The sequence below is a fragment of the Ascaphus truei genome, chromosome 1, assembly GCF_040206685.1.
Source record: "Ascaphus truei isolate aAscTru1 chromosome 1, aAscTru1.hap1, whole genome shotgun sequence".
NCBI classification, from domain to species: domain Eukaryota; kingdom Metazoa; phylum Chordata; class Amphibia; order Anura; family Ascaphidae; genus Ascaphus; species Ascaphus truei.
In genome coordinates this window covers 369887807-370176164 of record NC_134483.1, presented here as the reverse complement: position 1 = coordinate 370176164, position 288358 = coordinate 369887807, and the positions used below count along the sequence as shown (strand labels likewise).

General features: G+C 44.2%; 2 protein-coding genes across 4 annotated transcripts; both read left to right on the top strand.

Moving 5' to 3' along the window:
- The first annotated feature begins 46128 nt into the window (after nt 1-46128).
- Nucleotides 46129-89413, top strand: TLR3 (toll like receptor 3). The gene is made up of 6 exons (XM_075610125.1): nt 46129-46267; nt 61896-61947; nt 64315-64774; nt 65255-65446; nt 80192-82029; nt 86229-89413. Exons 3-6 carry the CDS (start codon nt 64322-64324, stop codon nt 86455-86457), a joined length of 2712 nt encoding a protein of 903 aa, XP_075466240.1. The 5' UTR covers nt 46129-46267; nt 61896-61947; nt 64315-64321; the 3' UTR covers nt 86458-89413.
- A 65936-nt stretch (nt 89414-155349) lies between these two features.
- FAM149A (family with sequence similarity 149 member A) lies at nt 155350-282310 on the top strand. 3 transcript variants are annotated; one of them, XM_075610122.1, is made up of 14 exons: nt 155350-156422; nt 247778-247888; nt 251112-251244; nt 251559-251701; nt 258159-258284; nt 259295-259468; nt 261277-261464; nt 267207-267361; nt 267910-268004; nt 270548-270775; nt 272521-272641; nt 274192-274320; nt 274502-274580; nt 278466-282310. In XM_075610122.1, the coding sequence occupies exons 1-14, from the start codon at nt 155800-155802 to the stop codon at nt 278537-278539; spliced, it is 2379 nt and encodes a 792-aa protein (XP_075466237.1). In that variant the 5' UTR covers nt 155350-155799; the 3' UTR covers nt 278540-282310. The 3 variants fall into 3 exon arrangements, with proteins under 3 accessions (XP_075466237.1, XP_075466239.1, XP_075466238.1); XM_075610124.1 differs by lacking the exon at nt 155350-156422 and adding an exon at nt 188588-189048; XM_075610123.1 differs by lacking the exon at nt 155350-156422 and adding an exon at nt 239420-240101.
- The last annotated feature ends 6048 nt before the right edge of the window (nt 282311-288358 follow it).

The window sequence follows — 288358 nt, the reverse complement described above, 5'->3', positions numbered from 1 at the left end:
CTAATTTATCCCAATAATTTAAGTCTTTGAAGAGCTTTAAACAAGGGGTGTTCATTTTCCGAGAAAAGGTCAGCTGGATCTTTTGTAATGCGGATACCTAAATATTTAATGGAATGTTTTTTTAAGCATAAAAGGCTGAAAATCTAGGGTCCAACCTCCAACCTTTTATGTATCTAGGATTTGTTAAGATTGATTTTATAATCTACGATCATACTAAAGTTTTTTTTAAATTTGGCAGAGAAATAAATGGGTTCATTAAAGTTATAAGAATATCATCCGCATATACTCAATTTGTATTCAGACTGACTTAATGTGATTCCTGAGATGTCTGGACTATTTCTTATACTAAGAGCTAAGGGTTCAATAGCCAATGTGAAATAAGCAGGAAGAGGCGCGTGCCACCCCACGGGTGTAACTTTAGATAAGGGGGAGGGGGAATCAGTGGTAATATCAGCTGTATTTACCCTTGGAGGTTAGGTCTCAATTTGAATTACCTCTGTTATCCATTTTTGCTCTAACTATATTTTTTGTGAGAATAAAGAACACAGAGGGAGTTCCCAGCACTCAATAAAGAATATAAATGCAAACACCGGGTGATATGCCAAAACTATTTTTTTTTACTACTGTACTGAAAATCGTACAATATACAGAAAAGGTTATACAAATGTAGCAAACAATTGTAACTGACAATGATGCCTAAGGTATGATAAAGTAACCCATGAAATATAGCCACATACTGTATGGAGTCAAATCAACACACTAAGAATAATAATCTCCCAACAGGGTATAATGATACAAAAGGCAGCAAAGGCGTCCTGTAGAACTTCAACCTCTGCTGCTTTAATTTTTGTAATCGGATTACTCTATTTATACAACTTTACTCTGTGAGAACATTAGTCATAGGACTCGGTTGTGCTACTTAGGACTGCCCATTTCTGATAGTGTTGTTACTAATGTTTGTTAGGTGCCTTATATTTCCTTCCCTATCCTTCCTTCCCCCCCCCCCCATCCCATCCTTTTCATCCTCCCTCATCTCTTTCTTGTCTGCATTATTTTGCTTCAAAAGTGAGAATTTTGTATATCTGATTTACAGTACATGAATTAATATTTTATTTAATATTTTAAATATTTTATATATTATGGTTATTTATGAATTCGTTCGGAACTATTTTCCTTAACCACATATATTTGTCATGAGTAGATTTATTATAAAATGATACCTTGTTGTAAACATTTCACGAGACACTATAATTGCATATTTGGTATTATCTTTCTACCCATTATATTACCATTATGTTTCTGCCCACTATGATAAGTACTTTGATACACTATAACTGTGAATCGGCTTTTTTGCACTTTTCTGTACAACCCATTATATTCAGCTTTTTATATACTAACTATGGATTATGCTGAATATCTGTGACATTGCTATATACCACATTAACATTATCTGTTTCCTCTGATGAATAGGTTATATGTATTGTTCGTATCTCTATTTTTATTCATTGTGACATTTTAATGATACTGTTAGTAATTGTTGTTTTTATGTTGCACTATAATCCCTTGTATATGTTTTACACAGTTGCCAGTTTAGTTCCATTATTGCTCCGCAACCATCCAATTGCTGCCTATAATTTATTCACCTTCTCAGCATAACATTGGCTGAGGGTAGGAACCAATAATAGCGCTGCAAGAAACCTTCGCGCCAAAAAAATACACTGAATGACGTCACGGTTGGGGGCGGAGCTATGGATACATAACGGGCACTGTGAACGAACATGAACCAACTCTTTGACAAAGGGATTCGTCCCGAAACGCGTCAGAGTTGGTTCTGACCCCCCCACCTCCTCACAATAAAAGGTTTTTAATCTTCATAGTAGATTGCAGCTCCTTTTTGTTTCACCGTTGCTGTGCTCCGCTTCCGGATTCCACGGACTACCTTCATCTTGCTATTTCCAGCGTGATGCACGCTCTACATGGGGACTAAGCTGCTGCATTTGTGAGTACTCTGTTGGTTGCTGTTATTGCTTTATTGCCAAGGTTGATATTTGTCCTGTGAGTTTAGCTGACAGTCAGGTCATGGTATATATGTATGGACAGTCAGCTGCTCACGGAGACTTATAAATGATTCCATACATGATACCATGTTACATATAGGCACCATACATTGAGTCTCACACAGCCTTCATAACCTTGACTACCCTAACTTCAATCAAGCCTATTGATACATCCAGTTCTGCTTGTTCTGAGCCCTGAACATTGGGACTAGTGCCCTCACGAACTTTGTATCTTTATACCCTGTTGGGAGATTATTATTCTTAGTGCGTTTTGCTACTTCCACCATTACTTCAGCCTGGTTATTGCTTTTAATTCAGGGAGTTCCTGTTCTTACTGAGGTAAGGGAAGTACCTGGATCATAGTAGTCTTTGGGAACGGGCCAGAAGAAGGGGCTAGGAGCCCCGAAACATTGCCCCCCTTATTCCCCTATTTTTCCCCATCCCCCCCCTCCTCTTTTTCCCTTACCTTATCTCCCTCCTCTATGCATCCTTTTTTCTCCCATTACACTTAGTGTGTTGATTTGACTCCATATGTGGATATATTTCATGGGTTGCTTTATCATACCTTAGCCATCATTGTCAGTTACAATTGTTTGCTACATTTGTATCATCTTTTTTGAATAGTGTACGATTTTCAGTACAGTAGTAAAAAAAATCACCCAGTGATGGCATATCACCCAGTGTCGTTTGCATTCATATTCTTTATTGGGTGCTGTGAACAAATGTGGTGTTTTGCTACAAGAAGAAGAAGAAGGGAGAGAAAGAGAAATGCGTACAAATGAGATGTCAAAGTGTGTGATTTTTATGCATAGATAACTGTTAATAAATACAACAAAAACATCAGATTTTTTTATTGCGTCAAATTGCACGCTGTTTTTAGGGGATTTTACATTGAAAATATTTTTTTTTTTTTTTATAACTTGTATTTTATTATACATAAATGCATGATATACATAAAAAAAAGACATCAGGTGCATATTTAGCATATCATATACAATAACAAAAGCATAATAAACTCACGTAGTTTTTCGAGCCCTACTTAACCACGTGAGTGGGAATCGTCATGTGTAAGGTACTGGGGTAAATAATAATATATAAACAAAAAAACAAAAAAAAAAACCAAAAAACAAAAAAACAAAAAAAAAAACAAAAAAAAAAACCAAGGGGTGGGGGGAAATATGTCCCAGAATGTTAATTACATTTTTACATACAGTAGTAACAATGTGCTTTCTGAAATGGAACATGTTGATAAGAAAACATTCAAAGATAAAGTACGGGTATATTAAGCTGCATTTAGGAAAGATGCCACGTAAATAAATCCCTATACTTTGTTGCCAACAGATAATAAAATAGTTCCACGTTAACATTTTAGCTCAATGGGCACTCACAATAAAGTGCTTTTTGACAACTCTTCAATTTGCAAGCATTCTCAGGGGACCTGGGCAGTAAATCCCCATTACGTTTACACAATGACAGGGAAAAAAAATATGCAAATCAGATAGAAGCTCCTGACACTACAGCTTGCAAATTAGTCTTTGCTGCAGAAATCCTACAACAATAGCCTTATTATTCAACTGTACTTTCATAAACATCATTCCCAAGGGAAGGAATGTCAAGCATGTTGTTGGTAGGGATACTTACAGTCCCTCCATCTTGACCGTGGCACTGTACTCTCTATAACAGACAGGATAACATACTATTAAACAGTTGAAAGTGTCTTTGGAAAAGAATGTTAATTAGTTGTGTAGTGGGGTCTGTTTACAACACAAGTCTGGGGTATGTTTTTGTCTGCAAATTCTTAAGAGTCTGCGTCTATGTCTGGAAATAAATCTTTTTTTTTGCTGTGCTCTGAGTGGTACCAAGGTGAATTAAAATCCTACATGCATTAAAGGGCTAAGTCCACAAAACTTTTAAATCTAGGCTTATAATGTGGCATTATTACTAAAACAGGAATGGACATTTTGTTCACTGAGGTTAACATGTGTCAAAGCTAGGGACAGATCCAAATAGATTGACAGCGCGGTAGTTCTGCTCTTGCAGGACACCCACGACTGTCTCCCTCCTTTGTTAGTGGGGTTGGGCTTGCATATATACTCACATACCTTCACGAACACACACAGTGTGGATACAGCGCTGTCCTATCTGTTTATGGACTCATGATCTCCGCTGCTGCTGCATATGTGTGTAAAGATTGAACTGGACTATCATCACTGTATTATTTGTTTGTGTGGTCTTTTGAGCACCGGATTCTGGATTTGCATTAATCCCACCCACCGTATGTGTCAAAGCTGATCATATGCAAAATTGCCGTGCTGCATCTCATTAGCATAATGTTAACATCATGTTATTGTAGCATGACTTTACATTATCTGCCAATAATGTGACGTTAAGTATATCGTGGCTTTACTCCGGTCCAGACCCTGAAACAGGTGTTTAACTCAAGTTAAGAAAGGAGAGGTAAATAACACTATGAACGTTAACTCGTACCTAACTGTGGCGTTACCATCCAAACCCTGGAAAGGCTCTTTCTCAGAGTCCAGATTTGTCAAGTTTAGGTATGGCCTAACTAGCATAACTTTAAGGGGCTGAAGCGGCCCATTGAAATCAATAGGGAAGTTTCAGCTGAAAGCGTCCCATCTTCCTATTGGAGTATTCACTTGAAATGTGGGAATTACTTCAAACTTGCTTCATAAAATTCTTAGGGGCCTATTCTAGTAGCTTTGATAAGAAACTCATCGAGCTTTTTGAGCAGTTCTCGAACGATTTGGAAAGTTTGCTATTCAGAAAGCTCCGATGACGTGCCAAACTCGTTCGGGAAGTGCATTTTCCCGAGCGGTCTCGCTCCTGCTGTAACACACCGAGCGGGAGCTGGAAAAAGGAAAATAGCACAATTTTGATAAAATCACGCTATTCTAGTAGCCCAGATAATCTCATTGGGTCTTATCACAGATCTCATCTCACCACCCCAAGGGTGGCAAGAAGGGATTTGAGAATGGAACTTAGAAAATAAAACGTATTTTTCCTGCATCAGATTGATGCCGGGAGTCTCCGGAACTGATACACATCCTATGCAATAAAAATACATTTACAGGCAGCTCCATTACCTTAGCGGCTAACTGCCAAGGCAATGAAGGGCTTAAATGCTAGTGTCCGGTTTGTTGTGGGTAGCAGGGGTGGGTGAAGGTGGTATTTGGCCTAGGGTGGGTGTTTAGGCTTTGAGTGAGGGTTGCTGGAGGAGTTAACCCCTTCATTACCTTAGTAGCTACTACCGCTAAGGTAATGAAGGGGGTTAACCCCACCCGCTACACTCCCGGTATACATCCACCATGGGCCAAATACCACCTTCACCCACCCCCAATATGGGGTGCCGGTATCCCCCTGCAATGTTGAAATATCCCACGTCATGTGAACGGGACATTTAAACGCATAGGAGATACCAGCACCCCACCCACCCAGACCTGAAATTAATGCGGTTCAGCTCCGGAGACCCCCTGCTCCCGTACACTAGTATTAAAATTTAAATAAAAGCACTGCGATCGCCTGTAAGATCTGTGCAGGGGAAGGCGGCTCTGTCCATGCAATTCTTAGAGACTGCGGCCACATCGTACGGGAGAACTTTGAAAGAGGCTGAGATCCCATCGCTGCTGTCCGAGCGGTATTGGCATTTTCCTACCTCACGGTTTGAGGCTTGTGGAAATGGTTTCAGATTCCTTCTGAATACCTTGATAACACAAATTAAAAACCGTTTGGTGGGAACATGCCACACCGTTCGAGATTGCAGCAAAGTTATCAAACCTACTAGAACAGGCCCCAATGGGTCTTCCCAGAGGAGGATGAATATTCTTGTCTACCTTTGGTATATTGTACAGTATGATAAAATGCTGGTGTCAATGGGTTCTATACTACCAAATAAATCCTTAATAGTTGATGTTATAACTCAATTTTCAATTAACAGATTCTAAAATTAATTTCTGAAATTCCTCTGTAAGATCCTTAGTTAATTGCCTATAATGATCCATATTACATACTGTAATTGTGCGATGCCTCCACAAATTTAAAAATCCTTGTTCATAATTTCAAGGGCTCCTCCCATACTAGCTGGTTTAATTACTATTGATGTATCCTGTTCCAAATCCCTTATAAATGTCCCTTTCCTGTTTCATTAAATTACTTGTAGTTCCACTTGGATTCCAATGTAAATGTCTTATTTCTTTAGTGACCAATTTTCTAAAAGTCTACTACAAAGTTATTTTGTGGGGACTGAACTTACATTCACTTTTACACCTAGAGAGGTCAATTTGTAAGGATGTATCTCGACCACTGTCTCCTGTATCCACTGCATTTGGATCATCATTTATTGGTTGCGCTTGTTCCAGTAGAAAAAAAAAATCATTTTTAATCTAATCTACTGAAAAAAAAACATATAAATCAACATCAATTTTTTTCTTGCTCTACTGTAAGTCCTTGGCACATTTCCCAAACCCTTAAGTACCTGTAGTTCCTCGTTCGTAAATGTCCAAGACAAAATATTTATAAGTATGGATTCTGGTATCTTTGTTTCCTGGTTTGTACCCTGTATATTAGTTATTATTTCTGTTGTACCTCCTGTACCCTCCTATCTTTCGTCTTCCATGTCTGTCTCTTACTAAAAACTGGGTTGTAGATCTAGAATTTCTCTCCTGAGGATACTTCTCCACCAGTTCCTGAACTTTTCTCAGCTGAGGGGCCAGATGTCCTCATTCTAGGTCACAATTATGCCCTATTCTTATCCCTCCATGAATATACTTGATTATAAAAATAATCAAATGTATCTATTTTCCACTCATAATTTTCTCTGTTGTACTTCTTCCCTATGGGTTTGTATAAGGATATCGAACTCCCCTGATAGTTTTAAAAATCTTCCCTAAAACATTGCTTCTGCGTATTTATTTCTATAGGTGGTTACCTCCTCACTTATTTTTAACAAGCTCCCATTGTAGTCCTTCTATAGTTAAGGTAATTAAGTAAAGACTGCATTTATTAAGTATCCTCTCTGGAATCTTTGATACAATGGAGTCTTTTGGATTATATGCATTAAGTCAAGTTATAATTTCACTGTGTATTATTGATTGATAGTTTTTGTAAGCGGATTTAAGTACAATTCTGATATTTTTGCAAATCTGATGTCCTTCTCATTCTTATACAATTATTTAGATGACTGAGATTTTTTATATTAGGTACACCATAAAACATGAACTGAAACATATTACTGCATATAAAGACTTACTATGTACTGTAAAGCTCTGTTCTACTACTCAAGCAAACATGATATATACAATAAAGAAAATTACAAACTTTCTGGACTTATTTACAAAGATGTGCTAGTGGTAGTGTGTGAATTAAGCAAGATCACTAAATAAAGATGCAGCAACGAGTATCCGAACACGTGCCTTTGAAAATCTGGGGCAATCTCCCAGTAATGCTGCAACATTTCAGTTTGAATGGGACTGCTAGGGACCCCCGCTGTGTTAATCTGATGGGCCATTAGTCTGTCTGCAGAAATGTCACAGAAATGTTGCAGCATTACTGGGGTATTGCCCCAGATTTTCCCAGGCAAGTGTTCGGAGACTCACGGCTGCATCAGTATATGCTAGTGCAGCTTTGTGAACAAGCCCATATGTATTCTATGTGGAAGGGGAGGTCTAATCTGTAAAAAATAACTCTTTTAGAATGCAGTTCAATTAATTTCTTTTGTATGACGTGCCTTTCTTGTCATGTACTTTATTATGTCTGGGATAAATATTATTGTAAAATAAATATATATATTTTTAGGAATCGCAATATAAACCAGGTCTTATCACTGCAACATTGGATCCAGTGCTGCAATCTACAGTATTACCAGCTATATATGAGCCACCAACTAATCTCTAGCAGCTGCTGAATGTATTATTTATTTGTGATATTATTGTTGCTTTTTCACAAGATTGGTTTTCAGTCCAAAATATGCACAGATCTAAAATAAATTTGTGCTACTGTATGACACAACCAATAAAAATATCTACCGTAAGTACTTTTTAACTCATAGTAGTGTCATATCAATATATTCTGATCCATGGTGAACCACATTGGACTATATCCTAATCACCTAAGAGACTATGAGACCACCATATTCAGCTCCAGGGGGCCTGCTGACATGAACCAGAAAATGTCCTCTTTCTTTCTGAGGAAAGAGCAAGCTGGCTAGGCCGCATTGATGGGGTCTTCCACGGCTTACTTGTGTTGCGGGAACTGGTGGACTAGGTGGAGGAAGAATAGAAGTTACAAAGAAACACCAGATGTTGTCAATAAATCTGTTGCTGCAGCTGGTGTTGACAGCATTGTGGTATATTGCATACCCTCCCCGGCTTGCTGCACAGCCAATGTCAGGTGATTTACAGCACCCATCAATAAGGGCAGACTATTGGTCATATTAGTGTTGTGTTGTCTCATAATATGACTGATAACTTGATAACGGCTATTATAAATATTTTTTGCCAGCTGATAATGTGGAATTTTGAATTCTACGATATATGGAACGCTGTATTCGTAGCAATTCCTGTGGATAACTCAGAATAGTCTAATAATAAAGTTCTGTAGACCTTGGCTCAACTGGTGGTAGAGGAGGCTGTACTCGGAAGCAGCTGGTGGTGGCGGAGGCTGTACTGGTGCAGTAGCTGGTGGTGGAGAAGGCTGTACTGTGGCTGCAGCGGGGGTGGAGGAGGCTGTATTTTTGCAGCTGCGGGTAGTGGGAGGCTGTATTGATGCAACAGTTGGGGGTGGTGGAGACTGTACAGGGGCAGAAACTGGTGGTGGAGGCGACTTATCTGGGGCAGCAGCTGGTTGTGGAGAAGGCTGTACTGGGGCAGCAGCTGGTGGTGGAGGAGGCTGTAATAGGGCAGCAGCTGGTGGTGGAGGTGGCACTACTGGCATAGGAGTGGGGGTACAGGTGACAGTGCTGGGGCAGCAGATGGTGGTTAGACTGCATGCAGTACTCCTCTGGAGACACGTCGGAAATGAGTAATGTGAAAGTGTCATCTTCTTGCAGCACATTCTCATCATGGAGCTTTCAAGTGCTGTAGATGAGTTGGTGAGATGATCTTATTGAAAAGTAATAAATGCTATCATAGAGTACAATGATTAAATGCATACAGTATCTAATACATTTAAAATGCATTGTGTCAGTATAAAAGCTTTTATGTTTAAAATGCATGCACCATAAATAATGTTTTGGATGAGTATTACTATACAGGAGCAAGAGCTGAAAATTGACTTGAAATTTATTTAAAGACTATGTAAACTTAGTTTGCTGGTATGTGTAACTCTTGTGTAATTAATAGTGTGTAATCCCCTTTCCCTATGCCTAATGGAAACCGCGAGCGATCACACATGCTGCTGTACCTGTGAGGCTTACAGGAAGCCAAAGCCACTGCTCCTGGGGAGCCTGAGATGCTATCTCTCGCTGTGCAGCACCTCCACCTAAGAGGAGGCCAGCGTAGGCAGGATTGACTTCTCATACGAAACAATACTCCCTAATAATAATACAACCAATGTATATAAACACACTTTGCTCATACATAATATAATGACACCAACACAGCAATACACTGCAATACACTACAATAATAATGGTGGTTCCCCCAAAGTACTGAGGGTGCCCTGGGCACCTGTAACCCAATGTCCACAAAGCAGATCCCACCCAAAGTGTGTGTGAGGGCAATGCTATCCCCCCCCCCTCCTTGTGAACTGTTGGGGCACGTTTGATACCTGCCTGGGTACTCCAGTACACCAGAGGCAGCTTTCAGAATTACGCTGAAGCAGGTCCCACGCAGCGGGGCCTCCGACAACAATCCCCTCTCACCTTAGGATCCAGGCCTCCATGCTGAGCGAGCTCCAGCCGGAGTGTCTCACACAAAGTCCCTGAACACTGCAGTCTCTCAAGCAAAGGATGATCCTTATCGTATGGCAGGCCCTGCAATACTCCACTATGCGCGCCACCTCCAAAATTGCCGCCACCAGTACCCGATCTCTCCAAGGAGCCGCGGAACAGTTCTCCGCACCATAGGTAAGATAGGGGACTCCACTACAAGTATTATACTATTAATTTCACACATTATTTTGTTATGCTGCAAATAATATGTAAACATTATATTGATTTACACTGTATTATACAAGTTATATGTTTCTCTTGATGAAGATCCATGTCCATCAGAGTTGGAAGGCCAACTACCAGTGATGTTGATTGTCAGTGATTTCCCTGACGTCCTGTTTACTGCAGCTCTCACTCTGTTTACAGTTCCCTTGCATGTCCACCAGGTGTGCTCCAGCTCCTGTATTGACTGATTTCCCTCTGCTGTTTCCTCTTGGTGCTATTTACCATAGTATCTTCTCTACACCTGTCTTTTGTGTGATTCTCGGTCTTTATAAGTTTCCTATTTCTATCTAGCCTTTGCCTTTGTTTAGTTTGATACCAACTCTTTCTTGCCTGTGCCCTGTTTTCTAACCTGACTTCTTCTTGCCTGTGCCATGTTTGAGTTGTAGTTAAATTAAAGGTCCTTACCTGTACTTTTGGCTTGTACCAGTTCTGTTCCTGCGTCCCAGGCCTGTTCCTGCGTCCCAGGCCAGTTCCCACTTAGTATTCTATACCCAGTGACAGGCTAGACCCCTTCTACAAGTTGTTTGTGGCTAGGTTTCTGACTAGTCACTCTACACCAGGCCTGCACAACTCCAGTCCTCGAGGGCCGCAAACAGGCCAGGTTTTCAGGATATCCCTACTTCTGGACAGCTGGCTCAATTAATGGCTCAGTCATACTGAGCCACTAATTAAGCCAGCTGTGCTGAAGTAGGGATATCCTGAAAACCTGGCCTGTTTGCGGCCCTCGAGGACTGGAGTTGAGCAGGCCTGCTCTACACCATATGATGGGAGCGGGGCATTACACTGTAGCTACATATAGCTATCCCACTAGAGCCCTTAACCCCTTAGTAGTATTCCCAAAGGCGGGTTTACACTTAAAATCAGGTTAAATAACAGCTGTCATTATTTTAGATACCCTAAAGTTCGCTGCTCTGATTTAAGTGAGCTTAGTGCATCTGGGCTTCTGTTGCAGAACAGATACAATAAAACCAAAGAAAATTAACAGTTTGTTATTTCAGTCATACATTTATTTGATTTTGTTTGACACTTGTAAAATTAAGCAAATATCTGTGTTGCCAGAATTTTGTTAGTCCATTTAAAATACTCTATTATTATCATAGCTAATAACTATACCAAATGTTGTTTCAGGCAGGTACTTTTTTCTCTTGTCAGTTGGTGCCACCAAGTGTCTATATCTGGAACTGCGACTCTGCAGTCAAATTGTGGATTGACTTTGATCTCTTTGCTAATGTCTGACAATGAATATAAGGTGCATTTAATCCAAATCAATCTTTTTTCTATCTTGTGGCAGCATCTATTTACAGTATAAATATAATATATGTAACGTACGGTGTTACAAGTCTATGTGATTCCATTTAAATGCATCCCCAGTACATATTGCTAAGTGGCACAGGAGTTTTGAAGCCTACACCCACTTAGGTCGAGAGTCACTGAATTCCAATAAGGGTATCAGAGCTTGATCCCGCATTAAGTGCAATTAACCTAAACTTGTCAGAGTTTAGTGAATCTCCCCTTAAGAGGCATTCACAGATGTAGCAGGTGTTATAACTCCCATTAACATGATGCTTTTCTGCTACCGCATAATCACTGCAACATTTAGTGCCAGAGCGATTGAAAAAAAAATGGTAACGCGCACTTTACCTCCTTAACACATGCAATATGTATTGTGCTATTCCGTGTTAACAGAGGTAATAAATACATCTGTATTGGAATTATAAAAAGTAAAAGCTCAAAGCCAGTTTAAAACATGTCTACATTTTATTCTCTAAAACATAACTGTGGATAGCAATGGGCATGTTCCTACAGATACTGTACATGACAAATACCTTTGAGCTGGAGATAATCGATGCATAACCCCTTTAGTGACCGTCAGGTTTCCCATAGCCAAAGACTCAAGTCTTGGAGCGGGAACCAAAAGGTGTTAAGCCTGTGTGGAGGTAAAGCAAGTTCAAAGGTCTTGAGCATGCGTGTTGGGATGTTTCTAGAGCTGGAGGGCCTCACCTGACCTGATCCATTCAGTTATGAGGAAGGGGGAGCCTATTGGCAGGAAGTTGTTGGCCATGCACCTTCCTCCACCATCCCTGTCGGTTGCCATGATGACATTGGATGTAATCTAAAGTCTTATTAAATAATTAGATTTGAATCTAGCCTATTGCAGACCCCCCAACATTTTGTGGGTTTAAAATAGGTACCACTGTTCTTCTCCTTGTGCTGGACGGAGGTACTTCCAAGCAATCTCTATGGAAGTCCAATAACCTAAGCAGCTTACCTACACAAAAACCTTTCTGTGTAATTGTCACGTGCGGCACACCTGGGAGCACATGACCTGCACACGGAACAAGGGTTAATACACAACTCGCAAGCTGGCCCACTTTTCACCTTCGCAACGGTCCCTCAAATTAACATCTCTCCTTAATCCGTTCCCATATACCATCTGTAACCAACAGCACACAAGTGAGCACGTGACGTAGATATGCAACCAGAGTTAATACACATGGCTACTCTAGTCAACTCACCTTTCTCCTTCGCAAGGTACTTTCAATTAGTTAATATTTTTTTTTTAACATTTTTATTAGGAAACAGGCAAATTTACAGGCATATATCACATCTCAATTTCCTAATACACTCTGATTTTCAAATTTTCCATGTTGGAGGGGGGGGGGGGTGTACCGCCAAGAGTGGCGCGACCTCTGGGTCACCGGGTGACCGGGGGAGCGAGAGGTCTGAAAAAGAGAGGGGGGGGATAGAGGGGAAGGGGGGGGTGGGTATAGAGATGGGGGGGGTGAGGGGTGAGCCTCCCCCACCCCGCCGACCCTAGCGTCCTTCAGGCTGAGGTTTGAATGGTCATCATTTCTTCTATCAGATTCTCTTGGGTGTCAGTGAATCTCCCAGGGTTCCCAAATTTTGTAGTGACTTGCAGTCTTGCATTTGAGAAACGCCGTCAGACGTTCCATGAGCATTACATCATCTATTCTTCTCTTAACTGCCTGAATGGAGGGGGGAGAGATCTTTTTCCAGGAGAATGCCACAGCACACCTAGCCGCGGTAAGGATGGAGGAGATTAATTTTCCTACCGGGCGGTCAATTTCCTCTATTGGCCTGCCCAGGAGGAAGGTCAGTGGATCTGGGTCTAATGTGAGGCTAGTTACCTCTCGGATTAAAATTTGAATAGAAAGCCAAAATGTTTGGATTTTTGGGCATGACCACCAAATGTGGGCCATGTCTCCTCTCTGTCCACAGCCTCTCCAACATAGATCTGAGGCCAGGGGGTAGATTTGCTTTAATCTAACTGGGGTAAGATACCAGTGGAACATGATTTTGTAGATATTCTCTTTTGTCGTGGTACAGATGGAAGTTCCTGAAGCAGCGTCCCATATATCCTCCCAGTCTTCTCTATCTATATCTATACTCAGTTCCGCCTCCCACTTGGACATGTAGTCATGAGTGGAGGGGCCTGCTGATCTCTCCATACCAGCGTATATGTTAGAGATCAATGCTTTTTGATGTGTACAAGTTCGGCAGAGCCTCTCAAAGTTGGTGAGGGGAGGATACTCAAATTTTGGGGACAATTTTTGGAGATAATGTCTAATTTGGAGATACTTAAATGGACTCAATTCTGGGGCCTCGTGTTTTGTTCGTAATTCTTGGAAGTTCAGCAGCCTTCCATCGCTCAATAGGTCGGCGACCACCCTAACCCCCTTCAGATGGAAGTAGTCGAATTGTTTTGGTTCACATCCTGGGGGGAAATGAGGATTGTTGTGGATCGGAATAAGCAGCGAGCCCGGAGCAGTTAGTTTAAACTTTGATCTGCATTTCCGCCAAACTTCCCAGGTGTGTCTGGTGGCACCAAGGTCGAACCTACGGGGTGGTCTATCCCCCTTGTCTATGCACCAAAGGTGGGCCTGCAGAGAAGGCGTTTTTACGTAGTGGGATTCAATATCTCGCCAGCAATAGAGACCCGGGTCTGCGTTCCACACTACGGCTTGCCTCAATTGGGCCGCTAAATAATACTTTGTGATATCTGGGACACCCAGGCCCCCTCTTTCTCTTGGCGTCAGGAGGACCGATCTGGCAACCCTGGGCCTTTTGCCCTTCCAGATAAAATTAAACATTCTATTCTGGATGTTTTTAAGTTCAGGGCTGGGAACATGGATCGGGAGTGTCTGGAAATAGTATAGCAATCTGGGGAGTATATTCATTTTTACTGAGATCATCCTTCCGATCCATGAGATCTGGTAGTCTTCCCATTTGTCCAGGTCTTTTTTGATTTTCCCGAATAAAGCCGGGTAATTATATTTGTACAATGACTGGTAGTTACCTGATACATTCACTCCCAGATATTTAATGTATGAGGAACTCCATCTATAATTAAAGTTCAGTTTTAGTAAGTTGATTTCCGATTCTGATACATTTAAGTTTAGGGCTTCTGATTTGTCATTATTAATTTTGTAGTCCGAAATTTTGCCGAACTCCACCAATTCTTTATGAAGATTGGGGAGCGATGTTTGGGGGTGAGTTAGGGACAGTATTATGTCGTCGGCAAAGAGCGAGATTTTGTAATTTGTATCGCCAATTGGTACGCCCTGGATATTTGTGCTCTCGCGTATTTTGGCCGCCAGGGGTTCGATTGTCAGGGCAAAGAGAAGAGGGGATAAGGGACAGCCCTGCCTTGTACCATTTGTTATTGTAAATCTTTGCGCTGTACCTCCCGGGAGTTTGATTGCTGCTGATGGATTTTGGTACAGTGCTCGGACCCCCTCTAGGAATGAATCCCTGAAACCAAATTTTTGTAAGGTCTTGTCTAGGAATAGCCAATTGATTCTGTCAAACGCCTTCTCTGCGTCCAAGCTCAGGAGAACTGCCTTGGTGTTCGTAAGGTTAATGTGATCTATTATATTTATAATTTTGCGGGTGTTGTCCGAGGCCTGGCGGCCTGAGACAAATCCCACTTGGTCGTTATGGATTAGTCTGGGTAGAATGGGGTTTAATCTGTTCGCTAGTATTTTGCTGTATAGCTTAAGGTCGTTGTTCAACAGCGATATGGGGCGGTAACTCCCACATTGCATTGGGTCTCTCCCCTCTTTATGGATTATTGCTAGGTTAGCCAATGACATTGATGCTGGTATGGGGTCACCTTCCATAAAGGAGTTGAACAAGTCCAGCAGGTAAGGAGATAGGGACGGGAGAAACCTCTTGTAGTAGGCGTTTGTGAATCCATCAGGGCCGGGGGCTTTGGATAGTTTTAGAGCTTTTACCGCGTCTGCCAATTCCTCTTTTGTAATTTTCCCATTCAGTGTCTCGTTCTCCTTCTCTGTTAAGGATGGGAGGTTGCAGCTATCTAAATAGTTTGAAACTGCCGTAAGCCTTGATGCTCTATTATTTTCCTCTTGAGTTCTGAGGTTGTATAATTTGGTATAAAATTTGGTGAATTCCTCCGCAATGTGTCTGTCATTATATAATATGTGACCTGACCTGTTCTTGATCGCAGTTATTTGGGACCTCTTTTGTACCCCTCTTAATTTACTGGCCAATAGTCTGTCAGCTTTGTTGCCCTTATCATAGTATCTCTGGTTAGTCCATCGAAGGGCTTTTTCGACATCCTCGAGTTGGATCTTTTTCAACTCGTTTCTGGCGGTAGTTAAGGTTTTGTATATTTTCCCCGAGGGGTTGGATTTGTGTTGCTGTTCTAGTTTGATTATTTTCTCTGTCAAGTCTTTGAGTAGTTTTGCCTTAGTTTTTTTCCTATGGGATGCTATGGAGATAAAAGTACCTCTGATGGTTGCCTTATGGGCTTCCCATAGTACCGCTGAGGATGGGACTGAACCTGAGTTGTTCCTGAAGTACTCTGATAGGGCTGACTTGATTTCTCTCTCTATTTCCGGGTGATTCAATAATGAATCGTTTAGTTTCCAGTTAAATGCGCTCGACTTTGTGAATGGAACTGAGAGAGTTAAAGAGATAGGGGCATGATCCGACCATGTGATCGGGCCTATATCCGTTTTTTGGGAGGCCTCCAAGACATTCTTGGTTGTAAAGAGGTAGTCAATGCGAGAATAGGTCTGGTGGGGTGCGGAGTAAAAGGTATAGTCCCTTTGGCCCTGATGTTGGGATCTCCAAACGTCCACTAGGGAAAAATCTTTGATAATTGCTCTAAATGCTGTTCCCATCTTTAGGGATAGTACCGTGTGTGGGCGGTCAAAAGGGAGTGTCTTATCCTCCTGTGGGTTTAAGGCCATGTTTAGGTCTCCCCCCACTATCAATGAGGATAGGTAGGTAGGGTCAATTGTGTTTAGGACTGTTTTCAAGAACTCTGCTTGGTTCTCGTTTGGTGCATAGAGGTTGACCAGGGCGATCGCCGTGCCTGCTAGTGAGCCATATACCACAAGAAATCTACCCCCTGGGTCTGAAACTTTTTTGACAAAATTGAATGGGGTTCCCTGGCGGATTAAAATGGCTACCCCTCGTTTCTTGCTACTGAACGAGGAATAATAGCCCAGCGGGAATGTATTATTAAATATTTTAGGCAGCTCGTGGTCTGTGAAGTGTGTCTCCTGGAGAAAGATGATATCTCCTTGGGATCTTTTCATCTCCTGGAGGGCTAGTTTTCTCTTCCTATGGCTCTGTAGTCCTTTAACGTTAAGGGAGATAACTTTGATTGGGGCCTGGTTAGCCATTTTTGTTATCTCTGGAGGGGCCTTTGCGGATCACCCCTTTCCCAACCGGGGGACCGTGACCGATTACTGTGCCTGCGGGATAGGAAAGAACATCTCTGGCGGAAGAGGGTGACCTGTTGTCTGGACCTGGGTCAGCGGTGTCGGGGGGGTGGTGGGGGATAGGGTGGACGGGAAGGGTAAAGGACTGCTGGGACAGCACCAGCAGGCAGAGAGAAAAAGGATGGGGGCCTGTGGGCGCCCCCAATGGGGTGTAGCCGGAATTGCATACCGGCATTCGGACTTAGGGTCCTTGGGGGGTAGACACGGGAGTACAGACTGGCTCGTCCAGGAGGGTGTGGACCCCTTAATGGTTTTTTCAAAGAGGGGGGTAGGGGGGAGGGAGGGGGTAGGGGGGGGGAGAGGGGGTAGGGGGGGGGGAAAGGAAGGGTGGGGGGGTAGGGGGAGGGGGGGGAGAGGCAGGAGGAGGGGGAGGGGGGTAGGGGGAGGGGGTGGGGGGGGGGAGAGGGGGTAGGGGGGGAGAGGGGGAGGGGGGGGAAAGGAAGGAGGGGGGGAGGGGGTAGGGGGGGGAGAGAGGGGGTAGGGGGGGGGAAAGGAAGGAGGGGGGGTGAGGGGGGAGGGGGGAAAGGAGGGGAGGAGGGGGGAGGGAGGGGAGAGGAGAGGGGGAGGGGGGGGAGGAGGAGGGGAGGAAGGGGGAGGGAGGGGAGGGGGGGGGAGGAGGAGGGGAGGAAGGGGGAGGGAGGGGAGGAAGGGGGAGGGAGGGGAGGAGGGGAGGGAGGGGAGGAGGGGAGGGGGGGAGGGAGGGGAGGGGGGGGAGGGGAGAGGGAGGGAGTGGAGGGGGGGAAGGGAGGGTGAGGGGAGGAGGGGGGGGAGGGGGGGGGAAAGGGGGGGGAAAGGGGAGGCGGGACCCAACCATAGGCAGGGGGGGCCAGATACACCTGTAACATATGAGTAGTCGACAGTCCTTCTGCGTAGACCATGGAGACAGGCCCCGTCCGGATCCCATCCCCCCGCCCCCCCCCACAGACCGTTTCCAGGAACGGGGACGGCTCTCTGCAGCCAGCGCCACGGCTTCCTCTCGTCAGTTCTCCATAAGCGAGGGGGCCCCCTCGGCCTCAAGCAAGCCCCCCCCCCGGGATCCCCGCCCCCCTCCCCACCCAAAAGCCGCAACTGGCGTCCCCCCTTCGGCTCCGCTCCTTGGACCGCTCGTGTAGGTCTTTTATGGTGGTGCAGGTGGGTCTCCAATGAGATCTGGGTACTGGGTGCGTCGTCGAGGTGCACTCAGCGGAGTGGTCCTCATGCGTGAGTTCGGCTCTCAGGGGCGTGCTGTCTTTCAAGTGATCTCACTCCATGATGTAGGTGGGCCGACTGTGCTGCCGGGGATTTTATTTCGACGTTCAGGTGAACTCCACGGGGTAGACGGCCGCTAGCAGGCGTATCTGCGTCTCCTCTTCAGTGATCACTGCAGGCGGTTGCATCCGCTCAGTGCTGGGATAGATCTACGGCAACGGCCAACTGGGAATAAGGAGGTTAGTTTGGGTATTCCTTTACTTTCTTTTTGCCTGCGCTTGGGTTGGAGCAGCGGTTCTGCGGGAGGGGCGGCTAGGCCCGCCCTCCTCTTCAGCATCTCGGCTTGGACTCTCCTCTGATCCCCAAGAGGGCGGGGGAGTGAGGCCTAGTGCTCTTGCGAACGCCGCCATCTCCTCCGGGCGCCTCAGGGTTAAGAATTTCCCATTTTTGCTGGCCGTTAATCTAAATGGAAATCCCCACCTGTAGCGGACACCACTTTCTCGCAGGAGCAGCGTTAAAGGTTTGAGTTCCTTTCGTCTGTTAACGGTGATTTTGGACAGGTCGCTGTAGACTTGTATTCTTTCCTCTTGGAAGGTAATGTCTCCTTTTTCTCGGCAAGCTGTCAGGATTCGTTCCTTGGTGGTGTAGCTGTGGAATTTTACAATCAGGTCTCTTCTTCTATTCGGATCCTCCGACCTGGGACCAAGGGCTCGGTGGGCCCGATCTATCTCCATGTCTCTGGGTTCCACATCTCCACACAGGGAGGAGAAGAGTTCCAGTAGGTACGGCCGGATGAGATCGGGGAGAACAGTCTCAGGGACGTTGCGGATCCGCAGGTTCTGTCTCCTGTCCCTGTTCTCCTGGTCTTCTATCGCGTCTTTTAGGCCCGCCACTTCTTCCCCCAGCCGAAATACTTCGTCTTCGGCCTCCATTAACCTCTGTAGAGTCTCTCCCTGTTTTGTCTCGAGCTCGGTGGTTCTCTCGGTCAGGCCTGATATCTCCCCCTTGAGCTCCGTGACGGCAGTCTTGAGATCCTGTTGCAGTGAGGAATGGAGTTTGTTGTGGAGGGATGTCATAAAATCCTCAAGGTATTCTTTTGTTATTACCTCTCCACGGCCGTGTCGGTCGCTTGCAGAGGTGGGGGAGCCGCGTGCGTTAGCGCTGTCTTGGTTGTCAGGCGTTGCGCCTGGGCTTCTCTGCGTCGGCGGAAAGTATTTAGTTACCGCCGGAGTTGAGGCTTTTTTCTGACGCGACTGCATTGTCGCGGTGTTCCCCCTTCTAGGAATGTTTGCTTGGAGCCGTAAGCGTTAGAGGAAAGGTGGTGGTCCAGGGGGGGCGAGACGTAAGGACGGTGCAGGCACCTGGGGGTCCTTATGGGGGCAAAGTTATTTATTTATTTATTCTGTGGTGTTGTGTCAGGGCAGCTGCATTAGTGTGAGACTTAGTGCTTCTGGTAGCAGTGGGAATTCTTCCCTAGGCAGGGACTTTGTTATTACTGCACTTTGTGGGGTGTTGGTACCTCCGTGTGGGGTCCCTCTAAGATGGCCGCCTCTCCCTCTCAGTCACTACACCTGCGCTCACCTCCTCCCAGCGCTCACCTCCTCCCAGCGCTCCCCCCCCTCCCAGCTCCCCCGATCTTGGATTTATTTATTTATTTATTCCTCCTTTACCGCTCGCGCCGCGGGAGGCTGCTGCGAGCGTACCTTTCACTGCAGGAGCAGGGGGAGCTCCGTCCCCTTCTGCCTCCGATTCCCCGGCTTCAGACCTCACGGGGCTCACAGTGCCACGCCGCCCCTTCTCGCCGTCGGGCCCGCGCCTCACAGGGGGGTCTCCCCGAGCTGCCCGTCGGATCGCCCGAATCAGGCTGTCAGGGGCTCTGCAGTGCGCCGGAGCTGGGTCCGGAAAGGTCAGGGGAAAAGTGCCTATTCCTGTAGTTATGCTCCGGGGTCCACGGGAGTCTCCTAGAACGCGGCCATGTCTCGTGACGTCACCGGAAGCCCCCTCAATTAGTTAATATTAACCCTGTACTCAATTGCAATCATGTCTATCCTCTGCCACCACCCAAGAAATATGCAAAATCATAAATCAGCTGCTGGGTTCATGGTTTTACGTGTAGCACTTCCCCCCTCCCCTCTGGGAGATTTACACAACCTATGCTACCTAGTATGTGGTGCAATACCTGTTTGCAGCAGGAGAGCTGAGCTGATCTGCGGTAATGGGGAGATCAGGACAGGCTTAGATTCTTTCTCTGGTCCTCTCTCTTTGGTGCTCAGCGCCTCCAGCCATAGTGGGTTCCATGGTATCCAGAAATCAGCCCCCACTACTGCACTCTTTCTCCCTCAGCCCAATGACTGATACTCAGACTGAGGTATATTAGCACAGGATCTTTATTGGATGGCACTCACTGCAGTTCTTCCTCACAGCGGTGCATGTTCTCCGAGGTACCCTTCCTCTAGATCCGAGGTGGGCAACCCTGTCGTCAATCGCCACAAGTGGCGAATTGGCCATGGAAGTGTAGCAAATATGAGTTTGCCAGCTCCCACAGTAAAATAAACTTTTTCCTGACGGCGTCTGCTGGTTTCCGCTTTCTGAATGAGTCAAAAAAGTGAACCAGCAGCAGGTGATAGTGCTGAGGTGAATGAAGCAGACGCACAGTGTGTGTTGTTTTAAATGTTCGATTGAGCAACCTAATTTCTCCATTTTTACATGGTGTGGCGATTTTGACTTCTCATTCGCCACACCTGTGGCTACATTGAAAATTGGCCCTGATCTTTCAGGCCTCTGTGGCTGAACCTGATGTTCCCCCAGCTCAGAGGCTGGGGGTGAGCACGCTCATCCTGCCATAGGAGAGACTTATAGATCTTTTCTTCCTCTCTTCACTGGAGCAGGAAGAAAACTGAATACTAAATTTGGCATTCCCCTAATTAAGACAGGAGGGGAGGGCTCATGGTCTATACCTATTCTGATAGGCTTACACAGGCCATGAGTCACCACCTTACTCTTGTCCATCATAGAGGAACAAGGTTGGGCACAAACCCATATGATTAACCTGCTACTGCCTGCAGATAACAGGACTTACATAACAGGGTGGGGAAAGAAAGGCAGAATAGACATACCCTGTTACATACGACAGAGAAAAAAAACTCCTAAAAAATGTTTAAATCTCTTGCCCTAATATATAAACGCACTCATAACTTTCTTTCTCTAATATTTAGACACACGTGAGTAATATGAATAGATTCCGGCATTTATGATGGACGTAATGAGAGTAATTATGACCGACTCGCTCCTAAATTTGAGTGACAAATGGATATCTGTCCTTAGCACCTCTTACCCATGTAGTGTGTGGTCTTAGTGCATGCGTCTCCTTGCAACGATTACAGATATCTGGACGTTATACTTTAAGATAGAGATTATAACTGGATATCAGCAGTTTTATTCAATTAATTATTTTGTGGAATAATTTCAAGGCCACGTCCCCTGAATCCTGCAGAACCTCCAGAGAATGCTTTTGAAAGTAACCTTAAAAGGTTGCTGTTTATAAAGATGTCAAGAGAGACATATTTTAATCCCATCTCTGGTAAAACAGCTACTTTTATCTCGAGATTCTTTCAGCCCCATACAACACATCTTTTACATTTAGTGGGCCATACGTGATAACCCACCAATTAAGAACTCTTTGAAGCTCTGGAGAGATCCAATAAATGTCTTGACCTATTATAAATCCAATATATTGTATGTTTTTGTTAAACAAACAGTAACCACATTAACTTCTGAAACACCAAATTGATTAAAATACATAATATTCCCCAGCATTTTCCTTACAGTATTACTGTATGTAAATCTGTTCTTACAGGAGCCAAAAACATGTAGTGTACCTGCTAATTAGGTACAGTTGAAGGGTATGCTATTGGTAAGTCACTATCATGTGTTGACTAATCTTAATATGTGTAGATCACATTGTGAGACTAAAAGTCGCTTTTTATGAAAATAATTATTAATACAGTTTTGTTTGTAATTACCATACAATTGTCATCAAACTTCAATTATTAACAGATATATTCAAAAATGAAAGTGGCTGGTCTCTTGTGGGTGGGTAATGTAGATTTCGTTGTAACTCGTCTCGGTCTGTCTAAACATTTGGTCTGTTATTGAGGTTTCCCTTGGCTACGTCCTACAGCATTAGATTGTTAATTAACAGGGGGAGGAGCTATCACACTCCTTTAAATGTAAACCATGGATCCCATACTCTTTGAAATTTGTTGCGTATCGTGTAGCATGGAGGTTAATTTTTTCATAAGCATTATGTCCCAGATATAATTTTTAACCTGGGTCATAGGAGGTGTTTTTTTCTTTTTCCATGAGTTTGCTATTACACATTTTGAAGCTGATAGTATATGAGTTATCAATAGTATATGAGTTATCATCTTGTCTGTGCAGCTATCTATGGTCTCATTAGATTTTAGCAGTAAAAAGGACCATGGTTCTAGAGGAACGCTGCAATCGGTGACCAGACTAGTCAAGTCCTTTACTTATTCACAACAGAGTGCTGATCTTGGGTCATGTCCACGAGATGTGGAGGATAGTGTCTCTGCCCCCGCACTCTCTCCAACAATCAGGAGAGTGATCCTAGAAGATTGCATGCTGTCTATGTGGAGTGGCGTGCCTTCTATGCAGGACTTTGATGTTTGTCTCTTTTATAGCCGAGCATATGAAAGACATGGAAGTCCTCTAAAAAATGTCCCCCCCAATCATCCCAGTCCAGTTCCACACCTACATCTCTCTTCTATTGTTGCCTAAACGTTGTTTTCTTTTTCATGATACCTATCAAGAGCAAGCTGTAGAACAAGGATACTGTCCCTTTGTTGTTTTCACAATTATAATCAAGTTAATGGTCTATTTATGTTTTGACTGTTTCTTAGTGACGTGGTGAAGTGCTTAAGTTGCAAATATTGATAAGAGTTTGTTAATGAGTTAATCATTTTTCTGTAAGTTCTGAAAGGACCTAAAGTGTTAGTCCTTGTAAAGGTCCCTACTTCTCATTATTCCTGCTTCCTTAAGGGGAATGAGCATAGATGTTCACCACTTGGGAACTCAGAATTTCCCCATAATGCGTTCAGAGGGGAGGGGATTGATGAGAAACCATCTGGTTTATGGGTTTTACAACATACTCATATGGAGTGGGAAATTACAGGGTGGAAATCATGGTTAGAACATCTTTTAGGGGCTGGAACCCAGAGGATGGGGACATATCATTTACGTGCTCTTCACGTTTTTTTATATCCACCCAGGGCTTCTGACCTTCCTTTAATGACCAATATATTAAATGGCTAAGTCTGGATACTCTGTAGTTTCTCCATATGTCAGGTAGAGCTAAGCCACCCTCCAGTGACGTATGCTGCATTGTGCTTGTTTGATTCTAGATTTTGTATTGACCCACACAAACCCAGACACACTCCTCTGAACATTACTAATTATTTGGTGTGGTACTGATACAGATATCGCCCGAAAAAGGTTTAGAGGCCTCTGGAGAATATTAATTTTCACCAGCATGATTTCCCCCAGCCACAATATTGGGTAAGATTGCCATGTTTCGAAGTCCTCTTTAATTTTTTTTAATTATTAGGGGAATATTCTGATCATATAGATTTTTTATATTGCTTTGTTATGAAGACCCAAATATTTCAAACTCGTCTCCTTCCAGTTGATCTTAAAGTCTTGCTTCTGATACAGCCGAGATGTTTAGGCTAAAGGCCTCAGATTTAGTGCTATTTATCTTTAAGTGTGTCAATTTAGCAAAGTCCTCTATTTCTTTTGTAGCCCCCTTCTCCGTGACTAAGGGAATTACGTGTGCTGGATACCTGTTTGGCGTACAGGAGGCCTGATCCGCCACCACTGGGAGCCTGGGGTGATCGCATTCTAGTCCATCTGTACTGAAATCTGTTTGGAATAACCAGGACATTGGTCTTCAACTAACATCCAACAGTTGTATATTATAAATGTATAGTCTTGGCTATACTGTACTGGGCCTTTAATATCAGGTGTCGAATATATTTTCTTTGTTTTGCAGTCACCATCTGACATAGGTAGTCAGTTATTTATATATTTTAAGCAGCCGCCCATTACTAATTTATTTGTGAATATTTGGGTTTACACATTTAATTTAGATTTTGTATTTTATTCACCTGTTAGCGCTACAGTATTTCTCTTTTCTGCACTACTGTATCAATTGGTCATTCATTCTCCATGGGGATTCCAGGATTCTGCATTTTAAGTCGAATAGCTTTAAATAAACTGGTGCGTGATCGGACCATGACTTGTTCTCAATCTCAGCTCCCTCGATTGATGCAATTAAGTCTGTGCTTACTACTGTACTATCATATCTATCCTTGAATGCACGTTGTGGGGGGCAGAGAAGTGTGTATAACATCGATTGTAAGCTCTTCGGAGCAGGGACTCCTCTTTCTAATTGTTACATTTATATCTTAAGCACTTATTCCCATGTTATTTGTATTATTTGTTATTTATATGATTGTCGTGTGCATTTCTAATGTGAAGCGCTATGTACATTAATGGCGCTATGTAAATAAAGAACAGAAGGGAAGCTGAGCACATCAAAAGAAATGCAATAATTTATAAAAAGTTCATATAATTGACTGATTACAGTCACAAACCATCCGACGTTTCGGTGTACAAACACCTTCTTCAGGGATGCAGATAAAGTGACAAACAAACCCATATAAAGCTACCAAGTGACCCCAAACCCACACAACCTGCCTCCAGCTAGTCTAATCCGATAGGGACCTGATGGCACTAGGTCAGGGGTGCGCAAACTGGGTGGCGCTAGATTTTCGGGGGGGCTCGGCAGTTATAGAGGTCCTGTGCTCTCCCCCAGGCATTTAAATTAAATGCCGGGGGCCGCTCGAGGCCTCTATAAACACACTTACCTCCCTTCCAGCGATGCGTCAGCATGGTTACCCAGCGTCAAATGATGCAACAGGTCACGTGACCTCACATTACCATGGCAACGTGACATCACATGACCGAGCGCATTTTTGACACCGGGGCAGAGCGGGGAAATGGGGGGCGCAGAGAGCCGAGAGCAGGCAGGGGTGCGCACGGGGAAAAGTTTGCGCACCCCTGCACTACTGTTGCGGCCGAGTTTATTCGAGCATTTTCCTGGTCTCGGCCGCGACAGTAACCTGGCGCGCGCCGGGTCCTGTAACATCTTGTTTAGTATTCTGGAGTGTCTCTCTAACAGTGACTTTTTATTGGTTTGGGAACGTGATCTACCATATCTATTGCTGAACTTATAACCACATTGAAGTTCCCACCTACAGTACAATAAGGTTTTCTTGCATGATCTTCGGGAATGTGTTTTGAAAGAATTGTGCCTGGTTTTCATTAGGGGCCTACAATGATACTAAGGTTACATCTATTTCCCCTATTCTGCCCACCAGGATCAGCTATCTGCCATCTTTATCTAGTATCTGGTCAACTAACATGAAGGACACACTTGAGTTTGTCAGTATAGCTACACACCTTTTCTTATCTCTTGCTGGAGAGTAACATACATGTGAGAAATTCTTGTTTCGAGGTCTATGCCCATCTTTTTTTTTTTTTATCAAGTGAGGTTCTTGAAGCATGATTAGTCTCCCTTCATAGATCTGATCTCAGCGAGGGCCAGCCTTCTTTTAAGATCAGAATTGAAACCGTTAACATTAATAGACATACTGTATTAAGTTATCAAAAGTCGACATGTACAGTATGTTGTCGAATGTTACCATTCTAGCATGAAGTGTGACAGCGACAAAAGAGCTAATGTATTGCAGGTGTGTAACAGTACTGACCCTGAAAAGACATAATTAAACTAATATATGGAGTCAGTATAGGGAACTGGTACTTAGACCAGGGGAAATAGGGGTTATATCCAGGATAGTGCTCGACATTACTTTCTATCTTTGCTCGAAATGGTAGAAATGTGAGTAGTTTAACTATTTGTGTGGGGTGTGGTGGGTCTAGGAAAGCTTACACCTTTCCATTATGCTGTCAAGGCTAGTCTGTGTCAGAGATATGTAACAGCGTGTCATTTGGATTAACCAAAGTGTTGTTGATCAGTTGAACTGAGATAATTTCCTTCCATATTTGTGACTCCAAATGGATCTTTTAGGATACAATAACATTAAATATATGTGACTAACATTATTAATATTACTAGCTGGGGGTGTCAAACTTGGTAGGGGGATACACCTGCGATCGCCTTGCCTTGAGCACGGGGTTACGAGGGATCTGCGGTTCTGGATGAAGCGCAGTGTCTTTATCTAGTCCCTCAGCTTAGTCCTTCTAGTAGTTGCTCGTGGTTTTTGAGTCTCAGTCTCCAGCAGCAGGGTTCTGTGTGGGCCAAAATTCAAAACCTGAAAATCTTGTGAAGTTGGGAAGGTTATGTATTACACTTTTTTTGTTGTTGCTGGGGTTGCTTTGCCTGTCCTTCTCCTCCATGTCAAGTGCTGCGGCTTTGGCCCTTTAATGAATCTGAGTGGGGGTCAGGTGGAGGGAATCCCAATTGTTTTAGGAAATGTGAACCCTCTTCCGATATTCTCATAGTCGCCTGTCTGTTGTTGTGCAAGGCAATAAGCCAGAATGAGAATCTATATTTAAGGGCATGTTCTCTCGGGATTGTTGTGTGCAGCTAAGCGAGCACTGGTAAGGAAATGACTACAGTAAGTATCCACTGAGACAGACTTAGAAAGTAGTTATCTGTGGTTAAACAGTAACCCCATTTTACCAATTGATCTAGATACTATTATCTTTCAGAGCTCAGCCTGATCCCACCCACTGAGTGTTTGCAATATAACAAGAGGCTAACTCTGTAATAGTCTACTGTATATACACTACTGTACCTCACACTAATAGAGACTATTGCCCACCACTATTTTATTATTTGCTCCTAACACTAGGTTTATATTAGTAGTTGCTAGTAAGAGCAGGTTTTTATTATTTTATCCTCTTATGTTGTGTTTTCATGAATTTCACATATATTTTAATAGTTATTATTAAAGTTTTTTTTAAATCAAAACATAATTTCATATTCACAATAGGGTATTGAGTGCAATGACCGTGCTCTTCTGTACTTACCAATATATACCACCTGCTAGGCACCTTCCTTTTTAAAATTAGATTCAATTTAGGCTGTAGCAAGGGAGGTCTATTACTTTTCAATGTAAATGTAAATAGCCCCCATTGGCAGTCAGTCATTCTACACAGTAGGTGTATGCACAGTACACATGTAACTCCCCTATCCCGCTGATCAGGATATTTATAGTTAGATGCTATTGGTGCTCACCTGTTGGTAAATCTGGAGCCCGAACCTCTGTGATGTGGGGGCTTGGAGTATGGTGCGCAGCGCCTCCACCTGCATGGGTCCAGCCAGAGGGGATGGTTTAACTCTAGCACTGTCTGCTATTACCAGGACTTGCAATGCTAGGCTAGAGGAATATACAGTACTGTAGCAGGGTGCTACATACACATTGGTCGTAATAATTAAAATACACTATGGACTCTTTATTTATTACAGTGCAGGGTTGTAAACAGATTTAGGTATGTTTGTAAAAGCCAAAACATAAAAGTTAATTTTTGACAATTGAGGTTCAAAGTGCAGCCATTGTTAAATTCACTGGTACAATTTTAATGCTGACCCTTCAACATGTTGGGGTTTATTGATTAAACTCTATTTCTAATACAGAATGTCCTGAAGATGGCATGTAATCTGACGCAATAAAAATCTAGCATTTTCACTGTATGCATCAAGAATTATCTATGCATGCAAATAATTAGTATATCAGACGAAATTGCATTAAAAAAAAGGAGTTTTCAATAGGTTTGGACATGCAATAACTGCTTAATGAACTCGTGAGATGCAAATACGTAGCAAAAAAATGGCCAAGCTCGCACAGAAGTAGGCCCTAGGATAATAATTTTAAGTAATGTATCGTGATAAATACATTCTTACATAGCCCACTTCCAACTGAACCGAATTGGCCGGTATAGTACAAGGCTGAAATTTACTTCTATTGCGCCCAGCTATTTTTTCCTTGCTCCAGCTTCCTATTCATGAAAATAAAAGTTATTTTCCAAGGGTTAAATGACATTGGCCCACTTATTTCAGTGTTTTGTAGCAAAGTGAGATACTTAAAAAAAAAACACACACACAAACAAAACCCCATTTCTATTCATGGGCAAGGTAAAATCCAGGTGGGTTTATATAAGAAACAACAAAACAAACAAAGAGCACAACACTCATCGTGAAAAATGTAATAAACAGTGTTTATATATAAGGTGTTTCAAGGTTATGCGTACATCAAGATTGATTTAATCAGGCATAGAGAGCCACAGTGTGGCAGTTACCGACAGCTGCAACCAGGAACCGCCGAGATTTCTCTCCCCCTTCCACGCACTCAGCTAAGGTGCAAATCAGATGGAGTACCGGATTACTGATATCTCTGCCACAGTCTCAATGTCCAGTATATGGCGTCAGTACGTCTGATGGATCCTTGAGGAGGAGATATCTTTCTCTCACAGGTATCCTACAGGTTCCTTGCTGCAGACCTCACTGTACATCCGCACGGGTCGAACAGCATGACGGCGTGATCCCGTGGTCCCGTCTGTGAGGTCAGAGCGCTCGATGCGGCCCGTAAGGTGTTCAAATCTGCTCTGTGTAGGAGTATTTGCCAGTCCTGCTTCAGACCTCACTGCGCAACCTCAGAGGCAAGCGACAGCACATGCGCAGAGGATTTGAAATCCACTCGGTGCTCAAGTAAACCGAGTGACTTCACAAAGTAAAATACACCTTGGAATATAGATATTAAAAAATATGTAGGTTGAATGGTATCTCTCCAACGCGTTTTGTAGCTCAAAAGGCCACTTCTTCAGGGAATAAAAACTAATAATCATTTGATCAGAGTATATACCATTCAAAGCCATATGATTGGTTAATAGCTCAATAGTAACAGCAAATCACTATTCACTATACTAATGCAGCACAGCTGAAACATCAGAGCTGCATAAAAACATTTTATTTCAAATAGTTTAAAACTACATCAAACAAAATACTAAATTTATGACATAAAATCAAATAAATGACAAATGGCAAAGATTGAATTAATATTAACTCTGAAAGAAAGAAACAAAAATGAGTTTCGAAGCAGACACAAACATTTAAAGACACTTATTGACAGAATCAATACAGGGACCATATATCCACATCCTCATTTAACCCTTTGGGGGTATGGGATTCTAGTTTATAGATCCAGAATGTTTCTAGAATGGAAAGGTTTTTAATTCTATGTCCACCTCTCCTCCCTATGGGAACAGTATGTATACCCTTAAATCTAAGGGAAGATGGATCTTTTTTATGGTATGCAGAGAAATGCCGAGACAGACTATGTTTATCATAGCCATTTTTAATGTTCCTAATATGCTCTTGGATTCGCACTTTTAGACACCTTTTAGTGCGACCAACATATTGAATATTACATGAACATTCAATCAAATAAACCACATAAGTGGTATTACAGTTTATAAATTCTTCAATTTTAATCTCCTCATGGTTAACTGATGATTTAAAAGTTTTCCTCTCTTTATGGAGGTAATTGCAAGTGGAGCACTTACCACATGCATAATTACCTACAGATTTATTTAACCATAACTTGTCCCTACTATGAATAGGAGGGAAAATGTCACTGGGAGCCATGGTATTTTTAAAATTCTTTGCTCTCCTGTAGATGAATTTTGGTGTTGGTGGGATGTGGTCCCCTAAAAACACATCCCTATTTAATATTGCCCAATGTTTTTTGAAAATTTCTTCAATTTTAACATTAGCAGAATTGAAGGTAGTCACAAATGGAATCTCAAGAGACCCAGTTAAGTCAATAGATATTTTCTTTGACTTAGGTTGTATCATGAGGTCTCTATCCATTCCCCTCACCTTATCCAGATCCTTTAACAGATCTTTTTCAGGATAACCCCTTTCCAGAAATTTAAGGATAAGTGAGTTAGCCTGTTCTTCAAAGTCAACAGTAGAACTACAATTTCTCTTGATTCGAACAAATTGGCCCCTAGGGATATTAGTGATCCATGATTTTTTATGATTACGAGGCCATAAGTAGATTATTACTGTCCACTTCTTTGAAGAATACCTTTGTGGTTACTTCCCCAGTATTTGTGGCAGTTAGATTAAGGTCAAGAAAATTTATAGATCTCTCGTTGGAAATGTGACTGAAAATCAAGTTCATATCGTTATCATTAAGGTAACCCATGAAGTTTATCAGTTCTTGATCACTACCATCCCACACGCACAAGATGTCGTCGATAAAGCGCCTCCATATCACAACATTCCTACTGTAAGGATTGTTGGTCTAAATTCTCTTCCTCTCCCAGTCTCCCATATACAGGTTCGCAAAACTGGGGGCAAATCTAGTCCCCATTGCAGTTCAGCAAACCTGCAAGAAAAACTGGGACAGAAAGAGAAAATAATTGCTTTTAATATGAATTCTACATTAAGGGGATGCAATAACCTATCCTCCTCCAGGACCGACCTTATTGCCGACAGACCCTTGTCGTGTGGGATGTGGGTATATAACGCCTGTACATCACAGGTTAACCACTTATATGACTTTTTCCATTCAAAACCAGAAAAAATCTGGAGCACTGATGACGTATCTTTCAAATAAGCAGGCAATTTGACTGCATACATTTGTAAAAAGAAATCAACATATTGTGAAAGATTTGACGTGAGTGACTGGATGCCCGAAATGATAGGGCGACCAGGGGGATTAATTAAAGATTTATGGATTTTGGGCAAATTATAAAAAATGGGTACTCGGGGGCATTCTGAATATAAAAAATCAAACTCTAACTTTGAGAGCACCAACTCATCAAGAGCTGTAGTGAGGAGCTGTTTTAATAAAGTACCTACCTGTATTTATTCATATTGTTAACAATAGGCAACAGTGCAAAGTTTGGCATCTGTTTTGATGCCCAAATTCGTTTTGGGCAAGGCACAATGCAATGTGTGATACATAGGGGATCCCCTTCTGGGTATAGCCACTGTGAAAAAGGTCACTCAGTCATTTATTCATCAAAATGCTACAGCTGCTTATTCAAATGTGTAAATATTGGCACCCATGCCCAGTTTGACGCTCAAATCCTCTTTGAGCCAGGCAAAGTACAACTGGGTGTTACAATGGAGATCCCCACCTGTGGGTAACAACTGTGAAAGAGGTGGCCCAATGTAATGTAACCCTTGAAATACTGCAGCTTATCCAAATTGATAAATATTGGCACTTGTGCCTAATATGTCACCTGATTTGATGCCCTTGCAGTTTTTGGGCCAAGCTAAATACAAATGCGATTTATGAAAGTGACCCCCTTCTGTGGATAACCACTGTGAAAGAGCTGGCCCAAACTCATTTCACTTTCAAAACAACGCCGCTACTTATTAAAATTATTACACATTGGCACAAGTGTCTTGTGTGGTATCCGTTTTAATGGCCAAATTCTTTGTGGGACCACTGGATTTGTTGTACAGGACTCCACTCTGTGGTAAAACTGTGAAATACGTGGGCCAATGTCTTTTAACCCTTGGAAAATAACTGCATTGTAAATAAGAAGCCAGAGCATGGGGGAGGGGACAGGGCAAGAGAAAGTGGAGGGGCGAGAGAGAATGGGGGGGGGGGGGAGGGCGATAGAGAAGGTTGGAGAGGAGGGGTGAGGGAGAATGGGGAGGGGGAGTGAGAGAATGGGGGAGGGGGGCGAGAGAGAATGGGGGAGGGGGGCGAGAGAGGATGGGGTGAGAGAGAGTGGGGGAGGGGATGGGCGAGAGAGAATATGGGAGGGGAGGGGCGAGAGAGAATAGGGGAGGGAGTGCGAGTGTAACGCTCGGCCTGCCCACAAGCCAGATGAGACCCCGGGACTGAGGTGGAAAGGAGTAATACCACACACCTAACAGTAAACAGGGGCACGGTCAGAGTGTGGAAGTAGCGTAGATGGTCCGGGTAACTAAAATAGAAAGAGTACCGTACTTGCCAACTCCAGTGGTGGTAGGTATAGTCCGTAAGCCAATGGTCGTGGAATGGAGAGAGCAGCGTAGTTGAGAGTCCGTAAGCCTGGGTCGTGGAGTGGAGAGAGCAGCGAAGTAGATTGTCCGTAAGCCGTGTCCAAGGGATATAGAAGTCTGCCAGGTAAAGAGTCAAACGCCAAGTCCAAGGGTACCAGAGAGCAGCATAAACGAAGTCCAAAGCCAAAGGTCAATATCCAGGGAGGTCAGCAGAATATCCAGGGACAGGAACAGGGACTGAAAGAAAAAAGGGGCCAGGCAACAGCAGACAGCACCAAGGTACAGAAGCTATGCAGAGCAAGGAGGTAATGGTGAGGTTAGACTAAATAGGGGGTTGGGACCTATCAGAGGAAGGGAGGAACGGAGGAGTGGCCCGGGGGAGGACCTGATAGGAGGGAAGTGTTTGGGAAGCTGGGGCCTATTGGAGCAAGGGGAGGAATGGAGGAGAGGCCCGGGGGAGGACCTGATAGGGGAAAGGTGTCTGACGGGGAAGAGACAGGGACGCGCGTGGAGTGTGCGCCGCGTCATCGGGGCGAAGTCAGGCGCCCGGCACCAGAAAATGGCAGCCTGTGTCCGAGCGCGCCCGTAGGGGTGACGCGCGTGACCCGGAAGTGTGGGGGCAGCGGGAGAGGGAGCCGCAAGGAGCAAGGTATGCCGCCGGGGAGCCTGGGTGGCATGTAAGAGAGGTAAGGAGGCTCTGGCAGCGGGTATGGCCGCAGCGCGGATCCTTACACGAGCCCAACCTCCAGGCTATATACTGGCACTCTCCCAGAAGTTAGTGTGTCTCTTTCCACCCCCTATGGAGTGACAACATCTACCCTGTGTTCCATAAGGGGATACAGGAGGAGCACCAGACAGGAACCTAGATGGGCCTCAAGCCTTAAGGTAACCTTCCAGGGAATGGGACTGCTGTAAGTTTTGGACAATGAATAAACCTCCATTGAACCATCTAATTGTGTGATTCACTGCCTTGGGATAAGAGAGGTGTCAGCATGGAACATCCTGCAGATACAGGATCCTCGCTGAATGGAGGCGCTGCCAACAGAGAATGAAGCACCCTGAAAGCTTGTCCTGACTCTCCCCACAACATCGCGGAGCAACTCAGAGCCGTCCTGTTGCCTCACAGGTATGCACAGCACTAGGAAACATACAGTACAGGTAGCGACCCAATCTCACATAGGGTGGGGGTAAAGGTGCTACATAAATATTTATAATTTGTCCCATAATTTGAACATCTGTTCACACTATATATGGGTATGTGGAAATCTACAGTATATGAGGAATGCATATAGGGGTTATTTCAAATGTGTTGGCAGATTTCTCATTAGGCTAGGGCGGCATAAAAATACACAGAGGCCGCGCTCTTTGGCCTATCGGGTCTCGTGGGTAATTCCTTGCCTGCCGCCTCCACCGTCTTTCTGCAGCGCAAAGTGCTGCTCCACCGTCACACAGCGCCCCGTTGCCATGGCAATGCAACGTTGTGGCGTTAAATTGTGTCATGCCATCATGTTGCCATGGCAACGAGACGCTGTCTAGCGTCGCGTTGGTGACGTCCGCAGCGTAATTTGACGCTGCCCTTCTCATTCTATATTTTCTGAAGCCAGGGTCACGTTTGATGTGTGAATGGCTCCCGATAGCATTAACTCAGTTCCCTTTAAAATCACTCCAAGCCCTGTAATATTTCCTCCACTTTATTGGGAAAAGCAGCAAAACACAGATACTTGTGGATGGTATGTAGTGGTGATTATTAGTTAGAAACCGGTAAAAAGAGATGGCCTCACCGTTTGAGATTAACACAGAAGGGTGCTGTACTCACTGTCTCCAGGGTGGAAAAGGAAGTGAGGGGCAGTGTGGGTAAAGGGAATAGCCTTGGGACAGACTATCTTTCAACAAACAGGAGGTGGGACAGACTAGCCCATTCTGGTGAGGATCTCAGAGGCTGCAGTAGCAGCTCACTGATGTCATGCCCAGAGGCAAGAAATGCAACATTGTTGCATGTTACACAGGCACAGTATGTGTGTGCAAACTCCATGCAGCTGAGAATAAGATCTGACAGGCAGAAGTTGCAAAGGAGAGAGAGGGGTGAGTCAGAAATGTAGTTCTTGTTCCATGACACTCCCCGTCTGGTATCTGGAGATACCACTATTTTAGGTGTATGTGGAACATATGTGCAATACAACGTAACAAGAATAACATCACATTCTCAAACAATGCAAGAGTCCATGTCCACATAGCGATGTGACACCGGCCGGTATCACTGGTATCAAGGTCCCTTGGCCAAGGTTCTTTGGCAAAGGATGCAGCGTGGATGCACAGCTCCAGGTCTGCTGGTTGCACCACAATGTCTTTGTGTAAAAGTCTCTGGCACTGTTTCCCCTTAGCCTCAGAGAGAACAGTCTTTTTGTCTCTGTAGTTTTACCCACAGAGTGCATCCCCTTGTAGGTATGCCAGCCGTGGAGCCTGTCGCTCTATCACCTGGCGTTTGGCAGAAGGAGATGGCTTTTGGCTCCTTGCGGAAGCGGAACAACACTCCTGGAAGACTGGTTGTCGAGTCTAGTCCAGTAGAGAGGGCGTCGTTCAGGGGGACTCCCTGGAGCTGAGCGCTGGGGCTGAACACTATCCAGATTTGATCAGGTTCCTGAGGGTGGTAGGCCCCAGATGATTGGAGATACCGGCATTCTTCACCTTCCTTCATTAGAGGTGCTGGCTTTGCATGGCCAGTAAGGAACATCTTCTGGATGAAGGTCACAAAGTTGTTTTTGGTCTCTGGTTCCTTTTGTAGGTCGCATAGGAACGAAGTGAACCTAGAGATGGCATGTTCTCCATTGTTTGGGAAGCGCCTTCTTGGTGGACGGAATGGTAGCGGGTTCGCCCAACTGCCCGGTCCGTTTCTGCCGACCTCCTTGACCGTTGACATCAGGAATTCTCCATCTCCCATCAATGGTGTTTGCTTTTCGTCGTCCTTTGGGGGCTGGAACGCTGTGCACCCTAAGTCATTGGTGCATTCATCTTGCAAGAGAACGTTTCCATGTATTTTGGTGATACGCCTTTGTATCTCTTTGTTGACTGCCCTCAGGAGGTTGTTCTCTCCTTGGACATGACGAAAAACAGTCTCTTTTGCCCTAGTAAATCTCTTTATGAGATGTCTCTGATATTGTCTTTTTTTAGACGTGTGAGAGGACAGTTTTTTTGACACTGTGGCTTCACCTGTAGGGCACAATCTTTTGCAGTTATGCCAGAGTATCCAGCGATAAAGCAGCCAGCAGAGCAGTGTCTGCATCCTGCTAGTGCCTTCGGAGAAGGAGCTGTAGAAAGAGAACCGGGATGTCGGAGTCGGACCCAAAGAACGTGCAGGATCTGACCGTGGTGGTTCAGAATTTGCTTCAACAAATGCAGGACAAGTTTCAGACTAAGCTGGCTGCTTTATCGCTGGATACTCTGTGGAGAGGAACGACTGTACGTCCTAGCCGTGCCATTGCTCGCGAGAGGATCGTCCGATTGTTTTTTGTCTTTTGGACGATCCCTTTGTCGGTCACCTTTGGGAGGTTACTTTCTTCCTTCAGTGGAGTCGACTCGTCATCCTTGTTTATCTGAACCGCTAAGCATCCTAGGCCATTGTCACAACCCCCCGATGCAAGGATGTTTTTGTTGACCTCAGGGCTATGACCTTGTCTTTTCTCTTCACTTGGCCCGTCGGTCACTTGGAGATGCCCAAGACATGGTTCAGAGAGAGATGTGTGCCCACATTCTGTTACTACCGTTATGCGGGCGTCAACATAGTCTTGCCCGTGCTCTTTGTCGGTGCACGCGTTGCCCACTATCACCCATCCTAGGTCAAGTCTTTGGGCGTATGGCGCGTTGTGGGGTCCGTTATGCTGTTTACGGACTTTATGTACCCTCATGATGTCCCTGCCGAGCAGCAGCAAGATCTTGGTGCCTTGTTCTACCGGCAGGATGTAGTTGGCTATTCCCTTGAGGTGCGGGTAGTGGCGTGCCATGTCTGGTGTGGGAATCTCGTCCCTGTTTGTGGCCATGTGGCTGCACTCGATGAGTGTGGGAAGGGGCATGTTCACTTTGCCGTCTATTGAGCATATGGTGTAGCCATTCACTCTTCTCCCTGTGGTCTCCATTTGCCCTGCGCACGTTCTGAGAGTGTAAGGAAAAGCACCGTCTTGTATGTTAAACATGTCGAAGAACTCTGACCTGACCAGTGATCGGTAGCTCTGGTCGTCGAGGATTGCGTACATCCGAATAGCCTTCTTAGGTTGTCCCTGGGGGTGCACTGCGACTAGGCATATTTTGGAGCAGGATATTTTATCACGTTCCTTTCCGCAAACTTCAGTGCGCAGAGATGTGACGGATGTTGACTCTCCTTCTTCTTTCTCCCCGCCATGCTCCGCTACGGAGGATGGGTTCTTGAGTTGGTGGAGTGTCAGCGCCTCTGGGTGTAACGATGTCACGTGCTTGTCACTCTCGCACACTGTGCATTTGATCTCTTCTTTACAGTCCCTGGCTAAGTGAGTCGTGGAGCCGCAGCACCTGAAGCAAACTCTGAATTCTCCAAGTAACCTCTTGCGTTCCTCTAGGGACTTCATCCTGAACCCAAAGCACTTGTTGAGTGGGTGTGGCTTCTTGTGTATGGGGCATTTCCTGTTTGGGTCTCTTGGTTTCTTGCCTCCGGCGACCGACTGATCGGGAGTAGTTTGGGTCGTGGGAGGCACGTCCGTCCTGCGGACCGAGATGGGTGTTTGGGTGTTACCATATCTCGTCACTGGTCTCTCGTTCCTCAGGCTGCTTGCACTGTATGTGGTTTGCGCACCCAAGATGAAACTGGGATCGTTCCTTGTCCTTGCCGCTTCGCGGATGAAGCTCAAGAAGTATGAGAATGGGGGGTAGACAACTTGCTCCTCCCTTTTGTATTTGGAACCTTGTGAAATCCACCTTTCTTGGAGGTTGAAGGGTAGCTTCTCCAGGATGGGTCTCACTCCCCGAGCTGAGTCTAGGACGTTGAAACCTATTAAGGAATGGTCTTTCCTTGTGAACTCCAGTTCTTGCAGCAGGTCCCCGAGCTCTCGTAACTTCGAGTAGTCTTTGGTTGTGATCTTGGGGAAGCTGTCGACTCTTTTGAAGAGCGAATCCTCGACTGCTTCGGGGCTGCCGTAGGACTCTTCTAGCCTTTCCCACACTAGGTCAAGACCTACTTGGGGTTGGTGCACGTTTGCCGCCCGAAGTCTCTTCGCGTGCTCCCTGGATTCGTTCCCCAGGAACTTGAATAGCAGGTTGAGCTCTTCCCTTGCTGAGAAGATGGTGCGCTGGTATTTACACTGAAGAGGCTCCTTACGTAGTCTTCAGTGCGTTGGATTGGATCCTCTGAGGCTATCCGTTTGTACGGTAGCTCCCCGCTGTCCTGTCTCGCAGCTGCTTCTAAGACTTCGGCTTGGGCTATGGCGGCAGCGGCGTCCTCCTCTTTGCTTAGAGCTTCTAGATCCGCGTCCAATTCGGCCTTTCTACGTGCAGCGGCGGCGGTAGCAGCGGAGGCGGCATTGGCAGCGGCGGCGATAGCAGCGGCGGCGGCATTGGCAGCATTCTGCTCCTCCTCTTCTATGCGCGCTCTTTCTGCCCTTACGGCTGCCTCTCTCTGACCATATTCGGCCCTGGCACGTGCGGCCTCTGCAGAAGCTCGCGCCTTGGTAGCGCTTGCGCTTGTGCTGGACACGTTAGATTGTGCTGATTTTGCAGACCTTGATGAGTGCCTTGATGTGCTGGAGCGCTGTGATGTGGTCTCCAGGAGGAGTTCTTTTCTCACGCTTTGCGCGTCTGTGATAGCGGTCCGCACGCGGCTGTCACGTGTAAGGTCAATGTTGTTTTGTAAGTCTCTTTCTTGCAGGCTTTCGCTGGTGTTGGCCCTGGTCAGGTAAGTAATGTATGCTTCTGACAGCTCTTGATAACGTGAGTAATCGGTCCTTAATTGCGTTATTGCCTGCTCGAGCTGTTGCGCATAGTTGCCAACGCTAGTAACATTGCGTATTCCCAGTGTGGATGTGCTCCAGGCCAACTCTAATTTAGCGCGGTGCGCTTCAATGTCAATCTCGTATTTTTCACGGGCCTTTTGTGTCAGTGTGACTGTCCGTTTGGGCCTTGCGCCTGCCTGCGCCTGTTGCAGTTGTGCAGCGGTCTCTGTGTCTGAGTGATCGCTTTCCTGCATGATGTCTGGTGAGGCTCTGAGTTCTGCCATGCTGTAGGTGTGTGTAGGCCTTTAGCCAGTGTATGTGGCGTGCGGTCTTTTACCTTTGTCAGCGATGGGCGTCTGTCTCAGGTGATGCCGAGCGGTGTCCTGCAGCGTGCAGCGTAGGGGTAGCTGTACTCACAGGCGTCCGGTGGCTCTGAACCGTGTCCTGGCGGGTGTCCGGTAGCGTGGCCCTTGATGGTGCTAGCCGTGGGGACGTGCGCAGGGGTAGGTGAGATGGTGGCTCCTCACTATGGGGCTGTGCAGAGGGTGAACTCAGACAGAGAAAGGCAGTTAGGTTTTGTGTAAGAAGCACTGTTTGTCTGCAAAGCTGCTGCCTCGTGTGCAAGGTGTATGCTGGCTGTGTCCAGTGTAAATCCGCTTGCTTATCTGAAAGGCTGCAGGCTGCGTGCAGTTTGCTGTATAAAGCTTGCTGCCCTGTCTGGCAGAGTAAAGCTGCTGCTGTTTGAAAGGCTGCTCTTCAGTCTGCAGAGACTGCTCTGTGTTCTTATTAGCAAAGTAAGGCTGCTCACTTGTCTTTGCATAAAGCTATAGTTGTTTGCTGTGTAGAGGCTGGTGGCTCTATGTAGCAACGTGGAGCAGTATGCTTGTACAGTGGTGGTGAGAGACTGCTGTTTATTTGCTGTGTAAGCTGCTTGCTTGTTTCTTTAGCATAAAGGCTGTGGGTAGCAGCTCCTCTGTGTGTGTCCCCAAGGCACACGGTCCTCATTTTACTTTTCTGAAGCCAGGGTCACGTTTGATGTGTGAATGGCTCCCGATAGCATTAACTCAGTTCCCTTTAAAATCACTCCAAGCCCTGTAATATTTCCTCCACTTTATTGGGAAAAGCAGCAGAACACAGATACTTGTGGATGGTATGTAGTGGTGATTATTAGTTAGAAACCGGTAAAAAGAGATGGCCTCACCGTGGGAGATTAACACAGATGGGTGCTGTACTCACTGTCTCCAGGGTGGAAAAGGAAGTGAGGGGCAGTGTGGGTAAAGGGAATAGCCTTGCGACAGACTATCTTTCAACGAACATGAGGTGGGGCAGACTAGCCCATTCTGGTGAGAATCTCAGAGGCTGCAGTAGCAGCTCACTGATGTCATGCCCAGAGGCAAGAAATGCAACATTGTTGCATGTTACACAGGCACAGTATGTGTGTGCAAACTCCATGCAGCCGAGAATAAGATCTGACAGGCAGAAGCTGCAAAGGAGAGAGGGGGGTGAGTCAGAAAGGTAGTTCTTGTTCCATGACACTATACTTTGCAGTAGAATAGTTTTCATACTGCAGTTCTGAATTCGTTTTGCTGCTCTCTATGCTGTACAAGCAGTGTGATTATCTGTAGCTTGACTAAGCAACCACTCCCTTAGTAGGAGGGGCTGTCTAATATTGCACTGAGCTTTGGCTGCTCCACGTACACGCCATTCCAGGCTCCTTGCCACTAGCTCTCCAGTATCCACTACTAGCTGTGCAACCCAAGCTGTCTTACCCTTAACACAAAGGAGAGGAAAACAACATCCCACTTTTTCAAGCCCAATAAAGCTAAAAAAGGATCTGTAAGTTTTAAAATACTTCTATGTTAAATTTAAAGGTGATTTGGGGCCAGAGCAGTTTACTGTACTTTATGTTTTCACAGTATGACAATGTGAATGTTTTTTACGGTCTCTTAACGTGGACAGACAATGAAAGGCACATTCTGCAGAAGTACAGACGTGGTTAAGGATTGTATGTTGTGCCTGCAAGACAAAAATAGCATCTATATTCATTTAAAGCAGCAAAACATGTGAAATATTATGTTTTTTTTGTTTGTTTTTTTTTTACTAAATCAGTTCTGTAGTAGTAGATAATAGTGATTTAAATGCAACTCTTAATGAAATTTGTTATGAGTTTTAATGCATCCTTTGTTTTCTATAGCAGGTTTTAACCCTCCTCCCAAGCAGTGCAAGATCTTTGTAACCTTTTCCTGTTTGAGATAATTTTTGACAAATATTCCCAGCAGTTTGAGCAGTGAACTGTAATAATAGGTAATGTTACCTTCGTAATATAAGCATACATTGTAGCTGCTGAGTTACACTGACTGAAGCTGCCATTATGTTAGTCACACAATCGGTATTATGACAGATTTATAACAGGAGCACCAAATGATTTTCACCTTATGTAAGAATGTGAAATTATACATTGTCACATGCTTTACATATGTAACGGGTATTCCCCCTACCCCAATCGCAGATAGAGTGTATGTGAGGGGGAACCTATATGTTACCAGGTGTGGTGCGTATACCTGCAGGTTCACAAGAGGCCTGAGCCTCCGCTTGCTGGGAACCTGGGGTGAATCTCTGGAATGTTTCTTTCTTACAACGCCTCCACCTATGTGAGATTCTAGGAGTGTAGAATGGCCCTCACATAGGAACATCCATACAGTAACCAGCCCACACCAAAGGTTATGGCTAAAAGGGTTTACTATAGGGATCAGTAACATAAAACGCAGTATCATAATGTAGAGTATCAACAGCTCTATGCATAACAAACATACATTGGGTGCAAGGGCACCAATATCCCCTTGTACAGGCCCTTGGCCTCTCCGCCCAACCATACAGTGCCCACAATAATTGGGTGCTCGGCACCAGCGTCCCAGTTTCCTGTACCCCCACCCAGATGTGTGGCAGCACTGCTCACGTGTGTATAGTTGGTGCACTTATAGATACGTGCCCGGGTGTAAAGCTCTTCAAAAAGGGTCTGACGCAGGAACAGGAATCCGCCTCCGCGTGAGGTGTCTCCCTCATGGAGCGTCTCCCCCACAGAATGTCTCTTGCAACTGTACTGTAGCAAGAAACCCCCCCTCGCACTGAAGGGGCCTTTCCTGAAACTGCCAAACTAACTGCTGTGCTGCACTGCAAAGCAACACTGTCTCTTTTTGTCAGAGCACACAGCACTGCAGCTGTGTCACTGACTAGACTCACACTCAGCTAAGGGCACACTCAGCTACCTAAGGGGCCTTCCCTATGAACTTACCCACTAACCTAGTGGGGAGTGGGGCCTGCCTGGGGTATTCTCTGGCTTAGTACAGCAGAGCACTGCTCTCTGTACACTACCTTCCCCAATGTCTTCCTGGATCCAACTGACTAGTGTGGTCTCTGCAACATTGTATTCTTCTCCAGCAAGAGAAGCTGCAAACTCTATTTGCTGTCTGGCTGCATGTGGTGTGGGTGAGCAGTGCAGTGTCTGCATCCTGCTAGTGCCTTCGGAGAAGGAGCTGTAGAAAGAGAACCGGGATGTCGGAGTCGGACCCAAAGAACGTGCAGGATCTGACCGTGGTGGTTCAGAATTTGCTTCAACAAATGCAGGACAAGTTTCAGACTAAGCTGGCTGCTTTATCGCTGGATACTCTGTGGAGAGGAACGACTGTACGTCCTAGCCGTGCCATTGCTCGCGAGAGGATCGTCCGATTGTTTTTTGTCTTTTGGACGATCCCTTTGTCGGTCACCTTTGGGAGGTTACTTTCTTCCTTCAGTGGAGTCGACTCGTCATCCTTGTTTATCTGAACCGCTAAGCATCCTAGGCCATTGTCACAACCCCCCGATGCAAGGATGTTTTTGTTGACCTCAGGGCTATGACCTTGTCTTTTCTCTTCACTTGGCCCGTCGGTCACTTGGAGATGCCCAAGACATGGTTCAGAGAGAGATGTGTGCCCACATTCTGTTACTACCGTTATGCGGGCGTCAACATAGTCTTGCCCGTGCTCTTTGTCGGTGCACGCGTTGCCCACTATCACCCATCCTAGGTCAAGTCTTTGGGCGTATGGCGCGTTGTGGGGTCCGTTATGCTGTTTACGGACTTTATGTACCCTCATGATGTCCCTGCCGAGCAGCAGCAAGATCTTGGTGCCTTGTTCTACCGGCAGGATGTAGTTGGCTATTCCCTTGAGGTGCGGGTAGTGGCGTGCCATGTCTGGTGTGGGAATCTCGTCCCTGTTTGTGGCCATGTGGCTGCACTCGATGAGTGTGGGAAGGGGCATGTTCACTTTGCCGTCTATTGAGCATATGGTGTAGCCATTCACTCTTCTCCCTGTGGTCTCCATTTGCCCTGCGCACGTTCTGAGAGTGTAAGGAAAAGCACCGTCTTGTATGTTAAACATGTCGAAGAACTCTGACCTGACCAGTGATCGGTAGCTCTGGTCGTCGAGGATTGCGTACATCCGAATAGCCTTCTTAGGTTGTCCCTGGGGGTGCACTGCGACTAGGCATATTTTGGAGCAGGATATTTTATCACGTTCCTTTCCGCAAACTTCAGTGCGCAGAGATGTGACGGATGTTGACTCTCCTTCTTCTTTCTCCCCGCCATGCTCCGCTACGGAGGATGGGTTCTTGAGTTGGTGGAGTGTCAGCGCCTCTGGGTGTAACGATGTCACGTGCTTGTCACTCTCGCACACTGTGCATTTGATCTCTTCTTTACAGTCCCTGGCTAAGTGAGTCGTGGAGCCGCAGCACCTGAAGCAAACTCTGAATTCTCCAAGTAACCTCTTGCGTTCCTCTAGGGACTTCATCCTGAACCCAAAGCACTTGTTGAGTGGGTGTGGCTTCTTGTGTATGGGGCATTTCCTGTTTGGGTCTCTTGGTTTCTTGCCTCCGGCGACCGACTGATCGGGAGTAGTTTGGGTCGTGGGAGGCACGTCCGTCCTGCGGACCGAGATGGGTGTTTGGGTGTTACCATATCTCGTCACTGGTCTCTCGTTCCTCAGGCTGCTTGCACTGTATGTGGTTTGCGCACCCAAGATGAAACTGGGATCGTTCCTTGTCCTTGCCGCTTCGCGGATGAAGCTCAAGAAGTATGAGAATGGGGGGTAGACAACTTGCTCCTCCCTTTTGTATTTGGAACCTTGTGAAATCCACCTTTCTTGGAGGTTGAAGGGTAGCTTCTCCAGGATGGGTCTCACTCCCCGAGCTGAGTCTAGGACGTTGAAACCTATTAAGGAATGGTCTTTCCTTGTGAACTCCAGTTCTTGCAGCAGGTCCCCGAGCTCTCGTAACTTCGAGTAGTCTTTGGTTGTGATCTTGGGGAAGCTGTCGACTCTTTTGAAGAGCGAATCCTCGACTGCTTCGGGGCTGCCGTAGGACTCTTCTAGCCTTTCCCACACTAGGTCAAGACCTACTTGGGGTTGGTGCACGTTTGCCGCCCGAAGTCTCTTCGCGTGCTCCCTGGATTCGTTCCCCAGGAACTTGAATAGCAGGTTGAGCTCTTCCCTTGCTGAGAAGATGGTGCGCTGGTATTTACACTGAAGAGGCTCCTTACGTAGTCTTCAGTGCGTTGGATTGGATCCTCTGAGGCTATCCGTTTGTACGGTAGCTCCCCGCTGTCCTGTCTCGCAGCTGCTTCTAAGACTTCGGCTTGGGCTATGGCGGCAGCGGCGTCCTCCTCTTTGCTTAGAGCTTCTAGATCCGCGTCCAATTCGGCCTTTCTACGTGCAGCGGCGGCGGTAGCAGCGGAGGCGGCATTGGCAGCGGCGGCGATAGCAGCGGCGGCGGCATTGGCAGCATTCTGCTCCTCCTCTTCTATGCGCGCTCTTTCTGCCCTTACGGCTGCCTCTCTCTGACCATATTCGGCCCTGGCACGTGCGGCCTCTGCAGAAGCTCGCGCCTTGGTAGCGCTTGCGCTTGTGCTGGACACGTTAGATTGTGCTGATTTTGCAGACCTTGATGAGTGCCTTGATGTGCTGGAGCGCTGTGATGTGGTCTCCAGGAGGAGTTCTTTTCTCACGCTTTGCGCGTCTGTGATAGCGGTCCGCACGCGGCTGTCACGTGTAAGGTCAATGTTGTTTTGTAAGTCTCTTTCTTGCAGGCTTTCGCTGGTGTTGGCCCTGGTCAGGTAAGTAATGTATGCTTCTGACAGCTCTTGATAACGTGAGTAATCGGTCCTTAATTGCGTTATTGCCTGCTCGAGCTGTTGCGCATAGTTGCCAACGCTAGTAACATTGCGTATTCCCAGTGTGGATGTGCTCCAGGCCAACTCTAATTTAGCGCGGTGCGCTTCAATGTCAATCTCGTATTTTTCACGGGCCTTTTGTGTCAGTGTGACTGTCCGTTTGGGCCTTGCGCCTGCCTGCGCCTGTTGCAGTTGTGCAGCGGTCTCTGTGTCTGAGTGATCGCTTTCCTGCATGATGTCTGGTGAGGCTCTGAGTTCTGCCATGCTGTAGGTGTGTGTAGGCCTTTAGCCAGTGTATGTGGCGTGCGGTCTTTTACCTTTGTCAGCGATGGGCGTCTGTCTCAGGTGATGCCGAGCGGTGTCCTGCAGCGTGCAGCGTAGGGGTAGCTGTACTCACAGGCGTCCGGTGGCTCTGAACCGTGTCCTGGCGGGTGTCCGGTAGCGTGGCCCTTGATGGTGCTAGCCGTGGGGACGTGCGCAGGGGTAGGTGAGATGGTGGCTCCTCACTATGGGGCTGTGCAGAGGGTGAACTCAGACAGAGAAAGGCAGTTAGGTTTTGTGTAAGAAGCACTGTTTGTCTGCAAAGCTGCTGCCTCGTGTGCAAGGTGTATGCTGGCTGTGTCCAGTGTAAATCCGCTTGCTTATCTGAAAGGCTGCAGGCTGCGTGCAGTTTGCTGTATAAAGCTTGCTGCCCTGTCTGGCAGAGTAAAGCTGCTGCTGTTTGAAAGGCTGCTCTTCAGTCTGCAGAGACTGCTCTGTGTTCTTATTAGCAAAGTAAGGCTGCTCACTTGTCTTTGCATAAAGCTATAGTTGTTTGCTGTGTAGAGGCTGGTGGCTCTATGTAGCAACGTGGAGCAGTATGCTTGTACAGTGGTGGTGAGAGACTGCTGTTTATTTGCTGTGTAAGCTGCTTGCTTGTTTCTTTAGCATAAAGGCTGTGGGTAGCAGCTCCTCTGTGTGTGTCCCCAAGGCACACGGTCCTCATTTTACTTTTCTGAAGCCAGGGTCACGTTTGATGTGTGAATGGCTCCCGATAGCATTAACTCAGTTCCCTTTAAAATCACTCCAAGCCCTGTAATATTTCCTCCACTTTATTGGGAAAAGCAGCAGAACACAGATACTTGTGGATGGTATGTAGTGGTGATTATTAGTTAGAAACCGGTAAAAAGAGATGGCCTCACCGTGGGAGATTAACACAGAAGGGTGCTGTACTCACTGTCTCCAGGGTGGAAAAGGAAGTGAGGGGCAGTGTGGGTAAAGGGAATAGCCTTGCGACAGACTATCTTTCAACGAACATGAGGTGGGGCAGACTAGCCCATTCTGGTGAGAATCTCAGAGGCTGCAGTAGCAGCTCACTGATGTCATGCCCAGAGGCAAGAAATGCAACATTGTTGCATGTTACACAGGCACAGTATGTGTGTGCAAACTCCATGCAGCCGAGAATAAGATCTGACAGGCAGAAGCTGCAAAGGAGAGAGGGGGGTGAGTCAGAAAGGTAGTTCTTGTTCCATGACACTATACTTTGCAGTAGAATAGTTTTCATACTGCAGTTCTGAATTCGTTTTGCTGCTCTCTATGCTGTACAAGCAGTGTGATTATCTGTAGCTTGACTAAGCAACCACTCCCTTAGTAGGAGGGGCTGTCTAATATTGCACTGAGCTTTGGCTGCTCCACGTACACGCCATTCCAGGCTCCTTGCCACTAGCTCTCCAGTATCCACTACTAGCTGTGCAACCCAAGCTGTCTTACCCTTAACACAAAGGAGAGGAAAACAACATCGCACTTTTTCAAGCCCAATAAAGCTAAAAAAGGATCTGTAAGTTTTAAAATACTTCTATGTTAAATTTAAAGGTGATTTGGGGCCAGAGCAGTTTACTGTACTTTATGTTTTCACAGTATGACAATGTGAATGTTTTTTACGGTCTCTTAACGTGGACAGACAATGAAAGGCACATTCTGCAGAAGTACAGACGTGGTTAAGGATTGTATGTTGTGCCTGCAAGACAAAAATAGCATCTATATTCATTTAAAGCAGCAAAACATGTGAAATATTATGTTTTTTTTTTTGTTTTTTTTTTACTAAATCAGTTCTGTAGTAGTAGATAATAGTGATTTAAATGCAACTCTTAATGAAATTTGTTATGAGTTTTAATGCATCCTTTGTTTTCTATAGCAGGTTTTAACCCTCCTCCCAAGCAGTGCAAGATCTTTGTAACCTTTTCCTGTTTGAGATAATTTTTGACAAATATTCCCAGCAGTTTGAGCAGTGAACTGTAATAATAGGTAATGTTACCTTCGTAATATAAGCATACATTGTAGCTGCTGAGTTACACTGACTGAAGCTGCCATTATGTTAGTCACACAATCGGTATTATGACAGATTTATAACAGGAGCACCAAATGATTTTCACCTTATGTAAGAATGTGAAATTATACATTGTCACATGCTTTACATATGTAACGGGTATTCCCCCTACCCCAATCGCAGATAGAGTGTATGTGAGGGGGAACCTATATGTTACCAGGTGTGGTGCGTATACCTGCAGGTTCACAAGAGGCCTGAGCCTCCGCTTGCTGGGAACCTGGGGTGAATCTCTGGAATGTTTCTTTCTTACAACGCCTCCACCTATGTGAGATTCTAGGAGTGTAGAATGGCCCTCACATAGGAACATCCATACAGTAACCAGCCCACACCAAAGGTTATGGCTAAAAGGGTTTACTATAGGGATCAGTAACATAAAACGCAGTATCATAATGTAGAGTATCAACAGCTCTATGCATAACAAACATACATTGGGTGCAAGGGCACCAATATCCCCTTGTACAGGCCCTTGGCCTCTCCGCCCAACCATACAGTGCCCACAATAATTGGGTGCTCGGCACCAGCGTCCCAGTTTCCTGTACCCCCACCCAGATGTGTGGCAGCACTGCTCACGTGTGTATAGTTGGTGCACTTATAGATACGTGCCCGGGTGTAAAGCTCTTCAAAAAGGGTCTGACGCAGGAACAGGAATCCGCCTCCGCGTGAGGTGTCTCCCTCATGGAGCGTCTCCCCCACAGAATGTCTCTTGCAACTGTACTGTAGCAAGAAACCCCCCCTCGCACTGAAGGGGCCTTTCCTGAAACTGCCAAACTAACTGCTGTGCTGCACTGCAAAGCAACACTGTCTCTTTTTGTCAGAGCACACAGCACTGCAGCTGTGTCACTGACTAGACTCACACTCAGCTAAGGGCACACTCAGCTACCTAAGGGGCCTTCCCTATGAACTTACCCACTAACCTAGTGGGGAGTGGGGCCTGCCTGGGGTATTCTCTGGCTTAGTACAGCAGAGCACTGCTCTCTGTACACTACCTTCCCCAATGTCTTCCTGGATCCAACTGACTAGTGTGGTCTCTGCAACATTGTATTCTTCTCCAGCAAGAGAAGCTGCAAACTCTATTTGCTGTCTGGCTGCATGTGGTGTGGGTGAAAGGGCCGTCCCCAGAGGCTGCTGGGAGTTGTAGTCCGTTATGGCCCTCTTTAAGATTAGGGCCACGTGTGCTATGTCTGCCACGCCTGTGCAACCCTGTAATGGCCACTGCTTGCCCTAACTGCGCATGCGCGACTTCTAGGGGACCCTGCACTACGGAGCGCCTCTTGTGCCAGTTCTCCCACACTAAAATGGCTGCCGCGTCGCGTCTGCGCATGCGCGAGCCTCCGCGCGGACAAAACAAAGATGGCGGCGCCGTGCCTCCGACGCCACCGAGAGCCGCGCTCGCCCCCGCAACTGCCTTCTCACTGGTGAAGGGAAGAGGAACTGGGAACCGGGGAGCCAAAGGGGACCTGGCTACACATATAAGAGTTTTTTTTAAGTTGGAAAGTAGTATTGCTGCTATGAATGGAAAACTCAGCAATGCCATAATATCACATTGTTTGAACACGCAGCTAAAACAGGAATTCAGCAAAATATAGTGGTGAGCAACCTGCGGCTCTTTCCGCTCCTATCTACAGCTCTCTGCAGGTTGCCGACCCCCAGCTGCTGCCTCTCTCCCTCGCTATCCTGGTGGTGGCGGGAGGCCAGGGGAATGGTATCACTCTCACTCCCCAAGGGGAGTGGACAGTGGCTGCCAATGCCAGCTACACCCCCGTAGTGAGTACCTGTCTCTCTCAAGGGTAGAGGCAACTGGAACAATTTAGTGGTGCAACCCCTTAAGTACAGTGGGCGGAAGGTACCAGGTTTGAACCCAGGATTTGGTAGTCCCACCTCCTCCCCTATCACTCAAGGGAGATGCTTGTGTGGGGAAAACCTATGTCTGGTCCTGTCACTGCCTGCACTGTTACCAGGGCTTACATGACAGGGAGGGCAGACTGGTAGCCAAAACCAGTCATGGCTACATATACACACATATATATTTTTTTCCCTTGTTTGGCTTATATATTTGCACGTTTTTTTACATTTTCAACATTATTTTTATTTTCATTTTTTCTAAATCACTGTTTTTCACTTTTTGATAGATTGATAATAATTTTTAATTTTGATTAATATTATACTAAATATTTGCACGTCATTATTCACTTTATTTTTACCTGGTTTCACGAGTGGCGCTACTGAATATTTTCTCTTTATATATATATATATATATATATATATATATTAATATATATATATCTATATATATATCACTTTTTCCCCCTGATCACAGAAGCTACTATTGCTGTATGTACCTGTATGGCTCTCAGGAGCCTAAGCCTCCACACTAGGAGCCTGGGGTATATATATATTCACAATACCCATGGTGCAACGCCTCCACCTGGGAAGGATCCCGACTGAGCGGGAGGAGCCCCTCACAGGATACAACACAATAACACTCACTTTGTATAATAAAACAAGAACAACCTTTACTGATCATATACTTATTACTGTAAGGTGCATGAAATATAACAGACCTGTTCCCACTAATAGCACAACTAGCCAACGCACCTCGCAGGGCGCAACCCACCACCGTGTCTCCACACCGTGTCCATAATACCTGTGAGTCCCTTAGTCACTCCACCCACCGAGTGTCCCCAAGTGTGACTCTCCCACCCTGGCGTGATCAGCGCCGTAAAGTATACGGTGTTGGTGAACTTTATTAAGGTACCTTACGGGCGCTCCTGCACCCGGGCCCGTAGACAACTTCGCAAAGGATCCGCGATCCTTTCGGCGACGTCCTTCCAGGCAATCCCACCTGGATAATGTCTCTTTCTTTGATGAGGCCTGCTCCCAGACCTCTCTTCAGGGAGTGCAATATCCACTGTGTCCCTAAACTATCTGGACAGCTCTATCCTAGGGCCCTACAGCAGCCACAAACTGAAGGGTGTCTCAGGTGCCTAACTGGGGCCCAGGGGGATTCTGGCCTAGTGCAGTGGGTCACTGACTCCTGCGCACTCACCACCTACCCCTAGCCTCTGACTGGCAATGACTGACTAGCGTGGTGCCCTGCACAACCCCTTACTTCCCTTTCCTAGGGAATCCTCGCACCCTATTCGCTCCCTGGCGTCATGTGGTGCCTCCTGAGGCTCATGGGACTTGTAGTCCATGCCAAGAGGCTTCTCCTATTGGCCATGGCTTTGCGCGCCTGTACTGCGCATGCGTGACCTACGAGGGGCCTCCCGCCACGCATCTACACTGCGTATGCGCAAGGGGGCAGACATGGCGGCGCCCTGCGCTTGCCGGGCCGCCACGGAAGCTCCAGAGCACCAGAGCGATCCCTGCTCGGCCCTCACCTTCCAGAACTGCCAGCGGGTCTGCCGCTTGGCTCCGGCAGCACCCGCGAGCACCCCCGCAGCGGAGGTAACTAGGGGGGCCCAGGGGAACCCCATTACATACATAAAATATATGTGTGTATTTGGGGGGTCATGTATGTGTATTTGGGGGGGGGGGCATGTAGGTGATTTTTGGGGTGATAGTGTACGTATGTATTGTGTATTTGTAAATGACACTTTTGTGCACTGAAAACAATGAAAAAAGCTAAATAAAGGGACTTATTATTGTGAGATGTATTTTATTCCCCCACATATTTTGTCGTATGTTAATGCTTGTACAGTATATACCTATTAGTGTGTACAGTATATGTATGTGTTTGTGGGGGTGTAATATTCACGCATGTGTTGTAGCTCTCGGAATAGTTTGGAGAAAGACATTTTTATAAAATGGCTTCTTCCTTGAGAGGTTGCAGAGCCCTGGGATAGGGGAATAGCATCATTTGTCACTATGAAATATAGACTATTCTATAGTAGTTGTATGTATATATATACCGTGTTCGACAATTAATGATAACACCCGTGGCGAGTGGATTTAAAGCCGCTGGCGAGCCGTGCTGCACCTGTAAGAAATCCCCTGCTCGCACCCAATTTTTTTTTTTAAATAAATAAATAATCCCCCTCCCTGATTGGTGTGACGTGGGGAAGAGCAGCTCTGGGTCAGCCCCAACCCCCCCTGCCCCCGATCCCCGCTTGCTGCTCGGGGCGGGAGGTAGGCTGGGGGTGTCCCGCGGCTACTGCTGCCCAGGCGCTTCCCCTCCATCCCACGCTCTGGTAATGGGAGCGGGGAAGCAGGCTGGCAGCTCTCCCGTCGCCATGGCTGCAGCCTGCGCACGCGCACGCGGGGGGGGCACGTTCCTCCGGCCACGTTCCTCATGGAGAGGTTGGTGTGGCCGTGCGGCTGGCCCCCGATCCTCCCGCTTGGCTGCCCGACCCCCACGCATGTCGGCTCGACCTCCCGCTTGCTTGTCGGGTTGCCCGACCCCCCCCCCGATTGGCTGCCCGACTCCCCCCCCCCGCCTGGATGCCCGACCCTCAGCCCGCAGCTGGCATGTGGAGGACAAGGCCTGGATGAACAGGTGGGCCACCTCCCTTCCAATCAATACCCACCCAGTGTGTGTGTGTGAGTGTCTGTCTGTCTGTCGCCCACTCTCTGTCTGTCGCCCTCTCTCTGTCTGTCGTCCTCTCTCTGTCTGTCGCCCTCTCTCTTTTTTTTATTTTTTTAATCGGGAGCCACGTGAAAACCGCGTTATATGCGGATTCGCGTTATAACGGGTCGCGCTATAACGGGGTTAAGCTGTATATATATATGTATGTATGTGTATATATATATATATATATATATATATATATATATATATATGTATATATATGTATATATATATATGTATATATATGTATATATATATATATATGTATATATGTATATATATATATATATATGTGTATATATATATATATATATGTGTATATATATATATATGTGTATATAAAGCAGAAAGTAGCCGTGTTAGTCCAGTTGCGATAGTGCAGAATAAATGAGTTCTTCAGTATTAGGTGATACCTTTTTTATTGGACTAACAATTTATGTCCTATGACATAAATTGTTAGTCCAATAAAAAAGGTATCACCTAATACTGAAGAACTCATTTATGTGTATATATATATATGTGTATATATATATATGTGTATATATATATATATGTGTGTATATATATATGTGTGTATATATATATATGTGTATATATATATATATATATATATATAAATATATATATATATATATATATATATATATATATATATATATATAGGTTATGGTGGGTAAAAAAAGTGACAAAAACCCTCCACAGTAAAGCATAAAGCAACTGTAAATATTACTGTATGTTCATTTGCATGTCTTAGACAGGTCTGCAACCCTGTCTTTCCCCATTGTCACCCAGCATACAGCGCTTCCACTGCAGCAAGGGATTCTGGGAAATGACATGCAAATGAGCACTCAGTGCCACCTTTTGTCTCAAGCTCGTAAGGTTGAAACATGTATGTGAGTAGGTCTAATGGCTTTGCATCTCATCTCAGCCTGTTTAAAAGCTGTGTTTAAAACAGCATGCATTGGCTTGAGGATTGGCTTGTGTAATACGAGCTTGAGACAAAAGGTGGCATTGAGTGCTCATGTGCATGTCATTTCCCAGAATCCCTTGCTGCAGTGGAAGCGCTGTATGCTGGGTGACAATGGGGAAAGACAGGGTTGCAGACCTGTCTAAGACATGCAAATGAACATACAGTAATATTTACAGTTGCTATATATATATATATATATATATATATATATATATATATATATAAATTATTGATCTATGTATGTAGTGGTCAAACTGTGATGGTACTAGGAGGTAAAAAGTACCACTACTTTTTTTATTCCTTAAAACTTATATTACTGTACTTCACTTTTTTTATTTTTAAAGAAAAAGGAATTTAGTTTAGTAAGACTCTCCCAGTCTGTGTTTTAACAGTATAAATGTTGCCTAAGACTTTTTGAAAGACAGCTCATTAGCTTTACCCATATGTTTAATAAATATAGAATGTTTTAGTCTGCAACCCTATCACTTCTTTTTATACGCCACACCAGCCATGGTGTACGAGGTAACTTTGGGGATACAGCAGGTGGGTTTTAACGCGTGGGAGCAAATTTGCATCAAATATAATAAAAAGTTTCTTTCTTCTGGTGCAGTTTTTTTAGAAGCTATATATAGTTATGCCCCCTAAAACCTGGCACATTTATTGACACAGATAGAAGAAAGTGTTACGCACAGTTTGACACATCTCATTATAATCTTATTCAGGGCCAGCTATTGCAAAGGCCCTGTGTATTACTTACTATCTGCCCACCTGTACATCGGGATAAACATACATACATACATACATACATACATACATACATACATATATAGAACAGAAAAAAGAGTAGCGCTCAATTGCAGTACCTCAAATTATAGTTGTGACACATAAATATAACGCTGTGAGTGAATATAATCACAGTGGATTCAATGGGTTAAAATAGTGACAATGGACAAATGTGTATTACTGTATAAATAAAATAGCATAAGGGCCGTTCTATACAGCATTCGGCCGTGCGTTCCTATGCGAACGCGCGTGCACGTGCCGCATGCTTTCTGTGTATATAGAGCCGGGAGCTGCAGGTAAGTGTATGTGCGTGTATATGCATGTATGTGTGTGTATATGTTGTGTGAGTGTAAGTGTAAGTGTAAGGGGAGTGTAAGTAAGATTTTTTTTAATTAAAAAAAAAAGTTTAATAATTTTTTTTTTGTGTGTGCATTTATTTACCCCCCCACACACACACATCCATACAAACACGCATACATACATTCATACATACATACACACATTTGAGCGCAGGCAGCGGCGCGAAAAGATGAATTTCTTCATCTTAGCCGTTGTCTGTCGGCCAACTAACGTCAGCCAACTAAAAATCAGCGTGTGCGCGCACGGCGTAGCACGCTCCCGGCACTGTAGAACGTGCCTAAGAGTAAATGGCCACAATGGTCAAGTGATCACAAGGTGAGTGGGAGTGAAAAACTTACATTTAGCAACAGCTATTAGAGAGCCAATGGTCTACATTCCTCCAGGTAAAAAAAACCCTTCCAGCTTAAAGATAAAGTCATTGATGGCCACTCCCAGTCTGCAGCTCCTCAAAAATGTTGGCTCGGCAGACAAGCTGAGTCCTTGTCCTACATGCTTTCAACCTTATTACCCTTTTTTTACATCAATACATTCTTTAATATACTATACTGAGTGGTTGTGCATATATATATATATATATATATATATATATATATATGACCCTTCTTTTTCAACTATTGTGTTGTGCTGGTATATTAGAACACTGGTTATTTATTGTGTAAGTATATATATATATATATATATATATATATATATATATATATATATATATATATATTTACACAATAAATCACCAGTGTTCTAATATACCAGCACAACACAATAGTTGAAAAAGAAGGGTCATTTATTGGTCCAGGATGCAAACTGAAGCCCGATGATTTGGTCCCCCTCGAGGAAGCCACAAGGTGGCGAAACGTACGGTTTTTACATGCTCGTTGTCATCAAGGAGGCTGCGTGAGTTAGAGGACAGTCAGTAGGATCACTGACAGATGATTCTATCTGGAGCTCCTAGGTGCCCCTGATGTAGCGGTGTTGTTCTATGAAATCCCCGAATGATATCAGGGTTTACCTTATCTTTCTGCTGTCCGGGATCTATGACTGCTGAAATCACTGAGTTTAAGATACTATAATTCAGGCACATAGAGAGTCTAGACAGGATCATTTTTATGGTCAGACAGCTGTATTTATCATTGACCTTATAGAGGATTAGCATTTTTGTACCCTTGGCTAGATGAGCTATCAAAAGGTAGTTTCAATGTATCAATGGTATTAGTTCCTACATGGACCTTCAATTATTGATAGCTTGCATCTAATCTTTTTTTAGCCATACAGGGGTTTAGATCCAATAGACTGTATTCAACATAGAAATTCACAGCTTTCTAAGCAAGTTTTAATTCACACAGTTAGTGATACTGCAGTTATTTTTTATTTAGTACACGTTAAGGCCATTGTTTATATTTGCATATATTTTCAGTGCACAGCTGCACTTCCTATAATCAATTGTCTCACTTGGGATTATTCTCTGGTAGCTGTATCTATTTTAATTAGCTGAATAAACGGTATATTTGAATGAGTCCTCACAGGATCACGGTATCATATCAATGCTATTAATTGACATGATATCTACATTAATTGGATTATTAGGGTGTGCACCAATTAAGAGGAATCACTTTTTTCTCAGCTACTTTTTGTGTTCAGAAATAAAATACGCACAATTCTATTTTAATTTAAATTGTAACAATCAGGTATGCAACATAACACAATTTGTCAAACTTCATTTCAAACACATAATAGGAAACACACTTTATGAAGACTTTGTAATACTATTTATGCACTAACATTCTGACTCACACAAAACTTTCAAATATGATTTTAATACACAGGCACCAAAGAGGTACAAGAGGAAAAGTACACTATGCTTTCTGCTTTCTTGTGTGTTCCATTTCTATGTTGATAATTTCTTTTATACGGTAAGATCTGTAACTGAAACTCAACTAAGTGAGGAGGAGATTTACAAACTTTGATATGGGTTATAGAACCACAATTCTGCTGCAACCGTCATTTAAGTCAATGCCAGTTACACGGGACCGCAGTGAGATAATAATATATATATATATAATATAATATAATATAGTCAATCCCTACATGACTATCATACATTAGCATTGCTATAGATTTAGATCACTATGCACATGATTAATCCCCAATATAAACTATTTCATTATAATGTGTTTCTCTGCAATTGTTGTCATGGGAAAAGATAATGTCCTGTACTCCTCGGCAGCTGTATATGGAATTATGTTCAGGGCCACAGACAGCTTTCCCGGGACCCAGAACTAAAGATTCCACCAGGACCCCCCACCCACATGTCGGTGGCCTTGCAAGAACCTCCCCCCCCCCCCCCCCACCCACCCATTTTCTCTTGCACTCCCAACCTCCTCATTCTCACCCCTGTCACACACATATATATATATATATATATATATCCCCAAATACAGACTCGCACACAATAAGTCCCCCTCCCCACACACGCGCACATACTAACACACAATAAGACTACCTCCCCAAACACACACAATATAAGCCCCCCTCCCCAAACACATACACAAACACACACACACACAATTACCCCCCTCCCCAAACACACACACAAAATATAAGCCTCGCTCCCCAAACATACTCACACACAATATAAGCCCCCTCACCAAGCATGCACACACAATATAGGCTTCCCTCCCCAAACACACACAAAATAAGCCTCCTCCCCAAACACACACACACACACACACACAATATAAGACACACACACACACACACACACACACACACACACACACACACACACACACACACACACTATAAGCCCCCCCTCCCCCCACACACACAATATAAGCCCCTCTACACACACAATCATACATACATAAATAAATACCTTGGCGGGTAAGGAAACAATTGCAACAAGGAATTGCGCTCGTACTGTCTGTAATATTAATCCGTATTTCTTTGAACACTGCAATTCCCTTGCTGCTGTGTGCGGAGCACCTCCCCAAGCGCTCCTATATATGAGACTACCCTTACGGGAAGTTTCAAACAGACGAAAAAACAGAATGCACACAAAGCGCACCAGGGATTAGTGCATGGGCTCACTAAATGGAGATTGCAGATAATAAAACCACTAAATATATATATAAAGTGTCAAACAAATTTATTAAGCAAGTCAATTGACCCCATAGATATGACAACAAAATAACCCACAAGGGATAGGAAACTCCAATTACTAGAAACCCATTCCTTCCCAGTGATACATAATAAAAACATAGAATAAGTGCAAAGCACTAGGCCACATGGTCACAGTAAAACAGAGCTACTCCCTATCTGCAGTAAATGAAAGGCAGACCCGAAGTGTAGCTTTAAACCGCACTTGGGGGAAGTAGGGAAAAAGCGGAAGAGACAGGCAGCCTTACCGCATGTGGATACTGAAGATACTTTTTCACGACACCGTCACAAGATTATTAACTACTCTGTGTAGAACCGCATAGCCCTGACATATCCTTAAAAACTGGTTCTATATCAGGTTTAACAGGAACAACTTCCATGCAACTCTATCCACTTACCTACAAATTGTGACTACGAGAAGATCATTAATGCACTGTGAGTTCAATTATCACAAGATCATTTTTGTGTATTAACGTGCACTGCATGAAGGGTGAAGGTGGTAATTTAAACCCTATGCACTAAGGATGTACCTTGTAATCCAAAATGTAACAGTTTATCTTTTAAATATATGGTGTCACCAGCAGTGGTTATTAAATCTACATCTGTCACCCACTGTTTGTTTTCCCTTTCTATTTGTTGGGGAATTCATCCACAGAAGAGTTATTGAATAATTGCACTGTATGATATTATACATTGTTTTTTTATTTCTTAATTTTTTTATATTGCACTAAGCACTGAATAGTGAAGAACAGCGCCAAAGAGGACAATGTTTCTGTATCGGTCAGCAAGTTACTACTCCGTTTAATATCAAACATCAGAAACTAGTTTACTAAATGTCATACATTTGATGCAAATTAACACAAACTATGGTTTAATATAATGGAAGAGGATGCAGACATTGACGCTTACCATAACTTATTCCAGTATAAACACCACTTAAATAAACAAATACATGTAATTGACTTCACTAGATGAATAAGGCTCCAGCTTTATAAATCTTCATATGACCATATTATTAGCATTAAACACAATCTTCGCAGACTGCCCTTTCCAATATCCTACTGTATGCCCACAACCTTACAGTGGATCACTATACCAGCTGTGTTCTTAATAATCAGTAGTAAGGACAGATAACACCGAAAGAAGCAAAGACACTATCATCCGGATAAGTCCCTCTTGATGCTCTCAGTGCCTGTAGAGAGAACGTAACCTTATTAAGTAGCTAATGTGCAGTAAGAAACAATAGGCTGGTCCTATATGCATTGGAAAATGAGGGATTTAAAAAAACATTAATATATTTAAAATAAATTGGAACCAGACTATATCATTCGGTGTTATCTCTCCTTACTACTGCTTAGTCTTTTGCCCTTTTGCACCTGTCTGTATCCATGACCTTTGGATATATTAGGTAGAGCGGGTTCATTCATTCTTTGCTTCTTAATAATCAGAAACAGAATCAGGGTCACCAACACGGGGAACACACGGGACTGCTGTCCCAGACCCGGTCAGTCAAGGGTCCCAGCCCCCTGCCGGCAACTCTACAGTTCTCTCTCTGCAGACAAGACGGGCTCTCCCCTTTTCTGGCTGCCGCCGTCATCTCTCCCTCTCTACCTCCTGCTGGACTGAAGGGCCCTCCCCTTTGCTCATCACTACCCATCTATCCCTCCCTTAACTCAGCGGGCCAGTAGGGCCCTTCTGTGCACCGACTATGCTGCTCCACCAGGCACATCCAAGGGCCCCAGGTACGCTCACATGCCTCAGGCTTCCTTTATACCACCCTCACAGGCTCCTTACCGGCAAGGTAAAAACAGAATGCACACAAAGCGCACCAGGGATTAGTGCATGGGCTCACTAAATGGAGATTGCAGATAATAAAACCACTAAATATATATATATATATATATATATATATATATATATATATAAAGTGTCAAACAAATTTATTAAGCAAGTCAATTGACTCCATAGATATGACAACAAAATAACCCACAAGGGATAGGAAACTCCAATTACTAGAAATCCATTCCTTCCCAGTGATACATAATAAAAACATAGAATAAGTGCAAAGCACTAGACCGTATAAGAAAAAATGTGTGTGGTGCTCTCAAGACAATACTTATTGCAAGAAAATAATATAATTGAAATGGAAGACAACCCTTGGTAAATGATATGATAAAATGTCTCTAGGATGCAGCCCAGTAAAAATACTGTCCCACAAAGCCAGGTGGTAAGGAAAGTATCAATGACACCTGCAGGTGACCGGTAGATGAAACATCCTTAGAACAGACATAATGGCATGGACAACATGGAATAAACTCACTTGGGAATCTTCATCCACCATAAACAGCAAGTCCAATGTATCCAGTGTCCCAGGGTTGAATGTGCATCCGTTGATAGAGGATCTTAATGCAGAAACGAAGGAGGAAAAAACGAAGCACTATATCCAGCTGTAAATGCAGCAATGAAACCAACAGGAGTACGTTTCAAAAATAAAAAGCTATTTAATGGATCAGAACAAAGTAACAAAACACACCTACGCGTTTCGGACCTCTACAGTCCTTTATCAGGGATTAATGCGGATCCCGTCCTGCAAGGGGAATGTTCAGATGAAGTCCTAGCAACATGACAAAACGCGTAGGGTGGAGGCTTTTGATTATATCTATAGCATCCCATATCCTAAATTTATATTTAGCATTATTCCCTTCTGAATATCCTTGCATCTCTTGGACGTTACCCCCGATGCTACGGCTGTAATCTCGGCGGAGTGACGTCATCGGTACAATCTCGCGGCACCAGAGGAGGAACGAGGGAGCTCAGGAGGGCAGCTGCAGACGGAGGAAGCCTACCACAGAGGATCTTGGCGTTCCACATGGGGAGGAAGCAGACTACAACTCCAGGCAGCAGGACAGAGAGGATTTTATATCCTATATGCTTTAAAACTTCTGCTACTTTGTATGTAGCGATCTACTTTTGCGCAGTAACAAATACAAAAACGTACTTCACCATATTTTGTCTCTTTTCCACACTTTATTTCAGAGAAATCCAGGACTCTCAGATTATCCCCAGTCCACTAATGCTCATATTTTAATTGCTTAGTTAACAATTTGCGCCTGTGTTTTCCCCTTTTCCCCAATATATATTGCTATTGTGTGTAGTGTAACACCTACGCAGCATTTGTGACTATATTTTATTGTTTAATGTTTTAATTTGCGCACTTAGTATTTATATATATATATATATATATATATATATATATATATATATATATATATATATATATATATATACATAAATACATACATACATACATACATACATACATACATACATACATACATACATACAGATGCAACTGCCGGTTTTAGATTACTTGCCAAGGAAAATTTGTGATCATCTCGCAGTAACTTGTGAGATGGGCCATTACAGTCTGCTGTGGACCATCGGATTAACACAGCAGGAGTCCCTGCGTTTGATGGGACTTGCTGCCCGGTAGGATTCACACAGCGCGAGTCCCATTCAATTGCAGGGACCCTTGCTTTGTTAATCCGATGGGCCATTAGTCTGGCTGCAGGAATCTCGCATTGTGAGATGGGTTTTCGTGCAGAATTCTCAAGGCAAGCAGTCTACAACCGGCAGTGGCAGCTGTGTATATATAATTTAGAGTAGTGAGTAAGAGTAGGCACGTTTACTGGTGTTTTGGCTCTAAATAATTTTTTGTGTTTTTAGTTTAGTCAAAACTCTATTGGTCAAACTTTTGTTGAAAAATGATCAGTTTGACCATTGTGACAGATATAAGGGGATGGTCGAGGAGGGTGTATATGTTGCCCCTCAATTATTGCAGGGTTTCTGCTATAATGTAGCCCTAGGGAGATGCAGTGTATAATTTTCGGTTGATGCACTGCCTATTGGGTGTGCTTTGTGTCCAAATGGGTAGTTAATGCTCGGTAGAGCAAGGATTTTGTTTGTTTAGATTTATTTATATTTTCTGCTATAACATCTTAATGGCAAAATAAACAGGCCAAAGCTTTATTTTTCACCTCTGTGTCTGTGGACTGTCTCCCATACCTGGAAGGCTATGTGAAAGTGGTGATCCCTGGATGAAAGGTACATAGCAAAAAGGTACTTTTGTCACACCATATTAAAATAAATAAAGGAAAACTACTACTAAAAAAACGAATCTGAGGAGCAGTTCTTGGCTTTTGGCTAAAATGTGCTCAAATTAGGGTGTTCAAATTGAACTCTGAATTCTCGAACTGCTTGATCCAGACTTCAAAACGAAAGTTTGGATTTCAAACCCACAAATTGTCCCATCCTTATTACTCAGTACTGTAATTAAGAGAGCAGGGTGCCAGTCCTGGTTCCCCACATATTTACCCTTTAAAGGTCGTGGGTTTAATGTTCCAGCCTAGAGAAACAATATGACTGCTACATCTCTCAGAATCTGCATGCTAATAGGTTGCTGCTTCCTATTGACGAAACTGGTGGCCATAGAGAATTCTCCATGAGGGAGCACTGGTACTGTCACCGGTAAGTATCTCAGGAACCAAGGTGTCCCCGGAGCCCCGGAAGACCTACCAGTTCAGTACATACTGTATCTTTGTATATGATATAAAATGACATTCTCCCTGTGCTGGAGAATGTTTGAGCCCATTCATTTGACTAGAACGTCCATATAAAAAGGATTGGAAAAGTCATAAGAAATTGGTTTTAGGCCTAGAAAAGTAAAATTAGCTGTGGGAGAATATCAGTAGTATATGCAGTTTACTAAAACATAAACTAATATACCTTAACTTACTGTACATTCAGAAAGGATTCAGCAGCCACACCCACTATTAGAATAGCTATTACTCAAGGAGGAATTTGTTTTTGACAAATGAAAGATCAGCTGATTTTATGCCACGTGAAGAAAATAAGAGAACATTGCATTTATGAAAGAAACTTAAGTAGTTGATGCAAATCTATTCCTACTTTATGTATAATATTACATCCGACAATATAAAAATATAGTTAAAACATTAGCTCCTCACATTCTTTTTTAATCTGGACATTCAGAATAAATATTGGGGGAGAGGGAGACAGTGAAATGCTCACTTTTTGGGAGAATTTAAATAAAAATGTAGAGAAGCTTTATTTTTCATATCATATTTAGGTGGGTGATAAAATAAATAAATAAAGAACAGTACAGTATTTGTGACTTCCATAGTATTTGCTAACATTGTTGTTTCCTGTGTTTCACTTTCTTATAGTGGATACATAAACTACACTGATGAACTGATGTAAATCTGTCTTATTTAGAAGGTGAGTTATTTAACCCTCTTGCTGCTAGATAGGCCTGCCGGGCTCAAAGGGTGACATAATATTCTATATTAGGATTAGATTTATTTATACAGATGTAGCTAGGCTGACTTTTGCCGAAGTTGCTACTTAAAAATCAAACAGCTGTGGCTTTCCCCGGCATCGCTGCAGTTTATCTACATACATGAGCATGTTCAGCTAGGGTTAAGATCTTCTGCAATGTCATCAATGAATCCCCACATGGCAGCAGTGAGGCTAACAAAGCCAAAATAAAACTCATTCATAAAAAGAAAAATTAACCTGTTATTTTTCTGAGGGAAAGGGGAAAATAAACACTGCAAAGGTGACAGAATTTAAATGCATCTTGATTCTACCACCCTGCTCCATTTTATTTTTACGCTACTATAGAACAGTATGGGGTATATTCTATAAGCTTCTAGATCCTGATCAGTGCGGTTTGACATGGAAGTCCCATTGAAGTCAGTGGGGCTTCTGTGTCAGACCATATGGATGGGTGATCTCTGAGCTAATAGACTATACCCCTATGTGTCTACTGTAGTAGCCCTGGGTAGTTTTGGGGCTATAGTTCTTTCTCCTCCTGGCAGTAATACTTAATAAGGGTAAGTTTGCCAAGAGTAATCATGGGTTCTCCCCACTCACTGCAGCTCTCTGAGTCAGATGAGGCAGTGCAGTTCTGTCTGTGTCCAATAAGGGACAGGGGCAGGCTCTTGCTGAATGTGATTTAGGGAGAAGCACTTCCTGATTTAGATCAGTTGCTCCTACCTTGAGAGGAGCTCAGTCACCAAACCCAGTTGTGCAAGGCTCTGCCAATCTGTGGGCCCTCCCTTAAGGGAGAGGCGGGTAGACTGTTCCCACTACTCTGATAGGGGGTAGTGGAAGAGCTAGGCCTGCTTCCAGGGCCCTGACTGGGAGTGTAAGGCCAGGTCCATCCTGCAGGAGAACTCCTGTGTTACTGTGTTCCTGTACTGCTGTGTATGCTGCTCCAGTGTATGCTGTTGGTGCAATAAAGTGTTCCTGATTATAAGAAGCGGTTTTGAGACTGGAATCTCTCATCCCTGAGGGGGACGTTCTATTCCAGGGATTCCACCCCATATCCTGGGGCCTGCAATAGATGGAGGTGCTGTCACCGTGAGTACGTACTGGGTATGTCCCCAGAAGCCTGTCCCCATACCATCAAGCAGGAGACTCAGGAGTCCTGTAAGCCAGCAGGTGCACCACACTATATTACATGTAACATGGGTCAGTTTCCTCACGTAAGGAGCCAATGTGAGATTGGGGTGGGGGGGAAACACCATTACATGTACATCCAAACACTTTCCTTAGGTACTAATTCAGGGCATAACTCAATTTCAAATGTCATTTTTAATTTGAAACAACTTTTAGGGGACGAAAGTTCCCCTGTCTTCCTTTCCGCTATGATTTTGTGAGCTAGTTATTTTATCAGTCCATTCTTTACCCTTTCCAGTGCCGGCGTTCTGGCGGCACCAGAGTGCCACCGGATCCCCTGGCACTTCTGCATCATGTTTTCGAACCCAGATACAAAGGGCGGTCAGACCTATCCCCCCTGTACAATGAGCTTTTGCACATTAGTACCCGGTACTGTATGTCAATAGGGCATCAAAAAGGTTAAAGCATACACCAGTCAGTGAAGGAACATAAATAATGGAATTTGGATTTAAAAAAATGAAAATGTACTATTTATTTTAGACCAATAGGACAAATATTTAATTAATACTGATAACCGGAGGTGCGTATACTCACCAGATGCATTGTGGTTGAGTGCTAGTTGCCAGCACAGGAAGTGGTTTACGCTCCGGATAAGAATTAAGGTCAAACATCTCAAGTGAATATATTTAACTTCTTTGATAATTGTGTTTACTAAATGTTTCAGGGGACACATCACTAAAGCTCATATATCTTGAAGCCTGGCTTGGACATACAGTAGTTGTTAGATGGAATAGTTTGAAGAATAATGGATTTTCCAGAGTGTATATCAGTGGACGTTTTCAACACTGAATGTCCCGATTGAATGTTTTTTTTAACCCATATTTCATCAGACAGGTCACAATATATAATACAATATATGATGTATTGAATATACTTAGGATCATCAATCTTCCCATCACCTACTGTAGACTTACACTATATTTCTTAAAATATATAAAACATTTTTGCTTTTAGGCAGAGAATAATTGTACTTTTCCTTCTCTACTGTAGAGTAGAATTAGCCCTCAGTGTATTAACTATTCCTAAGAGGTCAGAATTTTGCAAGTGTATTATTTAACTGATTCATTTTCTTTAACTGAAAAATATGTACAATTTGAATTCATCTTTTTTTCTTCTTTCCAGAAAAAAAATGAAATTTGCATTTTATTTTCCAATGACTTTGCTACACAGCTTTTGTACAATTTATACAGTATGTGTGCTTTCTGTCTTGGCTAAAAAGCAGTGCACGGTCACACAGGGAAGAGCTGACTGCAGTCATCAGCAACTGTCTGAAATTCCATCTGATCTTCCTAGGAACATAACAGTGCTTGACCTCTCTCATAACCAGTTGAAGCAACTGCCTTCTGCTAATCTCTCTAAGTATGATCAGCTCGTGCAATTGGATGTTGGATTTAATATTCTCCATCAATTTGATCCAGCATTGTGCGAAAACTTGCCTCTGCTAAAGATCTTAAATTTACAGCATAATGAATATAACAAGATTTCTGAAAAATACTTCATTTCGTGCACCAACCTCATCGAGCTGCATTTGAATTCCAATGGAATAAGCAGTATAAGTGGGAATCCTTTTGAGAAGCTAGAGGTAAGAGACAACCATATTTACTGCATTTCATTTGTAAGATTGTTTCGTTTACTCTTGTACAGTTTTTAATAATGTTTCCATTTGTTAACCTTGTGGGTGGGAGTACACAGGGAGCAACAGTGTATCATAGTATGTACCACGATGATTACAAGTCAGCGATGTTACATTACTTTATCAGTAATCAAATATATTCTTTTTTTCCTATTGCTCAGAATGTTTTTTTGTTGTATATTTCCTGTGAGGCTTGGGCTTTAATTCAAGAGGATGTCAATCTGTCTTTACTGTGTTGGAGGAAGAATTCAGCTCATTTCAAATGAATGGGACTTAAATTTTAGTTGATGACATTTTTCAACATCACATCTTGTTGATAATTTCGACGGTTACCTAATTTTTGTACTATTTGTCATAGACTCTGTCACCGCAGCCTGCTGTTTTTGCTTTTAATTTGTAAATAAACTAGTATACAATCTTTATCCACAGAATTTATGTGTACTGGACATGTCTCGCAACAAAATGACATCTACTGCATTAGGAACCAAGCAACAATTGCCAAATCTTCAGGCACTCCTGCTGTTTTCTAATAAGATCAGTGAGCTGAAGAGAGAGGCACTCGAATTTCTGGGCAACACTTCTCTACAGAAGCTTGACCTATCATCAAACAGCGTGAAAGTGGTAAGGGTTTGCTTTTCCATGCTACTTTGTATGGCAAATTGTATGGATTGTGTAGTCTGGCCAACATGAATACTTCACCCCTGAATGAGGATGATGAAAATATTCAGTAACTACAAGGGATTATATTGCTACGGATCAGGGATAAATACCACAGTTTTGATTCAAATTTTTTACCCTACTTGTTTATCATTTTAGTTTCCTTTAGAAAAACTAGAGGTAAGAGTTTGACACATTTACTGCATTTCACTTGTCAGATTGTATGCTCTATTTTTTTTTTTTTGTTAATTGTATGGGTTTAATAAACCTTAATCTTAATTTCAAACTCAGATGGAAATCCTCTGAGATGCCACTGTGAGGATTTCAAGTTATAACACAAATAGTTATCACACTCTTATGTAACGAAATATTGTATTGCTTCAAATGGATGTTCTCTGAGAATGATGTAATATTATTGTTTTTTTTAAGTTAATTTAGTGTTACGCCGGTGCTGCCCGCAGACTAGACCCGTCCCCTGTGCTGAGGTGGGACGTAGGGATACACGCACCCGCAGCAAAGGGAGCGCGTCCGGAGTGTGGTGTTAGTGTTGCCAGGCCAGGTATAGTAATGAAGACAATACTTGCCGGTACCGGTAGTAGAGGAGGAGTAGTTATTGCCGTTGCCAAGATCAGGGATAGGAGAGTTGCGGATGATCGAAGGTATAAGCCGTGTTACAGGGATGCCAGAAGTCACGAAGTCCAAGTAGAGCCGAAGTCGAGAGCCAGAGGGGGTAGTCGTCCAATCCGCATCAATACCTGAGGAGTCACTGAGAGAGTAGTCAAATGCTTCCATACAGAACTATGTCGAGCGACTAATGATGGGAAGCACAGGCATAATAAAGCTGGGCAGGCCAATGGGAAAAGGGGGCAGGCCTGGAGGACTGCAAGGAGTCCTCCCTGATAGGAGGGAGGTGTTACAGCCCAGCTGAGTGTAATCATTGATTTGCACGGAACTGTTTGATGCTTGGGGGCGCCGCCTCACTGCAGGAGCAGTAGTTAAAAGTGCTCTGTTAGGCATGTGCTCTGTAAGCTGGGAATGCATGCACATAACGTCTGAGGCTGGCGTGCGTGTAGGTGTGCGTGCAGGAGGGCGTGGGCGCGCCCGGCGCTGAGCAGAGGAATCACCGAGGGGAGTGATCCCGCGACGGCGGCAGGGGCAAGGAGCCGTGGAGGACGGTAAGGCCGGATTGTTTTGAGGATCCAGGGGCTCCCTGCGGAGAGGAGGTGCTCTGTGTGGGAAGCGAGGAGAACGCCGATTCCTGACAGTACCCCCCTCTTCAGGAACGGCCTCATGACGGTCCAAGAACGTTTTTTCTGGAAACTTCTTCCTGAAGGACTTAAGAAGGGCCGGGGCATGAATGTCCTTTGAAGGTACCCAGGATCTCTCTTCAGGGCCAAAGCCCTTCCACAGCACCAAGAACTGGAGCTGACCCCTGGATAGGCGAGAATCCAAAAGAGAGTGAACTTCGTATTCCTCGTTATTTTGTACCGTAATGGGATCCGGTTTACGAGTCTGATACGGAAAAAAGTGACTGGAGATAAATGGTTTTAAGAGAGACACATGAAAGACATTGGGAATCTTCATACTAGGTGGTAGTTGGAGCCGGAATGCCACAGGATTGATTTGTTCACAAATAGGGAAGGGTCCCAGGAACTTAGGTGCCAGTTTAGGAGATGGTACCTTGAGGTGGATATTCTTAGAGGAGAGCCATACCAAATCCCCTGGTTTGTAACTGGGCGCCGAACGACGATGACGATTGGCCTGTAATTTCGATCTGCGGGAGGAGTTGAGAAGGGTAGACTGAATCCTGGACCATGCGGTTTGGAGGGAAGAAATGCGTTCATCTACGGCTGGTACTCCAGAAGGAATGTTGGAGATGGGAAGACAGCGAGGGTGGAACCCATAATTTATAAAGAAGGGTGACTCCCGGGTGGACTCGTTTTTTGCAGAATTGACGGCATACTCTGCCCAAGAGAGGAGTTGAGCCCAATCATCCTGGAAATCGGATATAAAACATCTCAGGTACTTCTCCAGGGATTGATTCTCTCCATTTGTCCATTGGACTGAGGATGATAGGCGGAAGAGAAGGAAGAAGAGATGCCCAATCTCTTCGTGAAAGCTCTCCAAAATTTGGATACAAACTGAGAACCTCTGTCAGACACAATGGACGAAGGAATCCCATGAATCTGGAAAATCTGCTCCGTAAAGATATCAGCAAGGGCGGGGGAGGTGGGTAATCCTTTAAGTGGAATGAAATGGGACATCTTCGGGAACCTGTCCACGACCACCAAGATAGTGTTCATTCCTCTGGACCTGGGCAACTCCACGATGAAGTCCATAGAAATGTGGGACCAGGGATGGTCGGGAACTGGAAGAGGTAACAGAAAACCCTGAGGCTTTTGACGGAGATTCTTGCTTTGAGCGCACGTGGGGCATGCGCGGGTAAACTCCAGAATATCTTGAGACATCCTTGGCCACCAGAAATTCCGACGAATGAGATCAGTAGTCTTCTTAAAACCTGGATGACCTGCAGATTTAGAGGAGTGACCCCAAGACAGGACCTCTGGAACAAATTTGGTTGGTATAAAGAGTTTTTTGTCGGGAACGACCAAGTCCTTGGGAATGCGTCTCTGGGAGTGCAAAATCTTGTCAAGATTCTTGAAAGTAGACGTGGCGAGAATCCTCTCATGTGGAAGGATAGTCTCCAATGATTCCTTTGGCCTCTCTTCAGAAGAATGTATATGGGAGAGTGCGTCTGCCTTTACGTTCTTGGTCTCGGGAATATAGGACAGGTGAAAATCGAATCGAGAAAAAAAAAGAGCCCAACGAGCCTGTCGTGGACCAAGGCGTCGAGCGTTCTCTATGTAAAGAAGGTTCTTGTGGTCCGTGAGAATAGTAAACGGCTCTTTTGACCCCTCCAGCAGGTTTCTCCACTCTTGAAGAGCCATCTTCACGGCCAGAAGTTCCCTGTTACCCACGTCATAGTTCCTCTCGGCAGACGAGAATTTCTTGGAAAAATATGCACAGGGATGTAACTTATCTTGGGGCGTGGGTCTCTGGGAAAGAACGGCACCAGCGCCGCAATCAGAAGCGTCGACCTCCAGGACGAAGGGAAGTTCGATGTTGGGATGACGGAGAATAGGTGCGGATATAAAGGCTTCCTTGAGTGTCTCGAAGGCGGAGATGGCCTCGGGTGACCAAGCAGAAGGATCAGCTCCTTTTTTGGTGAGCGCAGTGAGGGGTGCCACAATGGTGGAAAAACTCTGTATAAACTTACGATAGTAATTAGCGAACCCTAAAAAACGTTGTATGGCCTTGAGAGAGTTGGGTCTTGGCCATTCAGTGACTGCTTGACGTTTACCGGAGTCCATCATAAACCCCTCATCGGAAATGATATACCCCAGGAACGGAGTAGAGGTCGTATGAAAGGTGCACTTCTCCAGTTTGGCGTACAAATGGTGTTCACGGAGACGGGAAAGGACGTAGGAGGTGTGGCGTATATGGTCCTGGAGATCTTTGGAAAAAATCAGGATATCATCCAAGTATACAATAACAAAAATATTGAGTACCTTACGAAAGACGTCGTTGATGAAATCCTGGAAGACAGCGGGAGCATTACATAAGCCGAAAGGCATTACTAGATATTCGTAGTGTCCACTACGCGTGTTGAAGGCCGTCTTCCATTCATTCCCCTTCCTGATGCGCACCAGATTATAGGCACCACGTAGATCCAACTTGGAAAAAATCTTGGCCCCCTGTAATTTATCAAACAGTTCGGTAATAAGGGGAAGTGGTTAACGATTTTTAATAGTGATGTGGTTTAAACCCCTGTAGTCGATGCAAGGCCTCAACGACCCGTCCTTTTTCTTGACGAAGAAAAACCCAGCCCCTGCTGGGGAATTGGAGTGACGAATAAAGCCTTTCTTGAGATTCTCCTGGATATATTCATCCATAGCGTGAGATTCTGGTAACGACAAGGGGTAGGTCTTGGACTTGGGTAGGGAGTAACCTGGAACTAGATCGATCGGACAATCGTAAGTCCTGTGTGGCGGCAAGAGGTCTGACTGTACCTTATTGAAAACGTCCCGGAATTGATGGTAAACGGAAGGTAGAATAACTTCGGGAACAGAGGTATTGGCCAGCAGTTGATGAGTCTCGTCTGACCTCGGCCTCCAGGAAATGGGGGCAGAGGAAGTCCAGTCAATGAGAGGATTGTTAAGCTGTAGCCAAGGAAGACCAAGGGTGATGGGTATCCCAGGAGCGTGAATGGCATCGAGAACTAAGATCTCCTTGTGCAGATGTGAGGACAGAAGCAAGGGAGCCATCTCTAAGGAGATGTGGGCCGGGGTAAGAGGACGTCCATCGATACCGACGAGTGTGATGGGAAGCTTCTTTCTCACGAGTGGTATACGGTTTAACCTGGCGAATTCAAGATCCACAAAGTTTCCTCTAGCTCCTGAGTCAATGAAAGCGGCGGTAGAAGTCTTGAACTTATCGCCTGAAAGGGAGACTGGAAATGTAAGTTTCTTAGGGAGTTCACCTTTAGAAAGGGGACGTGGAGACATTACACCCAGAGAGAGCCCCTCTGTACTCACTGGGTGTTCCCGTCCCGGACGCAGTGGACACTCCCGAACCAGATGTTCCATGGATCCGCAGTAGAAACACAATCCCCCGGCGTGGCGGAACTGCCGTTTCGGTGTGCGGATGCGTTGTACCCCCAATTGCATTGGCTCTGGCAACTCCAGTGCAGGAGTGTTGCTGGGAGTACTGGAGAACGGAACTTGAAAGTTATGGACGCGACGCTCTGAGCGGCGTACCTGGATACGTTGATCCACTCGGACAGCCAAATCAATGAGGACCTCCAATTGATCCGGCCTGGATTGGCGAGAGAGTTAATCCTTGATGGGATCTGCCAGGCCTTGCCAGAACACGGAGATGAGAGCCTCTTGTCCCCAGTTAGTCTCGGCTGCTAGAGTCCGGAATTCCACAGCATACTGCGTCACCATTCGCCGTCCCTGAGTGATCTGGAGGAGAGAAACAGATGCCATCTCCCGACGAGCGGGAGAATCGAATACTTGTTGAAACTCGGCTTTAAATGCCGGGTAATCTTGGGTAAGGTCAGAACGTCGCTCCCAAACCGGGGAAGCCCAAGCCAGGGCGCTGCCAGTGAGGAGGTTATAAATGTAGGCTACCTTCTTGCGATCAGTATTGTAGAGATAGGGAGCCATTTCAAACTGCACCTCACACTGGTTTAGGAAACCCCTACAATCTTGCGGTTCACCTGCATAAGGCTTGGGGGGAGGAATCCTTACATCTGAGCTGCTAACTGCGCTTGCGGAGTGGGGGCTTACATCTGGCGGGGTCGCGGTCGGTACCCTGTCTGAGAGTACTGTGACCTGGCGTGTAAGTGTCACAATTTGATCCGCCATGGCCTGGTTATGCTGAAGCAGATTAGAGAGAAACTGTTGAAGTTCGGTCTGGTCTGCGTCTTGTGGGCTCGACATAATGTTACGTCGGTGCTGCCCGCAGACCAGACCCGTCCCCTGTGCTGAGGTGGGACGTAGGGATACACGCACCCGCAGCAAAGGGAGCGCGTCCAGAGTGTGGTGTTAGTGTTGCCAGGCCAGGTATAGTAATGAAGACAATACTTGCCGGTACCGGTAGTAGAGGAGGAGTAGTTATTGCCGTTGCCAAGATCAGGGATAGGAGAGTTGCGGATGATCGAAGGTATAAGCCGTATTACAGGGATGCCAGAAGTCACGAAGTCAAAGTAGAGCCGAAGTCGAGAGCCAGAGGGGGTAGTCGTCCAATCCGCGTCAATACCTGAGGAGTCACTGAGAGAGTAGTCAAATGCTACCATACAGAACTATGTAGAGCGATGAGTGATGGGAAGCACAGGCATAATAAAGCTGGGCAGGCCAATGGGAAAAGAGGGCAGGCCTGGAGGACTGCAAGGAGTCCTCCTGATAGGAGGGAGGTGTTACAGCCCAGCTGAGTGTAATCATTGATTTGCATGTAACTGTGTGATGCTTGGGGGCGACGCCTCACTGCAGGAGCAGTGGTTAAAAGTGCTCTGTTAGGCGTGTGCTCTGTAAGCTGGGAATGCATGCACATAACGTCTGAGGCTGGCGTGCGTGTAGGTGTGCGTGCAGGGGGGCGTGGGCGCGCCCGGCGCTGAGCAGAGGAATCGCCGAGGGTAGTGATCCCGCGACGGCGGCAGGGGCGAGGAGCCGTGGAGGACGGTAAGGCCGGATTGTTTTGTGGGTCCAGGGGCTCCCTGCGGAGAGGAGGTGCTCTGTGTGGGAAGCGAGGAGAACGCCGATTCCTGACATTTAGTTTTTATAACAAAAGGATTTATGACACATCATCATCAACAATTTTTTAAGTAAATACAGGCCTCTATTTAAAGGGCGCATCGCAATACTTTACAGTCAATTTGAGAACAACTACAATTAAATACAATTATTTTGTTACACAAGAGACAGACAGGAAAAGACTAAATTATAATAGTACATGGTTACATTAAATACACAAAGGTTATACATTTCATTTACAGACATTTCAGGCACAGTCAGAGATATTATTATAGGCATAAGTAACATTTACAGGCAGGATTACAATTGCTATATAACATAACTTGTGGTATACCGCTCACCAAATAGTAGTAGTAAATAAAGTTTACAATCAAGACACAGCTGGTGCAAAGGAATGGTAATAATACACAAATTGGGAGCGGTTACCTTGTGTACACCATACAGCCTATCAGACATTGTGTCAGGGAGTATTTTACCCCCATACATTATAGCAGCTCTAGAGTGCAACTTAATAGGGATCTTTGGGAGATCCTGTGATCTCCTGCCTTGTTTTTGAGGATTACAATTGCGTTAGAAGAGGTAGGATTGGCCTGCAATGTGTCATTAGGAGGCCCTGCCACAAGGAGCTTACAGTCTATAAGCAGGGTAAATTGAAACATTGGGTACAGGAGATGAGGGGGTTGGTGAATTTCAGATTGCAATAGAGCAGCTGTAACAATACCAAACATCAGTGAACGGCAGCAAATGGCGACACTCTTTTGCTGCCCTACGGCTGATGCCTTTGAGATGACTCAGGTGTTATTTCCCAGAGATTCTATGGTAGAAATGAAAAAAAAGCAACATAGCAGCACACAGTACCTCAATAAGACATGTGGTCTGTGATGTAGTGCTTGTCCTCATGCTGTTAACCCCTTCCATGCTAGCTTGGTGGACAAAGGCAGTGAAGGCATATTGGGGAGCCTCTCTTCTTACGGAGACGCCTTTGGGGTGACTCCGGTGTTATGTCCCAGACATTCTTTGGTAGAAATGTTAAAATACTTTAAACTAAAATCAGTGAGAGTGAAGAACCTTAAAAATAGAAGTATTCCTTAGCATTGAGAAATTAAAATAAATTGGGCAAACCCTGAATAAATACAAAATGTTGCAAGAAGATAAGAGATGCCTGTGTTACACCCCCTACCCATCTCCTGGTTACTAAAGGTACACTTGGAGTTAACAGTAGAGTAGAGGGTAAGCACTACCCAGTTTATTCATTAAACGTTAAGTGTGAAAGAAGTACAGTATTACCTGTTTCAGAAACAAAACTCATTAGTCACTGTGATGTTTTAGTTCTAATTTCAGCTTTTTTACAGATAAAAAAACGTTTGATCAGTACTTGGGACAGGTTACTATACTTTCATTGCTGCTCTCATGTGAACAACAGTTGTATCATGGAGGTATTTGTATGGTAATGAGATGTATTTTTAAATGTACAACTCACTTTTTTGTTATTTTTTTTTTTTTTTTTAGCATAAGTGGAACTGTTTGATTAATATTGTTTCTCCCACTTCAGAATAAACGTTTTGCAAAGCCCCATTCATGGAAAATAGCAAACTCTGTTAGAATGCGCAATTATCTGATTGTGTGCACTAATCTGTGTCATAATTCACCATGGAAGAATTGCACCTACAAACAAATCTGACAGCACAATTTTGCTTTTAGCTGCAGCATCTTTATAATTCATTTGAATGCATGTGAAACATGCTAAATAGTACTTGATTAGTACTGTACTTTTTGCACCCTGTCCGTGATCACAGTGAAGCTCTTTTATATACTGTAACATAGCATTTTGCATTTTGAATAGCAGACATGGACATAATAGGTGGTTATTTATTGAAGGCCCCTGGCTGCAGGCCAAGTGGTCAAAGCCCAAGCACAGAGACTGCACCGGAATTAACAAAGAAAAATAACATTGTTTCCAAGTTATTTTCTTTGATAAAATGGGTGCATTTTATTACCCAAGTATTGCGCAGCTTAATTGTAATGTACCAAAGGAGAGATGGGAATGGGCTTTAATATTATCCAAACTCCTATTAAGCAAACTTAATAAACCTTTTTTGACTATGTAAATGTCATAGAATGCCAAATGAATTATAGGATGCCTAAAAAAAGAATAGCTGAATAAGAATAGTGACTTCAGGTTTACAGGTGAACGTACAGTATTTAGTGTTAATGCATAGACAAGGATTTGGGTAAGATACACATGTAACCCCTCCGTTAACTACCTCAGATGAATCTGTTTCCTGCTGATGTGGGGGCCTGAGTTCTCCTCCCCATTAATGCTGCGTGTATTTACCAGCTGAGCATGTGGTCATATGTCAGACAAACCGAGCACGATACCAGGGCAGTTACAACAATTTTATGATCAATAGAAAAGGTTTAAACACAACTCTTAGACCATCACAGCGAATCTCGCTGGTTGAGGATCACCATAGTACCATTCTTACACTTACAGTACAACCCCAGCACAATCCTAGGTATTGGAGAGTCTTAGGCTGTGATTATACACAAAAACGCCAGTGGAGTCGCCCGTAGTGACACAAAGCGACGCAAAAACAAGTGTTCTACATACCTGAAAACTGCCTGTATCAAATCTGACTGTCTCCTCGCTCGCTGCTGGTAAGCGGGAAACAGTTGGAGCGTTTTCAAAATTTGTTTTTGGGTTGTGACTGCCATGTCATGTGATGCGGCCGTCCGATCAAAAAAACAGACTTCAGCCTGCAGGCACGCACGCAGTAGCATGTGCTTCTGCACATGTCGCTCTCTGTGATGTCGCTATTGTGACGTTACAGATGCGCGCACGAGCCCTGCAGTTCGGCTGTATAATCGCAGCCTTATATTACCCCTGACAACCCTGTGTCTTAGAGAATCCTGGTATATGTGCCAGCACGTAACGTTGGAGCTCATGGTGGTTAGTGTGATACTGTGGCAGGCCTGTGTTTCGCGAAGACTTCAGTACCTCTTATACTTGTCTTGGTGATGAAGATCCTCTTTGTAGTTACTCATTGTTTCCTTAGGCTGGAGGCTGATGGACCCCTGATACTTTGCACAAAGAGCCTGCCTGCAGACTGTTGCCTCTGCTGCTGTCTGTTTCTGCTTACTGCTTCTGCTTATTACAGAAACTATTCTGTGCAGGATTCCTCTTCTCCCTCTCTCTATGTGGTGGTGCTCATGCAGATCCCTTTGCACAGGAGGGATCTGCACACAACCTCACTCCATTAGTTCTCAGCAGAACTCCCTCTGTGATTCCTCTGACTAATGCTGCGTCCATAGAAGCACTGACAGCGGTCCTCCGTGCTGACGCTGAGGCTCGCCTGCTCAATCAGGAGCGATTGTATGGACTTGCAGGCGAGCCAGCGTGCGCGATCGGGAGGCGGAGCACTGACATCATGGGGAAAAAAGCCCGCGAAGCGCTGACGTCAATGTCACGGCGCCAACTTCGTGATGCTTCGCTCTGATTGGGTGTTTCAGCTGACAGCGCGCTCAGATACAAAATCCCTGCGCCGCAGCATGCCTGTGGATGCTCACGGAAGCCCCCTCTCAAGACTTCCTCATTGAGGATGACTGGGCTCATCGCATAGCGTCTTCATGGCTCAGCGCTGTCGGTCCTTCTATGGACTCAGCCTAAGTCCCATGGTCCAGTGGAATGTAAGGCTGCATCCATAGACGACAAGCAGCGCTGAGGCGTGCGGACGCTCCGCGCTGAGCCCCTGCATCCTCAATGAGGATGCCTTGAGAGGGGGCTCACGCGAGCGTCCGCAGGCGTGCTCAGGCTTTGGAGTTTTCAGCCGAGCGCCAAGCTGTTTTTCAGCGCGATGTCGGCTGAAAACATCCAATCAGCCTTAAGCAGCGCCAACGTCACGGCGCCGTGACGTCGGTGCCGTGACATTGACGTCAGTGCGTCGCGGGCGATTGGCCCAGCGACGTCACTGCCCCGCCTCCAACCACCTCCCCCCGGCTCCCTTCGCGCACGCTGGCTCGCCTGCAAGTCCGTGCAATCGCGCTGACTGAAGCAGGCGAGCCTCAGCGTTAGCGCGCCTCCGCTCTCCCCACACCTCTATGCCTAATTCTTAAAGGGGCCATGCCCTGTGCTGGTAGCAGACACAGGGGGTTACACACAAATATCCATATCAACTTTCATGCCTTGGATATTTAGGCTGTAAACATACTAATACAATGTAATGTGCTAATCTGATTAAGTGGACATAAATGTGAGAAGTACAATGCTTTAAAATTACAGTAGGCCTATAGGTAATATAATAAGCATAAATAATGAGGCATGTACTCCAGTGAAGTTTGTGAGGAGGACATAAAAATGTATTAGAGATTACATCAAAGTCCCATTGTTGATGCGGATCTACAGTACATTCAACTTTTGCCAGGATCAATGTGCACCTGTGGCAGGAGCGCATATGCTGAGTGCTCCTTTATACTTTAATTGATTCCAGGCAATATAATACAGATGGGATCAGTGCATCGACATATCATTTTCAATATTTGCTTAAAGCAGCTGAGTTTTATACCTGCAGCTGTTTGCTAACTATATTTGTGAATAAGGTGCTAACAGGGTGAAACCTGTGCAAGCAAACTTTTGCTCTTATAAAATGTATACCAAATGAGTGCCTTTGATAGAATCTAGCCCAGCGGTGCGCAATCTGTGGGGCGCGACCCCCAGGGGGGGCGCGAGACTGCCGACGGGGGGCGCGGGGTTTACAGAGGCCCCGCGCGCTTCCCGAAGGCACTTAAATTAAGTGCCGGGGGAGCTGCAGGGCCTCTGTAAACCATACTTACCCGTGGCTCCGGCGGCTTCCTCCCGGCGTCGCCATGGCAACGTGGCGTCAAAATGACGCTGCGAGGTCATGTGACGTCACGTTGCTATGGCAACGTGACGTCATTACGCCGGTGCGAGGGTAAGTTGGGGTTGGGGGGGGCGCGGGAGTGAGGGGACAGCCGGCAGGGGGGCGCAGGGAAAAAAGTTTGCGCCCCCCTGATCTAGCCCATAATGTTTCCGGCAAAATTATTATTCTCCTCTTCATTCAAATCCAGAATAACTATTGCAAAACACTTGAACCAAATCATACAGATTTCTTTAGTCAAGTCCATGCTGGGAGAATATATTGGAGATGATGGTAGAATATGCTATGCTTCTTTACTAGGAGAAGGAGCGGCTCAGTGAGTAGAGACACTGACACTTTAAACCATGAGTTTGAATCTGGAACCTGTTGTCTTGACCTTGTGACCTTGGGTAAGTCACTTTATCTCCCTGTGTCTCAGGCACCAAAAACATAGATTGTAAGCTCTATGTACAATTACTGAACATGATCACGGGATGGCAGCAGTCAGGTTTTATTTAGAGCACTCTAATTTATCACCGGCACAAAGCACTTTTATTTTGGATGCTATTCCCTTTTTACTCACTCATAATTATTTTTTGTTTGATGGGGTTTTCTATCTCCAAACACGAGGTACCGCCATGGGCACTAGCTTTGCCCCCTCCTATGCCAACCTATTCTTAGGTCAGTCCACGTGTTTGGAGAAGGGAACCCGCTACAGACAATTTATCACGTTTTGCGAGAGGTATATTGATGATTTGATTATTATTTGGGAGGTTGATGTACACGTTATTATTGTTTATTGAATTTATTAATAATAACGTTCTCAACCTTCACTTTACTCACACATGATATTCACAATATACATTTTCTGGACCTCTTTCTTTTTATAGATATGTCCTGTAATATTGTACAAATGTTTTTCGGAAAATTAACTCATGTAATTCTTATTTACGTGCTGACAGCTGGCATCCCAAACCCCTGTTGTAGGGCATTCCTAAAGGGCAATTGATTCGCCTCAAACGGATCTGTTCTAAAAATGATGATTTCATCATCCACTCCAAAGAATTGATCTCCAGGTTTGAGGCGAGAGGATATTCCCCCACTGATCTCCAAAAATCATTGACGGAGTTTAACGAAATGGACTGAGCTTCACTTTAAAAAAAAAAAAACAGGAAGAAACTCCTTTTTGGATGCCCCAACGTTTGTTACACAATATAATACACAGAGTCAACAAATAAAAAATATTGTTAAAAAAACATTGGGGGGTACTTGCAGCTGATCCAGTCCTGAGTCAGATTACTTCGAAGGTCCTCACTTCATTTTTAAGAGGTCTAAAACGGTTGGCAATTTTGTTTCTAGAAGTTTATTCCAATTAAGGATACTGTTGATAGAATGTTACCAAAAGGGAGTTTACATTGTAAATCCTGTAGGCATATGATTTCTAAGTCTCAATTTAGCTCCATGATTACGGGTTCTTCATTTATTGTAGTACCACATTCGTAGTTTATTTACTAAATTGCGGATGTGGGAAACAATATGTAAGACGGACTACAAGAGCTCTGAAAACCCGTATCATGGAGCATATGCGATTAATCATTAAGAAGGATCTAACTCTTCCAGTAGCAAACCATTTTACTAATTGTAGTTTGGGTGATATAAAATAATTTTTCTAATATGGGAATTGAACATATCCCTATGCCCATCAGAGGGGGGTAATAGAATAAACATTCTAGATAAACGTGAACTTTACTGGACATTTACTTTGAGAACTAGAATCCCTGAGAGTCTAAACTCTGATTTGTAAGAATAAATAAATATACATAGTTTAATATACACAACAAAATAATTAATGTTAGAAATCTAATCTCAGATGTTCACATGATAGAGAATTCATTCTGTTCCACCGTTTTTGTGAGTTAAGACTCTGATTCGTCTTTTGATTAGGCCATATGTGATTCAGACAGTGTATAGTGTTTCACAGTTTTTTTACATCTTATTTCTGTGACTGGTCCTCCTCTCCTCAGACATATACATATTTGTTAAAATTGTTCAAAAAGATTTTGTTTTTATTGTTTCTATATTTTAATATATGAATTAGTAAGAGTTTAGTTATATAACATTCTATATATTGATTTGTTTTCATCTATTTTGTTACGCTCTCTTCCTTTTCATTTTTTTATATTATTGAGCAATAAAGTTGTTTTTTTTTGGTTTTAACACATTTTGAGATATTCTACCTTATACATGCATTTGTTCATATTGTTTGTTAATAAAGTTTTTTTATGTAGTGGCCGAGATCACCACTCTCCTTACAATAGAATCACTTCCTTGTGGTCTTGTAACTTGTTGAAAGGTTTGTTATGCATTACTTCCTCAATATATATCACTTTGTTGTCATTGCACACAGTGTAATAAAGTTCTTGTTGTTATGCACTGACGTTATGCGTTTTACCACTCCCCTTACAAAAGAGCTACTCCCTCGTAGGTTTGGAAGCAATGGAAGGGCTAGTTATACTAAATTCCTTCAATACAAGATACTGCGTTGTTTCTGCACACAGTGTAATAAAGTTGTTGTTGTTGTTGTTGTTGTTGTTATGATGACGCGCTGAGGTCATACGTTTCGCACCATTTTTCACGAACCAGGAAGTGAAGGGGATTGTTGATGCCAGCGCTCATAGTAAGTATAAATGCCTTTTTGCTACTTCATATGTCAATCACCTTAATAAAGAGCTAACGCTTGAAACGCGTAGGTGGGGGCATTTTTGCCTGTGTATGCTGTGTTTTTCCATGTTGCTAATAAATTAGCTTTGTTTTTCACTTTGGGAACGCTCTCCATCCTTTTTTGATCATTTCTACCTGCTGGAAAGTAGTGCTTTGTCTTTTTTTGCTCCTGTTTCTATGGGGCAGGGACTGTGTCTGCAAAAATTCGTAAGTGCTGTGTTCCTCGCTCTATACTGTAATTATGAAGCACTAAGTCATGTTGGGAGAAAAGCACTATATTAACTAAAGTTATTATTACTAAGATTAAAGGATCAGTCCCCCCTTCCCCCCTCCATCCCCTTTCTTTCATAGGTGGGAAACAGGGGGTCTTCAGAGCTCAACCACTTTAATTTCAGCTCGGAGACCGTCCTACTGTAGTTCCTGAGGCACATACTGGGGAAGATGCCACCGGTAGCACAGGAAAGAAGATGGCATTGAAATCTCTCACATTCCGCCATTTCATATCGTCATGCGTGATGGAGATTTCAATACCAGGAAGTAACTAGAAGTACCTTCTTCAATAAGTACTGTATATCGGGGGGCCAGGGGGCTGAAATTAATGCGCTTCAGATCCGTAGAGCTCCTGTTGCCCACCTATGTAAAAAAGAGGGGCAAGATGCATTGCTCCTTAATCATTAGTTAAGTATTGGCCTAGCCACAGATAATGGGTCACAGCATATGCATCATCATTTTTTGCTGTGCAATTTTTTTTGTGATGTTATTCTGTTTTGATTTACTTACTTGTTTGTTTATTTTTATAGATTCATCCAGGCTGTTTTCGTCCACTAAGAAACCTTCACACTCTTACAATAGAAAATACTCAACTTGGCCCTAATCTGACACAGCAGCTGTGCTCAGAGTTAGTAGGCACTGGAATACAGGTCCTTTTGCTAAGCAATGTACAACTTTCAAAAGTACACAACACAACCTTTACAGGATTAGCAGCAACAAATCTGACCACTTTGGACATTTCCAAAAACAGTTTATCGCAGATTGATAGCAATTCATTTGTTTTCCTCAAGGATGTGGAGGTTCTAAACTTGGAGGATAATGACATTTCTCATGTAAGTTCTGTTACGTTTTCTGGTTTGTCAAAAGTGAAATCCCTTAATTTGAAAAACTTTTTCAGCCATTCAAAAGCTTCCAAACTAGATGATCTGTCATTCCAATGGTTAAAAAACCTGGAATTCCTCAATATGGACAATAACAAAATATCTAACCTTACAGAAAATACCTTTATGGGCCTGACAAGTTTGAAAGTGTTAAGCTTAAGCCAGTGCACGGTAAACCTGCAGACAATTACCAATAAAACATTTTCATCTCTTGCAAACTCACCCTTGTTATCATTGAATCTGACCAAAACTGGGATAGCAAATTTAGAAAAGGGTGCATTTTCCTGCCTGGGGCATCTGCAGACACTTGACTTGGGTTTAAATAGGATTAACCAAGAGCTTAACGGTCAGGAATTTCTTGGTCTGCAACATATCGAGATGATTTATCTGTCCTACAATAATCATTTGACCTTGAGCAGCAATTCCTTTATTTCTGTTCCAAGTCTTAAGAAGTTATTCCTGAGAAAGACGGGATTGTCCATTATGTATCCCAACCCATCTCCTTTTAAGGTTCTGCAGAACCTAACAATACTGGACCTCAGCAACAACAACATTGCCAATATACAAGACAATGTGTTTGAAGGACTTTCCAATCTTAGAATTCTCAATTTTCAGCACAACAACCTTGCTCGACTATGGAAACATTTTAATCCCGGTGGCCCTGTTCTGTTCTTGAAAGGTTTGTGCAGCTTGGAAATACTTAGCTTGGTATCCAATGGTTTCGATGAGATACCTGCTGCAGCTTTCAAAGGATTGTCACAATTACAGAAATTGGAGCTGGGAGAAAATAACGTGAACATACTGCCTCCTTCTTTATTTGATGATCAAAGATCACTTCTTATACTTGATATTCAGAAAAATCTCATAACATCCGTTGAAAAAGCAGTGTTTCAGAATGTTTTCAGTAATCTCAAATATTTGAGCATGGACGGTAACCCATTTGACTGTACTTGTGAAAGCATAGGCTGGTTTTCCAATTGGCTTAATACAACTAACACTAGTGTACCTGGCCTGCCTTCACAATACATTTGTAACACGCCATTAAGATACCATGGTATTGCTGTGGATCTCTTTGACACTTCCCCATGCAAGGATGTTGGTCCTTTTAAGGCTCTTTTCATACTTACTTTTACTTTTATAACCAGTTTCATGTTTTTAGTTATGCTAATACTTTTCCAAGGGTGGAGAATACAATTTTACTGGAATGTTTCACTGAACAGAATGTTTGGCTTTAAAGAAATTGATCCAGAGGAAAACTTTGAGTATGATGCTTACATCATTCATGCTAAAAAGGACATGTCTTGGGTTGAAAGAAATCTGATTCCCCTTGAAAACGATGAACGCTCCAAAATCCGGTTTTGCTTTGAAGAAAGGGATTTTGAAGCTGGAATATCAGAACTTGTCGCAATTGTCAAGAGCATAAACAGAAGTAGAAAGGTCATTTTTGTTGTAACTCAATATTTCTTACATGATCCTTTGTGCAGGAGGTAAGCTTAGCTCATATCTGTTTGTTTGTTGTTGTTTTTTTTTTTTTAAAGAACGGTGTTTTAAGCAGCAATATGTACGTACAGGGACATATTCAGGTAGCTACAATAAGTGACTTAATGCTTTTTAAGTGATTTGCATGTCTAGCTATACAGAAAGGCGTGATAACATGTTAAAATCGCTTGGAAACGGCTTTTTTACAACCATCATTATTCTTGCAAACCATGCGATAGGTCAAGAAAGGTAAAAATTCAAATTTGTTGCCAGTAACTGCTATTCAGGAAGTGTCAATATGCACATCCCATCTTAAACACGCTTGTTTTGTGTTCTGGCGAGATAGGAGTTGTGATTTCTCTCCAGACCCTGAAATGGAGGTTTTGCGGGGTGGGGGTGGTGTTCCTAACCTAGTAAGTATCTCCAGTTGTGTATACAGCTGCAGCGGTCGTTATTCGAACACTTCACCCGGTGTATACATCTGAATACCCAAGTCATGGCGCGAGATCTCTTCCAACCTTACCGTCTTAAGAGGCGAGTGCAGAAAATGGCATTTTAGTGTTCTGGTTTTTAAACACCTGAAATTGACACAGTAGCACTGTAGCACCGTACTGTACACATTGCGATTCATTCATTTCATTGCAACCAAAGAAACAGAATCCATGAACTTAAAACAAAGCATCCGCGATAAGCGCGGGTGCCTGGGGCGATTGGCCGCGTTCATGCCGCGTGGAGTACAGCAGCGCACACTAAATCGGCGCCGTGATTTGTTCAAATAACAGCCACTGCAGCTGTATGTCCCCTAAAACCTCCCTCCAAATAAATTACGGCAAAATACCTGTGCTGAAAAAGGAAAATACCTGAAGTACCATGGGAGATATGCTAATGTCTATACAAAGTATATTTAAAAGAGTCACACATCTTAAACGATATCCTTAAGACCAAGGAGTTTAAATACCCAGTGTCAGACTAAACAGGATTAGAACCCACAACTGCCATTCAGGGCAGCAGCTCTAGCATTCAACTATACCAGATGCTGGGAAATGTGGCTGTCACAGCATACTTTTTTTTTTAACTACATCAGTTCTGTAGTATTAGATGCCGTAATAATAACTTTTTTTTTATTCAACTCAATGCCATTTTAATACGTTTAAAATCATCCTTCGTTTTCTATAGCAGGTTTTGCCAGTTCCCCAGCAGTGCAAGATCTTTGCAACACTTTCCTGTTTGTGATAATTTGTTGCCAATTTTCTCAGCAGTTTGAGCTGTAAATTGTAACAATAGATAATGTTACCTTAGTAATATGAGGATACATTGTAGCTGTTGAGTTACACTGACTGAAGGATTGATTAAAACTGAAAGATGGGTATTGTGTTAGGCGCACAATTAGGCTTTTTACAGATTTATAACAGGAGCACCAAACGATTGCCATCTCTGGTAACCATGTAGCATTATAAATCGCCACATGCTTTACATATTAAGAAACAAAAAGAAAAAAAGGGGGACAGTTGCATTAGTAATATAATGTTACATATCAGCTGCAGCATTTCACAGACTGCAGCACAAAGTTAGAAGGCGGCCATTTTGTTAGGAGCACAATTAGGATTTTGACAGATTTAGAAACGAGCACCAAACGATTGCCAGCTTAGATAAGGCCGCGCGTATAGTGCCCGCAACGGGCGATGGCGACGCCGCCCAAAAACAAATACATTGTTGCCGCCGTGTGTGCTTATAGTAAGCGCGGCGGCGGCAATACGACGGAGCGACGTCGCCAAATTTGGAAGCCGGGAATATTTGATTTTTCAAGGGCTGTCGCCTCATGTGACAGCCCCTGAACAAATCAAATGCCCGGAAACCCGCGCCGCCACTGCAAAGCAAAATATAACTTTAGCTAGCGGTGACGTCACCCGTCCCGTAGCGTCGCCGGTCGCGGGCACTATACGCGCGGCCTAAGAATGTAGAATTTATACATTGCCACATACTTTACATGATATGAGCATCGGTGAAAAAATTACGATTTTTGTAGCGGTTTGCTGAATTAGGAAATGTATCTTTTCCTATAGTACCCATCATTTAATAGTGACAGTACCATCCCCTCCTGTATTGTATTTTTCCTTGTGTTTGATCTCTTTTATAACCTTAGATGTTTTCTTTTTTATTCTTCTTGTAATTGAAGCGCTTTGTGATCCATTAGGAGAAAAGCTCTATATAAAGTTATTATTATTATTATTATTAATTGTGTAGGGCAGAGCATATGAGAGCCCATACTTAGGAAAATATTTCAGCTGGCAAAGGATGCTGGAATGTGTTTCATATTCAAAGGCAAAGATCAGCTGTGATTGATTATTAAGCCTACTGTATCAGGGAAGAAAGAGAACCTGGATCGGAATTGCAACTCCCCTGCATGACAAATATAGGCTATAGCTTTCCAATTGCTTGAGTTAAATGCTTAGTTGATAGAATACATATTTACCTAATGTGCCTCTGGCCATGGGGCGTATGGTGGACACTGGGCAACCTGTAAGCAAGTCTAGTGATTAGTGCCTGCAAGTGGCTGGTCAGGGAGATGGTACTATAAATGGCTACCAGAGTTAGTGGACAGGGCAGCAAGATGAGGAGGTGTAGTAAAAACAGAGATTGCGTCAGGGACTTTTGGCAAACCAAAAAAATTAACCCTTTATTGGGAATAGATCTTCAATCACAAATTAAAATATTCAAAATTAAATAGCCGCACTGATTAAAGTAAAAAATAAACCTTGAAAAAAAACATTCATACCCACCAAGGTCCCCAGATTCTCCTCAGAGAGGACACTACACTTTATAAGTAGTAGGGAGTGCAACCTAAGGTAGAGTGCTGAAAATAGGACTTGAGATCATATGAGGTGAGACACAAGGCCTATCTTCTGTGGTCCTCTGGCCTCCAATGTATCCCAATTAATTTCTGTTGTATAGCTAGCTCACATGGCTTCTGAACTTGCCTTAAACATTCCAATGAGGCTCCTCTTGGCTGCTCTGAGGCCTTGGAATTCCACCCAAACTTCCCTATAGCCTTCAATGGGGATTTTTGTCCGAAAAACTTCTAAAAACAGCCTGCTTCAGGCTTCATAGAATTTTCCCCAAAGTCCTTAGATCTTCTTCTTTCTTTTTCTCACTCTGGTTGGAGCATACTGCACTCCAGTTACTTTCTGCCGCAGATGTTATAGCTCCTTGGCCTAAGTGTTGCAAGGCAAAGAGCTTAGTTTCAAAATTAGAAAGCTACAGTATGCTGTTCTCTGCATCTAACTTCCAGATTGTTCTCTAAAAAAGCTAATTTTTTTGTACATTTTATTATGGGCAACCCCTGACTATTATTTGTAATGCGGCAAGGTAAGGTCCAAATTTAAGGTTAACCCGTTGGAAACCACCTTAATGGAGATTACCTCCCATGGTTAACATTTCAACCTTTACACAACATATATACAGGTTACATAATTCAGATGGTTGGTAGATCTGCATAGTAGATACATAACAAATACAGTGCATTATTTGCAAGGATATTGTAGCGGATATTGTAGCCTAATAATAGCTTAATTAATTTCTCTAGCAGACAATGGGGGGGGAGGGGGTTTCTACATACCTGTGAAGTACTCCATAAAAATTGCAGCACAAATCCGAGGTAAGTAAAATTAGGGGGCGAGCTCCCATAAACCACTTTGTTTTGCCAATTGAATGTTCATGCTAACATTGTTAGGATCTAGCAATATAATGTATAACCCCAGACTCATAAATTGCACCAATCCTATAAATAATAGTCCCTTTACACTACTGTTTCCTTATTTACTGCAGTACAATTAGCCATCCTTAATCTATACTGAACCCTCTTTTCAGTAGGACAAAGTATTGAATCATAGTAACATGATGATAGTAACATGATGTATCTGACACAGTAGAATCTATTTCCTAAATAATATGTGCGGGTGCTTGGACTCTTTGGGAAAGAATTCCGTTGGACATGCAGATGAGAATACCGAGCAGGACACCGTTTCATATTCAGCTCAATGTAATTTTTATTCACTGCCCCAATGCTTTGGTCCTGCTGACACTGTCTGCTCTCCCTTCCCATTTTCAAAGCAATTGAATACACTTTTTAGAAAGGAAGATTAAATATCAGAAATGTGTATATGGTTAAGTGTGCATATGCTAAACATTACTTTTGTTTTTCTGTTAGGTTCAAGATTCATTGTGCTTTCCAGCAAGCTGTTGAACAAAATCGTGACTCAATCATACTTATCTTTCTTGAGGATATTCCGGATTATAAATTGAACCACACCATATATCTAAGAAGAGGGATGTTTAAATCCCGATGCATCCTGGATTGGCCAACTCAGAAAGAAAGGGTGAATGCTTTTCATGAAAAACTAAAAGTTGCTCTCGGATCAACTAACTTAATAAATTAAGTTTAGCGAATTGCAAAAGTGTAAAATGTACGCTTTAAAAAATATTCATAAAGCGGTACATATCAGTAAATTATGTTGACTATTTTTTATAGTTACAAATACTGGAATTTGCTTTTTACCTATCTTGTTTATCAAAATATTTTACAAACTACTGTCTTCAAATATTATATACAGTAGCATTTTTTTTTTTTTATTATTAAGATTTTCAAACATAAATGGGAAGGGGAGGGGTACAGAAAAAAAGGGGAGGAGGGGGTGAACAACCATTTTGTATCAGAATTCTTACAATCGACAACAATCACATTACAGGCATACCCCGCTTTAAGGACACTCACTTTAAGTACACTCGCGAGTAAGGACATATCACCCAATAGGCAAACGGCAGCTCAAGCATGCGCCTGTCCCGAAAAGCAATACCAGCTTCCTACCTGTACCGAAGCTGTGCGCAAGCGGCGAGACGATAGTGCCTGTTACAAATGCGTTATTTACATCAGTTATGCATGTATATGACCATTGCAGTACAGTACATGCATCGATAAGTGTAAAAAAGTTAGGGCTTCACTTTAAGTACATTTTCGCTTTACATACATGCTCCGGTCCCATTGCGTACATTAATGCGGGGTATGCCTGTATATATCATACAGAATTTTAGAACAATTTATCAGCGACATATCCTACACTCATCACTCCCTGATCCTCTATCTTATTGGAGTCTTACTCCTATCCACCATCCAAGGGAACCCAGACTATCAAACTTCCATGTGGTGTGATTCAAAAATGAGGTGAGTCTCTCCATTAATTGTACATCATTAATCCTTCTAATAACCTCTCTTCTGGAGGACGGCAGTGTCTTTTTCCACGCGCACCTAGTCGCCGTTTAATATATGCAAAATTAATTTAGCTGTGTAATGATTTATATCTTCCATAGGTTTGGCCAAAATGATTAAAATTGGATCTAGTGGAACCTTGATTTCCGTCACATCTTCTATTAAATCCAAACTGTCCTCCAGTATGTCTGCATTACTGGGCAAATCCACCATATATGTGCTAGATCCCATATCTGTCCGCATCCCCTCCAACATTTATCAGTAAACTCCGGAAATATTTGCTTTAACCTTTTGGGGGTGTAGTACCAGCGTAACAAAATGTTGTAAATATTCTCTTTTGTAACTGTGCATATAGAGGTTTTACCCGCATTATCCCATATATCTTCCCAGTCCTCTCTTGTTATTTCAGTCTAGAAATCCAGAGCCCACTGGCCCACTGATTACACCTTCGTACAGGGATGAGATCAGGCCTTTTTGATATTTTTTTTGTTTTGCATAAACCTTCGAATCGTGTGGATTTAGGGAATTCCTCCTCAGAGAAACCCTGGCGCACAAAATGTCAGACCTGCATATGTTTAAACAACTCCGTCCGATGTAAACCATATTTTCTCATCAATTCCTCAAACTACATCAGCTTATCTTTTTCTAATAAATCTCCCATCTCTAGAATTTCTCTATGTCTCCAGGTTTCAAAATCCTGACCCTGAAAACCCGGCAAAAACCCTGGATTACCGAACAGGGGCGTAAATCTAGATGGAGTTGACATAACCTTATATTTCTTTTTTGCCAACTGACAGATTTTCAGAATAACCCGATTTACTGCCGGCTCAGGCTGTCTCCCAAGCCCATTCCTGGGTCTCGACCACAGCAACCGGGTATTTAAGTGAGCTTTCCAGATCCACCCACACATAGGTCCCTCCCGGGGAGTGCCAATAAACCATTTGTTTCAAATGAGAGGCTATATAATATTTTACAATATTTGGAACCGCTAAACCCCCTCTTTCTTTAGACTCCAACATAATTGACCTGGCTATTCTTAGTTGTTTATGTTTCCAAATAAATTGCATAATACGACTTTGGATTTCTTTTATGTTTGTATGTGGGACAGATATTGGTAATGTTTGAAAATTATATAGAAGTCTGGGGAGGATGTTCATCTTAACCGTGGTTATATGCCCTATCTAGGAGATATAGTGATAATTCCATGCTTGTAGATCCTTTCATTTACATTAAATGGAAAAGCTTCCGATTTTCCCACATTAACTTTATACCCAGACAATTCCCCAAACCTCCGGAGAGCGGATTGTAATTTTGCCTGTCTTATAATAAGTTGTTTATTATCTTGTAAGAATTTCAGTGCGAGGCTTTCTGCTTTGGTGAGGTTATGTTTAAACTTCCCCAAAGTTCCACTCTCGGTAAGGCTATTCAGGTCATGGTGTACCATGTTGAAAAAAGTATCAACATGGTTACCCTTAGATTGATGGGGATAGAACGTTGACTGTGCCTTAAAGGAACTATGTACACAACTGGATTCTTCTTCTGTTAATGGTTCTAAACTTGGGGTTTCTTTTAACATGGGTATTGATTCCTTCTCTAGTTTAATAAAATGTCTCTTAAGTGTAATATTTCTTACAACTTACAGTATGTAAATCTTTAAATAATTGGAATGAATTTGCTCCACATGATCCAGAGAAGGTAAGTCCCTTACTTAGGTTCCTGTGAATCTGGTGGTGCCGGGTAACATGTGACCTTAGTGCACGATATGCCTATTTTTATCCACATTGATTTACGCAGATATCTTACCTTTTAATATATATTACTATTTTTGAACTTACTTCACCATATGCGTTTGCGCTTGTTTTTTCTCTTTCAAATCTAAGGCTGTCTCACATTTTAATCTGGTCTGTAATTATTTCATTCGCCCATAATAAATATTTTCTTTAACTGTGCATGCAATGTCTTGTATATAATGTATACCCTGTTCATTTATGTAACTGTATTTGTAACCATGTATTATTTGTCTTAACTCTGTGCCCAGGACATACTTGAAAATGAGAGGTAACTCTCAATGTATTACTTCCTGGTAAAATATTTTATAAATAAATAAATCAATGGTGCTTGACTGTTCATTATCAATGTCGTGTCTCTCTATCTCATGTAACAAGAAAGATGATCCAGGGCTCCACAGGTTTCTTTAGGAAAGAATTTTTTCAAGATACACAACGTTTCGGCCTCACTTGGGCCTTTGTCAAGTGACTGGCACTTGACAAAGGCCTAAGTGAGGCCGGAATGTTGTGTATCTTGAATAAATTCTTTCCTAAATAAACCCGTGGAGCCATGGATCATCTTTCTTGTTGCTGTATACCTGGATTGCTGCAGATAGCCATCCCTGAACCAGGAGCTCCGGCATTGCGCAAGTATTGCATTTATTTGCATTTATTTGCAATTTTTTGGAGTGCTACACACCCATATATCTCTCTATCTAATGTGACATTTGTGAACGAAAAACTTTAATGGTTGTAGGAAACAGATGGGGATAAAAACAAAGGGAAGGGACATTCCAGAAACTTGGGGAAAAACAAAAACAACAAAAATGAAATTATAAAGTAAGATGAGTGTAACACGACACTCATCCCAGAATTGCGGCTAGACCCTACGTGGTCTGGCCTGCAGGCATACGGCCCCACCTGGGGGCGACCTGACATCGGGCATGCAGGGCTTCCACCGATCCTGCACCCCCGACCTCTATCTGCTCTCCCTTCCCTGATCACGCCCTCACCACAGCTTTCTTAGAATATAAAATAGCCTATAAGACACATCAATTCCTAACAACGTTGGAACAGATAAACATTTAAAACTTTTTGTGTTAACGTGCACTTATAGGGATAGGCTTCCCGGATAGGAATACAAATATAAAAACCCGGTTTCCTATTTTATCTTTAAGAGTTCAATGTCTATTAACATTACATTTTCGAGCAGTAATTACTATTGGCTTCTCCATGAGGTTTAGTGTCCCTTGTGTCTATAAACAAAAGCCTTTGTAAGTCTTTGGACCAAGGCCTCCTCACCTCACCTCACTTAATCCATGTGTTCACCGGTTTCATCCACCAATCAGCTGTAGTAGATCGGCACCCAAGGAGCGGGATGCAGACTCCAAACTGTATATGAATCAGTCCCTATAATAGATTGGAAAAAATTTAGCGGAAGACAGGGAGAAAAGCAGAGAGAAAAGAGAAAACAAATATAGCTACACATCCGGGATATCTTTCCCTGGGTTGCCGAATCGCTGGTCAAGGAGATGGCTGCGAACCCGACGAGAATCCCTCAAAGTCGGTCTTAAATCTTTTATCTCTGGGAAACCACACCCTCAGCCGATCGTCATCCGTGTTGTCTTCTCGAGGTCTTCGGTGCTGGTCTGATCCATCTCTGGGTGTCAGACCCAACATCGACAGAAAAGATGCTGATTCCTTGGGATAACGGAGCGAGATCTGTCTGCCTTCATGGTTAACCACCAGGCGTAACGGAAAGGCCCGCCAGTAGCAAATACCCTTTTCCAGGAGTACTGCTGTTACAGGTCGCAGCCTTCTATTGCTCAATTGTCACCCTGGACAGATCCTGGAAATCTGGATGGAGTTGTTTTCAAATTCAGTGGAGCCTCTGTTTCTGCAGCCTTTTATAATCCTTTCCTTGTTATGTATTGTTGGAGTCTTAGAACCACAGCTCTGCTTCTTTTAGGGTCATCAAATCTCGGACCCAAGGCTCTATAAGCTCTATCCATCAAAAGATCGCCATCTTGTCGTTGGGGGTCAATTGACGTAAACAGTCTCTAAAGATATGGCTGGAGGGCTTCTGCGGACATCGACTCAGGGACATGATGGATTCGTAAATTCTGCCTCCACTCACTGCTCTCCAGATCGTCTATGCCATCTATCATAGCTCTTATCTCGTCATTGAGATGCAGGACCTCATCGTCAATATTTACTTGATTTTGTAGAGATGTCCATCTTATTTTCAAGTTCCGTAGTTCTTTTAGCTAGTAAGGAAACTTCTGTTTTAAATTCCCTTACAGCTCTTATCCAGAGCTGACTGAAAGCCCGCTTGCATTTCTCTAAGCATGTTCTGGAGGTCCTGCTTTGTAATTACTGTGTCACCCTCTGCCAGACTCAGCTCTCTGTTAGAAGCAGATCTCCCCACTGCCGCCTCTTCTGCTGTGGCCCTTTCTGCAGAGTTTCTCAAGGTTGCTTTTCTGTCAGGGCTATCCCCCTCTGGTCCCGCAACTTGCCTTTCTCCTTCTTTATTTACCTTTGTGGATGTGTGCTCCCGTGCTCTCAGCAGCACCATCTTAGGGAAAAAAAACAATCAGCTGTTGCTGAAGCGAGTGAGATCTGGTGTCCCCGGCTTTGGGGTTTTCTTCTAGGCCATCCCCGCTGGTTCCCCCGGCCGGTAGAATGTCCCACAGGACCGATTAGTGTGGCGATCAGGGGTTATTGTGAATTATATTGGCGGAGTGCACGGGGCATCCTTAGCCTGCGTGCATCCACGTGACGTCACACGCGCTCCCCCTGTGTAGAATTCTTTAGAGACTCTATTGGAGATTTAAACCTTCAGCTGCTGCAGGGGTCTGCAATGCGTGGCTGTGAAAGAGTCAATCAATACAGAAGAGAAAAGAAACAAAACCTGCAGAAAACCCTAGAAGAATACATGACAACCAGTCCTACCATAGGAAAATATCTGTGTGGTGCACAAACTGGGGGGCGCAAGATTATTCAGGGGGGGGCACGGGCGGTTGCAGAGGCCCCACGCTGTTCCCCCAAGGCATTTAAATTAATGTCCTCTGCAACTTCACTTCTCTTCGTGACCCCGCGACGTCATTTGATGCCGGAGAGGAGGAAAGGGGGGGGGGGGGGGGCGCGAGCAGGGAGGGAAGCAAGAGGAGGGGCACATGTGGGAAAGATTGCGCAGCGCTGGAATAAAGCATACTGCAAAAAGAAATCCTTTAAATCTGTAACTCCAGCTGCTCTGGAGCTAAACTGTGCTCTCTCTAGCTACGGGTATCCTCCGCGTTACTGAAATACTTATCAATGTAATTACTGGGGTTAAAGCTTCCTCCAAAGGAATTAAAAATGTCAGCCAAATCTTGTGGATGCTGTTGGCTATATCATCCGTTGCAGCTTCCTATTGGATGGCTATTTAAATGTCCATGGACAACACCGGTAAATACATAGTGAACTAGGACTTAGGAGCAGTTTCATTTGCCTTTTGTCTACATTTTTAAATTTTAGCAGGAAAATGTCACTGTGTTGAACAAAAGTGTGCACAGGCCGATTCCTCAGTCTCTTCCCTGCTTCTCCTCTATTGGCTCTCTAATTAGGATAGGGTTGGATGAGGGCAGAGGAAACAAAGTCAATTGTTTATTTGAGTTAAAAAAAGTATGGCTTTTAATGCATCAGTTCAGCAACACATTGGCCCAGAGCCACAATGGGGTGCTACACGTTTACTCCCATTCTTATGAATGGGAGCTGAAGTGTGCTACAGCTTTGCACCCTTTTGTGGATTTGGACCATTGTAGGGGGTGCCAGTGAAATAGAACTTGTAAAAGAAAGGGGATGTAATTGTCATGTGTATACTGTATGCCAGAGGTACTCTTTAAGGAACTGAAAACGGAGTGGTGTGTTAGTTAGAGGAAGCAGAGAACAGGGAAAGTCACTTTAGTCTTATATGATCGATGTGGTACAAAAATAAACACCTTCATATGGTTATGTCATTTCGCTAAAAATAAAAAACATAGTTACTGTATACATGTATATAATTTTATTGTAATTAAATAAAATGTGCCAAAAGGAAATGCAATCCTGTGTTACTAGAACTAACTAGACGTTAATTCATTTTGTGTATGTAGCCATGTGTAAAATTGGTGTACATATTTCCTTCATACTGGCAGTAATCCTGGTAAGTATGCAGGTTTGCCAGTAACAATCATGGAGGTTTGCCTCAAACCCTGGTGAGGTGTCATATGTCCCAAAGGAAGTGACAACATGCTTTGTGTCCACTATTAGTGACACATAGGGTGTCTGTTTCTGGAGGTGATATGACACAGCACTGCCTAAAGTTAGTGTTGTTCAAGAGTGTTCTGTTGGTGTTCTGACTCTGTTCAGGAGAGTCATGTGGAGGACTGCAACAGTGTTGCAGTGTCTGATGCAAGAGCTGTGAGTCTGGCAGCTCAAAGCAGAGAGACAAGCTGGTGAATCTCCCTAAGGGGAGAGGTGGAGAGCAACACTATTAGGAGAAGGAGGAACCTTCCAGATGGAGTTCAGCAAAGGAATGAGCGGTTGAGTACGACCGCTATGAGGGGCAGTCTGTCTGAGATGATAATAAAGATGCCCGGATTCAACAAACCCTTGCTGTGTATGTGTGGAGTCATTGCACAGAAGGAGGCACCACAGAGGCGGTCCTCATCAGACACATCCCCCTGCGGCCGCAGAGATCCTGATGAGGTGGAGGCGCTGCATCAGATGTGAGTAGGACTCAATCCACACTACCTCAGATGCCTGTCTTGCTGATATACCCATACCAACCCAGGGGGGACTCAGGAGTCCTGTACGCCAGCAGGTGCACCACAACATACATGCATGTAATGGGGACCAGTTAGACCACAGGGGCCAATATGAGATTGGGTGGGTCCAGAAACACAGTTACATGTATGTAGCCCTTTTTCTGACGCCTCCCAAAGGGACTACTGGTCACTGTACACAACCTGCGGCTCCAGAGATCTGAGCCTCCGCTAGCTGGGAGCCTGGGGTAACTATTCTAGCGCAGCGCCTCCACTTACCCCGGATCCCCGTCATGCAAGATTCCCCTGGGCAAGAAACATACCATCACAGTGCGTGCAACCAAGTTTTACTATGCAATCATACCTTATACTCTATATGACATCACACATAACATATTCTTATACTATAATGCTAGTCTTGGCAGCAATACCTAACACCTTTATAACTGCTACGGTCCTTATACTATAGTGGCTCGGCCACACCTCTAGGGAATATTGTCCTGTACAATAGTGGCTCAGCCACGCTCTTGTAGAGTATTGTCCTTGTATTGTATTATGTGGTATAGGCTCAGTCCTCTAGCCACTCGCTAGTGTCCCTAAAGAGTTTAGCCTAAGGCGGGATCAGCGCCTGATGACCAGTGTTGGTGCACTTGTTACAATATACCTTCCGGTCACGGCGGTGACCGGTACCTCTTCACAAAGGATCCGATGCCTCCGACCCTTGACCACACTGCTCTGTCTCTAAGATAATCCCCCCGCCCCTCGCCTGGTCTTTCTGGTCCTCTTGCCACATACTGAGGGCCTGGAAGGTATACAAAAGGAGCAGAAGATGTTGTAGGGATAGGGTATCTACCGTCATATCTAGCGTTAGGGTTAGCGGGAGGATGTATCGGTGTCTCAGACTCAAGATCGCTGGCTGATGCCTCCCATTCAGTAGATGACTTAGCAGCCCTTGTCACAGTTTTAGATTTATTTTCTTTTGTAATTTTGTATCTGAATATTTTGTTCTCTTTGAAGTCTATAAAGTCTCTAGAATATTTAAGGTGTTTTCTTTCTTTGATTTCTTTAGTAAGTCTCTCTGTGTGTGTAGTTGGAGTTTATTCTCCAATTTGTTAAATTCCGTGTCAGACTTCCATGTATCCATAGTGGATAACAGTGTGTCAATTTCTGTATTGACTATTTCCAACCTTTTATTCTCAGATTCAATAAGATGTTTCATGAGTGCACGTGAGCAGTTTAGTAAAATGCTCTCCCACTCCTCTATAAATTTTTGATCTTCAATTTGGTGGGAAGGTGAAATGTACACTCTTAGACCTCTTGGCACGAGGTCAGTCCTGAGATAATTATGCAGACTAGCTACCTCCCACCAGATTTTAATTCTTGAGCTATATGTTCGTTCGAGATCCGAAAAATATTTATTAATATCATCGGTACCTATCGCAGTAGTGGGGTTGGGAGGAGTAAGATTGGAGAAGAGGTGTGTAGCTTCTTCTTGCCACATCTCAAAGTCAGGTTTACGCATGAGGAAGCTAGACATCTTGTAACACGTAAATCACACAGTGGGGGCAGATGATATGAGCCAAACTAGTAGGACTAATGAATAGACTTGGTAACCACAAGAAACTTATAATCATGGAACAGTACAGGTATTGAACAACTCCCTGGGAGCTGGCTAGTCAAAGAAAAGAGATACCAAGTATCCCTAACACTAATTCACAGAAACAGAGTGACTAGTCGCTCACCTAGTAGTATCAGGAGATCAGGTTCCGGATCAGGCTTGGTTTGTGTGTACCAGACAATTTTAATAAATCGCTGGTACCAGAACAGCACAGAAATCCTGGTGTGGACCTGTGTAATGAGTGAATACTCTGGGTGTGCCCTGGTGGGTACTGGGGCTACAGGTCACAAGGGTAGTGGCTGAATAGACCCTGGTAAGACATACTGTAGTAAATGTGACCAGTAGTAACTGATAAACATATAAAACAAATACAATATGTGTATCAGTGATGGTAATGTGCAAACAGTTAAGCTCCTCTGTGAAAATCATATGCCCAAAAACGGTGTCTGGATGACCTAAGGTAACCCTCTGTGTGCCGATCTGCGGTAGTGTGTTGACCTGCAGTAACCTGCGTGGCTGTGCCAGAGGTGAGTACCCTGACATAAGGTCGTGTAGCAAGTCTGTGTAATAGCGGTGTAGGAGACACTGATGTGGGAGACATATAGATAAGGCGTATAGCAGGAGGCTAGGCTGTTGCACTATCTGGAAGGTAGAGCCTCACTGCTGCTGTGAAGGGATCCGAACACAGCAGCACAGCTACAGTGTTGCTGCAGGCACAATAATCAGTACTTATATATCTCAGAGCATAAACCCTGTAAACACTCAAGAACGAGGCTAATCGTGACCGTCGGGGCACTGATACCCTGTATAGTTAGGCACGAGCAGACTACCGCATCAACTTGCGGTTTAGAAAATCATGCGGAGGCAGTGACTGATCTGCGCGTGCACGTGGGAGGTAGGAGCCGACGCGCGCGTTTTGCGAGAGGCTTTCTCAAGGCGAATGGTAAGTATCACTAAGGATACCCTGCAGTTAGGCAGGTATGTATAGGGCCCCCAGAGATAACGTTATAGATTAACCCCTGGTGTGCCGTGATATGCTTGGTTCTGTTACAGGGCACAGTAAGTATACCAATGTATGTGACTGCATATCCAGCACACTGATGTAATAAAGATCTGACTGTATTTGTGTGTGATTATAACTTTGTTGTCAGATGCATGCAAAGTGGAGCGGTGATGCACTCCTACTGTGCTTCAAGGGTAGTAAGAGAGTGATGCCTAATAAATCATGTTAGTATATAATGATAATGTTAGGGTCCAGAGAGACCCTAATAGAGATGGTATTACCACTCTGAGGTGGTGGTTGTTTCTGTACAGGATTTGGGAGTTACCTGATGGAGACATGGCAATGCTATAGGTAAGTAAAACAATTCAAATGAAGCGGTGAGGGGTAAATAAATAGATTAAAAAAAAGAGATAAAAAGATGCAGACATGATCCATGGTGATGTATGGCTAGGAAGGTTGTGTCGGCCGTCACAGAAATGGGGTATACAGAAATCCCTCGTTCAGGCCTCTGGGTGATAGTGTCCCAAGTGTGTAAATCCATTTGGCTTCCAATTGGAGTAGAACTTTGTCCCAGTCTCCCCTCCTAAGTCCTCGAGTGGGATGATCAATCCCACAGAAGGTGACGGCCCTTAGGTCCCCGCCATGACACAGATTGACGTGTCTTGACAGGGTTTTGTCAGCCTTGTTTCTCACAGTGCCTATGTGTTCGAGCACCCTTTGTTTAAGACATCTGCTGGTTTTCCCCACATAGACTTTCCCACAGACATATTTGCCTTGGTATATGACACCGGTACTCAGGCAGTTGATGAAACTGCATATAGGGTACATCTTAGTGCCATTCCAGTTCCCAAATTGTTTGGTGGTGGTCATGTACTGGCATGCGTTGCATTGCTGGCAAGTGTATGATCCCATGGGTTTAGGTGGAAGCCATGTTCTTGGGGTCTCGTCTACAAAGTGGCTATGGACCAGTAGGTCTCGCAAGTTTTTGGCTCGTCTACTAGTCATGGATGGGTAATCTTTAGTGACTCCTTTCAGGAGGTCATCCGCTCGTAGGATATGCCAATGTTTTGCCAGGATGGCTCTTGCCTTGGACCATTCACGGTTGAAGGTGCCTACAAAGCGAATCACTTTGTCTTGCATGCTGGGTGGTTTGTCCATGATGAGGGATTTGCGTGAGGTATACTTGGCTCTCTTGTAGGCCTTTTTAATACTCTTCCGGCTGTACCCCCTATCCATAAAGCGTTGTTTCATGTTCTTTGATTGTCGTTCATATTCCTGATCAGTGCTGCAGTTCCTTCGAAGGAACTGGCCTGTCGGTATGCCATTGACCTGAGCCCTAGGATGGTGACTACTGGCTTCTAAAAGATTATTAGTGGCTGTGGCTTTGCGGTATATTGTGGTGTGGAGGAAGCCATCGTTGCCCCTTGAAATCTGTAAATCTAGGAAGCACATAGTGTCCTTATTGTATTCCATTGTGAGATGGAGATTTAGCATGTTGGTGTTGAGTGTACTGATGAACTCTTTGAGGGTTCCCTCTGGGCCTCGCCACAGGACAAACACATCGTCGATGTAGCGGATCCAGAGGTCAATGTGCTCAGTGTATGCCTCCAGATCTTCTGTAAACACTACCTGGGATTCCCACCATCCCAGGTAGAGGTTGGCATATGTGGGGGCACATTTGGTGCCCATTGCCGTGCCCCTAAGTTGGTGATATATTTTCCGGTCAAAGAGAAAATAGTTTTGTGTCAGTACAAATCTGAGCAGTTCCAGAGTAAATGTGTTGTGTTTGGTATACCAGCCGCCCCTAGTCTTAAGAAAGTGGAACACTGCCTCGAGACCATACTCATGGTCGATGCTGGTATACAGGCCTTCTACGTCTAGGCTGACCATAATAGTGTCTTCACTTATGCAGACATCGTCAAGTCTTTTAAGGACATCCTTAGTGTCCTTAAGGTAAGATGGTAGGGCCGTGACGAAGGGCCTGAGCACTCTGTCAACATATGAGCTTGCCCGCTCGGTGAGGTTCCCTATTCCCGACACAATGGGTCTGCCCGGAGGGGGGGTCTTGTTTTATGCAGTTTGGGCAAGCTGTAGAAGGTGGCTATTTTTGGTGTTTTGACCCATATGTAGGCTAGTTCGTTTTTGTCAATGACCTTTTCTTCCAGGCCTTTTTGAAGGATGGTGTTCAATTCAGTGTTTAATTTCATAGTGAGGTCTCCTTCAAGTATCTCATAGCACAGAGGGTCTGATAGGAGTCTCAGATTTTCCTTTTTGTAGCCATTTTTATTGAGGATCACCAGGTTTCCCCCTTTATCAGATGGTTTGATGACTATATTGTCATTCGTGGCTAGTTCCTTGAGTGCTTTCCTTTCTTCAGTTGTCAGATTGTTAGGGAGTCTGCTTAGTTTAAGATGTTCCAAGTCTTTGGTGACTAGGTCGACAAATACATCAATATTGGAGAAGTTTTCACTGAAGGGTATGAACTTGGAGGTAGGCCGTAGGTCAGTGAATGGGCCCTCACCTGGGGGTCTATCACTTTCCTCTAGTAGTGCTTCTAAGCATTGATGTATCTCCATATCTTGTGTATCAAGGGGTGCAGCGTCCATGGAATTGGCTATTCTAATCTCCCTCAGACGAAAGAACTTATGGAGTTTCAGTTTTCTGCCGAAGAGATTGGTGTCTTTAACCCATTCAAATAGGTCCATGCTTGTGGTCGGTGAATATGAAAGGCCTTTGCTGAGTAGCTTAAGATGGTGTTCACTTAAGGTCATATCAGACAAATTTACTATCTGTAGTTTTGCACTGTCTAGTATCTCGGGGGTTTCCCCCTCTTCTTCTGGTACTGTGACCCTGTCGCTCGGCTCCTTAGCACCCAGACCTTTTCCTCTTCTGGTTTTCCTTTTCCTCTTTGGCCTGATGCCGTTCTGTGTTGATCTAAAAAAGGAACCTGGGGCGGGGGAAGAGTGTGTGACGTAGGGGCAAGCTGATTGGTCATACCCTCAGTCAGTAGTGAGTTAGATCTTTCATCCTCACTATCTGATATTTCCCACTCAGTGGATGATGCCTGTTCGGGTGGCTTAGTTTTGGGCTTCTTTTTGGTCAGATTGTAACACAAGATTTTGTTTTCCTGGAAATCCTTCTTGTCCCTAGCGTACTTGATGCGTTTCCGTTCTTTAAGTTCTTTTGCGAACTTATCTAGGTTTGTCTCTAGTTTGCCCTCAAGTTTGCTAAATTTGGGGTTAGGTCTCCAGGAGTCAACCTCCAGTAGTTTCTGCTCGAGTTCGCTTTCTATGGTCTTCAATTTATCTTTTTGGAATTCCAGAAGTAGATTCATAAGCATAATCGAGCATTGTTTTAAAACTAGCTCCCATGATCTGATAAAATCAGCATCCACTATGTTGTGTGCTGGGGCAAATTTGGCACGTAGGCCTCTGGGGATCAATTCTGCTGCTAGATCATTCTCAAAGCTGAATATTTCCCACCATGCCCTCATACGCTGTCTATAGGTGTTATCCAGTTCTGTGAAGAATTTGGAGATATCTGGTTGTGCGGACGTGTTTTCTCCCTCAAACTCGCTAGAAAAGACGTTTTCTGCTTCTTTTTGCCATGCTTGGAAGTCAGGTAGACCAGACAGGAATCCTGACATAGTCAGTGAGTGTAGGGCGAGCTAGGGACGGAGTAGGCAAAGAACACCTAAGTATCTGATTTAATGTGTTAGGGGAGCCCCTGCTTCAGCCACAAGTGTAAATGGGTGTGAACGGTGCTTTGGGTGTGAACACAATAGTAGATAGGGAGAGAGAGAACCCGATATAGCACTCAAGTTCACACTCTGGAGGATTGTGATTGAATTAAAACATAATCTTTATTACCAACGTATATAAAATATGGATGATAGAACAACGTACTGGAGGTAGGTTGATCCTAATAAATGATAGCCATATTGGTTCCGGATCAGGCTTGGTTTGTGTGTACTAGACAATTTTAATAAATCACTGGTACCAGAACAGCACAGAAATCCTGGTGTGGACCTGTGTAATGAGTGAATACTCTGGGTGTGCCCTGGTAGGTACTAGGGCTACAGGTCACAAGGGTAATGGCTGAATAGACCCTGGTAAGACATAGTAAATGTGACCAGTAGTAACTGATAAACATATAAAACAAATACAATATGTGTATCAGTGTGTGAGGAATCAGGGATCGCGGCGCCCGCGCCCCGGTTCCTCTGCTGATGGATTCCCTCCCGCTGCCGTGGCGCGCACCCCTCGCCAGCGCTACTCACCTCCGTCGGTTCTGGGGGCTCCCCGTCGTCCTCGGCGTCCCCGGTTTCCTGCAGTACCTCACGCGGCCGCCATGTTGCTAGGGCGCGCGCCGGAACAGCGCGCGCCGGGCGAAGTTAATTTATTCACTGCTCTGGCAGTGAAGACCCGCCCCCAACACAGTAATATGATCTCCTGTCAAGACAAGAGTCCTCACCTGCCTGCCAATCAAGGGAACCTATCCAGGATGGCTCCACGCAGTCCTCCAGGTCTGCCTTCACTTCTGATTGGTCAGCCACACTTTATAATGCCAGTCCTTCCTATCATTCATTGCTCGACATAGTTTTCACTTGGATTACTACTCTGGCGTTTTCTCTCTCATTCACTCAGGTTACGACTTGGCTTGGCGGACGTCTCTCTCTGGCTCTAGACCCCTGCTTGGACAAACGACCTTCCCGTATTCTCCAATCCCAGACCTTGGTTAACGGCAACGATAACGGCATTTCTACACCGGTACCGGCAAGTATTGCTAGCGAAATACACCTGGCCTGGCAACGCCAATATCACCACACTCCGGACACGCTCCCTTTGCTGCGGGTGCGTGCTTCTATACGTTCCTCACCTCAGTGAAAGGAACGGGTCTGGTCTGCGGGCAGCACCGGCGTAACATTATGTCGAGCCCACAAGACGCAGACCAGACTGTGGACTCTATGATGACGGCCATGTACCAACAAATACAGGCCTTAACGGATCAAGTGGCTCTCCTCTCCCAACAGGTATCGGACCGCCCTTTACAGGCTCCGCCTGCGGCTGCACCCCCGGCGCAGTCTGACTTATCTTCCACTTCATTTTCAGTTCCGAAGATTCCGGCTCCAAGGCCCTACGCAGGGGATCCACACACCTGTCGTGGTTTTCTCAACCAGTGCGAGATCCAGTTCGAGATGGCTCCCCAGCTGTATGCTACTGGCCGGAAAAAGGTAGCCTACGTATATAGTCTGCTCACAGGTAATGCACTGGCATGGGCCTCTCCGATCTGGGAACTACGCCCTGATATTACCCGCGATTACGCGGCCTTCAGACGGGACTTTCGACAGGTTTTTGATATCCCCGCACGTCAAGAGACTGCTTCTGATACTCTGCTAGAGCTTACACAGGGACGTCGGCCTGTGGGTCAATACGCCTTGGAATTCAGAACCGTAGCAGCTGAGACTCATTGGGGTCAGGAGGCTTTAGTCGCCGCCTTCTGGAGAGGTCTATCGGAGTCTCTGAAGGATGAACTTGCTTCCCACACCAGGCCAGAGTTACTGGAGGATCTCATCAACCTGGCTACTCGTATGGATCAGCGCCTTCAGGTACGCCGCGCTCAGCGTCAGCTTCCCCGGGCTACGTCTTTCCGTGCTTCCTTTTCCAGGTTCTCTACTAACCAGAGACCCGTCGTATCCCCGTTACCGGCGCTGGAAGCTCCAGAGCCGATGCAACTTGGAGTTCAGCAACCTCGGGTACCGTCACGACAACTTCGCTCTACTGGGGAATCGTGCCATCATTGCGGAGCTTCTGAGCAGCGTACCCGTAATCATCCTCCATCTCCGGGAAACGACTAAGCCCAGTGAGTACGAAGGGGCGCTCTCTGGGTACTGAATCTCCTTGTCCCCCTCCCAGAAGGGAACTTCCCAAAAGATTGACTATTCCCGTCTCTCTTTCAGGACCGACTTTCCGCACCTCCACTGCTGCATTTATCGATTCCGGCGCAGGAGGGAATTTCATAGATCAAACCTTTTCTGAGCAAAATCAAATTCCGCTTTCCAGGAAGGACTCTCCCGTTGCCTTGGTCGGGATTGATAATCGACCTCTCACCCCGGCTTATATCTCCTTAGAGACCGGACCTATCACCCTTTCTACTCCTTCTCACAAAGAGACTCTGGGTTTTGATGTTATTCATGCCCCAGGAACACCTATCACGCTTGGCTTGCCCTGGTTACAGAAGCATAATCCACTCATCGATTGGGTGTCTCCTAACCCTATTAACTGGAGGTCAAGGTCAGAAAAACCTTTGTCATCTATCAAGCAACAATCCTTTCTATTAGCCAATACATCAAATTCTCTAAGGGAGTTGCCTCCTCCATACGCCGAATTCTTGGACGTTTTCAGCAAGGCTCAGTCTGAACTTCTACCTCCTCATCGTTCCTACGATTGTCCGATTGATCTGGTACCTGGTTATACCTTGCCGAAAGCCAAATCTTATCCTCTCTCGTTGCCCGAGACCAAAGCTATGGACGAATATATTCGTGAGAATCTTAAGCGGGGCTTCATACGTCATTCCAATTCTCCTGCGGGGGCTGGATTCTTCTTTGTCAAAAAGAAAGATGGTACTCTCAGACCATGTATTGATTACCGGGGTCTGAACCATATCACGGTGAAGAATCGTTATCCACTCCCACTCATCTCCGAACTCTTTGATAGACTTCAGGGGGCCAATCTCTTTACTAAACTGGATCTCCGTGGGGCATACAACCTCATCCGCATCCGGGAGGGCGATGAATGGAAGACTGCCTTCAACACCCGTAGCGGACACTACGAATATCTAGTGATGCCCTTCGGGTTATGCAACGCACCGGCAGTTTTTCAGGACTTCATCAATGACATCTTTCGTGACGTTCTAAATATATTTGTCATTGTATACCTGGATGACATCCTTATTTTTTCTCAAAACTTACAGGATCATGTCATCCATACGAAGTTTGTGCTTTCACGCCTCCGCGAGAACCGGTTGTTTGCTAAAATGGAGAAGTGCATTTTTCATCAGTCTACCACTTCTTTTCTCGGATACATTATCTCCAACAAAGGTTTGGCCATGGACCCAGAAAAGCTAAAGGCCGTCGTGGATTGGCCACAACCCAATTCCCTCAAAGCTGTTCAACGGTTTTTGGGTTTTTCTAATTATTACCGGAAGTTTATCCGCAACTTTTCCACCATTGTCGCTCCTATCACGGCACTGACCAAAAAAGGTGCAGACCCTTCATGTTGGTCTCCAGAAGCTGTCACAGCATTCGAGACACTGAAACAAACTTTTGTCTCTGCTCCCATCCTTCGACACCCTAACACGAATTTCCCCTTCACCTTAGAGGTTGACGCTTCGGACTGTGGGGCTGGGGCGGTTCTGTCGCAGAAATTTTCTTCCCAGGATAAACTTCATCCTTGCGGGTTTTTCTCCAAAAGATTTTCATCGGCAGAGAGGAATTATGACGTGGGCAATAGGGAACTTTTGGCCGTCAAAATGGCTCTTCAAGAATGGAGACATCTTTTGGAGGGGTCAAAAGAGCCTTTCACCATCCTTACGGACCATAAGAACTTATTGTACATTGAGAATGCCCGTCGCTTAGGTCCTCGCCAAGCTCGCTGGTCGTTATTTTTCTCTAGATTCAATTTTGTTCTCTCATACATTCCCGGCACTAAGAACGTCAAGGCGGATGCTCTCTCCCGGCAATACTCTTCTGAAGAGAGATCAGAGAAAACCACTGAGTCCATCCTCCCTAAACAAAGAATCTTAGCAGCTGTGGCATTCAAGAATCTGGAGAGGATCATCAAGTCTCAAGAGAACCTCCCGTCCGGTCTTGTGGTTCCTAAAGACTCTTTGTATGTGGAACCCAAATTTATCCCTGAAATACTGGACTGGGGACACGCCGTCCGTTCGGCAGGGCATCCTGGATTCAAGAAAACCTTGGATCTCATCCGTCGTACCTTTTGGTGGCCCAATATGGCTAAAACCATTCTGGAATTTACACGGTCCTGTCCGGTATGTGCGCGTAACAAGATTCCTCGTCAGAAACCTCAGGGTCTTCTCTTACCTTTACCTATTCCGGAGCGTCCCTGGTCCCACATTTCGATGGATTTTATTGTGGAGTTACCTAGGTCGAATGGCATGAATACCATTCTTGTGGTAGTAGATCGGTTTTCCAAGATGGCACACTTTATCCCTCTCAAAGGATTACCCTCCTCACCCGCCCTTGCGGATATTTTTGCCAAAGAGATTTTCCGGATCCATGGGATTCCTACATCCATCGTGTCCGATCGGGGTTCCCAGTTCGTCTCCAAGTTCTGGAGAAATTTCACCAAGAGACTAGGTATCTCGTCTTCCTTTTCTTCTGGATATCACCCTCAATCCAACGGACAGACCGAGAGGGTTAATCAATCCCTCGAGAAATACTTAAGGTGCTTCGTCTCTAATTCTCAGGATGACTGGGCAGAATTACTTATCTGGGCTGAGTACGCATTCAATTCTTCCAGGAATGAGTCCACGCACGAGACTCCCTTCTTTATCAACTACGGATTCCATCCGGCTCGCCTACCTATTACTAAAAGATCCTCTGGGGTACCAGCCGTGGACGAACATATTGCTCTTCTACAAGACTCTTGGTCCAGAATACAATCTGCATTACAAAAAGCATCCTTGACATCTAAAAATCAGGCTGATCGTCACCGTCGCCCAGCACCCGAATACAAACCCGGGGACAAGGTTTGGCTATCATCCAAGAACATCCGTCTCAAAACGCCTTCCCTCAAATTGGCTCCTAGGTTCCTGGGTCCCTTTTCTATTTTGGAGCAGGTTAATCCGGTTTCTTTTCGACTCCAACTTCCTCAAAGCATGAGAATTCCGAATGTCTTTCACACCTCACTTCTCAAACCTTTTATCTCCAGTAGCCTCTTTCCGGATCACACTTCGAAACCAGATCCTGTGATGGTACAGGGTAACGAAGAGTATGAAATACAGGCTCTACTGGATTCCCGTCTTTCTAAAGGTAAAGTCCACTTCTTGGTCCACTGGAGAGGTTTTGGACCCGAAGAGAGGTCATGGGTACCCCTGAAAGATATTCATGCTCCAGGACTCCTCAAACGCTTTCGTAAGAAGTTTCCATCAAAACCATGGAAGGATCGTCCTGAGGCCGATCCTGAAGGGGGGGGTACTGTGAGGAATCAGGGATCGCGGCGCCCGCGCCCCGGTTCCTCTGCTGATGGATTCCCTCCCGCTGCCGTGGCGCGCACCCCTCGCCAGCGCTACTCACCTCCGTCGGTTCTGGGGGCTCCCCGTCGTCCTCGGCGTCCCCGGTTTCCTGCAGTACCTCACGCGGCCGCCATGTTGCTAGGGCGCGCGCCGGAACAGCGCGCGCCGGGCGAAGTTAATTTATTCACTGCTCTGGCAGTGAAGACCCGCCCCCAACACAGTAATATGATCTCCTGTCAAGACAAGAGTCCTCACCTGCCTGCCAATCAAGGGAACCTATCCAGGATGGCTCCACGCAGTCCTCCAGGTCTGCCTTCACTTCTGATTGGTCAGCCACACTTTATAATGCCAGTCCTTCCTATCATTCATTGCTCGACATAGTTTTCACTTGGATTACTACTCTGGCGTTTTCTCTCTCATTCACTCAGGTTACGACTTGGCTTGGCGGACGTCTCTCTCTGGCTCTAGACCCCTGCTTGGACAAACGACCTTCCCGTATTCTCCAATCCCAGACCTTGGTTAACGGCAACGATAACGGCATTTCTACACCGGTACCGGCAAGTATTGCTAGCGAAATACACCTGGCCTGGCAACGCCAATATCACCACACTCCGGACACGCTCCCTTTGCTGCGGGTGCGTGCTTCTATACGTTCCTCACCTCAGTGAAAGGAACGGGTCTGGTCTGCGGGCAGCACCGGCGTAACACAGTGATGGTAATGTGCAAACAGCTAAGCTCCTCTGTGAAAATCATATGCCCAAAAACGGTGTCTGAATGACCTAAGGTAACCCTCTGTGTGCCGATCTGCGGTAGTATGTTGACCTGCAGTAACCTGCGTGGCTGTGCCAGAGGTGAGTACCCTGACTTAAGATCGTGGAGCAAGTCTGTGTAATAGCGGTGTAGGAGACACTGATGTGGGAGACATATAGATAAGGCGTATAGCAAGAGGCTAGGCTGTTGCACTATCTGGAAGGTAGAGCCTCACTGCTGCTGTGAAGGGATCCGAACACAGCAGCGCAGCTACAGTGTTGCTGCAGGCACAATAATCAGTACTTATATATCTCAGAGCATAAACCCTGTAAACACTCAAGAACGTGGCTAATCGTGACCGTCGGGGCACTGATACCCTGTATAGTTAGGCACGAGCAGACTACCGCATCAACTTGCGGTTTAGAAAATCATGCGGAGGCAGTGACTGATCTGCGCGTGCACGTGGGAGGTAGGAGCCGACGCGCGCGTTTTGCGAGAGGCTTTCTCAAGGCGAATGGTGAGTATCACTAAGGATACCCTGCAGTTAGGCAGGTATGTATAGGGCCCCCAGAGATAACGTTATAGATTAACCCCTGGTGTGCCGTGATATGTTGGTTCTGTTACAGGGCACAGTAAGTATACCAATGTATGTGACTGCATATCCAGCACACTGATGTAATAAAGATCTGACTGTATTTGTGTGTGATTATAACTTTGTTGTCAGATGCATGCAAAGTGGAGTGGTGATGCACTCCTACTGTGCTTCAAGGGTAGTAAGAGAGTGATGCCTAATAAATCATGTTAGTATATAATGATAATGTTAGGGTCCAGAGAGACCCTAATAGAGATGGTATTACCACTCTGAGGTGGTGGTTGTTTCTGTACAGGATTTGGGAGTTACCTGATGCAGACATGGCAATGCTATAGGTAAGTAAAACAATTCAAATGAAGCGGTGAGGTTGACCAGCTCTTTGGCTTCTGCGAATTTGTTCTTCAGCTACCTCCTCTGGAGAGTAGCAATTCCCATTTGGCATTTCCAACTCTGCCCTTGAGGGGCTTGATAAGTCAACAAAGTCTCTTTGTGGCACAAAGCACGGGCTCTGTGGATCTAGCTGCTGGCTCACTGGAGTCAGCGTCTCTGTCGTTGGACCAAGGGGCTCTTTACCCATAGCTCCTTCGGGAGATGCTCCCGCGGCTGGAAGGCCCCTTTGAGAGGTTCCCTCCATAGGATTCTCAGAGGTGGCATTTATTACTGTCTCTGGGCCAACCTCTGTATTTTCATCTTCTCCATCTATTGAAACAGTGGGCACTTCCAATTCGTTGTCCCTTACTTGAGGTATGGGGAGCAGATGATTCCTATGCCATACTTTTACCCGGCCTTCTGAATCCTTGATGTGGTACACCGGGAGGCCAGGCATCTGTGATTCTACCTCATACACCCCATTTCTCCACCGATCAGCCAATTTGTGCTTTCCAGGAATGCCTAAATTACGAAGAACAGCATCCCCCGGGCGAATCTCTTTATGCCTCACCTTGTGGTCATAGCGTCTTTTGTTGCTTGCATTTAATTGCACCTCCGTCTTTTTCGCCAATTTATAGGCCTGCTGTAGACTGTCTTGTAGTCTTTGTACATATCGGAAATGTGTCCTGTTGGATACCCCATCGGAGATATCCGCAGTTGCACATCCACGGGCAGTCTAGCTTCCCTTCCAAACATCAAGAAGTATTGAGTATACCCGGTAGACTCGTGGCGAGTACAGTTATATGCATGCACCAGTGTCTCCACATGCTTGCTCCACTCCGTCTTCTGAGAGCCTGTTAGTGTTCCCAGCATGTCAAGTAGTGTGCGGTTGAACCGTTCAGGCATAGCATCTCCTTCTGGGTGGTACGGGGTCGTTCGTGACTTAGCTATATTTAGCAACTTCAGCAGTTCCCTAATGAGAGTGCTCTCGAAATCTCGGCCTTGATCCGAATGTAGCCGGTTCGGTAATCCATAATGAACTAAGTATTTTTCCCATAATACCCTAGCCACAGTCACTGCTCATTGATCTTTGGTGGGGAATGCTTGGTCATAACTTGTGTAGTGGTCCGTAATCACTAGTACATTACCAATGCCCCGGGAGTCTGGCTCGATGCATAAGAAGTCCATGCACACTTAATCCATGGGACCGGAGCTTTTCAAATGTGCCATGGGGGCAGCCCGAGTGGGGAGAGTCTTCCTCTGTATGCAGCGGGTACACTATCGGCAATGCAATTCCATGGATTCTCTCATCTTCGGCCAGTAGAATCGGTCCCGAAGTAACCCGAATGTTTTGTCGACACCCAGATGGCCATGATCATCGTGTAGGGCCCTGAGGACCATATTCCGCAGAATCTTGGGCAGGAATAGCTGTCGCCTGTCGGGATGATTATGGTAGGGTATGACCGATACAGGAGGCAATTGTCCAGTTCGAATTTCCCGAACTCGTTCAACAAGAGTTTCACCAATTCTCTGGGGGCTTGCTTAAGTATAGAGGGGTTTCCTTGCTGCAGGGCTTGGCGAGCTAATTCTACCACTGGGTCTTGAATTTGATGCTGCACTAGCTCGTTCCAGGAGATGATTTTGTCTTCCGTAAGGTTCATTCCCTCCAAGCCTCGGTAGGCCCGAGGGACAGCACGGGATTGACACCCTAATGAGTCGGCTACTCTTAGCTCTGAGAATGCGACCTGATTGTCGACTATTGCTGCTATGGAGCATAGAGCACGTATACCAGGCCCCGGAATTTCTTCCCACACCTCCTCATCCAGGACAGGCTGGAGCCCTGGTCTTCGTGACAAAGCATCGCCCTACGTTGGTGGGCCCTGGTTTATACTTGAGGTTGAAACGGTAGTTGGCCAGCGCCACCAACCACCGATGACCTGTCGCATCTAATTTGGCGGATGTGTTAATGTACGTCATTGGATTATTGTCTGTCCGGATCCAAACTGTACCCCATACAAGTAATCGTGTAACTTGTCCACTACTGCCCATTTGAGGGCTAGGAACTCCAGCTTGTGGACAGGATAGTTCTGTTCACTTGGGGTCAAGATTCGACTCGCATACGCCACGAGGCGGAGCCCTGTGTCATGTTTCTGGTGCAACACTGCTCCCAGGCCACTGAAGCTGGCATCCACGTGTAGCACGTATTCGCGGTCAGGATCGGCATAGGCCAGCACTGGGGCCTGCGTTAGACTGGCTTTCAGTTTCAAGAACGCTTGCTCACAAGCAGGGGTCCATTTCTCTCCAAAGGGCGTTTGCGCCGTAATGTTTTTCCTGTCCGTATCCTCAGGATAGATCTTTAAAAGGTTATTCAAGAGCTTAGCTTTGCTTGAGTAGCCCTCCACGAAGTGCCAGTAGTAGCCACAGAACCCCAGGAAGGATCGGAGTTCTTGGACATTACTGGGCCTGGGCCAATTCACTACGGCCTCTATCTTCCCTGGGTCGGTGGATATCCCTTCAGCTGATACAATGTGGCCCACATAAGTCAAGGACGTGCGGCAAAATGTACATTTATCCAGGGACAGTTTGAGTCCCTCCTTCTGAAGTCGATCCAACACCTTCATTAGGAGCTCCTCGTGCTCCTCCAACGTTTTCCCGAACACTATAATGTCATCCAAGTACACTAAGCATTCTTGCGGGTTCATGTCTCCCAGGGTCTATTCCATTAACCTCTGAAAGGTGGCATGGGCCCCGCAGATCCCTTGTGGCATGCGGGTGAACTGGTAGAACTCTAGTGGACAGATGAAGGCCGTTCTCTCCTGGTCTTCCAGATCCATGGGCACTTGATAGTATCCCAACCACAAATCTAGTACACTGAACCATTTACTTCCCGTCAAGGCGTTCAGAAGGTCCTCAATGCGTGGGAGCGTATACTGATCAGGTACCGTACGATTGTTCAGTGTCCTATAGTCTACGCATAGACGTACCGTCCCATTCTTCTTGCGGACCACCACGATGGGAGAGGCGTACGGACTTCGTGATCCTTGAACGATACCAGCTTTCTCCATTTCGGCTAGTAATCTCCGCACCTCTTCCACGTCTCGGGGAGCTATGCGGCGGGAACGCTCCCGGAACGGGGCGGTGTCGCTCATCCGAATGGTGTGGCGGGCGCTGCGACTGCACCCCACATCCATATCACTTGTGGAGAACACCTCTCGTCGTTCTCCTAGCTTGGTCTGCATTCTTTTTCTCCAGGGGAGTTACTGCATGGGTGGTGGCCGCCGGCCGTTCCTCTACGGCCTTCTTTTCAGGTATCACGGGATAGATTCTACCTAGAGGCTGCCGACGATCAATGCACATGGGGTACGGGGAGATGTTCTGCACATATACCCAGGTTCTATTCGGAATTTTCCCCGGCCATTTCTTCACTGAAGCTAATATTTCGTAGCCAAGCCGCTGATCATCCTGTGTCGTGCTCTCCAATGAGAATAGCTGATCCTCCAGACGTCTATCCGGATAGTGGCAGGCCGCGATCATCATTCTCCCTTCCCCGGGAGGGATCTGGGTCACACCCCACTCTTGACTGTACAGCATTCCATGCTCCTCTTCAGTCACGATTTTACCGCAAGCCTCTTGTAGTGCCGGACACGTAGCGAGAGCCAGCAATGGGGCTTCGCCCACTTCTTGTAAGTACATGTGGATCACTGATTGCAAAATGTCGGTGTTGGTTCCCATGATTATCGGGGCACTGGGGTGGTCTTGTGGTTCTGGACACACTAAGGCTTCCACTTCCATGGGGTGGTGCTTACCGGTGTTCAGCTGGGGAATGTCCAGATGTACCTTCACCACTCCATCGATGGGGTAATCTTCGTGACTCAACCCTCTCAACCGTAAAGAGTCAGCAGATAACAGCGGCAGCCGGTGTAAGCGTTGATCGTAAAAGGCCGATACACTATAGTCACCTGAGACTCCGTATCCATCAACGCAGAAGCATAGATGCCTTCAATCACTACCCGGACGATGGTGACTGGTCCAATTAGATTACTCGTCGAAGGCTGGGCCATGGCTCCGCCGTCCTGGGGAGTACACAGCATGGACTTGGCTGGTCGAGATGCCGTTTTCCGTAGGGAGGGGCAGCGCGCCCGAAGATGCCCCATCTTTCCACAAGCATTACACCGGAGTTGACTCAGGTAGGCATCATCTCGGACGGGTGGCGAGTTTCGTCCTGACACAGGGCGCTCCCGGGCAGCTGTCGGCGCCTCCGAGTCCTCCTTGTCGGGGTCCCCACTTTCGGATGTCTCGGCTTTAGCTTCCGACCTTTTGGTGTCCTTGTTCCCACTCGATGCCTTCCTCCCTGGGGTTAAGTCACGCCTCAGCAACACAGTCTCATGTGCTTGGACCCGGTCCATTAGGTCATTAAACGCCAAGGCTTGTCCGGGTACGAGGAAGCCGCTGACACGTACGGACAATGGATGCAGTGGCAGGAGCCCCCTCAGTAGCTGGATGGTGCGCAGTCCATCGGCATCCACCTTCGGCACCACCCCTTTCCTCACCAGAGTCCCCAGATGCAGACATCTAAGGAAGTCGGACACCATTTCTCCCTCTTTCTGAGCCAGAGCATGGAACTTGGCCATCAGGGCATAGGCATCCACAGGGTCCCCATTGGTCTTGGTAAGGCAGTAAATGAGGCCCGCCGCATCATTGTCCTGGTGATCGTCCCGATAGCAGTGCACCATGTGGGATGCTGGGGGTCGCAGACATTCAACGATACGCTGCCTTCGGATGGCATCGGTGCAGGACCATTCAGGAAGTACCTGTTCCGTCTGATCCAGCCACTTCAAATCCAACTTCTCCCAGGGGTGTGGGTTTGTCACCTGAAAATGCCTTTAACATCCGATATTGGTGGGCCTGTGTGGAGTGGTGGATGGCTTCTGCAAGCATAGGGATAGAGGCATTATCCAGCAGGCTACCCCCTGCTGGGGAGTAGGCATCTAGTCTTGACATACTGATTCTACTTAATGCGGGCCTCATGGCGGAGGGGGTGAACGAAGTGCCTAGGCCCATTGCAGCAGGCCATCGAGGGTTCAAACTGTTCTCAGGGGTGCGGTCAGAGCTGCTAGTGATGGCGCCTAACGAACCGGGATATCCCCTCAATGGGGTGGACGCAGCCAGTACCTCGGTGGAATCCACTTGCACTATTGGACAGTGTATGCCGGGAGCCTCGGGTAGCAATAGTACTAAGGGCAGGGCTTTGGGGCATATGTCCTGTTCAGTGACATATAGTATTTTGCGCCAAATCTATTCCCGGTCGTAATAGTGATCTTGCACTCGGGCAGTGTCCATGAGCGGGAGTTTCCTGACATGGTCAGTCACAGTGCCTAGGGAGAGGATGGCAGGAACATGTCCCAGGCCAAAAGCACGTGTCAGGGGAATTTCATGCCGCTGGGCCCACTTGCGCACCTCGGGCTGCGAGGGCACAAACATGATGGAAAAAAAACTTGTTGCACAATTAAGAAAAATATATGGGGCACCCCAGGTCTAAGTTCTCAGCAGCACCTCCAAATGTAGCCCTTTTTCTGACGCCTCCCAAAGGGACTACTGGTCACTGTAAACAACCTGCGGCTCCAGGAGATCTGAGCCTCCGCTAGCTGGGAGCCTGGGGTAACTATTCTAGCGCAGCACCTCCACTTACCCAGGATCCCCGTCATGCAAGATTCCCCTGGGCAAGAAACATACCACCACAGTGCGTGCAACCAAGTTTTACTATGCAATCATACCTTATACTCTATATGACATCACACATAACATATTCTTATACTATAATGCTAGTCTTGGCAGCAATACCTAACATCTTTATAACTGCTACGGTCCTTATACTATAGTGGCTCGGACCTGAGGGGATAGCTTTCCTATGCAGGTGGGTCACGGACCCCCTGCACTCACACTACCTCCTTCAGCTCCGTCCAGATCTCCTCTGACTAGCGTGGTCTCTCCCCCACGCTTCCCTTTCCTGCTCCCGTCATCCTAGCCTTCTGATTGGTTCTTTACATCAGGTGACTGCCCAGGAGCTCATGGGAGTTGTAGTTTCTCCACGGAGCCTCTCTGCCTTAATCTGCACAGACACACAGCTATTGCATCAGCCACTGCCTGTCTGACTCTGCTCTAACACACAGCAACACTGTTGCAGACACTCCACAGGCCTCTCACTGAACAGAGTCAAACACCAACTGAACACACATATGAGGTTCCTACCACATCCTTACATGTATATGAAGTAACTCAATTTTATTCGTGAAGACATGAAAAGTCTTTGCTGTTCCTTCTGCTATTTCATCTCTGCAATTCTACTATTTTTGTAATTTCATGTTTTTCTCTCTCACACGTATGCAAAGGAAGTACTTTGTATAAGAGGCTGATGTGATTTAATTCCTGAGGCAGCTTGGCTTTTGTGTTTTTCTTTATATTCTTTGGTAAGCTTTTTGTCTCTGATCACTTTTGCTGATAGGGCATGGGAAGGTTGGCTCTTATTTTCTTGAACATAACAACAGTACAGTAAATCTATTGGGACCATAATTCTGATCTGGGCCAGAGTGAATGTTTTAATCACAATATATTTTAATATTGCTAAAAAATAATTTTTACATACAGTACGTGGTGGAGTTTGTGATATAGCACAGATAAGAGGGTTTGCATGTACGCGTTCTCATCCATATGTCCAAACAATCCTAGTCTACAACAGTCAATGCTCACAAAAACACAACCACAAGACCAAGGGACCTGTTCAGTAATGTACGATGCATATTATAACTAGATAACAACCATTCCTATATGATAATGGTACTCGGAAATTACTAGGAGGCATCTAGCCCATATTTGCTAAGCAGTGCTATGAAATAAGGCACCTTCTGGCGACAGAAGACACCTTACCGGCGCTCATAGTTGTCTTACGCTATGGCACGGCTTAGTAAATATAGGCCTTTGGACACGATCTTCCTTACCACGCTAATGCTAATGTCCACTTGCAATTTAAATGTGCTGAGAAGGGTTTCTTTAGATATGATATAGGTAATGATTTATTTATTGACTTTAAATTTGTAGGACGGTTTAGAAAAAGCTATTTATTTTTGGGCATATGCAAAGTCAACCTAAGGAAATTCTTAATGGTCTTGCATGGCAGTTGAGCTCCCAGGCTGGAACTTAAAGGTGTTGGAATACTGTATAGAAGATCGTATGTTGGTTATAAAATCACTGAAAATAATTTCTCTTGAGGTGTTTCATTTTATTTCTGCTGCAAAGGCACCAGCAGGTCATGAGCGGCGGACATTCCATGACCTCTAGACATTTTACAGGACAGCCTGGAAAATGTTATTTTACATAATGTTACTGTATGTACTGCATTTATTTTAATAAAGCTTTGGTCTTGTTTCACCATATATACGGTCACTGTTTTTTTTTTGGGGGTGGGGCATCATACTGGATTGAGGTTGGTCATTCATTGCTGAGGAAGTCTAATCCTAATTCAGGGTTAGATCATACGAGGTAAATTGTTGAGGCATCTATCACAACTCCAAAGTAGGTTGCACCAATTCAGCTGCTGTTGAAATGCAGGGCCGCCGACAGGGTGGGAGAGCCAGGACAAGTGTCTTGGGCCCAGTGGCTGTCGGGAGCTCAACTGACCAGTGCTCAAAATTGGGCCTTGCCAGAAGCCAGGCCCAAATTCTGCATCAAGCTGTCAGACCTCAGGTTCCCACTGCCGGGCCCGACTACCCACAGCTGCTGCCTCCTCTTCCCACACCATCCTTTCTCTCCCGCTAGTGCACACCGGATGCTGAGCCTGACTTTCAAGTGCAGGGGGCGGCAAAGAGAGGCCAGACCCAGCTGCTGGCTCCTCTTCCCATGCTTGGCGTCTCTTCCACAGGTGTGCACCGGAAGCTGGTTGCACCCGGAAGTCAGGCCCAGTTTCTGGCACACATCGGTGGTCGAGAGAGGCAGGCCCGGCATGGAGAGAGGCAAGCCTCGTGTGGAAAGAGACAGGCCTGGTATGGGAAGAGATGGCAGCAGCTTGGGAGTGCCAGAGCATGGTGGTAGCAACTTGAAGTAAATGGTAATTGTATTTGGTAGGAGTGTTGGTAATTGTATTTGGTAGGAGTGTTGGTAATTGTATCTGGGGGTTAGTGGGGGTAATTGTATTGGGAGGTGTGATGGTCTGGCCTGTAGGTGAGGTCAGAGAAACACATACACATAGATCTTGTGTTTAAACAAGACCTCAGCAGGGTTTATTTTCAACTCATAACAACATCAAGTATTGGGCACCGTCCCTTTAAGCCAAAACATAAAGCATAAAAACAAAGCCTACTCCATCTTTGAGACTTACTAGACTAACCAGTCCCTAACTACCTGAATGACTGGATAGTTCAGTTACCAGTCTGAAACACAGAACAGTATCAGGGCGCAATATATATCAAAGTCTTATCTTAGTATGCTTGTCCAGCATACTGTGGTTTCTCCAGTTCAAATTTGTTGTTTCCCTTCTGTTCCCAGGTAGATCCCTCTGGGAACAGGATGCCTGGGTCCCTGCTGACTTGGAGTTGTTGCTTGTGTTTGGGGTCCAGATGGTCACAGACAATCCTCTGAGATCCTCTGTGCTTGTTACACCAGGAACAGGGACCCTGACGTGCTCACTTCCAGCCTTTTAAATCCTGTTTAATCAGTTAATTTCACACTTCGGGCAGCTCAGGTAGGAAACCTGACACCTAGATGTAGTTTCCTGATCCTTGAAAAGGGTGTTAACTCCTTACAGGGGGTAGTGGTCATTGTATCTGGGTGAGTGGTGGTGGTAATTGTATCTGGGAGGTAGTAGTGTTAATTGTATCTGGAGGGGTAGTAGTGGCAATTGTATCTGGGGGGTTGTAATGGTAATTGTATTTGGTGGGGTGAATTTGTATAGAGGGGGTGTTTGTATCTGAGGGGGGTGTTTTCATCTGGGTTGTGCAGTTGTTTGTATCTAGGGGTGTGTGTTGTGGTGTCTGTATCTGGTGTTGTAGTGATGTCTGTATTTGGGGTGGGTAGTTTTGTATTTTGAGGGGGTATTGTGTGTATTGGGAGGGGGTTTGTGTAGGCAGTGTGGGAGGGGGAATTGTATGGGTATTGGGGAGACTTGAGTGTGTAGCCGGGGAAGGATGGGGGGATTGAGGGGGAGGCTTTGAGTGAGAGGGGGTAATTGAGTGACAGCAGAAGGGGTGTAAGAGAGGGAGGGGGTAGTGAGTAAGGAAGAGAGGGGGGAAGAGTGAAACAGAGGGGGAGAGAAATACAGGTGTGAAAGGTGAGTGCTCACAAGGCTGCTGACAGGTGGGGGGAGGGTGCAGCACTGACATTGGGGAGGCATGATGTGGGGCCTTCACAGGGGTGAAAGGGGGGGGGTGAGATCTAGTCCTGGGCCCCAGGAAATGTGTCAGTGGCCCTGCTGGGATGCACTCATTTATTCACTCCACTTCTGACCTTAAATGTTTGATGGCAGTGTGATTCTGTGTCTCTTATCTCCTTCCCAGGGTAAACAACTCTATGAAGCTGCAAGATACTATAGCACCCACAAATTGCAGCTGCACCTTTACTGTTGAAGAGCTCATAAAAAAGCTTTTTGCAGTAAGACAAGATGGAATCTGCCAGGCATAGTTATATTCACAACACCCATCCTGTCTGTGATGGTAGGGGTAAATATGGCTGCTGTTAATAAAGGTCAAACCTGCCATTACCCCTACCTGTCAATAATACAGTTGTGTGTGTGGGGGTATATATATAATGTAGCAGGGTACCCCCTGTGCTCCTTTACCTCTGTTTAGCGGGGGAGACCTCCGCAGCATGCCGGGGAGATGCAGGTTGTGCCGCGGAGGGTGGTTTGGCAATAGAGTCGCCGGAGGCTCCCAGCAGCATCTGTAGCAAGGCACCACCATCTTCTATGTAGTTGTCCATGCATTTGCTATATGCACTTCCTCTTTGTTACATTGGGAGACCCTGCACTCTCACTGTGGTGATATAAAGGCACACTGCATATGGCTTGTGTGGCGGAAGCAGCACCTTCACCAGGCATTTCCAAAAGTGTCAAACCAAACCCAGATAAAATAGCCAGAATATGGGCCATATGAAAAGATAAGTTTACTTTGAGGCGCTGTGTAATTTTCTGCTTTTGGTTGCACAGATGTACTGATTGATCTGTGTGGTTGATTAAAGTGCTGGTTGGTTAAAGTGTGTGCAGTTAGAACCAGAAGGAAAGGGAAGTACTGGGTATACTAGCAGGGGTGGCTGTTTTTGGGGAGTGTGCAGTGAGTTAATCTATTTTTAAAGTGTGCTGTAATTTGAAGCCTGTAACTTTTTATCCCCCTTTCTCCTGCCTGAGGCAGAGTGGGTGTGGTTGGTTAATTGGCTGGCCTAACACACCTGCAGTGGGTGGGGTTAGTTAATTGATAAACTAACACACCTGGTGGGTGTCCCTATTTAAACAGAGGCTTCTAACGAATCCTGAGCTTGCGTGTACTGATTGATCTGTGTGGTTGATTGAAGTGCTGGTTGGTTAAAGTGTGTGCAGTTAGAACCAGAAGCAGTAAGTGCTGGTTGGTTAAAGTGTGTGCAGTTAGAACCAGAAGCAGTAAGTGCTGGTTGTTTAAAATGTGTACAGTTAGAACCAGAAGCAGTTTGAACAAGGAAGCGGTTAAACAAGGTATAGTTTATTGAAGTACAGTTTACTGTTAGTACTTCTAAACTTCATAGTTGCTAGAATGAGCAAGATTGAAAATGCCACTCAATGCACATCTTGCCACATGTATGTGCACTTGGAGCAGCTGTTCCAAGGAGCATACCGCTGTGAGAAGTGTGAGCAGGTGATCTCTTTGGAATCAGAGATTGCTGATCTGAAGAGGTAACTTGCAATATTGAGGGACATTGGCAATCTTGAAAGGGAATTAGAGCTCACTGAGCAGGCCCTTGCTTCGACTAGTGGTGCAGATGGTGGTGCTGTTAGTGAGGAGCAGGTAGGTAGCTGTGTGACAGTTAGAAGGGGAAGCAGGGGCAATAGGGAGAGGCATGTCGTTTCTGAGCTGACACATCCTAATAGATTTGCCAGTGGGGACTCAGGATGCTCAGATGCAAAGAAAGATTGTAGTGGTAGGGGACTCCATTATTTGGAAGGTAGATAGGGCAATCTGTTGCCGGGACCGCATGAACCGAACAGTTTGTTGTCTCCCGGGTGCTCGGGTTCGGCACATTGCGGATCGGGTAGACAGATTGTTGGGGCGGGCTGGGATTGACCCGGCGGTCTTGGTACATGTTGGCACCAATGACAAAGTTAGAGAAAGATGGAGGGTCCTAAAAAATGATTACAGGGATCTAGGCCAAAAGCTTAAGGCAAGGACCTCCAAGGCAGTATTTTCTGAAATACTACCAGTGCCATGCGCTACCGCAGGGAGACAGTCAGAGATCAGGGAGGTCAATGCATGGCTAAGAAAGTGATGTCGGAAGGAGGGGTTTGGGTTTTTAGAGCACTGGGACTCCTTTTCTGAGAGGTGCCATCTATATTCTAGGGACGGATTGCACCTCAATGAAGAGGGATCTTCTGTGCTAGGGGGGAGAATGCTAAAAAGGTTGGAGGAGATTTTAAACTAGGATGGAGGGGGGAGGGGAATGAAACAGATAATGAACTAAATGGAATAGATGAGGATACAAGGGGTTATGGAGGTAGAATGGGGGCAAGTGCAAGTTTGACAAGCAGTGAGATACCCATAGTAAATACAGATAATACTAGAAAACTTCTAAAGACTAAACCAAGTTGGCGCAGAATGGAAGGAGCAGATAAGATAATAGTACATATATATGAAACAGGAGATGTTGCCGCTCTCCACCAATAATATACAATGTAAAAAATAGGGTGCATACGGGATAACTAGATACATATGAGGGAGAGGGGGAGGGTACAGAGAGAGTAGCCCAAAAGAACCTATTTGCACTCACTATTTCAAATAAATGGTTAGGAAAAATTTAATCCCTGGGAGGAGCCCATGCACCATTTAAAGATATATCTGCTTTGAAACATTTTATTGAACACTTATGCAAAGACAATTACCAATTAATGGGTTAAAAATATTCAGGGGGTAAATGGGGACGGAGGGTGGTGTTTGAAGTGCCTCTTGTATATGTAAAATACTGATATACTACAGGTAGTCCTGTGGCACTGATAGTGGGTTCGCGTGTAGTAAATGCTACAGCTGTTCCCTCACTTGGATGTGAGTCCTTCCCTATTGCTCACATGGAGCTGGGGAGCAGGTGTGTATTTGTATCTTATCTCTATGTACTCACTGCACAGTGACATTCATTGTTGGTTGGGGAATGTCAAATTGGTACACGCTTACTAATCCCAATTCATGCACTCACTGTTGCCATATGACACTGTAGTCTACTGGTAAGTATGTGCTGTATCAATGCATGTGTGCTGAGACCCTCATAGAGCGGTTGGATATCAACTCCTGCGGCTCTAAGCCTCTTGTTGCGTCACCCTGCACTTGCTGTAAGTGACCCGGTCTCAGTATACCCTTTGAGTTGGTATCGATCAAAGGGGAGCAGTCCTGTGGAGAGGATAATATACAACCTGCTCACTCCGTCTCTTCGTCTTACAATCACCTCTCCGACCCCGCACCACCTGATGACGTCATAGCGGAGACGTCTAAAAACGGAACCGACGTACGTTTCGCGCCCTCTGGCGCTTTTTCAAGGTAATGCAGGTACTGCTAAAAATGTCATTACCCTGGTGTTTTATCTAGATTGGCTGGAAGTACGCCTTTCAAAAGAGCCAATCATCTTCGGCAGGGTCGCATGACGCGGGCATTTCGAGTCCTGCCTATTATTTTATTTTGGCATTTTGTTAACTCCTTAGTGCCCTGTTAGGGGGATATTCCCACATGAATGGTCCAAATGTTTTGATATAGCAGATGGACCTCACAGGTGTAAGTACACCCATGACTTAAATAAACAGATGTAGTGTGCCATAGATGTAGTTAGAGAATTGCTAGATATATGCGGTGGCAGTAAGCTAAAGTGGGGTATGGGGGGTTATTAGTTCGCACCAGTGATGTTAAGTCTCTATATATGCTGTTGCATAAGTGTATATTAATACATATGTATACGTGCCCAGGTATATGTATTGATCGTAGGAATGCATGATCCTTAAGGAGGCCGCCTCTAAGAGTCAAAACGACCAAGGGGAGTTTTTCCCCAACTGTATACCATGAGTCCCCCCCTCCAAAAAATCCAAATGTACAAGATATTGTGCATGTGTAGGTATGTTAGGTCTTAGGTGGCCGCCTCTAATAGTCAATACAGTCACAGCGAGTTTAATACTCAGACTGTATACCCCAAAACCAAAAAATGTGTCTGAATATTACATTGTTATTGAAGGTGCAAGTATAGTAGATGCATAATACACACTCATGGTGAAGGGGATGGTGGCCACCCTAGACTATAAAAACGGGGAATATATGTATCCCTCATTAATTCCATTTGGTTGGAGGGTCTGAAAGGTGAATATGTATTGGCATTCCCGTTGTAAGAGACGCTTATCCCAATCGCCTTTGCGGGGGCCCCAGGGAAGGTGTTCTATCCCACAGAATGTTAGATATTTCGTGTCCCCATTGTGGAGGTCGTTCACGTGGCGTGCGACCGGGGTATCAACGTTATTTCTAATCATCCCCAGATGCTCCAGGACTCTCACCTTGAGAGCCCTGTGGGTTTTCCCTACATAACGCATACCACACCTGCAGGAAATGAGGTATATAACTCCCATTGTGAGGCAGTTGATAAAGCTGACGATAGTATGTTCTGTGTTGTCTATCTTGCCCGGAATACTCTTTGTGACCCCCATAAATGGACATGCCCGGCAATGACCGCAGGGGTAAGATCCTACTGGTCTTCTTTCTCCTAGCCAGGTGTGGGGAGTTACAGTTCTGTAATAGCTATGCACTAGCCTATCTTTAAGATTCCTAGCCCTCCTACAGGTCATCGTTGGTCTATCCTGCAGTACGTGTCGGAGGTCAGGGTCATTCATAAGAATGTGCCAGTGTTGTCCGAAAATACCCCTCAGATCGTCCCACTGTGTGTTAAAATTACCAATAAATCGTATGATATTTGTTTCCTGTGTGTTGCTATTTTGTCTCTCCACGAGCAGGGGTGCACGTTGTGTGTATCTAGCCCGTGTGTACGCCCTCCGAATGGCGTTCCTGGTGTAACCACGTTTAGTGAACCTTAACTTCATGTCTATTGCTTGTTTGTCAAACTCCTGGGCTGTAGTGCAGTTCCTATGTAGCCTCAGGAATTGTCCCGTGGGTATATTCCTTGTTATGTGTAGGGGGTGGTGGCTGTCCGCACATAAGAGACTGTTGGTCGCCGTAGTCTTACGGAATATGGTTGTAGACAGCCTACCATCCATTTGCTTAGAGATTGTCAAGTCCAAGAAATTAAGGGCACTCTTATTCACTTCCATGGTTAACTTCAAGTTATGATTATTATTATTGAGTATATCGATGAATTTATGTAGCAGTGGTTCGGGACCGCTCCACAATACGATGATGTCATCGATGTAGCGGCCCCACCACTCCACATGTTTCGTGTACTCCTCCAGGGCCTCGCTGAAAACCACCTTTTCCTCCCACCAGCCCAGATATAAATTGGCATATGTGGGGGCACAGGTGGTTCCCATCGCGGTGCCCTGGATCTGATGGTAAACTTTTTGATCAAACAGGAAGTAGTTTCGTGTCAACACGAAATCCAAGAGCTGTACTACAAATTCATTATGTCTATTACAGCGTATATCGCGTTGCGACAGGAAGTGTGTCACGGCCTTAAGTCCCACCTGATTAGGTATGCTGGTATATAACCCCTCTACGTCCAGTCCTACCAAGAGTGTGTCAGGGGCAACCACCATATCCTCCAACCTCAGGAGTACATCTTTTGTGTCCCTTAGGAAGGACGGCAGTGCATTAACAAAGGGACGGAGTACGGTGTCCAGATATTTGCTCGCGTTCCCAGTTAAGTTGCCAATCCCTGAAACGATCGGTCTTCCTGGAGGTGGCATCTTGTTTTTATGCACCTTTGGTAGGTGATAGAACGTGGCAATTTGGGGACATTTCACCATAATGAATTCGGATTCCCTTTTTGAAATCACATTATTATCGAGACCTGAAGACAATATTTTACTAAGTTGTACTTTAAATAGAGTGGTAGGGTCCTCAGGCAGTATCCTATAGCTACTGTGGTCAGATAGTAGGCGTCGGCACTCAATGGCATAGTCCTCTTTGTCAAGAATGACTATATTGCCGCCTTTATCAGACGGTTTTATGACTACTGTAGGGTCTCGTTCTAGGTCAGATAGTGCGGTGCGTTGCGTGTATGTTAGGTTTTGTTTCCTTTTCACTTTTGGTAGTCCCATAATATCTGTTGTTACTAATTTCACAAAAGTGTCTACATTAGAGCACGACTCAGGGGAGGGGGTGAAGGTAGATGGATTTCTAAGGGTTGTAAATGGTCCTTCTCCTATCCCTCTGTCACATTCTACAGCTAGTTCTTCCATCATGTTGATTTGGTCAAGCTCCCTACTAGTGAGGTTCTCCAAGGAAGTCCCCTGTATTGCCCTTGTTCTCCGTCTGGAGAAAAATTTGTGTAACAGGAGCTTCCTGGAGAATAAGTTGAGGTCTTTAATGCAGTCAAACTGTATCAAATCACATGTAGGTGAGAAGGATAGCCCTTTTCTGAGTACCTCTATATGATTGGTGTCTAGTTGCTTAGAGGAGAGGTTGATTATCTGTTTCTCTTCCTCTTCCCCCTGTAGGGCCTCCTCGTGGGTGCCTGTGGCTGATAGCCCCATACCTCTCTGTCTCTTAGCAGTACTCCCCTTCCCCCGTCTGGTCTTCCGCGGCCTGTTGGAGTATAGCCGCCTCTCCCTAAAAAAGGCTGAAGCTCTGCAGTATGATGCTCAGAGCCACCTCTAAACTGACCTTGATGTGGCAGTCCCTCTCCCTGATTATCGGGGTCTGTGTCACTGGCCGAGTGTTCCCACTCTGTAGATGACTCTAAAGGGGCCGTAGTGTATTTCCTCCTTGTGGCTTTAATTTTGTAACGGAAGATATTTCCTTCCTTAAAGTCTTTGGAGTCCTTACAAACTTTTTCCCTTTTCTGGCTTTTATGTCAGACTTGAGTTTGTCAATGTTTATTTGTAGTTTTTTCTCCAAATTGTTAAACTCATCTTGCCCACTCCATGTCTCAATCTCTTTGCGTAATTGTTCGATATTACTATTTGTTTGTGTTAGTTTGGTTTTTTCATGTTCCAGAAGGAGTTTCATTAATTTGACCGAGCAATTAAGCAGTTCAGTTTCCCAAGCCTTATGAAACACCTCATCTGTGTGATACGCCGAGGGTGCCAGATTAAGTCTTAGTCCTCGGGGTACTATATCTAGTTTAAGATAGTTCTGTAAGCTAGTAATTTCCCACCATATTCTGGCTTGCAACTTCATTGCCTTTTCTAGGTCATTGAAAAAACTCTTTATGTCATTTTGGCCTGTACTGGGAGGTACCTCAAAATCCAGAGAAAATACCGTGCTGGCCTCAGTATTCCAGGCATCAAAGTCAGGTGTCGTGGACAAAAAGCCTGCCATGCAGGATTATATATTAGCAGTTCACTATGTAGAATCAGTACGGGTAAAGGGCTATACCATAGCATATATCACACAATACCAAAAACCAAAACCATGTACCACATCTGGGGAGCTGGCAATCAGAAAAGAACAGAGTTCTTACTAGCATATATATATGAAACAGGAGATGTTGCCGCTCTCCACCAATAATATACAATGTAAAAAATAGGGTGCATACGGGATAACTAGATACATATGAGGGAGAGGGGGAGGGTACCGAGAGAGTAGCCCAAAAGAACCTATTTGCACTCACTACTGTATTTCAAATAAATGGTTAGGAAAAATGTAATCCCTGGGAGGAGCCCATGCACCATTTAATGATATATCTGCTTTGAAACATTTTATTGAACACTTATGCAAAGACAATTACCAATTAATGGGTTAAAAATATTCAGGGGGTAAATGGGGACGGAGGGTGGTGTTTGAAGTGCCTCTTGTATATGTAAAATACTGATATACTACAGGTAGTCCTGTGGCACTGATAGTGGGTTCGCGTGTAGTAAATGCTACAGCTGTTCCCTCACTTGGATGTGAGTCCTTCCCTATTGCTCACATGGAGCTGGGGAGCAGGTGTGTATTTGTATCTTATCTCTATGTACTCACTGCACAGTGACATTCATTGTTGGTTGGGGAATGTCAAATTGGTACACGCTTACTAATCCCAATTCATGCACTCACTGTTGCCATATGACACTGTAGTCTACTGGTAAGTATGTGCTGTATCAATGCATGTGTGCTGAGACCCTCATAGAGCGGTTGGATATCAACTCCTGCGGCTCTAAGCCGCTTGTTGCGTCACCCTGCACTTGCTGTAAGTGACCCGGTCTCAGTATACCCTTTGAGTTGGTATCGATCAAAGGGGAGCAGTCCTGTGGAGAGGATAATATACAACCTGCTCACTCCGTCTCTTCGTCTTACAATCACCTCTCCGACCCCACTTACTGCCACCGCATATATCTAGCAATTCTCTAACTACATCTATGGCACACTACATCTGTTTATTTAAGTCATGGGTGTACTTACATGGTGAGGTCCATCTGCTATATCAAAACATTTGGACCATTCATGTGGGAATATCCCCCTAACAGCGCACTAAGGAGTTAACAAAATGCCAAACTAAAATAATAGGCAGGACTCGAAATGCCCGCGTCATGCGACCCTGCCGAAGATGATTGGCTCTTTTGAAAGGCGTACTTCCAGCCAATCTAGATAAAACACCAGGGTAATGACATTTTTAGCAGTACCTGCATTACCTTGAAAAAGCGCCAGAGGGCGCGAAACGTACGTCGGTTCCGTTTTTAGACGTCTCCGCTATGACGTCATCAGGTGGTGCGGGGTCGGAGAGGTGATTGTAAGACGAAGAGACGGAGTGAGCAGGTTGTATATTATCCTCTCCACAGGACTGCTCCCCTTTGATCGATACCAACTCAAAGGGTATACTGAGACCGGGTCACTTACAGCAAGTGCAGGGTGACGCAACAAGTGGCTTAGAGCCGCAGGAGTTGATATCCAACCGCTCTATGAGGGTCTCAGCACACATGCATTGATACAGCACATACTTACCAGTAGACTAAAGTGTCATATGGCAACAGTGAGTGCATGAATTGGGATTAGTAAGCGTGTACCAATTTGACATTCCCCAACCAACAATGAATGTCACTGTGCAGTGAGTACATAAAGATAAGATACAAATACACACCTGCTCCCCAGCTCCATGTGAGCAATAGGGAAGGACTCACATCCAAGTGAGGGAACAGCTGTAGCATTTACTACACGCGAACCCACTATCAGTGCCACAGGACTACCTGTAGTATATCAGTATTTTACATATACAAGAGGCACTTCAAACACCACCCTCCGTCCCCATTTACCCCCTGAATATTTTTAACCCATTAATTGGTAATTGTCTTTGCATAAGTGTTCAATAAAATGTTTCAAAGCAGATATATCTTTAAATGGTGCATGGGCTCCTCCCAGGGATTACATTTTTCCTAACCATTTATTTGAAATAGTGAGTGCAAATAGGTTCTTTTGGGCTACTCTCTCTGTACCCTCCCCCTCTCCCTCAAGATAATAGTACAGGCTGAAAAAAAACTTAAATGCATGCTTGCTAATGCAAGAAGCCTGACAGATAAAATGGGGGAGCTTGAATTAATAGATACAAGGGAGCAGTATGATATCATAGGCATTACTGAAACATGGTGGGATGAAACTCATGACTGGACAGTTAATTTAGAGGGTTATTCTCTTTTTCGGAAGGATCGAACAAATAGAAGGGGAGGTGGAGTATGTCTATATGTTAAACCAGATCTAAAACCTATTATAAGGGATGATGTCTATGAAGGGAATGATGAAAATGTAGAGACCTTGTGGATAGAAATTAGCAGTGGAGGTAAAAGTATAAAGAAAATGTTTGTGGGAATATGCTATAAACCACCAAATATCTGCGAGATTGAGGAAGCTAAAATACTTTAGCAAATGGAGAAGGCATCAAAACTGGGTCATGTTTGCATAATGGGGGATTTTAATTATCCAGACATAGACTGGGGCAATGAGATTAGCGTTACAACAAAAGGAAACAGGTTTTTGGGGGTGCTTAAAGATAATTATATGACCCAAATTATTGAGGAACCAACCAGGAGAGGGGCAGTTCTGGATTTGGTCATATCAAAAAATGTAGAAGTAATAACAAATATTCAAGTCCTGAAACATTTGTGTAACAGTGATCATAACATGGTCTCATTTGAAATAAATGATCAAAAAACAGATTACTTGGGTTCAACAAAGACTTTAAACTTTAGAAAGGCAGATTTTAATAAACTGAGGTCTAATCTAGTAGTAATACAATGGGATGATGTTTTTGCAGGGAAAAATGTAGAAGATAAATGGGCAGTCTTTAAAACATTGTTAGAAAAGCACACTTATCAGTGTATACCCTTGGGTAATAAGTATAAAAGAAATAAGTCAAAACCAAAGTGGCTAAATAAACAGGTAGGGGAGGAAATGGACAAGAAGAGGAAGGCATTTAGATTCTTTAAGTCAGAAGGGACAGAGACATCGTATCAGAATTATAAGGAATGTAACCAAAATTGCAAAAGGACAATTAAATTAGCAAAAATGGATAATGAAAAAAGGATTGCAATAGAAAGTAAGGTCAACCCTAAAAAGTTCTTTAAGTACCTTAATAACAAAAAAATGAGAAAAGAAAATATAGGACCCTTTCAGTGTGAGCTGGGTAGGCAGATTATTGGAGATAAGGAAAAAGCAGAGGTATTAAACAAATTCTTTGCCTCTGTGTTTACCAGGGAAGAATCAAGTTCAATAGTAGCGCCACAGGAGGAAGCCACAACCTCCATATACTGTATGAAGAAGTTCATAAGCGACTTGAAAAAAATAAAGTAAATATGGCACCCGGCCCCGATGGCATACATCCAAGAGTTCTCAAGGAGTTAAGCTCAGTAATAGCAAAACCATTATATTTAATATTCAAAGACTCCATTTCCACAGGCTCAGTTCCACAAGATTGGCGTAAAGCAGATGTGGTGCCTATATTTAAAAAGGGAGCTAGATCACACCCAGAGAATTACAGACATGTAAGCCTGACTTCAATAGTAGGGAAACTACTTGAAGGTTTAATACGGGATAATATTCAGGAATACCTAATGGAAAACAAAATTATTAGTAATAGTCAGCATGGATTTATGAAGGATAGATCTTGCCAAACTAACCTTATTTGTTTCTTTGAGGAGGAAAGTAGGAATTTAGACCAGGGTAATGCAGTTGATGTGGTCTACTTAGATTTTGCAAAAGCTTTTGATACGGTTTCACACAAGAGGTTGGTGTACAAAATAAAGAAAATTGGACTCAGTAATAATATATGCACCTGGATTGAAAACTGGTTAAAGGACAGACAATAGAGGGTTGTCATAAATGGAACTTTTTCAGGTTGGGCTAAAGTCGTGAGTGGAGTAACTCAAGGATCGGTACTGGGACACTTGCTTTTTAACTTGTTTATTAATGACCTTGAGGTTGGGCTCGAGAGCAAAGTCTCCATCTTGTGTAAGGTAATAGAATCAGAGCAAGATGTAATTTCTCTTCAGAAGGACTTGGAGAGACTGGAAACGTGGGCAGGTAAATGGCAAATGAGGTTTAATACAGACAAATGTAAGGTTATGCATTTGGGATGCAAGAATAAAAAGGTGACTTACAAATTAAATGGAGATATATTGGGGGAATCCTTGATGGAGAAGGATTTAGGAGTGCTTGTAGACAGCAGGCTTAGCAATAGTGCCCAATGTTATGCAGTAGCTGCAAAGGCAAACAAGATCTTATCTTGCATCAAATGGGCAATGGATGGGAGGAAAGTAAACATAATTATGCCCCTTTACAAAGCATTAGTAAGACCACACCTTGAATATGGAGTACAATTTTGGGCACCAATCCTAAGAAAAGACATTATGGAACTAGAGAGAGTGCAGAGAAGAGCCACCAAATTAATAAAGCGGATGGACATTCTAACTTATGAGGAGAGGCTAGCTAAATTAGATTTATTTACATAAGAAAAGAGACGTCTAAGAGGGGATATGATAACTTTATACAAATATATTCAGGGACAATACAAGGAGCTTTCAAAAGAACTATTCATCCCACGGGCAGTACAAAGGACTCGGGGCCATCCCTTAAGGTTGGAGGAAAGGAAATTTCACCAGCAACAAAGGAAAGGGTTCTTTACAGTAAGGGCAGTTAAAATGTGGAATTCATTACCCGTGGAGACGGTGATGGCAGATACAATAGATTTGTTCAAAAAAAGGTTGGACATCTTTTTAGATGGGAAAGGTATACAGGGATATACCAAATATGTATACATGGGAAGGATGTTGATCCAGGGATTAATCCGATTGCCAATTCTTGGAGTCAGGAAGGAATTAATTTTTCCCCTTAATGGGGTTTTTTGTTTGCCTTCCTCTGGATCAATAAGTAAGTATAGATATAGAATAAAGTATCTGTTGTCTAAATTTAGCATAGGTTGAACTTGATGGACGTACGTCTTTTTTCAACCTCATCTACTATATAACTATGTAACTATGTAAAAAGAAACTGGCACAGATTATCATCTATACAGATTTACTCTACCATAGGACTGATTGATTGATTGTAACTGTAACCCTGTACGTGGTTATTAATAGTTTAACGAATAATTTTTGGTATTGCCTCTCCTTGTAGCTACAGTTAGGTAAAGGGTGAGTAGTTTAGGTCATTTAGTATATAAAGCCAAGTCCTCCTTTAAAGAGTTTAGGACATTTTTTAAGATCCTATGAGTCTAACCAGGTACAGGAGCAGCACCCCTGTGACATAGTCATGTGAAAACTGACCAAAAGACTAGCCATACATATATAGCCAAATTTATTGCAATGCTTGACGAGCTGCATTGGGACATACACAAAGCACCTGCGTGAGAAGCTACCATTCATTTAAATCCACTGCATGCGAGAAGGTGACAGGGCTATTGTGCAATTTCATTCGTGGGATTGCACCGTACATTGCAATAATGTTAACTACATCTGTACATCGTGTGTATGGGACAGTAGGGAGCTGTTGAGTAATTGTGGATCCTAAAGGAGATCGGTCCCCATTATCTAAACCTTAAAAAGGCACACCCTGGTCCAAGCTCATGTGGAAGATTTCTATTGGGTAGCCCCCAACACCAACATCTTATAAAAGTTCCTTGCACCCTTAAAAGCCTCATCCACTTGCCTCCTTGACCAAAAACCCAGTAGCCTGGAAGCCAGTTTCCCTAACTACCTGCAATATCTCCAGAGCACAATTCCTGGTCCAGCCAGCCCAGCAGAAAGTGCCTTTCAACAACCCTGTTGCATGATTTGGTTCCAAAGATGCCCCGGGTAGGCTATATAATGTAAAAGACGCAGAGTGAGATAAATTCATCTATATTATGGCTGCCATTTAAGCCAGCTGTTAATTTCCCTATTCATACTCTGAATAATCTACAGCTGACACACACAAAGCAAATATTATAGCACAGTACCATATATTGATACATTGATGAACAGAGACTGGATTAAAAATATATATATGTAACATGGTAAGTCCCTTCTACCTGTCTCTCCTACCTGTCACTTCAGTCTTAAGCAGCCTGGACAGTGACAGGTTAATCTATGGGTTTTTAACCCCCCTCTCATGCTCCTCTTATGAGTGACAGGTGTGGTGGTGACTCATTCCCTGTGTGCAGTCTATCTGGAAGACCAGCGTTTCCCAAATGGTGGGTCGCGACACGGCACCGGGCCACGAAAGCAAAATTGCCGGGTCGCAGCGAGGTTGGCAGCGTGGTGTCCCTCCCACCTCTCCCCCTCCCCTTGAGGCGGCCCGAGGTGAGGTGCGGGACGGTGCTGAAGGGGTGCAGGCTGCGAACACCATGCTCCTCCGCCCACAGGACACGCCACCCACCAGTGACATGCCATGCTCCACTGCCCACAGGACACAATGCCGGGGGGGGGGGTGTGGTACCTGTGCCGCCTGTCCTGGCACTCCCTTCCCCCCGGGCCCCTTGGTGAGAGATGTGGGTGCGGGTGTGGGAGATGGCGCGGGGGAGGGCAGTGGTGGCTGTGCGGTTGCTGGCGGGCTGGGGGAGGCAGGGAGCCCCCTGATTGGATCGCTGGCCTTTCCTCTCTCCCCCGTCCCCCCTCCAGTCACTCACATCCATCGCTGCCTCTGTAATCCACTGTGTGTGTGTGTATCTCTGTATGTGTGTGTGTGTGTGTATCAGTGGCTGTGTGTGTGTGTGTGTACAGGGGAGAGTGTGTGTGTGTGTGTATCAGTGGCTGCATGTGTGTGTATAGGGGAGTGTGTGTGTGTGTGTGTGTGTGTATCAGTGGCTGTTTGTATGTGTGTATCAGTGTGTGTGTGTGTGTGTGTGTGTGTGTGTGTGTATAGGGGTGTGTGTGTATATAGGGAGTGTGTGTGTGTGTGTGTGTGTGTGTGTGTGTGTGTGTGTGTCAGTGGCTGTCTGTGTGTGTAGGGGAGAGTGTGTGTGTGTGTGTGTGTATCAGTGGCTGTGTGTGTATCAGTGGCTGTGTGTGTGTGTATAGGGGAGTGTGTGTGTTTCAGTGACTGTGTGTGTGTATAGGGGTGTGTGTATCAGTGGCTATGTGTGTGTGTATAGGGGAGTGTGTGTGTGTGTGTGTGTGTGTGTGTGTGTATAGGGGAGAGTGTGTGTGTGTGTGTGTGTGTGTGTGTATAGGGGAGAGTGTGTGTGTATCAGTGGCTGTGTGTGTATAGGGGAGTGTGTGTATAGGGGTGTGTGTGTGTGTATCAGTGGCTGTGTGTGTGTGTGTGTATATAGGGGAGTGTGTGTGTATCAGTGGCAGTGTGTGTGTATAGGGGAGAGTGTGTGTGTGTGTGTACCAGTGGCTGTCTGTGTGTATAGGGGAGTGTGTGTGTGGGTATCAGTGGCTGTGTGTGTGTATAGGGGAGAGTGTGTGTGTGTTTGTATCAGTGGCTGTGTGTGTGTGGGGGTGTGTGTATAGGGGAGTGTGTGTGTGTGTGTATAGGGGAGTGTGTGTGTGTCAGTGGCTGTGTGTGTCAGTGGCTATGTATCAGTGGCTATGTATCAGTGGCTGTGTGTGTGTGTGTGTGTGTGTGTGTGTGTGTGTATCAGTGGCTGTGTGTGTGTGTGTGTGTGTGTGTGTGTGTGTGTGTGTGTGTGTGTGTGTGTGTGTGTGTGTGTGTGTGTGTGTGTGTGTGTGTGTGTGTGTGTGTGTGTGTGTGTGTGTGTGTGTGTGTAAAACGGGCTGCAGGGGGTGTGTGTGTGTGTGTCTGTGCAGGCCAGCAGTGGCTGTGTCTGTTCAGGTCTAACTGTGTGGGTGTCTGTGCGTGTCTGTAGGTCAGTGACTGTGTGCGTCTGTGCAGGTCAGAGAGAGAATGGGGGGGGAAGAGAGAGAATAGAGGGGATTGGGAGAATATATGAAATTTGTATGGACATTCATAACTGTTTTATTTTACCTATAGGCCAGTATAGACGATAAAATGTTTAGTGGGTCACGAAGGAGAAGTTAAAAAATAACAGGGTCACGGAAAAAAGTTTGGGAAATGCTGTGGTAGACCATGAGCCCGCCCCTTCTGGTTCCTCATGAGAGGAGTACCCAATTGAATCAGTCCTACTCTGGAGGAGGAAGGGAGCAGTAGAGCTGTGAGTCTCTCCCATCAGGGATGAGCATGCTCATGCTCATGCTCACCCCCAGCCCATGGGGCTGGGGGAACTTCTGATCTAATAGAAGAGACCCTGTACTATCTGGGGTTACGCACCATCTAGATGTCTGGAGTCCTCTAAGACCTGCACCGCTGTAATGCCATCTATGCAGTGAATGCCCTAATAAAGCCTGTTCTAGTTTTACACCTGCCTGGATCTGAGTCAGTAGCAGGGTGTATGAGAGATGTGCTTCAGGGGGACTGCCTCCATTCTAAATGAAGCCCACCAAAGCTGGAGGCGCTGAACCACAGATGAAGAACCCAGATGACACCAAAAGCCTGTCCTGATCTCCATTCCATTGCAGATCAGCTCTCCTGACCCTAACAGGTACTCGCACCACACCCTAGGTAGCACAAGCGGTGTATCTCCCACTGGGGGGGTTGAGGGGGAGAGGTGGTGGTGAGACAGTGCTACATATATATGCTTTGCACCAGTTTTTACTTATTTGGTGCCTGTGACAGGGTGAATAAACGTCTCCAGCCCATGCCTGGCAGACCTATGTATAGGTCGGCAGTGCAGCAGTGACAAGGTTAACTTTCAGCTGAGAGGTCTGGTTTATTAGTCTGATCCCAGCTGCCTCATCAAGGAGCTTTATAACCCCCAGGCTGTACACACATGCAGGCTGTCTGAAGAATGGAGATACACTGAAACTCTGGAGGGAGAACAGCTTTAAGGTCTGTTTTGTGGGACAGTTTTTTTTTAATGCTAAATTGTTTCTGTGGAGTTTGAACAGAAAGGGCCAAGCCCTGCTTAGGACTTATACTGCTTTACTTTATATATGCTGAAGAAAAGCTCTTGTTATTTTTGTGTGCCATATTTTGCGGCTGAATAAAAAGCCTAATCAAGAAAATCCGTGTGTGGTTGCATGTACCCTGCAACAGTGCCTTTAAAATAAAAAAAAATTTAAGCTGTAGATTATTTTAAAATGAATACTTATAGGTATAGGAGAGCAAGGGACCCATGAGTAACTGAGGACAGCATGGAATCAATGAGTAACTGAGGGTCCTAAAGGAGATAGGTGTAACGATGCGTGGAACACGCCCCCTGCAGTGTGTTCCTTCCTTAGGCCTTGCCCCCGCTACCTACTACAGCGTCCGCGGTGGCGGACGCTGCACGGACGAGAGCCCTCCCCTCAATGGCGCCGGGCCCGCTGCGAGGGGGTGCCGCAGCGCTCGGGCGAGAGTTGCCCCTGCTCTCAATAGAATTGAGAGCAAGACTCGCGTTGAGCGATTAGGCACGCCCCCCGGTGGTTCAGCCAATGAGGGCGAACCTGCCGGGTGACGTAATGGCCGTGCCCCCGTCACTCCCCCGCCACGCCCCCGTCACTCCCCCGCCACGCCACCCCCCCCCCGGTCTCTCTGCCTGCAGTGAGCTGCAGACCGGGGAAACGACTGAACGCGGCGCCAATCTCGCGGGCGCGCGTTACAGCGGCGTTACCGGGGCCTTAGCCTAACCTGTTTAACTTCTGATCGCCGCCCTCTAGCTGCGAGTCAAGATCCTGTGTCTTTAAGTATTCTGAAGCAAACAACGCCTTCTTGCTTCCTGGCAAATCCTGCCCTCTTCCTCCTGACAGGAAGTAAGCCTGTCTCTGACTTCCTCATTCCTTACAGCTGCTGCTGCTGCTACCTTTAAATACTGTCAGTACTCTATACTTCGTGTGCCTGCCCTCACATGCTGTTCCTGCCTGGATTTCCTCTGGGACACTTCTCATCTCCTTTTGGATTCAACTTCTGATCGCCGCCCTCTAGCTGCGAGTCAAGATCCTGTGTCTTTAAGTATTCTGAAGCAAACAACGCCTTCTTGCTTCCTGGCAAATCCTGCCCTCTTCCTCCTGACAGGAAGTAAGCCTGTCTCTGACTTCCTCATTCCTTACAGCTGCTGCTGCTGCTACCTTTAAATACTGTCAGTACTCTATACTTCGTGTGCCTGCCCTCACATGCTGTTCCTGCCTGGATTTCCTCTGGGACACTTCTCATCTCCTTTTGGATTCCGGAAGACTAGGACAGTCACTCTTTTTACCACTGAGGATAGTTCACCGTGCGGGTAGTGTAGGGTTTAGAGTAGGGTTTACCTTGATGTGGTAGCAGGCTTATAGTCCTTTGGCCAAAGGATTAAACTAAGAACCCTTACGTTTTATTTAGTTTTGCTGCACTCTAGAAGAAATAAATGCACAAAAGCGCACAAGGGACAGGATTAGTATTAATTTATTAAAACAAACACATAAACAGCTGAGGGGATCCAACCCCTCCTCAGCTCAATGAATTAACTGCCCAGAAATGTAAACCATATATATGGTCTCTAAACATAGAAAGCTCTAACACAGTAAAACATACACAACAAAAACACAATCAATGTAAAAATAATAAACAGAGAGAGTACTAACAGCCCAGGGGAGTTAAGATAAAAACCGCCATAGAGAGCTATAATACTGCTGACAGGGGGAAGCGAACACTCACACTGAGGCAGAGAAGGGGGACCTCTGATGGCCGTACAGGATCCGGATCACGGCATCAAAGGAAGATGGAAACAACCGCCTCTGGAGCCTCAGGCAAGCTCCGTTTCAGCCTCTCAGCAAACACGCGCAGGATGACCTGTCGTGACCTCTACGCGTTTCGCACCACGTGCTTCGTCAGGAGGTCACGTACAGCGTCATCTGCGCGTATTTGTAGGGAGAAGGGAATCAGTTAGGACGGCCCCCTTCCGACGCCAGACCCAATGCCCTTAGACTGCCAGTAGTATGTTTAAAGTGATGCTACCTCTTTCCCTTGAAATGTCACGTATTGCAGCGGTCACGTGTTGCCGGTTTAACAGACATAGATACGAATCCAAACCTGCAATACTTACATATAACATAACTTGAGATCATCAACTTATATACATACACTGAATTAGAGCATAAACAGATATACATTTTACATATTAATTACACATGATGAGACTATAATTCATCTTTAAAATACCCAGTTAAAACTAAATACATATAGTGCTTTAATAAAAGCATATAATGTTAATACATATACCATAAAAATGAGAGACAAATATAGTATTAAATAATTAATGAAAGTAAAAATAAAAATAAAATTTAAACAGACATTGAGCCAAATATATTATCTCAAAAATGGAGTGAGCTCAATAAGTTCATTAAAACCAATCGGATGTCTAGTTTGCATTTCATATATCCAATACTGTTCACGTTTTAATAAATGATTATCTCTATTGCCTTGTCTGCTGTTCATTTGGATATGTTCAAGCCCTTTAAATGTAATGCAGGTGGGGTCATTGTTGTGGATCTCTTTAAAGTGTTTTAGTAGTGGTGTAAGCGGCATACCTTTAGCAATAAATTTCGGTATGTTTTTTACGTTTCTCAAATGTTCTAACATACGCATTTTTAGTGGCCTTTTTGTCTTGCCTATGTACTGTAAATTACAGTTACACTGCAAGACATAAACCACATGCGTAGTCTGACAGTTAATGAAACTTTTTGTGTTGTAACTCCGCTTAGTGGCACAAGACGTGACTGTAGTTCCTTTACAAATATGTTTGCACGCCTTGCACCTCCCACATTTATATGTGCCTTTAATGCCCAAGCGATCTTTAATGTCACCAGATGCAATGACTTTTCTGGTGATTTGGCTAGGGGCCAACATGTTTTTTATATTTGGCGCACGTTTAAACACTATCCCAGGTTGTGAATTTAACTGAGGGCACAATACAGGGTCCATTTTCAGTATTCCCCAGTGTTTTTTTAAGATTTTCCTGACCCCATTATGCATATCACTGAACTGAGTTATAAAAGCAGGGATTTTTGTATTTTTACTTTTGTCCCTCTTATTTTTATTATAATTCATCAGTGATTTCCTTTCTATTTTTTCCAGTTTCTTTATTGAGGAATCTATCAGTTCCTCATTATAATTCTTATCGAGAAATCTTGTTTTGAGGAACTTAGATTGTATGTCGAATTCCTCGACCTTAGAATCATTTCTCTTTAGTCTTAGAAACTGGTTAAAGGGAATATTTTGAACCCATCTTTTGTCATGACAGCTAAGAGGGTCAAGATAAGAATTGACGTTAGTAGCTTTAAAGTGTGTTTTGGTCTGAACTGTATTGGATTCAATATATATTTCCAAATCGAGGAAATTAATGCTAACTGAACTGAACCGGCAACACGTGACCGCTGCAATACGTGACATTTCAAGGGAAAGAGGTAGCATCACTTTAAACATACTACTGGCAGTCTAAGGGCATTGGGTCTGGCGTCGGAAGGGGGCCGTCCTAACTGATTCCCTTCTCCCTACAAATACGCGCAGATGACGCTGTACGTGACCTCCTGACGAAGCACGTGGTGCGAAACGCGTAGAGGTCACGACAGGTCATCCTGCGTGTGTTTGCTGAGAGGCTGAAACGGAGCTTGCCTGAGGCTCCAGAGGCGGTTGTTTCCATCTTCCTTTGATGCCGTGATCCGGATCCTGTACGGCCATCAGAGGTCCCCCTTCTCTGCCTCAGTGTGAGTGTTCGCTTCCCCCTGTCAGCAGTATTATAGCTCTCTATGGCGGTTTTTATCTTAACTCCCCTGGGCTGTTAGTACTCTCTCTGTTTATTATTTTTACATTGATTGTGTTTTTGTTGTGTATGTTTTACTGTGTTAGAGCTTTCTATGTTTAGAGACCATATATATGGTTTACATTTCTGGGCAGTTAATTCATTGAGCTGAGGAGGGGTTGGATCCCCTCAGCTGTTTATGTGTTTGTTTTAATAAATTAATACTAATCCTGTCCCTTGTGCGCTTTTGTGCATTTATTTCTTCTCTGTTTCTCAGGGTGTCCTCCCCCCCTTCGAGGGGGGATCACCTCTGAAGTGGGAGCCTCTGGGGAGACGCTCCATGCACGAGCAGCACAGGGATTATTCCTAACGAAACAACTGCAGCACGAGCGCTGAAAATCCTGCTTTTTGCTTTCAAGATAAAGAACTGTTTCCAGATTCAATTAGTTGGACTTGGGACATTGGTTACCTTATTTCTCCCCTGGATTTTTAGCTGCATAGATAAGACTGTTTTCTGCATTATAATAATTATTATTTAATTGTGTATAAGTGCATTTATTTTAAATTAAAATTGAGAGACTTTTTACTGAGGGGCTTTTTTATCAACTGTATTTTGATATTATTTAGACAATAGGATGGCTGCACCACTTGATTTCACCACCCTATTTTTGTCTAGTTTGAATAATAGGAACAATAGAAGTGCGTTAGTAGGTCAAATGTTTTGTGATGATGTCAATTTGGAAGATGATTCCACCGATTTACCCTCATTAGTACTTGCCCTTACTAAATTGTTAGAGCAAGAAACTAAGGCATTTTGGGAACTTGTATCCTTTGAAGAATATATTAAGCATAAAAGGATCCCTAGAGGGCTGCGACTGTTAATTAAACCACGTATGGCAATGAAAATCCAGCTTTTTTAGCCATTTGGGAAGAAATTCTTGAAATAAGTTCCATTAACCTCGTTAAACTCCTTATGGGAGAGAGGAAAAAGGAACTACAAGAACTGTCCGTCAAAATTGACAAGGTTAAGACGGACATTATCAGTTTGCCAACACTAGAGGGGCTGCCAAAATTGGTAGAAGATATGGTGGGGAAACTGAAAAAACATGAGAAAGGGATCATGTTGAGGAAAAATAAAAAATTCCTAAGAGATAAAATTGATTATCTAGAGAATAGGCAAAAAGATTGGAAAGACAAAACAGTCAAAAGTGTTAATAAAGATATAACCTTACATGATCAGACTCCACAAAAGTCAGTAAGCACTAATCCACCTAAAAAAGAACCAATGAAAAAGGATCAAAATTTGTCCGGTGCCATTCCAAAAATCAATAAATCTCTAAAAAATCCTCAGAAAAATGAGAAAGCCAACAAAGTGAATAAAAATTCAAAGAGACCACACTATGAGAATAAGAAAGATCACTCTAAGGAAAGGCCTTATCAACAATATAAATATAGAGAGAGAAGCCATAGTGATAATTGGTCAACAGTGGGCAAAAATGGGAAACCAAATGATATCAAACATAAATATAAACATCCAAGGAGAGAACAATATACTCCTAAGGAAGACAAACGTTTAGAATTTGATATCCCGGTTTCTAACAAATTCTCAAAACTAAGAGGTAAAGGAAGTGTCAGTGAAAATGATGATAGTAATGACTGTTTTTTTCAGAAAACAACAAAAAACAAGCTCAAAAGACCGAGCTGGGATCTAGACAACCCTCCCTCAAATCCCCTGACAAAAGTGAATCGCAAAAGGGGATACTCAGACGAGGTAAGAGAGGAGGGAGAAAGCCCGCCTACAAAGAGGGGATCCCTGAGTCACTAACATTAATCTCTAGCGGGATATTTAATTTATCTTCGCTTACTATAGATCACCATCTCTTTCAGGTGCTAAAGAAGGGGCTCACCTTTGCACCTACAAGGGATGCGAAAGAGTTTGATCTATACATTGACCTTCAAAAATATTTGAGGAAAATGACATTACAGCGTCATTTTAGTAGCTCTAGTGACAAACTAGCTAACACTCAAATTAAAAAACCTATAGAGCATGATATTCAAGATATAGCATTAATTGAGGACCTTGAAGCCCTTTTAAGAGAAAGTGACCCAGATTTTGTCAATTTTGGTAGTTACCTTCACTCAGGATTTAAGCCCAATTCAGTCTTCTACCCATATGCCTCTAGAGGACATAATATTGACCTATTTGGTAAAATGGTGGAGAGAGACTTTAAAGAAATGTGTCAAAAAAGATCCTCTAAATATCATTCCAACCTCACTTGGGAGGAACGTAAAAGTATAAACACCTTGAAAGCCAACCCAGATATTGTCTTGAGGTCAGCTGACAAAGGGGGTGGAATAGTCCTCTTGGATAAAGAGGACTATTTTAAAGAGGCTTATCGCATTTTGGAGGACAAAACCACTTATGTTCCTTTGGGGAGAGATCCAACTCGAGAATACTTGGGACTCATTAAAAAGCATTTGACTGATGCACTTGCAATTGGGATTTTGTCTAAGCCAGAATATGAATATATACTTGTTGAGACACCCACAGTCCCTATCTTTTACTATATCCCCAAGATTCACAAATCCCTCACTTCCCCACCTGGACGCCCTATTATTTCAGGAATCGATTCTATCACTTCTAATTTGTCTACATATATTGATTTTTACCTGCAATCACTTGTCACATCACTTCCGTCTCACCTTAAAGACACCACTATGGTTTTACAGGTTTTGGATAATTTTGTCTGGAATGATAGTTGTAGATTAGCCACTTTAGATGTGCAAGCACTATACACGAGTATCCCCCACCAAAAAGGCATAGAGGCTATAAGGTATTTTCTTATGAACCCACAATTATTACCTATAACCCAAATTGATTTTATTCTCACATCAATTGAATTCATTTTGGGTCACAATTATTTTATGTTTGATTCTCTTTATTTTTTACAAATATTGGGGACGGCGATGGGGACTACGTTTGCCCCATCGTTCGCCAATTTATATATGGGACTGTGGGAGTCGCTTGAGGTATTTCGATGTTCTCCTCCACAGCTTAGGCTGTGGAGGAGATATATCGATGACATCATCATTGTGTGGGAGGGAACTGAGGAATCCTATCTTGGATTTGTTGATCAACTAAACGCAAATCAATTTAATCTAAAATGTAGTGGTGTTAACAGTTCAGTTAGCATTAATTTCCTCGATTTGGAAATATATATTGAATCCAATACAGTTCAGACCAAAACACACTTTAAAGCTACTAACGTCAATTCTTATCTTGACCCTCTTAGCTGTCATGACAAAAGATGGGTTCAAAATATTCCCTTTAACCAGTTTCTAAGACTAAAGAGAAATGATTCTAAGGTCGAGGAATTCGACATACAATCTAAGTTCCTCAAAACAAGATTTCTCGATAAGAATTATAATGAGGAACTGATAGATTCCTCAATAAAGAAACTGGAAAAAATAGAAAGGAAATCACTGATGAATTATAATAAAAATAAGAGGGACAAAAGTAAAAATACAAAAATCCCTGCTTTTATAACTCAGTTCAGTGATATGCATAATGGGGTCAGGAAAATCTTAAAAAAACACTGGGGAATACTGAAAATGGACCCTGTATTGGGCCCTCAGTTAAATTCACAACCTGGGATAGTGTTTAAACGTGCGCCAAATATAAAAAACATGTTGGCCCCTAGCCAAATCACCAGAAAAGTCATTGCATCTGGTGACATTAAAGATCGCTTGGGCATTAAAGGCACATATAAATGTGGGAGGTGCAAGGCGTGCAAACATATTTGTAAAGGAACTACAGTCACGTCTTGTGCCACTAAGCGGAGTTACAACACAAAAAGTTTCATTAACTGTCAGACTACGCATGTGGTTTATGTCTTGCAGTGTAACTGTAATTTACAGTACATAGGCAAGACAAAAAGGCCACTAAAAATGCGTATGTTAGAACATTTGAGAAACGTAAAAAACATACCGAAATTTATTGCTAAAGGGATGCCGCTTACACCACTACTAAAACACTTTAAAGAGATCCACAACAATGACCCCACCTGCATTACATTTAAAGGGCTTGAACATATCCAAATTAACAGCAGACAAGGCAATAGAGATAATCATTTATTAAAACGTGAACAGTATTGGATATATGAAATGCAAACTAGACATCCGATTGGTTTTAATGAACTTATTGAGCTCACTCCATTTTTGAGATAATATATTTGGCTCAATGTCTGTTTAAATTTTATTTTTATTTTTACTTTCATTAATTATTTAATACTATATTTGTCTCTCATTTTTATGGTATATGTATTAACATTATATGCTTTTATTAAAGCACTATATGTATTTAGTTTTAACTGGGTATTTTAAAGATGAATTATAGTCTCATCATGTGTAATTAATATGTAAAATGTATATCTGTTTATGCTCTAATTCAGTGTATGTATATAAGTTGATGATCTCAAGTTATGTTATATGTAAGTATTGCAGGTTTGGATTCGTATCTATGTCTGTTAAACCGGCAACACGTGACCGCTGCAATACGTGACATTTCAAGGGAAAGAGGTAGCATCACTTTAAACATACTACTGGCAGTCTAAGGGCATTGGGTCTGGCGTCGGAAGGGGGCCGTCCTAACTGATTCCCTTCTCCCTACAAATACGCGCAGATGACGCTGTACGTGACCTCCTGACGAAGCACGTGGTGCGAAACGCGTAGAGGTCACGACAGGTCATCCTGCGCGTGTTTGCTGAGAGGCTGAAACGGAGCTTGCCTGAGGCTCCAGAGGCGGTTGTTTCCATCTTCCTTTGATGCCGTGATCCGGATCCTGTACGGCCATCAGAGGTCCCCCTTCTCTGCCTCAGTGTGAGTGTTCGCTTCCCCCTGTCAGCAGTATTATAGCTCTCTATGGCGGTTTTTATCTTAACTCTCCTGGGCTGTTAGTACTCTCTCTGTTTATTATTTTTACATTGATTGTGTTTTTGTTGTGTATGTTTTACTGTGTTAGAGCTTTCTATGTTTAGAGACCATATATATGGTTTACATTTCTGGGCAGTTAATTCATTGAGCTGAGGAGGGGTTGGATCCCCTCAGCTGTTTATGTGTTTGTTTTAATAAATTAATACTAATCCTGTCCCTTGTGCGCTTTTGTGCATTTATTTCTTCTCTGTTTCTCAGGGTGTCCTCCCCCCCTTCGAGGGGGGATCACCTCTGAAGTGGGAGCCTCTGGGGAGACGCTCCATGCACGAGCACCACAGGGATTATTCCTAACGAAACAACTGCAGCACGAGCGCTGAAAATCCTGCTTTTTGCTTTTGCTGCACTCTGCTGTTTCTGGCACTATGCCTTTAAGGAGGCTGGATGTCCTCCAAGAAGCTTTTCCCTTGTGGATGTGACCTTGTGCTCTGGACTCTATCCTCCCCTGCTCCTCACTTGTGGCTTACCCACACCACCCGCGTTGGTGCCTGAGAACGTGCGCACTCCCGCTCTGCTGTCAGAGCATGCGCACACATGCAGCTGGACCAGTCGTGTCTCTGAGCTTGGCTCCGCACCTCCCGACGCGTCGCGTATTCTCCTGTGTGCGGCGCGGTCACGTGACTACGTGCGCCGATCCCCAGCTACGCCGCAACCTACTCCCTATCGTCTCTCCTGCGGATTCCCCACCTCGCTCTCGGGTCCCTTCCTTTCCCTCGGCTTGTGTGTAGGAGAACAAGCATAACAATAGGTCGTCATTATCTCAACCAAAGAATGGCTCACCCTAGTTGACGTTCTGGTTAAATATTGGAGCACAGCACATTGATACATTAATGCACAGAGACTTTTTTTTAAATGGCTTTTTTTGCTCCAGTTGTTCTTCATAGAAAATGATGTAACGGAGCAGACGTGTGGAACATGTGCAAGGCTTGTAAATCTTATGTGTCTTTTTGCTTTATTTTTTTTTTCTTGCAGCTGTTGATTTCTATTCCTCTTCCTTTACATGTCATTGCTGTGTGACACATAAGGACCATAAAATTAATGGCAAAAAAAGCTACTTCCTTAATTCTAATAATTACTCAGATAATGTCACACTGTGCAATGTTTAACAATCCGTGTATTAAACATGTGGTTTTCATAGGACAACAATCAAACTACTACCTAGGAGTATGTTAAATAATTTAATAAATAACAATAGCAGTAATAAATGAATATTGTTTGTTTCTAACCTCTCATTGATGAGATCCAAAAGGTCGAAACAGCAGTCTATGAGTAGGTTTACTAGCTGTGCACTTTAACCCAGGCCGTGCTGAAAAGCTGTGTAATACGGCTGCATATGCTCATAGGGGTTAATGTTAAAATGGATGAGAAATAAAGAGTGACACACTGTGCTCATTAAGATGTCATTACCCAGAATCCCTGGCTGCAGTGGAAGCACTCTTTGCTAAGCGATAATGGGGAAGACAGAGTTGCAGACCTGTCTGAGACATGAAAATGCACCACAAGTGGTATATTTTTTTCTAAACGTTATAAAATGATATTTGGTGGATGTTTCCGATTCTTTCTGTGTGTTGAGCAGGAACAGCCACAGTAAAAGTGTTTTAACCCTTCTGCAGGATTCTCTGTCAGGACAAATTCCTGTTATTATTACACATTTTCTTTAACTATGTTTTTCTTCTTACTTGTTTGCTCATGGGAAACTATTATCTCTGTGTGCTTGTGCATTTGATTATAGATAATCTGCAATGACACTGATGGGTTTTAATTACTGATGAGTTCCTATGTGATGATTTTCTAATTAGAGTGATTGGATTAACCTTGATGTGATACCCTCATCTCATATTTCTTTTACAGTACATCTTGGTGGCGTTTTCTTACTCTGGCTTGTGGTGGAAGTTGAGGATGTCTGAATTTAAGGATTCTGTGCCAGTTGTCCATCATGTAACCTAATTTTTTCTTTTATTAAAAAGTGCAGTTCTACAAAGGACAAAATTGAACTAATTGGATGAGCGAACGACGTGAAGACAACTAGACGTTGTGGCCACTTTGGGGGTGTGTTTGTCTGTTCTTTTGCTCGTGTTTTCCCTCTCCATAGGCTAAATGCCTTGACCAGTTCTAATGAAATTTTGAGGGTACTTTTCTGCCATTCTAACTGAGATCTGCCTGAAGTTTAAAAAAAATCAATGCAGCCGCCCATCTTGGAATCATTTTTTTTGTTTTTTTGAAGCGATAAAAGAAAATTTGACGGTACAGCTCATCGACCGGATTCTTCATACAAAACAAGAAATGTATTATTTAGCAACTTGTACAAATTCTTCACATTGCTTGAATCGTTTCAGAGCAATGAAATATTTAAGATGAAAATAAATTGGTAACCACGGGGACAAAACAACGCTGCACAACAACAAGAACCTGTACATTTACTTTAATTTAATTTCAAGTGGCAGGGATAATTATTCACAGCGCACAAGGTTTTTGATTGGTTTCTCATGATATCAGATCCTCACTTGAAAACGTCCCGGCCTTCTTGAGAGTAATTTTTGAGGGTAGTTGTGTGTTTTTTTATTTTTCAACTTTCGGACAGTTTGCTGTGAATGAGATTGTTTTAACTGTTTTGCAGTGTGTGATATTATATTAAACACATTTCTTTTCAAGTCACAATAATATGACAGTTAAAGTGGTATTCGGCATTTACTGTAGATTTTTTGTTCCTTCAAGACAGTGCTTGATAATAGTGAGCCATTCTGGCTAACTTCGTTGCTGGTGTCTCGACAGTCAGTTGAAAAAAATTAAAGATAGTTGTGCCGAAACTCAATGGTGATGTCCAATAAAAAAATAAGTGAAAAGTGTAGCACTCCAAAATAGTGGTCAATATTTCTTCATTCAGCGGACATTTCTCATATGTACACAGATGACACTGGAAGGCTAAAGGAGGGACAGGAGAAACATGCAAGAAACATTGGACTATACAGAATAGATATGCATTGGAGGTTAGTTATGGAGATAGAGTGGGGGAAGTAAGACATATCATGTATGGGTAATGGCAGCAATACTGGTACTGGGAAGGGAGCTAGTAGAGAAAATTGAGCGCAAATAACACTACTTTAACAAAATACAAACAAATAAAATATATACTATCCTTAGAAAGTGTAGCTCCTGAAACAGGACTCAATCCCAATCTGTAAGGATTCGGGGGTCACGGCAGTTGCAGCGTGACCCCCCCCTTACCTCTTGTTGTGCCCGCTGCCGCGGGACGCCGCCCTCGCCGGCCCCGTCCGGTTCCCGTGGTTGGCGGCCGCTGTTCCATGGGCAGCTGGGGCTTTGGCGGCTGTGATGTCTCACGGACGCGCGCTCCCCCTTGTTACGGAGCGTGCGCCAGAGCAAGTTAATTTAGTCACTGCTCCTGCAGGGAAGCAACGCCCCCAGCTCACACACAGGCAGCAATTATGCCTCAAAGCTGCTCACCTGCATCTTCCTCAAGGCAGCCTATCCAGGAAAGCTCCATGAACTCCTCCAGGTCTGCCCCCTCTGCCTATTCGCCAGCCGCACTATTTAATGCCTGTCTTGCCATTCCCACATCGCTCAACATAGTTTCTTCTAGCGGATGTCTATGCTGGCTCTCTCTCTCTTCTCTTCGTTATTCAGGTTACGACCCGGCTTGGCGGACTTCACTCTCTGGCTCTGGACGTTTGCTCTCAATTGACCTTGCTGCTTCTCACGCCCCTCGACCTCAGCGTGGACCCCGACCTTCCGGATCTCTCCTCTCCCTGACCTTGGCTAACGGCTACACGATATCTCTTCTTGTACCGGTACCGGCAAATATTGCTACAGCTATTTTCACCTGGCCTGGCAACGCCAAAACACCACACTCCGGACACGCTCCTTCTGCTGTGAATGCATGCATATCTACGTCCCCACCTCAGTATAAGGGATGGGTCTGGTCTGCGGGCAGCACCGGCGTAACATTATGTCGAGCCCACAAGACGCAGATCAGACCTCTATGATGACGGCCATGTATCAACAAATCCAGGCCTTAACTGATCAGATGGCTCTCCTCACTCAACAGGTACAGGCATTTTCATTTCAGGCACCACCTGTGGCCGCACCTCCGGCGCAGGTAGAACCGGTGCCCGCCGCGTCTACAGGCCCGACGATTCCGGCACCCAAACCGTACGCGGGGGATCCGCACGCCTGTTGTGGATTTCTTAATCAATGCGAGATGCAGTATTCCACTGGTCGTAAGCAGGTGGCATATGTTTACAGCCTGCTCACTGGAAATGGCTGGCATGGGCCTCCCCGATCTGGGAACTACGTCCCGAAATCACCCGAGATTATGCTGCCTTTAGACGAGACTTTCGACAGGTATTCGATACCCTTGCACGCCAAGAAACTGCTTCTGACTCTTTGCTTCAGCTTTCACAGGGACGTCGGTCCATGGCCCAGTACGCTTTGGAGTTCAGGACCATAGTGGCAGAGACACGATGGGATCAGGAGGCCTTAGTCTCAGTCTTCTGGCATGGATTAACGAATTCTGTGAAGGATGAACTCGCCTCACAACCCAAGCCAGGACTTCTGGAAGAATTCATCTCCCAAGCCACTCGAGTGGATCAACATCTTCAGGTACGCCGCGCTGAACGCCAACACCCCCAGTTCATGCCTTTTCGTGCCCCTTTTCCCAGGTTCTCTTCTACCACGGGAACTGCCGTCTCCCCGCTCTGGAGGCTCCGGAGCCAACTTGGAGTCCAGCGTTCCCGGGCATCAATGCGACAGTTTCGCCAAGCCGGTGGCTCATGTTACTACTGCGGATCCTCCGAGCATCTGGTCCGTGAATGTTCACTACGTCCGGGAAACGACGAAGCCCAGTGAGTACGAAGGGGCCCTCCTTGAGTGCGAAATCTCCTTGTCCCCTTTCCAGGAAGGAACTTCCCAAGAAAATTACCATTCCCCTCTCCCTCTCTGGCCCTACCTTCCGCACCTCCACAGTGGCATTTATTGATTCTGGCGCAGGAGGAAATTTCGTGGACCAGACCTTCTCTGAACAGAACCAGATTCCACTCGTTAGGAAGAAGTCTCCCGTTGCCTTGGTCGGGATTGACGACCTTCCGCTCACCCCGGCATATATCTCCTTGGAGACTTGCCCCCTCACCCTTTCTTCTCATTCCCACATGGAAACCCTGGCCTTTGATGTAATCCATGTGCCTGGAACACTGGTCACGCTTGGCTTACCTTGGTTGCAGAAACACAACCCGCACATCAATTGGACATCCCAAGATCCCATTGTCTGGAGGTCGAGGTCAGAGGAGTCTTCCCCACCAGCTCTACTTCCGCCTCAACTGCTGGCTAATACATCCAACCCTAAGGGAGGTATACCTGCCCCGTATGCAGATTTTCTGGATGTTTTCAGCAAAACTCAATCTAAGCTACTACCTCCACACCGATCGTACGATTGTCCGATAGACTTGGTACCTGGATACACATTGCCCAAGTCTAAAGCCTACCCCCTCTCTCTGCCTGAGACGGAAGCCATGGACGAATATATTCGCGAAAACTTGAAGCGAGGCTTCATACGGCACACCAATTCGTCCGCGGGGGCTGGATTCTTTTTCGTTAAAAAGAAAGACCGTACTCTCTGACCATGTATAGACTACCGTGGATTAAACCGCATTACGGTGAAGAACCGCTACCCACTCATCTCTGAACTCTTCGACGGACTTCAAGGTGCTAACCTGTTTTCCAAGCTCGATCTTTGTGGTGCTTATAATCTCATTCGCATCCGGAAGGGTGACGAGTGGAAGACCACCTTCAACACCCGTAGTGGCCAACTACGAATATCTCGTGATGCCCTTCGGCTTATACAACACTCCAGCGGTCTTTCAGGACTTTATCAATGACATTTTTTCGGGATGTCCTTAACTGTTTCATAATTGTTTACCTGGATGACATTCTTATTTTTTCTAAGAATCTACAGGACCATGTTATCCATACAAAATTTGTGCTCTCCCGCCTCCGAGAGAACCGCTTGTTTGCCAAGATGGAGAAGTGCCTCTTTCACCAGTCTACCACCTCTTTTCTTGGGTATATTATTTCCAACAGGGGATTGGCCATGGATCCTGAGAAACTGAAAGCCATAGTGGATTGGCCGCAACCCGATTCCCTCAAGTCTGTTCATTGGTTTCAAGGATTTTCCAATTATTATCGGAAATTTATTCGCAACTTTTCCACCATCATCGCCCCGATCACGGCGCTGACCCAAAAAGGGGCTGATCCTTTGTCTTGGTCACCTGAGGCAGTCATGGCTTTCAAGACATTGAAACAAGAATTTGTCTCAGCACCCATCCTCCGACACCCGAATACCAATTTTCCATTCACCCTAGAGGTAGACGCTTCAGACTGCGGGGCCGGTGCAGTCCTATCCCAGAGATTTTCTCCTCAGGATAAACTTCACCCTTGTTGTTTTTTCTCTAAGAAGATTTCTCCAGCTGAGAGAAACTATGACGTGGGCAATAGGGAACTTTTGGCCATCAAGATGGCTCTTCAGGAATGGAGGCATCTACTGGAGGGGTCAAAAGAGCCGTTCATGATTCCCACGGACCATAAAAATCTGTTATACATCGAGAGTGCTCGCCGCATAGGCCCCCGCCAAACCCGCTGGTCGTTATTTTTCTCCAGGTTTAATTTTATTTTGTCCTACATTCCCGGCACCAAGAATGTCAAGGCGGATGCCCTCTCTAGGCAATATTCTTCTGAAGAGAAACCGGAGAAGACTACCGAATTCATCCTTCCCAAGCAAAAGATCCTTGCGGTCGCTGCATTCAAGAATCTTGAAAAAATCATCACGTCTCAAAGACACCTTCCTAGTGATCTCGAGGTACTGAAGGACACCTTGTACGTAGAGGCTAAGTTTATTCCTGAGATTTTGGATTGGGGGCACGCTTCCCGTTCGGCAGGACATCGGGATTAAAAAAGACTTTGGACCTCATCCGTCGCACCTTCTGGTGGCCCAATATGGCCAAGACCATCCTTGAATTTACTCGGGCCTGTCCGATATGTGCGCGCAATAAGATTCCTCGTCAGAGACCCCATGGTCTTCTCTTGCCTTTACCCATCCCGGAGCGCCCCTGGTCCCACATATCCATGGACTTTATCGTCGAATTGCCTAGGTTGAATGGCATGAACACCATTCTAGTAGTGGTGGATCGGTTTTCCACCGTTCCTCTCAAAGGATTGCCCTCCTCGCCTGCCCTAGCCGAAATTTTTTCCAAAGAGATTTTCCGGATCCATGGCATTCCCACATCCATTGTATCGGATCGTGGCTCTCAATTTGTTTCCAGATTCTGGAGGACCTTCACCACAAGACTGGGTATTTCCTCTTCTTTTTCTTCGGGATATCACCCTCAATCTAAAGGGCAGACCGGGAGGGTTAATCAATCTCTCGAGAAGTATTTAAGGTGCTTCGTCTCTGACTCCCAGGATGACTGGGCAGAATTACTTCCCTGGGCTGGGTATGCCTTTAATTCCTCCAGGACTGAATCCACTTGTGAGACACTTTTCTTTATTAACTACGGATTCCACCCGACTCGCCTACCTATTTTCAATATCTCCTCTGGAGTACGAGCCGTGGATGAACACATCTCCCTCCTACAGGACTCTTGGGCTAGAATTCAATCGGCACTTCAAAAGACCAAAATCCAGGCTGACCATCACCGCCGACCTGCCCCCAATTACAAGCCAGGGGATAAGCTTTGGTTGTCTTCCAAGAATATCCACCTCAAAACCCCTTCCCCTAAATTGGCACCTAGGTTTCTGTGTCATTTTCCCATCTTGGAGCAGGTAAACCCAGTGGCCTTCCATCTTCAACTACCTCAAAGCATGAGAATTCCTAATGTTTTCCCTACATCTCTTCTGAAGCCGTTCATCTCCAGTCCTCTCTTTCCGGACCACTCTCTTAAACCAGATCCAGTTATCTTACAGGGCAACGAAGAGTACGAGGTCCAAGCTATACTAGATTCCTGTCTCTCGAGGGGTGAGGTCCAATTCTTGGTCCATTGGAAGGGCTATGGACCCGAAGAAATGTCTTGGGTACCTCTCAAAGACATTCACGCACCTGGACTTCTCAAACACTTCCGTAAGAAGTTATCATCCTCTGTAAGGAGGATCGTCCTGAGGCCGACCCTGAAGGGGGGGGGGGCACTGTAAGGATTCGGGGGTCACGGCGGTCGCAGCGTGACCCCTCCTTACCTCTCGTTGTGCCCGCTGCCACAGGACGCCCCCCTTGCCATCCCCGTCCGGTCCCCGTGGTTGGGGGACTCCCCATTCGTCCCCGGCGGGCGGCCGCTGTTCCGCGGGCAGCTGGGGCTCCGGCGGCTGTGATGTCTCACGGGCACGCGCTCCCCCTTGTTACGGAGCATACACAGAGCAAGTTAATTTATTCACTGCTCCTGCAGTGAAGCCACGCCCCCAGCTCACACACAGGAAGCAATTATGCCTCAAAGCTGCTCACCTGCATCTTCCTCAAGGCAGCCTATCCAGGACAGCTCCATGCACTCCTCCAGGTCTGCCACCTCTGCCTATTCGCCAGCCACACTATTTAATGCCTGTCTTGCCATTTCCACATCGCTCGACATAGTTTCTTCTAGCGGATGTCTATGCTTGCTCTCTCTTCTCTTCGTTATTCAGGTTACGACCCGGCTTGGCCGACTTCACTCTCTGGCTCTGGACCTCGGTTCTCACTTGACCTCGCTGCTTCTCACGCCCCTCAACCTCAGCTTGGACACCGACCTTCCGGATCTCTCCTCTCCCTGACCTTGGTTAAATGCTACATGACGTCTCTTCTTGTACCGGTAAGTATTGCTACAGCTATTTTCACCTGGCCTGGCAACGCCAAAACACCACACTCTGGACACATTCCTTCTGCTGTGGGTGCATGCATATATACGTCCCCACCTCAGTATAAGGGACGGGTCTGGTCTACGGGCAGCACCGGCGTAACACAATCCAAACAGCAAACGATGAAGAACAGCAGGTGCGCAAATTTCATCAGGACATGGAAGAAAATAAAGACACCCAATAGTGCAATACTGTCTGGTTCAACGAATAGAGTATTGATGAGGACTCTATTGATTTTTCACTCACATATTAGACGTGATGATCAGGCAGTGTGGTTGTTATAAGTTACCAACTTTTCTCCAAACAGGTACTCCATGTTTACACAGGTATTATCCCATGGGAAAGGAGGGAAAATCCACATAGAGAAAGCAAAAATAGTATAATAATGCTTTTATTTTAAAAAACATAAAGTAATGCACTTACGTAAGTTACTTTGTGGTGAGCATTTAGACCACCTTGGGTCAATTTGGACGAACAGCACTTTACACAGCAATAGCTTCTGCTTCACGACCGATACAGCATCCACTGGGCTAGATGATGCAGTCCTCCTTTTTCAATGTCCCCAACAAAGTGTCCTTCAGCAGTGCAAGACTCCACCCTACGCACGTTTCAACATATTAGTCTTCCTCAATAGTTAATTTTCTTCCATGTCCTGATGAAATTTGTGCACCTGCTTTTCTTCATCATTTACTGGGAAGGGATCACCTTGGGGGGGGAGAAAAATTAGGGAAACAGATACAAAAACAACATCACAGAGTATATGGAGGGGGAGGGGATGGATCTAATATCCACCCTAAAACCTGTTAACTGATGGTTCTTGTGTGGACCAAAATAAAAGGGCTAAAAATGCCCAAATGGGGGGTGGCACAAGCCTCGAGAATTCCGGGGCACTCCGAACTCTGCTGAGGACTCCTGCTAATCATTACATTCAAACCTCTTAACCTCTAAACTCGAGGGAAATAACTAGGAGTATAGCATAAAACCTAAATTCTGAACATTTCAAACCACAGTAATTTTAGCAAAAACACAATAAAGCTGAGAGGAACTCATCTGTTAATTAGTCTCCCCTTAAGTCTAGCGGGGCCCAGGGAGGTCTTCGTGAATGTCAAACCTCACCAGGGAGAAAAGTTCGCCACAGGTCGTATATTCTGAACCGCCAACCTCCTCCACCTGTCAATCTGGGGAAGCCAAAGGAAAGAACGACTCTGAGATTTTGCCAACTTTCCCGGTTCTCCAGGTCATCAACGGTATCATGTAGATTCCTGATCTTGCCGATAAGTCGAAACAATTCTTCCTCCATTGAGCCGACCCTGCAGGGATTCCTCAAGTTGTTTTCCAGCTGTAATGTTCGTTCTGTCACAGCAGTCAAACTGCTTTAAATTCAGCCACAGCTTTGTTCAGAACCACTTTAAACACCCCTTGCATCTCTTTAAAGAGAGCTTTTAAAGCTTTCGGGGTGGTTTGGCATTTTCTTCATTTTTTGTTCTTCATCTGTGTCTTTAAGATTTCCTTCTTGTTCCAGATCTTCCCGTGCCTATGAGTACGCCTGCACAGGTGCCATCTTGGGAGTCAGGAGCCAGAGAATGAACCTTCCGAAGGTACCGGGAGACAGACTGGGTCGCTGGCTTGCGATCTCTCTTAGGCAGGGCATCCTCAGGGATCCGGCGGCAGGGGGTGGGGTTAATATTATCATTTTGATGGACCTTTCCAGTGCATGCCTATACCAAGGGAGCACTGATAATATCTCCACGTAGTCCCCTGCCCATACGTTTTACTTCCTCCAGCAAGTTTAAACCTAACGGCCATGCGTATGCATCTTTGAAACAAATATCAGATACCTTCCCTGCCTCCACACCTACCGGCGAAGTAACCCCCACTGCCACCACTGAGGAGGCTAATGCCATCTCCCCACTTGCTAACCCCAAAGGAACCGGCAGAGGCCTGACGGGTCACCCCTTCCAAAGCCTCTGCCACCCTTGGCAGTGTAGCACTCAATGCTGCCACAGTGGCCACTGACAATGCCCCTAGCCCTCCTGCAAGGACCCTTCCCTGCATTCCTAAGGCTTCCAGCACCCCTGTTACAATGTCAGCCACATCCACCGCCCCAGCAGCATCCACAGAACTACTCTGCAGCAACTCTCACTCTATGGTTTGTCTTGACCTGCAGTGCCTGCTGCCACCATTCCTGCGCATGTGAGGGTAGCTGCCTGCTGCTGCCATTCCCCCTGGCATGTCTTTCTCTGGGGATTACTGACCTATACCTCCGGGATACCGTGGGACCTCTGCCCCTTTTACCTCCCTGTGGTCGGGCTTGCTCTCACTAAAGGTGTGAAGCTGGGAGCGGGGGGGGAATAGAAGCCAAAGCTTTTCTCTTATCCCCAGCCGTCTGCCTCCTAGCACCAGCCTGCTCCGCCTCTGCCGTGCTTCTTGCTGCAGGACCAACTTGCTTCTGTTCGCTGTATAGGCAGGTCCTGGAGCACTGCTCCCTTCAGAGGGCCTGACCACCTTGGCTGGACCCCCATCAGCCTTGCTGGCAGCTCCAACACTTGCCTCTGCTCTGGGGTCATCTGCAAGCAGACCAGCCATCTTCTCTAAACAGAACTTATTTCTGAAACCGATCCAGCGGCTCCTGCACGGACGCCATCTTGCTAAAGTTATTGGCAGGTAGCGGACTGCATTTCCGCCCCTGCCCTCCTTTGAATCGCCTTAGCCCATCCCCGCCCCCACATACCGTGATTCGATGAGGAAGGGGGGGGGGGGGGAGCAGCACGTGAGCCGGGTGTGCCAAAAGTGAGAAGGGGGGAGAGAGGAGCTTAGCCCCGGCAGTCAAGTACCCCATCACGAGGGGCTCCAGGCTGCTTTTCAGTGTTTTAAAAATAGAACTATGAATAAGGAGACTGGATTTGAATACCTGGCACCCTTTGCTCCGGTTAACATCTCATTTATAATAGAGCATTCCTAAAAGGCTTCCTTAGAAAGATACGGTCACCCAGAGAGTGAAAATGCCCAATTTATTTTTGGAAAAATTAATGTTTTCTTGAGTTTTTCAATATATACACTTAAACAAGTATCAGATACATATTATTCTGCACCTTTACATTTTTGCTTAATATTGACACCATAGTTTCAAAACGATAGTTAACTCATTAGACATAATGTTCCAAAATCAGTGTTATCACATAAAAGAGTGGCATAAAATAATTAACATCCTTTAATGGATTTAGTTACCATAATCTACACTCATTATTTCAAAAATACTGTAAATCACCTAAATATAAATGAATCCATACATAATTATTTTGTATTCTTTGCACAGAGCAGGACTGTATAAATACGTATATCAGGCCAATTGAAAACTCTGAGTTAAAATCAGAACTATTTGCAGTTTGTTCTGGTATATAATTTATTTGATTGAAGAAGCAATTTCCATTAGAAGCCTACAAGTCTACCTCATGTAATACAAGAATCTTGCCTTCTGAACATTTCCTACTCCTACGTTTATTTTTTTTAGTGTTAATCTCACTGACACTTAATATTTCAATTGCTAATTTCTCCTCAACGCATCAGATAAAAAAAAAACACTCCGATTAGGCAATATATTTAAAGTAAATATGAAGACAATATGCAAAAAAATTAAAATAAAAAAAAACATCCGTGATTGCTATTTTAATAATGCGGCAGAATACATATCACGGTACACAGCATTTTGCAGCATAACGAGTCACTGCTCCATACAGTTGTTATTTTATCTACAGTACGGATGTCTGAGATCATTAATTATTTTTATTATTATTATTATTACCACTCCTCTGTTAGCCAATTATGATATTTATTTACATTTAATCGCACTCAATTTTTTTTTAAATGAGTAAAGTACAAAGGTAAATAAAAAAAGATTAAAATAAGGAAACAATGTGAAATATTAAAAAAAAAAAAAAAATCGTGACTCGGTGTCCTTTTTATCAAGGGCATAACAAAATGGCATAGTTTATACTAGCCTCTTCCAGGCTGGAGGGGCCTGCGACGCATTGTTTCACAGGAGCTTCTCTGGTTTTCAAGGGGTTCATTTGAAATTAATGTTACGAGAAACGCTTTCCTGCATCATCATTCTCTAAACGTACTTGGCAGGGAGAGTAGTTTGCAACAGATTAAAGAGTAGCCCTGTAAAAATCAGTGAAAGTCTTTTACATACAGTACAGTATCAGCCCCTGTCCTGCACAGATACAGGAGCCTGGGAACAAGTATTGCACAGCAACGCTCCCTTTAGCGGGAAAGATTGTTGGCAAATGAAACATTGCATGTTGAAATTGAATTCAAGCCTAGGTTACAGTAGCCTGTGAAGCCCTCCCTCTTTGCTCTGGTTGGTTTTCTGCTGCACGGAGTACAATGCTGTGACTTAATCTGTTTTCTTTCTCTGTCTCTCAGGGTGAAAGCTTTGCCTTTCAGGCCTCAGAGCTGGAATGGCCCAATAACAAGCCTCTCCTTTTTGTTTATCTTAGCAACCACCCTCCCTTCTACTCCTGTGCCTGCTGCTCCAAGCCACTGAATCATGAAATAAACAGACTGCGTGCTCCCTTTCCCAGGAGCAGACACCTGTCCGTTTTCACTCTTTGCAAAATTAGTGTTAGATATTTGATGGGTTGTTATAGTTTGGGGATTTACATAGGCGATCACTGCTGTTTGCTACATAGTTTTAGGGTTGAGACTGAGCTGAAGACTGGCTGCTATTTCTCATTGTTACAGATACATTTCACAGGAAGTCAGACACGACCCAGTGGATTTTCTTCCTATGATCTTTTGCAATATATAATTCTGCTGCACAGTCTTCATTCTCAGAGCACTTTGTTGCTGTGTGGCCCATGGATGCAGGGCTCGGTGTGACCTGCTTTCCCTTTTCTTGCATTACTCAGCTACATTTGATTGCATTGCATACTCTGGTACTACTACTTGTTGGCACGCTGATATTTCCAACGCAAAGACATGAAGGTTGCAGTTTTGGACTTGGGCACAATCTTTGCCAAGATCTTCAAGTCTTCAGTGTCCCCTGTGAACAATGGTCCCTCCAGCCACCCCTTTTCTCAGGGTCCTGGTACAGCAGCTTCTTCGGGAACCTCAAACTCTTCCTTGGCCCACAAAGCATCTTTCCTCTTACTCCCTGCTCCACCTTCCACTCTGCACATTCTCAACTCCCCCACATCTTCCTCTTCCTCATTGCCTCGGGTCCCCTCTGGCAAGACTTTGACTCCTTACCTCTCTGGGATTTCTGCACCCAGCAGCCCTGCTTATCAAACTAAACCTCAAGCTGCAAACCCCGTGGTCAGTGCACTTGGGGGGGATCCCCTTCAGCAGATGTATGAGGAATCATGGACAGCTCCACAATCTACAGCTGCCTCTCCTACATCTCCTACTACCATTCTGGTGCGCCCAGCTGCTCCAAGCACCAGCCCAATCCTCTCCAACATGCAGCCTAGCCATTCCAGTCGCTCACCCAGGCTTCTTCCAGACACCTCAACCCCCGTTTGGAACTCCAAATCCGTGCTCTTCACCCTGCCAGATATTGGGGAGGAAGCCACAGATTATGAGGACAGCCACTACATCCAAGGGTAAGAATTATGCTCAAAATCAGTGATTACAATTACAAACTCACCCATTCAATATCGTTTGTCCAAATTGAAATCTGATATTGTAGCACATTTAACAAGGGTTTTTTTTATTTTAAATAGGCAGCATTCTCAATTTTTTACTTTCATAAGGAAGCTGTACTTATACTATTCGATTGCTGAACAACCCCATTGGTTTATCTAATTATAACACAATTTTATACTTGCAATTGTGTTAACCATTGCAGTGTTATCAGTATGACAGTGTAATCAATCATACACCAAACAATACATTCCTATTTTTCTGTATTCTATTTAACTGTAATACCATCTTTTATCCGCATTACATCACAACCAACAAAAGTTTTGTTCATAGCATTATTCATTTATGGAGTAGTCTGAAACACTCTTAGATGACATAACACCCTTTTTGAGGGACTCCAATTGGGTACTTAGGAACTTGAAATATTCTTAGCGAGAGTGATTGTACTTCTCTATGGAGTGATTGCTCTGAGAATAACATTGTAATACTGTAGCTCTTTACAGAGTTTATGTATAAAGCCATTTTTGTGTTAACTTGAAGCAAATAATTTTTCATCCTGTGTCTCTTAGCAACCCTGTGTGAAATTACTTTGTGGAATGTGCAAATCCTTTTGCGATTTTGAGACTGCCTGTAGTTGGATCGCATGAGGAATTAAACAGTGCATATTTTGTAATCTAATGCAGCGGTGCGCAAAGTGGGGGGCGCGACCCCCAGTGGGGGCGGGAGATTGTGCTGGGGGGGGCGCGGGCAGTTGCAGAGGCCCCGCGCTCTTCCCCCAGGCATTTAAATTAAATGCCGGGGGATCGCGTGAGGCCCCTGCAACTGTTTACTTACCGGGATTCAGGCACCATGTGACCTGACGTCACACGCCCACGCAGCGTCATCTGACACGGCTGAAGGAAGGCAGGGGGGCGCGAGAGCCGGGGGCAGAGAGACAGGGGGGCGCAGCACAAAAAGTTTGCGCTCCCCTGATCTAATGTATAAAGTGTTGCCATGTTTCAAAGAACACTTTTCTTCATCCTGCTAATCTATAATTTGACCCCTTTATTACTAATGGGGTTGTTCTAGCCCAGCGGTGTGCAAACTGGGGGGGTACACTCCCCAGGGGGGGGCACGGCAATAATAGAGGTCCCGCGCCCTCTCCCCGCGCGGGGCTTCTATAACCCACTTACCTTCCCTTCAAGCGTCGCGTCATCTTGGTAACCCGGCGTCAAATTTCTGAGCCGGGTCACGTAACGTGACGTCACATGACCCCGCACGTCATTTGATGCCGGGATTGAGCAGGGGGGGGGGAGAGGAGGGGGCAGAGGTGCGCACGGGGGAAATTTTGCGCACCCCTGTTCTAGCCCCCAGTAAAATATGGATATTCCCCTGATTCCTTAAAGATTAAGAGTTCTGCAAAGCATTGTATTGTGCTGATAGTGATGCCATAAAGGACACAACTAAGTAAGTAGAGGATCCAGGGCACTTCGGATTTGCAAAAAAGAATTTATTCTCTTAGTGGCACACACAACGTTTCGAACTTCAATCAGTTCTTTATCAAGTCACTTGATAAAGAACTGATTGAAGTTCGAAACGTTGTGTGTGCCACTAAGAGAATAAATTCTTTTTTTGCAAATCCGAAGTGCCCTGGATCCTCTACTTACATACATGTATCCTGAGAATACACCAGACAGGTTTTTTCCTGAACCACGGAGCACCGTTACTTTAAACACAAGTATATTGCTAACATTATAGCATTTAAGGTGTGCAAGACTAAAACCTCTGACCATAAAGGACACAACAACATGGAAAGATGTGAAGGAGTGGCTCAGTGAGAAAAGACACTGACTGGCACTGAGGTTGAAGCAGGGGAACCTGGTTCAATTCGTGGTGTCGGCTCCTTGTGACCTTGGGCAAATCACTTTATCTCCCTGTGCCACAGGCACCAAAAAAACATAGATTGTAAGCTCCACGGGGCAGGGACCTGTGCCTGCAAAATGTCTCTGTAAAGCACCACGTAAAACTAGCAGCGCTATACAAGAACATGCTATTATTATTATTACATAGTTACATAGTAGATGAGGTTGAAAAAAGACTTCAGTCCATCAAGTTCAACCTATGCTAAATTTAGACAACAGATACTTTATCCTATATCTATACTTGTTGATCCAGAGGAAGGCAAACAAAAAACCCCATTAAGGGGAAAAATTAATTCCTTCCTGACTCCAAGAATAGGCAATCGGATTAATCCCTGGATCAACATCCTTCCCATGTATACTTATTTGGTATATCCCTGTATACCTTTCCCATATAAAAAGATGTCCAACCTTTTTTTTGAACAAATCTATTGTATCTGCCATCACCATCTCCACGGGTAATGAATTCCACATTTTAAATGCCCTTACTGTAAAGAACCCTTTCCTTTGTTGCTGGTGAAATTTCCTTTCCTCCAACCTTAAGGGATGGCCCAGAGTCCTTTGTACTGCCCGTGGGATGAATAGTTCTTTTGAAAGCTCCTTGTATTGTCCCTGAATATATTTGTATATAGTTATCATATCCCCTCTTAGACGCCTCTTTTCTAATGTAAATAAATCTAATTTAGCTAGCCTCTCCTCATAAGTTAGAATGCCCACCCCCTTTATTAATTTGGTGGCTCTTCTCTGCACTCTCTCTAGTTCCATAATGTCTTTTCTTAGGATTGGTGCCCAAAATTGTACTCCATATTCAAGGTGTGGTCTTACTAATGCTTTGTAAAGGGGCATAATTATGTTTACTTCCCTTCCATCCATTGCCCGTTTGATGCAAGATAAGATCTTGTTTGCCTTTGCAGCAACTGCATGACATTGGGCACTATTGCTAAGCCTGCTGTCTACAAGCACTCCTAAATCCTTCTCCATCAAGGATTCCCCCAATATATCTCCATTTAATTTGTAAGTCGCATTTTTATTCGTGTATCCCAAATGCATAACCTTACATTTATCTGTATTAAACCTCATCTGTCATTTACCTGCCCACGTTTCCAGTCTCTCCAAGTCCTTCTGAAGAGAAATTACATCCTGTTCTGATCCTATTACCTTACACAATTTAGTATCATCAGCAAAGATGGAGACTTTGCTCTCGATGCCAACCTCAAGGTCATTAATAAACAAGATAAAAAGCAGGGGTCCCAGTACCGATCCCTGAGGTACTCCACTCACGACTTTAGCCCAACCTGAAAAAGTTCCATTTATGACAACCCTCTGTTGTCTGTCCTTTAACCAGTTTTCAATTCAGGTGCATATATTATTACCGAGTCCAACTTTCTTTATTTTGTACACCAACCTCTTGTGTGAAACCGTATCAAAAGCCTTTGCAAAATCTAAGTAGACCACATCAACTGCATTACCCTGGTCTAAATTCCTACTTACCTACTTATTATTAAAGGTGCTCTTCCATGTACAGTAGGAACAAATTGTATTTACAGTAGTGGAATGTTTAATAGGTTACACATGCCTTAAAAAATCAAACAAATATTTTTAAAGTATTATGAAAAGATTATCCTTGTAATCTTTGTTACAGCACTGAATCCTGAAAGTTAGTGTGGATTGTACTGTCATTATAGCTGATGTGTCTCCCTTACTGTGTCCTAATTGCTAACTGCTCATTTGACAGCTACGGCTGCGCCAGGCAGGGAGCGGGTGTGCTGGCGTTCGTGCGCTGCGCCCCGCTCAGCCGGGCGATTCGTGGCCGGCTAGGTGCGCGCTCGTCTGGGGGCGCGACCACGACATCACGGAGCTGGTTTGTCCTCATTGGGTGAACCACTCACGTGACATGCTTGCGAGCGGAAAAATCAAATTGCTTGCTCTGCAAGCAGCTAAGCGCCGAGCAGGTGCTTGCTCACGCTGGCCACACACACTGCCTCAATGTGTTTCATCGCGGTCAGCGTGAGCGCGCCCGCCCGCTCTGCACCACCTTGCCTGAGGCCTAAGAGGGAATACATCTGATTGCCTTAACATAGTTAATAATACAATAATGCAGTGACCCGGCGCTAGAAGTGACAACAATACCCCAGTCCAATGATATGTCCATATAGTTTGGGAAAGTTCTCTTAATGTTCCAATTGAAAACGAAGTGGTGGTTCAGTTGCTAGCTGGTGCTTCAAAATTCCTCCTGCAGTATAATAGACAAAGGGAAAGAAACCATTGTATCCTGAAGCCAGGGTCACGAATGGTGTATGAATGACTCCACGTAGCTTAACTCATGTCTCACCTCTTCCAAAGCACAAACAAGTCCTTTTCTCTTTCTTGATTTTATTGAGGGAAATCACAGGGAGATAGGTGCTTGGTGATGTAATGTAGATAGAGAGGGCTTCTCTGTCTGATGTGCAGTGTATCAATGGTGAGACAGTGTAAAACAAAAAGGCCTTGCTGGGGTATATAGCAGGCAGTTACTCACTCAGAGTCCAGGGTGAAAAGGAAGTGAGGAGCAGTGTGGGTAAAGGGAATAGCCTTGGGACAGACTATCTTAAAACAAACAGAAGGGGGGGCAGACTAGCCCATTCTGGAGAGAAAGGCTGGGGCTGCTATGGCAACTCACAGAATGTCTGAGGGAACTACAACATGTAGCAATAATGTTGCATTCTACATGCAGCGTTGCTGCTGGGACAGGGGAAACTGACAGGCAATTAAACAAGGGAGAAATGGATCCCATAACTAAAGGAAAGACAAAGGAATATGGAATCTAGTTCCAGGACACTCCCCGTCTGGTATCTGGAGATACCACTATTTTAGGTATATGTGGAACATATGTGCAATATAACAACATAACAATGCAAAGATGAAGTCCACATAACGATGGGATACCGGCCGGTACCACCTGCTTGAAATCCTTGCCTTCTCGGTAAGGTAGGTGAATGCACAGCTCTAGGTTAGCTTGATGCACCACAATGTCTCTCAGAGTCCATAGAACTGGAAGCCAGTTCTTCTTTGTTATAGTCCGTTTTAGGCATTAGGAGGATAGTCTCTGTAATAGGTCTCAAAAAGGTTTTAACGACCTCATTCTGGGTGACCCGAACTTCCACTTTGCGGACTCTTTCATCTTCTCTTGGGATGGTTTTGATAATAAGTCCCATGGGCCATTCGTTTCTTGTTACCTGTTTGTCTTTCAACAGAACCACATCTCCTACTTGGATATCCGGTTTAACCGTTTGCCATTTATGGCGTTCTTGGAGTGTCACTAGATACTCGCGTCTCCAGCGATCCCAAAATGTGTTAGCCAAGTGCTGCACCTGTCTCCACTGTCGTTTGTACATATCCTTAGAGTTGAACCCTTCGACGGGGTGGGGATGTTCCCTACCTTCTGGGTTAGCAGCATTGCTGGTGTCAAAATACTTGGCGATTCTGGATCTGTTGACACTGGAATCAAGGGCCTAGCATTAATTATCGCTGATATTTCGGCCATGAATGTGGTTAACACTTCGTGAGTGAGTCGAGTCAGGTCGGTTTTTAGCATCATAGAGTCCAAGATACGCCGGACTACCCCAATCATGCGTTCCCATGCTCCGCCCATGTGAGAGGAGTGAGGAGGGTTGAATGTCCACGTGCACTCTTGGTCGCGCAAGTATCTTTGGATACTATTGTCTCTATTATCTTTAGTGTTTATTTGTAATTCCTTACATGCTCCAACGAAATTGGTGCCACAATCGGAGCGTATATGTTTAACTGGTCCTCTGACTGCAAAGAATCTTCTGAGGGCATTTATGAAGCTTGAAGCATCCATAGATTCTATAATCTCGATGTGTATAGCTCGCGTGCTCATGCAGGTGAAGAGTACCGCCCATCGTTTGGTGTTTGCTAGTCCGCCTCTAGTTCTACGTGAGATGACCATCCAGGGCCCAAATACATCGAGTCCTACATAGGTAAAGGGGGGTTCTGTATTAAGTCTGTCGATAGGTAGATCTGCCATCCTTTGGTCTTGGCTTTTGCCTCGCAGCATTCGGCACCTAACACATTTGTGGAGATTACTGGCCACGCACCTTTTCATGCCAACGATCCAAATGCCCGCCACCCTAATAGCGCCTTCGGGGAAGTGTCGTCCCTGGTGCATGACTTGTTCGTGGTAGTAGCGCACCAACAAGGTAGCGATGTGATGCCGGCCAGGGATGATAAGAGGATTGCTTTCGTCCCTGCTCAGTTGGGACTTGTTGAGGCGGCCTCCTACTCTCATGAGGCCGTCATTGTCGATGAAGGGATTCAACTTCCAAAGTGGGCTGTTTTTGGGAACACTCTTCCCTCTGCGAATGCAATTGATCTCTTCCGCATACGTTTCCCTCTGAACATGACTGAGAACAGTTTCCTTAGCCCTTGTGACATCCTCCACGGTGCGCAGCTCTGTGCAGATGTGCCAGCCGTGGCAGCCGGTGGTTTTACCATCTGGTGTCTGGCGGAAGGAGGAGGCTATATGCCTGAGATGGGCTACTGCTCGCAGAAGGGCTGTCCACCTTGAGAAGCGATGGAATCGATGTGATCCGAATGCGTTTCTGTGCAATACATTGGTGAGTAACACGGATACTTGTGGGGGCCTTATCTCCGTATCCTTCTCGGGATCCACGAGTTCGAAGTCGCCAACTGGGGTTGGTGGTGTTTCCGCGGGCTGCGCAAGAAACGTTGGTCCTGTAAGCCACGAAGTGTTCTGCAGTTGAGATGCGGGTACTGATCTGGTGGCGTGATCTGCGGGATTTTGATCTGTGGGCACGTGGTGCCATTGTTCTGGTTGGGTTGACTTCCTGATTCTTTCTACACGGTTGGCCACGTATACGTAGAATCTCCTTTTCTTGTTGTATATGTATCCCAGCACCACCTTGCTGTCCGTGTAGAATCTAACGGCATCTGGTTTGCTGTCCATCTCGTTCTCGATGAGCTCCGCCAGTTCTACCGCTAACACTGCACCACATAGCTCGAGTCTGGGTATAGTATGGTCGGGTTGTGGCGCCAGCTTAGCCTTGCCAAGGATGAACCTGATGTGGTTACTTCCACCCACGTCCGTGGTTTTGAGGTAGGCCACCGCTGCTATAGCTTTTGTGGAGGCATCTGAGAATACGCAAAGCTCTTTGCTGTGTGCGGCGGTGAGAGATATAGGTGAGTAGGGGCGTGGGATCTGAAGTTGCTCAAGGGCCTTCAAGGAGTGCTTCCACGTCTCCCACTCTTTCCGTTTTTCTGGGGGTAGTGGGGTGTCCCATTCCTGTTTTTCAAAGGACATTTCTCTGAGGAGAGACTTCCCTTGTATAGTGACAGGAGCCACGAATCCTAGCGGATCGTAAAGACTGTTAACGGTGGACAGGACTCCGTGACGTGTGTAGGGTTTTTCTTCGATGGCTACCTGGAACGTAAAGGTATCTGTTTTAAGATTCCAGCTTATCCCCAGACTCCGCTGTATGGGGGGCGTGTCGGTCCCCAGATCCAAATTCTTGAGATCGTTCGCTTGATCATCTGCGTGGAACGCCCTCATCACCATGGCACTGTTGGAAGCTATTTTGTGCAGTCTTAGGTTGGCATTTGCTAACATCTTTTGTGTCCTTTTGAGTAGGTCTATGGCTTCTTCTTCGGTGGGAACTGATTTTAATCCGTCGTCCTCATAGAAGTCTCTTTCGCCGAAGTTCCTGGCGTCTTTCCCGAACTCTGCTTCCCCGTCTTGGGCCGTTCTTCTGAGGCCGTAGGCAGCCACTGCAGGTGATGGGCTGTTCCCGAAGACTTGTACTTTCATGCGGTACTCCGTGACTTCGTTTTCTATGTCGTCGTCTTGGTACCACAGGAATCTTAAGCAGTTACGGTTGTCTTCTCGCACGAGGAAGCAGTGGAACATCTGTTGAATGTCTGCTGTTATGGCGATTGGTTCCTTGCGGAAGCGGATCAACACTCCCAGAAGACTGTTCATCAGATCCGGCCTGGTGAGGAGAACATCGTTTAGGGAGACTCCCTGATGCCGAGCACTGGAGTCGAACACCACTCGAATTTGGCCAGGTTTCTGGGGGTGGTAGACGCCAAACGACGGGAGGTACCAGCATTCTTCGCCTTCTCTCAGTGGGGGCGCCGACTCTGCATGGCCACTGTGGAAGATTTTCTGCATGAAGGCCACAAAATGTTCCTTGGTCTCCGGTTTCCTTTGTAGGTTACGGCGAAGCGAAGCGAGTCGAGACATGGCTTGGTCTCCGTTGTTTGGAAGGCGTCTTCTTGGCGAGCGGAATGGTAGTGGGGCCACCCAACTGCCTAATTCGTTCTTGAAGAGCTCCTTATCCATTAACCTCAAGAATTCTTTATCTTCCATTGATGGCGCCTGTTTGTCATCGTCTTTTGTGGTCTGGAACACTGTACCCCCTAGGCCATTGGGGTGTTTACCTGCCACAGGCGCGTCTCCATAGTTCCTTTTGGTCTCGAGCTTCTTGTGGACCTGGAAGTGGTTCGGACAGGGTTTGAAGTGGGATGCGCGTCCGTTCTCCAACAAGTTTGTTCGTAGGGCGCCTACGTTGTCGGGTCCTCGTATTCTGTCTATGCATACTTCTCCCACTACCACCCATCCTAGATCGAGCCTTTGAGCGGTTGGGGCATTGTGGTCCCCGTTTCGCTGTTGTGCTCTCATAATGTCCCTGCCAAGTAGCAGCATGATCTGGGCGCCTTCGTCCAGTGGTGGGATACGATCGGCAATAGCTTTTAGATGGGGATGGTGTCGTATCACGTATGGTGTGGGGATCTCACTCCTATCTTCTGCCATGTGATTGCACTCGATGAGTGTGGGAAGGGGCATGCTCACTTTGCCGTCTATTGAGCATATGGTGTAGCCGTTCACTCTTCTCCCTATAGTCTCCATTCGCCCTGCGCACGTTCTGAGAGTGTAAGGAGAAGCACTGTCTTGAATATTGAACATGTTGAAGAATTCTGACCTGACCAGTGATCGGTTGCTCTGGTCGTCGATGATCGCGTAAATCCTTCTAGCTCTTTGGGGTTGTCCCTCTGGGTGCACAGCTACCAGACATATTTTTGAGCAAGATCTGACGTCGTTCCCTTCTCCGCATACTTCTGTGCATTTGGACGCTACCGATGTCGTGGGGGGTATATCTCCCACCTCTTCCTCCCCGCCCTGCTTTGTCGGGGGGTTAGGGGCTTTGCTTGCTTTGGGCTTCATAGCTTCCGGGTGTAAAGCGGCTATGTGCCTGTCGCTATCGCACTCTGTGCATTTCATAGCTTCTTTGCAGTCCTTGAATAAATGAGTTGTGGAGGCACAACATTTGAAACAAGCTCCCCATTCCCTGAGTAAGTTCTTTCGCTCCTCTATGGGTTTCATTCTGAATCTGACACACTTGTTAAGCGGGTGCGGCCTTTTGTGAATAGGACATTCTTTGTTGAGGTCCCTTGGTTTCTTGCTCCTGTCTGCCGCCTGGCCGGGACTCGTGTGGGTCGTAGGGGGCACGTCCGTCCTGTGGACCGAGATGGGTGTTCTGGAGTCCTTGTATCTCGCTGCTGACCTTTCGTTCCTCGGGTGGCTGGCGCTGGATGTGGTCTGCGCCCCTAAGATGAAGCTGGGGTCGTTCCTCGTCTTTGCTGCTTCGCGAATGAAGCTCAAGAAAACTGAGAATGGGGGGTAGACAACTTGCTTCTCCCTTTTGTATTTGGAACCTTGTGAAATCCACCTTTCTTGGAGGTTGAAGGGTAGCTTCTCCAGGATGGGTCTCACTCCACGAGCTGAGTCTAGGACGTTGAGACCTATTAAGGAATGGTCTTTCCTTGCGAACTCCAGTTCTTGCAGCAGGTCCCCGAGCTCTCGTAACTTCGAGTAGTCTTTAGTTGTGATCTTGGGGAAGCTGTCGATTCTTTTGAAGAGCGAATCCTCGACCGCTTCGGGGCTGCCGTAGGACTCTTCTAGCCTTTCCCACACTAGGTCAAGACCTACTTGGGGTTGGTGCGCGTTTGCCGCCCGAAGTCTCTTCGCTTGCTCCCTGGATTCGTTCCCCAGGAACTTGAATAGCAGGTTGAGCTCTTCCCTTGCTGAGAAGTCCAAGCTGTTGATTGCGTCTTTGAACGTGAACTTCCACGTCCGGTAGTTCTCAGGGCGGTCGTCGAAGCAGATGAGCCCTGCTTGCACCAGGTCACGCCGGATCATATACTTGGCTATGTCTGTGAGGCCTGAGGTATCGGCGTGTTTGTACCGTTCTGAGGTAGTTGCTGGGAGGGTCCGTGCGGTAGCCTCTTCCTTGGCGTGGACGCGTGATGACTGCTGGTCGGTGTGAGGGGCTGTGTTTCCCCATGTGGGTGTACCTGGATGGCGAGCCTGTTGTAGTGCATCCGTGTGCGCGCTGACGTGTGGATCACTGTTGCGGCTGTGGCTATCCCAGGCAGCATGTGCCATTGACGGAGCAGCGTCTTCTCCTCGTGGGCCTAGCAAGTCTTCGGTGTCTGTGGTGTCACTCCCTCCGTGTTGAGATGGTGTGCTGGTGTTTAAGCTGAAGAGGCTCCTTACGTAGTCTTCAGTGCGTTGGGCTGGATCCTCTGAGGCAATCCGTCTGTACGGTTGCTCCCCGCCATCCTGTTGCGCGGCTGCTTCTAGGACTTCGGCTTGGGCTATAGCGGCAGCAGCTTCTCTTTCTTGATTTAGAGCCTCTAGGTTAACGTCCACATCTGTCTTTTTCCGTGCAGCGGTGGCAGTGGCTGCAGCGGCGGTGGCAGCGGCGATGGCAGTGGCTGCAGCGGCGGTGGCAGCCGCGGTCTACTCCTCCTCTTCTATGCGGGCCCTTTCTAGTTTCATGGCTGCCTCTTTCTAAGCGTATGCAGCCCTGGCACGCGCAGCCTCTGCGGTGGCTCGCGCCTTGGTGGCGCTAGACACGTGAGATTGTGCTGATCTTGCTGACCTTGATGAGTGCCTGGATGTGCTCGAGCGCTGCGATGCGGTCTCCAGAAGCAGCTCTTTTCTCTTGCTTTGGGCGTCTGCGATGGCGGTTCGCACGCGGCTATCACGTGTCGAGTCATTATTGTGCTGTAAGTCCCTTTCATGCAGGCTTTCACCGGTATTAGCCCTGGCCAGGTAAGTGACGTATGCCTCTGACAGCCCTTGGTAGCATAAGTGGTCTATCTTTAATTGAGTTATTGCCTGCTCAAGCTGTTGTACAGAATTGCCAGCGGCGGCGACATTGCGTATCCCAAGTGTGGTAGTGTTCCAGGCCAACTCTAATTTAGCACGGTGCGCTTCAATGTCAGTCTCGTATTTTTCGCGGGCCTTTTGTGTCAGTGTGACTGCCCATTTGGGCCTTGCGCCCGCCTGCGCCTGTTGCAGTTGCGCAGCGGTCTCTGTGTCTGAGTGATCACTCTCCTGCGTGATGTCTGGTGAGGCTCTGAGTTCTGCCATGCTGTAGGTGTGTGTAGGCCTTTTGCCAGTGCGTGTGGCGTGCGGTCTTTTACCTTGTCAGCGATGGGCGTCTGTCTCAGATGGTGCCGAGCGGTGTCCTGCAGCGTGCAGCGTAGGGGTATGGCTGTACTCACAGGTGTCCGGTGGCTCTGACCCGTGTCCTGGTGGGTGTCCGGTGGCGTGGCCCTTGATGGCGCTGGCCGTGGGGATGTGCGCAGGGGTCCTCACTATGGGGCTGTGCAGGGGGTGAACTCAGACAGAGAAAGGCAATTAGGTTTGTGTGTAAGGTGCACTGTCAGTCTGCAAAGCTGCTGCCTCGTGTGCAAGGTGTATGCTGGCTGTGTCCAGTGTAAATCCGCTTGCTTATCTGAAAGGCTGCAGGCTGCGTGCAGTTTGCTGTATAAGGCTTGTTCCCCTGTCTGGCAGAGTGAAGCTGCTGCTTGTCCTGGGGTGCAGAGACTATTCTGTATAGCATAAAGTCTTTGAGTAGTAGCTGCTGTGTGATTCCCTAACACAGGTCTTTGTTTTACTATCCTGAAGCCAGGGTCACGAATGGTGTATGAATGACTCCAGGTAGCTTAACTCATGTCTCACCTCTTCCAAAGCACAAACAAGTCCTTTTCTCTTTCTTGATTTTATTGAGGGAAATCACAGGGAGATAGGTGCTTGGTGATGTAATGTAGATAGAGAGGGCTTCTCTGTCTGATGTGCAGTGTATCAATGGTGAGATAGTGTAAAACAAAAAGGCCTTGCTGGGGTATATAGCAGGCAGTTACTCACTCAGAGTCCAGGGTGAAAAGGAAGTGAGGAGCAGTGTGGGTAAAGGGAATAGCCTTGGGACAGACTATCTTAAAACAAACAGAAGGGGGGGCAGACTAGCCCATTCTGGAGAGGAAGGCTGGGGCTGCTATGTCAACTCACAGAATGTCTGAGGGAACTACAACATGTAGCAATAATGTTGCATTCTACATGCAGCGTTGCTGCTGGGACAGGGGAAACTGACAGGCAATTAAACAAGGGAGAAATGGATCCCATAACTAAAGGAAAGACAAAGGAATATGGAATCTAGTTCCAGGACACATTGCCCAGCCACAAGCACCAAGAGCCAACTCCAAAAAGGGCTTAAAAGTTATAAACTTACAAAAGTACTGTGTCTATGTTCATTTGAAAGAATCTGTGCTTTTACCAACTTCTTCTCCTGGACCTCATGAATCCCCCGTGTTGTCAGTCATACGTCAGCTCGTTCTCCTGTTAACTCACAGCCTGATCACTCAAAGGTGATCTCCGTGGGTTCCCGGAAAGGAAATGACATAGGAGATGATGGTGCAGATTGAGAGCTTCTTTTGAATGTTTTCTTCACACTAATGGAAGCAGAGGAGACCTCATTCCGTCAGATAACAGCTCACTCCCTCCGCCGGCCAAATACCGCTCGTCAGTCATTTACCTAACGAGCGGCGGCGGCGCCCTATTACCGTGGAGAGAGCGCTGTATCACCGGGGAGAGAGCGCTGTATCACCGGGGAGAGAGCGCTGTATCACCGGGGAGAGTGACTGAGCTGTCTCGGAGGAGGCTGTGTCACTGCTGATCTCCTCTTCTCCTTCTACCACCTACCCTTTTGACCCCATTCCCTCCCATCTCCTAAAACCTCTTGCTCCTACTACAATCCCTACGCTCACACACATTTTTAACGCTTCCCTCTACTCAAAAACAGCAAGCTTGACCCTACCTGTCTTTCTAACTATCGACCTGTCTCCCTCCTACCTTTTGCCTCCAAACTCCTTGAATGTCTTGTATTCTCTCGTTTGCTCCATTTTCTCAACACCTATTCTCTCCTAGACCTCTACAATCTGGCTTCCGCACTGCTCACTGCACTGAAACAGCCCTCACTAAAATAACTAATCGCCTCCATGCTGCCAAAGACAGAGGTCATTACACTCTGCTCATACTACTTGACCTCTCTGCAGCATTTGACATCGTGGATCACTCCTTCACATTCTCCATAATCTTGGTATTCGTAACAAAGCTCTATCCTGGATCTCCTCCTACCTCTCCCATCGTACTTTCAGTGTTTCTTTTGCTAACTCCTTGAGAAAGGGCTGGAGAGCCTGAAACATGTAGGAGATTTTGTTTTTTATGTTAGTTTGTTTTTTGTTTTTAACAATGTAATTCAATAAAACTTTTTTATTTTTTGCTACCTCTGGTGAGTTGATGGGTGCTTTCTCTGGGTTCCTGCTGTTCCACCAATTTTTTCAACTCTACTGCCCCACGATTGGAGTGACGCACTTCCGCAGCGCAGGTTCTGGCAATTCGCTATGACTCATGGGAGAACGCCGAGAGGAGACGGGCACCTCCATGTGAGTAGCCTGAAGTTTTTCCCGGACGGTCTGAGGCTTCGGTATCACCATAGCTTCAGCACGCAGGATCCTACAAGGCTTTATCATAAGGACACAGGTATTTACCTCAATATCTTTGGACATTAAGGGATGCAGAAGCTAGGACCGAGATATTTATGCTAATGAGTTACTAAGGGTTCGGTTCAAGGCTGGCTCTAGTTTCTCTAGCTACTCTTTTATTGGGTCCATCTTTCCCTGTTAGTTCAGTCCTTCATTGTACACAATAGGCAATGTTATTTGCCCAAGAACTTATAACCTCATTTGCTGCGGATTTAGAACCATCTTTTGGACTTCATATATGTCATATACTTTTCATTTTTGGGTCTCTCAGATTATTTCTCAGAGTCTCTGTATCGCTATTTTTGGAGCTGGGAGTAGTTACCTATACAAGATTTCTTTTGCTAAAACCTCCTCCTCCATCAATCTCTCTGTGGGGGTAACCCAGGGCTCTGTCCTGGGACCTCTTCTCTTTTCTCTGTACACACTTTCTCTAGGTGACATAATCACATCTCTTGGGTTTTAATATCACCTCTATGCTGACGACACACAAATTTACTTTTCAACCACTGACCTTACACCTGCTGTACAGACCAAAGTTTCTGAATGTCTCTGGGCTATATCATCCTGGATGGCCCTCCGCCGACTTAAACTTAACATGGCAAAAACAGAGCTCCTTATACTTCTTGCTCCCAAACCTGGCCCTACTACCTCCTTCTACATTACTGTTCGAAGTACCATAATTCACCCAGTAGCCCAAGCACGCTGCGTAGGGGTCACACTCGACTCCTCTCTCACATTCTCCCCTCACATTCAAAACATATATAAAACCTGTCATTTTTCCTCCGCAATATTACAAAGATACGCCCTTTTCTCTGTTACTCGACTGCTAAAACTCTGATTCAAGCCCTCATTCTCTCCCGTCTCAATTACTGAAACCTCCTGCTGTCCGGCCTTCCTGCCTCTCACCTGTCTCCCCTACAATCTATCCTTAACGCAGCTGCCAGAATCACTCTACTCTTTCCTAAATCTGTCTCAGTGTCTCCCCTGCTGAAATCCCTCTCCTGGCTTCCTATCAAATCCCGTATCACACACTCAATTCTCCTTCTCACTTTTAAAGCTTTCCACTCTTCTACTCCTCCTTACATCTCAGCCCTAATTTTTCGCTGTGCACCATCCCGACTCTTGCGTTCTGCTCAAGGATGTCTTCTCCTTACCCCCTTTGTATCTAAAGTCCTCTCCCGCCTTAAACCCTTCTCACTGACTGCTCCACACCTCTGGAATGCCCTACCTCTCAATACCCGACTAGCACCCTCTCTATCAACCTTTAAGACTCACCTTAAAACACACCTGTTTAATGAAGCATATGAGTAGCACCGTGGCTAATACTATACACATGATACATAAATCTTGGCCCCCTGTAGACGCACTTATCAGAATCCCCTCCTACTGTCTCTGTATGTTCTTCCTACCTACCAATTAGATTGTAAGCTCTTGGAGCAGGGACTCCTCTTCCACAATGTTACTTTTATGTCTGATGCACTTATTCCCATGATGTGTTATTTGTAGTTATTTGTTATTTATATGATGGTCAAGTGTATTACTACTTTGACGCGCTATGTACATTAATGGCGTTATATAAATAAAGACATACATACCGTACATACATACTTTCATACAAAAAAAAATTCTGCTAATATATCTAACTGGTGAACTTTTGATCTTTTCTTTATGTACTGTAAGAAATTCCAGAGTGAAATGGATATAATCTAGGAATACACTTAGGACTAAGTTGAAGGCAAAGACTATAGTGTTCAATATTTAATTATTTTGCTTCTTCAAAATGGAAACATCTAATTAAAAAATCCTAAGGAGCGGTGTCGTCTTTCCTTCAGCAAGATCGTATCTTATTGCTTCTTGTGTGTCTTTGCTTTTCTGGAAAGACAATACAGGTATTTGCAGTATGAATAAAATATTTGATTGGCAAAGAGCATACAAAAAGAAAATTAGCACAAGCTAATGGTCTGGCGAATGTAACACAAACTGTTACAAGCATTGTTAATTTAATTGGATCTTTCAAAACAAAATCTAAAAATGTCTATCAAAAGAAAGTCTACAACTTGTTGGTACTATATATTTCGTTTTGATGATGCCTCGATTGTAATGGATAGGATTTGAATTTCCAAATTCATCTAATACATTTGACTACAAAAGACTAGGTTTTAAAGTAATCGTATTGGGACACTATTATAAAAGTAATCTTCTGTCACCCAAAACTAACATAATGCTCTGTATAATGAAGCTGAGTAATGCTACCCACTTCCTCATCAACCAAAGTTACTCTGCAATTGCACCAAAGGTACCTTGCAAATAGCACCAGGTCTGCTCTCTTGGGGGGAGATTCACGAAGCGACGGTGCAGGGTATCGCATCCCGATCTGGCATTAACTGCAATACCGGCCAATGGCAGTCAAACCCTTTATTTTGTCAGATGCTTCAGCAAATACCCCCAGCCACAGAAATGCCAATAGAATGCTGTTGGTATTTGTACTGGTGTTTGGATGAGGTTATCGGTCATTATGAGTATCTCATGGGGATTATCAGATGTCATTTCTGGTAATTGTTTATTTCAAACTCTCTGTATTTTTGGTCACTTCATTATCTTTTTTGACTCCCATTACTAAGAGGATAAGAAGGGAGTCACAACTGCTCTGTAAAATGCTGCCATTTACAAATGACAATGTACGCAAGTTGGTTCAGGGCTGTAATGCACTGGTTATGAGAAAATCAGCCGCACAGATGCTGTGGGATCAAGGAAGTGGACCTACAGTTCTATTGACCAAGTGTACACTTTGTTTTAGACCAGGGGTTCTTATAAAGGGGTGATTGAAGGGAGTTCTTGGGATGATTGAGAAGGTGCTGGGGATTTGTTGAAGATTAGATCATTTTTAAAATTAAAAAAAATGTAAACTCGTGACATCAAACATTCGTATCCATTCTTTATTTGTAGCATTTTAGTACTTTTATTCTGTTAAAATAACACGCGGCTGATACATATTGTGAAAGCTTCTTTATCTCCCGCCACATAAATGCGCAGTCGGTAGGAATCCACCCATTATTTTCCGTCTGTGTTCGTTACACATACTTACTAAAAAGAGAGGACTCTATACTAAACCAAGGCTAGGAACTAGCTGGATGCCAGCCACGATATGCGTCTTGCCTTATCGAAAACTGTCCCTCGTTTCCAGATTTTAATTGATAAAAAAACAACAGCGTTCTCATTGATTTTTGGTACCTTTATTTATTTTTGTTAACAATTTGAGGTTTCTTTTTGTTTAGTTTTCGTAACATTAAATTACATTTTTATCTAACTACTGGTTTTGCTTTGTACCTATGTCGAGTATGTCCTTATTGAAATGCCACTGGTACATCATACTGTATATAAAATTATTGGTATGGGGTGATTGTGGACCTTGTTGGTCTCTTAGTGGTGATTATGGTTCAAATGGTTCATGACCTACAGTACTATACAGTTTTACAGTATGAATGACTTTACACTTTTCCAAAATGTAAATAAATGTATTTCAATGCATTTTTGTAGGGTAGAAAACATGTCCTATGAGAAATACAGACCACCAATATTATAATGCTTTCAATATAAATGAGCAACTATTATATATATGTAGTGGTGTTCCCCTGGCCCCTCTCTGTACCTCTGCTGCGGGGGGTGATCGCGGGCGCTGTCAGGGACGAGCGGCAGACCTGCCGGCACTTTAGGAAGGTGGGGGCTGAGCAGGGAGTGTTCCTGAGGATCCGCGGCGGCCCGATAGCATAGGGCACCGCCATGTTGTGTCTAGCACATGCGCAGTACCATGCGCGACGGGAGGCACTGAGGAAGTTCACACAGTGAATAGCGCGCGAAGGCTGGCCAATACAACAGAGGCTCTGAGCTGGGACTACAATTCCCATGAGCCTCTGCAGGGACATCTGATGCCTGGGAGTGAATAGGAGAGGAGGATTTGCTGGCAGGCAGGAAAGGGAAGCGTGGGGGAGAGACCACGCTAGCAGAGGGTCCTGGAGGATCAAGGGGAGTGGAGGTGTGTGTTGCAGGGGGTCAGTGACCCACCTGCATAGGACAAAGATTTCCGTTAGGCCCCAGTGCAGACCCTGAGTCACCACCAGCTTGTGGTACTGCAGGGAACAGCCATAGATAGGGACAGCATACCCTTTACTGTACTAGCAGACAGGGACGCAGTATTCTTTCTGTGCTGCTGTGCGGTCAGTGGTTTGGGACCAAGCTGCTGGAGACAAGCAACTACTCATGAGAGACTACACTGGATCGGTGGATCCTTTGCGAAGTACAGTTACCGGCTTCTGGAGCGGCCGGAAGGTATTATAATAAGTGCACCAACACCGGTACCTGCAGGCGCTGATCCCGCCTTGGGGGAGGGTTCTTTGGGGACACTGGGTTGAGTGACCAAGGGACTGGTCCAGTACATTGGACATGGTGTGGGGTACACGCGGTGGTGGGAGAAGGGGACATTGCTCCAGGTGAAGTGTTGCAAGGCCACAGGTGTCTGATTGCTAAGTACCAGCTATTCATGCACTGTGATTATATGTGTTATATGTGTGATAGGTGTATGTTTAGGTTTTGCATTCACTTACTAGTAAAAGGTTACAACGTTGTTGATTATTATCATTATTCTTGCCCAGGGGAATCTTACTTATTGGGGATCCTGGGTAAGTGGAGGCGCTGCCAAGTACATATTGTAACCCCAGGCTCCCAGTTAGCGGAGGCCCAGATCTCGCTGAGCCAGCAGGTATATACAGCATTAGTAGTCTTTCTATATCAGCAGGAAAGAGGGCTACATATATATCAAGAAAAAAAGCACAGGTGCGCACCAAGGTAAGGGTATAATAATATAATGTAACAACAATAATATAGAGACTTACATATAACTAAAACTTAGTTCATCTTCAGGTCTAAGCGATGTCTTCATCTGTTAGGCTCCACCGTAGATCAGGAAAGGGGGCGATATCCAATTCCTTACAGATGACAGTCCCGCGCGCTGGGGCTGACTCTGAGGTACTCACTGCAGTTTCACCTCCGCGTGGTGTGTTATGCAGTGCGCATGCGTGGAAAGAAGCCCCCTGTAGCTGTCCGAGGATGCCAGGGAATTTTTTCCCCACGCATGCGCACTGCATCACACACCATGCCGATACACGCAGAGGTGAAACTGCAGTGAGTACCTCAGAGTCAGCCCTAGCGCGCGGGACTGTCATCTGTAAGGAATTTAATATCGCCCCCTTACATGATCTACGATGGAGCCTAACAGATGAAGACATCGCTTAGACCTGGAGATGAACTAAGTTTTAATTATATGTAAGTTTCTATATTATTGTTGTTACATTATATTATTATACCCTTACCTTGGTGCGCACCTGTGCTTTTTTTCTTGGTAGCCTGGTTCTGCCGATGGAGTCTTCCGCCGGGATCCATCTTTGGAGTGGGGGGAGACACTTCGAACCACAGGAGCTGCAAGAGGAAAGGGGAGAAATTACTTTTCTGCACTCATAGGAATCAAGAGCGCGGACTGAACATTATATATATATGTAGCGGTCATGTAAAATGGCTACAGTCATCTCTCCTGCTGACAGTAAGGCCTGGTAAGTTGTGGGCATGCCAGCAGTAATTATGGAGGTTTGCCCTCACACCCTGGTGAGGTGCCCTATGTATGGATGGGAGTGGTCACAGGCTCTGACTCCATGGTTAGTGATGTCAGAGGTGTGTCAGCTTCCAGAGTATACATAAGGCACAGCACTGATCAAAAGTTAGTTGAGTTCCTGTTGCTGTGCTGCCTCTGTCAGTAAGAGGCAGATGGAGGTCTGCAACATTGTTGCGGTAGTCTGATGCAGAGCTGTGAGTCTGGCAGCACAAAGCAGACAGAGAAAAGCTGTTGGTGGCTGATGTAAGAACTATGAGACAAGGAGCAAGTCTGAGTGCAGGCTTGGGAGGAGACAGCTTATAAGACTGGGACCAGGGACCTGGCCCAGGGATATCTCCCTGAAGGGGAGATAGGGAACCCACCAATTAAAACAAGGACATACCTTTCAAAGGGAAGCACTAATGATTATGTGTGGCTAAAGAGACTACTGCGAGGGGCAGCTAGCCCACCTCAAGGTATAAAGATGCTCTTGATTACCAACCCTCTCGTGTGCATGTGTGGAGTAATTGCACAGAGAGGAGCACCACTGAGGAGTTCCTCGCCAGGACCATCCCCAAGTGACCGAAGGGACCCTGATGAGGTGGAGGCGCTGCACTGGACATAGGTAGGACTCCGCACACTACCTCAGCTGCCTGTCTGGACGGGTCCTCCCCATACACCATCATGCGGGAGACTCAGGAGTCCTGTTGCCAACAGGTGCACCACCAGACACTATCACACTGTAATGGGGACTGGTTAGACCACAGGGGCCAATATGAGATTGGGTGGGTCAGGCCAAGTCACAAATACCGTTACATTTGGAGGCGAGCTGCTGAGATCAGATCTGTCAACAGGACAGGCTCTAGCTAGGCACACTGGGAAACAGGGAGAGTGTCTGCTGCCACTCTGTGCTGCGTTGGGATGGACCTAGGGGTGGTCAAGGCCTGACAGGGTATTGTCAGTTCGCAGGGACGACCTAGGGGCCTGAAAGGAGTGAGGGGTTTGGAGCCGGGCTATAGCTGACCGAGTCACCTTGAGGTAGTGCTAGTTGGTAGGATGCCAGAAGGGATAGCCTGTTAACGTGGTCAGGAGTCCTGGAGAGGGTCTGCGCTAGGCTAACCAAGACAGGTAGACGCCCAAGTACTGCATGGAAGAGCCAGAGTACTCTAGCCCATTCCAGATCACTCACCGTAGGGAGCACAGACTGGGAGGAAGGAGATACAGCAGACACTGAGAGAGTGAGCCTAGCCTGAGGTAGTGCAACATGAGTCCAGCCTAGATCAGGTACACATGTGGTGGTGCATCAGGGCAAATCTTTATTGTACCGGTGTGGTGGCTGCCCCGCAGAGAGGAGCCCCATGTACAATACTGTTAAGTACAGCGAGAAAATGGCGACCGCAAGAATGGAGGATCCGCGCGGTGCGGATAGTCCAAAATGGCGGACGGAGGCTAATGGAGAGAGCGCACATGGTGTGTGTGCGGGTAAAGAGGACATGGGACAATTGATGAGGCGGTACTACAGTCTTCGTCAGAAAGACGGAGAGGAGCTATCTGAGTTCCTCCTGCGGATTGGAGCAGTCTTGTGGGAGATGCGGAGAAGGGATCGTATCACGGCCACCGAAGTGGATATGTACTGTTGTGATCAATTTCTGAGAGGAGCGATACCTGACCATCCTGTTGTGGTCATGATGAGGTGCTCTTGGATGCGGGGTGACCCCCTTTCCTGGAAGTGGCTAGTGGAGAAGATAGGGAAACACGAAGTTACAGCTGCTGCTAATATGGATAGCAGAGCGACCCAAAATGGCGGTTCTCGCTTCCCTGGGAGACCGCGTGAGCCAGTTGCAGAAAATGCTGCAAATGCTAAAATTGCAGAAACTTGTCCGGGATTGGCAGGAAAACCTAAACCCCACCCCCGCCAGCCGAGTGACGCCGTGCAGAGCCAGAGCCACTCCTTGAAAGAGTGTGCCGCCCCTCCTTTAAATTCCACCAGGGGGAGCGAGAGTTTTGAGCAGTCATCAGCCATTTCTGTTCACCAGGAGGAGGAGCCGGGACTCTATATCACTATGGGTTCTGCTGAAGTTCAGGCTGTCTTCAGGGAGAAGTTACTTAGTGCCTCCCATGACCAACACCCAGCTGTGGTGATGCCCCAGCCGGCGGACCACACCAGTGAAGCTGGAGATAAGGAATCACCTGCCCCGTTATCTATGGAACAGGAGAGACCACTGTGCAAAGTGTCTCCCGTAACCAGCACAACAAAGAGCGAGATGGACATTGGGGTATATCCCTATTTGTTGCCAGGAGGCTCCCTGGTAGTCAAGGCGGGAGCGGACACAGCCATGCTGACGGCTGAAGCCCCGCGTGCGGCCTGCACTGAACCAGTTGATCCCGGAGAATGGGGATCGCTCCTAATGATCAGAACGGAGCCTGAAGAGAGAGGGGTCTACAACCGCGGTGAGAACCCGGAACCTCACCGTCGGTCCCCTGCGGGAGTGCCACTCCCCGAGTCGGAGTTCGGCTCCTCGAAAGAGGAACAAGCGACCCTAACGACGGTGGTGATGCGCCTACCGGCGGACCACTACAGCGGTGCTGGAAAAGAACCGGCACTTACCTGTGTCGCGGCGGAGCGGAGTCTCGTGTCGCCGGTGCAGAACCAACCCGAGAGGCGGAGTCCCACGGCCGTGGTGACTTACAGAGCGGAAGGAGGAGAAGATTCCATCCCGAGCCGACGGAGCGGTGAGATACCTCCTTACCCTCCCCAGGCGCCGGTGGTGGCAACGGCGGAGGAAGGCCTAGCCCAGGCCGAGCGGAGCGGAGAGCAGAACCATCACTTCCGGCGGCGGATGTCGTTGTGCAGGAAGAGACCCCCCATGGGGATCCATCGCAAGATGGTGGAGTATCCGGTTCCGGTGATGACGTCACTTCCGGCAGAGGTAGCGGAACGATCGGAGAGATGACAACAACGCCTCGGCGATCGGGCAGTGCTTCCCGATCACCTGTGTCAACAAAGAGCTGGCAGGCAGCGAGGAGAGCCAAGAAGGGTGAGGCCCAACCAGCGGCACGTCCGCACAATGATACGGGACTATCCGAAGGCAGAGAGCGGGTCGGAACCCCGCGGATGCCCAATTCCTGTCCCTATGCCCAACCCCATGCCCTAGGTAATGCCCCTGTCCCTGTCACCTTTTCCTGTGGGTCCACATCCAGTTTGGGAGTGTCGGAAAGGTCCCAGGGAATCGGTGAGGAACGGACTGGGGAGAGACTGAACAGCTATGCCTCTGATGGTGTATCGAGGGGTGGAGGGCAGTTGGGAAAAGTATCCGAGTCCCGATGGGTACCTAGTGTGGCCTTAGTTAAGTCTCAGGATAGCTCCAAACAAGAGAGGTGGTCTAGGCCTCTTTCATCAAGAACCTCTGGGGTATCTTCTTGGGGGGATACAGAGGAGGGGGACTCACTAGAGTGGGGGTCTGAGGAACGTAAGGAGACCCGATGGTAGCGGGGTGGGGGAATTTACACCGGCCCAGAAGAAGAGGAAGATGCAGGAACGATGGTTTCAGATGTCAGCATAATATAGAGCCTATGGGGCCTGGGATATTATCTGACCCTGTGGACACAGACGAGCCCCTGTCATGGGTGTTGCCAGGGAGGGCAGGGAACGCAGAGCTGACTAGGAGCAGCCGGGCCGAGAGGGCTATTATAGCCAAGTACAAAGCGCCCCACGGGTTGGAGTACCTGTATGTCCCTGAACCCCTCATGGAGGGAGAAATTGAGTTTAAAATGGGTTCCACTGGTGAGGATAGGGGATATGGCACTGATGAGGAGGAAGGATCAGGGGAAGAAGATTGGGATCCTGGCGGGTTAGATGAGAAGTGTCACCCAGAGAGTTACAGCATTGCTGCTTTAAGCCCAGTGGACCATGCTGTGCACAAGCCACCGTAAGAGGGTATGGTAGTACCAATAATGGATACCCCATCAGGGAGTAATCCGGGTTGTTATCATCTAATGTTAGGATGTATCTGTTATTATGTATGTTGAAGAGATGTACTGTAATGTTGTGACTAATGTGTGTTCCATTTTACAGTGCTTCCTGGAAAAAGGTACTTCAAATTTAGGTCCCAGCCGGGGACGGTGGGATTCACCAGGGGGAGAATGTAGCGGTCATGTAAAATGGCTACAGTCATCTCTCCTGCTGACAGTAAGGCCTGGTAAGTTGTGGGCATGCCAGCAGTAATTATGGAGGTTTGCCCTCACACCCTGGTGAGGTGCCCTATGTATGGATGGGAGTGGTCACAGGCTCTGACTCCATGGTTAGTGATGTCAGAGGTGTGTCAGCTTCCAGAGTATACATAAGGCACAGCACTGATCAAAAGTTAGTTGAGTTCCTGTTGCTGTGCTGCCTCTGTCAGTAAGAGGCAGATGGAGGTCTGCAACATTGTTGCGGTAGTCTGATGCCGAGCTGTGAGTCTGGCAGCACAAAGCAGACAGAGAAAAGCTGTTGGTGGCTGATGTAAGAACTATGAGACAAGGAGCAAGTCTGAGTGCAGGCTTGGGAGGAGACAGCTTATAAGACTGGGACCAGGGACCTGGCCCAGGGATATCTCCCTGAAGGGGAGATAGGGAACCCACCAATTAAAACAAGGACATACCTTTCAAAGGGAAGCACTAATGATTATGTGTGGCTAAAGAGACTACTGCGAGGGGCAGCTAGCCCACCTCAAGCAATAAAGATGCTCTTGATTACCAACCCTCTCGTGTGCATGTGTGGAGTAATTGCACAGAGAGGAGCACCACCGAGGAGTTCCTCGCCAGGACCATCCCCAAGTGACCGAAGGGACCCTGATGAGGTGGAGGCGCTGCACTGGACATAGGTAGGACTCCGCACACTACCTCAGCTGCCTGTCTGGACGGGTCCTCCCCATACACCATCATGCGGGAGACTCAGGAGTCCTGTTGCCAACAGGTGCACCACCAGACACTATCACACTGTAATGGGGACTGGTTAGACCACAGGGGCCAATATGAGATTGGGTGGGTCAGGCCAAGTCACAAATACCGTTACATATATATATATATATATATATAAAAAAGAACAGTAGAATAAGTAATATTGTTGTACGTAGATATATAGAGTCTCTCACTGCTGCCAATTACCTTCTTGTCTTCTAGTGTCTACTCTGAATAATAAATGTTATTCACTAATTTCCTTGGATCAAAGTACATGATCAAAATAGGTTACTTAGATTTGTAAGCTCCTCGGGGCAGAAACTCCCTTTCCTAGTGTTACTTTGAAGTCTTAGCACTTTTTCCCATTATGTGTTGTATTATGTTACATGTATTACTGCTGTGAAGCGCTATGTACATGGATGACACTATATAAATACAGATATACATACATTTAAAGGAATAAGATAATGAAAGAACTGATTCTCTTTCCTGTGTTTACATGACATTGAATTTTGGAGCATATTAGACACAAATAGCATAATTTTTATCTTGTGTATTAAATATGTTTGTATAATTGCTGACCCATGTGTATCAGTTTGCCATTTGAGGTATATCAATAAGAGGCGCTAGCGAGGAGTTGCATCTCTTAAACCTCCATGGCTGACTACGGGGCCGATCGGGGTGTTTTCAGCTCAAATTCCCCATTGCACTTTGGATAATATAGAATTACCTCCTACAGTATATCCCTTACATGGGATACAAATGAAAGCAGCAAACTGTGCAGCGTGTCAAAACAAACTTTCTCTTGGCATTGCTGAATTCTCCACCATGTTACTCTTGTTCCGGCATTTTAATGTGCGGTATTACCAGTATTTGAAGTCTTTTGTATGATTGTGCTGTAAAACATGTTCTTGTTACTTTCAAATAACAAGTATATAAAATATAAATAATTCAGTTCAAAGTGCAAGGAATATAAGGAAATAATCATTTTAAAAGCTATGTATATGTGTACTTTTTGCCCTTCATTAAACCTTACCTTTAGTAATTGAGACTAGGCTGCGATACAGAAAATGTCAGTCTGGAAAAAAGCATACTTTTTGGGGAATTATGAGTTGATTAAACAACACCGTAAGAAAGTGACAGGGTCTTTGACAATTCTTTATGCTTTTTTTAAACTGGACATGAGCATTTTAATTTACCTGCACAAGTATGGGTTTGAGATAGGAGATTTTCACCCAAGCTAATTTGTCTTACCAATATCATGTATTTTATGAGTCTTTAGAAATGCACCAATACTGAAATGTATACAAATACTGTAAGGCACAAATTGCTCTACAGAATTTAACTCTATTCTTAGAATATTGTTCAACCAAAAGTTAATAAAATTAGTAACATAACATTACTAACATATCTTATGATAATTAATAAATATATAGTACTCCGATTTCTTCAAGCATTTTCGTGGCTTTAGTTTATGGGACATTATGTAATGTCTGGCAAACCCTGAGTCATAAGTGCCTCCATAAGTATTTGCAAACTCTAATATAAATAATCCACCTACACTTATCACAATCTGAAAGCACATTTAAAACAAGTCATTATGACAATCCATATGAATGGAGCCGCATATGGATATTCAATGAAATGGGCATGTAAGCATTAAAGCAGCACTGCATGTAACAGCGACAGCATGGCACACATACTGTAAGCATGCACTATTCTCTCTTTCTGTGAGATACAGATTCAATGAACCATAGGTTCTTACTGTCTATGGATTACTGTGCTGAGTTGATGAATTGCTGAAACCAAATCTGGATAATTGTTACTACTGTCAAGAATATTCTGAAGTCCAAAATCTGGATATTGTTTAAAGGCTTCGTCTGACAAAGTGTTTTTTTTAAACAACTTTTTAATGTAATTGATGTTTTATTATTATTATTATTATTTTTTAGAAAGATTCAATTACATTATGATATATATTTCCTTACTGTACATCGCGTTTCCACCAAAAAAGTTTGAAAAAATACAATTTACCTCTAATCTTATCTAAATATTGTTCTTTACATTTACCCCTCTAAAATAATTATGCTGCCAACAAAACGACAGAAGATAAAGGGTCTGGATAAAAAAATTACCTTTAGAGTTTGCAAACAGTAATATAACATATGAGATTAGGTAAAGATATACCCAAAACAATTTAGTTACCATAGGGAAAAAAATATTTAAACATACTTTTACTTGTTTGTTTTAAGTAAGCTATATTCAAGCAATGAAATATGGAACTTGTATGTATGTATTTATGTCTTTACATTAGTGCCATTAATGTACATTGCGCGTCACAGCAGTAATAAACGTGACAATCATATAAATAACAAATAATACAAACAACACATAAAGGGGAGAAGTACTTCAGATAAAAGTAACATTAAGGAAAAGGAGTCCATGCTCCGAAGAGCTTACAAACTAACTACAATTAGTTCTCTTTGGCCCTTTAAAGCTTGTTTGATTTGCCTCCTACTAGATGTGAGACCAAATTGTTCTTGCCAGAGACATTTGAGGAGAAGATCACCCTCCTATTCTATTTATATGTAACATGGTATGTCCATAAATACCTCTCTTTCCCCCACAGTGTATCTGTGATGTAAGTCCCCAGTAAGTTCAGGGCCTTCATGGGTTAATCTATGGGTCATTGACCCCCCTTTTCGCCCACTTGCAAGTAATGGAAGGAAGGTGGTGACTCGTCTCCTGTGTAAGCCTATCAGTGATGGGTACAGTCCATGAGCCCGCCCCTTCCTAACGAGTGGGTGTTGCAAAGTTAGAGCAGTCTTGCTCTGCCTTCCAAGGTGAGAGCATGGGCTGTCAACCTCTCCCATTGCGTGGATGAGCTGGCCCGCCTCAGGCCTAAGGGCCTGAGGACCACCAAGACTCAAGGCCCCCATAATATCAGGGCAAGCACCATAATGAAGTCCTGGGATGTTGGACTTCAAGAACTATGCTGTATGAAGAGCTGCTGCAGCATGTCCAATAAACCTACTTGTTCACCATACCTCTGCCTAGGTGTCAGTTCCTAGGCAGGAGGGGTGGGGAGTACGGTGAGGGAGCTGACATACTACATCCTAGGATCCCATCACAGCTGGAGGCACTGATCTTTAAGAGCAAGAGTCCAGAGACCAATCAAAAGCCTATCCTGTTGTCCCTTACCACCGCGACGACTCAGCTCTCCTGGACCAGCAGGTATGCCTCAGCACCACACTAAGATAGTAATTCAGTCCTTCTCCCAGAGGGGGGGGGGGGGGGTTGATATGGGTTATATATATTTTTAGGAACATGGGTAATGTATAACCTCATTATTCCCAATTACTAGACAGCAGAAGATTGTGACAGCCTTGGACATTGATACCACAAAAGGAGTTAATAACATTAGTTTTGCTGACTGCTAATATTGTTTTTTTGAAGCTAAGGAATCAATCTGCAGTCATTTCAGATTTTAGATATGCCCTACTTAAAGCTGCAGTTCAGTTTTTTTTTTTTTTACATTTATTTTTTTACTTCAATAGTTTTATGTGTGCAATCTCTAATTACCTATAGAACTGTATAGCTGCCAGTCAATTCGTTCTCCATGTATTGATAGGTCGAAATTTGGTGACATATTAAAAGCTGGGATTTGTTTATATTCTGCTTGTCAGTCAGTGGAAGCTCATGAATATTCATGAGCACTACTGCACTGACATGTGCTAGAGGGAGGGCAGGGCTGACAAAGGGGTGTGCCAGAGCTTGTGTCAGCACATGAAGGGGCAGTGCCTTAGCAAATGGCTGTTAAAATAGAATACAAGAAAATTGGTCTTTCAAAGTTGTTTTTTAAAAACAGAAAATGCTAAAAGTATTTTTTCTTACTACAGAACTGATTTATTAAAAAAACCCTCACATGCAGGATATTGACTGAACTGCAGCTTTAAGAGCCCAGTTTAGACAGCCAGTGTCTAGAGCACTTTACCTTATACCGTAGCCAGGAAATACCAGCATATAAAAGCCAGTAGAGCTAAACAAGTTCGGAAATGCAGAGACAGGAAGATTCGAGAGTAAATGGGGAGGTACGCTAATTGTTCGCTCCACAGATTTGAGAGGGAATGTGAGGGGTGAATATCAACTGAGTATTTCCTCCACCCTTTGTGTGTGCAAGAATACTAAGCAATACCAAGTTGGGCGGTACCAACAGGTGAGAGAGCAGGAGAACACGCAAAGGAGGTCTTTGATGTGCCACATTGAGTTAGTATCTACAAATCCTTCTGTGAGCCATAATATGGAACAGACTGCTGAGCTGGGCTGACACGCAACAAGGATCCATGTTGCAGGGAGAACACAGATCTGCAACATGAGAGAGAAAAACACAGACCAACTGCTGTCCCTGCACTCCCAAGAGAGAACCGCGGTCCTTATGCGTACTTGAAGCTGCTTTTTGTGAGTGCAATACCAACTTGCTGCTAAATATATTTATCTATTTTAGACATATTACACTATTGTTGTTTTTTTTTAAATTATTTTCTCCCATTCCCCTCCATGTTTGTGTTTGGTGTTTGTGTGTCTTTTTATTGGTTAATTACACAGGTTTGCGCACATTTTCATTTGGGAGTTTTTGGGATTCCTTGTTGAACCTTGGGACTGTGAACAGTGTTTTAAGTCAGATCTCAGGTGATAAGAGCTGCGTGTGGTAGGGGTGAGTAGCTTGTTCTGATAGGTGGATTTAACAGGTATACTCAAAGCTAATGTGATGCAAAAATGACGTCTGTTAGCAAAACACCCATCGTAAGATTACCTGTATGGATGGGGATTATCGTAGCGCTGAGACGCATTAAATGATACAGAGCACATACACATTGTTAAAAAGTCTTATTAGCGCACGTCAGTTTGACACATTATGTGCGTTAACTAACATAATGCCCATGAGTATGTTGCCATTTCAAATACATATATATTTCAAACTGAATAACAGCCATTTCAGTTCAACAGCTGTACTGTTCAAATGACAGAGTAGGGTTTGACCTCTTCTGCTGCATCTGCTCCTGTTTCTGAGGCTGGCAGGATCAGAAGCCTCACATTTTCAGAGGAAGAGCTTCTAATAAATGGAGGCATGATAACCACTCAATTTTTAGAGGCTCTCTGCTCCCGCTCCAAAAGTGCTGGATACACAGCAAATGCAAAGTCTAGCGTAAGCTGGCTGACCATGCTGCACGGGCACAGAAGACAGGAGGTGGACCACCGGCTCTGCTGCAGCTTACCCGAATTGAGGAGTGTCTGAGCTCCGTTATCGCCACCTCCCAGGCAATGGGGATTCCGGAACTGGTTGACACAGAGGATCTGGAGTGACCTGGTAAGTGAAAATTGGGCCCATCCCACACGCCTGCTCTCACCCAAAAATGCATGGAACTGCCGCTTCATTCGTGACCTCGGTTCCTGCTCTGTGTGCCGATCAAAAGCTCTTGGTGGACCGCATGCGGCCCGAGTCTTATGTTTGACACTGTCCTGGATTTAACAACGCAATCTTGCCGCTGTCAAGAATCTGTAACAGGGAAATCCATAACTATCTAATTCAAAAGGAGTTATTGATGTGATACCATTTGCATATGATTATACAGTACATAATACACTGTATCTAAAAATTTAACTGAGACAGATCATTTGATAGATGAACTCATTACAATATGATGCCCCCATTAACCTATATCTTTTGCATTCAAAGTTATAGTTTTTAGTTTATACTAACACAAAACTGGATATATCTACAAAAAACATATATTGTGCACTAATAGTGGTCCCGCTAATCTAGTACCTACACTTCTTGAAACAACTCCAGTCTCGTTCATGGTCTATGGTTTGACCATTATTTATTTTTATCAGTATATCATCTGGACATTATCAGTGGCGTCGAAATATATTTGTTGCCAGTCTCGTTTATGCTATAGTTTCTGTTGGTTTTGGCAGTCAACATCAAAGACCTTAGGTTAAAATAGACCTAGGAGGAGCTCAGCATTCCCGCTCTCCATCCTTTGGACCTTCCCTAATATTTGCCAGATAACACACAGCATCTCACTTCCTCTGGTTTTCATCATGCCTTACAACGTGGAAGGTTTCCTGGCAACCACATCTTCCTAGAAATGCACCCCCCGTGCCCAGAACATGTATACAATAGATGATTCTGCCAGGGCAATCAATAAAAAAGACTGCATTTTAAATTCACTAAAACGTTCCTCAATATCACCCCAGGCAGTGGGGATATCATTCATAATATATTCTTCCACTATAGTTACACACAGTCCCTCATATTGAATGTGGTTTTACATTATCACCACAAGGGCTGCAAATACTGCTGCTGCCAGGCGTTGCACTTACATCCGTCTATATTCATTAGCACTCTACAGTATGTTTCAAATGATTTACATTCCTCATGCACTCCTCCTTACTTCTGTACTTCATACTACCTACTTTATTGATTATTTTATTATCCTAAAACCATACCAATATTATGTGGTGTTAAGTCGACGCTTGTTTTTCTCTCTCCTATGAATAAAAAGAATAACTATTTCTTTTATTTTAAAATATGTTTTAGGAAATATACATTTAGGTATGCATCTAGTTGTAATATATTTTAATATGTTCTACTCTGTTAAACATAAATTGTATATGGCTGATTTTATATAATATGTGAATAACAAAAACTAACAAACATCTCTAAAGACTCTTGAGTTTTGTGATTTCCAATTGAAAACAAAAACAAAAAACGATTAGCTTATCAGATCAAAATGTGATTTTAGAATTTACTTACATCTCACTCATTTGTTGCGGTTGTGTACACCATATGTGATCTCTGCACTCTCTGTACACCCTAGTACAGTTTTAGGCTGAGCCCATGGTGATTCAGCCCGTGCGGAGGCGCGCTGAGGCTGACGGAAAGCGGGTGCTTTCCCTGGCCTTGGTTAGCACGCCGTCCGGGGGCGTGTCGGGGGGCGGGCCAGTGACGTCACGGAGCTGGTTCGCCCTCATTGGGCGAACCGGTCACGTGACCGGCCCTGCGTTCCCATGAGCACGGAAATGTAAAATTTTCATAAGACACGCTTCCGCACGCTTGCGGAAGCGTGCGCAAGCCCCTGCTAAAGCCGCTCTCATTGCGGCTGCAGGGGCTCACTGCCGAGCAGCAGCGCGCCACAGCACGGGTCAGCGCCTAAGCGCTGACCATGCCCGAGGCCTAAGAAGATCATAATTTGAGGCGCGTCTTTTAAGTCCTAGAAAAACACAAAGTAAAATGTGAACTGAAATGGAATTGGTTTGTAGGTTCTTATTAAAGAACAATAGGTCAGTTTATTTTTCACTGTCTTGGCAACTCCTCAGGAGCTGAAAGGGCAATATATACACATTAGTATCTAACAATAAACAGAATATGTGCAGATAAACATCGCCAAACCTTACTACAGTACATTCCACTTCTAAACCTGCCTGACCTTGCTGCATTGTGCCTTGTGCTTTATCGCTTTACGAGTGCTATTAAGTGGAGAAGGCGTGGCTCAGTGAGTAGAAACTATAAACAATTACTTTTTTTTTTGTAACTTACATTTTATTGAATTTCAGTACAACATACATATAATCAGTACATCACTGGTTTATGGGTAACAACAAATAAAGTCAAATAACAAGGGTAACAAGGGGAGTATGGGAGGGTGGGGGTATTTTATCTTCCTTTATATTGCATATCTTTAGTCTCGCTCTCTGAGTCTTAGGCCGCGCACTACCCGGGGACGACAGGAGGAGCAACAAAAGAAACTTTCCAAGTGTGCACTCACACTTGGCCGTGTGAGTAGCAATATCTTGATATTTATTTTCCATCACTGAGTTATGTTTTGACCGTAGACCTATAACTAACTATTGGAGAAGTGGGGCTGCCCCCTGGAGAGCAAAGATACCACCCCCCCAGAGTGCACGCACACATGCGCGTGTGAGTGTTTTTTTATTCTAACCCTGTTTTTATTTCTGGAAATATTATCCAATTGCAAATATATTCTGTTCACATGTATACTTATTTATTCCGAGGGCGAGACCACACCAAAGAAGAAGGAGAAGAAGAGCGCAGACGCAAGGCGGCGAACGAACTTACAAGACAGAGAAGAGAGGACCTAAAGATACCTTGATGCGACAGCATTTGCACAAGGCCGTGTGAGTGTTAAGAATTATTATACATCTAAAAACTCCACTTTATTGCTTCAGAGTTTTACACACCTGAACCAGACTGTACTCTATTCTACCCTTCCACCAGTGCTCCCCCATCCCTTTCTCTTGTCTCCTTTACTTTGAAGGATCCTGGGTAGATCCTTTTTTGTGGTCGTTAGAGTCACAGGAGGAAAAGAAGCAGAGGGATACCTTGCCCACTACCAAGGTTGATATTATACCTCTATCCCGCACTTACTAAACATACAGGTAGCGCCCGGGTATTTTGTTCTCTAGACACGTTGTTTTATTGAAATGCAACATACAGTAGGTGGGGTTTCTGTTGATTTTACATACTTCTCTCATTCAGCAATTTATCACTTCCCAGCCAGAGGGATCCATTAAATATTGTCTAGACAGTACATAGGCATGTTGGGGGGTGCGGGGGGGGGGGGGAGGGGGGGGGTTGAGAGAGAGTGAGCGAGTCAGTCTCTCTCTTTTTTTCCAGGGGAGCAACCCTAGCAGTGAGCTAAGGTCTACTGTCACAGCATAATTTAGAGCAGGGGTGTGCAAACTGGGGTGCGTGCCCCCCAGGTGGGCGCTAGATTTTCTGGGGGAGTGCAGCAGTTATAGAGGTCCCGCGATCTCCCCCAAAGAATTTAAATTAAATGCCGGGGGACCGGGCGAGGCTTCTATAACACACTTACTTCCCTGTGGGAAAGTAGCTATCAAATGTTAGGCAGTATATGTAAATCATACCATAATTAAAATACAAATTCTAGTATATTAAAGTTTACAAGAGTTTACATTTTGTTGCACTTGCGCTGAATTATACCTGCACCAGACAGCATCTTTGTTGAAATTCTAGTTGTGCCATTTTCGGATGTCTGAGTCTGTCTGCGATCAGATGAGGAAGATGAGGAGCAAGTGGAAGAAGTTAGGGCAGAGTTATATTTGCAGTTAGGTGCAGGTCTATGTATTACAAAATTGGCGTTTTGTATTACTGTTCTTGATGGGGTTCTTCATTGGTTTTCTCCGTCACCTAGAAGGTGGCATAAGTCTTTTTTTAAATGCAAAATATTAGCACTCATGCGTAAAATTCTAATGCAGTAGAAATACGCTACGTAAATATGTCGCATTTCAACTGAAATGTTTTTTTTACACAACTACATCAGTGCACACGTATCTCTTGATACATACCATAGAACCCTAAATACATTCTTATGTATTCCGATTTTTCCCCCCAAAATAAATAAAACAGTTGATGATGTATTGTTTTTCTGTTAAACATACACTGTACACTAGATGCATTGCAATAAATATTGTTAGTACAATACATTTCTGTTGTCATTGGGAATTTGTTTTGTTGTTGCCAAACCATACTTTAGTATAAATAAATCTGGGCCGAAAACAGTTTGGGCATAATGACTAATGTGCAAGGGCTAGTGTGCACAAGAATGCAATTGTGTTTAGTTAAAATTCCATTAACTAGAATACTGTAGAAGTTACCGCCAGATCGGGTGCGCTAATCTGTTCCGGATGAATCTTCCCCTATGAGAGGAGTGCTACAGCTCAATGTTGTAATCAACTCTTTTCGGTTCCAAAAAGAAGACCATCTTTACTGCCCCTGTGTGTCTATTCATAAACTCAAGGTCAGAGTTTTCTGCAGTGTTTTTACTTTTAAAGCTAAGTCTACTGAAAGTCCGAATTCTTTTTAGCTTTTATGTATTGAAAGTTAAGACTATGTAAGGTTGATATTATTCTCCTTGTTGGTTTATAAAAGCCCTTTCGAAAGCCAATATAAGAATAATTATTTCGCCTAATGAATGCACAACATCAGAATTTACCAATTGGATTTGACTGTTTGCTAATTTTCCAAATAACTGTAGTTTGTAGGTATTTACAAACTAGGTGCTGGGACCTCCGTGAGGAGATTTTCCCCATAAATCTCCCACGCAGTGTCTAACATTAACTGGACTTGGAACTGACCAGACTGGACCTCATGCCTGGGACCGGCACTGGAACCAGGCACCAAAGCTCATGCCTGGGATCAACACAGTCTCAACAGGGGCCTCCCTCCCCACCTTTTACACCCCATGGAACAACATGGATACATTCAGGGAGGGTCAATGCCAGGTGCCTTCAATATTACTTAGCCCCCTGATTGGTGGGTTAAATACAACATGAAAAGAGTGATAGGAAAACAGTTACATGGAAAAGGTCACATGAAGCCTGCAACATTTCCTCCTGAACACAGAATTAACCCCTGGTCCCTGAAGTGCTGAAACCAGGCTACACAACAGATACATACACACACACCATATACCAGCAGGTTTTCTATGTGTTTATTTTCTCTGACTGAAAACCTGATTCAGCTTCATTAGAATGTACATGTATGACCAATTCTAGTATATTTATGATCTACAGAGTACTGACTAGCACTGAAAGCAAAAAGAAAAACAGGTGCGCACTGCCGTCCGGTATATACGAAGCTGGACAAAAAATCCATATAAAAGTTTTTATCGATGTACTTGACAAAAAGACTGCATTACTCCAAGAGTCCTATAACGCGTTTCATGCCATTAAATCATTTAATCAGAGAGTCGGAGCAGGAACTCTGGAGCCGTGAGTTTTTTTCTCTGTTTGCTGGGTGTGACAGCAGGAGATTTGGGGGTTGTGGGGTTGGATGGAACGGCACCATGCGGCTCATGTTGTGGGTCTCTTGGAGCTGAATCTCCCCTCCCCCCTCCCACCGCCCTTCCTACCTGGTTTATTAATCCACGGATCATAATGGCTTACAAACAGTCTTATTACTTAACACTGGGTTGCTGCAACCTCCTGCACTGATATATTACGGATGTATCATCACGGACTGCTATACAAACAGCTTCATATAACAATACAATATATACGCAACAACCAGTGGTGCGCAAAAAAGTCCACAATTCAACCGGAATAACACAATATTAAGCAGAAAGTCTTGAAGAAGGTCTCCAGATGCTGCTCCTACATAGTGAGGAATCTTCTCACCACCTCCATGAATTAGAAATACAGTAGCTGCAACGATAAGAAGCACAGACTCGACCTCCTATGGTGAAGTACATTTGAATACATTTAAAACCATACAGTATGCACAATTTCCACACGACACACTCACAAAGCAGTGCCTTTGTAAGTACAGTATGCTCAAAGTATAGGTAACCTGGATCCTCAGTCCCTACGCACCCCAAGTGTGGTCAGCTCTCCCTCCGTCATCTGGTGTATTTAAATATATTTTTATTTACATAGTGACAACAAGGAATAATGCACTTTGCAATTTAGACAATAGAGGGGAATTTTAATACATTAAGTACATAAAACATACAGTACAGGCACACAAAAGGAAAAGGAAGTTTATATAATATGTATAACTGGTAAATATAGATACATTCTTGTGGTCAAAATGTTTCCGCCCTAATAAAAGCTGCTGTACTGGGAACTCTGCTGAGCAAGGGCTTCTCCTTGTCTACTTCCACAAGAGGAATGACATTTGAAAGTAATAATTGCTACAATGAATAACATTTTCTGACTGAGATTTACTAACGTTGCCTAGTACAATTAAAAAATATTTTAAAATATTTAAACAAAAAAATCATAAAGCTTGTTGAGCATCAGTAATTTATTTTCATGCTGTATGGGACTGCTCCTTTAATCGTAACTCTGTTGTCAGAGGTTAATAACCTAGGCTGTATTTAGTAAGCAGTGCTATTTCATAGGATTCTTCTGGCAGCACAAGGCATCTCACAGTCCATTCTCTCTGCAAAGTATTGTAAGGTATTATAGTAAGCGCTGGCTCGCATGCGGCCGCACAAACGGTGCCGCGTTTTGTGCCTTTAGTCCAAACGGCGACCCCGCAGCTAGGGGGTGTGGTCATGACATCTGAAGGGTAGGCCTCATTGTGATTGGCTCACAGTGTCACATGGCGCGCCAACAGCGCGAAAATACAAATGTCATATCTTTCTTCAGATCTGACAAGCCAACGCTCACGTGCGCGTCTCAACTATATCAACGTCAGGCTCACATATGCAATTATCATTGACTCGCTCACGCACGATAGCATGCGCGCTCACTATATTTCTGGCCTAAGGTCTTCTGGCAGCAGGATGTGTCTCATGGGATAGCATTGCTTAGTAAATATGGGCCCAAATGTGTTCCATCCTCCATCGTGCAGGTCAACTTAATTGGCATACAATAGCTCCCTTCTCATGAGAACACTTTTTGTTGGTATAAACTTTTTAATAACATTTTATATTCATGTTTATTTTTACTGTAGCTCCAGATTTCATTGTGTCAGTTTGGACCTACAGTATCTATATAATTCTAACATAATAGGTTTGCTTATTTATCAAGCACTTTAATTTGTTTGCTCACTATAGAGACAGGTCAAACTAGCACTGTGTTTCTCCAATGTTGCAGTTATTTGGTCGCAGCGTTCACCTTGCGACAGGGACATCTAGCCGCTGGCAGGGAAGCTGCACATATTGCTTCTTTAACCCCTTGCAGACTTCATGAAGGACGTACTGAACTTAAAGTCACGCGGTGGTGCTGTATAATGTAACAGTTATGTTATAAGAGGGTGGGTTCTGTCGCAGCATCTCCCAAAATATTGAAATACCTATTTTTTTTTTTACTTAAATAAAGCAAGAAATGCAACCTGGAGCGTTGCTTTATGTGGCCGGGTCCTCAGTTCCCTTTCCCCTTACCTCCGCTGGGAGCAGGGACCTCCGTTGTGTGCCAGGCATCTGCGAGGCGGGCACTCCACCGGGGGCTCCCGGCGGTATCTGCCACCGGGCGCCGCCATCTTGCGTGAGGATCACGCATGCGCAGTGAGTGCGGGAGTTGCGGTGGCCGTCAGACAGCTCGTGCATGCGCAGTGTAAAGCGCGGGAAGCAGGGCCAATCAGTAGGAGGCTCTCGGCTGGGACTACCATTCCCATGAGCCTTAGCAATGGCCCGTCCTGACCATGCCAGCCAATAGGGCTCTAGGGTTCTCTGCAGAAGGGAAGTAGGAAGCTGACAGGGGAGTGTAGAGGGAGAGGGGGTTGGCCCGGTATTAAAGGGGTTGCACCCCATATGGCCACCCCCTGACCTCACCAGGGAGGCAAGGGGTTAACTGGACTGCGGTCCAGGAAGGTGGTTTACACCTTGTCATGTCATGAAAATGTATGTTCCCATGTTTCATTATAATCCTGTATTTTAAAGTGCATTTCTGTATCTCCAGTTCTGGAGGTCGCAGTGAGTTGATATTTGGCCAATATGTGGAGTCACTGTAGGCATTAAGAACTGGCAAAATTCGACCCACTGAGCCCACCAGAATGCAACTTATTAATATGTGTAGATATTAAAGTGTATATGTATGGTATTTTGGATCTGCCCTGAAAATGCAGACTCCATCTGCTATGCTAATAGGTCATGAAGGGCAGCCGGCTGATTGAGCCTAAGCACTGTGATCAAAAGTTAACTGCCTGATTGTTTACACTAAGTACTAATCAACAGATCAAGTACTAATCAACAGACTCTGCCACTCTAATTGTTACCTGAGGGTGGAGAATCATGAAACTGGAGTGGTTTGTAAGTGTTATGTCTACATCTACAAACAATGCAGATACTTCATTTGATAGACTGGTCGTCGCCCCTGATTTAATTATGGGGCTACCCCTAGAGTCCCAGTACACATGGGCTAATTAGCTGGGGGGCATGGGTTAATCTGTGTCTCCACGTTAGGGATTGGATACAGATAATTGTTCACCAATAGTCTATTCAATGTTAAGAATAGGGTTACACAGGTATATAAACTGTGTCAACCCTACAGTTTTTAGTTGTTCTTCTTCTGATACCATCTTGAATGTCACCGGATTGCTGATACTTCTCCATCGCCCAACACTAAGTAAGTGTTACCTTCTTGTCTGTTAATTGTACTATATTGCTGTGTTCACCTTTTTAAGGAATACATTATATTTTATTATATCTAAGCCTCGTTCAGTTCAACCCAGATATTTGGTGTTTATTATATCTTGTCATAAGTTACCGTGACAGGGAGCATGAGTGTTAGTAGGTGCCAGGAGAGGATAGGGGAAGGAGGTGGACATGCAGAGAGGCAAGTAGCCTCTGAATTAGGCCAGAACCCCTAAGCCCCAGCTAGGCCCTGAGTCAGTACTTAGCTTGTGGCTGCTTTAGGGACAGGCCCTAGGATAGGGAACCTGCCCCATTAGTACTGTAGGGAGAGTGAGGGACACAGCGGATGCTGATACCCTGATGAGAGGTCTGGGACCAGTCCTACTTTAGTAGAGACTGTCTTCAAGGTGGGACCACCCCAAAGGGACGACAGCCCCAGTGGATTCCAGGACATCGCGGAGGAGATTGTAGATCGGCGGATCCTTTGTGAAGATATCTGTGGGCCCGGGTGCTGGAGCACCTGGCAGGTATCGTTATAAGTGCACCAACAGAGTACATACACATAGTGGCAGCGCTGACCACAGGACATGGTGAGAGGGGTTGTACTGTGGACATTGTGTAGGGTACACGGTGGAGGGTTACACCTTGCATGGTGCGTGGGCAGTTGTACTCTTAATCATTATAGAGAATAGAGCATTAAGAGTTATCTATGTTACAGTAAAGGCCAGTTCATTTTTACAAGTGTGTGTTCATTGTGATTGGGTCCTGTGAGGGGCTCCTCCCACTCCATTGGGATCCCTCACAGGTGGAGGCACTGCACCGGATTGTAAGTATATCACCCCAGGCTTTGTGGTGAAGGCTTAGGCTAAGGCCCCGCTCCCTCAGTCAGCGCGCCCGCACTGCAGACAGGCGGGGTGCTGACAGACACAGACCGTGATATGCGGTTTGTAGGGAGCTGGGAGCCGGAGAGGGAGGGTTGCTGGAGTGGGAGGGAAGGGGGCGGTAGTGGGAGGGAGGGGGGCAGTCTCTGATCGTGGTGCCGTCCACCCCCCCACACACATACACACACACACACATACACACACACTTTAATAACACGCAGCTCCTTCCCTGCTCCCCACCCAAGGTGCCTCCCACCTAGCTCCATCCCTCCCCTCCTCCCCATTGGCTGACTCGCGTACCACGTGACGCGTCAACGCCGAAATTCACAAGATTCTTGCAGTATCAGCCGGCTGACGCGTCACAGTACGTAGTCAGCCCTGTCGGATGTAGGCAGCGGGGGCAGGGACCACTCGGGCAAGGGTCTGGTGGTTCGCGGCCGCGCACCCTGCCGGCCGCAGCGGGTTCGCAGCCTTAGGCTCCTTGGAGCCAACAGGTAAAAGGGCAGCACGGTAGCTTTCTGTGTTTAGGGGGAAACAGGGCTACATTTATTTATTTTAGCTATAGTATTGAAGCAGGGGCTCTCCGGAGCTGAACGGTGTTAATTGCAGCTCCAGGGACCCCCTTCACCCCGAGATACTTACCGGCATCCCCTAAGCTGGTATCTCCTTGTTTAAATGTCCCTCATCACACTGGTCAAAGGATGATGCCACGGCTTCCTGAAATTAATATAGTTCAGCTACGGGGCCACCCTGCTTCAGTCCTATAACTAAAATAAATACATTAAACAAAGCAAGAAATGCAAGCTGGAGTGCTGCTTTAAGGGGAGGACAGCAGCCTTTAGCTATTGTCAGGGTGGGGCCGGGCAAGGGTATTCGTGCCCTATGCAAACTTTCAGCCTATTGGAATTTTATTTTATCCAACTGAAAAATTACAGTACAATGTGATACCTACAGTAATAGATTTTTTGGTACTACTGTAGCGTGAGGTCTACAGGAGAATTTACACTATAGTGTGAGGTCTACCAGGAAACTACAATATTAAAACTAAATTAATTTATTAATTGAACCATATAAACATGAAACTACAATATTAAAACAAAACAGTGCGCTAAATAATGTATTAATTGAACCATTTAAACTATAAATATTTAGTAAATATTTTTTAAAACCGTACCATTATTTTATTTGAATCATATATTGTTACGATATAGACATCGTATATCATTTAAAATGCTACAGAGACGTCAACAGCATCTTTTCTTAGAACTTTCCAGCAAAAATGATCAACACGAGACTGAAAATGTTCATTGCTGGCTGCTCTCATTTTAAAAGAATGAGTGTTTTAGCATCCAACCTCAATTCCTTGGGTATTTGCTCCAGTATAAGTGTCCATATAATAGTTGTGGTAAATACTGTAACTGTCAAATGATGATAACCAATGACATTTAGATTGCGATAAGCTGGCCATTCATCAGAATGAATACCCGAACCAGATTCGCATTCCCGCTCAATGATGGGGATCAAAGTATTTATTTTTCGCCGTTGCACGTAGAAATATCGACAGTCAGATCCTTTCTTGAGGCCAAAAAAACAAGGTCCATCAATTCTGGCTCCATGATTCCTATTATTTTGTACAGCAGCATCACTATCTTTGGACAAAAGTTCTTGGTTGCCATTTAACATTCTCCCATGATGATATTTTCACTGACCAGCAAATCAAGCTTCGTCAGTTTGGACGGGGTTATCCTCTGTGCCAACCATCTTACTGTAACCTCTTGCCCGATGGGAAATAATGGCTCTACACACTTCTCTTGTATAGTGGTAAAGTGAACACAGGCGCAAACAAATAAAAAGTGGACACTGGTAATAAGTGACTAATCTAAAACTTAAATAAGTGAAAAATGTGATGAAATTTAAGTAAATACAGTTTCACCCCCTGCTCTGGAACCCACTGGAAGGGGTAGTCTTCACTCTTCCCCCACAGTAACAGCAAAACACACAAAATCCACGGGGAGCATGGGGAGGAAACAAAAATAAATTTAAGTGCAGCAAAAAATGGCAATGTGGAAAAAGCCTTCAATTGACTTGGCTCTAATGAATTGACTACTTACAAGATGTAAGAGTCAAATAGGCAGGGTTGACTAAAAACGGTCAGAGGTAAGTGGATGATGTAGTTGTCATCAAAGTGGATCAGGTCCTCAGGATCACGTACCCCAATGTTGAGAGAAAAACTGGCATAGCACAGATCACTCGAGATAAAATAGCTTTATAACAATAAAATATTATACTCACATTCTAACAATAAAAAATGGGTATATCACACTGCATTAGTGTAGGAAGACTTTAGCCAGCTGGCTCACCGTCCCACAACGTTCCCCCACTCCTCCGCCGCAGCTTCCGGTCAGCTGTTACACTGCTCCGACTGGCGTCTGACGTCACTTCCGGTTTCGTCGCTCGGTGAGTGCTGGATCCTCCTGCAACTCCTCTGCTGTATGCTCCGCTCTGAATAAGACTCCCACTTTACGCGTTTCGAAAATGACTGCTTTCTTCCTCAGGAGTGTGGAGTCTCGTGACGCATTGCATGCTTTTATATCTTAGTGATCTGATTAATCAACAGGTGTATGCTATTCCTTAAAGTGCTACTGGGGTGGATAGTATAAATACAATTGCTCATATACAAACATAGGGTTAAAATCTCAGTATGCAAGATGGTAAATGCATAGTTAAGGGGATACTTAGTAAACAGGATGGGGATTGAATCTTTTTGTGGGAATATAAATATAAATATAGATGGTGGTACATTTGGAGTCAATTTGGACAACCTATAAATTTAAACATATTAACTCACTGATATTATCACAGGGAATATACGATCTGGAATGGCAGACTCACCATAATTACAAACATTTTATACAAATTAATTATAAAATAATGGCAAACTTGCAAATATACTTTAACAAATTAATTATAAAATCCTAACAAATTTATTAAAAAATCCTAAAAAATCCTAAAAACCTACAGTTGGATGATGGTGAAATATATAATCATGGGGCTAATATAACACTTTCTAACATACAAAGACACTTACTACCATACACAAAACCTGAAATGCACTTACTAAGACACTTCACCATCATCCAACTGTAGGTAGATTTTAACCCTATGTTTGTATATGAGCAATTGTATTTGTACTATCCACCCAGTAGCACTTTAAGGAATAGCATACACCTGTTGATTAATCAGATCACTAAGATATAAAAGCATGCAATGCGTCACGAGACTCCACACTCCTGAGGAAGAAAGCAGTCGCTTTCGAAACGCGTAGAGTGGGAGTCTTATTCAGAGCGGAGCATACAGCAGAGTAGTTGCAGGAGGATCCAGCACTCACCGAGCGACGAAACCGGAAGTGACGTCTGACGCCAGTCGGAGCAGTATAACAGCTGACCGGAGGCTGAGGCGGAGGAGTGGGGGAACGTTGCGGGATGGTGAGCCAGCTGGCTAAAGTCTTCCTACACTAATGCAGTGTGATATGCCTGTTTTTTATTGTTAGAATGTGAGTATAATATTTTATTGTTATAAAGCTATTTTATCTCGAGTGATCTGTGCTATGCCAGTTTTTCTCTCAACATTGGGGTACGTGATCCTGAGGACCTGATCCACTTTGATGACAACTACATCATCCACTTACCTCTGACCGTTTGAGTCAACTCTGCCTATTTGACTCTTAAATCTTGTAAGTAGTCAATTCATTAGAGCCAAGTCAATTGAAGGCTTTTTCCACGTTGCCATTTTTGCTGCACTTAAATTTATTTTTGTTTCCTCCCCATGCTCCCCGTGGATTTTGTGTGTTCTACACACTTCTCAGTAACATGCTTAGATATTCTGGTACAGTAGCTTTAAGGGTGGTGAACAAAATGATACATAGGCTGTGTAGTTGTGATATCAAATGAAGGAGTTATGAAAGTTCATAATCACTTGACTTTATTCAATTTAAAAAATAAGCATTTGGACTTACATTTCTGTAGCATGAAAAAAAAACCAACACTGAACCTGGGGTAGATTTATAATTTACAAGTTGTGCTGAAAACCCCGCACATATTTATTGTAGATATTTATATATTGTGACAAACGGCTTACTCCGGGGCTCCGCCGTCTGTCCGGGACTGTTAGAACACGGTCCTTTAGGGTAGGTTAAATGACGAGGCGTCACGTGCTGTTCCTTTAAACAGGCTATGCCTGATTTATTCAGTCCCAGGCACTGAGACTGCCACAGTGCATACAACAGAAACACAAGCAAACAAAACCTGCTCACCTGAGCAATAACTTAACGTAGGTTTTCCCTGTCTCAGGGTTGGAGTGGCTTTTCCACTTCCAACAACAAAATAAGGAACTTTGCAGTTTTAGACAAAAAAGGAACAGAATGATTTAACCTGTTTGGGGAGAGGCTTTTCCCCTCTCTGCTTCCAGCAGCCTTCCTGCCTCCAGGCTCTTGGGGGAGAGGGAAGAGGAACCAGGAAATCAGTCTTAAATACCTGATTTCTAACAAGCAGGACAGGTGACAGAAATCAGGCAGCAGACAAACTCTGGTCTGGATCCCTCATCCCTCAGTTCAAGCACTTGCCAAACTGTGGGATGGAGTGCATGTATTATGAGGCTGCACTTCCAGCCTAAACAGGATAGAAACTGTTCAGTATCCTGGGAGCCCTATATATGGAATTTATCACCATACCCTGGTTTCTGTCACATATCCTCCCCCCCAGCTCAGACCTCGAGGGATGAGCGACCATGGATATTAGGGAGTGCATCCTTGACAACCCATTAGCATTGCCATGTTTGTGCCCTGACCTGTGTTCCACAGAAAATTTAAAGGGTTGTAGGCTTAGGAACCACCTGGTCACTCTAGCATTCTTCTCTCTGTTTTGACACATCCAGGTGAGGGGTGCATGATCTGTGACCAACCGGAATTTTCTCCCCAACAGATAGTATTTGAGTGTCTCTACAGCCCACTTTATTGCGAGACACTCTTTCTCGACTATGGAGTAATTTTTCTCCTGGGGATTTAGTTTCCTACTTAAATAAAGGATGGGGTGCTCCTCACCTTGAGACTCCTGGGAGAGTATCACTCCCAGTCCTACCTCAGATGCGTCGGTTTGGACTAAGAACTCTTTGGAGAAGTCAGGTGTGACCAACACTGGTTGGGCACAGAGAGCTTCTTTCAGGCTTCTAAAGGCCTGTTCGGTTTCAGGGGACCACTTTACCATTAGCGGCCCTCTTGCTTTTGTGAGGTCGGTTAGTGGGGTTGCCTTAGTTGCAAAATTGGGAATAAACCTTCTATAGTAACCAATTAATCCCAAAAAGGTCCTTACTTGTTTTTTTGTAACTGGCCTTGGCAAATTTTGTATCGCCTCTACTTTGAGTGTTTGGGGTTTGAGTAAACCTCTGCCAATAGAATACTCCAGATACTTGGCCTCCTCCAGACCAATAGTGCATTTAGCGGGGTTACAGTAGCAGTTAGTCCAGCAGACCGAACTGCGTTGAGCACAGCTTGGACCTTTGGAAGGTGGGATTGCCAATCTTCACTATGGATTACCACATCATCCAGGTAGGCGGCAGCATACCGAGCATGTGGTTTTAAAATGTTATCCATCATTCTTTGGAATGTGGCGGGAGCTCCATGTAAGCCAAAAAGCAGCACCCTATACTGAAAGAGGCCGTCTGGGGTTGAGAAGGCTGTCTTTTCTTTTGCCCTTTCTGTGAGGGGAACCTGCCAGTGTACCCTTTTGTTAGGTCTAGGGTTGTGAGATATCAGGCTTTGCCCAGTCTCTCTACCAGTTCATCCACCCTGGGCATAGGATAAGTATCACATTTTGACACAGCGTTTAGTTTACGGTAGTCATTGTAAAACCTTGTTGTACCATCTGGCTTTGGGACTAAAACTATAGGGCTGTTCCACCCACTTTGTGATTCCTCAATTACGCCTAGTTTTAGCATTTTTGTTAACCTCTAAACTTATAGCCTCTCTTTTGGCCTCTGGGATTCGGTACGGTTTAAGGTTAACAAGGACCCCCGGTTCAGAGACTAGGTCATGTTCAATTACGCTAGTTCTACCTGGCTGTGTAGAGAAGACTTCTTTGTTTCTTCTCACTATATTCGGGACCTCTCGTTTCTGATGAACGGACAGGGTTTCAGCTATGCTAACCTCTGAGTCAGTTTCTCGATTCTCTGACGGACCTGGGGGTACTAGGATTAACAAGACCGCTCTATCTTTCCAGGGCTTAAGTAGGTTTATATGGTAAATTTGCTCAGGTTTCCTCCTACCTGGCTGTCTCACCTTATAATTTACTTCTCCCACTCTTTCCAAGACCTCATATGGCCCATGCCACTTAGCAAGGAATTTACTCTCTACGGTGGGAACCAGAACTAGTACCCTATCGCCTGGAAAAAAAATTCTGACCCTAGCACCCTTATTATACGTATTCCTCTGTGCCTCTTGAGCTTTTTCCATGTGTTCCCTCACTATAGGTAGGACTGCAGCTATGTGGTCCTGCATCTGGGCAACATGCTCTATTACACTTCTGTAAGGGGTAACCTCGTGTTCCCAAGTCTCTTTGGCTATATCCAGTAAGCCCCTTGGGTGTCGGCCATACAATAGTTCAAACGGGGAGAAGCCTGTGGATGATTGGGGAACTTTCCTAATGGCAAATAACAGGTATGGTAACAAACAATCCCAGTTTTTCCCATCCTTATCGACCACCCGGCGTAACATGCTCTTTAAGGTTTTATTGAACCGTTCCACTAAACCATCTGTTTGTGGATGATAGACTGAGGTTCTGAGATGCTTGATTTTTAGGAGTTTACATAACTCTTTTGTTACTTGGGAAATAAATTGTGTTCCCTGGTCAGTTAAGATCTCTTTAGGAATTCCGACCCGGGTAAACAGAACTATTAACTCTTTTGCTATGTTTTTAGCAGAGGTGCTACGTAGGGGAACTGCCTCCGGATATCGGGTGGCATAATCTAATATTACCAATATGTGCTGATGTCCCCTAACAGACTTTATTAGGGGTCCTACTAGATCCATAACAATCCGGTCAAATGGTACATCTATTATGGGAAGGGGTACCAATGGGCTACGATACTCTTTGAATGGGGCGGTGATCTGACATTGTGAGCATGAGGAGCAATAATTTGTAATTTCTGCCAGAACCCCAAGCCAATAGAAGCTTCGGAGAACCTTTTCTTTTGTATTTTCCACCCCTAGGTGTCCCCCCAATGGGTGACTATGTGCGAGGTGTAATACTACATTACGGAATGTCCGTGGTACCAACAATTGTTTAGTTATAATTGATTTCCTTTGATCAACCCGATATACTAGGTAATTCTCTACCTCGAAGTAGGGGTAGGCAAGTGACCTATCTAGTTGGCCAGGAGTACTATTCTGGTCCCGTATATTCCCCCTTGCTTCCGCTAATGTGGGTCTTCCCACTGGGCCTTCTTAAACTCCCAGGACTGACCTCTAGGTCAGCGAGGGTCTTATCCTGTTCTGGGGTGGTAAGTGCCTGTTCAACATCTTGATTTGGGGTATTCCCTACCAAGGTAGCCATGTGGAAGGGAATTTTACAGCACTCATCCTCTTTCCCCTTCTTATTTGGGCCCTCGTCAACCTCTATTTCTGAAAAAGGGAAAGGATTTGTTTCTTCTGTTACTTCGTTATGGTCCGCTATTGAACTCTGGGCGCTATTCTGGGAGGAGGACCACATTTTTAGAAAATGGGGAAAGTCTGTCCCTATTAACACATCATACCCACTTTGAAATCTAAAGAACCAAACTCTGTTTCAATAAGAACATCAACAGTGGAATATTCGTGATTATCCCCATGTATACAACAAATTGCCACTCTTTGTGAACTGTTTACCTGTTTTTTCTGAATGGGCAACAGGTATACGGACACTAGTGTGACCATACTCCCAGAGTCAAGAAGTGCCCGAACCCTCTTACCATTTACCTTTACAAATGCCCACAGATGGTTATTCAAGGGGTCATCTGGGCTAGGGCCCATACATTGGGACCACAGCGAATAAGGTTAATCGCTGTTGCATTGCATTGGTTCAGCATTTAGTGGGCAGACTTTCGTGGTGTGGCCCCTCATAACAATTTACACATTTAGGTACATAGTCTGTGTCCCACTTAGAGCCCTTTTTCGGCTCCCCATGTTGGCTGTTGCCCTTAGTGTGCGAGTTGCTGGTGCTGTGTGAAGGTGGTCGTCGCTCTTCAGCCCCCCTTAACCCTGGTACCCTTTTACCGTCTCTGGAAGAGTCCTGGAACCTTGGTTAGTGGGGATGCTCCATGACTATGGGTTGCGGGTGCTCTTCTGCTGCATTGTACCTTTCTACGAGGGCCACCAGCACGTCTGCATTGTGGGGGTCACTCTGACTGACCCAACGGCGTAGGGCAAAGGGAAGTTTCCTCAAGAACTGGTCCATGACCAAACGTTCCACGATGTGGCTTGCTGAGTTGATCTCGGGTTTTAGCCACTTCCGAGCGAGGTGGATGAGGTCATACATCTGGCTTCGGGTGGCTTTATCCAACGTGAAGGACCATGCGTGGAACCTTGGGCATGAACAGCCGTGGTTACTCCGAGGCGGGTGAGGATCTCGAACTTCAATTTTGCATAGACGTTAGCTTCGGCTGGCTCTAGATCAAAGTAAGCCTTCTGGGGTTCGCCGCTTAGGAAGGGTGCGATTAGACTGGCCCACTCAGCTTCTGGCCATCCCTCTCTCTGTGCCGTGCGTTCTAACGTGAGAAGATAGGTTTCCACATTCGAGGGCCCCATCTTCTGAAGGTAGTGGCTTGCCCTGGTCATTTTCGGGACTGGGGCTGCCTCTGCCCATGGAATGTTAACGATAGTCCCTCTCAGGATCTCGAGTTCCTGCTGAAAGCCCTGGGCGAACCGTTGTTGCTCCTCTTTCAGCAGGCGGTTTGTCTCTTGCTGGTTTGCATTCGCGATTTGCCAAGCTGCATTCGCCTCTTGCAGGGCTGCATTCGTCTGTTGCTGGTTTGCATTAGTCTGTTGCTGGTTTGCATTAGTCTCTTGCTGGGCTATTAACAGCTGTTGCTGGGTTTCATTCGCGTCTTTCTGGGCAGCGACATTGCGTACCAGCGCACTCACCACGTCTTCCATCTTGTTTGGAGAGAAAAATCTTTTTTTTTTTTTTTTTTTAAAGTACTTTATCCCGCAGACCTTTTAGTGTTCTGCCTGCATTCTCCACCATATGTGACAAACGGCTTACTCCGGGGCTCCGCCATCTGTCCGGGACTATTAGAACACGGTCTTTTAGAGTAGGTTAAATGACGAGGCGTCACGTGCTGTTCCTTTAAACAGGCTATGCCTGGTTTATTCAGTCCCAGGCACTGAGACTGCCACAGTGCATACAACAGAAACACAAGCAAACAAAACCTGCTCACCTGAGCAATAACTTAACGTAGGTTTTCCCTGTCTCAGGGTTGGAGTGGCTTTTCCACTTCCAACAACAAAATAAGGAACTTTGCAGTTTTAGACAAAAAAGGAACAGAATGATTTAACCTGTTTGGGGAGAGGCTTTTCCCCTCTCTGCTTCCAGCAGCCTTCCTGCCTTCAGGCTCTTGGGGGAGAGGGTAGAGGAACCAGGAAATCAGTCTTAAATACCTGATTTCTAACAAGCAGGACAGGTGACAGAAATCAGGCAGCAGACAAACTCTGGTCTGGATCCCTCATCCCTCAGTTCCAGCACTTGCCAAACTGTGGGATGGAGTGCATGTATTATGAGACTGCACTTCCAGCCTAAACAGGATAGAAACTGTTCAGTATCCTGGGAGCCCTATATATGGAATTTATCACCATACCCTGGTTTCTGTCACAATATATATACTTAGTTAAGTTATGGTGAGTAAAAAAAGTGACAAAAACCCTCCACAGCAAAGTATTTCTATTTTCATTTGCTATATATATATATATATATATATATATATATATATATATATATATATTATATATATAATATTATTGTTATTATGACTTGAACATTGCTACTACCAAAAACTCCAACATTTCCTCAAAGGGTTACATTTATACTTAACTGTAATCTTTTTTGTACACTATAATACTGTATAGTTGTACAGTAAGTGCACACATTCTTCTTCTACAAATATATATACAGTATATATATATATATATATTTTTTTTTTAATTATGTATTTAAAGGAATCAATCATTGGAACCTCAGAAATGATATTATAATGAGTCTATTGTGTGTGCAATCCATAGTTTGCCTGTCACTGTACAATGCCTCTTTTGTAATTCTATGGCACAATGTTTGAGGGGTATTATGCAAGCTTTTTATCAATCAGAAGACGCAAACAAACAATCATGTTGATTAAAGCTTTGATAAACAGTATTATCTTGTTCCTTTGGAAAGAATCTAAATAGTGATGTAACTGAGAGAGAATATTACAACACATATTTCATGACTAAGAATATGTTTAATGATGTTTCAACGATAAACCTGAATACTGTGCAGAGAGCAGTACCATGGCATACTGTATCACGTGCACCCTGTGCTTTTGTTGGTAGCAGCACTTCTATCACCACAGTGATTCCACGAGTGCACCAATGAAATCAGGATTGTAAAGCAGATAAAAGAAACTTCACAATTGTGGCTAACTTTAAAGGAGCATTCTGACACTTTTAGAGGGTAATTCTATATCTGCCAAAAAGCCCATTCGGGTGATAGACCTTAATAGTGATTTTTTTTTTTTAAACAAAAATAGCACAAATGCTGTTCAGCCCTTAATTAAATTACTTTTCTGTGATTCATCACGTCTCCAAAAGAAAATAAAAAAGTATTTTCTGTTGTTAAATCAGAACTTTTTATTTCTTATCTTGGGAACCTGTTTTTGGAATATTGGTACGTGCTTAATGTTGGTAATGACATCTCCAGTCATGCAGGATTTGTCAGTGTGACATCTAGAAGAGTATGCACGGGTCTGGTCATTTTGAATAATCCTCAAGCAGTACCTAGGATCATGAATTGTTTTTATTTTTACAGCTCAAAGGATGAAGGCACACATTTACAAGCAGGGGTTATGAAGGTATCATATGTTGTGGTATAACCAGCCTTTCCAGTATGGTTATTTCTTCCAGGTAAGGGAAGCGCAGATTTTCACATTAGCATGGAATGAATGGAGAAAGTGCAAATAGTGTAAGAATTTGGGAGACAAAACTTTATATCTATGTATACTGTATCTATGTATGTTTGTCGCATTCACATGTTCCCCAGTAGTAATGAGCATATCAGAGACACTGTCTCTCTCTGATTGGAGCAGAGATATGGTTCCTCTTATTGTGACTCAGTCTTTCTGGTGTGTATTTGGCACATGAATAATGCACAAAACAAATAGCAATGGTGGTGATCCTGGTTCATAGCGTCCTCTGCCGTTTTGGCTCCCGCTGCGCCTCTGCATCACTTCCGGTGATGGCTCTTCCCTTCTATAATCAGAGACAAACAGTGTCTCTGATATGCTCAAAACTACTGGGGAACATGTCAGTTAGACAAACATACATAGACACATTTAAAGTTTTGTCTCAAACTTGTTACACTATTTGCACTTTCTCCATTCATTCCATATTGCTACAGCTTCATAGCATATTGAATAGGGGACTTTGTTTCTGTAGCCGAGTCCCTTACACTGCTCCGGTGCGGGAAACTGGCCAGTTGCGCTACGGGACCCCGCGCAAACAGAGGGAACAGCGCGGCCGTCATTCCGGAGCTCGGCACATGCGCAGTGGCAATCGGCATGGCGGCCAACTTAAATTGCCTGGAAGGGCTTTGCAGGACTACAATCCCCAGCATGCTTTGCGGGAATCATGAAGTACTGCAGGGCTGCATGTTCCAGAATCCTCAGGGGGGGGGAAGGAAAATCAAGTGGCTGTCCCAGCCAATGGGATTCAAGCAGCCTGAAAGGAGAGGATATCCTCTGGTACAAGGTGCCAGCGTGGTGATTCCTGATGGAGGAACCAAGGAAGAAGGTAGGTTCCAGGGAGCAGTGTCTCCTGGACTAGGCCTATGCCTTGTCCCTTAGGCCCTGAACCACGCCAGCGGAGTATTGCATGGAAGGCCCCAGATAGGGACTCTTTCCCTTTAGTATAGTGGTAGTGCTGCGGCATCGGTGACCGGAAGGCCACGCTGTGTCCTGCGGCCTAGGAAAAGGCTACAGGACCCTGAGACATTCAGGTGAGACTCTCCTGCTGGCGCTCACCTCGTGAGGAGGATCAGGACCCTAAGGAGGGAGGGGATTCGTGTCGGAGGCCTCTCTGCATGGGACCTGACTGTTTCTTACTCCACCAGCTGCACCTGGGTACAGGAGTGCCCAGGAAGGTATACACGTGAACCAACGGTTCACACAGGGGTAGTGCTACCTCACATTTGGGTGGGACTTGCTGGGACAGGACACCAGGGGTATTGGTGCCACGGTATCCTCAGTACTTCGGGGGACCACCATTGATGTTAATGCATTGTATTGTATTGATGTGATTGTTATCGTTTGTTATACTGTACTACAGTAAAGCAGTTATATTATACTAGGTTGTATAGTAATTATTGTGTCTTATGAGGAGTCATCCCGCTTAAGCTGGGATCCTCATAGGTGGAGGCGCTGCACCGAGAGATATAGTACCCCAGGCTGTCCAGAAGCGGAGGCTTTGGCCTCCTGTGAGCCTCACAGGTAGCAGCACGCGTAATCGCCCACAGTTTCCCATAGGCATAGGGAAAGGGGGTTACATTTCTATCACTGTATGTTTCTGTGTGTAACCACCCCGTTGTGGCTTTACTAGTGTACTACAAGGAGTTAATGGTGATGCGGCAGATGCTAAGCTCCACCCTCTGGTGACACAGAGGTACTGGGTTACAGGAGGTATAAAGGAGGAAGAAGAGAGTTCTGGGAGTTAAGTTCTAGCATGGCAAAAGGAGGTGAGCCTCAGGGAGTAGAGGTAGGGGATATGTATAGTATAGGTCAAGCTCCCCTTTTATTGCGTTGCAGTTAGCGATAGTGCTCATCAGTTAGGATCCCATAGTATGGCCATATGAGCAGGTCCCAGTAATGGGAATGCATACATGCCTCAATGGACAAAGCAGAAAAGCCACGAGGATGTCTGGGGATTAGCCCTACAAGCGGATCCCCATCCATCACATTCAGTACCCTCCTGAGGAAGTGGCAGTTCCAGAACAGGGCAGGAAAGTAACAGTAATGTTACACAGAACAGGCCATGATCTCAGCAGCGGCCCGCAGTAAATGGACCTCCTAGATGGTATTATAAAGGGGGTCCGGTCCACAGTATGAATACGCTACCATATCAACTAAATGTGCCTCCCACAAGTGTTGAGTGGGCACTCAGGGAAGACACGTATCAAGAGTGATAGTGGCAGGGATGAAATGAAGTACAACAATGTCAATCTACATGTAACAGTGACTGCAATGTTCCTAAGCATGAGAACATTAATAGAAATTGAATTTGTACTATAAAAACTCCTGGCGCCCATCTTTTCCACCGAACACAGACAGCCCGCTAGACAAGGTAAATCGTTGCTGATGTCAAACACACAACTACCTCGATGTAACCTCCCTAGGGAGCAGTGAGGGTATCATGTGTCCCCCCAATAGCAGGGATCTGGGCTTTATATAAATGGAGCAAAGTACAGCCAAAATATACAGATGTAGTCAGCTTTACAGTCCCCAGCGCCATGGATGAAATGCTGAAAAGCACAGGCACTAGGGGAGGTGGCTGCCGCGACGACACTGTGGGAGGTCCAATTGAAAAGAATAGACCCCCTGCAGCACCGTCATGGCAACCTTGTTCCCAGTACCTTGGCTTTTCAGCATTTCATCCATGGCGCTGGGGATCCTTCCCGGTCCACGTTCGGCGTGGTGAAAGGACCACGCGCAGACGCAGCCACTCGAACGGTAAGGCTGGCTAGATCTATCTGGCATGCACCAGTGGTAGGTGACAATTTCCCTTTCTCTAATCACACTCACAAAACACTGTTGCTACATTTGACCAGTAGTCCTTGGTAGGAAAGGTGATGTACAGATATCCAAATTCATTTTTGTATTTTACAGAAAATATTTTACCTTTCAGGATTATTTCATTTATTTTGCATATTGAAAGCTTTTATGTTATTTTATTAATTTGGATTCCTTGTGCCGGTGTAGTGACATGATAGCTACTGTACTGTATATGAAACCTATTGTAGGGTTCTTCTATTTGCTTTGTCAGGAAAAGCCATGATGCATTCTGTTTATTGGTTAAACAAAGCTTGTTTGACAAGTGGGTCGTTTTGACATTTATATCTGTAGGAGATCAGCACACAGCAAGAATAAAGACAAACATTTGTAAAACAATCCAAATGTATTAAAGAAATTGAAAAAAATCTAAATATGAAACATTGGGGACGTGAGACCCTCAAAACACTCCAATACATTCGATGCCTAAATGGCACTTTGTCAGAGAGTAACCTCCTTCTTGCATGCAAGTTTTTAAATAGTATATTTTAATAAGGGACTGGATGAAAAGATCTCTTCCATTATATGTCAAGTAACAACAACAAAATGGAATAATTTATTTAATCATATCATAATAAAAACAACCACAAAGATTATAGAAAAAAAACTGCAAATGTAGAACAAATAAAAATATATAAGAAAGGAATCGTATTATAAATATATATTCTAGATTTGCATTCTGAATACACATTTTGTTATGGTCCACAATTACTGAATATCTTCATAACATTCGTATAAAAAGTGTTTTAACTCCCATTCAGCATTAAGACCCATATGGATTATATATCTCTATATCTATTTCTATATATAATGAAAATATTACTGTATGCTCATTTGCATGTCTTAGACAGGTCTGCAACCCGGCCTTTCACCATTATCACCCAGCACACAGTGCTTCCACTGCAGCAAGGGATTCTGGGAAGTGACATGCAAATGAGCACACAGTGCCACCTTTTGCTTCAAAACCATATAACATGGTCCCCTGTAAGCTTATGTGTTCTGCATTTCACAGCTTTGAGCACAGCCTGGGTTAAGATGCATAAAGGTGGCACTGTGTGCTCATTTGCATGTCATTTCCCAGAATCCCTTGCTGCAGTGGAAGCACTGTGTGTTGAGTGATAATGGTGAAAGGCGGGGTTACAGACCTGTCTAGGACATGCAAAGGAACATACAGTAATATTTCCATTTGATATCTATCTATATGTATATGTAGCGGGTGTACCCCTGGGGTACGGCACTACGGGTACTGCTGTCACCTGTGAGGCTAACCTGAGTCCTGAGCCTCCGCCACTTGGAGCCTGGGGTGTACTTACACTCGGTGCAGCGCCTCCACTGATGAGGGATCCCAACGTGGTGGGAGTGTGCCCTCCCCAGAACAACCATACAGTAAATACATACACCGCTGTATGAAACAGTATTTACTTATCAGCACACTATCCTTGGCATATCAATAGCACAGTATCACATAATACAACATTGCATAATACAACATTGCATAACATTTGCATGACATAGCATTTATATCAACACACATATAGAACTGAGGGTGTGCTTAGAATCAGTCCTGTATCACTGTGCCAGGGCACATAACCTCTTAGTGTCCACCAGCTATGAAGTCAGGGTATGTGTGTAAGGGACAGCGCTTCCCTGTGTTGGGGACCGTTGGTGCACTTTAAGATACTACCTTCCTGGTTACAGTTCTAACCAGGAGAATCCTTGGTAACTCTGCAACACCGCCACGTGATCCCACGCCGTTCTGCACTGCTCTCTGCAGAAGGGGTGAACACTCTGACTCCACAGGAGAGGGATCCCAAGCCGAATGATCCACTGCACACTGTCTCTGCTATGGAGCAGATGGCACACCAGCACTCTCAGGCTGCGCTGGTAATCAGGCAATGTCCTGCAGAATTTCCTCTCTCAAACTATATGAAAAGGTCCCTGCATTAAGGCCTTCCCTATACAGCACTCTCAGCACTACTACAGTGACTCAGGGAACTAACTGGGCCCTGGGGATTGAACATCTGCCCTAATCCCTGGAGCACTGCTCCGTGGATCTAACCTGCAGCTTCAGGCTCTTGATTCGCACTGCCTGCTTCCTCTCCCAGCAGGCAATAGTCCTTCCTCTCTTCCAGGAGAATCCTGCAGCCTCACTGGTTCCCTGGTATCAGGTGGTGTCACTGCCCGTGAGCATCATGGGGATTGTAATCCCGCCTACAGCCTTGTACATAGGGAGCCTTGTGCTCTCTATAATGGCCGCCGCTCTGCACTCAGGCTGTTCCTATCCCTCTAATGGCTGCCGCCTGGTGCCCCTTGCCAGCCTTTCTCGCAAGGACCCCTTACTCGCGCTCGCCGCTACTGTGCATGCGCAACTCTGTGAAGTGCGCGTGCACAGCCAACATGGTGGCCCTCCATCGCGGAGATCACCGCCGACTCTGCCGCCCCTCCGGCACACACGGAGACCGAGGGGGTACCTGGCTACATCTATATACACACTTATTTCTAGATGACATATTATCGTTATATTCTTTTTTAGGGTGAGCTGGCACATGGTCAACCACTGTGGCACAAAGCTGAACTGGATCAGAATTATGAAAACGTTTGTAATGGCGTGAAACGGGGTGATCCATATCTCCTTTTTAATCAATCTTATATGTTCAAGGTGTCGATTTTCTTAAATTGCCTAGTAGTCTTACCTATATACTGTTTAGGGCATGTACAGGTGTAGCAAAGCTTAATGTTTTCGGTGCCGCTGCCTTGTGCAGTCACACAAAAAAGAAAACTTCCACCGCACATGCCATATCTGTGGCACAAGCATTTGTGAGGTTGAGTGCTTTTCTCTGTTTATCTATAAAGTTAATATTGACCAGTTTATATTGACCAGATTTGATTATGATAACTTCTATTAGACAGAGGAAACACAAGCACTTTTAAAATGCCATATTAACTCCAGTGGAGGTTAACTTTTTGTGTGCTCGATTTGTACACATAAAAAAGGCAGTATCATTCAGGGCAGCAACAGGCGGGGAGAGACGAGAAAAGTGTCCTGGGCCCGGTGGCTCTGGTGGGCCCAGTAGGCCGATGCCGGAATTTGGGCTGGCTGACTGTCATGTGGTTACTGCTGGGCCCCGCTCTCCCCAGCTGTGGGCCTCCCTCACTGTTTCGTGCTATGCGGGTGTCCCCCTCTGATGCTGGACCTTTTTCTGATATCAGTACATGCCAGAAGCTAGACCCAGCTTTCGGTGCGGCAGCATGATAGAGGCCCAGTATTTGAATGTTGGCTAGGGTGTTTTTTTTCTATGTATTTGGGGGGTGGGGATATGTTGTATATATTTGGGTGATGGGGAGTTTGTACGTATTTGGGGGGAGTTCTGCTGGGGGTGAGGGTTTTTGGAAAAAAAATATGGGGGGGATTGTATATATTTTGTGAGGGATGGGTGGTAATTATTGTGGGGGGAGGGGTTGTGTGTGGCCAAGGGGGAGGGTAGAATGAGTGTGAGGGGGGATTAAGGGAGTGGGATTGAATGAGGGTGGTAATTGATGTAGGGGGTGGGAGAGGGGGTGTAAGAGAGGGAGTGAGGAAGAGAGAGGGGTGAGAGTGAGTGAGGGAGTAAGAGTGAGATGGGGGAGAGAAATAAATAGTAAGAGGGGGTTAATAGGTGTGTGAAATGGGGGAGGTCCTGTCGGAACTGTAGTTCTGGGCCCCGAGAAATCTGTTGGCGGCCTTGGTATCATTAACTGATTCTATATCTTTATTGTCCCAGCTTGTAGCCACAAAAGCTGTTTAATAAAGCAGGCAAAGGTTCCAGGGAAAATGTGTAAAAAAGTCCATAGGAAGGCAACAATGTCATTTGTATTGTGTGTTTATTTGCAAGTCACTACCTAGAATCCATATCTGCAGCTAGACCACAGCATGACATTTGCGAATGGGGTCATAGAAGCAGATTTGGGGACCAGTGGGAGACATGAAACACACTCAAGCGGTTTATATCTTTGCGGGTTCAACTAAAATCACTTGTGTGTCATGTCTGATTGTTCCGGTTATGTTCTGTGTTACACAAATGTTGCAGTTTGGAGACTTTAATACATAGCCCTTTGTAACAGGGGAGTAATCCCTGTTCAAGTAATGTGCCTTTAATCTGGCAGTGTGGTAGTTAACTGCTGGTAGTCAATTAATAAATACCACCTGCCTGATTGCTTACAAAAGCCTGTCTGTTGAGACAGGAAGTGACTCCTTAGCTCTGAATGAGAGCTGACCTTTGGAGATACAGAGGAGTGTTCTTGAGACTCCCAGGAGAGACTGACCAAGAGAACACACATCTCTGGAGCTGACCGGTCTTGAGCTCTGCCCAGCATAGCTGATTGCAAGACACCAAATAAGACTTCTAAACCTGGATGCTGATATTTTCTGTGCATGCACGGGTGCGGTTCCAGGAGAGCAGAGAAGCTTACTCTACAGCAAGAAACAGATAAGACTTTCATAATTAAGAGACTGCTTATATCTGCTTATTTCATGCTATATGTTTGGGGCTGGGAGAAATGCTTAACTAACGGAGATGTGAATTAATTGCATAGGATTTCACTAGAAATACTCCCAAGTGAATAGAAGCTTTGTTCCCCCCCCCTGTGTTTGGATGATTTCCTGATAAAAAGGAAAAGGCACAATAAAGCCTTATTATAATTTCACCTTATAAAAGCCTCCAATTGTGTACCTCTGTGAACGTCCGTCTACACCCTTATAGTAAGGTAGACAATAGTTTCACTTTAGTTGTGATTGCTAATTGATTGTGAATATCCCATGTCCCAAAATTTGGGTCCGGCTTTCCTGTTTTGTAAGTTAAGTTGTGTGTACAATATGCAATTGTGAAAGAATAGAACAAACTAAGATGGATCATTCAATCATTAGTGGTTTATAAAGAGATACGTGTGTATGGAACGCATTGGCTATGTGTGTTATTGAATTGGAATTTTAATTTCAGAGGAGGCAGGAAGAGGAGGCAGCCAGAGGGGGGGGGACTGTTTCTCTACACGAGGGAAAGGCAGAGAATAAGTGAGAAGGGACCTTGGCCAGTGGTATTTCATCCGGGGAAAAGTTTTCTGGTTGGTAAAATCGAAGTTGGGGGTGGGGGGGGGGGGGGTCTTTGGGAACTGCTTTGTCTATTCTATGCATCGATCCAGTTGATAGTGTGGCCAAATTCCACAGCAAATAGCGAGAGTGTGTAAATAATGTATATTTCCCGAATAATGTACACAGTATAACTTTGTGCCCACTGGTTAAAATATATTTTAAAAATTACTCAACGGTATTAATTAAAAACTAGTAACTAAGACTTCAAACATCTGCTTTTGGTAGTTGATTTGGATGGCTTGAATTCTGGAAAATTATTTTGAGATTTACTGTACTTATTAATAAACAAGAAAATAAATGCTTAAAATACAGTATACACATGCGTGGTCTATGAAACGCATATGCGGTGTGCTGTACGTAGATGTTCGAGTCGATCATGTAGTTGGGATGTAGGTTCATCTCGTTTTGGGAGTTGGTTGATCCGTACTGGTAATGGTATTGGGGCAGGTACTCAGGCAAAGGAAATTACTCAGGTTGAAGTAGGTATTTGGGATGTAGGTTCACCTAATTTTCAGAGTTAGTTGGTCCGTATTGTTAATGGTATTGGGGCAGATACTCGGGTGGAGGCAGATTGGAGGGATCAGTTTGTGAAGGTCTATTATGCAAATCTTTAACTCCTTCGAAAGTTGTCATCATCGAACATACCCATCCATGATGCATGCAGTAGTGTTGTACCGGGTCCTAACAAGTGCTGGGTACCAGAAAAAAAATAAAAATACCCACCGGGTAGTTTTGACTTACCTGCAGCCAGCGGCACAGGGTGAGAAGGACCACTGCAGAGCGTGAGGAGGACCACAGCGACATCCTGATGGGGGTGGGAGCATAGGACGCCATTGTTCAGCTGGTGGGAGCATCAGAAGACATCCTTCACAGCCGTTGCCGGTGGGAGCAGAGGAACATGTGACCGGATGCAGGAACATTACTATTGGACAGCTGGGGAGGAGCTGCGCCGTCCAATAGTGATGCTTTTTCTCCGGTCATATGTTCCTCTTCTCCCACCAGCACCGGCTGTGAAGGATGTCCTCTGCTGCCGCTGCCAGCCGGATGTCTTCCGCTGCTCCCCCTGCCACCAGGATGTCACCATGGTCCAGCGAGGCGCCGCCATCTTGGTGCAGCAGCTACTGACTCGGATACGGCTTGTATTGTGGCTTATTGGGCACGGTGTACACTCTGACAGACTATATACATGATACACCCACTGAGACTTGACCATACTGGCTTGTATATTTGTATTCGTTGTGTTACACGGTGTCCGCTTTCCACAGCATTGTTATATCTCATCAGGCTGCTTATACTATGCATAAGAGAGATTTATATTCATATTTATTAGCAGGGTACTACAGGGTTCACCTTTCAGTGTTTATTCACAGAGACTAGAAGTGTTGTACTAGTGCATTATTAGACCTACCTAAATACTAGTATGAACAGGTACTGATTTCATTTTGCCCTATTTTTGCACATATGGGAGGATTTCTCCTTTACAGTGCTTGATATATGGGAAACACTCTATGTAGATGTGCCTATGCAGAAATATGTGTAATACTGTCTCTCTATATGCAGCAAAGTTCTGTTCGAGGTTGTAAGAGACGTGTGCAGAGGTACGCAATGGAGACTGTTTAAAGTGAAACTTAAATGAGGCTTTATTGCGCCTGTCGCTTTAAAAACAGCAAACATGTGAAAAATCCGTAAACAAAATCTGCTCCACCTTGGAGTATATTTACAGTTGCAGTCCAGCCCTCTATAACTGCGTGGCTAGCCCAGCAATTCACCAGCCCAAATCATAGAGACATTTATATATAGGATATAGATAACAGTCTTATAAGAAAAGTCTTATCTGTCTCTTGTAGTTGTAGAAAAAGGCTTCTCTGTCCTCCTGGTGTCCGCACCCTTGTGTGCTAAGGTACTGTCAGGATCCAGGTTTAGAATCTTGTCCCCTTTTTTCTTGTTGTCAGCTTGCAGCTCAAGACATGTCCTTCCTTGGTTCAGCCCCCCAATCGTGAGACTAAGGAATGCCCCCCAATCGTGAGACTAAGGAATTCTGTTCTTTCTGCTTCCTTGGTCAGCTCAGCTCACGTGTAAGCTCAGGAACTATGTCCCTTCCTGTCTCGGAGGCAGGCTTTTCTGACACCTGTAATCAGCCAGGTGGTGTTGGTTAAATGTCTACCAGCAGTTAACCACCACACTGCTGGATTAGAGGCACATTTTTGAACAGGGATAAATCCCCTGTTACATACCTCCACTGTTTGTGGGAAGCTCGGGCTTGCTACGGCCATGCCCATCCTTCCACTCATTCGAGATATTTCTGTGACTTAAATGAGAGTGGATGGAGGAAGAGAACCTTCAGTCCCGCTGGGATTGGAGCCCTTTCTCCAGTTTATTTGTGTCTCCTCCCGAAGGTGCTGGAGCTCAGCACTCCTCGGTCGCTTGAGGAGGACTTTTCCCAAGTATTGTCTTCTTTCTGAGTGCATGGTCATGAGATTTCCCTTGCATCGGGCGCTCCTCTTTTTGTAGATAAACTGTATGGTGGCAGTTGTAGAGAAGTTAGGACTAGCCCTTTGAGTTTTCCGCCCTTGAAGCTGTCTTTCTGCACTTCCTCCACTCAACGGAGTTGCCAGTTCAGCTTCTTTGGGATTGAGTTGCACTTCCACCTCCCTTTCCAGAGAACATCCTATCTTCTCAGCTTCACTAGCTAATGATTTTTCTGGTTTTCATTCGGCACGTATACCTTTTTGTGTTGCCTGTTGGGTCGCTGAAGGTTTAGCTTGTGCTTGCTTATAGGTTGTTTAGACTTTGCAAACTTGTTTATTAGGTGAGCGGTGTTCCCAGCTCTCACTGTACCCTTGTTTCTTTGGGTTTTTGTGGCTGTGGGATACTGATGCTTGGTCAGGGTCAATACTTGTCCTTGTAGTACTGTAATCTCATCAGCAAGAGATCCCTGTTTTTTGAGTGCATCTTGCAAGTCTCTTCTCGGAATTTATCTGCGCACTTTGTTTTCTCTGAGTTTGTATCAGTGTCTCCTTCATATTCTGGAGCTTTGTAATTTTTGTCGTCAAGGTTGCCACTGCGTCTGTTTTCTCCTTGGTGTACTGACTCAAGGGAATGGAACAGTCTCTCCAGCTCTTGCTCCAATTTCTGGGCCTTCTCCCGCTCCCTCCCATACAGAGTCACCTGGTATCAAAGCTCCGCCTCCAACGATGCTCTGGGGACATGCAGCGTGGCCTTTAGCTCCTCATACTGCTCTGTTGGGATGCACTGTGTATTCAGACGTTCCTGCAGCGCTTGTACCTCTTTAGCAGCCTGCAGATTTTCTTCCTGCAGAGTTCGCTGCTTCTCCTCTGCATTCTGGAGCTGTGTATGCAGACCTTGCAGTTGGTTCTGCAGTCGGTGCTCTGTTTCAACCTTTTCACCTTCCAGAAGTTTCTTTATTTTTTCCAGCTCGTGGAGCTTTCAATTCTTTCCATTGACGTTCTTTTTTTAGTCTTAAATTTTCTCTTTTTTTAGTATCTGTAATATTCAGGGCCTCCTTGTAGTCCGCCCTCCATTTTCACACCTTTGCTTGGAGACTGACTGTCTCCTGGTATGAGACTTCCATCTCTAGGTTGAGGGTCTGAAGCTCCTTCTGAGAGACTTTGAGATCTATATTAAGATTGACAGTTTTTTTTAGAATTGTCCAGCTCCTCAGCGAGACTGTGAAGTTCCTTTTTGGAGACTTCCATTTTTGTGAGGCAGCTGGCAATCGCGTGGTGTGAGGCATCCAGTGCTGTGCGGAGTGTATCAACCTCCTTCTGGGATACGTCCACCTCTGTCCGGACACTGTTGACCTGCTGGTGTGAGGCATTCAGTTCCATGCGGTGATTGTGAACCTCATTCTGAGAGCATTCCACCTCTCTATGGCATTTGCGAACGTCTTGCTGAAAGACGTTAATCTCCTTCAGTGCCTCTTCATACTTCTGCTTCAGAATAGTAATCATTCTATCAGATTGACTCTGCTTTCCATCCATGGTGGTAATAGTAGCATTTACTGTATCTAGATCTGTCCTTAGATTCTCCAATTCGGTTCCAGATTCAGAGTACATTGCGAGAACAGTCTTCTGTAGCTCAGCATTATCTTCCCTCTCCAGTTTCAATTGTTCCCGGAGCAGATCACAGTCATGCCTGGCAATTTTCAGGGCATCTTCAGGGCTGGTCAAGGGATCGTCACTCATTGGTTCCGGCTCTGCTTCCCTTGTATGGTTTGTTGAGGGTTTGTCACTATTAGCACCGGACAGACACTTCTTTGGGTTACACGACTTCTGCCGTGGGCCCTCTGGATATTCTGTCATCCGCATGACGAATCCTCCATTTTCTCTAGGCTTCAGGGCATCTCGGTCCCACTTTTTCTCCGCGGGATCTGCGGAAGTGTCTGTTCCTTCCACGCTAAGTGAAGAACCGCTTTTCTTTTTCCGCCTTTTTGTTTTGGATGACTCCGTCCCATCAGGAAAACTGGGGTCTCCATCTTTATTTGAAATTTGATCCACCATGCTTTTCTTTCGATTATATTAGCTGGCGTAAAATCAACCCCACACTGATGAGACCCATCAAGGTCGAAACAGCTGTCTGTGGGTGGTTTTCTGGGTATGCACCTTAACCCTAGCTGTGCTCAAAGCTGTGACCATGCAGCAAGCTTAAGCCTATAGGGAACCATGTTAAAAATGGTTATTGAGGCAAAAAGTGACACTGTGTGCTCATTTGCATGTCATTTCCCAGAATCCCTTGCTGCAGTGGAAGTGCTGTATGCTGGGTGATAATGGGGAAAGGCGGGGTTGCAGACCTGCCTAAGACATGCAGATAAGCATACAGCTATATTTGCATATATATATATATATATATATATATATATATATATATATATATATATATATATATATATATTGTGACAGAAACCAGGGGATGGTAATAAATTCCGTATATAGGGCTCCCAGGATACTAGACAGTTTCTATCCTGTTTGGCCTGGGAGTGCAGCCTTATAATACATACACTCCATCCCACAGTTTGGCAAGCGCTGGAACTGAGGGATGAGAGATCCAGACCAGAGTTTGTCTGCTGCCTGATTTCTGTCACCTGTCATGCTAATTAGGAATCAGGTATGAAAGACTGATTTCCTGTTTGCTCTGGTCTCCCCACAAGAGCCAGGAGGCTGGAAGGCTGCTGAACTACAGAGGGGAGAAGCCTCTTCCCCAAACAGGTTCAATCTTTCTGTTAATTTGTGTAAGACTGCAAAAGTACCATGTTTTGATGTTGGAAGTGGAAAAGCCACTTCCAACCCTGAGTCAGGGATATCTAAGTTAAGTTATCGCTCAGGTGAGCAGCTTTTGTTTTGATCTGTTTTCTGTTGTATGCACTGTGGCAGTCTCAGTGCCTGGGACTGAATAAACCAGGCATAGCCTGTTTAAAGGAACAGTACGTGACGCCTCATCATTTAACCTACCCTAAAAGACCGTGTTCTAAACAGTCCCGGACAAACGACGGAGCCCCGGAGTAAGCCGTTTGTCACATATGGTGGAGAATGCGGGCAGAGCACTAGGGGGTCTGCGGGTTGAAGAACTTTGAAAAAAAAAAAAAAAAGTTTTTTTCATCCTCTGCAAACAAGATGGAAGACGTGGTGGGTGCGCTGGTACGCAATGTCGCTGCCCAGAAAGACGCGAATGAAACCCAGCAACAGCTGTTAATAGCCCAGCAAGAAACTAATGCAAACCAGCAGCAGACGAATGCAGCCCATCAACAGCTGCTAATAGCCCAGCAAGAGATTAATGCCAACCAGCAACAGGCGAATGCCAACCAGCAACAGGCGAATGCAAACCAGCAACAGACGAATGAAGCCCTGCAAAACGCGAATGCAAACCAGCAAGAGACAAACCGCTTGCTGAGAGAGGAGCAACAGCGGTTCGCTCAGGGCTTACAGCAGGAACTCGAGATCCTGAGGGGGACTATCAGTAACCTTCCACTGGCAGCGGCAGCCCCAGTTCCGAAAATGACCAGGGCAAGCCACTACCTTCAGAAGATGGGACCCTCGGATGATGTGGAAGCCTATCTTCTCACGTTTGAACGCACGGCACAGAGAGAGGGATGGCCAGAAGCTGAGTGGGCTGGTCTAATCGCACCCTTCCTAAGCGGCGAACCCCAGAAGGCTTACTTTGATCTAGAGCCAGCCGAAGCTAACGTCTATGCAAAATTGAAGTTCGAGATCCTCGCCCGCCTCGGCGTAACCACGGCTGTTCGCGCCCAAAGGTTTCACGCATGGTCCTTCACGATGGATAAAGCCACCCGAAGCCAGATGTATGACCTCATCCACCTCGCCCGGAAGTGGCTACAACCCGAGATCAACTCAGCCAGCCACATCGTGGAACGGTTGGTCATGGACCAGTTCTTGAGGAAACTTCCCTCTGCCTTACGCCGTTGGGTCAGTCGGAGTGACCCCCACAATGCGGATGAGCTTGTGGCCCTCGTAGAAAGGTACAATGCAGCAGAAGAGCACCCGCAACCCACAGTCGTGGAGCAACCCCACTACCCGAGGTTCCAGGACTCTTCCAGAGACGGTAAAAGGGTACCGGGGTTAAGGGGCGCTGAAGAGCGGCGACCACCTTCACGCAGCACCAGCAACAGTGGTTCGCACACTAAGGGCAATAGCCAACATGGGGAGCCGGGAAAAGGCTCTAAGTGGGACACAGACTATGTACCTAAATGTGTAAATTGTCATGAGAGGGACCACACAGCAAAAATCTGCCCACTAAATTATGAGCCCATGCAATGCAACAGCGTGGAACCTTATTCGCTGTTGTCCCAATGTATGGGCCCTAGCCCAGAGGACCCCTTGAATAACCATCTGTGGGCATTTGTAAAGGTTAATGGTAAGAGGGTTCGGGCACTTCTTGACTCTGGGAGCATGGTCACACTAGTGTCCGAATACCTCTTGCCCATTAAGAAGAAACAGGGAAACAGTTCACAAAGAGTGGCAATTTGTTGTATACATGGGGATAATCATGAATATTCCACTGTTGATGTTTTTTTTGAAACAGAGTTTGGTTCTTTAGATTTCAAGGTGGGTATTGTACCCAAACTGGCACATGATGTGTTAATAGGGACCGACTTTCCCCATTTTCTAAAAATGTGGTCCCCCGCTCAGAATAGCGCCCAAAGTTCAATAGCAGACCATAACGAAGTATTAGAAGAAACAAATCCTTTCCCTTTTTCAGAAATGGAGGTTGACGAGGGCCCAAATAAGAAGGGGGAAAAGGAGGAGTGCTGTAAAATTCCCTTCCCCATCACTACTTTGGTAGGGAATACCCCAAATCAAGATGTTGAGCAGACACTTACCACCCCAGAACCGGATAAGACCCTCGCTGACCTAGAGGTCAGTCCTGGGAGTTTTAAGAAGGCCCAGTGGGAGGACCCCACATTAGCGGTAGCAAGGGGAAATATACGGGACCAGAATAGTACTCCTGGCCAACCAGATAGGTCACTTGCTTACCCCTACTTCGAGGTAGAGAACGACCTAGTATATCGGGTTGATAAAAGGAAATCAGTTACAACTAAACAATTGTTGGTACCACGGACATTCCGTAACGTAGTATTACACCTCGCACATAGTCATCCATTGGGGGGACACCTAGGGGTGGAAAAGACAAAAGAAAAGGTTCTCCGAAGCTTCTATTGGCCTGGGGTTCTGGCAGAAATTACGAATTATTGTTCCTCATGCCCAGAATGTCAGATCACCGCCCCGTTCAAGGCGTACCGCAGCCCATTGGTACCCCTTCCCATAATAGAGGTACCATTTGACCGGATTGCTATGGATCTAGTAGGACCCCTAATAAAGTCTGCTAGGGGACATCAGCATATATTGGTAATATTAGATTATGCCACCCGATATCCGGAGGCAGTTCCCCTACGTAGCACCTCAGCTAAAAACATAGCAAAAGAGTTAGTAGTTCTGTTTTCCCGGGTCGGGATTCCTAAAGAGATTCTATCTGACCAGGGAACACCATTTATGTCCCAAGTAACGAAAGAGCTATGTAAACTCCTAAAAATCAAGCATCTCAGAACCTCAGTCTATCATCCACAAACAGATGGTTTAGTGGAAAGGTTCAATAAAACCTTAAAGAGCATGTTACGGCGGGCGGTTGATAAAGATGGGAAAAACTGGGATTGTTTGTTACCGTACCTGTTATTTGCCATTAGGGAAGTTCCCCAATCATCCACAGGCTTCTCCCCGTTTGAACTATTGTATGGCCGACACCCAAGGGGCTTACTGGATATAGCCAAAGAGACTTGGGAACACGAGGTTACCCCTTACAGAAGTGTAATAGAGCATGTTGCCCAGATGCAGGACCGCATTGCTGCAGTCCTACCCATAGTGAGGGAACACATGGAGAAAGCTCAAGAAGCACAGAGGAATACATATAATAAGGGTGCTAGGGTCAGAATTTTTTTCTCCAGGTGATAGGGTACTAGTTCTGGTTCCCACCGTGGAGAGTAAATTCCTTGCTAAATGGCATGGGCCATATGAGGTCTTGGAAAGAGTGGGAGAAGTAAATTATAAGGTAAGACAGCCAGGTAGGAGGAAACCTGAGCAAATTTACCATATAAACCTACTCAAGCCCTGGAAAGATAGAGAAGTCTTGTTAACCCTAGTACCCCCAGGTCCGTCAGAGAATCAAGAAACTGACCCAGAGGTTAGCATAGCTGAAACACTGTCTGTTCATCAGAAACGAGAGGTTCAGAATTTAGTGAAAAGAAACAAAGAAATCTTCTCTATACGGCCAGGTAGAACTAGCGTAATTGAACATGACTTAGTCTCTGAACCGGGGGTCCGAGTTAACCTTAAACCGTACCGAATCCCAGAGGCCAAAAGAAAGGCTATAAGTTTAGAGGTTAAAAAAATGCTAAAACTAGGTGTAATTGAGGAATCCCAAAGTGGGTGGAACAGCCCTATAGTCTTAGTCCCAAAGCCAGATGGTACAACAAGGTTTTGTAATGACTACCGGAAACTAAACGCGGTGTCAAAATTTGATACTTATCCTATGCCCAGGGTAGATGAACTTGTAGAGAGACTGGGCAAAGCCCGATATCTCACAACCCTAGACCTAACAAAAGGGTACTGGCAGGTTCCCCTCACAGAAAGGGCAAAAGAAAAGACAGCCTTCTCAACCCCAGACGGCCTCTTTCAGTATAAGGTGTTGCCTTTTGGCTTACATGGAGCTCCCGCCACATTCCAAAGAATGATGGATAAAATTTTAAAACCACATGCTCGGTATGCTGCCGCCTACCTGGATGATGTGGTAATCCATAGTGAAGATTGGCAATCCCACCTTCCAAAGGTCCAAGCTGTGCTTGACGCAGTCCGGTCTGCTGGACTAACTGCTAACCCCGCTAAATGCACTATTGGTCTGGAGGAGGCCAAGTATCTGGGATATTCTATTGGCAGAGGTTTACTCAAACCCCAAACAATCAAAGTGGAGGCGATACAAAATTGGCCAAGGCCAGTTACAAAAAAACAAGTAAGGACCTTTTTGGGCTTAATTGGGTACTATAGAAGGTTTATTCCCAATTTTGCAACTAAGGCAACCCCACTAACTGACCTCACAAAAGCAAGAGGACCGCTAATGGTAAAGTGGTCCCCCGAAACCGAACAGGCCTTTAGAAGCCTGAAAGAAGCTCTCTGTGCCCAACCAGTGTTGGTCACACCTGACTTCTCCAAAGAGTTCGTAGTCCAAACCGACGCATCTGAGGTAGGGCTGGGGGCGGTACTCTCCCAGGAGTCTCAAGGTGAGGAGCACCCCATCCTTTATTTAAGTAGGAAACTAAATCCCCAGGAGAAAAATTACTCCATAGTAGAGAAAGAGTGTCTCGCAATAAAGTGGGCTGTAGAGACGCTCAAATCCTACCTGTTGGGGAGAAAATTCCGGTTGGTCACAGATCATGCACCCCTTACCTGGATGTGTCAAAACAGGGAAAAGAATGCTAGAGTGACCAGGTGGTTCCTAAGCCTACAACCCTTTAAATTTTCTGTGGAACACAGGTCAGGGCACAAACATGGCAATGCTGACGGGTTGTCAAGGATGCACTCCCTAATATCCATGGTCGCTCATCCCTCGAGGTCTGAGCTGGGGGGGAGGATATGTGACAGAAACCAGGGGATGGTAATAAATTCCGTATATAGGGCTCCCAGGATACTAGACAGTTTCTATCCTGTTTGGCCTGGGAGTGCAGCCTTATAATACATACACTCCATCCCACAGTTTGGCAAGCGCTGGAACTGAGGGATGAGAGATCCAGACCAGAGTTTGTCTGCTGCCTGATTTCTGTCACCTGTCATGCTAATTAGGAATCAGGTATGAAAGACTGATTTCCTGTTTGCTCTGGTCTCCCCACAAGAGCCAGGAGGCTGGAGGGCTGCTGAACTACAGAGGGGAGAAGCCTCTTCCCCAAACAGGTTCAATCTTTCTGTTCATTTGTGTAAGACTGCAAAAGTACCATGTTTTGATGTTGGAAGTGGAAAAGCCACTTCCAACCCTGAGTCAGGGATATCTAAGTTAAGTTATCGCTCAGGTGAGCAGCTTTTGTTTTGATCTGTTTTCTGTTGTATGCACTGTGGCAGTCTCAGTGCCTGGGACTGAATAAACCAGGCATAGCCTGTTTAAAGGAACAGTACGTGACGCCTCATCATTTAACCTACCCTAAAAGACCGTGTTCTAAACAGTCCCGGACAAACGACGGAGCCCCGGAGTAAGCCGTTTGTCACAATATATATATATATATACACACACACGGTGATCTGCTGCTCCCGCTCTTCCTCCTGCCGATGACATTCGTCATCATAGAGAGCGGTAATTTCGGTTCGTACCGAGTTCAGGCACCACCACCATTCTTGGGGTGTTCTGTGGGTGTGACTCGGTTCGGGTTCCCCATAAGAGATGTCTTCCTCCTTATCAGACTGGAAGGACCACTCTTCAGTGGGGAAGGGTTCATTACAGGAACGCCGCATCTTGCCCTCCATTTTGGGGCTACTAGGTGTATTTTTCTTCCTGACCTCAGGAGTCGCTGTTGCAGCTGTTGCCACTGTTTTTGCTAGAACCCCAAATTGTGGTAGTCCTACAGGTGGGCATATTTTGCTTGTAGAGGTCGTATCTCTCACAGGCATCTCTGTAGACTTCTTTTTCTTTCCTTTTGTAAGTTTTAAAACATCAGCAGTACTGTGTATGCATTCACTCTCATCGTCTGAATAAGGCCTTAAGGGACACTGCTCCGTGTGGTGGGTTTATTTACACCAGGAACACATTTTCTTCCCCATTTTTGCAGAGTCTGTATTTGATTTCAGCTGGGCGGCCATTTTAAATTCCCAGGGTTTCCCGCCCCCCACCCCCCACCCCCCACAGTTGTATTCTTCACCTTGACCTATTGGGGCACTATTTCTTCAAATTCAATGCTTGCTAGCTGACCATTTCCTTGCTTCAGCAGAGGCATTAGCCTCACACCATTTTCTTCCAGAATCAGTACCTTGCGTCGGTCACCATCTGTAAAAGTTTCCCTGCTTCAGCACAGTCTTTGGAGTATGAAGACGGTCAGTGCAAAACTCATGGACCTCACGATGTTGGAACAGGATGAAGTTGAATAAAAGATGGAATAAAAAATGGAATAAAACACGGTATTAGTGCATAACATCCACATGTGTGGGGGATGAGGGGGGGGTGTAGGTGGAGGATATGATGGAAGGGGTGATAGTGGATATCCACTAAATATACAATCAATGAAACATAAACATATGGTTTCAATGACTCACACGGGCTTACAGTATGTGAGACTTCGCCCTCAACGCAGACTGTAGTTGGTAAGTGCAGACTCCTATGGTGGAGTCACAATAAACATAAAACTCACACGGCCTAATGTGAGTTCTTGCCCTCAGAGGGTGATGTCAGCCTGTATAGGTGATGTGGAATCGTCTCAGCAAAATATCCCCCAATAGGTGTGGTGTGTGAGTGGCTCCTCTCCCCGTTGCCCAAAGACCAAAAAATGTGTGCAAAACCAGGGTTAGCAATATAACAGGTCTTTATTGGTAACAGTAAAACATAAACATAGACAAGTAAAACGTTATAAAAACAAGGTGAATAAATGAAAGGCACACTCACACTGAATTGCAACTCTTGTTGCCCAGCATCAGCCGCGTGGTTTGATCCTGCAAGATCTCTTCCTCCGTTGATGCTCTCACTGGCGCGTCCGGCAGTGGAACCGGAAGAGAGGATCTACACCGGATGTCCTGCGGTCGGCAGGGTCCCTCTCTCAATGAGCTCCGGCAGGGAACAACGCGTTTCGCAGTAAGCTTCGTCAGGTTCCTGCCGGATGCTCATTGTGTGCAGTATATATAGGCGCCGTGTCTTAATTAATTAGTAAAACACTTGGCTTTCCGTAAATGTTGTCTACTTCAATTAAAGTATTGTAATGTGTATGAGAATTAAACCAATCTTTCCTAGTCCTTGGAAACAGGGGCAATACAATATGTTTATACATTTAACATGTTATTATAAACATTTCTTTAGTTGGCACAATCAACATCCAGACGTTGTTTAAGGCAAACATAAATTCGCAGTTTGAAACATATTCTTATGGTTAGTGTCATCATTGTTCATAAACTAAAATTTGCGGACTTTTGTGGGCTTACACAGCCTAGAATCGTGGTTCTATAAGCAAGTTATAAACCGGAGAGTTGTATCCCTTATACTATTATGCTGTCAGGGAACTTTTCTTCATTTGTTGTACAATGGTGCCCTCATGTGGCTGAGCTCGGAATCTACATGGCCATAGTCGTTCCCTAATGGTGATTAATGTTAGTAACAGCAAGCTGTAAGCCTGTGAGCAATGGATTAGTACTTTAAAATAGTGATGTATCTACCCCAAATTTATATACATAGATTGTAGATAAAACTATACATACATTTTAGAGAGTAAAAATCTAACAAAATTATTACAGATCTTTAGAAAATTGAAACATTGATAGATAATGGGAAATATTATACATCAATACACTTTATAAAGGTAATATTGTTGGTTAGTTGCCACGCTGATATGAGTCAATTTGGTCTGAAAGAGCTGGTTCAAGGTGGATTCCTATTTAAAACGTGAACTCCTAATAAAAAATGGTAGGGAAAAAAGTGGGATAAGGGGATGGAAACGGATCAGTGTGTGTTTAAAGGAAGGCTGCAATGTCGATCTCTACATTGAGGCCCATGGGGGCCAAGCTTTTCAATTTATAAATCCAAAATGTTTCTTTTCTTGATAAAGTTGTCAGTCTATCCCCACCCCTCCAATGTGGTGGGACTATTTCAATGCCCCTAAATTCAAGGCCAGATGGATCTCCTTGGTGGTGCAGTGCAAAATGTTTTGATACACTATGTGTCATTAGTTTCTGCCTAATGTTCCCTAGGTGCTCCAGTATGCGTACCCGTAATGGTTGGCTGGTACGCCCTACATACTGGAGTCCACAGGTGCAATTTAGTAGATAGACTACGAATTCAGATTTACAGTTTATGAAATGCGAAATTTTGAACTGTTCCCCTGTTGCTTTAGAACTAAACTGAATTTTCTCTTTTGTTCCCTGTTTGCAGGCTTTACAGGCGTTACATCTGTGGAAACCTTTTACTTTCTGTAACCAGTTTGAATCCTGGCCTGTTTTCTTACTTTCTGGCTGAAAAAGGCTTGGTGCTAGCCGCCTTTTAATATTATCTGCCCTCTTATAAATCACCTTGGGTTTCTCTGGGAGGTGTTCTTTCAAGGTGGGGTCTCCCTGTAGGAGATGCCAGTGTTTGTTCAGGATCTGTTGTATGCTACCAGCATCTTGACTATATTGTGTTAGGAAAGCAATATTAAAATCCTCTCTAGGTTTCGGTGGATTGGTTTTTAAAATATCTCTGCGTTTAAGCCTCCCTACTTCTCTAATTGCTGTATCCATTTTTTCATTATTATAATTCTTTGCAATGAAGCGGTTCTTCAGAATGTTAGATTGTTCCCTGTAGACATGATCGTCGCTACAGTTTCTCCTAATTCTGCGAAACTGTCCTGGGGGTATATTTTTCAGCCACTTCTTATGGTGGCAACTGGTATTAAGCAGGTAATTATTGCAGTCAACTGTTTTGAAGAAAGTTTTGGTCTTGAGTCTATTATCTTCTATGTAAATTGTTAGATCTAAAAAGTCTACCGAATTGTTCCCTATGCATGTTGTAAAAACTAGGTTCCTCTCATTGTTATTAATATAATTCAGAAAGTGATTTAGGGTCTCACTATTGCCTCTCTAGATAAAAAACACATCATCGATGTATCTCCGCCATAGGACCAAATCATCACTGAATTCATGTTCCGACCAGATGGTATCGGTCTCCCAACTGTCCATAAACAAGTTGGCATAACTCGGTGCGAATTTTGTACCCATGGCTGTTCCGCACTTTTGTAAAAAATATGTTCCATCGAAATTAAAAAGGTTGTGTTTAAGAATGAAATTAATACTTTCTAAAATAAAGCGTCTTTGTTCTACATGTACGGCAGCATCATTTGTTAGTGTCCGTTCGATGGCTTTAATTCCATCATCATGTTTTATGGACGTGTACAATGAAGTCACGTCGCAGGTGCACATTTTATAGCCTTCTTGCCAGTCTACCTGTTCTAATATATTTAGAATTTGCGTAGTGTCTCTGAGATAGGACCGCATATTTGCGACGTATGGTTGCAGAGAAAGGTCTATGTACTCCGATAGTCGAGACGTGAGCGAGCCTATCCCAGAGATAATAGGTCTACCTGGTGGTGCTTTAATGTCCTTATGGATTTTGGGTAGAAAATAAAATATAGGCATAACTGGGAATTTCACATTTAGATACTCATATTCCTTTACATTCAGGACTCCTGTTGAGCTGCCCCTATCTAGTGAGGAATTCTACACAGAATTCTTTGTGGGGATGTCTTCAGACGTGCATACAGTAGGTGATGTCATCCGACAATATCCTCTCTGCTTCACCCTTGTAGTATTCCGTATCCATAATGACTACCCCCCCTTTATCTGCTTGTTTAAATGTAATAGCCTTATCTTTCGCTAAGTTTTGTAGTGCGATTTTTTCTTTAAGGGTTAGATTGTTTTTTGTTATCTTTGTAGCACCCGAGGTTAGTCTATCAAAGTCCTCCTGGATTTTCTGATGGAAGACTTCTAAGTTATGGCCTTTTGCCCAGCTTGGATAAAATTTGGACTTATTTTTCAGGTTTGAATGCTTGAAATCATCCGTCTCTATATTCACGTTAGCATTATTGTTCACTATCTCCCTAGTTTGTGCATCTTTTGATATAATTTTTTTTTAAGGGTTAACTGTTGAATGTATTTGTGCGCATCTATATACAGATTGAAACTGTTCGCCTTGGCGACGGGTGCGAAATTTAGCCCCTTTTTAATCAGGTTGCATTCATCTATATTTAGTTCTCTTTTGCTCAGATTAAATATATTACTCAAATCGCTGCTCTTTTTCTGTGTCCTTCTTCCTCCTCGCTTTCCTCGTGGGGGCCTTTTTCTGAGTTTTGTGTTTGGGGATTCTTTTTCTTTCTGGTCTTCTAACACTAGGAAGCGATTCTGAGTTGCTAGGGGTGGTGCTTTGAGTGGTTGGGCCTGTTCTAAAAAATGCCCTGCGTGTGGTCGTGGTGATCTTTGCTCTCTTTAGATTGCTCTCTTTTGTAACCTTTAGATTGTACTGGACTCAGGGGAGAACTCCATTTTAAACTCCCCGACACTTAATATTTCAAATGCTTCTCTTGAACAGCATCAGATTTAAAAAATAAAAACAGTGTTGGATAGGGATATGTTTAAGAAAAATGCAAAGAAAAAAATGGTGATTAGCATGGACATCTGCTGTTATACAACACTAATTGTATAGTATTATAATATTCCAGTTTAAGAAAGACGTGTCCAAAGCCAACTTTCATTTTTTTTTTAAAGCATATGGTAAAAGTGGTTTATTTCACAAACCTTTCTATGGTGGAAATATACAGTAGTTTAATCACCAATGCTTTGGTGATTGTGGAATTGATATCTTCGTCTTTAGTACACTTTTGGAACAGATTACTAATAGTTTATTTTACTTAGATCACTTGATGAGAGAATATTGAATGAATCACCTTTTATTTGGGAAACAGATAAGACAGCTTACTTATTCACTTTTTACTTGAGGAATACACAGTTGGTCAGATTACTCACAATTGGATTTTTTGAACTTTAAATAGATGTAGCAGGGTCATCCCTGACTACTATTCTGCCTTTGGGCTGGCAGTAAATCCTGGTATTATCAGGTTGGTATGGAGATTTCCCCTCACCTTTTTGGTACTGCACTTGAGTGACAGCAGAGGGTGGCACATCCTGTTGTAGCTGGGACAATGGGGTGTCCGCCTTCTGGTTGTACTTAAGGGCAGGACCGCCCAAAAGTTAGTGGTGGTTCCTTCCCCTCTGAGGAAGGCATGTCACACATTGGGAGCCTGAGATTGGGGCCTTCCCATGTGCTCTTCCCTCCGGGGAAGATTGAGTGTGTACCAAACCTCTGCCACTGCTAGGATGGCTGCGGTTGCCCTTGGCCTGTAGTGACGGTCCAGGGACCATCTTCAGTGATAGCTGATCTGAGACTGTATCCGGCAGAAGACGGCTGAGTAACTGTTACTGCAGAGTGTAGTAATAAAGCCGTGCCGTTCCTGTTTTGCAATATACCTCCTGCCTGGTGCGTGACCTTACTGGGGGGAGAGGTAATAGTTTTACCGTGGGAAATCACCTTCAGTTCCTGGAGTCCCCGGTAGATGGAGGCTCTGCACTGCTAAGGAGATATGTGGGGTATGAACCCCAGAAGCCTGTTCCTGTTCCCCACTACCATCAGCAGATGACTCAGCCCTCCTGTTGCCAGCAGGTATATGCACCACACACCCTGCAATGGCCCCTATCTGCAATCGGGTGGGGGAAACACCATTACATAGATAACTCTATTGAGTAGTAAGGAAGCAGGCCATTGAATACATGGACATACTAAGCAATACATCAACACTATGAAGAATATGCTGCATTATGTTTACATCGGGTCAGTGTTACTGCACGGCTGTTGTTGGATTCCAAGAGGTTTTTAGATTAAAAAAAATTATGCAAGCAAACTCTGCTCCTTTTGCAAATGTAAGTGATCCTTTGTTTTGACTTGACACCTAAATAAATGTCTGTTAATAGAAAGCAGTAATAGAAAGCGGCTTTATTACATTTGACACAGCATCATTAACTGGATGTACATTATCTGTAGAATATTTGTGTATTTGTTATTTGAACACTAGTATATTTGAGTATTTGTTATTTGAACACTAGTGAATGTATATGTTTCTTTAATTCTACAAGCCTCTAATACATCTCACATAAATTACAGGGGAAAAAAATCAATAATGTTATACAGGTATGCCAAGTTTTACCGCCTCACATAATAAATCATAAAAAACAAACAAAAAAAAACCACCCATTTAAAAAACAGTTTGGTCAAAAACATTTTTTTCACATTTTTCGTGTTGCATATTTTGTATATATTTCTGTTGCAGAACTGCTTGGTATTGAGAAATCATCTTTGTCTTCTTTAATGCAAGTACAGATTTATTTTACCTATTGCTAGTGCTGTAAAACAAATCATTTTAATAGTGTGCCTACTGTATGTGCCTTTTATTTTGCTGTAGGTGTTACTGGACTATACTTTAAGACGTAACTTAACTATACAGTTTTTTGTTATGATTTAGAACTGCAAAATGACAAACACCTCTTCTGGTTGATCTTTAAATATAGGAACTGATCACTTTTTCAGTTCCCTTTTAAAGAGTAGACTGAAGTGCCACATGCTAAATAAACATGTAGGCCCATATTTACTAAGCAATGCTATGCCATAAAACACCTTCCAGCGCCAGAAGCCACCTTACAGCCCATTCAAAGGAATGAGCCAAGTGGTGTTTAAGCACCTGAAGGTGTCTAAAACATAAAGGAATAGCACCGCATAGCAACTGTGGGCGGTAGAGCTTTAAAATGAAGAGTTGTGTTTGCTTTTTCTTTTTTTTTTTTTTATCTGATTTACAAATAAAATTATTTGAAATGAAACTAAAAAAAAGTTGCAGCAGCTTGGAAAGAGGAAAAATAAGCACAGATGTTTTGTGCTCTCTCACATCTCTACCATCCTCCCCTGAGAAAACTACAGTTTATCCAAGTAATTTTTTCCTTAGATACAGTATGATCTCCTGACACTTTCTGCATCATCACTGGCGATGGTGTAATCGAGGATTACATCAGTGTTTGAAGAAAGCCGCACCATGCTGTTATTTAGTTCCAGTGACATTGAGGAAGATGATACCCTCTGTCTGTCTGTCTGTCTACTGGGCCTATCCTAGTAGCTTCAATAAAATCACTGCCAAATCGAACGGTCTGACATGTGTTATCATGATATTCAGAAAGAAATATCGCAAGTCAGAAACCCTGAAGTAGGAGCATCCCATACCGATCGCACTAATAATAATACAGTATTAAAGCAGGGCGTCCCCGGGGCTGAACCGCATTAATTTCAGTCTCTGGGACCCCCTGCTTCCCGAGTTACAGGCCCCGGCATAGGGTGCTGGTATCTCCCTGCATTGTTTAAAGATCCTGCGTCACGGGACCGGCACATTTAAACTTTGCAGAGATACGGCACCACATACCTGTAATAAAATGTATTTATTACCTTAGTGGATCTCATCCCTTCTGATGGCGAGATGAGAAAGTCCGAGTTGCAGCCGCGATGTGAATCTCGGAGGTACCAGAATAGCTTGATAAAAAAAATACGAGTTGGAGCTTTTTTTGAGCTCCCGCTCGGTTAGTCTGAGCGGGAGTGTTAGCGGGAAGAAGTAGGTCTCGTGCAAGTTTGGCATGTTATCGGAGCTATCAGAATAGCTACACTTGCAAACTCACTCGAGAAGTGCTCAAAACTGTCGATAACTCACTTATCGAAGCTACTAGAACAGGCCCTTATGTCTCTGTGGGATCTACATATCAAAGTCTCCTGGCTGCAAAACTGGGGCAAACAACTGCACCAAATTTACTAAGGAAAAACATTCAAATACAAGAAAACAAAAAAAACCTACTATTATTATTAGATTCTTCTTTGTTAAATCTGGTGCAGTGTTTTTAGTTTTACCCCATTTGGGAAGATGGGAGAGTTTGATAAATGATGCCCGTGTATCTATTTTTTGACACTAGCGTTAAACCAACCACCTTTTTGTGTTGAAAATGAGAATGGTCCTCCGGGGCTGAACCTCATCATTCCATTTTCCGAGATACTTACCAGTGAAATTACTTGATAAAATAATAATAATTAAAGGCTTTTAAATGGCGGGACCATGAGAAGCTGCAACCGATGATGTTGTGGCTTCTTCGTGGCCTGTGGACCCCGCAAGATTTTGCAGCCATGAGGTTTTGCCAGAAGGGAGCTTTAATGAGGCACACTTCAAGCCTGTTTTTTTCTTCATTTTTTTTAGTACAGGATTTTAGCAGGGTGTCTCCAGAGCTGAACCCCATATCAGCTCCGGGGACTCCCTGCTTCCAGAGGTACTTCCCTCCATAGTGTGTGCCGGTAGTCGCTCCAGGGTTCCCTAGATGGCTGCTTTTCAAAGCTCCCGGCCCTGTGGGCAATAGGAAGTTGTGACGTCCCCAGGTGTGGCTCCCTATTGGTCCATGTGACGAGGGAGTTGATAACTGCAGAGAGATACCGGCTGCCCTTTCGAAGGTAAGTATCTCTGGAAGGAAGGGGGTTACCGGATATGAAATTAATGGGGTTCAGCTCCAGAGACCCCCGGTTTCAAATTTGTGTTTAAAAATGAAGGAGAAAAATGGCTTGGATTGCTCCTTTAAACCTGGTAACTATCTTGGGAACCAGGGAGGAAACCCCAAAGTGGACAATAGTGTGGTATACTGTACTGTAGCTCTGGAGGAGAAAAAAAAACCAGAAGGATTGTTGCTTTAAATCAGAAATCAAACATGTAACAGTCCTCTTCTTTAATCATGTGAGCAGTTATTCATATGTGTTCTAATTTTAGATAATACAGTCCTGATGTGTCACGCAATGTGCATGAGCCTTAAAGCATTAGGTTCAGATCCAGAGCTCTGGTATTGACTTAACGATGTGCCAACTTATGTTAACGCATCATTTAGTTCAATTTCAGCTCCAGGGGCCCCCACGTATTCCGAGATACTTACAGTACATTGGGGTGCCGGTATCTCTGCTGTTTAAATGATCTGCGTCACGTGGGCCAATAGGAAGCCGCAAGGGATGACGATACAGCTTCCTATTGGCCCACATTACATTTAAAATTGCCATTTTGATAGCCCCAGTCTAGGACATCTGGTCGCGGCTGGTTCGCTGCGACCCCCACCTCCCGGAAGCTGTCGCCGCTGGCCTCTTTGCCACTAAAGGTAAGTGCCTTACCCTAAAACCCCTAAAAGTAATCCCCTACCCTAACCACGAAAACCCTTTCGATTAACCTCCTACCCTAAACCATAATAAAACTTAGACAAAACATGAAGTCTATGCAAATGGGATAACCAACGGCTGTCGTGTTTGCATATTATGTTAGGGGATTTGCATTAACCTGAAAGAGCATAACATCTGTTATAGATTGAAACAAGATGTTATGAGCCCGGAATTAACACAGCTCTGTGGATCTGGGCCACAGTCCTTTACCTTGTCTTCTTACATCATTATCCTGCCACCCAAATCATTACCCTACCCTTTGTGTGATTACCCAACTCACATACACTATTACACCCTTCACACTTCATTAACCCACTCCTGACATAACAGGCCCCGCCCTGGCAGGCGCTCCCGCCTTTCCTCTGCAGACACAGTCCCCCTGCTCCGGAGGCGAAGAGGGGTCTCCTGCAGGTATCAGGCCGTCTCACGCACCAGAGTGGGGGACCCTTAACAGCTGTGCATTATAAATTTTGAAGCACGTTGTGCTTGTAAACATTTTGCATTTTTAACTTTAGCTCTAATTGAGGGCAACACATATTGGCCGGGAGTCATGAAGCCGCGATGCGGGACCTCCAGCTCGATGCGGCGGTAACTGCTATTAAAGTCCATTGTAGTTACCACGCCATGTCCCACATCTCAGCTTCATGGATCCCGGCCTACAGGTATGTTCTCAGTGAGTAAAGGCACCTGACTCTGTGAGTAAAGGCACTGGTTCAACGCCCTATGAGAGCTCCTTGTGACTGTAGTCCCCTTTTGCCCATGTCTACAGAAACTACCTGTGCTGCCATTACCTGAGTGGCATTCAGGAGGCCTGATCCTCCACTGCTGGAAGCCTGGCGTGATCACTTTTGTTGGTATACAGAGCCTCCACCTGAGAGAGATCCTAACATAGTAGGATAACCCCACACAGGAACCAATAGTCGGTAAACCCACAAAGAATATAACAACATATTTACTGACATATAAACAAAATACTATATAACAACAAGGCCATGCAAGGCCATACCCACACAGTACCTCCACAGTGTAAGCCCACCACCTTTTCCACACCCCGTGAGGTTCCCCCAAAGTTATGAGGGTGCCCTGGGCACCTAAACACCCGTGTCCACAAGACAGGCCCATCCCAAAATGTGTGAGGAGTAGCGCTAACCCTGTGTATGTGGCCGTTGGTGCACTTGTAGCTAGCTCCCTGGGCATTCCTGCACCAGGTAACGCTGACAAAGGATTTGTTTGATCCCACAACGGATGTCTTAACGAAGCCGCTGCTCTTGGTGTGTCTGGCGCACCTCTGAGGGAGCTCCCATTGGAGTGTGTCCCTTTTCAAGGGTCTCTTAGAAATGCCTGGGGTCTGGTCCCAGACCGCAGGCCGCACACACCGCGTGGCATCTGTTATCGGTGTGCTAATGCTAACTAGCTGAATGCTAATGGGGAAGAGTCCTATCTACGGGCTTTTCCTGCAGCACCCACAAGCTGAGGTGAGTCGGGGCTTAGCTGGGACCTGGGGGGAATCTGGCCTAGTCTGGGAACCACCTGCACCCAGACACTACCTTACCCCTTGCTGTCCCTGCTCCGACTGGCGTGCTCCTCAGCGCGCCAAAAAGTATCCTTTTTGGCTGGCCGTGATTCTATGGGCACTATTGGCTCTTGCTGCCCATGTGTGTAGCAGCCCCATGGGCTTCTGGGACATATAGTCCCCTGCGGAGCATTGTTAATGACCACCGCAATCTCTCTGGTTCTCTGTGCATGCGCATTGGCTCTAGTAAGACGCGCATGCGCACAAGATGGTGGCCCCCGCTTGCTCGGTGCACCACGGAGCTCCGGAGCACTATTGCTACTGCCCGCAGCCTCCCTGGAGCAGCCTCCACCTAGCCAGGTCATTCTGCAGCCATCCTCCCTTTCCCGCACCCACCACGGAGGTAAACGGGGGGTTGGGGCTACATTACCTTGGGCATGTTACTTTATCTCCTTAGTCCTCAGGCACCAAAATAATTGATTATAAACTCTGCAGGGCAGTGACTTGTTCCTGCAAACATTCTATGTACACTGCTGCATACACTGTCAGTGCTATACAATAAAACCTATTATTAGTGCATTTCATATGACAACCAAGGATATGTAACAATGTTGTGCCATTTTTTTTTTACTTAAAGCTGCAGTTCAGTCAATATCCTGTATGTGTTTTTTTTTAATAAATCAGTTCTGTAGTAAGAAAAAATACTTTTAGCATTTTCTGTTTTAAAAAACAACAACTTTGAAATACCAATTTTCTTGTATTCTATTTTAACAGCCATTTTCTAAGGCACTGCCCCTTTATGTCCTGTCACAAGCCCTGGCACACCCCTTTGTGAGCCCTGCCCTCCCTCTTGCACATGTCAGTGCAGGAGTGCTCATGAATATTCATGAGCTTCCACTGACTGACAGAAGCAGATGAAAAACATATGCCATATCTAAAGATGTCGCCAAATTTCGCCGATCAATACATGGAGAACGAATTGACCGGCAGCTACACAGTTTTTTAGGTAATTAGAGATTGCCCACATGAAACTATTGAATAAAAAAAAAAAGACTGAACTGCAGCTTTAAGGATTATATTTATAGTATCTGATGTTTTGTCTCAGTCACCTGAATCCAGGAGAGCACAGTACACTTCATGTTATTTTATGAGCCATAAAAAAATAAAAATGTATAGACTTGGAGAAAACACATTATAGACAAGCGATGAGTTAAAAATAAACTGCTTTTTGCAAAAGGCACGTGTAGATTTGTTCAGTTTATGATGTGAAGGGTTCTTCATAAATTAAACAGATTGTACAGAGCTTTAGAAATCTCACAGGTGTATTTTTCATGTAAATTTAAAAGGCAACTCTATCCAAGTAACAATTTAAAAGTTAGCAAGGTGTCTGAAATTTGGGCTATGAAATGCAACAACTAGTCAAACAAATTTTTGTAAAGTTTTGACATGTACATTTATCAAGAAAAAAATTTCAGCAAATTGATAAAGCTTTGTTTGGCCTTTTTGGTGGGGCAAATAACAAACATAGCTTCTATTATTTTCACGTATCGTGGAATTGAAAAGTATGTGCATGTGTAAATGCACAAAATTAAAATTTAAGCCATACAATGTTAGCTTGACTGGCAGCTCAAATGTAATTGTATTTCCCACAGGCAGGAACATAACACGATGTAATCTACAACTGTTGGAAGTTTTGATTAGACAATTTTTGGAGTGAGGATGACATTTTGTGTGAAATCCTGTTTTCAGTTTTATTTCTCAACCCGCACTCATTTTTATCAAACTTGGCAAAACAAAATCCCTCCTCTGACAAACAATAAGGTTAATCCCCATGAGGAAGTCACTGCAGACATAGCTACCCAATAATATGTGTAACATAATCCATATACATCAGCATCTATGACCGTTCAATCTTTTAATGATGTCAAATCTATAGGATCTTTTCAACAGTATTACTTTTTCTTTTATGGGAGACCTTTTTATGTTGAATCTTTCATTGGTGACCCTTGTGCAGATCAGATATTTTCCCTGAAAATCGTCACTCCTGTCATGAACATCATCCTTATCACTGCCTTCACCTTGACTAGAGAGATCTGTATCAACAAGAATCTCAACATTTCCCCTACATTGCCAGCCACCTTCAATCTGCCATTAACAGAGTGATCCAGTCCTGCTCTTTACAGCAATCCCCATCTCAGCATATTACACGTAATTCTTGCCTGCCTCTTTTATACATGGAAATGGGCTGGGCTACAAATCACAGATGAAGGGGTGGGATCACTGAAAAAGAAATCAGAAAAACAAGCTTGTGGTATTCCTGAACTGCTGCGAAAGGTACTGTTGGGTGAGGTTTTCTATAAAGACCTTGCCCCTCTCTGCAGCAGCTAAGCAGAGTCCCGGGTGTACACAGCCCACATACTGGAAACAAGAGGGCAGATAAACCAGGAAGCCCACCATGCATTATTATACAGTAATGATCACTAACCACTCACTACATGTGTAATCGAAATATTTAACCTCGCAGCACTTGCATCTGCAGCAGACCACCTCCCACTTCTTTACAGGACCGGTGCAGCAGCCATGGCAGGGTTAATTAACCTCTTCCTTGCCGCAGGATAATTTGCATTACATGCCATTTCCCCCCCCTAACACCAAACAGCCTGGTGTACAGTAGACTCAAGCCCTGCATGGAGCCGACGCCTAAATCCTGTGGCAGTGAGCAGAGGCAGACAGTGCTTGCCTGGGATCTGAGGTGCATTTACTGCTGCAACCACAGAGAGATGAGCAGCTGGGTTGGAGATCTCAAACCTGTTGTGCTGACTGGGCTGTTACTTGCCTCCATCAATGCATATAGCTGCTCAGACTTCAGCGTCTTGCAGACTGAAACACTCATCTCGGCAGCGGCGGCAGCATCCTCATCAACATCATCCCCTCCCAGACCCTGATCTGGTCATTATAGGGTGAGTCACTCTGCAACCAGATTGCTCACATCTCATGGTGACCTTGGTCCTCTCTGCTGCCAGTCACTCCGAAATCTTGACATTGAGATTGGATCTTTCTCTACTCAATTATTTATTTAATCATAGTTTGGACGATTGGTGGGTGAAACTATCAAATGCTATGAGGTATAATGAGAATAATTAGGCTGGCTTATTGGAATATTTACTCCAAGAAAGTGTGGTGTTGACTGAAGCTTGGAAATTATTAATGCTCGTATAATTATTGTATAGATTATTTTTTCATCAACTTTCACATTTACTGTATTTTGTTTAGTTTATCATGCAAAATAATCCACTGTGTCACATATTATGTTATCTAGCACAGTGTAACAACCATGGAGAAACAAGTAGTTTTTTTTACGAAATTATTTGATACTGTACTGTACATGTATAATTTACCTTTAGACTTGGTGACAGTATACACAGCTACAGTACGAGATTGTATGCTGCACTGGAACCTGGTTTAGATGATCAACGCCAAGCCAGGCCAGGGTTAGATATTATCAATTTGAATATAGACCCTATATCCTTCCCCCCTCTCCCCTCCATAAAGGTTTTCAACATAATACTGTGCAATTTGGATGTACATTTAAAGGGTGCCTTGTAATAAACTGCATTCACGTTTCAGAAAGAAAACGTAATTAAAAGTTACAATATGAACTGGGCTGCAATATAGGCTAAATGATACAGTGCAGTCTCTTCATTCTCAGATTTTCTTACAAACTTACACAATGTTCTCATATAAGTACATGTAGATAAAACATCTTATTTTGTATCAGTCACCAAAGCGCAATTTAAATCGGCAAGAAATCACAGAGCAACAAGCCTTTGCCATTGATCTTAGGCCGGTATGTGTAAAAGACAGCTATTGTTTCCCTAACATTACAACTGCAAAAAAAGCATAATGACTACTGTAGATACTGTACCGTCATACAAGAAGAGCAGTGCTAACAATTAGTCAGCATTCATGCAGAACAATAATGACATTTGGGCAAAGAGCTTAAAATCAAATCTGGTGTAAGCCGTCATTAGCTGTCTTTTACACCAACCAGTCAGATCGTAAATCTATCTTCTTTCAGAGATCAATATCAAAGGCTTGTTCTTGCACTGTGATTTCTTGCTTATCATGCTTTGGTAACTGAAAGAAAATTCGATTTTTTTATTTTTTTTTAGAATGTACTTGTATGTGAACATTGTGTGACTTTTTAAACAAATCTGAAAATCAAAATACTGCACTGTATAATTTAGCTTTTTCAGGGTAACTTCCATGTATTTCGGCCCCAAGAGCATTTTGTCCCGTGAGAAAATATAATTTTAAAGTAGTCACTATAAATTCACTGTTTCCAGGTGTTTGTGCTTCTTTATTCCACAGCATAAGCCAATAGTAGAGCCCCTATCTGTGAAGTAGATTTGCACTGTGTTTAAGGGCATTAACAGTTATTCGGTATAACCAGGTGAAGTTTAAAGGGTAATGTGTAATTGTTTACAGAAGATGCCAGTGCACACCATGAATGCTCTCAAACATGTCACCTTTAATAGTAAATAGTAAATAGTAAATAGTAAATAGTAAATAGTAAATAGTAAATAATCAAGGGAGAAGTAGTGGCTCAGTGAGTAAAGACACTGACAGGCACTGAGTTTAAAGCAGGGGACCCTGGTTCAATTCCCAGGTCAGCTCCTTCTGACTGTGGGCAAGTTACTTTATCTCTCTGTGCCTCAGGCACCAAAAAATAGATTGTAAGCTCCACGCGGCAGGGACCTGTGCCTGCAAAATGTCTCTGTAAAACTAGCAGTGCTATACAAGAACATGATATTATTATTATTAATATAGCAAAAATTACAGCTTAAGATATTTGCAAAACATAGATTCATAGTATCAATGGTATACATACAGTAATTGAAGAAAATAGTTAGAGCGGAGAACTAAGGAGAAGGACTAAGCCCTTCCTCACAGGCCCACCGACAGCTTGCAAAAGGGTGGTGAAGCGGGGAAGGGCCTACGGAAGGGCCAACGGTCCCTAAAGATCTTTGCTGAGATGGTATCAAGGGTCTTGGTGGAGGTACAGATAGAAAGGACAGGAGAAGTAGGCCTCACAAATGTCCTGAACACTGTCCTGGTTTTGTGGCATATCCCCACTAGCTACCTCTGGTGTAGATGTAGTGTCCATGGTTGTGGTAATACGGTGATCCCTTCGACTCTGAGTGAAGTACCTTTGGAGATCAGCAGACGATAGTCCGGTACTCCATAGGAAGGGTTTCCGCACTGCTCCCATCAGTCGCCTCGGCCGCTGTGCTGATGACGTCAGGACCCAGATCAGATCTCACGAGATCCAGATACTGCAGTTGTTCCCAGACCGCAGTCGGTCTACACCCGGTGCCGCCACAAGTGTGTCACGCTCGCACGCCCGACACCTCCTCGTTGTAGGCCGCAGCAGAATCCTGGAAAAGGTAAGGGGTGCCTCACCGCTACCGGGCCTAGTCCACTTGGCCGCGCTAGCGGTGATACATCCACAGTTATTGAACCAAAGGGTGCCTCTTCACGCAGTAGAAGCTATAGCACATCACTGACATTTTCTACCGATCTAAGAGACTGTGACTTTGGGGACAATAAGGGTTGGTCTGATGATTCTGAGGGGGAAATACCTGACTCTTGTCGGATCCCACAGCTCCTTTAGATCTTTTAGAGGGTCCTCAGTGTCGCAACAATCCAGTAGCACTAAACTGGTAGATTCACCGGGAAAGACCCTTACGTGGTGGGATCCCATGTTCCAGGGGTATGCTTCTACCATGCAGAGAACCAGGTTCTTATTAGTTGGTGGACCCACCATAGACCATTGGTTGGAGGAAGGGGAATTCTCTCCAGAGGAGACGGCTGAGGCCCTACGCAAGCGAGTAGAGGAAATTAGGCTGGGCATAGTAACACCTACATCGCTATCGACAGTGGATGCCAAATAAAGAGACCTCTGTTCAATATACTCCTGGCCTGAGTTTGCAGTCAATCAGGGGGAGTATATTCTGGTTCTGTCGTGAGGACTGCCTCCATCACTCCTGGAGCCTGCGGCGGATGGAGGCACTTGCACTACAGAGAAAGATCTGAGCATCCTACACCTAAAGCCTGACCTGTTGTCCCCACATCATCGCGGACCCTCAGCTCTCCTGCAAACCAACAAAGGTCCATGCACCACACAGCGGTAGCAATGGCAGATCTCCCAGGGGGGGTGGGGGGGGAGAGGAAGCAGTGCAACATACTCTTTTAAAGACAAACATTATATATGTCAACATTTTGCAAGCTTTTATAAAATCTTTTCCATATATATTTACATTAGCTTAACTGACACGTGAGTTTCAATGTGAAAAAACTGCACTTAGCTGCCTAGGAATCAAGAATGAAATTAGCACAAGCAGAGAGTCCAAGGGCCACATCAAGGTCCTTCGCGGGTGGCATTTGGCCTGCTGGCCACCAGTTGAAGTGTGCTGCTCTATACTCTAATTGCCTTTGGAGGTAAAGACTGCTATGCCTCCTATTGCCTAGTTGCACCCTACTGTATATTATTATTAGAAAGCGCTTTCTATTTAGACTACAGATCCTCGTGTGTTCTTAGTGTGATGCCTCCTCTTCAATTGTTACACATTTTAAAGGTTTATGTACTGTATAACATAATGAGCTTGAATTTTGAAGCGAGGAGGAGGATAGTAGCAATGGATTGTGCTTATTATGATATTTGAACAACCTGGATCAAACATGGTTAGGCGAGGTTAATGAGAAATGTTATACATTAGAAGGTAGAGATATTAAAGACTTTAGAAGACAGAACTAGACAAAGGTTATTTGATGCTAGGTTGAAATGTTCTCAAGATGGTGTGGTACAAACAGCTGCTTAAATGATTACATCAAGAAACAGATCCTTCTTATGTACTCCTATTCATTTTACATCACACTTGAATATTACATTTCATTCTTACGGTGTCATTTAATATGACTTTATTGTACAAACCAGAGTGCAACATCTGGACAACTTTACACCTTTTCAATTCTCACCTTTGTTGATTCTCGGGTGTGCTTGCTTTCTTAATTAATAACTGAATATAGCTTCTATATATTATTAACATCTCTAGACACTTTGAAACCAATAGCATTCTTAATCATTTCTTTGCATGTCTTGATTGCGCTGCTTTTAGGACTGTGCAGTGTTTGCTATATTGTTATCAAGAGACAGAAAACTAATTATGGCGTACCTGAATATTTAACAATCATAGATAATATGAGCTGGTTATACAAGGGTAAAACATTGACAAATGAGGTTGTGCTCGGCGACCTGATATTATTTTGTAGCATGAATTGCAAAGTCCTGTTTCCAACAGGACAGACTTCTATTAAGGTATGGTTGTGAAGCAGTGGAACTTTGAACCCATGTGCAGGTCGCATTGAATATTCATTATGGATATGTTGATTACAATATCACGGACTTGTGTTTGTAAAGGAAGCCGCACACATTCACCTTAGTTATCTCTTAACTGACGGTTCATAATTAAATTGGACTTCCAACCTCTCATGCTTTCTTTTGTTAAACTCTCCTTTATGGAACTTTAAAAGGAAATAAGAATACAGGCAAAGCTGTGTATTATGTGCCAAATGTTTGCATCTTAGGGTACTAGTATGGACCTCTTCAGTGTCTTTAAGTCTATGTGAATTGAAACAGATTATACAAATGTTTAATTGCCTAAAAAAGCTACAGTGTGTGTGTGTGTGTGTGTGTGTGTGTATATATGTGTGTATATATATATATATATATATATATATATATATATATATATATATATATATATATATATATATATATGCAAATATATATATGCAAATATAGCTGTATGCTCATCTGCATGTCTTAGGCAGGTCTGCAACCCCGCCTTTCCCCATCACCCAGCATACAGCACTTCCACTGCAGCAAGGGATTCTGGGAAATGACATGCAAATGAGCACACAGTGTCACTTTTTGCCTCAATAACCATTTTTAACATGGTTCCCTATAGGCTTAAGCTTGCTGCATGGTCACAGCTTTGAGCACAGCCAGGGTTAAGGTGCATATATATATATATATATATATATATATATATATATATATATATATATATATATATATAATTATTATTATTTGCTTTGAAAAGAATATATTGATTAACCACGGAAATTGTCAAAAACTATGTAGCAGCATAAGTTGTTCACATAGATTTGGCTATATATATAAAAATAAAAAATCTACCAAGCCTAGAAATAATGCAAAGCTAGTATAAACCATCCTCACACTGATGATACCCATCAAGGTTGAAACATGTCTGTGAGTGGTTTGACTTGCTTTGCTAGTCCCATTCTGTGCTTAAAAGCGGTGTGAACGGTGATGCATTTGCTTAAATGGGCTTCATGTGAATGGATTTTCCAGGCAAAAGGTGACACATTGTGTGCTCATTTTCATGTCATTTCCCAGAATCCCTTGCTGCAGTGGGAGCACTGTATGCTAGGTGATAATGGTTGAAAGGCAGGGTTGCAGATCTGTCTAAGACATGTGAATGTGCTCACAAGTGATATTCTTTCTTTATTATATATATAATCAAACGCACACAATTGTGCCGTAATCAAATCACCTCATTAACACGTTAGGTAAAGTAAAAAAAAAACAAAACAGGAAGAAGATAAATAAATCCTCTGGGGATGCTAGGGGCTAATATAATACAAAAAACACAGAAGAGAGAAAAACTAGTCCTTAAGAGGGTTCCTTTTAGAGGACTAGCCTTTCTCTCTTCTGTGTTTTTAATATATACAGTGTGTGTGTGTGTGTGTGTGTGTGTGTGTGTGTGTGTGTGTGTGTGTGTGTGTGTGTGTGTGTGTGTGTGTCTTATTTGTAAAGTCACATCCTCATATTCTGCAGCTATGTACTCCATAATACTAAGGTACAGTAAACTTACCAGCAACCGTCTACCTGTTAAATGTTCATTGTTAATGATAAATCATGAGGTGATCACCCCAAATCACGGTTTATTAAGTTTTGACAATGAACATTTAACAGGGGTCAGTCTCTACCAAGGGCAAAATGTAAACTCTGAATGGGTTATGAACGCACAGAACAATGTTCCCATCTCAATGCCAAACATAGAGCAGTGGCTGAGAGGCAAAGGGGACATTCCAGCCATGCTGCAAGCATGTTTCTCACTTCAGAGACCAAAGTAGTGTGTATAAAAGTAATTGCTTTTGAAAGAGGCAGGAGACCAGAAGAGTGTCACCCTCCCTCCACAAAATAAGCAGTGTGGATTCAGGTGGTTGTAAATGTGTGAGAAGAGTTAGTCAGGTAGGTTTGTGCCACATCAGATCTCCTGAAGATTTGTGATGTCAAGGGCATACAATAATGTAGAGAGATTTACAATTTAACATACCTTACTATAATACATGCATCATTTCTCTTTTCTCTACCTCTTCCTATTAACACTTCCAAACCACACAATGGTGCGCAAAACTAGAGCAATGTATGTAGTACAAGATGAGAAAAAAATGCCTCTCTTTTAATTTTTAATTAATTTTGGCCATAAAGGTGCTCTTATACGTAGACCCATAAATGTCAGCAAAACCTTTCAGTTAAGAAAAAGTTTAGAAGACTTTGAACAATGATTTGGTTAACCTGTTACTCAAGGACTTGGCTTTACAGAGAACAATTATTAACCGTTCTAGCAGTTTCAATGATAAGCTGTTTGTTAATAATTGAGCCAAAGAGTTCATTTGTACAGTTTCTCTAAAAAGAACGATTGCCTTTTCAAACCAGAGCAATAATTGCAATGCCATAATGGTTCAAATCTGATACTATTGTTTTTCTAATAGATACAGTATTTTGATGGAGATCACAATTTTCCAAGCAGTGCTTGATCACAGTGAGGGATACAAATTGATGGTCCATTGAAGAAACTAAAGTATAAAACAATAAATTAATTGTTTAGATTTTCATTTTGGTTTGGAGATGAAACTATGTAAAATATTGAGAATTTATTTGGGGGTTACATAGATCCAATTTCCCCTTTAATGCACAATTACATTGGCTGCAATGTATCTTAAGCTACAGTTATGTCAGAGCATTCATCGATGCGACACCTTTTTCTCAGACTTTTTTTCTCATCTAATAACTTATGTATAATAGCTTTATAATGCCCAAGAATCATGGATAATACCAAATGACCTTTAATCTGACTTGTGTTCTGGATCTGTGTGTAAAAGAGGAAAGTGTGTTACAGAAATCGCAATAATGTAGAAAGGTTTATTGGGTAAATCTGAAAATATTAAACATTTATATCTTCTTTAATGACAGATGCAACACATATTTCTTCACCGCATTTTTCATACTGAGTAAGTTAACTGGTGGGGTACTCATGCTATCAGCGTTCAAAGAGGAATGTAAAGATAATTAAATACAAGTCGTACCCATGCTTTAAGCCAAAGAGTTTATATGTTGTGTCAGATCTTTTCAGGAATCATGCAGTGTTGTTCTTCTCTAAGATCCCCATATAATGCTCTTCTGGATTTTTAACTGTACTTGTTTCCACAGCTTCTACATTTAATAGGCATAACATGGCAATGCTTTTTTTGTATTGTATTTTAGGAAGGGCTTATCCCGAGCAAACACAGGTCATTATATTTCAGAGAATGGAGGTGACTCTCTCCCAGTACATTTTACAAGACCTGTACAGGAAGCCATCCATCATTACACATGGTATGTATTCTGTTCTCCCAAATATCTAACGGCCACCATGTGATAACCAGAGCTGCTAATAATAAAGTAATGGGACATTTTATTCAAGAACATACTCTGCTGATAGTTAACAGGGATATTAGAGATACGAGGGCTGATGAGTGATGATAATAAATGTTTCTGTTATGTGTTCTTTCTATAGACGGATATGCATTTTAAAGTTGACTACTTAGTACTAGAGGGACCTACACCAATTCATTATTGAGCTCGGTCACTGACATAGTTAAACAAATAATCGTCAAACTGCAGGTGTACCTACTTACTATTGTACATGTGGTAACAAGAAATACATGTTCAAACAGATGTAAAAACTACCGCCTTCTTAATGTGGTCGTTTTATTTGTAAACTTACAGACTTTCCGGAGGTTGAGTGTTCTCCTCTGTAGTAGCCTTTGCCGAATTAAAATGGCCCCCTTTTGCCGTTTTCCCAGAGTTCAGTTACTGAATATGCACGGTCGCAGTTTTTGCCATTTTGTATTATGATGTATTGCAGAGTTTTTGCAACAATGACAAAGATCTGTTCAGGAAATTGCAGATGCTGAATTATTTTACATTGGACCAAAAATATATGCATTCATTTATGTTACAAGCATGCCAACTACAGTATCTACACACCCAGTGCAACATAGCCAGCATTAATCTCAATGGTCACACATTTGCTTGTTTTTTTGTATTTAAATGAGTCCGTTTTTCTTTTCTTTGGGTCTCTTTAGTTTGAATGATATTTGGTTGTGTATTGTTTTTTTTAATTACTTCATTAAACTAGTTCTGCTTCCATCATTGGCCACACAAAGTATCCAAAGGAAAAAACCCTGGGTTAATAACGGTTTGCAAACAATCTTATAGCTAAAGAGAACTTTTTGAACATGCCACTTGCAAGAAATGCTGCCCTTTAAACTAATACTAGGGAGAGAAAGAACCCCAATGGAGAGCACTCAAACAGATGCACAATATACAATAGACAGGGGAGGAGGTGTGTGCCGTGGTATGAGGAGTGAATGGGTTAAAAACAGTTTATTGGAGTCGTAACTCATCTAAAATAGGTGGGACGCTAAGTACCAGAGTATTTGGGACTCAAAATGAGCCAAAAAAGCGCAGCGAAAGTAAAATGTACCAGGTATCATGTGTAAAGTGTGGGCTACTCCCCTTGATGATATGTGCAGGGTAGAGCCAGATGTAATAAACACCCACTGGGGTCTGTAACTGGTAGTATCAAGTCACAGATACAGCCACCTTTCCCGGTCAAATGGCTCACATAAAGGTAATGGTGAGTGGTGTTATATATATCAATACCTAGGGTATATCAAGGTAGGTACACCAGGTAAGTATCCGCACTGGTATATAAATATAAGGACCGTTACTATCACCTGTGGTAGGGCAATCCAGATAGATCAATCACTGCTGTATTCCCTAGGAGGTGCTGCTATAGAGAGGCATCATAACAGTATTAAAGAGCTAACACTCACTCAATATACTGTGCCCTAAAGCAGATACCCTGAGGGGGTCTGCTCAATTCAGACCTGACAAATAGCAGCTGCTCCAGTGGGTAGAAATAATAGTAGCACACACGTAGTGTCTACTTACACTTTGAACCAATAAAAACAACATGAGGAGCTGGTAGAATAAAAAATGACAGGAACGTGGGACTGCTGTGTAGCTATGCACACATTTGCTAATGCTTAGTGTGCCCGATATCACCACGATTTCTGCCTGAAAAGAACTAGTAGCAAGCTAAATGCTTATGTCTAACCCCCTGTGAGGGAGCTAGTACAGGACAGGACTCGCTCCGACACGAGCGTATGTCCCGCCCCCTTGACGTTATGACGTCACTGCTGGTAGTTTTTCTACCCACTGGAGCAGCTGCTATTTGTCAGGTCTGAATTGAGCAGACCCCCTCAGGGTATCTGCTGCTTTAGGGCACAGTATATTGAGTGAGTGTTAGCTCTTTAATACTGTTATGATGCCTCTCTATAGCAGCACCTCCTAGGGAATACAGCAGTGATTGATCTATCTGGATTGCCCTACCACAGGTGATAGTAACGGTCCTTATATTTGTATACCAGTGCGGATACTTACCTGGTGTACCTACCTTGATATACCCTAGGTATTGATATATATAACACCACTCACCATTACCTTTATGTGAGCCATTTGACCGGGAAAGGTGGCTGTATCTGTGACTTGATACTACCAGTTACAGTCCCCAGTGGGTGTTTATTACATCTGGCTCTACCCTGCACATATCATCAAGGGGAGTAGCCCACACTTTACACATGATACCTTGTACATTTTACTTTCGCTGCGCTTTTTTGGCTCATTTTGAGTCCCAAATACTCTGGTACTTAGCGTCCCACCTATTTTAGATGAGTTACGACTCCAATAAACTGTTTTTAACCCATTCACTCCTCATACCACGGCACACACCTCCTCCCCTGTCTATTGTATATTGTGCATCTGTTTGAGTGCTCTCCATTGGGGTTCTTTCTCTCCCCTAGTATTAGTTCATGTTTACCCCAGATAGCAGCACCACAGACCCTACTGTTTAGCAGTTGCGAGGGTACTCTCCTTCCCTTCCCCCTCCCCCCTCTTTCCCTCAAGTTCGCCCTTTAAACTACAAAGATGCAATTTGGTACAGGGCAGGACCGGCTTGCAAACTGAGTGCGAGAGCTCTTACTCTCTCTGGAGCCCCCCCCCAACAGCGCTGGAGGGAGCCCACCCCTGCCACGGAAGTTGGACCCTCCCCCCGAAGTCAGACCTGGTTTCTGTGATTTCTGCCTGGCTGGGCTCCCCCAATCGCTACTTCCCCTCCCGCTCCACAGGTGTGGTACCGGGTGAGAGTGCAGGGCCCCTGCAAACGCAGGGCCTGGTGCAGTCGCATCAATGGCACCGCCATTAAGCCGGTTCTTTTGCCCAAATTCACTAATGGGTGCTAAACGTTAGCATGCATTAACTCAAAAGAACGTCAACTAAGTTGCGCTAAAGCTTAGCAACCTTTAGTGAGTTTCAGCCAAGGTTATCTCCGAATAGTTTGCAGTCTAATTTGCACTGTGGGATACAGTAGGAGCAAAAGTAAGAATTAGGCATCTCATCGCACAAGAGTGGATGAATTATTCTGCCAAGAGGGTGCTAGTTTGCACCAGTTGTAACAATTCTTAATAATTTGTATTTATATTTTTGTTTATAGTGAATCCGTTTCATCTCTCTTATCCAGTGGACAAACCACCCCAACAGATTTAAACAACTCTTGGTCAGGAATACAGAGCTACACTACTGGCTTGTCCACTGAAAGAAGCTCCGTGTACTCCTGGAGGGACGATGTATGTCACTGTTCCATTTACAATCATTGCTTTTCTGAGTGAAGTTTGATTTAACCTCATAGCTGATTTCTAATAGACACGTTGAATGATCTGCAGTTGGAAAAAAAGGTATTTCTGTATAACTGATTATGCAGTAAATCAAATTCAATGACTATACAGCTTGATGTGCTCGTCCGTTACTAAGCCATTGTGTGTATTCAGCGGGTAGGAAAACAAAAAACGAGCCATATATCTTTCACACAAAATGTTATTTAATCATGTACCTGGTGTCGCCTGTAATCGTGCTAAGCTTTACTCTGTACCTTGCTTGCTAGGAGTTTGATAAAGCCAATACACAGAGAGTGCATCACTTATTCTGGGATGTTGATGAAATGCTGTTTGAAGGTAATGTGACTTCTCAAACCAAGAACCTACAAACAGAATGCAAGGAGTGGACCAAGCGATCCCTTCATCTGAGGTAACAAAAAAACCAATCCCTTTGTATCTTCTTAAAGTACAGTATTTTAATATATTGCATTAGTATCCTGTATACAATCATGCAACTCCGTATTGTTTACTTGATAGATCATTTTTATTGTTGTTGAAGCATGTACTTGTATTAAGCATGACATTTATTTCTCCGTGTAATTATATATTCACAAGGTCACAAGTCTTGACTTACCATGCCTCGAGCTGGACCCTCTCCCATTCCCAATAACCATCCCATACAAATTCTTGGGAGAAATGAACAACCACCTCTTTTATTTAAAACAACAGATACATATTCCATATTTATCCCCAACTAGGGACCCAGTTAGATTGCTCCGTCCACATCTACTGGAGCTTCATGGGATACCCTCAGCTCATGCTCATCTACTGATGCAGCCACGAGTATCTAAACATGAGATTGTGTGTCTGGATCCCTTAGGTCCTGACTGTGCCCTATTACAGATGCAGCAACAAGTATCCGAATACTTGCCTGGGAAAATCTGGGGCAGTACCCCAGTAATGCTGCAACATTTCTGTGACATTTCTGCAGGCAGACTAATGGCCCATCGGATTAACACAGGGGGGTCCCTGGCAGTCCCATTCAAAACTATGACACTAGCCGTATCTGTAAATAGCTCAAAGTCGCAATTAGCAATCAAGTCATCCTGCATGCAAGATTGACCATTAAATCTTTTTAAAATAAATCCCAAACTAACAAGCCCTCTTAATTCCATTGTTTGGTTCTGGAGGCGGACAAGGAGGGTATTGCTTGCCCCTTTTTGTTTCTTTGGGATGTGGTAATGCAATTTGGAGTATCGTCAGGCATTCTTTGGCGCCTTCTACTTGGTCTCTATATATTGTAAGGCTTGGAAGGAATGGTTCTTGTTTTTGAACAGTAAAACATACTCTGGTAATTCTTTAGCAATTTGTAATGTTTTTTGTTTTGAATAATGTTCAGAATAACATTTCTGTTACTACTCTTACTAAGTAAGGGGAGCGCAAACTTTTGAGGCTGCGCCCCGCTGTCTTCCCTTCCCCGGCTCTCGCCCCTCCTACCATTTATCCGCGTCAAATGATGCTGTGGGGTCATGTGACATCACGTCATGTGACCCGTGGCATCATTTGACACGTGTGACATCACGTCACATGACCCCGCGGCGTAATTTGACACCGCGTTGCCATGGCGATGCGTCACACAGCCAGCTGAATCCTGGTAAGTGGAGTGTTGCAGGGGCCTCACACAATCCCCTGGCATTTAATTTAATGCCTGGGGGAAGAGCATGGGACTTCTGCAACCGCCCACGCCCCTCAGCAAAATGTCCCGTCCCCCCGGGGGGCTCACCCCCCAGTTTGGGCACCCCTGTAATAAGTATTTAGTGGGCATGTCCTTTTTCTTGTTACATGGTTTTCCACATTTATCAAAGAGTTGATTAATTAAGCAAGTTGTTAAAGGATATCAAAAGGGTAGTTATGCTACGGATAATAGGAAGACAGTTACACCTGGTTTATTAAAATAATTGTTTTATATGTTAGAAGGGTTATGTTTTTCAGCCTATGAAGTAGTTTTATTTAAGTCAGCCTTTGTGTTAGCATTTTGGGGGGCTTTAATGATAAGTGACTTGCTAGCTTAGACTAAGACAGTTTTGGGGGTTTAAGATTTTTTTTTTGTGCCTAATGAAATTAGGTTATTTTTTCAGAAGTTTAAAACTGACCAGTTGGGAAAAGGTCACTGTATCTGTTTAATTGGTTTTAATGATAAGGTTGTTTGTCCTGTGTCTACTTTTAGTTCTTTATTTAAATTTAAGGCCTAAGTGTTTTGGTCGTTTTTTTGGTTCATAAAGATTCTAATTCTTCCTTAAAATTAAAATGTATTAAAATGTTCAAGTGATGTTTATTAAGGTTGAGTTTTAATGCAGCTGATTATGGTTCATACTCTTTTAGAATAGGGGCAGCGAGATTGGGTTCAGGGGAACAGGTAATAATAAGAAAGTAATCTCGATTTTGGGAAATGCCTTTGTGAATTGGGCGGTAAATGAGCCTTAATTCATCCTTATGGTTCCCATCTGGGTTTGGAGGTCAGAGGTAGTGTTGTTTGGTTGGGCCGATAAGGTTTAAGATGGGGTGAAATTCTCCCTTGGTTGTTAGCCAAAAAGAACACTGTAGGTAGGAGATCAGTATATCTGTCATTCATGTGGGTGGGAATGTTTTAGAAATATGCATCATTTATATGAAGGTAATGCATCAAATCAATAGATATGTGGTGCACATGTTTCTGGCGATTTGAAATTTCTTAGACCTTGAGTACCTTGTGTAGTCCTCTTTCCCCCTGTCTAAAGGGACTACCGGTACTGTTGTTACCTGTCTGTCTGCCAGAAGTCCTGAGACACCGCCTCTGGGATGATCCACTGAAATAATCCACTAGAAATAATCCCACCACAATTATGTAATAACAGCTTTACTGAACACATATATTTTATACCTCTACCACACAATATATAACACTCCCAACCCCCATACACCAAATGAGTGTCCCCACAGTACAAAGGGTGTTTGGCACTGTAGGCGGACGCTCACAGAGGTATGCAAGGGAGACTGTTATGGTTAAATTAAATAAGGCTTTTATTGCGCCTGTTTCCTTAACATCAGGAAACCATCCAAATAGGGGTAAACAAAGCTTCTATTCACTTGGGAGTATTTCTAGTGAAATACTATGCAGTCCACAATTCCCTTTAGATAAGCATGTCTACCAGCCCCAAACATATATCATGAAATGAGCAGATATAAAAAGTCTTATAAATGAAAGTCTTATCTGTTCCTTGTGGTTTGGAGGGAAAATCTTCTCTGTTCCTGGTTGCTTCCTTTTCCTCAGGGTTTGTCAGCATTCAGGTTTAGAAGTTTCCCCTGTGTCTTGCAAGCAGCCTCTTCTGGTAGACTCAAGACGTCTGTCCCCATGTCAGTCTCACAAGTTGTGAGAGTAAGGGGCAATCTCCCTTCCTGTCTCAAAAGACAGGCTTTTCTAAGAAGCTAATCAGGCAGGTGGTGTTGGATAATTGACTACCAGCAGTTAACCACCACACTGCTGGATTAGAGGCACATTACCTGAACAGGGATAACTCCCCTGTTACAGGCACCAATACCCTGATGTCCTGTTACCCCAATGTCAACGCCCACCCAAAAATGTGTATGGTAGCGCTACCCGTGATCCGTTGGTTCACTTTAGTTGAGGTACCTGCTGAGTACTCCCGCACCCGGTGCGGCTGACTAGCAACAGGGATCCTGATGATCGAGTAATGTCGTTGTCCATGAAGGCGTCCACCTCTGCCTGAGGTGAACTCCAGTAGGTGGGTCTCACCTTTGAGAGCCTATGATAGTACTAGGCCGCAAGTCACCGTGCGGCGTCTTCACTAGCACTGTCCGCTAACTATATGCACATACTGGGCAAATCTCCCTAGCTTATGGGTTTCCCTGTAGCAGCCACGATCTGATATGTGAGTGGGGCCTATCTCGGACCTAAAGGGTAAACTAACCTAGTCTGGATGCCACTGACACCCAGACCCTACTTTCCCTTTCTCTGTCCTGGCTCCAACTGCCTAACTGTCCTAACTGTCCTAAATACGGGAGCCCTATTGGCTGAGCTGTGCTATGTCATCCGGCTGCCCCAGGAGTTCTTGGGAGTTGTTGTTCCCCTATTAACCTCTGTTTGTAATGGCCGCCACTTCAGGATGTCCACTGCACATGCACAAAGTGAACCAACATGGCCATCGCTTCAGGATGTCCACTGCGCATGCGCATGGTGAACCAACATGGCCATCGCAACGTTTGAGCCATTGCACATGCGCTAAACATACTGTGCATGTGCGCTCACTCACAACATGGCGGCACCCCGCAATGGGAGCCACCGCGGACCGCGGGCGACTCACTCGCCTCTCCATACTCCCCACCTCACTCCTGCAGCTTCCCTGACCAACGACACTCTTTCCCAACCAAAGCGGGGTAAGCGGAACCAACGAGGAACCAAGTGAACGGAGGGGAGGGACCAGGGGGACACAGGCTTTGGAGGTCAGAGGTAGTGTTGTTTGGTTAGGCCGATAAGGTTTAAGATGGGGTGAAATTCTCCCTTGGTTGTTAGCCAAAAAGCACACTGTAGGTAGGAGATCAGGATATCTGTCATTCATGTGGGTGGGAATGTTTTAGAAAATATGCATCATTTATATGAAGGTAATGCATCAAATCAAAAGAAATGTGGTGCAGATGTCTCTGGCACTTTGCAATTTCTTAGACATTAAGTAATTGGATTGTTTTTTTTTTTTTTTAGAATTTAAAACCTCTCAAGAGAGAGGTAGGATAAAGCTAATCAAGGCTATTTCTGTTTATGTTAAATCTTGAAATAGTTTTTCTATTCATCACATGGATTTGGAGAATGGTGGTAGAGAGCTTTACAAGAATGACTTCATTCATTTACCGTCCAATGGTATGGATATTTGTAATATTGGTTTACAAGGAGATATTGACGGGGCCTTCAACTTGTGGGACCTCCAGAGCCAATTTGATGTTTCAAATGGCTTCAGGGTGGCGGTTATGTTAAAGTTTTGGTGTGATACATTTAAGCTCTTGGCTGGGAGGCAGAGAAATATTTGGTACGATATTCATATATCTCGTTGGTTACCTTTTATAGCAGGAAAGCCAATGTTGGTTTATATTTTATTATTAAAGATGAATGTTAAATTACTAAAACTGTTGCCTTTACCACCATTTCCATAAACTACTGTCTGGTCTCATGATTTATTTTAAGTTTAAAGGGCACATGTGTCCTGGGCAGGATATATATGTTTGGCTTAGTGAACATGGCTGGCTAACTTTTCTGCATTTAATATTGTGGCCACATTTTATTATACGTGTGATTGACATACTTTCTGAAAACACATGCTTTTATCGTTTTATAGTTACACAATCAACTAGGTCAACGGTAACTATTAACGTTTAACCAACTCTCTCCAGTTCATAATTCCTTCCTAGTGCAAATAATCTGATGTGAATAAATCAATGAAATACGTCGGCTTGCAACCATTATTTAAAATGGAAATCAGGATACACCGACTTAATAGCTTTCCCCTGGTGACTAATATGGGCCTCAGAATGTGTGATGCACACTGCTTCTTTGTCAAAAATTAGAAATGTTTTTATGGCCTGTGTATATAACAAAGACTAGCTTTGCTATTGGTAGAACACTGTCTTGCAATCTTATTGCTGTCGTTGTTTAATCAGCTGGCTATTACTGGAGTCACAAAGCACCTCACTGCCTCACATAGGCGTAGATCCACTAAACGCTGTTAAATCAGGGAACCTGAAACAGGAACAAACACTTCCCCCCCTGACTTAACATGATATCCACATACTGTAGCTAGTGATATGCAAAATAACATGAAATAACATGAAATTACTAAGCGCATTGGTGTTACGGTAATATCATATAATTTCATTGTAACGCTATGTTATCTTAAAAATAGCCCATGTAAATACATGTGCAATGATAATATGTGGCTTACACACCTTTTCAATTTTAATTAAAAACAATGAATTATTATATTGTTAAGGGAAGTATGAACATTTATTTTCAGGCCATCAGTGCATTCTTGGGTCAACCTTTGCATAGTTGTGAATGGTTTCAATGTTCTCACGTAAAATAATAAACAGTTACGTAATTTGGGGCTTCAAGAGAGCACTGATTGTATTGTATCATTTTAGAAGGGAATGTCAAAGTGGTAATTATTCTGTAGTGAATAAAAAAGAAATATCTGTAATGCATCAGTACATTTTTTTTGTTCATATTGCAAACACTGAATTTACATTATATGTGACTATTTTAAATATAAATGATAAAGTAATAATATAATATAGTAAGGCATGATTTAGAACAGCGGTGTGCAAACTGGAGGGAGCGCCCCCCGGGGGAGCGGGAGATTTTGCTGGGGGGGGCGCGGGCGGTTACAGAGACCCCGCACTCTTCCCCACGGCATTTAAATTAAATGCCGGGGGAGACGTGGGGCCTCTGTAACTTACTTACCTGCTGCCAGCCGGGTCTTCGGCGATGCATCGCCATGGCAACGCGGCGTCAAATTACGCCGCAGGGTCATGGCGTGACGTCACATGAACCCTGCACGCCGGAAAGAAAGGTAGGGGGGGCACCGGGGAGAGTAGGCAGGGGGGGCGCAGCGCGAATAGTTTGTGCACCCCTGATTTAGAAGAAGGCTGCTACCTATGTGATTTAGACAAATACTAATTAAGGAATATAAAAAAAAAGAAAGAAAAAGCAGAAATGCTTGTCTGAATTATTATTATTTTTTTTAGAAATAAAGTTATGAATTAGAGGATGTAACAAGTACATAATTTGAAGGACAGAATCTTACTTTATTTTTCACCTTTTCACCTATGCCTTTGCCTTTTAGAATATTAGGCAAACAACTCATCTTTCCAAAGGACGAAGGCTTCCAGCATTTTCAGAGTACGACTCCCAGCTCTGTCTACACAGGATCTTTGCCTAGTATTGCAGAGAGCAGCGGGGATCTAGAACAGTAAGTAGTGTTAATATTTTAAAAACTGTATTTAAATATCAACACTAAAGAGGAAGCCTAATGGTAAGAACACTGCCTGATTGAAGCGGGTCAACCGGATTTTAATCTTGGAGTTCGCTCACCTTGTGACCAATGACTTGTGACCTTGGGCTTTTTGTGGAAGTGACTAAATTCTATGTACAGCTCTGTACACATTGTCATTGCTATGCAAGATACAATATGATGGGTATGATCACATTATTAGTACAGATGTAGCAGACATAGCGCAGTTAGTTAGCAAAAGCACCCAATTTTGCACCTCGCTGATCAATTTAATTGCAATTGCAGGATAACACGTTCAAACTTGCGCCCGCAGTAACACATTAATGACTTACATCTGTATACTAGCATTGCCTTTCCAAACAAATGTAAAGTTCACATGATGCATCCTTTATCCGGCGTATCACCTGTTTTTCCCCCCAGAAATTCATAAGAATGTAATAATTTACATTTGAAGGCAAAAGGGGTGCAATTGTGGGGCAAAGATAGAGCACTGGACATAACATGAGAATAAACTCTAATTCAAAACAATAGGTTTTTTTTGTTTTGATTCAACTGGTGCAGATGTTTTTGTTTGATGCATCGGCCTCAAAGTATTCATGTTTTGGGTTACTTTGCAATTTTAAATGTCCCGTCACATGGGCCACATGGCTTCCTTTTGGTGCGTATGATGCACGATTTTTAAACCGCCATATTGTGAACCCAGCCAAGGCTCCTACCGACATCCAACATGGAGGTACGTATCTCGGGAAGCTGGAGGTCCCTAGAGCTGAAATCAATGTGGTTCAGCACCAGGGCCCCCGGCTTCAAACCTATTTAAAAAAAAATAAAAAAGCATAGCCGAAAGGACTGCTCCTTTAATACTGTCACATTGTCATAGGTCGGATTATTATTTTTGCTTTTTTGAATGTATTATGTCTCACGTTAAAGCAATTCAATCATTTGTTGTTCTTTTTTTTTTTTGTCTATAGGCTCAGCATTTCAGGGTCAAAACTTGTTCCCACAGCTTCTCCATTGCAAAAAGCTTTAGAGTCCAGTGGAACTTCTTTGATTTCTGACTCGTCTGCCTATTCATTCCTTGAGGAAGAGATCTATGATGTGGATGGCAGTATTGAGGAGTATCTTGCCTATGACAGCAAAGAGCAGTAAATATCACAATATTCTGAACATAAATAATACATGAAAACACAAGATGCACATTTCTTCTTAACATGTTTGCTGAGATATGTGCACTGTATAAAATCGTACATTTATAGAAGGTCTCTTATATCGGACAGTGTTATCAAGAAGGAAATTCAGAGATGATGCCTAGTAATGAGGCAGGAGGAGTTGCCGTGATACAGTCAGGAAGACGCTGTGCTCCACAAGATGTTGTTGCTTGTGTGGCAGGATGGCCTCGCGGCAGGGTCAGTAAGACGTCAAACACGGTGTTAGGCTTAACTATAGTGGTTTTATTATCAACAAATATCACTAAAGAATGGATACACCATCCCTTTAAGGCAAAATAAATCATAAAATAAACGCCTACTTCTTCATAGGAGACTGACTAAACAGAATTGTGGCCCTTTCTAGCAGGACTGCCAACTAAGATGGTTATCAGCCCAAAAACCTATGCTGCAATACACCAGTCCAAAAAGATATAACAGTCCTTATGTAAATGAAAGATATAAAGTTCTTATCTGGCGTTGCAGGGGATTCCCTCCCTTGGTCTCCGTGTAGCTCCTGCAGCAAGCCAGGAACGCTGGTTCCGGGGAGCAGGCTTTGTCCAGCCCGTAGCAATCTTTATCCTGGGGGGGGGGGGGGAGTCACAGCTGGACCCCGCAGTCTTGTTTCCTGCAGTCCTAGGTTCCAGAACAACAGGGTCCCTCCTGGTTGGGAGAAGCCTCTCTACCCTCCTGGGGAAAAACTAACTCTCTGTCTCTAGCAACTTCCTGCCTTATAAATCTCCTGCTGATTCAAGAGTCCAGCCTGATTGATTGCAGGTGCATTTAGCATCCCCAGGAGGAGGTTAACTATTTGTATGCTGGAATCACACACACCCCTCACTTCAGCATACCGAGTTAGTGACTCCGTCACACTTGTTATTACAAAGTTGCCTCTCTCATTCAAATGCTTTACTGATTTATAAACCCACAATGTTTTTACCCATACACATGGCCCCCTCCCCCTGTATTTACTCACAACACCTTCCCTCTCTCTCCGGTTTTACTCAACATCCTCCCAACCCCCTTGTTTTACTCACAACATCCTCTGGTCAGTGCCCAGCTGGTGACGCAGGAGGCCCCAACAAGGCGGTCAATATAGGAAGTTGGATGTGACTTCTGGCTGGGCCTAACTTGTGTGTCCCCTCCGTCGCCTAGTCGGTCTGACATGGAAATTGCACGGAACCCTTTAGGAATGCCAGCCGAAGCCGGGTTGAAAAACACTGGGATAGACAAATAATAAATCATGTTGTATATTTTTCCTCCTCAATAGTCCTAGGGCTCTAGTATTCACAGTGCCAGAAAGGTTAAGTACATTTATGTGTTTGCACCTTAAAGGCACAGTCCCATATACTGTAGGACCAAAATGTACTAATGAGTAATATGTCTAGTTGGTTAAAGTATGTTTGAAGGCCAACCTCTTCTCCCCCCCCCCACACCCACAAAAAAATAGACATGTATCAATACTTCAGACAAAGGACTATCTTGTGTCACTTTACTGACTTCTCAGGATAGACCGAATGCTTTTTATAGGTCAGACCATTTCACTAGAGCTCTATATAAGTTTCTATTTAGAAATAATTTATAATGGGAAGTAATTTTGACCAGAGTTTGTTATCTGCTCCTGATTTATGCGGGAATCTACTGTAGTTAATATTTTGAGCTCTCCTGCAAACATTTATTCATGTTGCTGTCTGTATGGTGAACTCGTATTTTGGGGTAATAAATCTGAATTTGCTTTAAATGATCAGTGATGATGAGGGGTTGGATGAAAAGAAAGCTCAGCTTCACCGAAAGAGGAATAAACGGGGCATTCCTCCTGTCTCCCCTGATGCCTGTATCAAAGACGCAGTAGCTGCAGAAGTATTTGACGACGCCTGGAGAAAGTTTGTGGAATCTTTGGAAGAACTAGTTATAAAATCTTGGGAAGAAACATCAGGTATGTATCTTTATGAGAACTAAAATTCATATGCTGAGCCCGTATTGCATTCTGTAAGGTATTTTTGCACAAAAATTTGATGGCACCTATAAATAGTTAAGTACACCCACAAGAGTAGGTTGTGCCCCTTGCTTAAGTGAACACATTTGACTGATCACTGGAGATACAGTACATCTTGGTAATAAACACTTGGGTAAACCCTTTTATATCCATATGTAATACCCTTTCCCCCGGCCAACAGAAGAGGGTCCACACCAAAGTATCCCAATGTCTGTTTGATGGTGCATTAAAGTGTAGGTGATTCTCAGGGACTCTTGTTACCTTATACTCTCAGGGGTTGGCATCCGTGCAGACTGATGACCAATTGAAAGAAAGAGGGCACCAGGAACTTTTCTGTAACTTTATTATAACAGATCAACAATGCAACTTCTTCTTTAGGATGCTCACACAACATCCCCACAGAGGCACAATTCTTTGCTTTGTTGTCACATCATGGCAATACATTTGCCTAAATGAATGTTGATGCTCCCACTTCCACGGGGACCCATTGTCAGGGTGCTCTCATGTTTGAGACTACACACCCTATTCCCCTAACATAGCTTAGTGCTCCTGAGTTAAAAGCAGCTGGGAGCCTATCGCTCTGGCAGCTATGTGGAGATACTCTATGGTCCTATCATGGAGTGACTTGCCATCCCCTTTTGTCGGCTGGATGCACCTGAAGGTCATATAGGGCAGGGGTGCGCAAACTGGGGGGCGCACTTGCTTCTCTGTGGCTTGCTGCAGGGACGGGGCCTTGCTGCGGGGCAGGGCTTCTCTCTGCACACAGACAACTCCTCCTGTCTGTGTGCAGCAGCTACGGGACTGAAGTAGGAGTATGCTTGTGACTTACTATCCCCCCCCCCAGGGGAAAGTGTGTGTGTTGTGAATGAGTGTGTGTTGTGTCTGTGTTGGTTGTGATTGAGTTTTGTGTGAGTGTGTGTGTTGTCTGTGTGTGTGTGTTATGTCTGTGCTGGTTGTGATTGTGTGTGGGTTGTGTCTGTTGGTTGTAATTAAGTGTGTTGTGTGTGTTGGTTGTGATTGTGTGTGTTGTGTCTGTGTGTGTGTGTATGTTGTGTCTGTGTGTGTTGTGGTTGAGTATGTGTGCTGTGTCTGTGTTGTGATTGTGTGTGTGTGTTGTGACTGAATGCAGCGGGGCACAAACTGGGGGGCGCAAGATTATTTAGGGGGGGCGCAGTCGGCGTTTGGCAAAACCTGGTGTGAGCAGGCCGGCAGACGCTGTGTGTGGGAGGGCGAAAAAGCAGTTCGCGGGCGGCCATGAAGCTGCGTGGGCGGGCAGCCGAAGATGTGCGCAGAAGGCCGAACAGGATAGTGCAGGTGGCGGCCATGTGATGTCAAACGCCCCTCCTTCCGTTGTCTGCTCTACAATAGTGCTGTGGTCCTGCTCTCCTACTCTGGCCACCTGCTTCGCTGCAATCCTCTGCAAGGGAAAGGGTAGGCTGCCACTATATCAATCATACTATGAATGTACAGAAATAATGTAAAAAAAAAAAGTGAAAACACAACATTGAAAACGGGGAAAAAAACAAACAAACAATACTGTAGGTAGGAGTTTGGATGACACTGGGGACAGGAAACCAAAGAGCAGGGAGAATAAAAGGCAAATGGGAGAAGGAAAAAAAAGGAGGGGAAGGAAAAAAAGGGGGGGGGGGAGAGGGAAGGGAGGTAGCAAAGAGATGGATAAATGCCTTCCCAAAATGATTGTGTTTGTGCATGTACGCTCTCTCAAGCTTGGTGCTTGGGGAGACAGACAAAATTGACTTTGAAGCGCGCTCAGCATCAGTAAATGCACACACACACACACAACAACACAAAAATAGCACCAATCCACGCCCCCCGCTAGTGCTTGCAAAATTATGCAGGACACCCTACGCTCATGCTTGGGGTGTTGGTGATGTCACCGCTCTCAGCAGCAGTGTGGACGCAGCCTTATTATGCTGTCCCATACCACCCACGCTGCCCCATTAGGCCCCGCTCTCTCCTGCCCCTATACCGCCCATGACACCCCTGTTCTTCCTCCCTGCTGGAGCCTGCGGCCTGAGACCTCACCTGAACTGGTCTGTCCTGCGCGTCGTGGCCCAGTCTGGGTTACCCAGGGGGAGGGAGGGGGAGTTAGCAGGACGAGGCTCCGGTGGGAGAGAAAGACAAGAAGGTCCTAAATGCAGGTCAGAGCCGCGGGTGTCTGGGGGGGAGGGGGGAGGAGTGGTGGTGCTGGGGGGGTGTGTGTTTTGCAAATGAAACTACTTTAGATATTGATACATGCACCAAATTACAGTAGCTGTAATTACTAGTAGAGTCCTATCAGTGAGTATATGCTATAGATCAGGGTGGAAACAAATATACATCATTTCGGAACCAGGCAGAATTTTCAGGAGCCAGAGTTTTGCTGAGCGGCAGGGGGTGAAGGCTGCTGCACAGTGTGTGTATTTTACATTGACAGACACACACACAGGCACACACTCCTGCCACACTGTCAGAGGGCAGCCCTAGAGTGCTTTGCTCCCTCTACTCGCTCCTACTTGTTTGCCGATCTACAACCCCTTCCCCCTGTATGGCAGACTAAGCAGTGCAGGGCTGATAGACCTACGCAGTCTAGCTTGGTCTCGCTGGCATAGCAGGATAGGTTTTGCTGTTGCCAGTCCTGGCTTTTACTGAAAGGTCAGTCAGCACTGCGCCATAACATAGGTGCCAGGATTACATTTCTAGCCGTCCGGGCATCCAGGATTTTTCTATCCCTGCTATAAATCAAGCTATTATAATCAACATCACTATAGTGCATCATGTTAATTTTTGGGGGTGCAAGACCCAAAGTGGATAATGGGCTTTAAAACAGAAGTTCCGCCTACTCATTCCTTGTCAGATGTGAGTTAGAAGGCAGCACAATACAAGGTAAATTGGTTACCAACTACATTCCATTTCCAACTACAGTACTATTCGGACAATTGTAGACAGCATTGGTGCAGCTTGACCTGCTAAGCCTCATTTTATTTTTAGGCACAGTATATCGAGCCCCTTCAAGTAAAGATGTCAGAGTGATATGGTTACATAATCATATATTTTTGGGAAGCCATTGTTCATTTTCCAAAACATTGCTTTATAATGTAGCTCTGATTACTGGAACTTGGGAATAATGCTCCTGTTAGAAGTTAGCCTCAAGTGTAAATACTGTAGTACATACAGTATTTCTTCATTCTGTACAATGTATGCTATCTGTAAACAGACTTCTGGAGCAAACATTGTAAAGCTACTGTACTAGGTGTCTTAAATAATAAAACAAATATTAAGTTGTCTGAGTGGAGAAGGATGTCAAATGCTTTAACTCTATGTTGCTAAGCAGACACTGAATAAAGTTTACGTACATATTTTGTTGTTTGATAGCATTGGGCACTATCTATAAACTGTGTTACAGGACGAACATGCAGTGAACATTCAGTACAACACATTTATTGCATGATTGCAGATTTAAGCTTCATAGACAGAGTGCAACAAACACAAAAAGAAACATGTTAAAATACAAAATGGTTTGTTAATGGCCACTCGATGTACTGTACTGTATTAAGCCTCTGAAACACAACTAAGGCAAAAACAAATGAGCTTCCTAATTGTGGGATTTAAACTGAAATAATATCCCCGTGGAAGATAATGTAGATAATATTTTTTATGATAAGTACAGTACTGGGAAATGCAATAGAATATATAATAGAGGGTGTGTGTGTGTGTGTGTGTGTGTGTGTAATACCTTGTAGGGTTTCCCTCTTGTTACACTGTATTATGTAAGGAGGGGAGGGGGGGTAATATCTTTTAGGATTTCTCCCTCTTGTCACACTGTATATTACCGGCCTGTTATTACATTAATTAAATGAGCACTTTCATTAAAAGCCCTGGGCTGATTTTTTTTAATGACATCGGTAAAGTTGTTTCCTTTGTACTACTACTACCAATAATAATAATAGTAATACAGTAATTATAATTAACACATCCCCCCTCTATACTGTGTGTGTGTCTCCCCCAATTTGTGTCTCTCCCTATGTCTGTCTGTTGGCAAAAAAGCATTGAATATTTGTATTAAAAAAAAATATGCAACTTAGTTTTTTAAAAAACGGAGGTGCGCTCAGCCCACGTTATAAGTGGATCCGCGTTGTAGCAGATAGCGTTATAACGGGGTTGAGCTATACTTGTATTTTGCACTCACCTATTTACATCAAACTAAAATTACCTTTTTAGTAAGTGGATTGAGGATTAGGATTTCAAGACATCTTGAAATAACACTTATTAACAAATTAATATCTAAATATCACTAGGACAACTTGCTTATATATGTTTTGCCTGACCTGGTGCTCTTAAGGACTGTACTTTGGAAGTCCGGGTGTAATGCGCAGTGTGGGGTTCTTATTTTTCTGATAGGATCACAAATCTATACTTAACCAATGAGTGAGAAGCGTCCATTTACTAGTTACCACAATCTATAAACTAAATATCTCCATCTTTACTCTCTCTCTCTCTCTCTAGTCAGCACTGTACTTTACCAACAGGAGCAATAACGGTTTTAGCTTGGTGTAGGTGGTGTGCGCACAGTGTAAACACCGGAGACGTTTTTAGGAGAAAAAAGGTAGGCTTTATTAGTCAGCAGCTTTAAACAGAAAACAACATTAGAGCAGAAAATAATAACCAGGCCTTACCCCATGTTGGGGACTGACCAACATTCTGCAATCCCTGACTGAGGACTGGAAGGCTAGGCCTCTTACCAACCTTTGACACAGTCCAAAGAGAGGTACCTGTGAGCAGGGTTCTCTCCATTTCAGTCCAGGGTCTGTGGGGGTTCCCTCTGGCGGGTTCCAGGGACCGCTGCTGCCTGGAACAGTCTCTCTTCTCCTGGGATCTCTCTGGCAGCACAGACTCTTCTGTGCAAAGGATTCTCCCTGCAGTCAATGCTGCAGGCTTTTTAAAGGAGCTAACGAGCCGACTGAGCAGGTTAATTAGGCCATTTTCCTCTAAACCAGTACCGAGCTCGAGCTCTCCACACAGATTTCCTGCAAAACTACTTTGACAGGGAAGGTACCCTGTTACACTAGGCCTAACTTTTCTATCCATATGTTTGTTTCCAGTCCTCAAGGAACACTAACAATGCAGGTTTTTAGTATACCCCTGCTTGAGCACAGGTGGTTCAGTCAAAAGGATTGGGCCATCTGTGCTAATAAGAGGATATCCTTAAAACCTGCACTATTAGTGGTAATAAAGGACTGACGTTGGGCACCTCGGCACTAGGGAAAATCATAAATATCGATTTTGCAATATTTGCATGAATGATTTCACTTTTTCAATATTACTAATAGCGGTTATGAAATATTACGATTAAAGTAGATTGCACTTTCAGATTCATTTGTTTTCACACGTGGCATCCTCACATCAAAACCTCCGCTGGCTTAAAACGTAATGTTTTCTGCTTCGACAGCCAAACTATTGCACTTCAAATGACATATAGAGCCGAGATTTGCTGTTGTGCCACTTCTGCGCTGGCCTTTTCTGCCTTTTGGTTTGCAAAGTTTTACCTATTTTAGTGTTAAATCATTTCCCTCTTTAGTCTTTTAAAGGGCCTGCAACATCTAAATGATCTGGCTTAAGCAGGTGATCTTTTTTAAGGTGTTCTTCTTTTAGTTTCATTAAAAAAAAATTATTTTGGTACAGAGGAAGTAAAACAAACAGAGAAGCTGCACACGGCTGGGAATAAATATCTTCAAATGCCAATTCCACGTATTACTTCAGGAATAACAAGTGTGCCGCCGTCTAGGGGCTCAGAAGCACGAAGCATGTCCTTTGGCTCATACCTTTTTACATCCCAGGTAAATAAAAAAGTATCACCATTGTAATATACATCTAAACACATCTGGATTTATAGAAATAAAGAACTAAATATGTCATTCTAGACAGCAAAAATGTTTAAATTAATGGACGCAAATGTAGAGTATATGTATTTTTTTTAGTTTAATTACTGAATGGATATACCTTTTGGTACATTAGACTTAGCACTCCTTCGTAAAACATGGCCATGGTGACTTCAATGATATACAGTAGTACAATACCAGTAAGATCATCATGAATATACTCTTTGTATAACAGAGATAAAATTCAGGCTAGATCATAGTCAGTATTTCATTGTTCTATGTACTGCTTTTTTTTGTATTCTGGCATATACAGTATAGTCAATTATATTAATAACTGTATGTGGACTAATGCCCCATTGTAATAATTTCTCTCCCGTATTATATTTAATAACTGTAATCTCAAAGCCAGTAAATTATAGATTTAATTTAGAACGTGAAATATATTTAATACTTTACGTAAACGTGACATCATAGAATAGTCCATGTAAATATTTACTTTTTTTCAGGCTAATCCTAATTTTTATAGTGACTTGAATGGGGTTATGACAATTCAAGCTAAACCTCTACAACACAGACATGCTGGATCAATTGAGAAGACACCGTATGTATCAGTGAAATGTAACTTTAGTGAAAATTAATTGTTTTATATATGGGTTTTAATTATTCCCTATGCACATGGATACATTGGACAGTTATTCATTTTAATACAACTGGTGTCATGTTACTAGGCCAACATTAAAATTATATTCATGTGCACTCATGAGAGGTTCGTGTGGATGTAGGTTTTACAACGATCCTCTTTAGGTGAAGAACTTGGATGTTGCTAGAACATATCACGTTAAGAAGAACCGTAGCACATGTGCAAACTACAGCTAAAGTGTTCCTTAGAAGTGTTTTTTTCTCCATAAGGAAATTACAGACATACCCCGCATTAACGTACGCAATGGGACCGGAGCATGTATGTAAAGCGAAAATGTACTTCATGTGAAGCACTACCTTTCCCCACTTATTGATGCATGTACTGTACTGCAATCGTCATAACTGATGTAAATAACGCATGTGTAACAGGCTCTATAGTCTCCCCGCTTGCGCACAGCTTTGGTACAGGTAGGGAGCCGGTATTGCTGTTCAGGACGTGCCGACAGGCGCATGCGTGAGCTGCCGTTTGCCTATTGGGCGATATGTCCTTACTCGCGAGTGTACTTAAAGTGGGGTATGCCTGTACACAGCAACTTTCAATGTCTCTGATTTTAGTTGTTAGCAGACAACTTATTTTCTGGAGTGTTCTCAAGCCCATTTCCATTTAAAAAAAGGTCATGTGCAATTGTTACTTGAAAGAGTCATAAGTGACGTACAAATCACTACAGTAAATAGTGAAATGAGATCAAGTGAAATAAAGTACAAAGTGCACCATACAATGTACATTTTCTTTTAGTGAAGAAAGGAATGAATATAACCCTTTGCAAGGGTACCACTCTGTGAACACAAGATGTTTCCAAGCATATAATCGGTATAGAACAGCAACTCAGGAGCGCAACAACTCTCAGGGTACAGTATGTAAGAAACCAAATAAAGAGAACATAATGCAATATGCTAAGTAGACAAAAAGTAGGTGAAAAAGGGATGTATCTCACTCACATGGTAAAAAAAATTATTCAGGCATATTCAGGATAATCAGGGAGTTTAGTGAAGGAGCGTTGGATATTCGAGCAGTCTTTAATAGAACAGATAATTCCAATGAAATGATGGAATGCACTCACAAATCACACAGTATAAAAGTGCTTTTAGACCACAATGGGTCAAACAAAACACAGGAGTAATAAATGACAAATAACAATAATAGCATGTTCTTGTATAGCGCTGCTAGTTTTAAAGAGACATTTTGCAGGCACAGGGAGAAAGTGACTTGCCTAAGGTCACAAGGCGCCAACACTGGGAATTGAACCAGTGTTCTTACTCACTGAGCCACCCCTCCCACTAGGACTGCTCACACAGACACCAACGCTCTGCTTCCTTGGACGAGCATTCACACGCAACCTCACCAGTGCGAGGCAGCAGAGCGTCGGTGTCTGCGTCCAACCGTTAAATTGAAGACTGCTCGAATATCCAATAGTCCTTCACTAAACTCCCTGATTATCATGAATATGTCTGGATAATTCTTATACCATGTGAGTGGGATACATTTCTTTTTCGCCTACTTGCACTGTACAGTATGTTCTTGTTACTGTATTTGTTTTCGTATATATACCCAGAGAATCTTTGCGCTCTGGAGTTGCTGTTTCATCTCCATCTAAAACTGCCATTTTCAACTGATCTTGAAGTAAGTTCAGTGAGGACTCAAATGTCAATTGTAACCCCCTTTACCCATTTGCTACCAGAGCGCACTGCTGTTCATTGAATTGTCCTGATGAAGGTGTATTAATGCACCGAAACATTGATGTATTAAATAAAATTAAGTTTTATTTTGCAAGACTGGTGGGGGAAAGATTATTGTTATATAATAGGATTTCTTACAAAACCCGATGGCATAATATTATTTAATCCTTTTCGATGCTTAAGGCTCTAATGTATTGCAGACGGTGCCTTCTGTCACCAAAAGGGTTAACATACAACATAAGTACCCTCCAAATAAAACACAAAAAGCAGAGAATATACTGTATATCTGCAAATATGAATCCTTCAATGGCTCAAGTGGCCAGCTTGTCATGGATTGACCATAACTAGCTGACTACTTGGGCTTCTAAGGCATTAGTAATATTTTTTTTAATGAAAGTATATAATATATCCTTATTTTTCAGTTATTAAAATGACAAGATAATTTATTTATTTATGCCTGCTCCATGCTTCAGGGCGCCTTTTACAAATAATAAAACTAGAAAGCAGCGATACAGTAATGGCAGTAACATACACCTTAAACTTCAGGTCACAATGTTTCAATCATTGTCAAGATAAACTTTCGTGAGAAAACTTGCCATACAGTTTTAATCAATTAAACATATCCATTCCATTTGGTCCTCTTTGTTACTGGACCTTTTGATTGCATTATAATAAAAGATATGACATTATGCAACCTGTACTTGTTTTATTGTCTGATAAACAGAACAGAATTCTAGAAGTAGTTAAGTTTTACCCTTCCTATTATAGAATTGAACAAGAAGAGAAAACCTTAAATGATGTACCCAGTGTACTCGCCTCCTTGCGGAACCGACTTGGGCGGTTGACTGACAACAGTGTCTTCTCATCCTCCCGCATATTGCAAACTCCTTCTAGGAAAACACCTACACAGCGTAGGCTGCCATCTCTTGCTATGGATCCCCTACGATCTAAAACACCCAATGTTTACAGTGATGAGGTCTTGAGGGGAACAAAACTGTGAGTATGTTAAAAGTAACCCATTGCATTACTTCTCTTTTTTTGCAATATTAGTGTTATTATTTTATATTTGCATGTACGGTTAAGATTGTAATTGCTATACAATATCACATGCAAAGGCAGAAATGTCAATAATCTTCTTGGGCAGAAATGCAAATGATATATAGGGACCTAACTCAGACAGTAACATTGACCTTTGTTGGGGTAATTAGGCTGATATTTATTGTTAACCACAAATATTTCTGCATATGTAAATAATTAATATGGGCCCGTATCCACTACGCTGTGCTATTCCATGAGATACCTTCCAATGCTGAAAGACACTGTTTAGCCTATTCAATTGTATGGACAGTCGTGGGTCTTATGATTTAGCACCAATTAGGCAAAAGAAACAAAGAAGGGAACCGCACACTAAAAAGAAAGACTCGTGGTCTTGACATCGGGTAAATGATCGCGTGAGGCATGCTTGTGGTGAAAAAGCAGCTGCCTTTTATTTCAAAAGATAAGGCAAAACATCCAGAAAAACAACATTTCGGGCCCACATGGCCTTTCATCAGGAACATTTACCCGATGAGTCCTCATTTTTAGTGTGCAATTCCCTTCTTATTTTCTTCTTCCTGTATATGAAGTGTGGCCACACTTTACAGGGGGGATACATGCACCTTCTTAATTTTAGCTACTACATTTTTGAGTCTCTATGGTGATATAATAATAATAATAGCATGTTTTTGTATAGCGCTGCTAGTTATACGTAGCGCTTTACAGAGACATTTTGCAGGCACAGGTCCCTGCCCCGTGGAGCTTACAATCTATGTTTTTGGTGCCTGAGGCACAGGGAGATAAAGTGACTTGCCCAATGTCACAAGGAACCGACACCAGGAATTGAACCAGGCTCCCCTGCTTCAAACTGTCAGTGCCAGTCAGTGTCTTTTACTCACTGAGCCACTCCCTCTCCCTATCTGGGGTTTATTCCTTCAATGACTTTGTATAACACCAGTTAGTAAATATGGTCGATAATCCAGTACAAATTTAAGGGCACAGGGTCAAAAATTGCATTTTATTGGAAAAGTGCTGTTTTTTTTATCAGTGAGACTCTGACACATTGATGTTAAAAATCAGTGAGAATGATTCAACAAGGTCCAATGTGACCAATCGCTGCGATTGACAGAAAACTGACCTACAAGTCATTGAGGCCCTATGTCATTGTGATTCACAGTGAGAATTGACATATTTTCGTTACCTAGAGGACTGTAATGCACTGCAGGTCCATTTGGTAATCGAGGTTTTTGTATATATTTAATTACTCTGGTGAGCAAATAGAACCGGCACAGCACGCAAGCCCATACAATTCTGCTTTGGGTGTCTACTATACAGAATATTGATGGCTCTTCCTTGGCTGAAACACTGTTGGTTACTGGTTGCAGTGAAACATTAACCCTTTGAGTGCCCTCGGATGTTCGTTGTACGTTTTGGAGGCTGACACGCCAGGGGCCTTATGACGTGGAGAGAACGTCATGCTATTTTTGCCTTTTTTTTTTTTAGGGGGAGATCGCGGAACACAATTAAAATATGTGAAGCCACCTTACCTTCTATTTACGTCACTTTGGGCGGGTTGTGACCATGTGATCTCTATCCCAAGTGATCACGTAGTCCCAGTCACGGGAGACTTGTGAAAGAAAGAGTTAAGTTAGAGGTTTTATTAGATATCTTCAGGGTGTTTAATCTCATTTGCATTTACTTCTCAGATACACGGGGTTGGAACGTTTGTCGTCTCCGTCGGTACAAGCGAACAGAAATAAATTGCCACCTATTAACTCAGAAACAGGCGAGCAGCATCTGTCAGTGCCTGGATCACGGCACTCAGTGGTAAGATATGAACATGTTTTCTCAATCAAATAGACCATGTATAATGAACATTGCAGTCTATCACAGAAGTGTAGGCTTGTCGGAGAAACTGCTGCTCAAGTTTGACATATGTTGACGCAGAGCTGCCAGAATGCCCAGCAAATTGGCCAGATTATTGTATCCATAAGCACCCATTTCACATGCTCAGCAACTTTTAGTTCTAAGGGAATCAAATCCATAATAATCGAAGTCTGTACACAAAGAAAGAGTGATGCAGACCTCTGAAATGTCCATTCTGTGAGGCATATACTAATGTCCCTTGCCTCTTATTGCCATTTGTAGGTGACCTGACACTTTCTCACTTATTACTTAATGTTTACCTATGTTGGTAGGTTGCAATTAAATAATATATGTATTGTATATTGGTGACTACGATTGAGTATTGTGTCAAACCAAAGCATTTAATGAACCAGTAGCACCCCATGTTTTTAAATTATTGACCACTGCACCCAGCTTCTATTTAAAATGCTGCGGCCAGGTTCATTTATCTCATGCACCTCTCTTCAACTACTGCTCCCTTGTGCCAGGCCCTGTATTGGCTGCATACAGTGTATTTTTCAGGATCAAACTCAAGATTTGATTCCTCATCTGCAAATGTCTTCATGACACTGACCCTTCCCACAGCTCAGATCTCATTTCCACATATTCCTGCAGCTACTCTACTATGCTGCCAGAAACCATGTATCTCTCCACCAACATACCTTGCACTCTATGCCTTCTCCCTTTCAGAGTGTAAGCTCTTCAAAACAGGAACTTCCCTGTAAATAGTACCAGTATTTTGATTAAATATTTTGTATGTTTTATTGCTATTGTATATTTTTCACCTATTGCACCGCTGAGGAGAATATGTAAGCGTGGAGAAAAACATTTAAAGGCAGTTCTCCCCCACATCCATGAAATGGTCCTACTCGGTCACACGTACAAGAGGCTGGTCACCTCACAATCCAGCCGAAAATCTTCATAAAGAAAAAACTCCGGCACTCCTTGTAATTCCTTATTTTCTTCAGTCAATGCTTATAGCATCTAGCAATAACAAAGCTTTCCAAGTCACAGAGGGGGCGGAAAAATGAGTAGGTAAAGTTTCGTGTAGCAACCCTTTCTCAAGCCCCGAAACTTCACATACTGTACACATCTTTCTGTCCCCTCTGTGACTTGGAACGCTTTGTTTTTGCTAAATGCTATGGGCATTGACTGAAGAAAGTAACCAAAGGATTGTTTTACGGAATTACACAGAGTGCCAGAGTTTATTCATTATGAAGAATATGTAAACATCCTATGTAAGTATATAGTGTAAGTATATTACCAGAATGACCAACACTAATAGAACGGGAATCCCTGGCTGGGCACTAATGCCAGGAAATGCGCAGTTTTGAGGCGGTTATTACTATTGTAGTCTGTTGGCTTTCATTCGACTTTATTTAAATGTTTTAGTTGTTACTATTATTTAGCTAATAAGTTCTGAGCATTCAATAACAACAAAAATGTTTTCCACTGTTATTTTTCACTCTCAGCACAGAGGAAGGTATCCACATAGCCGGGTATCCAGCGCAGTGCCTGACACCACAGGGCGTCGACCCCTGAGAGAACGGACGGTAGCGGTGGAACAATTTTCAAGGCCCAACACCACGCATACTTTCAGGGTGAGTCCCGTTGGCTTGATGTGAGGAAGCGAGTATGGTATGCAAAGTTTTTCATAAACAAATATAGTGTTAGGCCAAATTAAAACAGTGGTAGGAATGAAACCAAAGCTTTGATATTTTCAGTCAGTGAATGTATTCAGTTGGATATATTATTACCATTTTTTTTTTTTACTTCAAACAGTCGGATACACCTCACAGACGGTCTTTTACTCCCATGGATTTTGCCAACCACACATGGACTGGACAGGCTTTCTTAACAAGTAAGAAAACACATTTCTTTATGATATATCATGAAAATGTTAATACATTTTTATTATTATACAAATGTATCTTTCACTAACCTTAAAATGCGTTCAGGAAGATGTCACACCACTGTATTTACTTAGCCAGCTTAGGCCGCGTCTTGCTGAAATGCATTTATGTAGATGTCTGCTAGTCTCCCCGTATCGATAAGACACCACCCAGAAGGCAGAGTTTATATAAAACAAGCATACACTGTGCTCATTTCATGTGAGATCACACTAAAAGCATTCATATGTATGTTGAATGTAAATGGTGCCTTTGTACAGTGCATACAATATATATGTATGTGTGTGTTGTCCATATGACACATTTCTAACAGTTAACATGTACGTTCAAGTTCATATAATGAATGTTATGTTTTTTATTACAATACAATACACAGTAGAAGTAGACCCCTTAGTTGAACCAGTAGGTCCAGAAGACACACTGGGTGGTGCAGTGGATTGCAAATATATTGTAGAAATAGTTTTTCATTTCTTCTTCTACTGTATAACATAAATATTGGTGACATGTTTCTAAGATACAATCCAAAGAAAAGCAGCAAGGAAATGCACATACTGTATGCTCTTCTCTGCCTGGTGTCCCTATGCAGCAAGGACACACACGTCGCCTGTACGCAGATCAAGGAGAGAGACAATCACTTCCCTCTCCTGCCCTTTAAATGCTTGATACACTCAGCTGGGCTGTAAGTAGTCCTGCCTTCCTCCCGGCACGGATTAACCATTACCTGGCCAATTACCTGGCCAATACAAAACTACCCCTGCTGTAACCAGGCTTGCCCCTGTTACAGTCACATTATTGGAAGCTAACACAATGTTGCGCTACAATAACGTGACATTGCGCCTGTGCTAATGGTTTAAACCAGGGGTGCGCAAACTTTTTCCCATGCGCACCCCTGCCTGCTCCCCCTCCCCCCCACCCGCTCGACCCCGGCATGAAATGACGCGTGGAGTCATGTGACGTCACGTCGCCATGGTAACGTGACGACACGTGACCCCGCGCCGTCATTTGACGTCGGGTTACCAGGACGACGCGTCGCTGGAAGGGAAGGTAAGTGTATTATAGAGGACTTGCGCGGTCCCCCGGCATTTGATTTAAATGCCTTGGGGGTGAGCGCAGGATCTCTATAACTGCTGCGCCCCCCCCAGAAAATCTAGCACCCCCCGTTTGTGCACCGCTGGTTTAAGCAACAGCCGTTGTTTTTTATAACTATCATTGTGAATATGTGTTTAGCTCAGGGAAATAATGTGCATTACAGATTTTGGTAGCGTGACGTTATGAGCCCTGACTTAAAAGCTTTGTGGTTCTAGCCCATTCCGAAGCAGGGTAACTGCAGGGGACAAGGAAGTACATTATATTCTTGTGAATCAACGTTGCTGCATAGTTAACTTGGCATTACTCTTCTTTTTCACTGAATGTAATACGTCCTATCTTTAACCTAACAAATGCATCACTGACAATAGTTCAGTTTGGTTCTGTTTAACCATTCTTTATCATTAAATATAGGAACACTTTACCAACCACTGATGCCGTAACTGCTAGGGAGAGACATTGATATTATTTAGAAGCAGTTAAACAATACATTTTAAAACTATAATGGCCTCTGCTTAGATTAATAATTGAATCTTGTGTAGTGCTGACATTGTATTCAGCGCTGTACATAGAATTGTAGTGATAAGTTCAGTGACTTGATGTCAGATTATTATGAGTTCTTTATATATATTTTTTTAAAGTCTGATAACGTTATTGTTTAAGTGAAGCAAGATAAACCATAATCACTATTCCTAAGGGTTCCCATTGTAGATGAAAACTTCCCAGTTTTTTAAATATTAAAACATGTCTTATTGTTTTTTTTTTTGGTGTAAATCTGTGCATCACCAAGATTTAACTCACTTAAAGGAGCAGTCCATCTTTTTCTTTTTTTAACTAGGTGGTAAGCATGGGGGTCTCTGGACTAAACTGTGTTCATTTCAGGTCTGGGGGCCCGCTGGTTCCCTAGATACATACCTGAGAAGTTGCCCCCGGTGGCAACTCCGGCTGGGCACCCAATATGACGGTTTTGAAAGCTCCTGCATCCTGCGGGCCAATAGGAAGCCGCAAAGTCATCCCTCGCGGCCACCTATAGGCCGCCTGACGTGGGAGCTTTAAAATGAACAGAAATACCGGGAGCACCTTTACATGTGTGTATCCATGGAGCTGAAATGAACACGGTTGTGCTAGGGAGACCCCCTGCTTCAAACCCCGAGAGGAAATACATTAATTTTATTGAAGTAACTTCTTCTTTAAAGCTGCAGTTCAGTCTTTTTTTTTTTTTTTTTTACATTTATTTTTTTACTTCAATAGTTTCATGTGTCTAATCTCTAATTACCTATAGAACAGTATAGCTGCAGGTCAATTAGTTCTCCATGTATTGATAGGTCGAAATTTGGTGACATATTAAAAGCTGTGATTTGTTTATAATCTGCTTGTCTGTCAGTGGAAGCTCATGAATATTCATGAGCATTCCTGCACTGACATGTGCTAGAGGAGGGCAGGGCTGACAAAGGGGTGTGCCAGGGCTTGTGACAGGACATGAAGTGGCAGTGCCTTAGCAAATGGCTGTTAAAATAGAATACAAGAAAATTGGTCTTTCAAAGTTGTTTTTTTAAAAACAGAAAATGCTAAAATTATTTTTTCTTACTACAGAACTGATTTATTAAAAAAAACACACATGCAGGATATTGACTGAACTGCAGCTTTAACCTTTGAATGCAATTGGTACACTTTGGCTCCAAGTGGTACTTCACCTTCAGTAGCACCATAAACGATGTAAAATAATGAGGAGAATAGATTAACAGACTCATAATTATCAAAGAATATGAACCTACTCTTGATAAATAGGAGCCACTTTGAAATGTATTATATAGTGTCTACTATATATTTTGGAAAGTGGTTTGTCTGGTCGCTATGCATTTAGACACCTCTTAAGATATCGTAACCAAATTTTGTGTGATGGTTCCTAAGATCAAAGAGCAGGTTTTTGTGTCTGTTTGGATACAATTCCCAAATGACATAAACAATGATATGACAAATTACATGATCCCATCACACAACCCTCAAGCTACCACTTAATCTTGTTCACTCTGAAAAGCCAATTTACAACATGAGCAAAAATACAGGAGCAGCTAAAGTTCTTCCAGAGTGCGAGATCATTGTTTGGGATGAGAGCACAATGTCCCACAAACACACATTAGAGGCTCTCGATGAAACATTTCAGGACTTCAGAGGCAATTAAACTTTTATGGGGGGAGTTCTTATTGCTTTAGCAGGGGATTTCACATTAAGAAACTAAAAAATGAAATAATCCATTTATAAATATCTTATTTTTAATATTCTTAGACTTCCCAAACAATGCCGGGTACTATATCTAGTACTTAATATACCGGTTATTTATCTTATGCGTAACTGTGCCATCTGAAAATGACACGTTGTTTAAAGTGAATTATAACAATCTTCTTTCTTACTTGAAAGTACTATGACAATATGGTATATAATTTTTACCAACATAGTAAACCAATTACCCTTTTAATACATTAAAACCTTATGAGTTATAAGTGGCGTCTGTTAATAAGAGACATATATCTCACGCACACTCGTGTGTGTGTGTGTGTGTGTGTGTGTGTGTCTCAGACATACCCTGAATCACATAAATACTGTAACACAATAAATGTGTGAGAACTATTTTTTTCTCCAGACGGAAGTCCCTTTCATTACACAGCAGTGGTAATCATTTGGAAATATAAAAGATCGTCAAAAAATGACTGCATTGTTTTATTCAAATATTGTTTTTGTTTCTTGTTAAGGCTCACAGTATCCGCCTAAATCCTTCCAGAGAAATCCACCAATTTCAAGACGAAAATTTCAGGTGGCATCTTAATGGGAACTAATGCACAGAAGTGGACAATAATCAGTTGAAAAGCCACTGACTAGTTCGCCCAAATCATCATGGTCTTACCATCTCTGTTTTACTCTGATATATACTAAATGAAGCATCATCCATCAAGTGTCAACATATGAGGACCTGCTATCAGGATACTGATCCACAAATATTGAGTTTATTGGACACATTTGACAGTATGTTTGCCGCAGTGAATGATAACAGTACTGCTCGGCATGTTTAGAGAGTGTGGATTTGCACAGTTAAATCATTTTGGAACCTCCTTTATGCTATTTAAATTAATATATATTATTGACTTTTTGAAAAAACTTTTGCATAAGATTTCAAAAGTGGCATTCTTTCTAAAAAAAAAAAAAAAAAAAAAACCTTTTTTTAACGTGACTGGAGAAGGAAGCATCTTTTCCATTTGAAATGTATCGTAAGATTACTTTACGTTGTTTTAAATATGTTGAACTGGGATTGAAAGATGACAGTTTAGACAATTTATAGAAAAACAGAAAATCTGCTTAGTCTTTAAATTCATGTTTAAACCAAATATAGTATTTATTTTGATATATTTGTGACAGTGTTGGCAGCACTGACATGACATTCACAGGCACTTTAGATCCCAGCCCAGATGAGCTTACAATCAGAGTTTGGTTCCTCTGCCGCAGGAAGATAATGTGAGCTCTGTTATAACGTTCAAGGTAGGAGTCCCACATCACAATACCGTACGTACAATGTAGAATGTCAGTTAACCCATAGAGCTGTCCAAATCCACTATTTGAAACATGTCACTTGTGATCTAAGGGGTCGGACAAATATCTATTGGGAACCAGTATTTCTCATAAATGATATGCTTTGTGTAAAATGTATACTGAAAGTGTGGGTGGATAAAAATGACTTTTTTTAAAAATAATGTCTGAAATCGTCCTAACTGTCCTCAAGAGTCAGGCAATCTCCACATTCATGTATATTCTCCGCTGGCACTCCTCTGAACTGCAAGGCACAGGAGTCCATGTGTAGGAGGAGTCTTCTGACATGTCTCTCCGTATACATTCTGTTGTTGTCTGTATAATCACGCCTGCACTGACACACTCATCTGCTGTGTCAATTCGTAAAGCTGCTCCCACCTGACCTGTGGTCTTTCTACTGACACTGGATGTAGAAGTACGGGTTTCTTTAGTTGTCTTCTGATGTGCCACTCTTCCATAGTTACATAGTAGATAAGGTTAAAAAAAAGACGTACTGTACGTCATCAAGTTCAACCTATGCTAAATTTAGACAACAGATACTTTATCCTATATCTATACTTATTGATCTAGAGGAAGGCAAACAAAAAAACCCATTAAGGGGAAAAATAAATTCCTTCCTGACTCCAAGAATTGGCAATCGGATGAATCCCTGGATCAACATCCTTCCCGTGTATACTTATTTGGTATATCCCTTGGTTCCGTTGGTGTCTGTATAATCATGCCTGAACTTACAGAGTCATGTATTGTGGCAGATGTTATTAATACATTTTGTATTTTACATATTTTTTTTTGGACTGGGATAATCTTCCTGCAGGGAACCCTATACTTCTGCACCTGCCTGATAGGTAGGACCGCACAACGAGTGGGGAGAAGCTTTATTATCTGCCAAATGCCAGGTCTGTAAGAGCAGGCGTGATTATACAGACACCAACAGAACGCATATGGAGTGAAACATCAAAAGACCACATATGGCGTGAGCATCATACAGGACAATATACCTACCCATGGTGATCCTGCAGATATAGGCCCCTCCAAAGCCCGGTGTCCTTGTAGTTCAGAAGATTGCTAGCTGAGGATTTATAAATGTGGAGACAGTCTGACTCTTGAGGATCCATAGTTAGGAAGACTTCAGCCATTTTAAAATGTGAGTTTATTTGTTACACCTATAAAGATGATGTACAAAAAGCATACAGTATCATTTATGAGGAATATTGGTTCCCAATAGATACAGTATGTGTCAGACTGCTTAGATCTGTTCCAAATAGTAGATAATATGAGGTCCCTAGGTTACAGGGATTTGCTCTCCCACAGAGGTGATGTTACCAATAAGTGACTACTGTACTTCTCAACTCAAGTCTCTTTTTCTCCTGCTATATAGGCTTATTTTGGAGAGCCACGCTTGGAAAATCTCATTTTGTCCCTCCATTCAGTCAAAAAACACTTTAAAAAGATGTGAACACTACTGTAGAAAATGTAAATTGATTTTATTTTAATGAGAATAGTAAGCTGAAAACATATTTCTGGATATGAAAATACTTTCAATATACCTATTCTGTACGCCGGTCAAGGTACAGGATACGTTTGGATTATTTATGCAACTTCAAGTATGCATTTGTAATGCGTTAAAGCTCTTCTTAACAATTGCAATGTCTCCCCATATCTCCGAAATAAGGTTAACAGTAACCTATGTACGAAGCACATACAAGTTGTTCTGTACTGTATGTATACGGTATGCATTTAACTAGAGTTACTAACTGCTTCAAAGTCTTAGTGCACAGGTTTAATGTTTGCTTAAGCTTTGCTCCATTTAGTAAATCTAGGCCTTAATGTTGCCTCCTCACAAGCATTGTTGTATACCCCCTTTCAAAATCATTTAGATAAAATGATGCTGGAGTATCCACTTCTGGAAATGCAATGTAGAAATAACAGAGTGTACTGGGAGTATACTGTATTAGTAAATGTAGTGTACAGTAGGGGTGCTTAACTTCAGTCTTCAAGCACCCCCCCCCCCCCAACAGGTCTTCAGGATTTTCCAGCTTCAGCGCAGGTGCCTCAATCAGAGACTCCGTCAAAGACTGAGCCTCTGATTAAGCCACCTGTGCTGAAGCAGGGACTGATTGATGCACTGGTGACGCAGCTGGGATATCCTGAAAACCTGACCTGGTTGGGGGGGGGGGGGGGGGCTGAGGACTGCAGTTGAGTAACCCTTGTGTAGAGCATGAAATTGTCTCTCTCATATTAAACAGAAGCACTAAATTACATTGGAATATATTCTGAGAACATCTTCAGGGACATTCTTGTGCATTTTCCATGGACGGTTGAAGAATCGATGCACTGTAAGTACATTGTACATAATTTCTATACATATATAAATATTTTTTTTTTCATATTTACTTGTATGTGAATTTAATTTATATTATTTATAATCCAAATATATTTTTTCTAACAGTAAGAATACTGTTATGTACAGAAAAGTTATGTTTTTCAATCCAATTATCTTTGTTTGTTAATGTGAAAGTAGACTGAGCTATTACTATCTTTTCCATGCAGGCAGCTTAGTAAATATAACCATTTTTATTCACATAAAATTGAATATATAAGCAGCTGGTTACTTATTATTTCTAAAGGCATTGGATAAACATTACCCGAATGAGGATAGATGTATTGACACATCCAGTATCTGACGCATTGCAATGTTGATAGTATTGAAAGGTCAGTGATGAGGGCTCCTGGTGACCCCTGTTACCCTTGGGATTGCCCATTCTATATTAGTTGAATAACATACTGTATAAACAGTGGTTCCCTAGTCACCTATTATACCACATTTGCCAAGCAGCACAACAAATGAAAACAACAACCCCCTCAGAAGCCTATATGAGTATCTCATATATATATATATTCAAAAAAAAGAAAAAAAAGGCAGACGGCACTCTCATATAATTAAAAGCAGGTGCTTGTCCCATAAGGCAAATAAATATAGAGACTCCTTACCAGCAGTTCCAGGATCCCAGGGCCACGTGGCAAAGAAGACACAGCACACTCTGTTATAATACACCATGTGCCAGTTCTCTACAATACACGTTTTTGGATATTTTAACAGAGTGTGCTGTCTCTTCTTTGCCACGTGGCCCTGGGATCCTGGAACTGCCTGGTAAGGAGTATATATATATATATATATATATATATATATATATATATATATATATATATATGATACTCATATAGGCTTCTATATTAGGATTGTGCCACCTGAGCATATCGTGGTCTTTAAAATTTTTTATATATATATATATTGGTGTTAAAAGTCATGATTTTCTTAATCTCTAGCTTATGAGGCTACCAGGGCAAGCACTTTGATATAACATTAATTTAGCAACATCCCTCTTCCCTGGGTGCATTCTGGGTTCATCATGCCGTTTCACTTTTTACTTATGTTATGATATATCAGTTTGTGAATTGTTTAAGCAACAGTCCGCACTACATTTTTTTAACTTTAAGAGGCAGTCGCAGTGGCATTTCAAAAAAAAAATAATCCTTTTTTATTTTAATATGTGCAGCCTTTGATTACCTTTATTGAAAATGAATTACCTAAGCTACTTATCGATTCGTTCTCCCGTGATCAATCAGCAAAGATTCTGCTTCCTAGGGTTCACTAAATGGCTGCCTTTCCGTTTCAATCAATCTTTTAGTCAGTGTAACTCAGCAGCTACAATGTATTCTTATATTACTAAGGTAACATTATCTATTGTTACAGTTTGCAGCTCAAACTGCTGGGAATATTGGCAACAAATTATCACAAGCTGGAAAGTATTGCAATGATCTTACACTGCGTGGATGTGTGCCATAACCTGCTATAGAAATTACAGAATGCTCAGTATATTAAAACTCATTAAAAAGGGCATTAATAATTAAAAAAAAAAATGTAGTATGTATCTAATACTACTGAACTGATTTATTTTTAAAAACACACATGTAGGATATTGTACAAATTGCTTTTTAAATAGCTCTCTTTTTGACTTTTCCAAACAGTTATTATTTTTAACATCTGATCTTCCTATCAGGATAATTGAGTATTTAAAATATTAAGCACAGTATCTGAGAAGTCAAAATGGAGTTCTCCCAGAGCCCAGTGCTGTCTAAAGGTCACCATGGTTACCGTACCTCAGATGCTAGACTTGAAGACAATCGTGATTTTTAACACCATTTCTTTTTCACAGCAGGACATGCTAAGGGTCAAGATACTAACATGAGTTAAACTCAGATAGACTTCTGGAGGAGATGCTGCTTTAAATGTTAGAAACGAATAGCAGTATTCTCTTGCTGTATTCTACAACATTCATACTCAGAGAGCAGCTGGTGTGAATATACTGTAACAGACACTTTAAATGTTATGTGAAATATTAAATGAATCTGCGTGTTAAACTTACATACAACATGGTGTATGTAGAAGGTATATGTTGGTCCAATACAAGATATCACAAACAGGGAACTACAGTATGAACCAATTTACGTTGCTTGTGTTTCTTTGCCAAATGTTTTGTACATTTTGGAAGATTTGATAATGTTTGTAAAGTTATTTCTTAAGCGGTTGATACATTTTGATGACTCATGAAGATGTGCTTAAATAAATATTTGTTTCCTCCAAGCATTGTGAATAAATGGGTTGCCGTGAGTGTGTTTTTATTTCTCTCTAAATTTGACTACGAATAAAGATCTGAGCGGCCGAGAGCGTTAAGCGTTCTTGTAGATAAGGGTTGGGGACATTATTCACTTTGTATGATATTGTTAAGGGTGGGTATTTCCACTGCTGTTATGGTTTTGGTTGTAAAGAAAGATTGTGTTTTGTTCTAGAAACTTTTCGTGTTCTGATTTTGGCCAAACTCTGTTTTTGGTTGTGGATTCTTACAAAATGATGCAAAAATTTTTCAAAAGCCGAATAATGCCGCCATAAAGCATGAAAAGAATGAATAAAATAAGTGTAAAAGCATAACAAACATTAGAGAACTAAAATAATATAACTACATTTTTTTAATATAATTCAAAAAGATATGCTTAGAAACACCCCAACTTTTCAACTCCACTGGTGCTAATTAGCAGGAGCACCTACTCCTATTAGTGTGAGCACTGCAAGTGTAGCGTGGAAGATGGTGCAAACTGATCAAATCTAGAATAATTTTCTAAATATCTCTTATCTTTTTTGGGTACACAAACAGCCCAAACAGTAAAACTTGTGCTGGATGAATAAGTAAGGGATACCCCAAATTATCACTAAATGACAATGTACAAATGTAACGAAATAGAGAATATCTTATCCTCTTGGATGCACGGACAGTAACCTTGGTAAACAGGGCTGGATGAATTGTGTGCAAACGCGTATTAAATATACTGTAGAAGATCTTCATATCCCTCTTTTATCCCTCTTGGGTATACCACAGTATAACACTATGGGCACATTTATTAAGTGCCAGTATTGGTTATCGCATCTCATTTCAGCGTTAACCAGGTGTACCATTAATGTCAATGGGCGTTAATGCTGGAATGAGTGCGATAACCCGTACCGCCCATTGATGAATATGCCCCTATATGTCCTACCCTATATAGTACTGTGCGGCTGTCCAGGGACTTTTCAGCCCAAAGTTTTGATTAAAGTCAATGTGTATATTCTGATATAATGGTCTAAACAGCCACATCGAACTATATAGAATTACTTCCCAAGTCGCACCAAAATATAAAATCATAAATATACTACTCTGGTTTGTACAAGGGTAACAAATGGTCTAAACCATTTTCAAATTATAGAATATATTTCTTAATATCACAATCGCTATTGAGAACACAACCAGTAAGACTAGTGTGGGATGAATTGGGGCCTCCCCAAGTTAACAGCAGTACTCTTTTTTTGTCGTATAATTGTAGCTTCAAATATTTAATCATTAAACTGTAAAATATACCTAAGGACAAATACAATAAGGTAGGTATATAAATCATTTTCATTTTATCACATTTCTTTATTTGACTGTACAAGAGTTGTGACTGTAGCTTGAAAGATGTGGAAAACTACAAATAAACCTACTACATTGTTGAGAAAATAATACATAGAATATTTAATATAACTGTTAGTAACATTAGTACCAATAATGACCGAATACAAATTCAATTAAACATGCATATGTCAGAGATGATAAATTCAAAAGAGAAATAACTGAAAATAGGTTCACAGTTTAATACTGTACTTTTTTGTTTAATCATGCTGTTATTAGGTGTAATATCCATTTTAAAATGTATAATTTGGTGTGGCAGCTGTATTTACATGTGTAGCCCCGGTCTTATTTTGCCTCCAGAGACCCCCTCTGTAGCGTGCCGAGCGATCGCGGGTGCCGCCGGAGGCAGCGACGGACCCGCCGGCACAACGCAAAGGTGGGGGCCGGATCACGAGCGCTCCGAGTCCCCGGAGTCTCTGCGGCGTACCCGGCTAGCAGGGGCCGCCATGACAGGTTGCGCGAGTGTGCGCATTGGTCGCGCAGGCGCAGTAAGGGTAGCGCACGCGGTCCCAATGCTAAAGAGGTCCTGAGTAGACTACAATTCCCAGCAGCCTCTGGGGATTGCCCTTTCACCCACATCACGTGCAGCCAGCCAGCAAATAGGGTTTTGCTGCTTCTCCTGTGGAGGAAGGCTACAATGTTGCGGGGACCACGTTTGGCAGTTGAAGCTGGGAGCAGGAAGGGGGAGGAAGGGTGTAGGGAGCAAGTGGCTCCTACACCAGGTAAGGTAGTTCCCCAGATCCCAGGCAGGCCCCAATCCCCACCAGGTTAGGGGGTAGGTACTGAGGGAGGGTCCATAGGTTAGGGACTCTGCCCTTAGGTGTGTGAGGGTGCAGTCTTGTAAGTGTCACGGCTGGTAGTGCTGTGAGCGCTGACAAGTAGGCACAGTGTGTGCAGTGCAGTGGGTTGCTGCAGGTTGAGTGTGTGTGCAGTGTGTTTGCTGCAGAGGTTAGGGAGAAGTTAGCCAGAGGGGACCCGGGTGGGTACGGGAGAGGTAGTGTGGGTGCAGGGGGTCAGTGACCCACCTGCATAGGATAGGCTACCCCGCAGGCCCTAGGAGTTTCCCCTAAAGCCATTCAAGGTTGCTGTGCTGTAGGGACGGCCTATAGTTAAGCGAGTGTCACGTTAGTTCACGGAGTCAGATAGGGACTCCATTGATGCTGCACACCCGCGCAGAAGGTTGGGCGCTGCTCTTCGTTGTGGCTGCAGAGGCCACCTTGGTGGGGTCTCCCCGGACGGTGGATCCTGGATGTCGGGCCGGAACTCGACGGATCCTTTATGAAGTAGTTGCAGATTCGAGCACTGGAGTGCTAGGCAGGTACCATATCATCAAGTGCACCAACACCGGTCATCAGGCGCTGATCCCGCCTTAGGCTAAACTCTTTGTAGGAACACTGAGCGAGTGGTTACTGAGCCTATACCATATAGTACCGTACACAGACACGGTGTGGAGCACGCGGTAGCGGGACTGAGACAGTACTCCGTAAGAGGGTGGCTAAGCCACGACCGTTATAAGGACGGTACCAGTTATTAGGATATGTGTTATTGCTAATTTGCATGTTAGAGTGATAAGGTTGCCATGCATTATCATATTACATAAAGTTGGTTGCATCACATGTGTTTATGTATTTCTTGCCCAGGGGAATCTCACATCACGGGGATCCTGGGTAAGTGGAGGCGCTACGCTAAGTAAATGTATGAGTGTTACCCCAGGCTCCCAGCTAGCGGAGGCTCAGATCTCCTGGAGCCACAGGTGTTATACAGTGACCAGTAGTTCCTTTGGGAGGGTTCAGAAAAAGGGCTACATTTGGAGGCGCTGCTGAGAGATCAGACCTGGGGTGCCCGGTAATTTTTTTTCTAAATTGTGCTATTTTTGTTCCGCCATGTCTGTTACGCCCTCAAGGCGGGAGAGTCTATGTGCTGATTGCCGGCCCGCGTGGGAAAATGTTGCAGAAATCCGTCCGGGACTGGCGGGAAAACCAGAGCCCCGCCCCCACACTTTGAGTGACGTAGAGCTGAGCCCGGACCATCCCTTAATGAAATATGCCTCATTTACGCTTTACCCCAAGTGGAGATTGTATGAAGAACTGCAGTCGACCGATTCTGTTCTTCATAATAAAACCAATAGAACCGTAAGGTGCAGTCAAGCACACCCTCAAGGGTTTGGAGCCTGGCTATCAGAGACTAGGAAGCTACCCTTTCTTTTGTGTCAGTGTATACGAAATCTATTGAGACTGCCTGTTAGTATGGTCTATGACCCCAACCTGCTGCTACTAGACTACCAGGAGGTGTTCATATAAGGGATAAGGTGTATGCACAACACTTGTGTTACTTGTGACTTCCCAGGTGGTGAATTGATTTGGGTACCCGCGTGTACCTACTGCGGAGTACAGTTTCCAGAACCAGTGTTGCTGGAGACTCCGGAACCCGCCAAGGAAAAAGCGGTCAACTTCAAGACTGAATCAGTCAATGCAGGTAATCAAGCTACCTACCTCACAGAAGTTGTGGAGGGCACGGGTACTCTAACCGTGGTTCCCGAGTCGGTTCTGGAGCCGGAACCTGAAGAGACAGATGCGATTGGCCTGCACTGCTGCCTGAGCGAACGTGATTGTCCTGTCGGTGAGTTGGCCCGAGGGCGCGAGTGTCCTGACTGTGAAGCGCAGTCCCTGACGCTCCGACTGCCGCAGGCTACAGAACTGTCAGAGGAGGAGGAGGAGGACACTGATGCAGAGACAGATTATTCATCCTCTGAGAATGAGATAGACTGCCAGGGGTTACATCCTAATGTGTATGTGGCCTGGCAAGCGCCAGGAATAGATGTTCCTGCGCTAATGTGCCCCTGCTTGCGTGAAGCCTATGACAAGGGAGTCGACATGTCCCTTAGTACCGCTAGACTTCAAGACAACCGAGGTGGATGGGGAAACGTGTATACAGTGTTTTAGCCCCACCTGTGACTGTTCTAGAGGCGCACTGGCATGGGAGCCCTAATTTGCCTGCTGCGGTGCATGTTTCTTGAAGCCTAT

Coding starts and splice junctions, on each gene's coding strand:
- TLR3 (XM_075610125.1), top strand. CDS start 64,322: ATGAAATTTGCATTTTATTTTCCAATGACTTTGCTACACAGCTTTTGT. Junction 65,447..80,191: donor CATCAAACAGCGTGAAAGTG/GTAAGGGTTTGC, acceptor TTATTTTTATAG/ATTCATCCAGGCTGTTTTCG. Junction 82,030..86,228: donor CATGATCCTTTGTGCAGGAG/GTAAGCTTAGCT, acceptor TTTTTCTGTTAG/GTTCAAGATTCATTGTGCTT.
- FAM149A (XM_075610122.1), top strand. CDS start 155,800: ATGAAGGTTGCAGTTTTGGACTTGGGCACAATCTTTGCCAAGATCTTC. Junction 251,245..251,558: donor TGTACTCCTGGAGGGACGAT/GTATGTCACTGT, acceptor CTTGCTTGCTAG/GAGTTTGATAAAGCCAATAC. Junction 274,581..278,465: donor TGGACAGGCTTTCTTAACAA/GTAAGAAAACAC, acceptor TTTCTTGTTAAG/GCTCACAGTATCCGCCTAAA.